This window comes from Ochotona curzoniae, unplaced genomic scaffold, assembly GCF_017591425.1.
Source record: "Ochotona curzoniae isolate NIBS_2020 unplaced genomic scaffold, NIBS_Ocur_1.0 contig_523, whole genome shotgun sequence".
Taxonomy (NCBI): Eukaryota; Metazoa; Chordata; class Mammalia; order Lagomorpha; family Ochotonidae; genus Ochotona; species Ochotona curzoniae.
The window spans coordinates 10,524,020-10,793,942 of NW_024466459.1; the positions used below are offsets into that span (position 1 = coordinate 10,524,020).

At 60.3% G+C, this 269,923-nt stretch overlaps 3 protein-coding genes across 5 annotated transcripts in view; 1 reads left to right on the forward strand and 2 right to left on the reverse strand.

Annotated features, from left to right (window-relative positions):
• CHMP6 (charged multivesicular body protein 6) overlaps positions 1-2,602 on the reverse strand; it is a 4,458-nt gene extending 1,856 nt beyond the window's left edge. The window contains exons 1-6 of the mRNA XM_040989454.1: positions 2,504-2,602; positions 1,491-1,600; positions 1,328-1,415; positions 647-733; positions 134-199; positions 1-51 (exon numbers count right to left, since the gene is read on the reverse strand). The exon at positions 1-51 is cut by the window's left edge and continues 30 nt beyond it. Coding sequence (XP_040845388.1) covers positions 1-51; positions 134-199; positions 647-733; positions 1,328-1,415; positions 1,491-1,600; positions 2,504-2,566 — 465 coding nt within the window. The 5' untranslated portion in view covers positions 2,567-2,602. The remainder of the gene's footprint in view (positions 52-133; positions 200-646; positions 734-1,327; positions 1,416-1,490; positions 1,601-2,503) is intronic.
• A 5,050-nt stretch (positions 2,603-7,652) lies between these two features.
• Positions 7,653-217,238, reverse strand: RPTOR (regulatory associated protein of MTOR complex 1). 3 transcript variants are annotated; one of them, XM_040989808.1, is made up of 34 exons: positions 216,574-217,238; positions 167,107-167,209; positions 155,089-155,171; positions 123,112-123,270; positions 110,854-111,000; positions 99,066-99,241; positions 82,209-82,268; positions 66,693-66,793; positions 66,207-66,351; positions 58,586-58,661; positions 54,674-54,775; positions 49,522-49,605; positions 47,833-47,943; positions 43,301-43,375; positions 40,701-40,766; positions 40,277-40,468; positions 38,019-38,159; positions 34,015-34,132; positions 32,644-32,784; positions 32,294-32,449; positions 29,017-29,135; positions 25,416-25,519; positions 24,752-24,935; positions 23,572-23,682; positions 15,430-15,535; positions 13,807-13,921; positions 12,528-12,652; positions 12,069-12,173; positions 11,221-11,327; positions 10,501-10,628; positions 9,935-10,021; positions 9,225-9,341; positions 9,006-9,135; positions 7,653-8,655 (listed from the first exon to the last, which is right to left on the reverse strand). In XM_040989808.1, exons 1-34 carry the CDS (start codon positions 216,733-216,735, stop codon positions 8,587-8,589), a joined length of 4,005 nt encoding a protein of 1,334 aa, XP_040845742.1. In that variant the 5' UTR covers positions 216,736-217,238; the 3' UTR covers positions 7,653-8,586. The 3 variants fall into 3 exon arrangements, with proteins under 3 accessions (XP_040845742.1, XP_040845741.1, XP_040845743.1); XM_040989807.1 differs by having other exon boundaries at positions 32,294-32,452; XM_040989809.1 differs by lacking the exons at positions 38,019-38,159; positions 40,277-40,468; positions 40,701-40,766; positions 43,301-43,375 and having other exon boundaries at positions 32,294-32,452.
• A 30,032-nt stretch (positions 217,239-247,270) lies between these two features.
• On the forward strand, positions 247,271-251,634 carry NPTX1 (neuronal pentraxin 1). The gene is made up of 5 exons (XM_040989455.1): positions 247,271-247,714; positions 247,997-248,204; positions 249,773-250,017; positions 250,741-250,920; positions 251,413-251,634. Exons 1-5 carry the CDS (start codon positions 247,271-247,273, stop codon positions 251,632-251,634), a joined length of 1,299 nt encoding a protein of 432 aa, XP_040845389.1.
• Positions 251,635-269,923: the final 18,289 nt, after the last annotated feature.

The window sequence follows — 269,923 nt, forward strand, 5'->3', positions numbered from 1 at the left end:
GGCGGCCTCATCCTCCTGGGTGAAGCTTCCTGCCAACAGCTCGTCGATTTGCTGCCAGGGAGGAAGGGCGGTGAGGGGCGGGCTGGGTTCCCGCTCCCCCGTGACGGCCTGACTGTGCACACAGCACACCTACCCGCTGGTACTCCACGGCCTCCTCCGTTTCATCCAGGATCCGCTCCACCTCCTCTATGGACATGACCTGCAAACGGCCGGGGCAAGGGTCAGCAGGGGCCAGCCCGTGACGGCACCCTGGGCTCAGGGCACATGCCATGCCCCTGCTCGGGCAAGCCCTGCCTGGCCATGGCATCAGACAGGACGTCAGGCCACCCACACGCAGTTAGCAGGAGACAGAGCGGGCAGCACCTCCCTGTTGGAGCCTGGGTGGGCAGTGACCTCCAGGGGCACCGAGGCTGGCCACACCTCGGCCCCACCCGGTCGGGGCAAGTGGCCAAGCAGACCTCTGGCCAGTGGGAGTGACAGTGGGAGTGACAGGGGGTGTGGCCCGGCTCCGTCCCACATCCCGGGTGGTTCCGCCCCACATCCCAGGTGGCTCCGCCCCACATCCCAGGTGGCTCCGCCCCACATCCCGGGTGGCTCCGCCCCACATCCCGGGTGGCTCCGCCCTGACTCGGCCCACTGTGCCCACCTGGTGCATCTTGTTGAGGCATTCATTCCCCAGCTGCAGCCCCTCCATCACCTTCATCTCGATCTGGGTGAATTCAATGCTCTGCACCTGGAAGCGGAGGCCGGCCTGGTGGGCGCGCAGCTGGGGGGGGCCCGGTGGGCGCGCAGCTGGGGGCCGGCCTGGTGGGCGCGCAGCTGGGGGGGGCCCGGTGGGCGCGCAGCTGGGGGGGGCCCCGGTGGGCGCGCAGCTGGGGGGGGCCCGGTGGGCGCGCAGCTGGGGGGGGCCCCGGTGGGCGCGCAGCTGGGGGGGGCCCGGTGGGCGCGCAGCTGGGGGGGGCCCCGGTGGGCGCGCAGCTGGGGGGGGCCCGGTGGGCGCGCAGCTGGGGGGGGCCCGGTGGGCGCGCAGCTGGGGGAGGGCCTGGTGGGCGCGCAGCTCGGGGGCCCGGTGGGCCCAGGCTGCCCGGGGGCAACACCGGGCAACTCCTGGAAACAGCGGCCCCCAGCCTCTGTCCACGTCTCGGAGGTCCTGCCCAATGCTCCCTCCGCCCTCACCCCCAGCTCCTTTGAACCCGCAGGTTCTGACGAGTTCCTCAGGGTCTGGCTAGGTCACGGCTGGAGGCAGGGTGCGGGGCGCAGGGTGGGGCTGGGGACAGGGTGCGGGGCGCAGGGTGGGCTGGGGGACAGGCTCCGGACCCCCACTTACCATGGCCTCCAGGCTGCTGATCTGGTTCTCCGCCTTGTCCAGGAGCTGCTCCCGGTACCGCTTCTTCTTCAGCAGCAGCTTGGCCCGCCTGCCCGAGAGGCGGGGCGGTGAGCTCGGCGCCCCCTCCCCGGCCCGCGCCCCGCGCCCCCCGTCGCCCACTCACTCCTTCCGGCCGTCCCGCAGCAGCTGCCGCGCCAGGGCCCGCTCTCGCTCCAGCTGCTGCGTGACCCGCTTCTGGTACTGCCGGAGCTTGTCCCGCTGCTGCTTCAGTTGCTGCGAGACAAGGGGAGCCCCGCTCTGGCCCAGCCTGGAGACGCGGGGTCCCCGCAGGTGCCGCCCCGGGGCGGCCCTGTGCGACAGGCGGGGGGCACCGGGGCCAGTGCCCGTGCCAGCTGCACGCGCGGGCCCCGAGCTGGACTCGGTCAGGAGGAGCCTGGAGCCCTGGGCAGGGGGCCTGCTCCCCACGCCCGGGCCCGACTCGGGGGGCCGGACGGAGACGCGAGGCCCCGTGAACGAACAGGAGGCAGGTGCGGCGAGCAGTGCCGGGCTGGCTCGGGTTCGAGTCCTTCAGCCGAACTCCGAGGGGAGACCCGGCCGGACGCGACCACCGACTCCCACTCTCTACCGAGAACTCGGGGCGCGGTGGCACCGCGCGTCATCCCGGCCGGAGCCCCGCCGGCAGCACCCCGCGCCCCGCGAAGCCCACGCGGGGTCCCCGGCTCGCCCCCCTCCCCCGGCTCGCCCCCTCCCCCGGCTCGCCCCCTCCCCGGCTCGCCCCCCTCCCCCGGCTCGCCCCCTCCCCCGGCTCGCCCCCTCCCCCGGCTCGCCCCCTCCCCCGGCTCGCCCCCCTCCCCCGGCTCGCCCCCTCCCCGGCTCGCCCCTTCCCCGGCTCGCCCCCCTTCCCCGGCTCGCCCCCTTCCCCGGCTCGCCCCCCTTCCCCGGCTCGCCCCCTCCCCGGCTCGCCCCCCTCCCCCGGCTCGCCCCCTCCCCCGGCTCGCCCCCTCCCCCGGCTCGCCCCCTCCCCCGGCTCGCCCCCTCCCCCGGCTCGCCCCCCTTCCCCGGCTCGCCCCCCTTCCCCGGCTCGCCCCCCTTCCCCGGCTCGCCCTGCCCGGGGAGGCGGGACGCCAGGCCGGGCCCCTCGAGACCCCTCCCCGGCTCCCCCGGGCTGGCGCGCACCAGGATGGCCTTGTCCTGCTCGGTCACCCGGCTCTGCTTCTTGCGGCCGAACAGGTTGCCCATGGCGGCGCCCGGCGCGCCCCGGCCCGGCTGAGCCCGATCGCCGCCTCGCGGCCGCCGTAGCCCGAACTCCGCCCCCGACGGCGGCCGCGCCGGGCCCCGCGCCGCCGAACGCCAAGGCGGCTCCCGGTTCGAGTCCGCGCGGCCGCCACAAACCGGCCGAGTGTGTGCATCCGGGCGCTGCGCCCTGACCGCCGCTTGCTCCCGCCCCGGCCTGGGGGACCCTCCTTCGGCTTCCCTCGGGGATAGGCCACCGCAGGGACAGTGGCCCCGGGTTCCTAGTTTGTGTCCGAGGGGCACCGGCCTGGGTGGACCCAGCGGGAGCGGGGGACCAGGGGGCGGCCCCTACCCGAACCCTAACCCCCCGCCCCGGGGAAGCTGTGCAGGCGCCCCATCGGGACGCCACACTCTGGCCACCCCACCGTCCCCGGGCGTTCTGGGGTCCCCGAAGGAGGCGTCCACTGGGAGCTGGGTGTGGGGGGACGGTTCCCACCCCTGGCGCTGTGGCTTCCCCAGCGTCCCCCGGAGCTCCGGGCTGTGGGTGGGCGCCCCTCTGGGGCAGGGCCACGGCGGCCATGGCGGTGACCACGCAGGCCCGGCCACCAGGTTGAGGGGTTGTCTCTGTCCCACGCGGGGAAGCAGGAGTCTCACAGGCCGCCCCTGAGTGGAATGGACGCTCCGATTGATGCGGTCCGGCAGGCTGCTGCCATGGACGCCCACTCTCCCACAGACACAGCCAGGTCCCCAGGGTGGCCAGGACCAGCAGGGTCTCCCCTCCCCTGGGCCCTCCTTGGGGTGCACCCAAATGAGAGCCCAGCCAGGCAGGGGTGGGACTGGCGCAGATGGCAAGGGCACCTCACCCCAAGGTCCCGCTGGGTCTGACACCCCCAGAGCCATTGCGCACGGTCACCACCTCACCCCATCTGTCAGCCATGAGCATGTGGCCCGGGCAGGTGCCTGCAATGCCACGTCCCTTCTGGGCACTCAAGTCCCGGCTGCTGCACTGGCCATCCAGCTCCCTGATGATGGACGGGAGGCCTGCCCCCACGTGGCGGACCCTCCAGGCTCTGAGCTTCGGACCCGCAGCTCCGACTGCTGCGGTCACTTGGGAAATGAACGAACGGCTGGAAGCTCTGCCTCTCACGCAGGTCGGATGGGCCTGGCGCCAGCCCTGAACGCCGTGAGCTGTGCAGGTGTTCACACGCGCACACACACGCGTGCACACGCACATGCGCGCGGGCTGCAGGAGGGCACCGCAGGTACAGGAGGTCTGCAGGATCTGCTGCCTGGTCCCTCAGAAAAGCTGCTGTGTGTCGCGCACCCCGTTCCCGGACCCCGCAAGCACCATGGGCGGCGCACCTGAGTGGCAGCCGAGTGGCCAGGCCATCCTGGGGCCTCTCTCGGGACCTGCCCCAGGTGGGCTCCTTGGGACACTGCTCACCTGACACGGGCTGCTCAGGGTCACTCACCCTCACCCCTAGGCCCTCCTCACACTTCACAGGGGGCAGGGCAGAGAATAAGAGATGTGCCCAAGACGTTCTGGAATAATTCCAACAAGCAAGGCCAATTTTCAGGAGTTGGATGCGACCTCAAAAATCTGGGTATTGGGCCCGGCGCGGTAGCCTAACGGCTAAAATCCTCGCCTTGAACAGAGTGGGATCCCATATAGACGCCGGTTCTAATCCCGGCTGCTCCATTTCCCATCCAGCTCCCTGCTTGCGGCCTGGGAAAGCAGTGGAGGACGGCCCAAAGCTTTGGGACCCTGCACCCATGTGGGAGACCTGGAAGAGCTCCTGGCTCCTGGCTTTGGGTTGGCATAGCAGCGGCCATTGTGGTCACTTGGGGAGTGAATCCTCGGACTCAAGATCTTCTGTTTCTCTCTTCCTCTCTGTCAAACTGACCTTACAACAAAAATCTGGGGATGGGGGTGGAGTGTGGGTGGGGCCAGGACAGGCTTGGTACCTGCAGTGAGGACAGCTTGGGCGCAGGTGGCTGGTCCTGCAGGCGCTGGGCGGCCCCGAGGGACGAGGGACAGCCTGGCGGGCTGGCTGCGCTGCGACCCTCTGGGCGTCAGGATGGAGCGAGCCCCACGAGGCGGGAAGGAGCGTCCTATGGCGGCCACGCGGTGGCGCTGCGGGACTGCGCACGGCCTGGGGGTCCCAGGCGGCCGGCCCGGGGCACCCCGAATCTGGGCGGGCAGATTCCAGCCCACGCAAGGTGCTCCAGCGGCCGACACCGGGGTCTGTACCCGGAGCCGCGGGGACGGGCGAGGAGGGAAAGGCTTAAGGGGCCCAGGTGAGAGAGGCGGCACTCGGGGAGAAGCTTGCAGACACAGGCGAGGCCCCCACCCCGCCGCGCGTCACGCCGTCCTCGCAGACCGGGTCTGGGAGGTAGGATCCCTGGAGGGGAGCACGCTGGTGGGGGCACAGCTGTGCGTGAGCCTGGGCAGAGCGTGCAGAGGTGGGGAAGGGGGCAGGGTGCCAGGACCACACTCTGGCCGTCACACCCCGCACCAACCTCGCTTTTCCATGACTCCTGAGCCTGCCACCTCCCTCCAAGTCCTTGTTTTTTGTTTTCTTTTTTTGAAAAGCAGGATTGCACACGCACGTGCACACACACACCTCTGCCATCCACTGGGTCACTCACCATTTACCACCAATGTTGCAGCCGAGCTGGTCGGGAGCCATGAGCTTCTTCTGGGCCTGAGGACTTGGACCTCCACAAGCAGGGAGCTGGGTGGGAAGTGGAGCAGCTGGGACTGGATGTGGGGCCATGTGGATGGCAGCAGCTTCAGCACCACCCCACACCGCTAGCTGCTCCTCCCCCTCACTGAAGATGAGAAGGCCAGGTCCCGCCTTGTGGCGCGCCTCATTAAGCTGCCCTGTGTGACGCCAGCAGCACGCATGGACGCAGGCTCAAGTCCTGGCTGCTCCCCTTCCCGCCCAGCTCCGTGCTGATGTACCTGGGGAGGCAGTGGAGGATGGCCCACGTGCTTGGCCCCCGACCCATGGGGCAGAACCAGAGGTAAAGCAGCAGAGCTCCTGGCTCCTGGCTGGCTGTTGCAGTCGGCTGGGAGTGGCCCAGTGAATGGAAGCACCTTTTCTCTTTATCCAATCAATCTTTTCTTTGGTGGGGTGTATTTTTATTTGAAAGGCAGATTTACAGAAAAAGATAGAACGATCCTCTGTCCACTGGTTCACTCCCCAAGCGGCCACAATGGCCGGAGCTGACCAATCTGATGCCAAGAGCCAGGAGCCTCTTCCAGGTCTCTCACGCAGGTGCAGGGTCCCAAAGCTCTGGGCCGTCCTCACTGCTCTCCCAGGCCACAGGCAGGGAACTGGATGGGAAGTGGGGCTGCCAGGACAGCAGCTGGTGCCCACTTGGAATCCGGTGCTTGCAAGCCATTGCACTGATCTGAAGACCCACACCCATGAGGCTCCACTGTGTGCTGGGGGGCCAGCCAGGGTCTCACAGCGCTCCTAGCTGACAGCCCCTCCCCCGGGAACACCCTCAAGTTCTCTCATGCGTGCGCAGGGCCGCTGGCTGGGCGCTGCTCCCACTTGGGCTGGTGAGCTGCTCCCCGGATCTGCCTGGCTCCCTGACCTGGGGAGAGTCAGACAGGAGCTCAGGGACCCAGCCTAGAGTGGGGTGGGGAGAAGGCAAGGGCCAGCCCCAGGCACTCGGAGCGCCCCCACCCTGGAGGGTGAGTCTGGCTGCTTGGGCTGGGACCTCGTTGGGGGCGCGGCAGCCACGGGGCCACAAAGGGGCCCTTCAGGCTGAGGCCCTCCAGCTCAACATTTTGTGCCCCCCCCTTCCTGCTCCCCGCCCCGTCAGGGTGTAGCCAGAGCTGCAGGTTAGGAAACCGGGACCATCCTCCCCAAGCATGCATGGCCCTGGCTGGGTCAGGGCATCTGAGCGGGGCCTCCTGGGTCGCTGGGGGAGGGGCAGCTCAGCCCCTTCCCTGTACACTTAGTGGTGGGGGGGATGGCTACTGGGCATCTGCCCTCACAGTCTCCGCTGGCTGCAGGTTCCAACATGGACTTCCCTGAACCGCAGGCTGGGGTAGCTTCTGCCCAGGCCCCCTGCCTACTCCTCCGGGTCTCCCAAGGGTAGGTGCTGAGCCTCGGTGCCCAGGGGTGGCAGCCCCGGCCTGCACTGGCTCTGTGTCCAGTGGGAGTCCCCGTGTGTCCCCACTCCCCAACCCGGCTGTGAGGGCTGCTGGACCGTGGCTAGCCGGCAGCCTGACCCCGAACTGTGGCCTCTGCAGCCAGCCACTCCATTGAGCGGCTGCCCACTGGTATTTTAATGAGTTCTGCTGGTGCCGCTCTTGGTACAGAGCGCAGTAATTCTAACAGGAAGACTGTTACACTCTCACGCCGGGCTCGGCCGCCATGGCTGTGCAAACGCCATCCATCCTTCTTGTCTGGCAAACCGAAATCTAATCACTCCAGCCGCTAGGCCTCCAGGTCTCCATGGCAACCACTGCTTTCCCATGTTCCTCGCCTGGTCTCCTGTAGCCCCATGCACCCCATGCATCCCCCGGTTGCCTGGCCACAGCAGCACAAGGCCCTCGGACCCCGAGTCAGGGAAAACTCCGCTCTCTGTCCCCATCCGTGGCCCACCTGCACAGGGCTGTGGGTCCTCTGGACACCGGGAGCCCCGGGGGGAGGGGAGCTGGCTCCCAGCATGCCTGGGCTTTCGCAGGGACAAGCCTCACGGGCCCCAGTGGCTCTGGGGACTGCATGGCTGGTCCGGCCGCCCGCAGAGCTGTGACCAGGTCCCCGTGCGACGCCGCTGCCTCTGAGGGTCTTTGAGGTCACCCTCGGCTTGGGTGTTCTCTTTCTCAAAACATAAAACGTCTTAAAAAAAAAAAAAAAGATTGCCAGGCTGGGCCCAGCAGGTTGAGCCAGGCCTGAGACGCTGGCCGGCCCTGTTCCTGGTGAGTTCTGGCCATGGCCTGGGGCAGCAGGCCCATGTGGCCCCGTGCCCGGATGGGGACAAGCAGCTGCTGGAGCTCCGCCAGCGTTGGCGGGTGAGCCCACGTCTCCACGGAGTCAACCTCAGACACAGGAGGCTGGCGGGCGGCCGCTGCTGCGCACGCGTCTTTATTAACAGTCCACTGCTAGCCGCGTGGTCTCACGTCACAACTCCACGTCTGCGTGTGGTAAAATAAATAGAGATAACGGACCTGTGGTGAGCTCCCGCGAGCCTTGGTTCATCCATGATTGAGTTTTCGCGTGGGACCCGTGAGAACACAGCTGGGGCAGGGCCGGCCGTGGGGCCTACGGTCGTGTCTGCCGGCAGAGCTCAGCTTCCAGAAGGTTCTGGTATGTCACCCTCAGACAGGACTCAGGCTGGGCTCCCCTGGAGCCCCAGTGGTTGGGAGCGTGTCTCCCACTGACAGGAGGGTCCCCGTGGACCCCACCGCCCAGCAGCACCAGCGTCCCCATGAGGAGGGGACCTGAACTCCACCATGCCTCTCAACACATCCTGGCAGAACTGACCAGCTGCCTCCCGCTCGCTCTCTGAACAATCCTGATTCCAGAGGAAAATGGAAAAACATCCCTGTCGGCCGGGGCTGGCTCCGGGTCTGGTCCTGGCCCCGCGTCCGCCTTGCAGAGCAGGTGCCAGCCCCCGTCTCTGCAGGGTGAGCCTTCAGCGGCACAGGCAGGCGCTGCAGGGCCCCACGCGTGCCCGAGCACTGCAGGGACTGGCAGCACATCTGTGGACAGTGCTCCCCAAGTTGCCGAGGATGGAGGACCAGGGAGCCCGCTCCTGGGGAGGCGCCCCTACTTGACTCCAGGGGCTTCCACCCCCGCCGGTCTCCCCGAGTCCACTCTGCCACTGGCACACGTGCTCTGGGCCCAGGACCGCCCGGCCCCGTCCACTCCGGAGGAGGTCGTTGCTGGGCTGGGGTTGCAGGTCCCGGTGCCACCACGGCACATGGACACAGGGGGCTCCCCGGTGCGGGAGCCGCGGGGCGTGGCGGGGCGCTATGTACATGGGTGCCGGCGCTGACGCCGCTATCTGACGCGCTTCTCCACCGAGTACACGGAGATGTAGTAGTCGTTGCTCCCGACGGCCAGGTGAGGCTGTGGAGGAGAGTGAGCTGTGAGCTGTGGCGGGGAGCCTGGAGCCCTGGGGCTGCCAGCAGGTGCAAAGGGGTGCGGGTACGGGGACTGCCAGTGGGACCAGGGGTTCCCATGCCTGCCCATGCCTCCCTGCCTCTCATGGACAGTGGCTAAGCTGGCTGCATCCCACAGCCACACGGGCAGGCAGGCGGGGACTCTAGGGTGCACTATGCAAGGCCAAAGGACACAGGGCTGTGCCCCACGTCAAGGTCACCCCAGGTGTGTCCTTCCTTTCCTGGCGGGCCGCCTAACCCTGCGGCGAGGGAGGAGAGGCCCGGGTAGTCCCCGAGTCCCAGCAGGAGGGCACAGACCCAGTGCGGGTGGAAGGCGAGGCAGCTGATGGCGCCGACGCGCTGGCCCATGAAGCCTTCGTAGTACTTGATGTTGTTGATGAGCTCCCCGTTGCTGTTGTACACGGCAGTGAACTGGTTCATGGAGCCGCTGCGGGGCGAGGGGCGTCAGTGTGGGACGGGGAGGCTGGGGCGGGCAGGGTCAGGGCGGGCTGCAGGCTGTCGGCGGGCAGCGCCTACCAGGCAATCAGGCCAGCCTCGGGGTGGACGTCCAGTGCCGTGAGGCCCCTCACGATCTGCAGCACGTTCACGGACTCAGGCATCCGGGGGTCGAAGAAGCGCACGTCTCCGTTGACGCTGAGAAGACCCAGGGGCGGCCTCAGGTGGGACCCAGCCCCGCCTGGGCCGGCTGTGGGGGACGACGGCTGGGCACCGCCACCTGCAGCCGGGGTGTGGGGGAGAGGGGCCCTAGGAGTGCAGACTAGGCAGCTGGCACACACAGGTCCAAGCTGCTCTCGACACCTGCTCCTGCAGGGCCTCCCTGGCAAGCCCCAAGTGGCTGCTGAGCCTGGGCACGGAGCAGGGTCACCCTGAGCCTGGATGGAGCCACGGGCTCAGCTGAGAGCGCACGGGAGCTGCCGGCTCAGCCAGGCCGGGTCTCTGCAGCCAGGCAGCCCCAGCGCAGCCCACCCACATCCGGGGGCTGGCTGCTTGAGCTTACTGCCCCGCTCGTCCTGCTGTGTGACTTTCAGCATTTGTTTTTATGTTGCCAACAAGGGGAAGAGTGGAAGAGTATGGCTTAGGGAAGTGAGGGCGCTAACTTCTCGCCTGCTGACCCTTTAACGAGCTAGCAGCATCCGGGCCGTTCCAGCGTGCTGTGCCCGGCCGTTCCAGCGTGCTGTGCCCAGGTCGGCAGAGCCACAGAGCCCGGTCACGGGGGCGGCACTCACCTCACGCTCACAATGTGGCCCTCGGGGCGCTTCTGGAGGTGAGCCTTCACCACCCAGGCCGTGTGCTCCCGGTACGTCATGACACGGCTGTGGGCGGGGACACACAGTGAGGATGCTGACCTGTTGGTGGCTGTGTCCCCTTGTTCAGGGACATTCCCGTAGTCTGCACCCACCTGCACAGCGGGTGTACTGGGTGGATGTGGAGCCAGGGGCTGCTCTGCGGGTAAGAGCATGTGGGGCGGGAGGTCGCTCCTCACCCCCCACGTGTTGGTTCCAGAGACCTGTCCCCGCCCTCCTGCCTAAATGTCCCAGCTCAGCTTGGTCCCACCAGCTCCTTTCCCACCGGGGCCAGGCCTCTTCCCAGAGCAGAGTGGGTCTCACACCCGTCCCAGCTGGGGAGTCAGGACTAGGCAGCTGGCACCTCCTGCAGGATGGCCTCGACCTAACACCCCTGCTCACACCAGCTGCCTGCTCCAGCGGGCCCCCGGAACCCCTGTGGATTGTACGCGGTGGGCTAGCCCTGGGGAGGGCCCCCGCTGGGGCAGTGCCAGCCACCGCTGAGTTACCATTCACTGAGTGCCATCCTGCGGTCATAGACGCGGATGGAACCGTCACCGAGGCCGGCCACGATGAGAGAGCGATGGGGATCACAGGACAGGCTCGTCACGCAGCTGTCGGCACCCGTGGGGATGTCCTAGGGTCAGACACGTGGGACAGGGTTGCATGCTGCTCTGGGGCCTCGGGGGTGGACCTGGGCCCACCTGACAGCCAACTGGGGCCAGGGCACACGTCAATAGCCTTGGCAGTGGGACTGGCCTGGCCGGGGTTGCCACCTTCACCAAGAGCTGAAGAGCCAGGCCGTGCAGACGGAGCTGCGGCCTCATCATCCTGAGGACCCTGGTGGCTGTGAGTCCATCCTCATGAGACAGACACAGAGCGTGGGGCCCCGGCCTGCAAACACCTGGAGGCCAGGGAGGTGCTGGACCCTGCCGCTTCCCCCAGCAGGACTGGCGGCCTCGCCTCCGTCCGCCCGGGAGACAGCAGCGGTAATTTAGGTGGCATTCGGGACGCCCCCTCCCACTGGCATCGGCATTCCCCAGCTGCCACAGATGGAACTATCTGGAAATAATCAGGGCTGGCACAGCCTAATTATGCTGTGAAGCAGGTGCTGAGGGCCGCGGTACTGGGCGCCCGCAGGCCCGTGGCTGCAGCCCACAGCCTCCCCTCGCCCCTCCCTGCAGCAGGCCTGCTCCTGGCTCGCGGAGGACTGCGGGCCGTGGGCTCACCTGCACCTTCATCTCACGGTCAGTGTCCCAGATGCGGACAACTCGCACGTCCCCCGAGCTCATGAGGAGGCCGGTCTCCTGCTCCCAGTCCACCACCATCCCTGCCCCTGGAAAGACATGGTGGCACAGTGTCACCGACGGCCCCGCGCAGCCCGTCAGTGACTCCACGGGCACTGCCGCTGTCCAGGCTCCTGACTGGACGCAAGGCCCCTTGGGAGCTCTGGCTGGAATTCAGCACCCTCCGGAGAATCCCGCTACCGGGCAGTCACTAGAGGGTGTGGCAGGCCAGGACAGGCACCAGGCGGGGCCTGGGGGGCAGGAAGCAGGGTGACCGGCCAAGACATGATGCACAGCTGGCACTGGACACGAGGGGCTCCTAACACCTCCCAGACCAGCAGCTCACGAGGGCCCCATGCTTTTGGTGCAGTTTAAATGAGTAAAGGTTTTTAAAAATCTGTTTAAGCAGCGAAGGAGAAGGGGAGGGAGGGAATGCAGACCCAGGTAGCCAGGCCCCGAGCCCGAGTCTAGCCCAAGTCCACTGAGATGTATCTGTGAGGGGTGGGGATGGCCCATGCTCCCCTAGGCTGTGGAACAGCACAAACAGCATGGCAGGCCAGGGTGGCCAAGGTTTCCACTGACAACGCACAGGAACAGCCTACCCATGGCAGCTGCCCACCGGGACACGGCCTAGCCCCGGGGACAGGGGTGTGGGTCCCGGGCGGTGACCACATTGGGCACTTAGACCCCGTGGCTACTGTGTGGCTTCAGGAACCCTGGTGGGGGCACAGAAGCAGTGAGGTGCCTAGGACTGTGGGGGGCAGCCGCGGGCCTGTCCTCCTGGAACTCACCCCGTGTGGTTGGTAGCATGTCTGACAGCCCCTGCCAGGCGGTCACCATCTCGGGGTTCTTCTCCAGGTCAGCAAAGTTCTTCCAGACCCTGACGGCCCCGTCGTCTGCAGGAGGTGTGGGAGGAAAATGAGGCACCCAGGCTGGAGGCCCGACGGCAGAGCCCGCCCAGCCCCTTGCACTCCCGGGTCCCCACCTCGCTGGAGCACACACCCGCCCAGCCTGTGGCAGGGGCCAGAGGAAACCCGGCGTGTGCCCGGCCCCTGAGGGGCGTGAAGCTGGTATCTGCTGCACTCAGCCGCCAGGAGCCTGGGGGTCTCCTCCCTGCACAGGGAGTGGGCCACATCACCCTGTGGGCTCCACGGACAGCCTCGAGCCTGTGCCCTTTGAAGGATCAACTGTACCAGTATCTTGTGGGCCTGGGACCCCGACCGTGCCCTGGCACCCGTGAGCGCCCTCACCCGTGGCCGTGAGCAGGAGCGAGCAGTCCTGGCCGTTGAGGTACTCCATGGCCGTGACTCTAGTGTACCGAGGGTTTCCGTTATGGAAGTAATCCAGCTTCTCCCCCTTCTCCCAGTCCCAGAAGCTTCAGGCAAGAGTAAAGAGACGCAGGGTCAGGGAGAGGCGGCCCAGCTGACCCCGCCACTGCCCACCTGGGGCTGTAGGGCAGCGGAGGGGAGGCAGGGAAGCTAGACCCTGCCCGTTCGGGCTGGCCAGCCGTGCTGGCCATGTGGCAGTTCTTCAGGAGCTGGCATGGCAAGGCCAGGACACCTGCTGACTCTCATCTGGCTGCACATCCTCTGCCTTACAGGCGGGAAGCAGGAGGCCATGCAACCAGGTGTCCCTTGGCAGGAGAGCACCAGTCCCTGTGCTGTGGGGCGTCGCAGTCGGGAAAGGAGGGGACCCTGCCCTTCCTCCCCATGGTGTGAGCCCCTGGTCAGAGGTCCTGGGAGGGGTCTGCCTGTAGATGGGACCATGTGGGGGCAGGGGCTGGGAGGGCGTGCCGACTAGGGATCGACCGTCAGCTGTGTAAGGCGAGAGTGCTATGGAGCTGCGTGGCGGGGATGGTCGGCCAGCGTGAAGCCACATGCGTGAGCATGGGAGCTCCATGTCAGCTGCTGACCACGGCTTCGAGAGGAGGGGTGCAGGCTGCAGGTGTCTGGTCCCAGTCCTGGCTCTCCCACTTGGTGTGGGTGTACTAGGGAGGTGGCCAGTGGCCCAAGGGAGGCGACTGGCGGCCCGGCCCCTGCACCCAGGCTCCAGAGGCCTGCAGGAGACCTCACTCCTGGAGTCGGCCTGGCCACGTCCTGGCGGCAGCACACACTTAGGGAATGGATGGACGCTCTCTCCCCCTCCTCTCACATCTCTCTCTGTAAGTCTGCCTTTCAAAAATGAAACAACAGAGGTGACAATTATGTTTGTGAGCTCCAAGCATCAGGTGTTGGTGCCTGGGTGGTCCTGTGCCTGCGCAGTTGCCCGCTGGGTTACATGGCCTCCTCCTCAGGAACCAGGGTCCTCTAATGTGCTCCCGTCACGCCTGCTACTGTCGTGGGACAAGCCTTTGTGCCTGACCCTGCCCAGGTGTGGGGAGCCCTGACCCTGCCTGGGGATTGTCTGCCAGGTGTGGAAGACAGGGGGCAGGGCAGGCAGTGAGGAGGTGGTGGGTAGGGATGCTCTTCTGATGTCCGGAGACTCTGGAGAAGGTGATGAGGTTTCCATGAGGCTGGGGTGGGTGCCTACCAGATGCTGTCCTTGTCAGCCACGGCTATACACGGCGTGAAGGGGTGGAATCTGACCACGGAGGGGACGCCGGGGTTCCTATTGAGAAAGATCTGGTCGTCCAATTTGGTGATGCCTGCCAGAGAGACACACGGGGGGTCCAGGGCTGGGACCATGCAAGCCAGTGGGGTACCTGGCCAGGGCTGGTGCCAAACGGGGGCTGGGACAGCACGGGCAATGGGCAGAATGTAGAGGCCACAAGGGCCAGCAGCTCACACTGTCCGTGGGGGCAGCCCTGAGAGCCTGCCTGCGTCCTTGGGCCACACTGTCCACGGGGCAGCCCCAGGTCTCTGCTCTGGACACAGTGGTGGACACTTGGTGAGTGCCTGGTCAATGGTCATCATGCCACCTGGCTGGTATGTCTGGTCAGAAGCACATGACACGTGCCAGGATGGGGACAGGGCCACTGGGCTCTGCCTGGCAGGACTCATGGCTCAGATGGGCACTGCTGCCCAGCCCGAGTGCTGGAGAAGCTGCGGTGTGCGGGTGGCCAGGGTCATTTCCTGTGCCACTCCTGAAGGCAGGTGGCCTCTCCATGGCTCTGGCTCAGGGCACACCCAGGTCGAGCACAGTTCTTGGCCGAGACAGGAAGAAGCTTCCTGCACTGGTTATCCAGCTGCCCAGCCAGCTTCCGGTGCAGGACACTCACAGCCTCCTGCTGACCAGCCGCCTGGAGCCCGGCAGGAAGCTGACCTGCTCCTGGAGCCCGAGGTCACTTTGCCGTCAGCCACTGTGAGCTGAGACGACCACGCAGGGCTTGGTGGTCAGCCTGGATAGCCGCTCCACCCATATGCTCGCCTGAGCGACTGGCAGACCATAAACACTGGCCCCCGGTGGCATAGTGAGCCACACCGAGTTGCTTTCAGCAGGCAGCGTGCGAGGTCCTGTGTGCAGGCTCCAACACTCGCTGCTCCCTGCTGTGTGGCTGCGGGCAAGGCCTCGGCACACCACCTTGAAAGGATGGTACTGCCTCCACAGAGGCTGCCCATGTCCGTCCCGTCATCAGAATCTCAGGGGACAGGGAGCAAGATCCCACTGCCAACCACTGCAGCCAGAGACCTGGCAGGAGGCCGAGCCGGAACCCGGGCAGCGTCAGGGCCCCAGAAGAGCCTGCTCCATGGGCAGGGTGCCTGGCTCTAGGCTGGAGACGTCCCAGCATGCTCAAGGGCGCAGGTCTGGGCACTGCCAGGTGGACACCGAGGGCCTGCGTGCTCGCTGTGCTGTGTTGGCTAGAGGGTCCCGGAGGCCGGTCTGTCTTGGGGTGGGGCCTGTCCACTCTGTCACCGTGACAGTGTGCCAGCTGCACTCAGCCACCCACTGCCCCGCCTGCTCTGCAGACCATGCTCAAGTGCAGCAGTACACGGTGGGTCAAAGTGTGGCTGAAGTGTCACGTGGCGATCGTGTGAGGACGAGCTGGCTGCACGGGCATTCCTGCTCCCCCAGAGGCCACGGCACATGGGGCCACAGCCCAGCGCCCCACGGAAGATGGCCTCCGGGGAAGCTGGGGGGCAGGGCAGGGCTAGGGCCCACCTGGTGGTAGTCAGGGGCCTCGCGGCCCGGGCGGTCCCTGCCGGCTGGGCTCACCTTTCTGGACCACCTGCTGTGCCTGCTTCCTGACGCGGGCGTTGCGCAGGAACCGCCACTCTCTCTCCTTGCGTGTCTGGCTCTCCAGGTCGTGTTCTTCTGGGATCTTCAAGGACAAGATGAGCGCGGTTAGGCCCAGCCCCTCAGAGGCACCTCCTCCCCTTCGACTGAAAAGACTTCTTTATTTGAAAGGCAGTCATACAGAGGACCTTCTATCTGCTGGTTTACTTTCCAGATGGCTGCAGTGGCCAGAACCGGGCCAGGACAGAGCCAGGAGCCAGGAGCCAGGAGCCTCTTCCAGGTCTCCCACGCGGGTACAATATCCCCATGTTTGGGCCGTCCTCGACTGCTTTCCCAGGCCACGAGTAGGGAGCTGGATGGGAAGTGGAGCAGCTAGGACATGAACCGGTGCCCATATGGATGCTGGCCTTGGAGGCAGTAGCTGGCCTGGTGGCTGTCTGGTGTGGCTAGCACCCTGGAGGCCCATGGTGAGCAGCGCTTAGGGCCTCAGGCTCACGTCCTGCACAGAGGGTGCTGATGGGGCAAGGATGAGGAGCATGGCCCAGGCTGCCCGTCGGTGTTAGCTGTTTTCCCCAGGCTCTGCCCTGCCTGTGGTTGTTTAAAGCCTCTTTCGGGGGCGGGCAGGGGGTTCCGCACCGGCACGTGGTGACTCGGCAGCCGGACTGCTCACTGACCACAAGCACTCGGCCGTGTCACGCGGTTACCCCCAGACACCGCTACCAGGAGTCATACAAAAGAAATCAGAGAGAGACGAAGCTCCCGGCCCCAGTCGAGACAGAGAAGCTCCTGTGACCAGCCGTGCCGGTAGCCAGGGTGACAACACAAAGGTCTAAGGTGCCAGGAGCCCACAGGGCGCTGGTTCGGGTCCCGGCTGCTCCACTTCCCACCCAGCTGCCTGCTAATGGCCTGGGGAAGCTGTGCTTAGTTGGGCACTTGCACCGATGTGGGAGACCTGGGTCAAACTCCTGGCCCTGGACCAACCCACATCTCGCCGTCATCCATCTGGGGAGCGAACCAGTGAAGACAAGATCTTATCCCCTCTCCTTCTCTGTCATGCTGCCTTTCAAACGGGTTACTCTTCGAAAGCACACACACACGCTCACGCCTGTGGTCGCCCTGGCTCCTGTTCAGGGGTTCCTTGTCTTCCGAAAGCCACACGAGTAACCCCGCTGAAACAGCACCACCAGTAAGAAAGGGCACCCTGGCCAGAGCCTGTGGGGACAGTGCCCCAGACCTCACGCGGCACCTCCATGGGCTTAGAAAAGTCCCATGTGCGGGAGAGCGCAGGGCGGGCCCCAGAGGGTGGCCTTCGTGCCGTGACAATCTAGAGCTCGCTGGAGAAGAGATGACAAGCAACAACGCCGAGCGCAGGGAGAGAAAATGCAAGACCAGGGTGAGGCTCAGGGCCTGCCAGGAGCAAGGGCACTGGGAGGGTAGATGGGGAGCAGAGGGTGTGGGGCAGAACAGGGCAGGGGGCAGGGCAGAGAACATGGGCACAGGGCAGGACAGGGCAGAGAGCACGTGCAGGGGAAAAGCCCTGGGAGGCACCTCTGGGTCCTGATAGGCTCTGCCAACTCCAGGGACATGAGCTCTGCCTGCAGCCCACCCAGGGCAGTGCAAGCTGGCCCCTCAGGACTCTGCCTTGCAGCCAGGGCTGCCATCCGCCATGCTGAGCTCTGAGCACAGCTGCTCTCCTGGGCCTGCTGAGCTCAGGAAGGTCTCATAGGCTCAGCACTACGGCACTGTGCAGGAACCACCCACGCGGCATCCCGGGGGCTGAGGGTGGAGCAGTGTGGGAAGCTGAGAGGGAAGGCAGCAGGGCTGGGCGCCAGGACTGGGCTCACGAGGATCTGCCCCTCGCTGAACCTTAATCTCCCCTCTCCCCAGGTTGCACAGAGCTTTCTGTAAACAGGCAGGCAGCCCCAGCTCTGTGAGCCCCCCAGCACAGCTCCCGGCAGGAAGCCTCAGCTCTGTGAGCTCCCCAGCACAGCACCAGGAGGCTGCAGGTACGGGAATGGGGTCACATGATTAGGGTCCTGACATGCCACCAGCTTCTCATAGCTCTTGGCTTCTCAGACAGAAGCCAATTATGAGGCCCCGGCTGCCCACAGAGATGCAGCTCAGAGCCTGACTCCATCCTGACCATGAAGGAAGCCTGGCGGGTCACAACAAAGGCCTGGGAAGGTCTCGGGCAGGGCAGTGGCCTGGGCCTGGGCGAGGGCCACCCTGACCTGCTGGGCCCCACTTCCTACCTCTCCACATTGAGATGCAGGAAATTCAACTGTTGGGCAGAGGACCAGGCCCGAGGTGGGCACTGCCCAGCATAGCTCCTTGGGTTCTCCCCCTGGGGACGATGACAGGGGGACAACGTAGGGACAAGCCCACCTACGGCTGGGTACGTCAGTCCTGCTGCTGTTCAATAGACTGCTGGCCTCCAGCCCAATGGTGAAGCGGCTCCCCCACTCTCACCCTGACCCCCACTGGGTGCTGGCTCCACAGGTGTGGTGCAGAGTGGCGCCCCCGTGTGGGCAGGGACGACAGTGACTGGCTAAGCTACGGAGGTAGGAGAGTGGGCAAAGCAGGATGGCCCGTGCACTCCCGCTGGGTAGGGTGCCATCCCTGCCGGAGTGCCTTTCCCCCAGCCGAGTGCTGCTCAACACACCTGAGGGACAGAGCCCCTCACCTCCAGAAGACACCAAGGGACAGAGCCCCTCACCTCCTCCAGAAGACACCAAGGGACAGAACCCCTCACCTCCTCCAGAAGACACCAAGGGACAGAGCCCCTCACCTCCTCCAGAAGACACCGAGGGACAGAGCCCCTCACCTCCTCCAGAAGACACCGAGGGACAGAGCCCCTCACCTCCTCCAGAAGACACCGAGGGACAGAGCCCCTCACCTCCTCCAGAAGACAGCGAGGGACAGAGCCCCTCACCTCCTCCAGAAGACACCAAGGGACAGAGCCCCTCACCTCCTCCAGAAGACACCGAGGGACAGAGCCCCTCACCTCAAGGTATACCTCCTAGTTTCTGCAAAGGCTTAGTCGTGTAAACACCATGAATTCAGGTACCGTCCTGTGCAACCACACCTCATTTTGGGTCCCTTGCTGGCTGGTCCTCCTTTTAACGCCTAGCCCTGGTGTTATATTTATTTATAAATATTGAATTTATGTGGTAAGTTGGAAGGAGTGAAAGGGACAGAGCACGAGGGGAGGAACAGAGGCTGATATTTGTCCACTGGGTCACTCCCCAAGTGGCCCAACGGCTGGAGCTGAGCTGATCCGAAGCCAGGAGCCTCCTCCGGGTCTCCCACATGGGTGCAGGGTCCCAAGGCTCTGGGCCGTCCCCGACTGCTTTCTCAGGCCACAGACAGGGAGCTGGATGGGAAGTGGAGCTGCCGGGACACTGACACACATACGGGATGTTGGTATTGCAGGCTGAAGGTTAACCTTCTATTCTACCTTTTAAGAAGATGTATTTATTTGAAAGGCGAAGGGTACCGAGACAGACTTAGCTCTTGCATCCACTGGTCCCCTCTGCAATTGCTTTGGCAACAAGGCCAAAGCCACATACTCCTGTCCAGTGGCCCTCAAGAGTGCAGGGGTCTAAGCACTTAGGTCATTACCCACTGCCTTCTTGGCACACTAGTAGAGAACCTACTGGAAGCAAAGCAGCTGGGATTAAAACTGGCTTTTGATACAGGGTGCCAGCCCCACCAGGATGTTATGGCTCCAATCCACAGCTTCTGGGGTGTCCTCAGGGTTGGTGCCCTGTCCAGGGCTCCAAGTGGCCTCTTCCACTCGGAAGATCACTTGTGGTTCACCTGTGTTATGCAGGTTTAACTTCGATTGCTGCCTAGAATCTTCTACCTACCGGATCACCTCCAGATGGCTGTGATGCCCAGGCCTTGGGTCTCCCACGTGGGCAGCAGGGGCCCAACCCTTGGGCCATGCTCTGCTGCTTCTTTGAGGCCCTGGCGAGGGATGGCTGCCAAGCAGAGCAGCGGGACGCAGCTAGCAAGCACGTGGGATGCCAGCTGACAGGCACCTTAGACAGCAGTGCGCCTGTCCTCCAGGAGAAGGGCCTCTGGGTCGCCTCTGGTTTGTGCTGTGCGTGAAGAGAGACCCTGAAACACTCGGACAGAGGGCTCCGAAGACTGCACTGCCTCTCTCAGGGCACAAAGCACTGCCCTGGGACCTGCAGTAACCATCCTTGTAGCAGCCACAGCCCAGGACGAGGGCCTCTGATGCTCCATGCCGGCTGTCAGTGCCTGTACTGCCAGACTCTCCGGTCTGGCCACACACACCCGCTCTGTGAGCAATGTCCCCAACGCTGTCCCCACCTGCGGATCTTTCTTGGTGATGTGTCTGCAAACCTCCCACTATTACATCTGGTTCTTTAAGATTTGTGTATTTACTTTGAAAATGTTACAGGGAGAGAGAGATTTTCCACCTGCTGGTGCACTTCCTGGATGGCCACAGTGGTCAGTGCAGGGCCAGGACAAAGGCAGGGCTTCTTACAGCCTCCCACACGGGTGGCAAGGGCTCAGACATTGGGTCTTCCACTGCTTTCCGCATCAGCAGGGAGCTGGATGGGAACTGGGCAAGCTGGGACTTGAACCAGTGCCCAGAAAGGATGCTGGTGTCACATGTGGACGGCGGTTTCCCCACTGCACTACAAGCGAGGCCCCTCCTTGCAGAGTCTTGAGAGTTTACACACTGAACCCCAGATCTCCATCTGCCACGCACTTCACAACTCCCTCTCACTTGGCGGCTTGCCTTTTCTTAGCACTGTCTTCCAGAAACTAGTCCTTGAGTTTGGTGAAGTCCAGTTTTCGCTCACATGGCACCTTGTAACTTTGGTTTTCTGTGTGTTGGTCTGCCAGACAATGCCGCTAGGGGCTGGTGCTGTGGTGTGTGGGTCAAGTAGCCGCTGACAGCGCTGGCGTCCCAAGCTGCTCCTGACCCTGTGCCCTGTGCTGCAGCACGGAGAGCGGCTGATGGTCTCTGCCATGCCACTCCCGCGGGAGGCTGGCATGCAGTGTCAGACTCCTGGCTGCTGTGTTCTTCAAGGGGTAAACCAGCTAATGGAAGATCTCATCTCTTTCTTTCAACTGGTAGATGGAAATAGCTAATTATACACATATATTAGTGGTTTCTAAGAACGTATCTGTCAGGTGTGTGACACAGCAGGTCAACCTGGGATCCGGGTGCTGCCTTCTCATCTGGGTGCTAGTCCAGCTCCTTGCTGCCGAGTGCCCCAGAGCAGCCCGTGACGGTCCAGTCCCCTTCTCCCACACAGGGGACCTGCAAGAAGCTCCTAGCTCCAGCCCGGTTTAGCCCTGGCTGCTGGAGCCGTGCAAGATCTCTGACTTCAAAGTAAATAAGTCTTAAAAAGAAAAAAAAAAAAGAGGAAGGAGTTTCCCAGGCAGGAGTATGAGCTGCCCTAGGAGGTACTGGCCCCCCGCAGTGACAGCCAAGGGCCCCGCCCCCTTCCTGCGGGGACACCGGTCTCCAGACAAGTCATGGAGAGGAACAAAGTGACATTCCCCTCTGAGGTCGGAACGGGAGTCAGCCCCAAGTGCACGGCAGACGCTGCCCCTGCCTCTGTGTCTCCACGGCACAGGCGGCAAGCAGAGCAGCTCCTTACACATGTGGTGATGGTGGCTGGAGCACGGGGTGGCCCCTACCTCACATGGGGTGACTGCAGCTGAAAACGGGGCGGCCCCCCACCTCACACAGGGTGATGGCGGCTGGGCATGGGGCAGCCCCTACCTTACATGGGCAGCGATCGTGGCTGGGCACAGCTGTTTTTGGTCCTCAGAATAAACAAAACCCCCAGCCAACCGGTCACTGCAGTGGTGGCTTTGGAGCTCTGGGTGGCCGGCTGCTCGGACACACCGTGCCCTGGGTGTCACCTGCTCAATGGATGCTTGTCAGGCCTGGTGCGCCTTTGGGGCAGGGTAGGGTTTGGGGTTTGAGCTCTCGTTGTTGGAATCTGTCTTTGCCAATGGGATCCTCATGCATCTGATCACACAAACGTGTCATTAGATGATTAATTAAATTACTGAAAACACTCCTGGGAGGAGCAGCAGTGTGAACTAGAGAGACCACAGCCGTCTGCCCTTCTGAAGCTGAGGGCGACCCCGAGCAGGGAGCCGGGGTGCCTGGCAGGTGTGGGCGGCGTCCCAGCAGATGTGTGGGGGCCCCCTGGCTGGCCGCAGCCCAGACTGGCGCCAGACATGCTTAGAGCAGCCGGCAGAGGCTTGCTCAGCGAAGGCTCATTTGAATGCCTGGGGAAGAAAGCAAATCTTTTGGGAAGAAATCAAATTCATTTTCAGGTTTATGGGAAATGAGCTTTGAGTTTTCTAGGACAAGCCTTGATGAGTCAGAACGAGCGATGCCCAAGGATTTTAAGCAGTCGCTCACTGCCATGCCAGGAAGTGGGCAGGGTTCAGCATGCCAAGGGGCCTGGGCCCCGGGCCTGACGGCCTTCAGTGTGAGACCTGCTCAAGGGACCGAGCCTGCGTGGAGGTAAAGCGCAACTCCTGAGTTCCAAGGAGCAGCTTAATGCGCACATCCCTGACTGAGCCTGCACTCTGGCTGGCCTCCTCCTGCAAGTGCTGGGGAGCAGAGCGCCCCCCACAGCCCAGCCTGTGCTTCTGCGTCCTGAGCACAAGGCCCTGCTCACCCAGCATGCCACCACCTGGCAGCCCACAGCCAAGGCAGCTGGCTCCAGGTGCCATCTGTGTGCACACACCTGGCACAGCTGGCAGCACTATCAGATGGGGGTTTCTGTCCTAACTTTTTCTTTCTTTGTAAAACATTTCCTCATAACAGTGGTTATTGTCAACTTTTTGTTTGAAGGTTTATTCAGAGAGGGGCAGGGGAGACTGAACTTCCATCACTGATTCGCTCACAAAGAGCCAGAGCTGGGTTAAGCTGAAGCCGGAAGCTTCCTCTGGGTCTCCCGCTGGGGTGGCAGGGTCCAAGCACTTGGGCTATCTTCCACTGCCTTTGCCAGGCCATTCTCGGGGAACTGGTGTGGGAGAGCAGCAGCCAGGAACTGGACCAGCTTGCTGGCATGGTTCACCCCGCCTGCCCACATCTCACAACATTTTCAGACCTCAGTGAAGTGACTTCCTAGGCCAAACTGTGGGAAGTTCACTCTCGGGTTCATTCAAACAGCGGAAGAGTGGCTGCCTCAGATACCCACATCCCTACAAACGGACACCAGATACAGCCTGGGCTGCTCCACTTCCAATCCAGCTCCCGGCTAGCGTGCTGAGTCCTCGGACCCCTGTGCCCTGTGGGAGACACGCAGGAAGCTCTGGGCCGCAGCCTGGCTGCCACAGTCATCTGGAAGATCTCTCTCATTGTGACTTCATCTTGCAAGTCAGTATATGCATCTTAAGAAAAACCCGAGTGGGAGAGAGGTACCCTCCATCCCAGCCGTGGGAGGCCAGGAACGTACACGGACTCGGTGAGGAGAGGTGCAGGGCCGTGGGCTGCTGGCGGAGCAGCACCATGCCCAGGACCACCCGTGACACGGGGTCTTCAGTGACGCACCCATGGAGGTAGAGGGTCTCCTGAGCCACCTCTGTGGAGGTGGGTGCCCATGACTCCACCGAGCGTGGCTCCTGGCCAGCCCATGGGAGCTGGCACTTTGGCAGAGGTGAGCCCTAGGGTGCTGGCCCAGGCAGGGGCCTGGTGAGGGATGCTGGCAGGCCTCGAAGGCCTGTGGTGGGCTTGGGAGTGAGTGGGCAAGCTCCCAGCAGGCGGGTTGTGCAGTCACTGGAGAAGACAGCAAGCAAGTGAAGTTGGCTGCTTGAGCCGTCAGCTTTAACTGCTGATCCTGCACTGTGACACTGACTTAGTGTCATGTCGCCCCATGGGGACAGCAGCTGTGGAGGGCTGGCTTGGGGCTGGCGGGGCTGGCAAGGGCCCTGGAACTCCTGCTATCCTGCCCACGGCTCATCAAGGTGACCCATGGAGATGCCCTGGGCCACGGTGATGAGCAGCAGTTCAAGGGGGCCACAGCGGGGCCACGTGGGGAGTCACACACGAGCAGCATGCCCACGGAAGGGGCAGCTTCGCTGGGCCCCATGTAACCAGGGCTCACGCACCTTCATGACAGGCTGGGCGAAGTAGCGGGCGCTCCAGTCGCAGAAGCCCGTCTGCATGGCGGTGGAGATGAAGTTCTTGTGTCCGGCAGCCTCATCCCCGTCGTCCGCGGTCTGCAGGGAGGGGAGGGACAGCATGGGCCCCCTTGGCCTGAGAGCCCGGCTGTGGCTGGGTGCTCAGCGCTCCGGGCCAGGAGCAGGGTGGCAGCCGGAGTCATATCTCCTGTTCCTGCAGACCCTGGGCCCGGGGTCTGGACAGGTCGGCAGGGCCTGTGTCCACTATGCCTTCCTGGGGTGGGCTCAGCATGGGCCAGCTGCTCAGCAGGGTCCCTTGCCCAAGCTAGTTCCCCACGGCCCGGCACGTGGCTGCTCTGGTGGCTGGGCCCTGCTGGTGAGCGGTGGTCCCAAGGGAGAGCCCCGCAGGCTGCTCCGTACCTGACCGCTCCCTGTGTCACGCTGGCCGCCGCTCAGGTTGCCTGAAGCAGCAGTCCCCAGCCTGGCGATAGGACCAACAGGGCAGTAGTCTGCAGGTGCCTGTGTGCAGTAGTTGCCCTGTGCCCACTGTGTCCAGGCCGTGGCAGTGGGAAGCACGGCCTCCGCCCTGCACCAGGGCCCACCCAGGAGGTTGGCCTGTACTCGAAGCCCGGGCTGGCCTCCCTCCTCGCTGCTCCAGCTCTGATGGCGGGGGCGCTGGAGCTGCCAGGTTGGCATGGAAACCTGGGATTCCCTAGTGAACAGCAGGTAGCTTCTTGTTCAAGTGACACCACTGCAAGGGAAGTCTGCTTTCCCCACTCCCAAGGGACACTGCTGTCAGCACCCATGGCAGCCGAGGGCCTCCGCACAGCCCGGGTGAGGGTGCCCAGTCCTGCACGTGGGCTGCTGGGAGCCCTGAGGACAGCAGGCAGCTCCCTAGGCACAACAATCGAGTGCCTATACAGACACACCCTGCTCAGAGGAAACTTGTGGAGCCGCCATCACATCCTGTTCTCCCAAGAGGGGAAAGAAGGACATGGCCACGTGCTTGGATTCTGTCGCCTGGAGAGCCAGGAAGGAGAGGTCCCTACAAAACCCAGCAGTGCAGCCCTCATCTGTAGGGGCCGAGCAGGCCCAGAGCTGGGCGTGGAGCCAGCTGCACATGTCCCCGAGGGGTTTCTGCGTGGGCTTGTCCCTGGAGGCTGCGTACCTGATCGGGGCCCTTGTCGAACATCTTCCGCGTCCGGGGAAACTGGTGGGAGTGGGGGGTGTACTGCGCGGCCACGGAAGCCGTGGTACCTGGCCGGCCGGAGGGCAGCTCGCGACTGCCTGGCTGCTTGGCCACGTCGTTGGTCAGGCTGGAGCTGCTGGCACTGGATGCTGGTGGGGAGCCGCTGCCATGGGGAGGAGACCAAGGAGCTTAGCACCCTAACCCACAGCCCCAGGCCTCCCTGCTGCTGCCGACAGACACGGGGACACTGTGGCCTGACTCCCACGCAGCCTGATGGCGTAGGAATGGCCTCTCACCAGGTGTGAGGGCCCTGGCTGCCCGCCTGGGACGGCGCCTCAGCCCCTGACAGCATAGGATGGCTGCACAGCCTCTGGTGGGCACCTGCTGATGGGACGGAGCAGCCACCCGCCAGCGTCCTGCTCGGGGACTCATGGCCTCTTGTAAGACTCAGAGCAGTCCAGGGTACTGGCCAGGCCCAGTTTCGGCCACGGCTGAGTGTGCTAGCGCAGGGTTTCCCACGTGGGGCTGGCCAGGAGGGACTGCACTGGGTGCGGAGGGAAGACGGGAAGCAGTGGGAAGGTGAGCTGGCAGTGACTCTTGTGCGGCAGGGCGGCTGGCTCGGCGTGCGAGGCCCATTACTCACCCCACTTGGTGGATGTGCACGCCCTTGTTGGTGGGGCTAGCGGGGGCCGACTGCGTGAGTGAAGCTGCATCCAGGATGCGCTGGGGCCGGGCGTTCACCGTGGCCTACAGGAGCAACAGGCAGGGTACTAGGGGCCGCCCAATGGCCTCCAGACGCACGTGAGAGGCACAGCAGTGGTGGCTTCCAAGGGGTTTCATGGCGGAGCCAAGGCTTTTTTATCCAGGGACAGAGCAGCAGACTGGCCCCGAATGTAACCCCGGAGACCTTGTTTTTGTTTTCATTTTATCCGATGGGAAGACAGAGACCTTCCACGGCTGGTTCAGCCCTTAGATGCCCAACACACAGGGCTGGGCCAGACCAGTACTAGGAGCCAGGAGCTCTCACATGAGCGGCAAGGACCAAGTCCTTGGGCCACCCCCTGCTGCCTCCAGGGGGGACGAGGACACGCATGGACACTCCGCTACGGGATGTGGGTCTCCCCAGCGGCAGCTCCACCACCAGGCCTACCACCTGTTCCAAATGGTTCACCTGGGGCTGGGCGACGCCTAGGCTGGCGACCGTGACGGGAAGTCTGAAGGGGTGTCTAGGTGGCTCAGAGGGTCAATGTGTAGTGCAGCCCACCCTTCAGGAAAATGGTGGCCACTGTCTCCTGTGTCCCTGGAGAGCCTGCTGTTGGTCTTGACCACTGCTAGACTGGCAGACAATTCTGGGGGCACAGTCCAGGGAGCTGGCAGGTATGCCCACACTTGCTGCAGGAGCTGGGTGGCCATGAATGCTCTTGTGCCCTGCTGGCCTTTGCTCAGCGGGATGTCAACCTGCCCTCTGACCAGCCAAACACCAAAGGGCCAATCAGCACAGGTGTCTCCCATGGGTGCCAACGGCTTTCGGATTCTCCTGCCCTCACCACGTGAAAAAATGGCCAGAGGGCAGACCAGTGCGATGCACAAACAACGCTTCTGCCTCTCCTTGAGACAGACGGCACAAAATGTGCACTTGGCCTTATCCTGCCATCGCGCTCTCTCCCACGGCGAGTGGACACTACGCGCTCCTGTAAGTAAAGCCCACAAAGAGACCACATGCGTGGGCCTGCCCCGCGTGGGGGACCTGGGAGCCCTGGCTCCTGCCTTTGTCTACGTCCAGCCCTGGTCACCGTGGCCATCTGGGGAGTGAATGAGTAAACCAAAGGGCTCTCTTTGTTTCTCCCACATTCTCTGTAATTCTGCTGCTCAAATAAATAATCTTTTTTCAAAAAGATTTATTTCAAAGGCAAAATTACAGAGAAAGAGGGAGAGAGAGCGACACCATGGAGAGAGCTCTTCCATCCACTGATTTGTCCCCAATGGCCACAATGGCGAGAGTTGGGGCATGCTAAAGCCAGAGCCTAGAGTGTCTTCTGGGTCTCCTATGCAGGTGCAGGGGGCCTAGCACTTGGCCTGTCTTCTGCTGCTTTCTCAGGCCGTTAGAGGGAGCTGGATGGGAAGCAGAGCAGCAGGGACTTGAACTACCACCTGTATGGGGTATTGGAATTGCAGGTAGCAGCTTAACTCACTATGCCACGGTGCCAGGCCCATAAATTTCTCTTTAAAAAGTCTAAAAAGAGAAAGGAAACTGACAGCTCAGACACAAGAAGTCTAGTGTGAGCCTGCTCTGAGTGTGGGAGGTGCTGGGGAGACAGGAAATCCCGAGCTGACGGGAACACTTCAGCAGTTCCTGCAGCCGCCAACGGCAGTGACGAGGGCCTCCTGAGGTGGCCTAAGGGACTGTCAGCGCCGTGCTCTGCTCTCCCAGCTGGACGCCAAGTCCTTGCCCTGGACCCCCGAGAGTTCCTGAGCCGGACGTCATGGGCAGGGGCAGTCCTGTGAGGAGCACCAGTGAGCTCAGGGATTCAGACTGGCCCAGCAGTGCAGTCGGGGGCTGGGTGCACGGCCCCTCCAAGCAGAGGCACGAGGACCCTTGGGCAGGACAGGGCTGGGGAGGAACCTAGCCCACATTCCTGTCACCGTTCTGAGCAGACACCACGGGAAGAGCTGCTGGATGCTCACCGTGCACCACTGGGCATCAGGTGGCCTCACCGCCCTTGCCCGCTGCTCCCTCTCTGGTCTGGGTCCATCTCCCATGTGACCCCTCACAGGGTGGCACCTGCCTGTCTAGTGTGGAATTCTCTCAGCTCATTGTAAAGGCAGAGGCCACCTGAGGAGCTGAGGCTGTGGGCGGCCCGTCCCATCCTGAGGCTGCTGTGGCAGCCAGCCCTGCCCATGTCCCTGGAGGCTGCAGTGGCTGTGGGCAGTCTATCCCATCCCAGCCAGTCACAGGCCGGGCAGCAGCAGGCCATCACGGCTGGTCCCCTAACTGGAAGGGACAGAAGGCACAGGGAGCCCGAGGGGCAGGCCTCGCCACGCATGCCCCATGGGCGGCTATGGGCTTCCGCGCTGGCCTCAGGGCTCCGTGGCTGTTCCTCCGTGGGAGGCAGCCAGGCAGTCAGAAATGTTCCTGAGAGTTCCGCCGTAAGGATGCCTCGTGGGTGAGAAGCTCGCCAAAAGGGGGTCCCCCAGGACTGCCGAGAGCTGGCTCTGGGCACCTCCGCCTGTGCTCAGCCACTCCCCGCCCACAACACTCCACAGGCGGCACGGACTTGTCCTCACACAGATGGCCAGGCGTCACCCAGTGACAGCGACAGCTGGGCCTCTTAGGATGTACGCCACAACCTGTACAGCAGCTGGGTGCTCCCAACCCGAGGCTGGAGCCGGGCCCGGGCGGAGGCTCCCTTCCTCTGTCCGCACAGGAGCTGCCGCACCCCAGGGCGGCGATGACACACTGCTGTGACCAGCACACAGCTCACAGGGACACGGCCCTCACACGGGGGACACGGCCCTCACACGGGGGACACGACCCTCACACGGGGGACACGGCCCTCACACGGGGACACGGCCCTCACACGGGGACACGGCCCTCACACGGGGGGACACGACCCTCACAGAGCTCACGGGGACACGGCCCTCACACGGGGGACACGGCCCTCACACGGGGGGACATGACCCTCATAGAGCTCACAGGGACACACTCACAACAGGTCATGCTGATATGAATGTTTTTAACTCTAATGAATAAAAATGTGGCTTCAGATTCAGATAGTGAATTAGGCTCATATCTCTGCAGCAGAGGCAGGGGCTTCGGCCCCAGGGTTCAGCTGCCAGCTGCGATGCAGCCGTTGGAGTCCCACCTGCCCACTTGTGACCCAGCTCCCCGTTGTGTTCCTGGGAAGGCAGGGAGCATGCCCTGTGAGCCACGTGAGGTTGGTGGAGTGCTGCTGGGCTCTTGGCTTTGCACAGAACCAGTCCTGGCAATGGCAACCATCCGGGGGTGAACCAGAGGTCAGATCTCTGTCCCTCCCTCTCTACGACTCCGCCTTTTAAATAAATGAAGTTTTTAAGGAAAAAAAAAAGTGTGAATCTGGGTGGGCAAATGCCTGAGGCAAGGAGCACACAAATCCGACAGCGCGCAGAGGCCACGGCAGGTGGGCCCTTCCAGGAGCCCGGGAGCCCCTGGCGGACGCCCCTGGCTGAGCCGCAGCCGCACAGCTCTGCGGCGCTTCTCCACACACCTTGTAGGCGATGCTGTTGAGCACCCTCATGGCCAGGTCGGAGACGTCGGGGTAGGGGTCAGCGGCCAGATGCAGCAGGACTCTCCACATCTGGGTATAGACGCTGTTGAAGGACACCCCTGCAAGAGACGGGAGGGCTCAGTGGGCGGATGCTCCTGTGGGGTCGCCACGTGCAGGGCTGGATTCACCCCTGGGGAGGAAGCTTCTTCAGAACACAGCTGCTACCTCACATGAACATGGCTGTGGAAGGCAGCCCTTGGCCGTGTCCGCACTGCCTTTCGCCCTGGGTTTTGGGGAGTCCTGGGTGTGGGGCAGAGGAGGCAGGCTGCCGTGGCATCCTCAGGCAGGGCTGTTCACGCCTACCTGGTCTCTCATAGAGCCCAGTGACAGGCTGTACCCTGGTACTGCGGCAGAACCCAGAGGACACACACATGCTCAGCCTCTGAGCCACACCTTGGCCTTGGCATGGCAGCAGAGCCCAGAGAACACACACGTACCCAGCCTCTGAGCCACACCTTGGCCTTGGCATGGCAGCAGAGCCCAGAGAACACACACGTACCCAGCCTCTGGCCACGCTGGGCCCTGGCACCGAGGCAGAGCCCAGAGGACACACACATACCCAGCCTCTGGCCACGCTGGGCCCTGGCACCGTGGCAGAGCCCAGAAACCATGTGAATCTCTGAAGGGAGAGAGGCCAGGTGGAGATGGCCAGCAAGGCGGGCGGTGGAGACAGCATGGAGCAGCCACGCTCGGGTCCGAGCGCTGGTGCTCAGGAGCCAGAACGTGGAGTAGGTGACACGGCGGAGGCCTCAGGGGTGCCGGCCAGCACGGGCAGGGGGGAGGGGGGAGGCTGAGTGGGCAGTGCCCGGCTCGGCCCTCAAGGACGGGCAAGGACAGCCCTGCTCCGTACAGCAAGGCGGGCGCCCTGACGCCCACTTCTCCCGGTGTCCTCCTGCTTTTTGGATGTGCGGTCACCAAAACATGGGAGGGCAGCTCAGGGAAACGGGCACGCACACCTAACCCAGGCAGCCTGGTGTGGTTGCCAAGTGAGGTCCTCACAGGGGCCAGAGGGTCCCAGGGCCCCCTTCCCCTGCAGGCCCTGGGGGAAGAGCCCCACCATGGAACACCAAAGCTGAGGTTTACCATCTGCTGGGGTTGTGCTATTATTTGCTGCTTTGCAACTTTATTTTTCTGACTTGATTTTCTAGCAGATTTTGACTTTGATATAACAATGTTAGTCTCATTCTGCCAGTCTCAGATGACATGGATGACCCAATGAGAAGTGTCACAGGGAGCTGCTGTCCTCTGCACATCTTCGCTTGGTCTGGCCGGGAGCCCCTGTTCCGTGAGCAGTTCTGTGGTTAAGCCTGCTGTCTCCTGAACAGGACAGAGCCAGTGTGCACACACTCGGGCCCTGGGCGGGCAGGCAGCAGCTCAGCACCTCTGGGCTCCAGGCACGAGCCCGGGGCGTCCACGCCTGCTGCCGGCCGCACGTGCCTCACTCATGCTCTATCCTTACATAGATGACAAGTGCCAAACTCTGAGGAGGCTTGGGTCAGGACTTGTCACAGCACTGGCAGAGGGGCCGAGCCTATGACACGGGTGGAACCACTTGCCTTGCTGGGGGCTCTGCCAAGCTCCGGGCTCCTCTGCACCCCAGGGTGCCCCGCTGCCAGAGGGGCCGAGCCTATGACACGGGTGGAACCACTTGCCTTGCTGGGGGCTCTGCCAAGCTCCGGGCTCCTCTGCACCCCAGGGTGCCCCGCTGCCAGAGGGGCCGAGCCTATGACACGGGTGGAACCACTTGCCTTGCTGGGGGCTCTGCATGGGCGCCATCTTGTCAGCCTCCTTCCTGTCCTTGGGCACCAACAGGCAAGTCCTGGAGATGTCCACTCCCTAGGACCTGCACCCATGACATGGGGCAGCCTTCAGGAGCCGTTCTGCCCTCTGTGCCAGCTGCAGCCCCAGCTGTTCAAGTGGGACAGTACTGCTCCCTGGCTAGCTGGCTGGTGCTTCTGCCACTTAACAGTGGCTTCCATCAGGGCAACTCCTCTAGTGGCACCAGGGGCAGGGCTTGTTTGCTCACCAGCCTCTCCTGGTGGGTAGTCAAACAGGCTGTAAACACTTCTTCAGGGCCACTGCCATACCCCGCTCTCCCAGGAAGGAGACACGGGAGGGGCATGCTGGGTAGGCAGAATTTGCCGGCCATAGCCCCTGCTGTCTCCTGAGAGCTCGGGGCTCAGGTAGTTTCTGAGTCCTGGAATTGGATTCCTGTGCTCCTCTGTGAGGGGAGCCGTTCCCACCCACTTCTGAGTGAGGACTTGGACCTGGCTCCCCCAGGACAAGGCGAGGAGTGGGGCTAGTCGTGAGTGGCTGTCAGCTCCTCTGATGCCAGGGCCACATGTGACTATGAGGTGACAACAGCAAGGGCTGGGGTGTCCAGTGGCCAGCACTGTGACTGGCTCCCTTCACATCCTCCCCTCCCTCAGCACAGGCATTTGCTACTATGGTGACACATTCTCAAGCCGGTACCGTGCGTGCGGGCTGGCATTGGGGCACAACGGGTTAAGTTACCGCCTGCACCCATGGCATCCCTTACGGCACTTGTAAGTGGAGTGGCTGCCCCACTTCCCACCCAGCTCACTGCTGGTGCACGTGGGAAAGCAGCAGGGGACGGCCCCAGCGCTTGGGTCCGAGCACGCCAGACACGAGAGGCCCACGAGACAAAGGAACGGAATTACACTCTGCGAGGCTCCTTGACTGTGGACCGCAGCCAGAACCACGCCGACCGCCTGCAGGGCCAGAGCCCGGGAAGGCAGATGGAGGCTCCGGCAGCAGCAGCCTGGACACGGAGCACCCAGAGCCACAGGCTGCAGCCCTGCGGGGGCAGCTGCAAGCACACGCTGCCCAGGAACACTGATGCTGCACTGCCCCACGCAGGGACCTCTCCCCCGGGGAGGCTGAGGGGGAGCCATGTGGGAGTCCCGGCTGGGGCGTAAGCACCCACAGGTGAAGGCACTGCCCATGAGTGGGGCTGGGAGACGCTGGGCCACCACTCCACTACAATCTGGTCATCAAGAAAGCCACAACCCAAACCAAAACCCCTGGTTCTGAGGCCAGGGATCCACTCGGGGTTGAGTGAAGACCACACTCAAGATTGTCCAAGATTTGGAACAAACACGGAGCTGCCAGAGCTTCTGGGCAAGAACCCAACAGCACCCAGCAGAGGGCACCCGCAGAGGGCGCGGCGTTGCGGGCAGGGCGCACGGGCACTCACCGATGAGGGAGTTGAGGGAGGAGTAGGAGCTGACGCGGCGCATCTTGTCGATGGTCTCGAAGGACAGGATGTACTCCTCGTTCTCGGGGCTGCCCAGGGTGCTGCTGGCGCTGCTGCTGGTGCTCAGGTTGCCGGGGGAGAAGGCCACCGAGCCGCCTGCTGCCCGGGCACACAGCAGTCAGGATCCCCGGATGCATGCTGTGGGGATGCCCCCAGCCCACCCTCCCGGAGCTGAGGTCCTAAGGCTTCCCAAGGGCACCCCTGCAGTTGGGCAGTGCCCACAGCTGGAAGCAAGCTGCTCAGGCGGGCAGGGCAGCCCGCGGCCCACAGAGCCACACCCAGTGCCTCACCTTCTTCGGTCAAGCTCAGATTCTGCAGCGACTTGTTGAGGTTCCTCACAGTCGTGACCGCGCGGATGTTTCCGTAGGAGCTCACGGAACGAAGCCTGGGGGTGCACGGACTTTCCCGCACTGGGGTCAAACTGCCCCCGTCTGAGAGCAGAAGGAGGATGGTGAGTGACGGGCTTCTGGACCGGGCCGGGGGCGGGGTGGGGGTGGTGTCGAGGCTGGCACGGTGGCCCAGCAGACCACGCTGCTGCCTGCCATGCCAGCACCCCACGCTGGAGCACCAGTTTGAGTCCTGCTGACCTAGCCCCTTGCAAAGGACACTGTGACAGCAGCTGTCAGGGCCCAAGTGCTTGGGGTGTACCATGCAGCAGCCCTGGCTGTGGCCTGGCCCGGCTGGGGCTACTGTGGCCATCTGAGGAGCTATCCTGCCTTTCAAACAAATCTTAGAGGAAAACAAAAAAAAAGATGGGAGGCTGTTCCCCTCCAGGGAGCTGCAGCTGCGACAGGAGGCGGCGGCCTCTGCTCCCAGGGCAGGACTAAGGCAGGGGCCTCCAGCTCAGGTCCACCAGAACAACACAGGGCAGAGGGCAGGAGGCCACACAGCACGGAATATGGCACATGGCACATGGCAGCTGTGGGCTGCTGCCTGGGGGCCCTGAGGGCACGGACACGGTCCCACCTGCTGACACTGCCCCTCCCTGTGGACTCCAGGTGGGAATGCCGAGTTCTGGTTACGCGAGTGCCTCAGCAGTGGCTGTACCCTTGGAGGGAGGGGAGATTGTTTTACCACAGGAAGTGGGGGGGCATGGCCCTGACGTAGGGGTTCTCATTGCTCATGCTCTCTTCTCAGTCCCCGAGGCAAAAGTTCCACCATCGTGAAGAGTTCCCTGATTGGGCCCGGCATAGTAGCCTAGCGGCTAAAGTCCTCGCCTTGCACCAGCCGGAATCCCATATGGGTGCCGGTTCTAATCCTGGCAGCCACGCTTCTCATCTGGCTCCCTCCTTGTGGCCTGGGAAACTAGTCAAAGACGGCCCAGGGCCTTGGGACCTTGGACCCATGTGGGAGACTCAGAAGAGGCTCTGGGCTCCTGGCTTCAGATCGGCGCAGCACCGGCCGTTGTGGCTACTTGGGGAGTGAATCAGTAGATGGAGAATCTTCCTCTCTGTCTCTCCTCCTTTCTCTATATCTGACTTTCAATAAAAGTCAAATAATTCTTTAAAAACAAACAAAAAACCAAGAGCTCCCTGATTTTGATTGGCAGAGAGGTGAGAGGCGGTGGGTTGGCACAGCCCCAAGACAGGCACCTCAGGACCCAGGTGGTGCCTCAGCTGGACCTGGGGCCCTGTTGGCAGTGCCAGGGTGAAGTGGGGTACCTGTGGGAGCAGGAGAAGGCAGGGGGTAGTTCTTCTCCTCTTCCATGAACTGCAGGGCCACGGTACAGAAGTTGCTCTCGTACTGCACGACGAGGTGACTCAGGGCTACCACCAGCTCCTGCCGGAGGGACAGGGACAAGAGCGGCCTGCTCAGGCATGCAGGCGGCCCCGAGAGCCCAGGACCAGGGCAGCTGAACAGCCAAGGCTCCGCAGGCAGCTGGGCTACGGCACAGCTCTGCGTCAGTGTCAGGCACGGCCGGGGCTGTGTCCTTGCAGCACTGTGGGCCTGGCAGGCCCTGCACACCGCAGCTCCCAGGGCAGCCGGGCACCATGGGAGGCTCCTGTGCTGCCCGTCAGAGCCTGACTTGGAGAGTCGACTTGGGGCTCACCCTCCCCTACCCCTACAGAGACCCCACAGCAGCTAAGGCCGCCCCAGGCCTGCACACGCACGGTGCTGCGGGAGGACGTCGCAAACATGGGACAACCGCATTTCACCTGCTGGGACTCCTGCAGGGACACACTGGCTCCTAGTCCCTAAGGGAGGAGCAAGGTAAATTCCAGAATCCAAACAGAATCTTGGGCTCAAACACCTTCACCGAGGCAATGTGGCTGTGGTTTCCACTTCTTCGGGACAGTTGAGGCCTAAGGCCTCAGTGCCTGGAGATCTCAATGATCGCGGGGCGGGAGGAGTGGGGTTATAGAAATGAGGTGGCCCCAAAAACTTGATCTGCTTCAATAAAACAAAAGGTACCAGCATGAGCTGGCTGTGGGACGTCCCCTTGTCCTGAGCAGAGCAGCCAACACCGAGGCCGTGGCCTGGGGTCGAGGGGACGTGGCGAGCGTGGCCCACACTGAGGCCGTGGCCTGGGGTCCAGGGGACGTGGAGAGCGTGGCCCACACTGAGGCCGTGGCCTGGGGTCCAGGGGACGTGGCGAGCGTGGCCCACACTGAGGCCGTGGCCTGGGGTCGAGGGGACGTGGCGAGCGTGGCCCACACTGAGGCCATGGCCTGGGGTCGAGGGGACGTGGAGAGCGTGGCCCACACTGAGGCCGTGGCCTGGGGTCGAGGGGACGTGGAGAGCGTGGCCCACACCTGGTGCCTGGGGAGGCAATGGTCCAGGACTGTCCTGTGAGCTCCACATGCAGTTACTCTGGGATGGGCACAGGATCTGGCAAGTATACTCAGCTCCCCCAGCTTTCCTGAATGGATCCACACCAGGGCCCCACCCTGCTGGGCACTCTGGCACAGGGCTTCATGTCGAGTGTCCACGCCTAAGGACACCCCACATCCCCTCACTCACAAGGCGTATGTGTCACACTGCACACAGCCTTGTTCCCAGTGACTAAGAGCTCTGCCACGTGGCCTCCCATGGCCCAGTCAACCTCTGGCTGCACCAGCCCCACCCCAGCCAGTGGGAGCTCGGCTCATCGGCCCCCTTTCCTGGCACTCCCTCTCCAGTGGCGAGCAAGTCCCCAGAGCCTGCTAGCTGCCCCTGAACACTGCTGAAACCCCCATGGGCAGCACAGAGGCGAGGCTGCCCTCCTGCCTCAGGTCCTGCAGAGCAGAGCTAGTCCTGCCACTGCCGTGCCCACCTGCTGGGCATGGGCCCTGCTCTGGCCTCTGCACTGGCTGTCTCCCCAGCCTGGACCTGCCACTGCCAAGTCTCTCTACTTAGCACTGCGGGGGTGACCCCCCCGAGTCCTGGCTCCTTCCTCCCTGAACCCTGGGTCCTCCTCCCCCAACCCTGGGTCCTCCTCCCCCTCCCTGAACCCTGGATCACTCCCCACCCCCTTCCCTCCTTCTTCCCTGAGCCAGGGCCCATTCCTCTGGCGTCCCCACTAGGGGCTTCCCATATATCCCACCCTACCATGCCCAAGGCAGATGGCAAGGGGAAGAACCACATGTCACTCCTGGCTGTGCCACTAGGGCCCAGTGTGTGCAGGGTGAACGCGTGACATGTGCCATCAGCACCCCTGTGGCTGCGGGGAGCCCGGCAGAGTCGAGTCCGGGCAGGTCTTCCATCTACCAATGCCATGATGGTGCTTGAGCTCACCAAGGTCCTCGGCCAGCACCCAGAGCCTGGTGGGGTCGCCAGCCAGCACTCCCTGCCCGTCTCTGAGAGGGCAGGGCCTGTGGACTGTGCAGCTTGTAGATTCTGTTCTTCACAGACAAGCCAAGTTCAAAAGGACGTGAGAGGACCCAGCACGGTAACCTAGTGGCTAAAGTCCTTGCCTTGCATGTGCTAGGATCCCATATGGGCGCCAGTTCTAATCCTGGTGGCCCTGCTTCCCATCCAGCTCCCTGCCTGTGACCTGGGAAGGCAGTCCAGGATGGCCCAAAGCCTTGGGACCCTGCACCTGCGTGGAAGACCTGGAGGAGGTTCCTGGCTCCCGGCTTCGGATCATCTCAGCACCGGCTGTTGCAGCTGCTTGGGAATGAATCATCAGACGGAAGATCTTCCTCTCTGTCTCTCCTTTCTGTATACCTGACTTCCCAATAAAAAATAAAAAATCTTAAAAAATAAAAAAGAAAAAAAAAAGTACACATGGGAGCTCGACACAGATTTGTCACCTTCAGTCTGACCAGCCAGCTCGCACGCCAGCAAAGCCCTTGCCCGTCGGCCACGTGGGAAGGAGGCGTGGAGGACAGGTGTGCCCCAGGCACTGCACAGCAACGCCTCCCCTGAGAGGCACCCCAGGACACCCTGGTCACCCCAAACACCACATTGCCAACGTGATGAACAGGCGAGTCCTGAGAGGTGTGCCTGGGGCGCCGGGGGGCATGCTCTTGACAGGGGCTGCCACTAGCAGCCAGACCCAGCTCTGGAGATCTGAGCCAGACCCAGCTCTGGAGATCTGAGCAGACCATGGCCCCTCGCGGTCACCCCAGGGTGCTTGACCCTCCCCAGATGCCTGTGCCAACCCCTTCCCACCAGGAGGTAGGACAGCACTGCTGGTGTCTCCCCCAGGATGACGTGTGCCCTTAGGTAGGTGTGCCTGGCACCCCTCTGCCAGGGCTTCGGCCGTGGCTGAGGTGTGCCGCACAGAGTGGACACAGGCAGGAGCAGAGCAGCTGGTCATAGCTCGTCTGGGTCTCGACACACCAGGACGTGCCGTGGCCTGCAACTCCAGACAGGCACATGGCATGTTGCCCTGGTGACGTGGAGAGCCACACCCAGGCTGGAGGCCCAGAGTGGTGCCCACGGGCACTCCCGGACTGCCGGCCCACTCCTCTGGCCCAGTTGGCTCAGGACATCCCCATGGACAGCCCTCCTGTTTATGATGTTTGGGCAAAAGGAAGCTTTCCTTGAGAGCGAAGTTTAATGGACAATTAGAGGAATCACCCACGGGTTCACTGGGCTGGCATGTTACCATGCCCATCTCCTTAGAAGGTTTGGCATGTGGGCACTCAGGAACTCGAGATGGGGGTACCCGCCTGCTTTCTGACTGTGGGTGGTGAGCCTGTTAGGACCACATCCCCCTAGTGCCTCAAACCAACAGCCTAAGCCACACGGCGCCTCCTGCTGGCTTAGGGCCTGCAGAGCTCCCAGGCATCTGAGACCCACCGAGGCAGCACACTGGCCTGCCTTCCCCACCGGATGGGACGCTGTCCACTCCAGGCCACCTCCGAGGCACTAGCCGTGAACCAGTGTCCTCAGAAGCCTGCCGGAAGCAGGAGGGAGCAGGTTGTGGGGAGCATGCGTCTCACAGGGTTATGTGGCCAGACAGCAACCTGTGAGCCCTACAGGCCTCGGGCAAGCCATGGTCACGTTTAGTCGCTGATACCATTGCCATGGAGAGCCCTCTGCTGGCCAGGGGACACCGTCCTTTACACCTGCTGAGGGGTGTACTCCCCACTAGAAAAGCTGGGAGACGCAGCCCACTGCCTCCCTCGAAGCACATACATTAGACCTCGTGGAGAGATGCACCACGGATGGGGCAGCCCTGGCTTGGGGCCTGGAGCCTAGGGGAAGCCCACTGGTACCCACTCGCAGGGTCACGCACCTTCCGCACCATGGGGCTGCCGTCATTGATCAGCTGGGCCAGCATCATGGCCACGTTGTGGTCGATGGTGGTGGAGTGGTCTGTCCTCTCAGCAGAGTTGCCCACAAATGTGCCCAGAGCGAAGACGGCTGCACAGCGCACCTGCAAGTCAGGGTCACAGTCATGCCTGTAGCTGGGGTTGGGTACCGGGGCCAGCCTCCCTGAGTCAGGGTCACGGTCACGCCCGCAGCTGGGGTTGGGTACCACACTCTGTTAGGGCCTGGGGAAAGCAACAGGAAATGGCCTGTGTCTGGGCTGCAATCGTTCATGTGGAGACCCGGCTGAAGCTCCGGCTCCCGGTGCAGCTCCTGCTTTGGTGTGGGGGGCAGGCTCAGGAGGGGCCAGTGCGGGGGGCAGGCTCCAGCGGGAGGAGGAGGGGTGGAGGTATGGGGCTGTAGTATGGGTAGGGAAGGAGAGGGCAGTGAGTACAGTGGGCACACCTGTGAGGGGGGAACTGGGGGGACCTGGGGGGACCGGGGAGACCGGGGGGGGGGGGGACCGGGAGGAGGAGGAAGGGGAGGACCTGGGGGAGGAGGGGAGGACATGGAGGACCTGGAGGAGGAGGGGGAGGACCGGGGGGACCTGGAGGAGGAGGGGGAGGACCTGGGGGACCTGGAGGAGGAGGAGGGGGAGGACCGGGGGGACCTGGAGGAGGAGGGGGAGGACCTGGGGGACCTGGAGGAGGGGGAGGACCTGGGGACCTGGAGGAGGAGGAGGGGGAGGACCTGGGGGACCTGGAGGAGGAGGGGGAGGACCTGGGGGACCTGGAGGAGGGGGAGGACCTGGGGACCTGGAGGAGGAGGAGGGGGAGGACCTGGGGGACCTGGAGGAGGAGGAGGAGGACCGGGGGGAGGAGGGGAGGACATAGAGGATCTGGAGGAGGAGGGGGAGGACCGGGGGGACCTGGGGAAGGACCAGGAGGACCGGGGGGACCTGGGGGAGGAGGGGGAGAATGAGGAGGAAGGGCAGGAGAGGGAGGACCGGGCAGGCTGGGTGGAGATGTTCATCTGGTGGGCGGGGCCTCGAGGGGCAGAACTGGGCTGTGACTTGGGGGACCACAGGGCATGGGGCTATGTGGTGTCAGGGATGAGGAACACTGCCTCAGTGGGTGCAGAAGCCCCAGGCAGAAGGAGGCTCAGGGGAAGGAACCCCAGAGGCCTCACTGGTAGTTGCACACCGCAGGGGGGTGCCCCACCTCCGAGAGGCTCTGGCCAGGGGCAACGCGTCCAGTGGCTGCTCTATGACTGAATGCCACGGTGCTTCTGGCTGGTGGACAGAATCACATCCCCACGTGTTCCTCGCCACCCTTCCCATTGTCCCCGGTAGCTTGGCTGGTTCCTCATCTCTGTGGCCTAACACTGGTGGTGGGCAGCAGCGTCCATGTGCTCTAAGTGAGCACAAATACCCAGAGGACACGGGGCGGGGCTGCCCAGAGAAGCTTCCAGAGTACACTGGGAGCTTTGCGGCCAGGGCTTGTCAGAGGCCTTGGGGTCATCCTTAGAGCAGGGGCTCGTGGGAGTGGCATGCCGGCTTCAGCTAACACTGGTCAGGAACTGGCCCTACCCCAGCTCATGGCCTTCTCACTGGCCCTCAGATGTCACTGACACGGTGTCTGAGAGACCCTGTGCAGGAGGGGCGAGAGGACAGGGCCAGCTCCAGGCTGAGAACTGACAGCCAGCTCTGGTGGTGATGAGGGGAGGGTGGGGACGGCGTGTGCAGAAATCAGAGAAGAGGGGGCAGGGGAGCAGCGGGAGCTTGCGCGGACAGGTGTGTGGGACGCAGCCTTCGGGAGGCACTCTCACTGGCGGATCCTCCTGACAGGTGTACAATGGCCGGAGCCAGGCCGGAGTGGGGAGCTGTGACCCCACAGGCCCTCCCAGCGGGAGCAAGGGCCCAGGGACTCAACATCACTTGTTGCCTGTCACGCTGTGTGTCAGCACGTAATCTTACTTCACACAATGTTCTCTTTCCGTGGGCGTCTGTCTGCGCGGGCTTAGGGCATTTTTGGGGAATAGTGAGTGTGGGCCTTCCCTGTGGCCTGCACCTGGCCCTGTACCCAGGCATGTGGGACCACTCCCAGCTCCTCAGGATGGGAGCAGACCTGTCTCCTCCGACAGTGCCCTAGTGCCTGTGGGCCCCCAGGTACTGCATCCATGACGCCCTTCACAGGGTGTCCGGTGGGGTCCGCCCAGCTCGAGCCCCCCGCAGGGACAACTCACCTCAGGGATGGGGTCGGAGAGGAGGCTGTAAAGTTTCTCGTGTGCGCTGTCCCGCACCCCACACCAGCGGGCTGAGTCGAAGTTGTGCCAGATCCTGCCCAGGCAGATGGCCAGCCACTGGCGCAGCAGGGGGTGGGGGTCGCTGAGCTGCTCCAGGCAGAGGGCAATCAGGTTCCCCTGTAGGCACGCTTCCTGCGGGACAGATGCGGGGGCGTGCCTCGACTGCAGCTCAAGACTGGTTCAAGTTGGCACGTTTTACACCTCCCCCACCAATTCATAGGCCCCGTGAATGGCAGGGATCTCCACTGGACACTCCACTGCACCTGGCCCAGCTGCAAGTGGCCACGGGTCCCGGCCGACCGTCTTGTAGGGTCAGAGCACCCCTCTGCGGGGCCGGGGTGGCCAGGAGCCCAGAGCGCCTCACCTGCCCGGTGTTGTAGCTGTTGACGATCACGGCGAGGATGAAAGCGGTCATGGTCCGATGTTCAGCCTGGAAGACAGAACCTTGCCTCGGTCCTGCGTCTCCCCGTGGTGAGGGCTCCTGCTCCCAGGCTCCCGCAGCCGTCACCGTGAGCCACACCGTGGGAGCCGGCCGTGTGGGGGGTGCCGACCGGCCCCAAGGACAGCCTTCGCTAAGGGGTCCAGGGCTCTGGCCTCCTGTCGGCTCGGCTGCACCCTGCTCTTGCCCTCTGTACCTCCGCTGACCTGGCACTCGGTCTGTTTCAACCACACCGTGGTGTTCTGCGTTTTGCACACACACTCCCATCTAACTTGTTCTAGGGCCCCTGAAATTCACGTCACGCTCCTAGGGCCTTAATTCTTCCCTTGTCTGATCCCTCCAATGAGCCACAATCCGCAGTGCCTGTCCCACAGGGCACCCTGAGCTCCACACGGTGCCACAGCAGGATGAGCTGCCCCACTTCCCATCCAGCTCCCTGCGTATGGTGTGGGAGAGCAGTGGAGGATGGCCCAGAGCCGTGGGACCTGTACCCATATGGGCACTGGTTCTAAACCCAGCTGCCCCACTTCCCATCCGGCTCCCTGCCGGTGGCCTGGGAAAGCAGTCGGGGACGGCCCAGAGCCTTGGGACCCTGGACCCGCGTGGGAGACCTTGCTGGAGCCTGGGCCTTGGGCTTTGACATGGCCCAGCTGTTGTGGCCACAAGGAGAGTGAACGACAAGATGGTTCCCGTCTGCGGGTCTCTGTTTTCCTCTGGTCCTGCACCCACTTCTCCCTCTGGGTAACAGTCTTTCTGGCTTCCTCCTGTGGGTGCAGAGTGGAGCAGCTGGCTTGAGGTGCCCTGGTCCCCGAGCAGCTCAGCTGCTGCAGGAGTGCAGGGCCCCTGCCGACTGGTCACTCTCCAGTACCCCCACACCACTTGCAGCCAGGGCCGCCTCTACCCTTGGACAGATGCGTTGGCCCTGCCTCCCAGGCCTGCACTGGCCGCCTGGCATGGAAGCTCATTTCTTTAGGTCAGGAAGGTTCTGATGGTGGCAAGGGCTAGCTGAGACACAGGTGCCCTTAGTGCCCTTGGACCAACCCCGGGACCCCGCCCCTGGACACCCCCCCCAGGGACCCAGCCCCAGTGCCTCTCTGTTGCTCTCAAGGACGGAGCCGAGCTTGCTCTGTCTCATGACGTGTCTTCTTACTGCCTGCCTGTGACTGATGTGTTGTTTCTGGGCCGATCAGGGGCTCACTGATCCGCTACAACAGCCATGCCTAACAGCGCCTCACACAAGCAACCTGCACTGGGCACACGCCTGGCTCACTGCCCGCAGGCCTGGAGGCATCCTGAGCCCGGCCGCGGTGCAGCAGCCCCTCCCCTGCTCTTTGCAGGCGCTCCACAGGGCACAGGTGTAGGGAACTCCACCTGCTGTCTCCGGCTGGGGAACACAGCACAGGCTCAGCGTGGCTGGGGCACAGGCATCCCTGGGGTTGCCGTGTGGTCCCGGTTGGTGGAGCTCACCACGTTGCAACAAGTGGCTGGGACCGTTCTGCCTCTCCTGGCCGGCCGGGGTTGGGCTGCACTCCCACTCACCCTGCCGAGTGCAGGTGTACACCTCACCGCCACGCCAACCCCACGGAACCTGTAACACTTCCTGTCTGCTGTTCATCGTCTGGTTAAAGATCAGCCAGATGGTGTGACAACACACAGCAAAGCTCCTCACACGACCACGCAGCCACCGGGACAGCACGCACACGCTGTGCGCCTGGCTCAGTGTTCTGGTACGAGTAGGTTTCATGCAAGAACTGTTCAGAACGTCTATTTGCTCCCATCACTACACTAAGAATAAAGAAATCGCTTATAGGGCCCGGCGGCGTGGCCTGGCCGCTGAAGTCCTCGCCTTGAATGCACCGGGATCCCCTATGGGCGCCAGTTCTAATCCTGGCAGCTCCACTTCCCGTCCAGCTCCCTGCTTGTGGCCCGGGAAAGCAGTCGAGGACGGTCTAAAGCCTTGGGACCCTGCACCCGCGTGGGAGACCCAGAAGAGGTTCCTGGTTCCTGGCTTCAGACTGGCGCAGTACTGGCTGTTGCGCTCACTTGGGGAGTGAATCATCGGATGGAAGATCTTCCTCTCTGTCTCTCTTCCTCTCTGTATATTTGACTTTGTAATGAAAATAAAATAAATCTTAAAAAAAAGAGAAAGAAATCGCTTATAAAACATTTATAGAAGCTCCCATATGACTCAGCCAGGTCGCTGTCAACATGGCCATGCGCACGACCGTGCTCTCCTCGGCCCCGCGTCCGTCTGCCTTTCCACGCATGTGCTGAGGCACAGCAATGTCCTTCCTGCTGCGGGACCACCCAGGCACCTGCGTGTGGGTGCCAGGGAGTTGCACTGGGCACAGGAGGGCACAGCCCAGTGCCTGTGGGCTGACAGGAGCCAGCACAAACTTGGTGTGCGGGGACCTCAGCCCTCGGGCAGAGGCACAGAGCTGTCTGCAACAGGGTAGCCACCACTCCCTGACGCCCCCACGCAGGGACACCGACGCAGGACAGTGTGGCCGTCCCTATATCCTCACCGGCATGTAAGGGTCTGCCAAGACCGACAGGAAGTACTTGTGGCCGTTGTCTTTCACGAGGTCCGCCTGGCATGACTGCAGAGAGAGACAGAATGAGCATGAGCCCCTCCCTCCGGGGAGCGCAATGAATATTCATGTCTTCATCACTTTTGCAAGTCCAATTTTCATTGGAAAAAAACAGCTCAGGGTGCTGCTGCATGCTTTTCGTTTGGCTAGAAGGAAAAGGGCTGGGATCTCACACCCCCTCGAAGGTGTGCAGCTCCCGGACATTCCGAAAAACACCTTCTGGGGGCCTGCAGGTGGGGGGCCCGGGGGGCGTGGTGCCCGGCTGGCTGCCTGCAGGTGGTGCAGCTGGCACCTGCTGGCTACTGCAGCCCAGAGGCTCCGCCAGGACTCCGGGCTGTTTCTTCCTGCTAAGGCGGCCACTGGATGCTGCCCTGCAGCGCTGCACTAGAGAGTCTTTAATTCAGGCCGTGAGGAGTGGGGAGGCCAGTTCCGGGTGCAGCTAAGACGGCAGCTTTCAAGGGCCAACTCAAGGTCCCTGGCTTTAGCTGAGGGTTTTGACTTGGCACTCTTCTGACATTGACTGTGGGCAGCAGAGTGCCAGCCGGGGTACATGGCCACCGTGAGAACAGAGTTGGCATTTGTCTTTAAACAAGTCCACTGAAAGCCTGCAAGCTTACAGCGATGTGCAGTGGTGGGGGTGGGGGGCTGAGTTCTGTCCACAGATCTGAAAAGCAAGTGGGGGCTTCAGGCACCTCAGCAGCCACTTCCTCTTGTGATGCCATCACCGCCACAGGCTTCTGGCTCCACATGGGGTTTCGCGGTGACACTGCCGTGTCCTTGGCCTGTGGTCAAGCTCAGCCGTGGCCACGTGCACACCGGCTTACACACAGACCGCTGCCCGTGGGATCCATGTGTGTGCAGGCACGAGCTCTCAGCCACCCACTCCTGCCTCCCAGTCAAGGTGTGGGAAGCCAGCAGACGCCGCCCTCAGCACGGTGAGGGCTCTGAGCGGCAGACTCCAGGCTGTAGCCACTAAGGGCCTCCAGGATGAGCTTCCTGTAGGATGGGTCTGCCACCTCCCAGGCCCAACTGCCGTTAGCACGTGTGAGGGACAGAGTCAAGGCAGGGGCGAGGCAACAGTGTGCACACTCAACGGGCTTCCTTCAGTGAGCCCCCTTCAGCCGCCCCCCACCTCACCCCCGGACTTGCCCTGCAGCCTCCTGTAGCGAAGGAAGGAAGGAAGAGAAGGGAGGCAGGGCAGAGAGCGGGAAGAGGGGGCCGTGAAGCCCACGGCCGCACAGCTGAGCTGAGGGCAAAGCAGAGGCTGGCAGGAAGCCGTGAGCAAGGCACTGAGCTTTGTGGGACAGATCCTCTCCCGCTGTCCTCAGCAGAGCTGGGGACAGCAGGAATGCACCCAGGGACTACAGAATAGGGGCCATGGGGCCTGACAACTCGGGAGCAGGTGCCCGGGCGGCCCGATACCATCCTATGGGAACATGGAGAGGCAGGGGTGCAGCATTACTGCCCTGGATGGGAGTTCCTGGTACAAAGAAAGTGTGGAAGCTTCTGGCAAGAGAAAGCAGCTGGAGGGAACGGGACAAGGCCTTCTCCTGCCCTGCTCCCAGCCTGCACCACGGCGTCCTGTTCACTTTGCTCGAGTGCATGCAGGCTCAGCATACATCGTATGCTCATTTCATCATAAATGTCTTCCTGCACTGGCTAACCTGGCCGCCATGGACAGAGTGCAGATCCGGACACGGAGGGCCCTTCACTGCCGCAGGATGTGCCGTGTTCCCGCGGACACAGTCCGACTCCCCTTTGTGATTCCAAATGATGCTGCCATGAACAGGCGTCCAGAGGGCGTCCTCTGGGAGGCCGGCCACACCGAGGGGTCTGTCCCCCCAACGTGGCAGCTGGCTCACAGCACAGAGCCACCTGTGAGGTTGATGTTGCCCCACACGCTGTATTTCACAGCTTGGCATGTGGCAAAGTGTATTCTTGTCACTCGGATGACGTAAAAATAGTATTTCAAGTTCTGCTGCACAGTTATGAAAATGAAATTACTCTAGCAACACACTTTATAAGACTGAGTAACCAAGTTAAAACATTACATTCAGATTCAAAAAGAGAAACCGCACAAATGAGCAATGTTTGCTCACAGCGCAAGGCAACCTCCATTACAGGAAAATTCCAGCATGCTCCAGTTACTTCATGCAGACAGCACAGGACGCAAAGGACTGGGAGCAGACAAGCCAAGCAGGCCTGCCCAGGCCCGAGGTCACACAGGACCGTCCAGGAGACTGACAGCAGACACATCCTAGGAGCGGGACAGTCCTCTGCCTGGCCAGCGCGCCCCACTGAGTCACAAGACCCACACAACGCAGATAAAGCAGCCACAGTGAGATGTCAGCCATGAGGCTGGAAGAAGAAAGGACACGTCTCGAAAATCCCAAGCAGGCGACATGACAGAGGAACCTGTGGGCACTAGTCCCTCAGCTTGGACAAGTGACCACGTCCAGGTGACACACACTCCATCAGCTCACAGAGACAGGACCCACAGGCGTGCAGCATGCATGAGCGCACACACACACATGCGTGGTGCTGGCACAGGAGCACCACCAGGAAACTGGTAAAGCATCAGAGCCTGGCCTGTGGCACCAAACCCCGTTCCTAAAGAACGAACTCAACTGCACTTGAATTGAAATGGAGACCTCTGTCTTCAATGACGTTGCTGACACTGGAAACACGAGCCCGGGAGAGCATCCGTACTCACTGACGTGAATACAGCTCGTGCAGGAGATTCAAAGAACTCCCAAGCCACATGCCACACAGCGGTGGCCAGGGCCGGAGTGCTCCTCTGGGTCCCAGTGCACACGCACCGCCCACATCGGAGTGCTCTCCGTTTGAGCCCAGCTTCCTGCTAACGTACCCCGGAGGTTGCAGGTCATGGCTCAAGGGCGTGAGTCCCTGCCAGTCCCCTGGGAGACTGGCATGGAGTTCCTGACTTCAACCTGGCCCGTCCAGCAAATGGGAGATCTGTGTATGCCACTTGCACACACACACACAGCTGTGATGTGGGTTTCAGTTACCCGGGAAATGACGGTGCAGTGGCAGAGCAGGCTGCTTCACTTGTGGCCCAGCTGCACGCTGACATGCTAGGGAAAGGCTCCCTGCACCTGCCTGAAGCCCTGACCGAAGCTCCTTTGGCTCGGCCCAGCCCCAGCCATCGTGGCCATTTGGGGAGCGAACCATTAATGGCAGGCCTTTTTCTGCTCTCCCATCCCACCATGGTAAATTTTCCTTTCAAAAAATGTATATAAACTGGGGGACCGGCGGTGTGGCCTAGTGGCTGAAGTCCTCGCCTTGAACGTGCCGGGATCCCATATGGGCGCCAGTTCTAATCCTGGCAGCTCCACTTCCCGTCCAGCTCCCTGCTTGTGGCCTGGGAAAGCAGTCAAGGACAGCCCAAAGCCTTGGCACCCTGCACCCGCGTGGGAGACCTGGAAGAGGCTCCTGGTTCCCGGCTTCGGATCAGCACAGCACCGGCCGTTGCAGTCACTTGGGGAGTGAATCATCAGATGGAAGATCTTCCTCTCTGTCTCTCCTCTCTGTATATCTGACTGACTTTGTAATAAAAAAAAAAACTTTCTTAAAAAAATGTATATAAGCCTTGAAAATGCAAACTTAGCTCACTGTGCACTTATTGACGATGAGGTTACTGGAGCTGACACCCTTGGATATTGAACACAAAACAGCACAACTTCGGAAAAGAACTTTTAGTTCTTAAAAACAGGAGATTAGGGATACACCCCGAGGCCTGGTCTGTGGCCCGACCTGCAGCAGGCATGAGAATCAGGTGAGACACGGCATCTACCCCGTAGGACAGGGCAAGGGGACCGACAGGCAACAGGAACCCAGCAGGGCCACTGTTCACACCAGCACGTGTGCGTTGGGAAACCCCAAACACAACAGAAATTAAGAGAATGTGTGACGGAGATGACCACAGTGGCAGATGTGCTGGGACACCTTCCCAAGTCAGCGTCCTTCCACGGCCCTGGTAGGCGTGTGGGTGGATGGAGGGCACCCGGAATAGGCATACTCAGCCTGCACCTGCAGTGGGGTGACACGGGCCCCACAGTAGAGGCAGGGGTCCACCGCCTGTAAGCCTGCTGACCCATTTCACCCACAGGTGCTGGTACAGGGGCCTTGCCTAGTTGGGGCCCAGGGGGACTGAGCAACCGGGGACCAATGCAGCAGACTGGGTAGAGCTGGACCCGGGGTTCATGGCAGTGATCCATTTGGTCTCAGAAGACAAGGAGCAGTGGCGACAGCTGGCAGGTGTGCAGCTGGGGTTAAGAGGCAGGAAACGCAGGTGAAGGTGAGTCCCACTGCGAGTAGCCTGGCCCCAGCACCCACGTGGCCTCCTGCTGTTTGCAATGGGCAATGCAAGGATGAAGGAGGAAAGCTGAGAAAGAGACGGGCTTGGCTCCCACCCACAGTGAGGCTGGACCAGGCAGGCTACTCACGCTGTCCACGGCGAGGATCTTGGCCCAGATGAAGACAAGGAGGGGGCGCAGCTCCCGGGCTGAGCTCTGGAGCAGCTTCAGCACGTAGGGGAAGATGCCAACTGACAGGGCCTGTGGGGAGTGCAGGTGTCAGTGTGGCCGTGGAGCCTGCCAGGGGCCAGCTGCACAGCATTGTCAGCACATGTGGGACACGTGGCTGGAGGGCGTGTGTGTGTGTGGCCTAACCGAACCCTAACCCTAAGCCCGGCAAGCACAGGGAACTCTGCACCTGGAACCTAACACCCTTGGCCTCAGATGGCCTTGACTGGCCCTAAGAGGCCAGGACTAACCCAACCCTAACATCCTTGGCCTCAGATGGCACCACCACTCCCTCAACACCAGGTCAGGCCCTTGATGGTGATGCTCAAGGGGCACAGCCTGGCACCTGTCCAGACAGGTGTTCCCTCTACCCAAAGGGCTGTCCTGACTCTCAGAGGAGGAGAAACGAGAGACATGGCGGCAAGCAGGTGCACAAGGCAGAGGAGGGACACTGGCTAATTCCAGTCACCTATACTTTCACTGTGTCCTTATCTCAAAGTTGCTGGACTTGTGAACATGTCCCCAAAGTACTCCTACCTTGCAGCCAGCAGAGGTGAAGGTGGCAGGACAGAGGCCAGGGTCAAGGGCAAGGCCACATTCCTATCCTGTTAGTGGCCATGAGCGCTTGGTTTCACTGATTAAGGACTCAAGGCCTCACCCGAGGGCCAGATTCCACCTGTGCCAACAGCTGCTGCCCAGCAGACTTGCGTGCCAGCCAGCAGCGTTTCCACTGCCCAAGCATGACTCCAACCAGGCTCAGGTGGGAGTGGGTAGTGTTTGCCTTAGAGACTGAGATGTCATGGTACCCGTGTGAACGCTGGGTCGACTGCAGTTCCCTTCCAATACAGGACCTGTGAGCAGCAGGTGGATGGACGCTTGGTGGTGAACCCCGGGCTGCGCCCCGGCTCCTGCTGTGGCTCTGCTGGTGGCAGACGCTCTGGGGTGAGCCAGTGATGGGCACGCTGTCTGCCTCTCATAAAACCTCTCATTTTAATGTGACCTCACAAGTGACTTTTTATTTTATTAATTATTTTCATTTGAAAGGCAGAATTACAGGGAGAGGAGAGACAGAGATCCACCCAGTGGCTCACTCCCCAGAACGCCACGATGGCCAGAACTGAGCTAGAGTCAGCAAGGAGCCTGAAGCCGCCCATAGATCTCCCGTGAGTACAGGGGTCCAGCGGTTTGGGCCTTCCTCTGCTGCTTTTCCAGGCACATGGACTGGAAGTGGAGCAGCCTGGACTTGAAATAGCATCCAGACATCACAGGAAGAGATCTGACCTACTATGCTGTAACATCAGCCTCCCAATTAAGTGCCCCATCCTTCACACACACCTGTTAGTGCAGGACCGCAGACCCACGCAGGACCACGACGGCTGCCTCAGCCCTCAGGAGACACGGCCCAGCCCCAGGAGACACAGCCCACGCAGGACCACGACGGCTGCCTCAGCCCTCAGGAGACACGGCCCAGCCCCAGGAGACACAGCCCACACAGGACCACGACAGCTGCGTCTGTCCACGGCCCAGTCCCCAGGAGACACGGCCCACGCAGGACCACGACGGCTACGTCTGTCCACGGCCCAGCTCCGAGCAAGTGTGGCAGGCACTCACCAGGCTCACTGCCCATGGGCCCAAGTCCAGGAATCTTCCCAGCAGGTCCAAGGCTCGCAGGCGGTGCACCTGGCTCAACAGCACCTGGAAGACACCAAAGAGGCGCTGTTATTAGCACGAGGTGGCCACGCTGCCCTCGCCTGCCCAGCCGGCTGACCACACAAGCCGGCCTCAGGGTCGTCCTGCATGACCTGGGCTACTCCGTCGACTCCTCGTGAGTTAGACAACTTCGGGAAACAGTCTTCACCTCTTCAAGACACAGGAAGCGCATGTTCACTATACGAAACGTTTCTGTATGCCCCTCCCCCGCCGTATGCACGCCCCACATCCTTGTATTCTCGGGTCTTCCAACACACACCCCACATGGCTGGCTGTGTCCTGGCCACAGCACCCCGGCAGCCACGCTGGGCTGTGTACCACAAGCTCCCACCCAACTCTGCCCTCCTGCACTGCGCCCAGCAAGAACCCTGACATACAAGCCCTGCGGTTTCGGAGCCCCTCCCTAGCACTGCCCTGGAGGACCTGCTGGCGAGGGAGGGGAAGGGGTGCCGCGGGCAGGAGCTGCTGGGGTGCCGCGTCTGAAGAATTGTGGCTGGGCCTGCTATCTGTCCCCTGTGCCAGGTCAGTGTGCAGGTGGCTGGTTCTCCACGCTGGCAGAGCTGGGAAGGCCGATCCCTCCCCGTCTTCACCCCACGGGCTCTCGTGCAGCAGCACTGCCCGGAGGCGCTGCTCCGAGGGACAAGCTGGGGGCAAGGTATGGGCTTAGGTTCAAAGAGAAGTGTGCCTAACCTGGCCCCTCACCGCCCAGCCTTGTGGCTTCAGTTCTACAACTGCAGAAACTCCGGCTTCCTTCTCAAGGAAAACGCAGATAGAACATCCGGCAAATTTCCTTCCAAGTGCAAGGGGATCACACGACACTGGTGACGCCAAATGCCACCAGCTCCTGCCCACCTCTCGTGCGGAGCACAGCTGTGGGTGAGGAAGGGGCTCAGCGAGGAGGGGTCTCCATGAAGCTTCCCAGCGTGCTTGCCCAACGCCTCGGCCGCCTCACCCAGAGCCGCCAGGAAGCTCCTGCGACCATTCTGGTTTTCTTCCAGGCCCACGTCTACCCCCAGTGAAGCCAACTCCCTCTCTCTCCCACGTCTTTAAGAAAGGCCTCAGCACCTCGGCCCACCTTTGGGAAGCTCTGGGCCCAGGCCTGCTTCCCCTGTGGCTGTTCTGTGGGCAGTGGTGACAGCAGCCACGGAGCACCGAGTTGGCAGGCTGCAGTGTTTCGGTCAGTCGGAGCCGTGCCAGCTGGGCTGTGTGGGAGGGGGTCCTCTCCGTCCAACAGACGAGCGGATGAGGGGCAGGGCCTCACCCTGTTACACCCATGTGGAAGCGACTCTGTCCCATGAATGCCGGGGAAGCAGTGAGGGCTTCGTCCTCCAGCCCAGCAGCAGCGAAGTCTCCTGGGCCTCCTGCTGTAGCTGGGTGTCCCCGCGCTGCTTTGCTAAGGCTCCCCTAGGCTGAGCCCTTCTTCACTGATGCCTCAAAACAGATTCTTCCAGATGTGCCCCAACTAGTCAGGGCAGCTTTACTGATGCAGTTACTTAAAACCATGTGCAGTGTTTTAGAATAAGCATCTCCAGGGCTGGCACCGTGGCATGTTGGCTCAACCTTCACCTGTAGCTCCAGCGTCCCATAGGGACACCAGTTCAAGTCCCAGCTGCTTCACTTCTGATCCAGCTGTCTGCTTAGGGCCAGGGAAAGCAGTGAGACACGTGCTTGGGAGACCTGCAGGAGGAAGGCTGGCCTTCACCGTCACTGCTGTGACAGGTCCTCTGCGTGCCAGGCACCGCACGGCCATGCGGGAGACAGCGGCCAATGTGGAGGCAGCAGTGACGTTGACGCCGTGTCTGCGGTCACACGGAACCACTAACCCGCGCCGGGGAGGGAACGTCAAGTGTGGGTGGTACTAGTTACACCTTCCCAACTCCTTCTATAGAGTGACATTTTCAAATCATTGAAGTGCAACACAAAGACAAACTGTTTACAAAATATGGACTGAGCTGCCGCCTGCAGAACTGCCATCCCACACGCATGCCAGTTGGAGGCCCAGCTGCTCCACTTCCCATCCGGCTTCCTGCTAGCATGCCTGGGAAAGCACCAGAGAAACGCCTAGATTCTTGGGCCTCTGTGCCCTGGGAGACTGGGAAGAAGCTCCCGGCTGTGCAGCCATTTGGCGTGTCAATGAATTGTAGCTCTGTCTTTCCAGTAAACAAAATGAATCTTTTTTAAAAAAGACATGGGCTGGCTTTTCCTGGATTTGTATTTTCCACAAAACAAAGCTCCTTTGTCAGAGCACCTCAGGACCTGAGGACACTCCAGCCCCACAACAGGGACCTGAGTGAGTCACTGAGACGCCTGTGACACACACAAGATTCATCTTGGCTATATGAAGACCAAATTAAACGGAGCCTGCTAAGGTGACGGGGCCTCCTCCGCCCACGGTGCACACAGCACACCAGGCAGGGGAGTGTGGGGAGGGCAGCCCCCAGGCTCCCTCCCCGCGGGCCACCGGGGCTCCGAGCTGCCTCCTGTGCCCAGTAACGGCATCTCAGGTCAGTTCTGCTGCTGCCTGGCAGTGGCCCCCGTGTGAACAGGGAACAAGGCACCGAGAATGACATGTCCATTCTGCTTTGTCAGAGCTGCGGGCAGGCGCTAAGACACTGAGTGTTCCCACTGCAAACCATGACCTGGGGGGGGGGCATCTCCACGCACCTGCAGGGAACGCAGAGCCCCCCAGAATGGGTCCCCGCCCCCCACCTCTGCAGGGCCAGGGACGTGGTGAGCTCTGCAGGAAGTGACGGCCACTGACGTCAGCAGCGACACGTTAGAGGTCGCGGCTAACAATTCTCAGCCATGCTGGCTGTCTCGTGATGGCGACCGTGCACACGCAGGGCTGAAAGACAAAGGCAGCTGTGGGCAGGCCAGGAGAGGTGTGTCCGTGTCTGCCTGGCGCAAGGGGCAGTGGGTCCTCTCCTGGCTGCTGGTGGGACAGAGAAGGTCAGGCAGGGGTGCGGCATGCAGGGCAGCCTTGGTGGAAATGCTTCTTTTGGGATCACTCAGCCAAGTCTGTGATAATAGGGCTCAGGCTGGACAAAACACAGGCTCAAGATGAAGTGCAGGGGTGGCCCCACAGGGAGGAGCAGAGGCCAAAGCCGCGGCTGCGCCTTGTCAAGCCAGCCCCAGGCGTTCTGTCTTCTTCCTCTGTCAGGCCGAGGTTCCCCTGTGACCCCCTGGCGATGGTGAAAACCCAAGCGTCCCCTGGCATGACAGATCGCACCCAGGTGCCTTCTCAATGCAGCCGCTCTCGTCTTGGCACCTGAAGCTGGCTCTGGCCTGGCTTCTCTTCCCCCGAGGCAGTGTGGAGTGTAAATGGCCATTTACAAAGGATTGCGTGCCACGGTTGGCTGGAAGGAGGGGAGGGGGACTGACAGTGAGGCAGGGACAGCAGAGCGCGCCCTGCGGGATCCTGCAGGATCCTGTGTGGCGGGGGGGAAAGCAGAGCGCGCCCTGCGGGACGTTGTTGGCCAGGGGCTGGAGCACAGGCAGGCCCCAATCCTGCTGTCACACGTCACCTCCCTGCCCTCACAGCGGGAGCCATGGCTCCGACAGGAACTCAAGTTTCCTGTACTTTGTTACGTGGCAGTTTCTTTGGAACTTCCATCTGCTTACATGTTGACGGCTCATCCCGTCTGCTCAGGACAGCAGCCATGGCGACCAAGGGAATTGCTGTGTTCTCCGGCCTGCATCACCACAGCAGCAGTGGCCCCCAGTGCAGGTTCCCGTGCACGACCCTGCGCTCAGCTGGGCCTTCCTTCTGTGAGACCCTCAGGACAAGGCCTGAAGGAGGCCAAGTCAGACTGAACAGCAGGAGGTGGGGCAGGGCGGGCTGTCCTGTGGCCAGGGCCAAGACTGGAGGCTGCTGGGCGCAGGCGACGGTGCGTCCATCACCGGGGCAGGGACACACAGCCCTTCTTGGAGCGACGAGACGGACATCCTTGGACAAAGGGCCCCTGACCTGGCTCCAAGAAGAGCATGGTCTGGGCCGTGCTATGGGGGTCTGGGCGGTGCGACGGGAGTCTGGGCCGTGCCATGGGGGTCTGGGCCGTGCCATGGGGGTCTGGGCCGTGCGACGGGAGTCTGGGCTGTGCCATGGGGGTTTGGGCCGTGCCATGGGGGTCTGGGCCGTGCTATGGGGGTCTGGGCGGTGCGACGGGAGTCTGGGCCGTGCCATGGGGGTCTGGGCCGTGCCATGGGGGTCTGGGCCGTGCTATGGGGGTCTGGGCCGTGCGACGGGAGTCTGGGCCATGCCATGGCTGCTGCTGTCCCCAACCTGGGGCACCCTGGCAGGGGTGGCAGGTGTTCCACTCCTCACGGACCCATCCCTACAATGATCTGAAGCTTCCGGCCCAAGTTCAATGTCCTCACCCCAAGCACAAGCTCGTTTAGCTTCTATCTAAAGTAACCTGTGAGACCTTAGTATTGACAATGACCACGCAGTTTCTCACCTGTCCCAACACGAGCGCACCCTTTGCCACAGGCAGCCATGCATGGCACAGGTGCACAGGTGTGGGCACATGCCCGAAGGTGACACCTGCAGGGAACTCTGGGGTCTCCACCTCTTTAAGCACAGCCAGCTGGTGGGACCCTCAGAACTGGCCCCCAGCCTACTGATGGGCCACAAGAAGGACTGGTGTCCAGTGACGCCCCCAGGAAGTGTGCTTTCCAATCCAACCAGTGACAAACCCCTTGGAAAAGGGGGCGTGGGCAGCTTCCAGGGCCTGTACTGGCATCTCACCAGTGACCCAGCTGCTGGGACTGGTGCCCACCAGGCTCACGTAGGATCTACGGGAGACTGGCACACCCCTCCCCTCCTTCCCTGGAGGTGGTCATCAATCCTGAGTGTGCACAGAGGGCAGTGGAGGGGTAGCCTGCTCCAGTGACTGACTCCTACCCACAGGGCTGGTTTACCAGCTGGCCTGGAGCTCAGCCACCCCAGTACAGGGACCAGGTAGCCAGAGGCCACAGGTCCCAGGGCCTGCAAGACTTTGGGTTCTTATCCCTGGGACACCTCAGCCAGTCTGGCCCCTCTGGGGAAACTCACCTGCAAGACGATGGGGAGCTGCTCGGGCGGGTTCCTGTTCTCCACCCCCATGGTGAGCCACACCTGGAAGGCGGTCAGCTGCTCCGCGAAGAACGGGCTGTGCTGTGGGGAAGCACGAGGAGATGGTCAGGGAACCAGCGTGCACGAGGCAGGCACGTGATGCCCGGCTTACCCGGCCGGCGGCCTCATGCCACGCAGGTGAGAGCTGGGGCTGGGGGCAGTGCGGGCGTTACAGAGCTGGAGCCAGGATCTGTGAACAAATCCCCAGTTTGTGGAGTATGGCGAAGAAGCAGGTGCCCACAGCTGAGTGGGGAGCCTGATGGGCTGGATGTGTTGGGCTGACCACAGCCACAGAAGGGCAGTTGCCCTGTGCGGCCATGCACCCAGGGCACTCTGGGCTCTCACGCAGGCATCAATGGCAGCTTCCTTCCTCGGGTTCATGGGAAACAGAAGCTGTGTGGGACCGAGCCTAGAGCCCCTCAATATTTAGAGGGCAAGGAGAGAGGTGGAACCCACAAAGGTCATCCTGGGAGGACCACAGGGTGGCAGCATCAAAAACCCATGACACCTGGGGAGCAGGGGGTGCTGGCTCAAGGAGACCCGGATGGGTTCCAGGTTCCCACTTGTCTGATCCAGCCCTGATGCAGGCATGTGGGGAAGTACAGTCCCCAAGTGACCTCCACAGCATGTCAGGGACCCCTGGAGACTCTCAGGGTCAGGACACAAGGCCAGAGCTGGGGAGCGGAGCCCAGAGGTCCTTGGGGCTGAGGGGCAGATCACAGGGTCCTAACATTATGATGATGTCAGCCTCAGTGGCCTGGTGTACAAACAACGGGGGGCTGCTGGGAGCCCGACAGATGCATCCAGACTGTTCTGCCACTTCTTCCTTCCTCTGTGGCCCCTGAGCCAGGCACCCCGAACCTGGCCTGGTGTCTGCCCTGGCAGGGCTCTCCTGCAGCCACCTTGCTGCTCTGAGGGGCTGGGGTCCACCACCAGAGGCCCACACCGCACAGACAGAGGCAGGACCCCTCCGTCCACAAACACGCGTTCCCACGGAGGCAGAGACCCACACTGCACAGACAGACAGAGGCAGGATGCGTTCCCACGGGATTAGCAGGAGTCTGCAAGTGTGGCTTCCACACTCGGCCCTTCCAGGAGTCTGATGATGAGGTTTTAGGATGAAGCTGAGAAGTGACAGGAAAATATGGAACAAAGACATGGATTTAGCACAGCTGCTACACAGAATAACTCAGGATTACACAGAGAGAAAACAGGAAATACAATTTTAAAAAATACCATTTGCATCTGTGATGGTGGGTCAGAGGGCTGGAGGCAGTGGGGCTGCTGACACACCCCCAGGTCAAGACATAGAGTTCACTGCAAGGTCAATCAAACCCTGGGAGGTTCTCGGCGGGAAGAAAAGCACATAATCCACATGGAAGCAGAGGGCTCAGGGGGACCACGGCCACGCTGCATGGATGGGGACAAGGGGGAAGGGTTAGGGGACCACGGCCATGCTGCACGGGACAAGGCGGAAGGGTTAGGGGACCACGGCCACGCTGCATGGATGGGGACAAGGCGGAAGGGTTAGGGGACCACGGCCATCCTGCATGGGGACAATGAAAAGGTCCTGGGGGACCATGGCTGCTGGGGTCTGTGCAGTGGGTGTGGAAGACACAAAGATGTGAAGAAAATTGCTCCACTGCAGGCAGGGCCGTAAGGAATTTCCTGCTGCATGGGAAGGCCTGGTGGATGTCTCTGCATCCACCTGAAGGCAGTTCACCTCCCTTGCATGGACACCGCACAGCCCCGCTGAGTTTGTCATCTAGTTAGGCATTGTCTGCCTCTGCGGAGTTGGTCTTTACTATCAATGTGAGTTGAAAGCTGATGTTGCTGATAGTGTCTTAGCAAAAGGGCCTTTTACTGTTCCTGCTGTCTCCACTGCCCGCACTGACCACATGCTAATCAAGGGCGTTCCGTCCCCAGGTGTAGTGGGAATCTATTCTTTCCGCTTTCCTTGATCTTTAGGCTCCTTCTGTGATGCATTTCCTCCCTTAACTGACTCAAGACTGAGCTGTGGAATGAGGATGGTAGTAGGACTGTGTCACTGAGTGCTGTGTGCCATCTACTGAGAACTTGCTGACCACAGGATCAGGACGTGGTATCCTGCCTCAAGATGAAACAATTGGCAGAACTACCCTTAGGAATGCCCGCTTGACCAGGCATGAAAAGTTGGTGCCAGTGTCTGTGACAGCTTCTGCAGAAGAGGACACTGCCCGTTACGATCCTGGATTGTAGTGGTCTGCTTCCTTTCTACGCCTTCTCCATGCACCCTTCTCAAGTTCCAAACTCGGCTGGAGCTGGACTCCGGCACAGCTCTCCTGCCCGCGCACCAGGCCCGCGGCACTGCAAGGCTGGGCGGGAAGGGCACACACCCGCGCCCTGGACTGGAGAGAAGGCCAGCTCAGGGCGGTGCATCGCAAACAAGCCCTGACGTCCAGCAGCCGGGGCTAGTATCCCTAACCATGAACGCTAAAGAAAATGTGACCAAGTGGCAAAAAGGACGAGAGCAGAGGATGCCCCAGCAGGCTGTCTTGCCCAGGATGGCTCAGGCCGGGGGCATCAGTGTGTGCAAAGGGCGGGGGTTCCCTGGGGACCACACATCTTTCTCCACCGAGGGACGCTTGCCCTGCCCATGACCTTACACCAGGAAGGCAGCCGGACCTCAGGTCCAGAAGCCAACAGAGGGCACTACAGCAGTGGGTACATCACATGGGCCATGGGGCAGGGAAGACAAGGCCTGCTGCACACAGAGGGCAGAGGTTCCGGGCAGCCACTGGCACTTACCAATACAAGAGAAAAAACGGTGGACAGATGGAGGACAGACAGAGGAAAGAAGCAAACAGGGAGAGGAGTGACAGTGATGGCTGCGCAGAAATGGGTGAGCAGACAGACAGGGACAGACGGACATGTGGTAGCCAGTGCGGACGATGGTAGGACCAAGTCACAAACACACCAGACTGAAAATCCTTCCTATTTGCTCTAGATTTGAAATTTTAAATACAATGCAGGGAGACAGTGTAAGACATGTGGGGGGTTCTCATGAAAGATGCTTTGCCTTGCTGACCCCACCTCCGGCACACACGTGCTCCCCACACACGGCAGGTCAGAGGCTTCGCCGTGACTGCCGTCCACTGGGAACAGCGCAGCGTGGGCTGGGCTGGGGTGTTCTGCGTGCAGACCTGGCCACATGCAGCCTTGTCCCCATGACTTTCAGCTGCAGAAACTGTCGATCGGACACCCTCAAGCCCTCCCTTTAAGGTGAGGAAGTTGGGGCGTAGGGGGTCCCTACGTCACCCAAGGCAGTGCAGTTGGCCCCCGCCAGTCTTCTCGGCAGGGCTGCAGGGGAGTGTGTGGGGCAAAGGCCTTGGTCCTAGCCTGGCCTCCCTCTCTGACGATGGCTGACAGCTCAGCCTCAGGGACAGCCTGGACCACCCAAGCCCTTGTGCCTGCACCCCTGGCTGACGCTGAGCCCCACCCCTGGGCAACAGGTCTGGGCGTCACTCATCTATGCTCACCCTTCTCATCCCTGAGGGACGAGAAGCCGGGGGCAGACGCCAGACTGACAGGCGGGCCCACGAGGAAGACGAGGCCCCTGCACGGGGCAGTCCATGCAGTCGCCCACACGCCCAGGCCAGGACTGCAAACTCGTGTCTTGGGTCCAGAGCCTGCCAGGGTCACGGGGATCGCGTCACCAGGAACATGGTGACCTGCGGGGGCAGATCCAGGGGAGCCAGATTTTCAGACAAGGTGCCTTTTAAAAGTTGACCATTTCAAAACCAAGCTTCGTGCCCTGGCCATCCTAGTCTTTCCAGCATGGATGAGCTTCTGTTGTTCCTGGCCCAGACTCACCCTGAACGCGGTGCCTTCGTCAATGATGGTTGGCAGCTGCGACAGACAGATGTCCACGGCCAGGTCCCAGGCTTGCCTGTCAGGAGAGCACAGAGCAGCAGGCTGGTGAGCGGAGCAGGGTGGCAGGCTCAGGCCAGTGAAGGTGTGGGGGCCCATGGCTGGTTGTGCCGGGAGTGTCCAGGGCAGAAGGCCACGGGAGCAAGGGGCCACCAAGCATTGGTGGTCCCCCCGGGCCAGGCAGTGTGGGACCTGGCTATGGACTCCTGTCCTGCAGCCCAGTGTCCACTCGCCCAGGGCCCTTGGGGGCACCTATGTGAGGGAGGTGGTGGTGTGCAAGTCCAGGTGGCAGCACACCCACGCCCCACCGCCAGGCGCAGGGTCCACGCCCCACTGCCAGGCAGCCACCTGCGCCAGCCCGCAGGGTCCTGTCCTCAAGCAAGTCCATTACAGAGTGATTTCTGCAGCTTCACAAACAAATCCTACATAACCTGGGGACGGTGACACACAGGTTTGCAGGTGGCCTGCTCTGTGGCCCTTCTGGGGAATGTGGGAACTTGGGATTGACACCAGGGGGGTCAAAGTTCAAAGAGGGAGCCCCCCATCTTCCTCAGAGTATGAATGATTTCTTTCTATGAAGTTTTAACGTCGAATTCTTTTCCGACCAACAGAGTGCAGCAGCAGCACAGGCTCCCTGTGGGATGTCCCCATGGCTGTCTCCTGGCTGGTGGAGCGAGATCAACGCCTGATGGAACCAGCGCCTTGATGAGCTGTGGGCCCAGCCCGGGCCACTCAGCATGGCCTGCTCCAGCAGGGTCCAACCAGCAGCAGATTCTGAGGTCTGGTAGCAGCAAAACAGACTGGGCGCTGTAGCCTGCTGGTGGGCAGTGGGCAGTAAGGGCCTTGCCTGGGGGGACTCGGCAGGACTGGGGACATGGTAGGGGAAAGGCCTCCCTGCGCACTGTAGCCCATTACTCCCAGTTCAGGTTGCCCTGGTGGCATGAGTCACTGGGGCTCTCCTGGGTGTTGGGGAGCTAGCCAGCAGTCCAGGTCTGGTCAGTCACCTGGCAGTTGGGGTGTCACCTCCACAATGGAGTGGGCCCCACTGGGGCCTCAGACCTGCAGCTTCACCAAGAGCACTGCAAGTGGAGACAAAGCCCGCCTGCTCCCTGTTTCTGAGGCTGGTCCCAGGGCACCCAGGCCAGTTCCTGATGTCCCTGCACAGCCAACTGCACGCCTGGGCCCAGCACACAGTAGGTTCTCAACAAACATCTGCTGAGCTAGAGTGCAAGACAAAAGGAAAGCCACCTCTCTGCCTAGACAGTGGGCTGGCGTGGGTGACAGGTGGGTATGTGGGCTGGCTCCTTTCTGCAGGTCAAGGCCTGGGGAGGGGGTGGCACCTGGTGGTGGCACAACAGGGCCCAGTGTTGGGGCCGTGGCACCCATGGTGCCACTTGCTAAGGTCAGTTTCACCACCTGTACAATGGGTGCTACTGGCCTCATCCTCCTGGGGTCCTAGGGAGGCTCTGAGGTCACACAAAGGCCCCACAGCTACTGCCGGGCAAGGGCCAGCACAGAGCTGTCCTGGGGCAGGGCTCAGCCAGCGCTCAGCCAGGGCACTCACTCTGCCCCGCACTCCCCACACAGAGCTCTCCCCTTCGCTTCTAGAAGATGCTTCTCAGGGCGTGGCTTGTTTCCAGCTGTGTGCGGAGGAGGAAGGCAGAGGGCCACAGGGATCTGTGCCCACAGGCCTGACAGCTGGCTTGGCCACACGCTCTGAGCTGCTCAGTCAGCAGGCCTGCGGGGACGGGCAGATGGCGTGCTGAAGGGACGTGCAGGGCAGGAAGAGGGGGCATCCAGCACAGCGCCCATGACAGATGCCTTGGAGCAGAGGACGGGCAGGGCAGTGGGCACGCTGGGCACTCTGGGCCTCTAGCTGGCACTTGCTCATCACCATTTTCACCAAAGCCAAGGGCCAGATGAGAGGGTGCTGAGAACCATCGGGTAAGGCTGGACGGCCACAGCTCTGAGCAGAGTGCTCTGAGAGCGCAGCGCTAGCCGGCTACAACGGGATGCACCTGAAATGAACCTGCAGTCTTCATTTGAGAGTCTCAGCTAGGGGTGATGGGGAAGGGGGTCCCATCGAAGTGCGAGACCACAAGGTGAGACCTCTGGGCTGGTGCTGCCAGGGAGCTTTCTGGCTTAGCACGTCCCACAGTCCTGGGGAGCAGGGCCAGGAGGGGCAGGCAGTGAGGAGGGGGACAGGGCAGGGGAGGGGGAGGGGCAGGCGGGGAGGGGGAGGGGCAGGCAGTGAGGGGGGAAGGGCAGGGGGAGGGGAGGAGCAGTCAGTGAGGAGGAGAGGGAAGGGGCAGGGCAGTCAGTGAGGAGCGGGGGAAGGGCAGGGCAGGTGAGGAGAGGCAGGGCAGAGAGCTGGAGTGGGGGAGGGGCTGTGCCCACCCTCTTCACTGATCTGAAGCTCCTCCTCTGCCCCTGAAGCCCGGAGCAAGGGGGCTTCCTCAGAAGTGCTGGGCTGCTCAGACGGCAGGCAGGAGAGGTGGCCTGGGGTGGGCTGGGGTGGGCTGCAGGGGAGCCCAGCCAGGCACCGAGCCACCAGGGAGCAGAAAGCATAGGTCACTACTGCAGACAAATGCAAGGTTGCAGGAGCCCGGAATGGGAAGGGAGGGAGAGCAGCTCCCTATGGCTTTGCATCAAAAATGAGAGAGTCGCCCTGTGCCCCCACCACCCCCTCCCCGTCAGCCGGGCACCAATGTGCATTTCTTTGTTTTAACCTCAATTTTTTGTTAGGCTTGTTCCCCTTTCCCCCTGCTAAAAATGCAACCTCTCACCCCACCCACCACACAAGGACTCCTTACAGAGATTCTAAAGGATGCGATGCGCTTACTGTCTTTTGCCTCACCTGCGCTCCCTGGGGGCCCGCCCTCCCCACACAGTGCTATCCTCACCCACGCCTCATCACCCTGGGAGCCTGGGGAGCCTGGAGTGTGCACCCCCCATGGTACTATCCTCACCCACAGGAGGCTCCTTCCTGCAGCACGCTCCCTTCTCCAGGCCCTGCCCCTCAGAGCTGTTCCTCAGCTGCCCAGCTTGGTCTCCTGGTGCTAGGGACCCTGCCGGAAGCAGGGATGGGTCTGGAGAGGACCAAGGGCAGCTCCAGGCTGGAGGTGGTGGGGAGGTGGCACCATGCGACACCTCGGGGAAGCGCGCTGACCGCAGCTCCTCAGGTGTCTGCTCCAAGAGCTCTCAAGAGAAGCTGTCCCTCTTGATTCCCTCAATTCCCTCAGAGGCCAAGGCCTGGAGGGAGCTCAGCCCCAGCCCATGAGCACCACAGCGGCCTCTCCTGCAGTCTCCCCTCAGCCTTTTCCTGGCCTGCCCTGCCCAGCCTAGCCCAGCCTAGCCCAGCCCTGCTCTGCCCTGCCTTGCCCAGCCCTGCTCTGCCCAGCCCTGCTCTGCCCAGCCTAGCCCAGCCCTGCCTTGCCCAGCCCTGCTCTGCCCAGCCTAGCCCAGCCCTGCCTTGCCCAGCCCTGCTCTGCCCAGCCCTGCTCTGCCCAGCCCTGCCCTGCACTGCGCAGCCCTGCTCTGCCCAGCCTAGCCCTGCCCAGCCCTGCCCAGGCCTGCCTTGCCCAGCCCTGCTCTGCCCAGCCCTGCTCTGCCCAGCCCTGCCCTGCACTGCGCAGCCCTGCTCTGCCCAGCCTAGCCCTGCCCAGCCCTGCTCTGCCCAGCCTAGCCCTGCCCAGCCCTGCTCTGCCCAGCCTAGCCCTGCCCAGCCCTGCTCTGCCCAGCCTAGCCCTGCCCAGCCCTGCTCTGCCCAGCCCTGCCCTGCCCTGCCCTGCCCAGGCCTGCTCTGCCCAGCACCTGTACCTGGGGGTGGGGTGGGGAGCAGCGACTTGCTGCAGAGCAGCCTCACACAGCCTGCAGCTAAGGCATGCAGGTTCTTTTCCACGTCAGATTTTAATGACCTCTTTCTTCATCAGTTAAAAAACATTAACTAGATCAAGCAATGAACCTTAGGGGATCCCAGTTAATGTTTTTCATGTTAAGAAGTACCAATTGCGACTTCCATTGGTCCTCAGTTTTGTATTTACAGCTGATAATGCCTTAACTATCATGATTCAGTTTTTTAAAATGTCTAAGAGAGGCTTAGACAGTCCACAGGTAGGCCTTACATTACAGCGACCAGAGACCCCGGTTCCACCTTGCTCCGCGTGGGGAGGGAGACGCTGCTCGCGAGCCGAGCGCAGGCGCAGCAGGGCCGTCAGCCCGCACACTCACATGTTGGCAGGCTGCCCAGCCTCTTCGCTGTCAGACACAACGCTGCACCCCCAGCGCAGGTGTGTCGGCCTAGCACTTCTGTGACAGAACAAGCTGGGCACAGAGGGGGCTAGCTGGGCACAGAGGAAGCTAGCTGGGCACACAGGGGGCCAGCCAGCAGGCACTGAGATTAGCACTGTCCTGTTAGCACCTTCTGGTCATTTTCCCAGGCCAGCACCCCCATCCGTCAGTGCCCCCCGGGGGCTCGCTTCCAGCATAGCTGGTAAATTCTTGGCCCTTGCAAGGGGCTCCTGGTGGCAAAGACTCCACGGGAGCCTGCAACCACGCCCCATGGTATGGTCCTTGCCCCAGGGGTCAGAGGATGACAGCCTAGCCACGCTACAAAAGGCCGAAGGTGCCTCTGGCAGCTGGAGTGCCATGAGCCTTACAGGCTGTGCCCACTGGCAGCTGGAGTGCCGAGAGCCTGGCAGAACGCTGCCAGGTGCTCAGCAGGCTGTGGCCACAGCAGCCACGGGTGCGCAGCAATGGGAGCACATCCCCCGGCAGTGGCCGCCCTCTCCCCTTCTTGTCTAGCTGCTGTCAGCTGCCTTGTGGTGCCTGGGCAGCGTCCTTGTCTGTCTGTAATTTGTGAATTCGATTTTTTTCCCTTTCAGTGCCAATCTGTTTCATTTCATGTGCTCTCCGGGGCCCGTCACTGTTGCTGCAGCGAGCCCAGGCTGTGGCCAGATGTCCGTGTTCTGTCTATTCTGCCCCGTGACGCTGATGGGGCGGAAGGCTTCTTTGCCCTCATGTCACTGCCAACACAGCACACACCTTTACGGTGTGGGTTTACAAGGAAAAGGCAGACCAAGACAAGGCAGGATGGCAAGGCAGGTGCCCAGGGGGTGGTGGAGTCCACAGTTGTGCCAAGGCACCTGTGGGGATGGCACATAGCTGGCTGCCCGTGTGGGCCTCCTTCTGCTTGCTCTCTCCTCTCATCCGAGAAGCCCACCTCGCCCACCCGGGCCGAGCATCACTGCCTGGGCTGGAGGCCTGGGCCTCCCCTCCCCAGAGGCTGGGGTGCCGCTGACTGCCATGTCGGGGACAGCCCCAGGTCTCAGCAGAACCGACTGGACAGAGGCACTTTCTGGCTGAAGAAAGGCAGAGATAAAGGAGTGAATGTGCCTGTGTGTGGGGCAGTACTGCGGGCAGAGCGCCTGCAGCATTGGCACCGCACAGTAGGGGCAGGAGCCTGGGTTCTGGCACCGCACAGCTGGCCCTTTCTGCCCAGCCCAGGCCGCAAGTAGAAGCAGGTACGCGGGAAGGGACTTAGAGGCTGACCCCGCTTCCCCGCAGGCCTTCGAGGTGCATGCCAGCCTGGGTGCAGTGCCCGACATAGGAAGGAGGTCCAGGCGCAGGTGCTGGGACACCCTTGGAGTTCTCGCCTCAGTGCACAGCTGTTAACTGGCCATCTCGCCTGCTTCCTGCTCCATGTCTGGCTCTGGTTCTGGACTCCATCTCAAGCGGCCGATCCTCTTTCTCTTCCTGTTTAAACCCGATGTGGCTCAGCACAGCCCAGGAGGCGTTCTTACACCAGACAAACATACAAGGCTGCCTCAGAAAGGTCACGGGAGACTTTGATGCAAAAATCTTTGAAACCCATGAGCCCCTTATTATACCAGGATAACCTGAATTCCACTTCACCACAAAGCTGGCACTCTAAAGAGAACCAATACCACACAACGTATTTCTAGGGGAACTGGAGGGGGTGGCGGATGTGTCTGTGCCCCACCTCAACGACCTCTGTGTCCACTCGCTCCCAGGTGCCCGCCAGGCCCCTCTGTCCACCCTCCCTCCCTCCTCTCACGGTAGATTTTCAGCTACTCTTGCCTCAGGAGACAGACGGGGCTTTTCTTAGGGGAACAAGGCTGATTTGAAGACACACTCCCCCAAGGATGTCTGCTCCTTGAAAGTGAAAATGAATGAAAAGCATTCATTCTAAACGGATCCTACAGATGACCGAGGCTTCTGACATAGCTCCTCCTGTGACTCCACGACTCACGGAGCACTGGGCGTGAGGAAAGCGTGGCCCGCACTGTTTATACATGATTTAGGTTGTCATGCATCAGAGTCTATTTGAGCGTCCTTGTCGCCGCACACCCGCGTCCTGGACTCTGGCTCAGCCTCCCCGGCCCAGTGCTGGCCGTGTTCTCCGGGGGATGGACAACGAGCTGGCAACTCCCTTCTTGTCCCCTCGGGTTTCCACATCGGGGGAAACTTGGTCAAGTATATTCAAAACAAAACAAAAGCCCACCAGCCCAAATCAAGCTGCCTATAGTGGTTTTTAAGGCCACATACAGATGACTCACTCCTTTAAAGTATTAGCGGCAGGGCTTAGCACCTTTCCTCTGTTATTGCCCCAGTTTAGATGCTCCCAGACGCTGCTCATGTTAGGAGAGCAACACAAGAAGAAGGAACCCAGCGTCTGTAGGGCCCATGTCTAGATGAAAAACCAACTGCGGGCCTGGTGGCGTGGCCTAGCAACTAGAGTCCTCGCCTTGAACACGCTGGGATCCCACATGGGCGCCAGTTCTAATCCCGGCAGCTCCACTTCCCATCCAGCTCCCTGCCTGTGGCCTGGGAAAGCAGTGGAGGACGGCCTAAAGCCTTGGGATTCTGCACCCATGTGGGAGACCTGGACGAAGTTCCTGGCTCCTGGCTTTGGATCGCCATAGCACCGGCCATTGCGCTCACTTGGGGAGTGAATCATCGGACAGAAGATCTTTCTCTCTATCTCTCCTCCTCTCTGTATATCTGACTTTGTAATAAAAATAAATAAATCTTTAAAAAAGAAAAAAAAAGAAAAACCAACCGTGCCAGGACTGCTGCTTCTGCCACTGCTGGTGGGTTATCAATGGCCATCACACACGATGAGGTGTGTGTGTGTGTGTGTGTGTGTGTGTGTGTGTGTGTGTGTGTGTGAGGATACAGCCATCACACACGATGGGGTGTGTGTGTGTGTGTGAGGATACAGCCATCATACACGATGGGGTGTGCATGCATGTGCAGATTAACTTTTCGTGGGCTGACCAGTCTTGAGGCTCTGGGCAATCACAGACACGCCTCATGGGTGCAGCTGGTAGCTCGTCCAATGCTAGTCTGCAAGGCCAGGATCCCCCTCCCCACACGATGCCACTCTGGCAGGACACTGGTCACCACCCCATTCCAGAAGGACTTGCACAGCCTGGCTGAAGTCACACAGGTTTGTGTTAGAGCTCCCTACGCTGCCGCACATTTGCACTCCAGCAGTGTGGGGGAAGCAGGCCGCCGGGCCCGTGTCCAGCCGCAGACTCACCACATGGCATGCATGTAGGTCGGGGGCAGCCGGGGGCTGCTGACCGGCGTGCAGTTGTACGACCTCATGATCCTCTCGGCCAGCAGAAAATTTCGAAACAGACTTGCCACGAGCAGGTCCTGCCGGAAGAGCTTCTGGAAGAGATCTGAAGGCAGACAGAGAGGGAGGGGTCTTCAGGGATCAGCATCCAACTCCAAACACACCACAATTACCAGCAACAGCGACAGGGACATGGGCAGATCAAGAGCAACACCCGAGGACGGGCCCTACAGGCAGGAACACGCACCCCCAAACCAACCAGCAAGCAGGGAACAGAAAGACAGACTGGGCCTGCACCTGCCCCGAAGACGCCCAGAAAGACCACACAGTATGGCCCGGGACACTGCGCATGGCGGCGCTGTGCCCCACACTGGAGCTGCCCTGGGAACCGCGCCACCTGCCCCCCTCAACCTCCACGCCACGCCACCGGGCAGCGGGCAGCCTTACCCCGGGGAAGCACGTTCCAGGCAATGGTGTCTGTGATGGCTGTGAAAATCCAGTTGAGCTCACCCAGTGGTGTCCTCCTGTCATTGAGCCGCCCGGGAATTCTAGGAGACAGGGGCACCTCCGTCACGGGTGGCCTGGTCATCAGCGGGAGCCGGGGACCAGCAGCTCCACCCAGAGGAGGAGTCGTTTCTAGCTCACACCCCAAAAGCACAGCCTCCTCCACTCCACTCCACAGTCACCTCAGGGGACCTGACTGGCTCCAGGGGTACCGACCCTGCATTGTTCCCTCACAACAGGATGACTGCTGCCCCGGAGGAGTGACCCCATGTGTCCACGGACATGTGCACACGGAATGTGCCAGAAACCCGCAGGCAAGGATTGGGAGCACAGGTGGTGAGAATACTGCTGTTCTCTACTGGGAGCCGGGAGGGCCCAGGGACGGTCCCGCAGGACCCACCTGCCCGCCAGTGGACGGCCCAGCCAGGCCCCGCAGGACCCACCTGCCCGCCAGTGGACGGCCCGGCCAGGCCCCGCAGGACCCACCTGCCCGGCCAGGCCCCGCAGGACCCACCTGCCTGCCAGTGGACGGCCCGGCCAGGCCCCGCAGGACCCACCTGCCTGCCAGTGGACGGCCCGGCCAGGCCCCGCAGGACCCACCTGCAGGGAGCACGTGGCATGCTCCCTTCTGCTCTGCAGCAGGTTTAATTATATCTGACAGAAAAACACCTTTTCTCTTCTCCCAGAAGGAAATGTTCACAGTGATGTGGTTTGGACATGAGCGTGTGATCCCCGAGCCCCGGATCGCATGGGTTAGATCCCCGTCCCCAACACCCTCTGACGGCGCCGCCTTTCTGCTAAGAACACTCAGAGGGAGTTGGGCTGGACGCCTGCCCAGCATGCCTGCTGCGTGTAAGCTCGCGCGGTCCATGCGCCACAGACAGCCTTCCTGGTGCCCTGGAACAGCACATACAGTGTGTACACCCTAAGCTTGGCATGATGGCTCTTTGGTGGCCAGGGCAGGAAGTGTCCCCGACAAATGGGGGTGGTGGCAGAGCTGAGTTGAGCTCCACGCCCTCCCTGCAGCCAACCCTCCCTCTTCCCTCTCCTGCCCCCACAAGATGCCAGCTGCCAGACTGTGGCCAGCATGAACCCCGACCCCCACCACGCCCCTGCAGCGGCTCCCCTCAGGGTGCTGGTCACAGTGATGAAGGGCTGACTCCCACAGGGCCAGGGACAGGATGAGCAAGTGAGACCAGAGCAGAATCTGAGACAGAGAGGGTTCCCCGTCACCTTAACAGGGAGACTTATTTCCCCACGCAAAGCCCCGGCACGCAGACAGGGGCCCTCAAGCACCCCTCCTGCAGCGCTCCTCTGGGCAGGCAACCCCTCCAGAGAGAGGCCATTTTTCAGGAAACACCTACAGCCCGGGGCCAGCCTCAGGTCACTCACTGAGGACCAGCTTGCAGGGGACGGGTCCGCAGGATGTCCAGGGCCATGCAGCCCTCAGGGGTCAGCTTGCCAGCAGAACCCCCCTCGGCCAACGGGAAACGGACATGCTGAAATCCTTCCGATGCACAACACGCAGCTGCCACACACAGGGCCCCACACACAGGCCCTAGCTACCTGAGGCATGGCCAGGCCTGGGAGGCGCAAACCCCAGAGCCACAATGTGTGAGAGAGGAGGGTCAGAGCCGCCTGTCGGGCAGTCTACACACGCTGAGGTGACAAACTGCGACTTGCAGGCTGCCTCGCTGGGCTCAAGCGAGTTCCCACTGGGCCTCTACATCCCCACTCTGCCAGTATATGCCCACATGTGGACAGAGATGGCAGAGCCACAGCGCACGGTGGCAAAGGGCAGGCACCAAGCTCAGCCTCCAGCTCTGCTCCCCGTGTGCTCGGCTCAGCCCTGCATGTCCTCCAGAGGCGCAGCGGGGACACTCCTGCCTTCACAGCTCAGAGGCGACACCGCGTCATCAGTGTCCCCCACCACATGACGGGATACACAAACCCTGATTCCCTGGCCTCCTCGTCCTCAGCCCTGGGTGATGCCAGGGAGGTGGGGGCTGGGGCTGGCACGGTGGGCAGGGGCTCTGCCTGTGCATGTGAGGATGTCAATGGCTGTGTCATGTGGCTGCATGTGTGTGTGTGACAGAGTCCCTGCCGGACAGCCCTGCTGCAGGGAGCTGGTGTATACGTGTGTGTGTGTGTGTGTGTGTGTGTGACAGAGTCCCTGCCGGACAGCCCTGCTGCAGGGAGCTGGTGTATACGTGTGTGTGTGTGTGTGTGTGTGTGTGTGTGTGTGACAGAGTCCCTGCCGGACAGCCCTGCTGCAGGGAGCTGGTGTATACGTGTGTGTGTGTGTGTGTGTGTGTGTGTGTGTGACAGAGTCCCTGCCGGACAGCCCTGCTGCAGGGAGCTGGTGTATACGTGTGTGTGTGTGTGTGTGTGTGTGTGTGTGTGTGTGTGTGACAGAGTTCCTGCCGGACAGCCCTGCTGCAGGGAGCTGGTGTATACGTGTGTGTGTGTGTGTGTGTGTGTGTGTGTGTGAGAGAGAGAGAGAGACAGAGTCCCTGCTGGACAGCCCTGCTGCAGGCAGTGCAGCAGCTGTCAGAATCAGAGCCAAACATGTAGCCATGGTCAGCCCAAACTGGGACTGACCTGGGAGTCAGGTGACAGTGCCACAGCCCATGCTGGGTCCCAGGGCTCAGACCCTCCAGAGGCGTGGAGAACTGCCCTTCAAATCCACTCTGGTGTCTGTGGATAGAGGAACCAGCGACATGTGACAATCGGGACAAGTCCTGGTCTATGTCCCTCAGACCAGTCAGCCCATTAGTGTGGAACTGAGCCTGACTCCTCCCCTCCAAGCCTTCCAGAGCAAACAATCTCCTTCCCCCTCTGCCCCTGACCCTCATGGACGCCACGCGCAGGCCCCAGGTGCCGTCTGGCCATCGCTGGCTGCTGCAGGCTTCAGGGTGCCCAGGATGCCACTGGCCTTCCTAGAGCTCCCTGGGACACCCACCAGTCATACAGTGGATGTTAACCAAGGGCTGATTTTAAGAGAAGTACCAAAAGCTGTGGTTCAAGGGTAGATCAGGGAGTCGGGAGGCGGCAGCCCTCTGGCCAGCATGTCCACAGGCCCAGCTCCCGCGGGGCTGCTCCCCGAGGGGGTGTGAATGCCTTAGCTAGCCACGTGTATGACACAGGCTTGTGCGACCCGTTCCTCCAGGAGAGACGGACATGGATTTGCATGTCAAGGCCTATATGTGGATCTGCTCAGCAGCTGTGGTCACTAATGGAGACCATCTCGGTGCCCATCAGCAGGCGGGACCAGCTGGCACTCCGAACAGCGGGCCACAAGGAAACGCAATGGTGCGCTGATGCGCTCCACGTGGGCAGAGCTCCAGGGCTTCCCCACCCAGGGAACCCAGACCCTGTCCCCACTCCAGGGAGCCTGAGACCTAAGGTGTAACAAGAAAGGCATCTCCGAGGCTGCCTCCGTCTGGGGGCAACACGGCCTTGAGGAGTGCTGAGAGAGAGGTGCCAAGAACCCCACGAACAGAACGCATCTCAGCAATGCTATCACAGGTGTAAGCAAAGGGGAAGTGATGGCATTGCAAGCACACACAGACATTCGGAAGCAGACCTGCCCCAGGGGGCTCGCTGTAGGGACAAAGAAGAAAGCCCCGGGAGGCAGGAGGCGGTGAGGAGCAGGGTGAGTGCGGGGGAAGGGCCGGAGCAGCAGAGGGAGCTTGGTGCGAGGCCCACGGTGCAGGGGCAGCTTGGGCACCTGGGGTCAGCAGGGAGTACACGGAGCGGAAGGGGCTGCAGCCCCTGCACTGCTGAGGAGGTGAGAATGTTCACACAGACTAGGCTTTAGTAAGGCGCTTGTTCAGTATATGACATGGAAACAAAAGCCAACACAGGACGTGTGCAGTTGGCTCTGAAGCGCAGGGCAGCCAACCTACTGCCATGGCCAGTGCTCAGGGCCTGCAGACAGCCACCCCGGCAGAGCCACACTCACGGCTCCTCTTGCTGCACCCAGCGGCTAGTGGGAAAGACGGCGCAGGCAGCTCGGCCTGCGGGGCGGAAACAGGGTAGCACGCTTCAAATGCTGGTGGAAACAGACCAGTGGGGGCCAGGGCTGTGTGGCAGATACCTCCACGCCAGGGATGAGGCACCCACGGCTGGCTTCAGAAGACGAATTACGGACTCACCCTGGGGCCATCAAGCACTCAGGGACAGCAGAGGCCGCAGGCCCACACCAAGGGGTCAGAGCAGATGCTGGGCTGCTCCTGCCTGCTGGCCTGACAGGTCTGTGTTGCAGGGAGAGGTTCCGCCCCTCACAGGGCACAGCTATCCCGGTGGCAACTCAACAGGCAGCTCCACACTGCACTCTCCCGCCCTCTGGCCTCTTCAACCCCCACCCTCCGGCCACTCCCACAAGCCTCTGGCAGCCAGGGTTGGGCTGGGCAGAAGCTGGGGTGCCCATGCGGATACAGGGGCCCTGTATGCGAACATGAGGGGGAAGCTGGAGTGGGAGCAGAGACGAGACTGGACCCCAGGCACGGGACGGGGGTGGGGGAGCACCCCAGCAGCGCCTTAGCCGCAGCACCCCAACACTCGGCCTGGCACGTTTCTTTTTCTTGAGGGGTGCGACTCCACACCCTTCGGAAATAGCTCTGGGCCCGAGTGTATTTCCAAAGCAGAGCGGTTCTCCTTGGCTTCCGCGTGCGGGGCTGATCTGCAGGTGCCGCACGGGTGCCTGCCAAGCAGAGTTCCTTGAGAAGCTGCTAAAAGCCTGTCACGTTCAGGAAAGGCAGATTCTAAAATAAGGAGAAGGGAGACAGACTCCAGACGAATTCTGCGAGGCCTTCCCGGGGGCGACTGCCTTCCAGCTATGCCACTCCAGATGGGCGCCCTGCTCTAGCGCAGGGCCCCGCCCTGACTGGGAGCTCCCGGCGCAGGCAGAGGAGGGGGCCGTGGGCTGACTCCCCACTGTGAGTGCCCTGGCGGGGGAGCCTCCTGGCGGCCCCAGGCCTGGGCCACACCAGCCTTATCACAGGCGTTTTTGCCTCCCACTGTCCACTCTGCCCTCCCAGAACAGACAGCTGGCTGGGCACACACATGCCAGTCCTCACGCTGGGCACACCCAGCTTCAGACCGCCTGTAAGAACAGGCAGGTGCCCAGGGTAAGAGTGGATGGGGTGTGAGCGCTCCAGGCCTAGACCTTGCAGCTAGGACTCTGGACAGGCCACCACCTTCCTGGGACTCAGTCACTCCATCTAGAGAAGGAGAAACAGTGCACAGCCCTGCAGAGAAGCGGAGACGCAGGCAGAGCTGGCACGGGGCGAGTCGGCACAGGCCTGGAGCACAGCACGCCCAGCCCGTCCCTGGAGTGCTCCCCAAGAACAACACTTCTGAAATTCAGTGTAATGGTGTGATGTTTTCACCAGCAAAGCCAGTCCCGGTCCCCACCCTCCTGCCTGTGAGGTGTGGATGTGGCGAGTACAGAACACGGCCCACCTCTGGGACGGCCAGCACACAGGCAACCACAGGAGACCCACCGTGCACCCTGCGGACGGCTCAGTCCAAGCAGAGCGGCAGCGGGATGAGGTGGCCGGAAGGGCCCTGCTCCTTGGGTGGAGGGACTGGCACCTGGGTGGGGGCCCGGCTGCGCAGGCCGGCAGATACACTCAAAGTCCCCGACTTCCATGGAAACCACCGCTGGGTGACGGTTCTCCACTGGAATGACCTGGACGCAAATGGCAGACAAACAAGGAGTGCACACACGAGGACCCCCGGGCCCAAGCAGCGTCTACACAGGACAGGGCCCAGGACTGCAGCCTGCGGGGTGGCGTGGGGAAGGCATGCTCGGAGGCCAGCCCGGGTCTCCGGGAAACGTGGAGCAGAGCTCATCGGACAGTGACTGTCACACACACCCTCCAGGAACAAGGCTCCAGCTGGGGACATCACATCCACTATCCACTCAGTCCGGGGACATCGTGGTGTGCTTGGGTGATGAGACGGCCCCGCCACCAAGAAGGTCACCCGAGGCCCTTTCCTCAGCACTGGGGCCAGCCCTCAATTACACTGCCTTCAAAACCTTGTCTACCTGCAGCTCTGTGGAGCGAGGAGGCACAGTGCCAGCGAGGAGAGGAAATTAAAATGTGCGATGCTATGTGGCATGGCCTTTGTTTCAGCGACAAAGGGCAGATTTGGTCCCACTGTGTAGGAAAAGTAAGCTGTCGGGGCTGTGTGCACCCCTGCACCCTGTCACCTTCTCAGAGCCGACCCCCTCCGTGCTGAGCACCCACAGCACCCCTGCACCCTGTCACCTTCTCAGAGCTGACCCCCTCCGTGCTGAGCACCCACAGCACCCCTGCACCCTGTCACCTTCTCAGAGCTGACCCCCTCCGTGCGGAGCACCCACAGCACCCACAGCACCCTGTCACCTTCTCAGAGCCGACCCCCTCCGTGCGGAGCACCCACAGCACCCACAGCACCCTGTCACCTTCTCAGAGCTGACCCCCTCCGTGCTGAGCACCCACAGCACCCACAGCACCCTGTCACCTTCTCAGAGCTGACCCCCTCTGCACCCCTGCACCCCGCTCTGTGTCTTCCCGCGTCCATCAGCCAGCCCTGGCAGCTGCCCGCAAGTGCCCAAGTCTCGACCTGCAGCTGGCTCAGATCACACTCAGGCTGGAAAGCAAACACTGTGTGCAGAGCAGCTCATTCCCACAGCATTCCTTCCACACACGGTGCACGAGTGACTCCGACTTCACAGCAGAGGGAATTCTAACCACACCCACTGTGCCTCGGACGCGGGCACGGCCCTGCCAGCTGCAGCCAGGACCCACTGTGCCTCGGACGCGGGCACGGCCCTGCCAGCTGCAGCCAGGACCCACTGTGCCTCGGACGTGGGCACGGCCCTGCCAGCTGCAGCCAGAGCCTGGCCCAGCCCGCCTTCCTGTCCAGCACCCCAGCCGAGGAGGAGGTGATGGGCCAGCTGCTGATTCCCCATAAGCCCCTGCCCCGCTGGGCCCAGTAGTAGCTCCACTCTACGGGCAGGCCCTTGGCTGCACTTGCCTCAGTTTGCCATCCTTCACAGGTGCTTACAATAGCCCCACCCCCACAGGGCTCCTGGAGAGACGGAAAGGGCTCATGGGGAAGGTCCTTCACTTGGCACCCGGCTCCCAGCAGGTGCTCCGCAGGGCACTGGCTCCGACTCTGGCGCTGCAGGAACCCAAGCACCAGACCCCAACCCTGCACAGAACCCTGGCTGAGGGTCTCGGCTGCCACTCCCGGGCGATGGGGCACTATTCCCTAGCTTCTCCAGAAGCCATGGCTTCAAATATGCTGTTTACACAAGTGATACTACCATGAGTAACTTTGTTGGTACGCTCCGAGCCTCCAGTGATCAGCATACTGACCAGCCACCTGCAAGAGGCACGGTGCCTCTCGGGTCCCTGGAGCCTTCCGAGAACCCTAATATTTCCAGCACGGTTTAAGCGTTTCATTACTTAGTTTCAGGGCTGAAAAATGTCCCCTGATTTGCAAGCATGGATCTTACTGCCACGCTCTCCAAGGAGGCGGAATATAAATGCACGCTGTGCCGTAACGGTGCATTCATCAGGCTGCGAGGTTCGCACAGATAATTAGAAACTGGGGGAAGGCTCGCTCTAATTTACTTCCAGACACAGCAGCTTAATTAGAAAACAAACTCCCTCCCTGGCTTTAAGGATTGCTGAATGATGACACACCCCCCCACGTCCTCCCCAGCCTGGGCTGCGGCCACAAGCTACACCCTTAGCACAGCGACCACGACAGCCGTAGTCTGAGCAGTGGTGCTGCATGGGCTTGACAGGAACCACACTGGCCATGGACTGTCCCCCTGGCATCTCCTGGCATCCCCCTGGCATCTTGGGGGCCAGAAGCTTTTGGTCTCTCCAGTGATGCCAGTAGGGGGCAAGACACTGTGCCACACTGTCCCGGCAGCCAGGAATGCTGGGACAACCCAAGGTCACGGACAGAGCATGGGACCAACGCTGATGGCCTCGAGGGCTGCAGCTCCAAAGGCCTGCACACACTAACGGGACAGTGCAGAGCCTCTAGAGGTCGGTGGCAGGGGTGTGCGGGCACAGGGCTCGAAGGCACATTTAGGCCATTCAGCCCAAAGGACACAAAAGCCAGCTACTCAGCCCGTCATGTGGACCTGGAGCCCGAGTCACCCGATGGTGTGGGTGTCGTCCTCCAAGGACAGACCCCCACGTGGTGTGCAGACAGGGTGCTCAGAATCTGCAGGAAGCCAGGGGGAGGCAGCAGATCCCGCGGAAGCTGCACGTACACCCCCTGGGGCATCACACAGCGTGCCTCAGACGCCTGGAGTCGCAGCGTCCATGTCGCACCCCTGTCCACGTCACTCCCCGTCCACGTTATCCCCCCGTCCACGTCGCCCCCTCATCAACATTGTCCCCCGTCCATGTCGCACCCCTGTCCACGTCATCCCCCCGTCCACGTCGCACCCCCCACGTCACACCCCCCCCCCAGTCTGCAGTGCTGAGGGCTTTACTTAGAATAATGAACTGCTAACAAATATGAGAAACGAGAGGCGGGTGCACGGAGTTCACCCACGGGTCCAATCTACATTCTGACGTGCCTTCCTGCTGACGCGCCTGGAGGCCCAAGAGCTCGGGTCCCTGCCTCTCACGTGGGAGAGCCAGATGGGGTGCCAGGTTCTGTGTGCCAGCCTGGACCAGCCCTGGCTATGGTGGGCATCTGGGAAGTACAAGAAGATGAAAACAAATTATCATTAAAATAAAAATAATAATAAAAAGACACGAGACCAAGGAACCTAGGGACAGAACAGGTTTTGCTTGGTTCTGTAATTCTGCTCAGGAAGAGCTTCCCAAGACCAGCAGCCCTCAAGGGGACTGAACCTAGACCTGGCCGGTTCATTTCTCATCTAGCTCTGTGCCAAATCAACTTTCAGCCCCCCAGCCTGGGAGCACGGTGGAAGACGGCTCAAGTCCTTGGGCCCCGCTCCCTTTGCAGGTGACCTGGAAGAGGCTCCTGCCTCAGCCGGCCCAGCCCTGGCCAGTGCAGGCGCTGAGGGAAGGTGGTGTTTTCTGCACCCCTCCTCCACTGCCCCATCTCTAACCCTGCCTCTCAAATAAGGAAATCTGCCGATGTCAACCAACCTGGGCCCAAGACCAGCTTCCATGAGCGAGAACAGACACCCGGGCAGGGCTCCCGGACCCGCGAGGGGACACGCAGGGAGGACGGCAGGGGCTCCCAGACCCGCCGGGGGACACGCGGGGAGGACGGCAGGGGGTCCCGGACCCGCCGGGGGACACGCGGGGAGGACGGCAGGGGGTCCCGGACCCGCCGGGGGACACGCGGGGAGGACGGCAGGGAAGTCACTCCACACTGGAGTGGCAGTGCTGCACATAAGCCCTCCGTCCATGTGGCCGTGACTCAGACGGCTGGGAGGAAGGTGCCACCCATGGCCATCTGGCTCCAACCCTTACCTGCAATACAGCTGCATCAGTATCATGCAAATATTTTTATGAAAATCTTTCAGCTGCTCAAAAATTGATATGTTTGGAAAAATTCTGTGGTTTCTTAAAACAGCAGCTACTGATAAATTTTTTAAGAAGAAACATTCGAGCTGCCCACGTGAGGAGGAGCTGCCCCTGCAGCCAGACCATTTCCGGGGGCGGGGAGGGGGCATGGCAGCCTCCCACTGCCAGGACAGGCGCTGGGTGGGAGCCCATTCCAGGGGCAGACGGCCTCCTGCAGACTGTGCCAGCGCCCAGGAGGGCCTCTTGTGAGCAGGCGCAGGGGCTGGCCGGCCTCAGGAGCAAGCAGCTGCTTCTTGACCAGTCCATTTTGAAAAGCACTGGAGAAGGCTCTGTGTGTCGGAAGTCACCGCCGTGTAGGCTGGCCTGGACAGCACCGTGTCGTGCTGTGGGGAGCCCAGGCCACCCTGCGGGTCACCCTCTCGCTCCCAGCTCCCCTGTGGCCAGGAGGAACACCCCACCCACCCACAGCGCAGGGCACCGTCCTGGCCTGTGGTGTGGGCATGGGTGCCACTCTGCATCTAACGTGGCTGCCGTTCTCCCCTCCATCCTCTGGCTCCTTAAGCCCCTCCCTCCAGGCAGGGATTTAATAAAACAGGACACAGACAGGAGCCTTGGTTGGACTGCGGCCTGCCAGCCTGCAGCCTCTTCCGCCTCCACTGAACTGGAGGTTGATGTCACCAGGAGTTAACGCACCCCGACGGGCCCCCACATGGAGATGAGCAGGTGGGGGGCCCGAGGAGGCTGACAGCACCAGCAGCGAGAAACTGCAGAGCTCCTGGCAGCCCACACCAGCTGTTCTGAGAAGAAATTTCCATAAAACGATAATGAGGCGGAAACCAGGATTCACTTCCAGGCGCATTCTCTGAATACAGGAAGCCCTTCCCAGCACGGACGCCCCACACTTCCTCCTCAGCTCCACCACCCTAACTTTAGCCTTACTCACTAAACAACCTTCTTTTTAAAGATTGATTTCTCTGCAGGGAGCCAGATGGGAAGTGGAGCAGACGGGACAGGAGCCAGTAACCATATGGGATCCATTGTGGGCAAGCCACAGTTTTGGCCACTAGGCCATGGCACTGGGCCCCAGCGCTCCGTTCAGGGCAATGGAGGCACCACACGGGCATCGTCTGTTGAATGCAGACATTTGGGGTGGCATCGGCCCAGCAGTTAGGACACCAGCTGTTCCGGTGCTCGAGCCTGCCTCCAGCTTCCTGCTAGGGCACACCTGGGTGAGCAGGGGTGATGGTGCCAGCTATGGAGGTGCCCGGCTACGGGGGGACCTGCATGGAGCTGCCTGGCCCAGCCTCAGTGGGCATGGATGGAGATGGAGAATTCTCCCAAACCAAGGGAGGCGAAGGCTTTTGCCCGCTCGGGAACAGCAATAGGAGGGCTGCGGCCAGGCAGGTTCTGCAGCCCGGAGGGCTTCTGCTCCTAAAGCACAGAACGTTCCTTGGCACAGAAGCAAAACCATCACTCAGCCACTCGCATCCAACTGGAGCTCTGCCGAGCCGAGGCGAGAGCAGCAGTGTGCCGCTGCAGCTGGAGCAGGTTCTGCTGAGCCGGAAGCTGCACAGCCACGCGGGCAAGCCGGCAGGCTTTGAGAGCTGTCCCGAACAAGCTTTGAAAAACGCAAACCTCTTCAAAACCAGAAATCTAACTGCACAAATGGCCACAGATACACCATCAGCCCCCGCCGCTCCTGGAGTCCCTGGCACCCCCAGCTGCAGGACAAGCGCGAGCCCACAGCACAGGTCTGTCCGAGGACCATCCGGGGCGCGACATGGCCACACATGGCACCCGTGGGACGCAAGCTGCTCGCTGCCAGTCCTCCAGCTAAGTTCCTGGGAGCAGGACGGCTGGGAGGGGCAGTGCGTCTATGGGAAAAGACTCGATGACAATCCTTGGCGGGCACCCCGTGACATGGGCAGACCCTGTGTGGCACATTGCACTGGTGCTGCTGTCACCTCCCTCAGCCTCTCCAAGAGCCACCTGCTGTGGCCTTCATGTGCACCTGCCGAATGGCTTGGGACACCGCATCTTCTTGTGACCGTGGTACCCTGAAATTCCCTTTGTAAAAGTGTCTCCTCACAGACTTTCATTCATTCTTAAAAGATTAATTCACTCATTTATTTTACTTGAAAGGCAGAGTTATGAGGGGTGGGGAGAGACAGAAAGATTTTCCTTAAAGATTCATTCCGCAAATGGCCACAATGTGGAAGCCGAGCCAATCTGAAGCTAGGGGCCTGGAGCTTCTTCTGAGTCTCCCCATGGGTGCAGGGGAACAAGCACTTGGGCCGACTTCTGCACTTTCTCAGGCACATTATCAGGAGGTGGGCTACAGGCAGAGCAGCCAGGACTGGAACTGGTGCCCACCGGGATGACGGCATCACAGATGGAGGATTAGTACGCTATGCCACCACACCGGCCCCACATCCTTCTCAGTTGGGTTTTGCTTTGAGTTCCCACTGTCCCTCTCTCTGCAATGCCTTCCTGGACCACGGGTGTGTGACTGCAGACAAGTTCTCTAGGCTGGAGCCGCTCAGAGCACACACCCTACCTCAGATCGAGTCCTGCCTGGTGACACTCAGCTGAGGGCGCCAACCAGACGGCTGCTCCGCTTCCAGCCCAGCTCCTGCTAACGCACGTGGGAGAGCGGCAGAAGAGGACGGGCCAAGCGCTGTGGCCAACGCAGCCACGTGGGGGATCCGGAGCAACACGGGGTCACTTGGAGGAAGATGGCTTATTGTCCCTCTCTCTGTAACTCTGCCTTTCAAATGATAAATAAGTAAGTCTTTAAAAATAAGATGCCAAGTTGCTATGCATGATTCCAGCTCTGGAAATGACCAGACCTCAGACCAGAATCTCAGTCAAGGGAGGAGCCTGCAGAGATGGGCATGACCTCAAGGCGCTGCGGGGTGCTGGCTGCGAGGCTCTGCCACCGGGCAGCTGGAGAGTAAGGCAAGGGGAGGGTCGGTCTCCATGACCCGAACAATGTTCACTCCAGAGCCTGGACCTGGAGACAGGTGAGTTGGAGCCCAGGAGACTCAACAACAGGTCGGAACAGTGTGTGTGTGTGTGTGTGTGTGTGTGTGTGAGACTAGGACACGGGTGACTCCACAGGTCGGAGCCGTGTGTGCGTGCGTGTGTGTGTGTGTGTGTGTGTGTGTGTGTGTGTGAGAGAGAGAGAGAGAGAGAGAGACTAGGACACGGGTGACTCCACAGGTCGGAGCCGTGTGTGTGTGTGTGTGTGTGTGTGTGTGTGTGTGTGTGTGTTACTAGGACACGGGTGACTCCACAGGTCAGAGCCGTGTGTGTGTGTGAGAGAGAGACTAGGACTCAACAACAGGTCGGAGCCGTGTGTGTGTGTGTGTGTGTGTGTGTGTGAGACTAGGACACGGGTGATTCCACAGGTCGGAGCCATGTGGTGGGGGGACCACGATGTGAATGACTGTCCACAGCCCCCCTTTAGGCCTCAATGCGTCACCGGAAGCCCTTGCAGTGACTGTGGACAGATGAATGCTTTCCTGGGGGTCAGCACCCTGAGCCCCGGCCCCCCAGGAAGACCTTTGGGGGACATGCTGAGCCCTGTCTGCAGCTGGGGATCACCAGCACTGGAGGGGAAGTGGCAGGGGGTGGCCTGGTGGTGTCCCTGCCAGCTATGCAGATTAGCACCCTGTGTGCCTGGGACACACAGCCAAGAAAGGCCTAAGAAAGTGGATGCCTCACGCCAAAGACACAGTACAACGTGGGAGGGGAGGCAGCCAAGGTTTGGGGTCACTATGACCACTGTGGACCCCAAACCATTGGCTGCTACATGCTTTGACCGAGGGAGACACCCCGAGCACCCACACAGCCCCAGTTCCCGGGCCTCCTCTCAGAAGGAAGAGGAAGTTGTGAGGTAGGCAGCTGGTTCAGGGTCATGCGCTTGGAAGCCATCCCCCCTATTCCCACTAGCTAGGCGTTCCCTCCTGCCCACCTGCCAGCACCTGGAGCCTGAGAAGGGAGCACTGCAGTGTTGTGTAAGCACTCCTCTCAAGCCCCCTAAAGGCCGTGGCAGGGAGGGGCTCTCTAGGCCCTGTGCTTCTGTCGCTCTGGCACGGATTCGGCCGCCTCAGCACCTGCTTGCTCTCTGGCTCCCCACAGTCAGACTCCGAGCACAGGGCGCCCTGAGCACGGTTCCTGTGTGTATCCCTCACCCCTGCTCCTGCTTGGGCCGGACAGTGCAGTTAGCAACGCTAAGATGCTTTGTAACTAATGTGTGTGCTGTCGGGAGTTCCAGGAGAGGCGAGGCCTGGCAGAGGTGGGATGAGGGCAGAAGAGCCAGGCAGAGGTCGATGTCTGCAGCTTTGTGTGTCCAGGTTACTGGATGCATGTCTCTTGGGATAACTTGTATTGTTGGGGAAGCTGGGACGTAGGTCTTCAGCTTCACACATGGATTTCAGGGTAATGACCATTTGCCGGCAACAAAGTGAGGCTTCAGGACATTGTGCTAAACTTTCTGTCCAGCTGAGTTGTCAGTGTGTCACAAGACTAACAAAAACACAGTCTGCATCCATCACCTGTCTACACTGCCCATCACCTGTGTACACTGCACTCCCCAGGAAGGGGCTCCGTGGGGCCACACTGCGGCTTCCACACACACATCATATTGCTTGGACAATCGTCCCGGAACCCATTGGAGTGTTTCACTTGGAGCGCACGTGGGAGAGTCCTGTCTTCTATCTGCCACACCCCGTGCCCCAGGGGGCCCCACAGCTGACTTGACGCACACAGGAGCCTTGGAAGCTGGCTGGAGGTTCGTGGAGGCTGACTGGCTTGTCCTGTCTAATGAACGAATCCTGGCCTTCACCATTGTGCACAGGACTTTGTGTATCAAACTTTCCCAAGTGCCAGCTTGTCTGTGAACTACAGCAGTCATAGCGATCATGGCACAACGGTCTCAGACAATCCTGTCTCATTCCCACAGGCCTAGAAGGGTGAGTCACCGCACAGACAAGCAACCAGGAACATCAGGTCTGGCTCTGAGTCTTGGGACCTAACATCGGTTCAAAGGGCTCAGCTCAGGAGATATGCAGCCCAGGGGAGCCTTCTGGAACAGGCACTTCTAGACAGGACCAGGACGGGGCCGGGCGGGAAGCCAGAGAAAAGCTTGGCTCTAACCAGCCATGTCCATCAGAAAAAGCAGAAGCGACCGGCAGGCACACAGATGTGTTTCTGCTCTGACTTGGAGTCCGCAGGAATTCACAGCGTGCGAAAGAACAGCTTTGTTCCTCTTCTCTCAGCCCAGTTCCCCTTCCCCACCCCCTGCAATTGCCGCCATGCCCTGAGAACAGGAGAGGGTGCGGGAGGCAGGCAGGTGGCACGGGGAGGCAGGCAGGTGGGGAGGTAGGCAGGTGGGGAGGCAGGCAGGTGGGGAGGCAGGCAGGTGGCACGGGGAGGCAAGCAGGTGGCACGGGGAGGCAGGTGGCACAGGGAGGCAGGCAGGCAGCTGGGGAGGCAGGCAGGTGGCACAGGGAGGCAGGCAGGCAGCTGGGGAGGCAGGCAGGTGGGGAGGCAGGCGGCGCGGGGAGGCAGGCAGGTGGGGAGGCAGGCAGGTGGGGAGGCAGGCGGCGTGGGGAGGCAGGCAGGTGGGGAGGCAGGCAGGTGGGGAGGCAGGCAAGTGGGAGGCAGGCGGCGCGGGGAGGCAGGCGGCGCGGGGAGGCAGGCAGGTGGCGCGGGGAGGCAGGCAGGCGGCGCAGGGAGGCAGGCAGGCGGCGCAGGGAGGCAGGCAGGTGGCGCGGGGAGGCAGGCAGGTGGCGCGGGGAGGCAGGCGGTGCGGGGAGGCAGGTAGGCGGCACAGGGAGGCAGGCAGGTGGCACAGGGAGGCAGGCGGTGCGGGGAGGCAGGCAGGCGGCGCAGGGAGGCAGGCAGGTGATACAGGCCCAGCCCTACTTACTTTTCTATGAGGTCCAGTGTGACTCCGGGCACGAGACTGACGCATTTTTGCATGCAAAACCTGTGAAGAAGGAAAGGATGTGAGTGACAGGTATAGGATGGGTGGGCAGGGGGCACCGGGTGAAGCCACCACCTGTGATGTTGGCATCCCCAGAGCTTGAGTCCCGCCACTCCACTTCCGACCCAGCTCCCTCCTGATGCAGCTGGGGAAGCAGTGGAGGACGGCCCCAGTTCGTGGGCCCTGCACCCAAGCCTCCCAGCTTCTGGCTTCAGCCTGGCCCAGCCCCGGCCATTTAGGGAGTGGGCCAGCAAGCAGATCATCCCTGCTCTCCCTCCCCATCACCCTGCTTCTCAAAGACACATAAACCTTCAAAAATGAAGCAAGAGAGTGCAGCTGAGCAGGGCGGCGTGAGCTCGGCAACGTCCGTCGGGGAGGCCTGGCAGGAAGTCACGGGAGCCCCTTCCCAGGAGCACCAAGGGAAACCAAGCCCAAGACACAAACTGTGTGGACCCTAAGAGCAGCTGAGACTTTGGGGTGCAGGCAAATGCCCCCCAGGGCTGGCAGGAGCCAGGACAGGTGGCACACAGAGCAGGGCAGGACCAAAAGCAACAGATGCCAATCCCCTTACATTTTGAGTTGACAGAGAGGGGAGAGGTGGGGACAGAGATCTTCCCCCTGGGCCATCCTGTGCTGCTCTCCCACGCAGTCAGCTCGGAGCTGCAAAAGGAGCAGCCGGGACACAAAAGTGAACCCACATTGGATGCTGGCACTAAAGGCAGCAGCTTAACCTGCTATGTCACAATGCTAGCCCCCCGACTCACCTACATTTAAAATTCAGACTAAGCCCCTTCAAAACCAGCAGCAGGCACACACAGCTCCTGACGCAGGAGCGGTCCCACTGTGGATCCTAGAGGGCGCTGTACAGTGCCATCCCCAGTGGTGGTGCTGGGCAGGAGCAGTGGGGGCAGCCCATGCCAGTCTCGGGCCGTAAGGCACTGCCAGTGTTAGGTGAGCTCACGTGACAGGTCTATCAGGGCGCACCTGTGCCTGTGTCTACAACGTGTATCCCAACACACTGCTGCTGGGAGAAGGCAAGGGGCAGGAGGAAGCAGTGGGCCCCAGGGAGGACGGTGCTCAGGGACCAGGCACAGGGAGGACCACGCTGAGCGACCAGGCACAGGGAGGACCACGCTGAGCGACCAGGCACAGGGAGGACCGTGCTCAGAGACAGGCACAGGGAGGACGGTGCTCAGGGACCAGGCACAGGGAGGACCACGCTGAGCGACCAGGCACAGGGAGGATCACGCTGAGCAACCAGGCACAGGGAGGACCACGCTGAGCGACCAGGCACAGGGAGGACCACGCTGAGCGACCAGGCACAGGGAGGACGGTGCTCAGAGACAGGCACAGGGAGGACGGTGCTCAGGGACCAGGCACAGGGAGGACCGTGCTCAGAGACAGGCACAGGGAGGACGGTGCTCAGGGACCAGGCACAGGGAGGACCGTGCTCAGAGACAGGCACAGGGAGGACGGTGCTCAGGGACCAGGCACAGGGAGGACCACGCTGAGCGACCAGGCACAGGGAGGACCGTGCTCAGAGACAGGCACAGGGAGGACCACGCTGAGCGACCAGGCACAGGGGTTGTGAAGCGTGAAAGACACAGAGGCAGGAAGAGAAGAGCTGGTCAGGGTGGCGCTGCTGCGGGGCATGGCGGCTCATGGGGAGGCGGGCGGCCAGGCTCCCTTCCCCAGGGACCACACCCTGCGGCGCCCCGTGGATGGAGGAAGTTACGGTAGTGGCCGTGGAGTGCAGTCAGCCTTCTGCTGCCCAACCAGCACCACAATTAAAGAGGGTGGCACCTGTCGACGACATGGCAGCCCCTCCACGGGCATCGCTGCTCACGGAGCTGCCCCGGCCACGGGCACACCCCCTCCACTCTCGGCCACTTCGGGACCAGCTTGGCCCGGCACCTGGTGGCGGACAGACACAAGGAACCAGAGCCGTGCTTGGCTCTAAGACCCGCGCATGCCACCGTGCCCCGGAGCTGCTGTCCCCCCGGTGCGCTTACTGATCGGGATTTACGGAGTCCAGCAGTGACAGCATCATTTGGAGCAGACTAATCCTTTTGTCAATAACAAGCTCTGGACAAAATCGCCTTCTGAAATTACCACATCACAAGCCGGTGTGGGAAGGACCGAGGGGCTCGTGGGACACAAGTCCCCATTCACCGGCCTTCTCAAGGTGGTTTTTTCTTTTCTTCTCTTTTTTCTTTCTTTTTTAAAGATTTATTTATTTTTATTGGAAAGAAAGAAGAGATAGAAAGATCTTCCACCCACTGGTTCACTCCCCAAGTGGCCACAATGGCTGGAGCTGAGCTGATCTGAAGCCAGGAGCCTCTTCTGGGTCTCCCACATGGGTGCAGGCTCCCAAGGCTTTGGGCCGTCCTCCACTGCTTTCCCAGGTCACAAGCAGGGAGCTGAATGGGAAGTGAGCAGCCAGGACATGAACTGGTGTGCATATGGGATCCTACCCAGGCAAGGTGAGGATTTAGCCACCAGGCTACCATGCCAGGCCCCCAAGGGTGCTTCCAATGATAAAATGAGGTGTTTATTTATACTTGAAAGACAGAGTTACACATAGAGACAAAGAGGGAGAGGGAGAGAGGACAGAGACCTAATCTATTGAGCTTTACTTCCCATGTGGCTGCAATGGCCAAGGCTGGACAAGACAAAGGAAGGAGCCTGGGGCTCCATTTGGGGCAGGCACGTGGGGGCAGGGCCCAGGCAGGGAGCTGCAGGGGAAGTGAGTGGCCAGACTCATCTGTTACTTGTCATACGCAATGCTGATGTTGTAGGCAGTGGCTTGATCCACTGGGCCACAGTGCTGGCCCAAGGCCGCTTTGAACACACATGTAGGTAGCACAAACACGCCTTGGAGCAGCTGCTCTGGTGCAGCGTGCTGGGCCACCACACCCCACACGAGTACCAGTTCCAGCTGGCTACTCAGCACTTCCAAACAGCTTCCTGTGATGCATGTGGGAAAGCAGAAGACAGGCCCGGTATTCGGGCCCCTGCCAGTCACGGGCAAGGTGGAGGCCTGGGCTCCTGGGTTTGGCCGAGCAGCTAACACATCACTTAGGACACACACATCCCAGATCCGAGTGCCTGGGTCTGGGCCCCACCTCTGTTCTGACTTCTCCCGGGCTTCAGGTCCCCAGTTCCGCTTGGCCCGGTCCTACCCACTGGGAACGAGCAGATGGATGCACGGCTTCTAACGGCAGATCATCCACCATCCTCAGCCACGGACCGTCACGCGCGGTCTGCTCGGCTGGCAGGACTCTAAGACACGTAGTCCGTCCTGGAGCGAGAAAGAATGCAGACCCACAGGGACCTCGAGGCCCACGAGAGGGTACAGTGACCTCCGCATCCCCATGGTCTCCTGGAAGTGGACATGCTGTATCCGTGCTCAATCGGATCCACACAGAGCACTCAGCGTCACGCTTCCTCACGGCAAAGAGGAAACAGCCCAAAGCAAAGCAAAAGAGGGACCAGGGAAACTGGAACAGCCCAAGTGTCTACCGAAGAGGTCCTGGTGCCGCGTCACCCCACATGGGCACCGGCTCAAGCTTCCAGCTCACTACTCGTGTACCTGAGACCCAAGTGCCTGGGCCTCTGCACCACATGGGAGACTGGAAGGTGGGAAGACCCTGGTCTAACACCGGCGTTCAGGTGCAGAGCGTGAGGCATGTTCAGAGAGCAGAATGGCTCTAAGGCGCCAACACAAAGCAGCCCCAGCAGCACTACAGCCTCACAGCCCCCCAAAGGTTAGGGGCTGAGATGGGATGGAGCAAAGGACCGAGCAGCCTTGGGGCAGGCGTGACCTGAGTGGAGAGGCTCCCCCCACAAAGGCCCAACACAGTGACCCCCAGGGACTGGACCCCATCACTCAGAGGCGCAGGTGGAGGGATTAAGGCTAACCCTTTAGGCCATGGGGCTAGCACAGAACGATCTCGCAGGAGAGCCCAGTGCAGCCAGGAACTCGGGGTGAGGACACACACAGAGCGAGGGGAGCAGGTGTGGGGCCCAGCACCATTGCACTGTAAAGGCCTCCTGGGTGTGACACGCAGAGCTTTCTGCGTAGCTAGGAAGTGCCCGTGTTGAGGTGTTGGCTCCACTCTCCCTTCCAGTTTTGTGCTGCTGTGCAGCCTAGGAGACACCAGGGGACGGCTCTAGTACCTAGGGGCTGGACATCCCTGCGGGCGGCCTGGACAGCGCTTCTGGCTCCAGCCCGGCGCAGCTCCACCTGTCTTGGGTACTGGTGAAGTGAAGCAGCAGCGAGGGTGTGGTCCTCGGCCTTTCTAATCAAATGGAAACTGAGCACATCAAAAGCAGGCAGCTTGGGAGCCAGATCCAGGGGCCAGGCTGAAGGCAGAGCCCACGAGCCAGGTTCGACCCCAGGGCACACAGACCTGGGACGGGCTCTTCCTCACTGCTTCTGCTGCCATGTCCAGGCCCACTGCACCCCCGCCGTGCCGTTCCCTGAGGGCCTGCTCCCCTTCTGGGGTGTTCATACAGGCAGCTGCTGTCTGCACCCTGTGGTCCACACGGCTGGCACGGAGAGGCCGTGGACGCTGTCACAGTGGCTGTCTGCACCCTGTGGTCCACACGGCTGGCACGGAGTGGCTTTCATGAACTGGGCTATTTTAACCCAGTCATTCTGAACACAAAACAAGCTGCCAGAGATGTCAGCTTTTAAACAATCCATAAAAAGTCAGGGAATACAGGGGGAAGTGGCAACAACCGCACCAACAGCTCCCACTCCAGGGTCTCATGTCACGCAGCAGGCCAGGGCAGCACACTGCGCACGTCTGATAAACACCCGGGGGCTGGCCCTGCTGCGGCAGCTCCGTCCTGGCTCCAGAAGGGCCAGGTTGAGGGGTGGCCTTGAACTGGCATTCTGACGGGATGCTGGAGTGGCAGTCAGTGGCCTGAAAAACTGGCTTTGAATGTGCACCGTTCTCTTTTGCTGCTTGTTGCTGCATCTCTCCGTACTGAGGCAAATAAGCTCCCGCGCTCAGCCCGAGGAAGTGACACCGCTTTACGGCCTGAAGTGCTACCTGGTGACCAGACTACAAGCAAAGCCAGCTGAGGCTTCTGAACTGTGGTGATTCCATCCTCTGACACTAACGCACAACCTTCAGATGGCTGCCAATTTCTGGCATGCAGCAAAGCTCGCTGGCTGCTGGGGAGTGTCCAGGGCACTTGTCAGGGCCAGACACGGAGCAGCGCCCTCCCAACTCCCCTGGCCTCCAGACCCAGGACCCTGGTGGCATCACAGGCTGCGGCTCAGACCAGTGCTATGGCCCCCTTGGCCAAGCCATGGCACCAGACGTCCTGGGCACAGACCAGCTGCTACGGCCCTCGGCCAAGCCATGGCACCGGTCGTCCTGGGCACAGACCAGCTGCTACGGCCCTCGGCCAAGCCATGGCACCAGTCGTCCTGGGCACAGACCAGCTGCTACGGCCCTCGGCCAAGCCATGGCACCAGTCGTCCTGGGCACAACCAGCTGCTGAAGGTCTCGGCCAAGCCATGGCACCAGATGTCCTGGGCACAGACCAGCTGCTTAAGGCTCAGTCCACACAGGCCCCAGCTCCTGCACACACACTGCTATGCGAGTTAAAAAGACGCCAGGAAGTGAAGGCAACTGTGGTTGTAAGAAAAAAGCTTTAAAAAAAAAACCCAGCTTAAATGGTATTTGGGGTGGGTGGTAGTAAAACAGTAATTTATGAAAAACTATCCACAAAAACAGAACAATGACAGAACCAGCAATTACGGTTTGGGTGATTTATGCAAGGCTCGCTTTATCCTTCTCGTAGGGTGCTCCTTAGATGCTGTCCTGGGCCAGTGGCGGGCGGGCGGCTGTCGGGGAGCCCGCCCTGCCTGCAGAGGCGGCGTCATTCTCCACCTCTGCCATCTGTTTCTGTTCTCGAAGCACACCAGGACTTGGAGGGAACCTTCTTGCCTCCACGCCGCCATCCCAGACAGCTCTTCTGTGCCGACAGAAACCGCGCTCCCTCCTGGAGCTCACTGAGGACCACCGGCCCAGAAGAGCCCTGGAGGAGCCGCCACGGCACCGGCAGGCCACGTTGCTGTTTCCACATCGGCCTGTCAGGCCATGGTGCATGGGACCATTCCCCAGGCTCCGTGGCCTTTGCCAAGTGAGCAGAGGACAAGCCAGAAGCAAAACCACTCGGGTGACTCGGGTGAGCGCTGGGACGACCCGGCAGCTCCTCCGAGCAGCCTGACACCGGCACCGCATCCAGCTGGTCACACAGGGACAGCCTTGCAGGGGACGTAGAAGGGAGTGCTCCCTGTGTCCAGGCGTCCTCCCGGCGCCTCCTGGGCCTCCTCTATCCCTGCCTGTGATGGCAGGTGGTCATTATCTCGTCACGATAGAGCCACACGAACTGCAACCCTCTGCCATGCCCGTGTGCACCCCCAGTCTTTCCCACACCCCAGGTCACTCTGCATTCAGGGCTGGAGGGGCAGCTCATGGTCACCGTGGTCATCCCAGCCCCAGCGTCCCCTGTGCACCCACAGGTTTCATGGGTGAAAGAGCGCGGGAGGAGGGAAGATCAGACCCAGAGAAGAAAGGACACAGCTGCAAGCCGTGGGCCGAGCCCACGGTCACGGAGCGGACACTCCAGTGCCTTTACCCACCAAGTGAAGAAACAGCAATACATCACCTCAAGCAAAAAACTGAAATGTCCACTCCTCCCCATGGGCATCGCCTGTGGCAGACACAGGGCCCGACACCTGAGGCCGCCAGAGGCCGAGGGGGCAGGACTAATGTACATTTTAAAGATTTATTTTTATTATTTTTTATTGGAAAGGCGGATATACAGAGAGGAGATACAGAGAGGAAGATCTTCCGTCCGATGATTCACTCCCCAAGTGAGCCGCAACGGGTCGATACTATGCCGATCCGAAGCCAGGAGCCTCTTCCGGGTCTCCCACGCGGGTGCAGGGTCCCAAAGCTTTGGGCCGTCCTCGACTGCTTTCCCGGGCCACAGGCAGGGAGCTGGAAGGGAAGCGGGGCTGCCGGGATTAGAACCGGCGCCCATATGGGATCCCGGGCATGCAAGGCGAGGACTTAACCACTTGCGCCACCGCGCCGGGCCCACTAATGTACATTTTAGAAAAAAAAAAAAAAGGAAGTCACCAGTGACCTGTGTGCTGTCAGTGGGAGCAGCTGATGCCTGTCGCAGCCCCTGCTTGGAGTGCGGGAAGGGGGCACTCGGTGCGTGGCAGCAGGACCCCCGGGAAGGCCAGGCGGTGGGGCGGTGGGAGGAGGGAGGTGGGAGGAGGGGGGCGGTGGGAGGGAGGAGGGAGGAGGGCAGTGGGAGGGAGGAGGGTGGTGGGAGGGAGGAGGGAGGTGGGAGGAGGGAGGGGGGAGGGAGGAGGGAGGAGGGCGGGGGGAGGGAGGAGGGTGGTGGGAAGGAGGAGGGAGGTGGGAGGGAGGGAGGGGGAGGGGGGGGGGAGGGAGGAGGGCGGTGGGAGGGAGGAGGGCGGTGGGAGGGAGGAGGGTGGTGGGAGGGAGGAGGGCGGTGGGAGGGAGGGGAGCGGTGGGAGAGAGGAGGGCGCCTGGGAAGGGCGGGAGGGAACAGAGCTCCTGGAGGGAAGGGCAGTGGGTGGCGACTCAGCCACGGCTCTAGGGACTGGACCAGGACAGAACTTGCAGCTGACTGACACAAGCTACTGAAAATGAGCACATACTCCTTTTGTAAAGAGCAGAAACGGCAGAAGAAATGGGAAGTGTGTGGGAGAGAGGGGGTGGAGCTGTGGCACGGGGAACTAAGCCACCAGCTGCGGTGCTGTTATCCCATGAGTGCCAGCTTGAGCCCTGGCTACTCCAGTTCCAGCACAGCTCACTGATAATGTGCCCAGGAAGCGGCACAAGGCGGAACAAGTGCCTGAGAGACCCTGATGGAGTTTCAGGATGCCGGCTCCTGCTCGGCTCAGTCACAGTCGTTTAGTCCCTGGGAGCGAGCCAACAGATGGAAGATCTGTCATCTTTATGAATAAAATACAAGGCTTTACAATACATTTAAGAATGGGGGCTGCCATTGTAGCGTAGTGCTCTCTGCAGCACCAGTTTCCCATGAGGGCACTGGTTCTATTCCCGGCTGCTCCACTTCCCATCCAGCTTCCTGCTTGTAGCCTGGGAAAGCAGCAGAAGATGGTCCAAAGCCTTGGGCCCCTGTACCCACAGAGGAGACCCGGAAGAAGCTCCTGGTTCGTGGCTTCAGATCAGCTCAGCTCAAGCCACTGTGGTCATTTGGGGATTTAATCAGCAAATAGAGGATCTCTCTCCTTCTGCCTTTCAAATAAAAAAATAAGTCTTTAAAAATGTATTTTTCTTTTGCATACAGAATTACGTTGTCTTCAACAAACGCCTTTAGACCGTGCATGGGCATCAGCAGGCTTTATCCCCAAACAAGCCTATCTCTGGCTTTCATTCTCCTGAACTCTCTTCAGGACTCTCGGGAAGCACCTCCCACCGGACAGAGCCACAAGCAGCGTGGACCGGCCGTCAGGGCACCAGGGACGCAGGCCGCCTCCGCCTGCCTCGCCCTCTCTGCTTCCTCCCCGTCCCTGGGCACTCCCCGCGGGCTCCTCGCGCCTGGCGTTGCCAAGGACGCCCAGAGCGAGTGCCCAGAACAAGCTTCTAAATTACTTATGCCCCGCTAACAGCTGCAATGCGACATTCGCCGATCAGGAAGCCTGACGGGCACCAGCTCCCTCAGCTGCTCTATGGACCACGGCGCGTGCCGTTCGCTTCACAGAAGCACATGGGCACGAGGGGCTCCCCGGTGCTCTCGCTGCGGCTCGGGCGCAGAGCTGAGAACCACAGGGGCTCCTGGTGCTCTCGCTGTGGCTCGGGCGCAGAGCTGAGAACCACAGGGGCTCCCCGTACGCCAAGAAGAGGCTCACTTCCGGCATTTCGGGAACCAACAAGTGAATCCACACTGACCACCACTGAACTGAAATGTGACATGTGTCCCTTAATGTGCTTGATACACATTCTTCCTTGTCTTTTCTCGTTTGAAAGGCAGAGTTACAGGAGAGAGGAAAGAGGGGAGTGAGGGAGAGGCAGCTTCCATCTGTTGGTTTACTTCCCAAATGGCACAGCAGCTAGAGCTGCGGTGGTCTGAAGCTTGGAACCTGGAGCTTCACCTGGGTCCCCCTCGGGGTGGCAGGGCTCACACAGTGTCAGGGAGCCGGATGGAGCATGAGCCCGTGCCCACGGGGCTGCTGGCGCTGCAGGCGGAAGTGTGACCTGCCCCGTCTCACACACTCCCTGTTCACACACACACTGCTCTTATCTAGGTCACACTGCACTTTGCTCTTCCCTGAGTTCTCATGGTTCTACCATACTGTTCCTCATGGAACATTCTTAGAAGCATTTGGGGTGCACAGAAAACGTGACTGGAAAAAAAAGCAACATTAAAACAGAGAGAAAACATCGGGGAGATGATTTGTGATCTAATAGCTACTTGCAAGGAAAGTGAGCAAAACTATTTCCAAGAGGCGCTGCAGGTCCCAGGGGCCAGGAGCCAGGGTGGCACTGGGGCAGTGGCCTTGCCCAGACCAGAGGACCCAGCTTGCCTATGGCCACATCCTGCTTGCCAGGACAGCAGCCTGAAGGACAGGCTAAGGGGCCACCGGTCAGCCGGGCCACAGACTCGGGGGACAGAGGCCTTGCCACTAACAAAGTCCATCAGAGAAGACCCTGCTCTGGGCGCATACCAAGCACACAGACAATGCCAGGTTCTGTCTTGCCCTGCCTTGATAAACTGTAACAAATGGAACACTGAATTACACACAACAAGGAAGCCCTGAGCACGGCCCGGGAAAGCTGCCCGACACAGAGCACCCCCTCCCCAATGCCTGAAATTAAGACTGCCAAAATCGGGCCCGGCGGATGGCATAGTGGTTAAGGTCCTCGCCTTGCAGGTGCCAGGATCCCATATGGACACCAGTTCTGACCCCGGCAGCCCCGCTTCCCATCCAGCTCCCTGCCTGTGGCCTGGGAAACCAGTCAAGGACGGACCAAAGCTTTGGGACCCTGTACCTGCATGGGAGACCCGGAAGAGCCTCCTGGCTTCGGAATGGCTCAGCTCCAGCTGTTGCAGCCGCTTGGGGAGTGAATCATCGGACGGAAGATCTTCCTCTCTGTCTCTCCTCCTCTCTGTATATCTGACTTTCCAATAAAAATAAAATAAAGCTTTAAAAAGAAGAAGACTGCCAAAATCAACTCAAAATGGACAGCACTCCCAAGGACACCCGCTTGGGGGCTCGGGGGTTCGGCCAGCCCAGCACTCCCAGGGCACAAAAGCAGGCCCTGAGCCCTCCCCTGCTCCGTGGCCTCTCTCCTTCTCCCGTCATTGGCTTATCCGGGAGGGGGGCAAGCAGAAGCGCGGGAGCCCCAGGACGGTGGGTGCAAAGCCTTCCTCGTCCAGAGCTCCACCCACACAGGACGCTGGTGTTCACAGACAGACACTGGCATGCAAATAGACACCTGTGTGCCCCAGCTGACTGCCCACTGCAGCCCAACCCCAAGCAAAATGCCCCAGGACCAGCTACTGGCCTGGGCGAGGCAGGGCGACAGAGCCCACTCGGAAGTCCTCCATGCTAACTGCTGCAGAGCCATCCCTGGGGACCTGCACTTGGCCTTGCCCTGGGCCCAGCTTTTACTCTGTTGCTCTCTCTGCCCGCCAGCCTTGCCCACAGGGATTCTTGTTCCCAAAGACCTGGCCCCCAGGACCCGGAACCCGGATGGACCTCTCCTGGACACTTCTGCCTAGGCTGTGTCCCGCCCTCAGGGACGGCAGCCAAGGCCACTGCCCTCGTGCCCACAGGCCCACGCAGACGTGCAGGTTTCTGCCTTCCTAGCCACAGCCGCCCTCCCAGCGTGGCCCGGGTCTTGTGGGCCTAGCCCTTCCTACTCTCATCTAGAACCTGCCTCGCTGACCACGCACAGCCCCCTGCTGTCCTCCCAGCACAGGGCCCTGCACTCGCCCGGAAACCCACGTGCAGGGCCAGCCAGGTCCCTCCAACCCTGAACTCTCCCTCCTCGGGCTCCCCTTCACGCCCCCGGCTCTGGCCTGTGGGCTTCTGGCTACTGAGGTGGCCCCCTTGCTCGTCTTTCCTAATCGGACTCAGTCCAGAGCTGCTTCCGTTCCCAGCACAAGCAGCAAACTTACCTCGGCCTCGCCCGCCGCTCACAGCAGCCCTGGGTCTGGCTGCCTGTGCTGGCTTTCCAACGTGTTCTTAAACAATCACACACTGTACGGATGGGTTCAAGTCAAGCAGACACTCAGCACTGCCTTGTCGGCGCCAGGCACCTACCCACACGACCCAGAGGTTACCAACTGCTAAACCACCACCAGGAACCCCAAGGTTTCCTCCCGTTTCAAGGCCTGCCCGCATGTCTACAGCACGCACACCTTCCAGCCAGATCTGCCGCCTGTCTGAGCTGCATGCTCCTGGTTTTGTCCAGAGGAGGGTGTGAGCTTCTGAGGAGCCACATGAGCTGCAGGCAAACCTGCCACCCCCCTTTGGGGGCAGAAACCAGCGGGCGATCGGAATGTTCTGGGGCTCCGTGTGCCCCTGGAGAGCTGTCTGTCAGACCTGCTCCTGCAGGCCATCTGCACGTGGGCCACTGCCATGTCACAGGCCTCCTGCCGCCCGGGACCTCAGGGCTGTGCCTGCTCTTCTCAGCACGACTGGCAGCTGCAGAGCTCTGGCCAAGACCCATGAGCTCTGGGTCCATGTGGCAGAATGGACATGTCTGGAACTCTGCTGGAACTGGCGAGAAAGAGGAGAGAGCGGGCATCCGGCCTGGCAGTTTCACAGCACTGATTGCCTTCTACCCTGTTAATCGGGGGGCGTGTGTGGGTTCACACACTAAACCCGACTCCCACATCACAGGCGAGGGCTGAGTTCCTAGCTCATGATGTTCCAGCACTTTCCTGCTCATTTCTGTTTAAGGAGTGACCCACGCAAGGGTCATGGTGTGTGTGACCCACGCGAGGGTCATGGTGTGTGTCTCTCAGATGAGGACAAAGAACACGAGGGAGAAATGACAGCAGATAAGCTCTGGGTTCTGGGAGCCACCCGAGGCACGCGGGGCTGCGGGCTGCCCACCCACCCACCCACCGAGGCACGCGGGGCTGTGGGCTGCCCACCCACCCACCCACCGAGGCACGCGGGGCTGCGGGCTGCCCACCCACCCACCGAGGCACGCGGGGCTGCGGGCTGCCCACCCACCCACCGAGGCACGCGGGGCTGCGGGCTGCCCACCTGCCCTCTCCCCTCCCTGTCAGTCCCTGTCCCCGTCCCTCTGTGCCCCTGGTCTCACTGCTCGGGCTGAAACCATTTTCCCAGCTCCTTCAGTGAGAGCTGACTTCTGCCTGCACATTCTCATGTTTTCTGACTAAACGCATTAGAGCCGACTTGCCGGAGCTGAGGCGTGCTGAGTCCTTGCAGTCCTCAGGGCCACGGAGTGTGGTGTGTGAGAACGGCTCTATAACGCCGGGGACTCCCTGGATTACGGGAACACGTGGTGGGTTTTCCTGAATGTCCCACATGAGTGACACCCCCGTGGGTTCCGTGTCCCGTGAGGTCTCGGTCCTCAGTCCAGCTGCACTCGGGGCTCGCCCGCCTGCACACACGTTCTGCCTCTCTCCACGCCACGCACCACGTGGAGCTGTTGGTGGGAGCAGGGACAGGAGGCGTTTGCTGATTCCTGGCAGAGATGGAGACAGACCTCTTCCATCTGTTGGCGGGTCTACAGCTCAGTGCTGGCAGCAGCCGGGAGCCAGGAGCCAGTGGCTCAGGCCTTGCACCACTGCTGCCACACTCGCAGGACGCCGGGTCAGAGGCGAAGCCACCAGGACTCAGCAGCTTACCCCAGCTGAGGCCCAGCCCTGGCCCACCTGCCCTTCTCTCCCTGTTCCTCTCACACGCTTCACTTGCCAACTGCTCCCTCAGTTCACGGCTTTCTCCCTTTCGCCAAGTGATGGCATTTTGCACATTCAGCTTAATATATGATCTGAAGAGGCGCCTGGCCTACTGCTTAGGCTCCACTGGACCCTGTGGGCGTGCGTGGGGTCTAGCCTGGCTCTGGCTTTGGACCCCAGCGTCCTGTGGATGCACAATGTGGGAAGCAATGGTGAGGTCTCCGGGGACCCTGTTCCACGTGGATGATGTGACCGGAGCTCGTGGCACTGGCCCCTGGGCTAGCGTGCCTTTCCCCCTTTCTAACTTCCTCTGCTGAGGAAACAATCTCCCCTTCCCATATGAAGTGCACAGCACATTTGCGACTGCCCACTGGGGAGCGCCACCGCTCCTGTGTTTCCCTGCAAACTGCGGGGACTGCGCCCAGCTCCCTCGCCCAGTCGCGCCCTGGACCGCTCCCATCACACTCAGCGTCTGTAGCGCCTCTCCTTTCTCCTCCCGAGCACACAGCCGTTACTACGTCACTGTCCTTCTCAAGGAGGTGGGGGCGTTGTCCTACCTTCCCTTGGAGCTGCACACACGGCTGGGCTGTGGCAGGGCTGACAGAAGGCCCAGGTGCACAAGCCAGAGACCCTGCTCCGCCTGCCCCGGCCTCTGAGTGGGCTCCTTCCCCAAGCCACGATCCCACTCCTGCCTCTGTCCCCAACCTGGCCTCACATGGGGTCTGGCAGCCACCTTCTCCTGTGCCACCCAACGCCTGGTCCAGCTGGGGAGCCAGAGGCCTGTGCTGGCCCAAGGAGACTGTTGGTACCCACTGCTTACACAGCGGCTTGATTCCAACACGCAGGTGTCTGTCTGAACTGAGGCAATGTCAAGATGGAGTAGGTCGAGCAAGCTGCCGGCCTTGGGAAGAAAACGCATCCTCCTTGGCCCAGGCCCAGGGCAGAGCCACCCGAGGGCCTCAGGGCTGTGCAGGACGGCTGGGCTGGGCACACTGTGAGGCTGCCCCGGGAACACACCACTCTCCTGGTACACAAATTCTAGATGACACCTCCCTGCGACAAAGGTCAGCATGCCACACTCTGTGCGAAGACAGACTGCCACCCACGAGCGCCGGATGTGCAGGCGGCACGCCTTCTCCGGGCTCGCTGCTTCAGAAGATGCTGTAGGACAGCTAACTGCCACCAAAGCTGCAAGACCCTGCTCCTGCAGAGGGGACTCTGGTCACGCCGGGCTGAGATGAAGCGAAAGCCACAGCAAATACCTGAGACAAGCCAGGAGCCTGGCCAGAGGAGGCGGAGCGGCCGCGTGCACCTGGCCGGGAGAGCCAAGCGTGCCGGCGCTTCCTGTGCAAACACGAGGCCTCGGGCCGACGCCGGAATACTCGCGCTGTATCATTAACATTTCAGCTCCGACACATTCTTCAATTTAATTGAAAGGAAGGAAATGAGCTTCTTGACCTCTATTCAATCTAAAATAATGTCCACCATTTTCATTAATAGCCAATACGGCTGGCATGCTGCACAATGCATCAGACATCCATCTGCTGTACACCCGGGCCCACAGCAAATTGTATGCCACTGGGTTATAATTTGCAGCAGCACACAATATACCCACAATAAATTCAAAATGGAATTATGCCACTCAATCAAAGCAGAAAACAGCAGAAGGAAAAATACATTTTGGACTACAACACTACGCTGATACACATCGGGAGGAGGGTGGTCAGAGAGCAGGGATCACCCCCCCCCTCGGAAGCTCCGGCATCAAGAACTGGAGGAAACACTGGCCCGGGCTGTCCAGTCAGACGGTGCCCAGCCAACACACACCCACATGGTAGCAAGTCGCACTCGAGCGCACACCACGCCCCAAAGCACACACCACTCCACAGAGCACACCACTGTACAGCACACACCACACTCCACAGCGCACACCACTCCACAGTGCACACCACTCCACAGTGCACACCACACTCCACAGCACACACCACTCCACAGAGCACACCACACTCCACAGCGCACACCACATTCCACAGCACACACCACTCCACAGAGCACACCACACTCCACAGCGCATACCACACTCCACAGACCACACCACTCCACAGAGCACACCACACTCCACAACGCACACCACACTCCACAGCGCACACCACACTCCACAGACCACACCACTCCACAGAGCACACCACACTCCACAGCACACACCACTCCACAGCACACACCACTCCACAGAGCACACCACACTCCACAGCGCACACCACACTCCACAGTGCACACCACACTCCACAACGCTGTCCTTCAAAGCCAGGGGAGGGGATGTGTGAGGAGGGAGGGGAGGACACTGATGGAGCACGGAGCACCGCCATGGTGAGGAGGGAGGGGGCACTGATGGAGCACCGCCATGGTGAGGAGGGAGGGGGCACTGATGCAGCATGGAGCACCGCCGTGGTGAGGAGGGAGGGGAGGACACTGATGGAGCACGGAGCACCGCCGTGGTGAGGAGGGAGGAGGCACTGATGGAGCACGGAGCACCGCCGTGGTGAGGAGGGAGGGGGCACTGATGCAGCATGGAGCACCGCCATGGTGAGGAGGGAGGAGGCACTGATGGAGCACGGAGCACCGCCATGGTGAGGAGGGAGGGGGCACTGATGGAGCACGGAGCACTGCCATGGTGAGGAGGGAGGGGAGGACACTGATGGAGCACGGAGCACCGCCGCCGCGGTGAGGAGGGAGGGGAGGACACTGGAGCACCGCCGCGGTGAGGCGGCTCTAGGAATCGCCAAGGGTCGCGAGAGACCGCCTTTAACATCCCACTGCACGCAGTAGAAAACACTGAAAAGCCACATCCATTTGGATATAATAAGTTTTGAAAGTCAAATTCTTTTTATGACTTTTTGAAGATGCCTTGTATACATATTTTAAAAGTTTTGATCCAAAAAATGTGTAATTCAGGGGTGGCATGAAGTTCTACTGCTAATCTGCCACCTCCAAGTGCCCGGCCCCCCTTGGCCAGGTCCGGCTGGGTCAGCCACGGTGCACATGGGGTCACCCCACTGTGTCCCCCTGGGAGTGTCACTGGGTCGCCATGGTTGCACTGTGCACGTGGGGTGCAAGTGGGGTCACCCCTTTGTGTCCCCTCCAGGCAGCTCTGTCCTCCCCTGCCTCTAGCAGTAAGAACATTAGAGGGAACCCTTTTCCTCCAATCAGGAATCAGAGACAATGCTGGACGCAGCCTGGCACTCGGTAGGCAGGCCTCAGCTGGGCTGCAGGGCCCCTGCATGCCCCCGCCAGGGCGTCAGGCCCCTGTCCTGGAGGACGCAGCCTGGCACTCGGTAGGCAGGCCTCGCAGCAGAGCACACAGCGGGGAGCAGCAGCAAGGGAGGACGTGGCCTGGGGCTGCTGGGGTCAGGGTCCTGAGGGAAAGCCGTCTGCCTGAGCAGCACACTCATTCCCTCAGCTACTCCACAAATGGCAGAGAAGTGGCGACAGGAAAGGAAATGCTACTTTTTAAAACTGCTAGGGAGAAATGGAAAGATCACACTTCAATTCCAAGCAGGGGCGGACGTTACTTCTTCCAAAATAGCCTTCCCCGGATGAGAGTTGCTCCGCAGCCACCACCAGGGCACTGCTGATGCTCCGTGCTGAGCCGACGCGCGTCTGAGAGCAGCCACTCTGCACGGAGCCAGCCTGGAGCCAGCCTGGAGCCAGCCTGGGGGGTGGCCAGGAGCCCCGGGCTCCCCAGCCCACAAGCTAGGTTGAGGAAGCAAGGGCGTTTCCTGGCCCCTGTGGCCCAGGATCCGAGGACACGCAGCGAGCCCACGGGGCACTCACCAGCGCAGCGCGATCTTGATGGGGGTGGTGAGGCAGGACGTGAAGAGGTCGGCCGGCAGGTCAGGCAGCATGGGCAGGAGCTCGTGGGCCTCGCAGGCGGCCAGCTGGATGCAGTTCTTCATGGATGGGGGCAAAGGCATCTGCGCCAGTGGGTGGTTGGGGTTGATGGCAGCCACCTGCAGGGCACAGGGCAGACAGTCAGCTGGCGGCGCTTTCCTGCGGAGGGTACCACGCTGGGCCCGTCAGCCCTTATCTTCCAAGTTCTCCTCAGCTACGGTCCCCCCTCACCCCAAGATGACAATGACACGACCAATGTTCTTGAGGGTCATTCATGGACTTTACAGACGTGATGACCTGGTGCTGCAAAGAAGAGCAGGGAGCGTGAAGAGACATCAACAAACAAGCAGACCACGTGATACGTGTGAACATGACTGCAAGCGAGTGTGAGTGCAGGCATGAGCAAGTGTGAGTGCGAGTGCAGGCACAAGCGAGTGTGAGTGTGAGTGCAGGCACGAGCGAGGGTGAGTGTGAGTGCAGGCACGAGCGAGGGTGAGTGTGAGTGCAGGCACGAGCGGGGGTGAGTGTGAGTGCAGGCACGAGCGGGGGTGAGTGTGAGTGCAGGCACGAGCGGGGGTGAGTGTGAGTGCAGGCACGAGCGAGGGTGAGTGTGAGTGCAGGCACGAGCGAGGGTGAGTGTGAGTGCAGGCACGAGTGAGGGTGAGTGCAGGCACGAGCGAGGGTGAGTGTGAGTGCAGGCACGAGCGAGGGTGAGTGTGAGTGCAGGCACGAGTGAGGGTGAGTGTGAGTGCAGGCACGAGTGAGGGTGAGTGTGAGTGCAGGCACGAGCGAGGGTGAGTGTGAGTGCAGGCACGAGTGAGGGTGAGTGTGAGTGCAGGCACGAGCGAGGGTGAGTGTGAGTGCAGGCATGAGCGAGTGTGAGTGCAGGCATGAGCGAGGGTGAGTGTGAGTGCAGGCACGAGTGAGGGTGAGTGTGAGTGCAGGCACGAGCGAGGGTGAGTGTGAGTGCAGGCACGAGCGAGGGTGAGTGTGAGTGCAGGCACGAGCGAGGGTGAGTGTGAGTGCAGGCACGAGCGGGGGTGAGTGTGAGTGCAGGCACGAGCGGGGGTGAGTGTGAGTGCAGGCACGAGCGAGGGTGAGTGTGAGTGCAGGCACGAGCGAGGGTGAGTGTGAGTGCAGGCACGAGCGAGGGTGAGTGTGGTGGCCCTGGGTCGTGTTCACACCGAAAGAGCCACAGAAGCAGCGGCCTCCATCGCAGGACACACAGCAGGATGATTTATTTTGCTGTCTGTTTTCTCCGATTTCCTGAACGTTCTACAACAACCGGGCGTTGATTCGTAATCAGGAAAAGATTTTTGTCTTTTTTCTAAATTCAAAACTTGATCTTTGTTGACAGCAGGACGGCACCACCGGTGTGTGCCTCCCGAGGTGCGGACTGGGCAGGTGTGGGCTGGGGTCCCCGACGGCACGAGGAGGCCCACGCGGCTTCCCTTTTCACGCAGCACCACCGAATGCTGGAAGGCAGCCCAACACAGCACACGGTCACCCTGTGGCCCAGTGGGTAAGCTGCGTCCCAAACTGAAGCCAAGGTACAAGTCCCAGCTCTCTGCTAACGTGCCTGGGAATGCGCATGGCCCCACTGCCTTGGTCCCTGCAGCCACGTGGGGCACTCGGGCAGAGTTCCTGGCTCTTGGTCCAGCCGGGCACATAAAGGTCCGAGGGAAGAGAACCAGAGGACGGGAGAGCAAGCTCTCTCTCCACCTCCTCTCTCTCTCTCCTGCCTACCTTTCAAATAAGTAAACATTAAAAAACAAAACAACAAAACCACAGAACTGTTCTACAGCTTTACCCCACAGCCACCCAACTCCACCACACAGAATAACCCAGTCTGTACCCCGCTGCCACCCAACTCCACCACACAGAATAACCCAGTCTGTACCCCGCTGCCACCCAACTCCATCACACACAACGACCCGGTCTGTAGATTTGACTCCTTCCTTGTTACACGTGGCGCGTGCATGTGACAATATCTGAGCCCACAAAAGACTCTGCTGTCACTTTCAGAAATAATGAGGTTCCCAAGCACCCCCAGCGTTGTGGCTGGCATGAGAGATGACGTGTGCACACCGCTCCGCCGGGGCTGCACAGCCTCGTGGGACGCGAAGGGCAGAGCCCGTTTCACTGAGAAGCTCTGCTCACGTCTGGCCTGGGGACGACAGCGGTGAGCCATCAGAGGGGGAGAGTGGCAGACGGAGGTGGACTCAGGGTCCAGCCAAGCCCCCAGGCTCCTGGGGAGGGTCGTGTAGGCGCTTCCCCGAGTCAGGGGGTCAACTACACGGGTGTACGCCTCGTCCTGGCTGCCACGCTCACTACGTGGCCACAGTGGACAGCCGTCGGTAAAGCCGACCCCTGTGGGTCAGGAGCTGGGTGGGCACAGCTCCACCTCTGACACCAGGAGAGGAGGTTGGACAGGGCAGGGCCTCCCTGGGACACAGCCCGATGCATCGGGGCCCCAGCACGCTGACCCCCCGCTCCAGAGCCCGCACGAGGCTTCTCACTTCAGAATCCATGGCTTTGTTTTCTAGGCCACCTTCAGCAAGAAGCGGAGCTACATGTGGGGGGCAGGGAGGCAGCGGCGAGCCAGGAAGTGTCTCTCCACCCGCTGCAGGGCTCGGAGGGAGGCAGTGTAAAGCCTCTTGGTGTAAGAAGCTGCTGTTTTGCTAAGTCAGGATGCGTCAGGCTGCGGGCCCTGGCTATAGGACGAACCCAGGTGCAGGAGGGCAGGGGCGCAATGCTCCAGTCCCAAACCGGAGGGGCCATAAAGACAAGGGTGTGCGAATGGGATGAGCCGGAAAAGGTAATGAGTGGGGGAACGGAGCAGACTGCTTGCACCTGGGATAAAAAAATCTGAAGTTGATACTTTTGACTTTGATGTATGTTACAGCCAAAAGGGGCCTATATAAGCTCCAGCCTTTTGCTAGTTCGAGGTCCAACCCCTCCTTGGCTCAAAGCCTGTGAGCCCCAAGACCAGTCTGAGCCCAGCATGCTGGCACAATGAACTCTGCTTGCTTTTGCATTACCAGCAAGACTCTGTTGTTTCTGGAGGGCTCAAACCCGGACCCTAACAGGGTCACCCTTTAACGCCCTCAACCATGTAAATCTGATCTCCATTTCCAGAGCTCTTTCATGACGAGGGGTCAGCGCAGTGCCGCGGGCCAGTGCAGCCCCTCCCCTCGCACAGGTTCCCAGGCGCAAGACTGCAGACGCATGCGCTGTTAACCACCTGCCTACGACGGCAGCGCACCTGGCCTGGAGTGCAAACCAAATGTTTATCTGCAAGACGCCGACACCGTGTGCTCTGCTGACCATGCCAACGCAGTCGGGGCTTAGCGACACAGCAGCTGAGAAGAGGGTGAGATGGGGGTGCAGTTCGAGCTGAGAGGAGCAGGAGCGTGGACCCCCACCCCCGGTCCCCAGGTCCTGGCCCTGGTTCTGTCGGTAATACATGGGCACAGCATCCTGCTGCACAGTCAGGGGACGGGGGAGGCGCTGAGTCACGCGGAGTCACGCCTGAGCCCTGTGGTGAGGCAGATGCATCACAGGGCCCACGGGGCGCCGACAGGACGTGCTCTGGGGACGGCACCCTCCTCCAGGGGAGGGCTGTGTCGGGGAGGGAGCGGGCACACCTGCAGGCTGAAGTGTGAGACGCAGCCTGGTGGGAGGGCTGGGGGATCGGGAAGCAGGCAGTGTGAAGGGGCGGAAGTGGCCGCTTCTGCAGAAACGCCATGCAATGTTCCTACTTTTCCTTTCAGACACGCATTCTAGCAGAACAACCGGTGTGGCTTAGTAGCTTCCCTGTCCTTTATAACGAAGGGGCATCTGTCACCACCCTCAGCCACCGGGCGACATCCAGACACGAACGGGCTCATGGCAAGGACACCTGCTCCCTCGTGCTTCAGGATGGGGGGGACACGACGCGGTGTGGGCTGAAGAGGGCTCCCCTGCGTGCTAGAGTGCTGCCTAGCAGCGAACAGTGCCTGCCATGGTCCTGATACGGGGGCTTCTACTGTCCCAAGCCAGTCTTGGTGTGCAGGCCACTCGGGTGTTGAGAAGCAGTGAGAAGCAGGGAGCATGCCCAGGGTGCCCACCATACCCGGCTCCCCCAGGATGCATGCTGAGACCCAGCACTCCTTGAGAAGCCCAAGGCACCATGGGAGTGATCGCCAGTGAACTATTTTATAGGTTTGCTGATTCAAGGAACACACATACCCCACAGATGAGCTGGGCACAGGCACATGGCTTAGCAGCTAGGATGCCCACACTCCACATGAGCGAGTGCCATGTTTGTGCCCAGCCCTGCCTCCTGATCCCAGCTTTCAATGTAGACAATGGGGGCAGTGGCCCACAGCTCACTTGGTTGGGTCCCCACCACAACCATGCGGGACCTGGCTCAAAACCCCAGAGCCCAAGGCTGCCCTCGTAGGCCCTGGAGTACTTAACCAGAGGGCAGAAGCAGCCTCTCAAAACAAAACAAAACAAAACCCAAGGGCCCAGCACAGTAGCCTAGCGGCTGAATCCTCTCCTTGCATGCGCAAGGATCCCTTATGGACACTGGTTTATATCCTAGCAGCTCTATTTCTCATCCCGCTCCCTGCTGGTGGCATGGGAAAAGGACAGCCCAAAGCCTGGGGATCCTGCACCTGCGTGGCAGAACCGGAAGAAGCTCCTAGCTTTGGATCAGCTCAGCTCCAGCACTGTGGCTAGCTAGGGGGTGAACCAGCAGATGGAAGATCTTCCTGAAAATCTGACTTTACAAAACAACAAATATGTATATATAGATCTTTTAAACAAAAGCAAACGAGTTCTTGCCGTGTGCTGCTTTGACTCCACCTTTAACTGAAATGACTCAGACCATGCGAGAGTTCGCCCCGGGTAAGTGTCGGAGCTGTGGCTGGTGGCCAGGCAGAGCAGTGAGCAGGTGCCCAGCTGCCCTCCCTAAGGGGGCTGCTCCGGGGAAAGCTGGGGCTCAAATGCCAGAGAAAATGCCTCCGGGGGGCTTGAGAAGGGTCCAGGACAACCTCCCCGACGCGCCGCACAGCCACCAGATCCAGAAAGGACATGTGCCTGGCACGCAGGGCTGCGGAGACGGCCAGTTCTGCTGCCGCTTGCAGCCGCTGCACTCCACACACACCAAGCCAAACCCCCACATCCTACGCTTCCTCCTCACAGCGCGCGTGCCGACTTCACGCCCACGAGACGGACACGCGGCCCAGTGCAGGACAGCCTTCAACAAGTGCTGGTCTGGGGACACTTCTGCTGCGGCTCCCACTCGGCCCGGTGACAGCTGACTCCAGGAAGACGAGCACACTGCCCTTCCGGGAGACGCCGGCCGAGCAGCTCCTGGCGCTGAGCTGAGAAGAGCAAAGCCTTCGGATGGAATCTAGATAATTCCACGAAGAAGCCAAACGCCAAACAATCAGAACTTACAAGTAAAGTGGTCGCTGCTGCTGAAAGGCAGAGAGCAGAAGGCGTCCCTCTGGGGCCAGTCAGGTCAGCTGAGGCCGAGGGGACTCTCCAGAGACCCTGCTCGGGCCACCCAGAGCCCTAGACCGCAATTTTGTCACAATTTACCCAAGTTTACGGAAATGTACCACCCGTTAACCATTAACAGAAACCATTAGGAAATCTTAATGATAAATCAGATTTACAGAAAAAAAGAAGAGGTCTCCCACGCGGGTGCAGGGTCCCACGGCTCTGGGCCGTCCTTGACTGCCTTCCCAGGCCACAGGCAGGGTGCTGGATGGGAAGTGGAGTAACTGGGACACAAACTGACACGCATATGGGATCCTGGTGCATGCAAGGTGAGGACTTTGGCCACTAGGCTACCATGTTGGGCCCACCATCTTAAAGCCACTGAGCAGTGAACGGGTTCGAGCTTGGTGAGGATGGGTCATCAGGATGATAAACAGTTATTCCGACTGAGTCAACCACGAATGCCAGCCCAAAACCCTGCAGCACCGGGCACCAGGGGCACCGGGAGGGTTGTCGGAGCTGCCTGCGCTGGGAGCCCCGGGCAGCACGGCACAGTGGGCGTGGCCCTGCTGTTAGGAGGAGGGGCTCTGCGGGAGGGGCTCCCTGACTCCCACCTGTGCAAGCTGCAGGAGCCTTTGGGACCCAATTCTCCCGGTCAGGAACCCAGAGCCAGACTCTTCTGCCAACCCGCAGGGGGAGACGTGCCGTTTGCACCCGCTGCCCCGGCACGCTGCGCCACAGGAAGCGCGCTGGGCTCGCAGTGCTCTGTCCTGCCCAGGCCACGAGACGCTTCTCCCAAGCACACACTGCTCCTCTGCCTAGCCCAGCGGACACGCCCAGGAGTGCCCGGCCTCTCCTCCTGAAAGCCTCAAGTTTCGGAGAGACAGCTCCTCGGCCATGGACTCCCTCCACACGTCCTGCTGCCTCTGTCTGCAGTACACCACCCTGCACACAGCCCCAATCCCCGGGGCCAGCCCCTGCCACCCTGCACACGGCCCCAATCCCCGGGGCCAGCCCCTGCCACCCTGCACACGGCCCCAACTCCCCGGGGCCAGCCCCTGCCACCCTGCACACGGCCCCAATCCCCGGGGCCAGCCCCTGCCACCCTGCACACGGCCCCAATCCCCGGGGCCAGCCCCTGTCACCCTGCACACGGCCCCAACTCCCCGGGGCCAGCCCCTGCCACCCTGCACACGGCCCCAATCCCCGGGGCCAGCCCCTGCCACCCTGCACACGGCCCCAATCCCCGGGGCCAGCCCCTGCCACCCTGCACACGGCCCCAACTCCCCGGGGCCAGCCCCTGCCACCCTGCACACGGCCCCAACTCCCCGGGGCCAGCCCCTGCCACCCTACACACGGCTCCAACTCCCTGGGGGCCAGCCCCTGCCAGGCACAGTCCACTCAGGGCCAGCAGCATGAGCCCAGCCTGCCACAATCTCCCCGTGCTGGCACTGGGCCAGCAGCATTCATGACTTCCCAGCTCGGCCTGTGCTTGCCCGCCGGGTTCCTGCTGAGTTACTGCTAATGAACAAGGCCATGAGGGACTTCCTGCCAGGAGCAAGTGGGGCAGAAAGCAGAGGAGTGGGACAGTGGGACACAATGGTGGTGACCCCTCACCCTGTCTCCACAGGGCCAGCCAGGCACCCCCTTCACTGTGAGCAGCGAATGGGGCAGAGGAGCCATCCGAGGCACCGGCGGTGGGCTGCAGCACGCCCCCCAAAGTGTTGTCTGGCTGTGGGGGCAGGTGAGCGCATGTAGGCAAGCCCGTGAGTATGCACGGGGCAGGAGCACCCACGAGTGTACGTGTGTGAGCAAATGTGTGTACCCATATTAGTGTGTGTGCACACGTGTGTGTACATGAGGTTCCAATGAAAGAGGAGCAGCCCCTCTCTGCGACAGACACAGCCCTCTCCCTCTGTGTGCCCGAGTGACAGAGAGGCAGTCCTGGGCGCAGGGGCACAGACTCCACCCGCTGTCAGGAACGCTTCCTGCCTCCAGGGAGTAAAGCGGGTAGTGCACAAGGGCAGCTCCGGCCTGTAATCACACAGGAGCCCTCCGCCAGCACACACTTCGAATGCAGGAGGGCCGGCGGCTGACCCAGGCACGGCTAGGTGATGTGTCAGGCGGTGTGCAGTGTGGTATGCTGTGTAGTGTGCTGTGTGGAGTGCTGTGTATACACACATGTATGCTTATATGTGTGAAAAACATCACATATTAAAATTTCCGGGCCCGGCGCGGTGGCGCAAGTGGTTAAGTCCTCGCCTTGCACGCCCGGGATCCCATATGGGCGCCGGTTCTAATCCCGGCAGCCCCGCTTCCCTTCCAGCTCCCTGCCTGTGGCCTGGGAAAGCAGTCGAGGACAGCCCAAAGCTTTGGGAACCTGCACCCGCGTGGGAGACCCGGAAGAGGCTCCTGGCTTCGGATCGGCATAGTATCGGCCCGTTGCGGCTCACTTGGGGAGTGAATCATCGGATGGAAGATCTTCCTCTCTGTCTCTCCTCTCTGTATATCCGCCTTTCCAATAAAAAAAAATAATAAAAATAAATCTTTAAAATTTCCTAAAAATTCTTGATACTACATGACTGTTAAAAAGTTCAAAATAGGGCCTGGTGCAGTAGCCTAGTGGCTAAATCCTCGCTGTGCCTGCCCAGGATTATATATGGGCACTGATTCGTGTCCTTCACTCCCTGCTTGTGGCCTGGGAGAACAGCAGAGAACGGTCCAAAGTCTCGGGACCCTGCACCCGCGTGGGAGACCCGGAAGAAGCTCCTGGCTCCTGAGTGGATCAGCTCAGCTCCGGCCACTGCGGACACTTGGGGAGTGAACCAGAGGATGGCAGATCTTTCTGTCTCTTCTTTTATCTGTAAATCTGCCTTTTTAATAAAAACAAAGTAAATGTTAAAAAAAAAAAGTCCAGAATAAACAGAGAGCAGAAGGTACACCTGACAGTCCAGCCTGGGCCCCGGGACGGCGTCGGGGGCAGCCTGCGGGGCAAGCCGCCAGCGCCTGGTTGACAGATCAGCTGGGAGCGGGAGTCGGGGATGGGGGGAACACAACGGCAAAGGACAGCCAGGCAACATGGCGCCATCCTCGAGAAACCGGACAGCAAGCGAAGGCGGAAAGCAGAAGCGGCAGCAGAGTCCAGCCGAAGGAGGCACACAGCACCTGCTACCGTGCCAGGAATCCCCGTGCCCGGGGTCACCACCACCCAGTCCTGGTCGGAGAAGGAGCAAGGCCGTGGTCAAACACAGCAGCCAGGCGGGCAAACCTGCCCAAATGCGGACGGCGGGAGGCAAGGAGAGGGCATGAGCGCCGAGCGCCTCGCGACCGTGAGGCCGGCCCACTGCTGATACAGGGCTCAGGACGCCGCCCCAACTGCAGGAGCCAGGCTTCCTCCAGGCCCCACGCGTGGGCACAGGACACCGAGCATGTGGGCCGTGCTCCACTGTGTTCCCAGGCACATGAGCAAGGAGCTGGATGGGAAGTGGGGCAGCTGGGATGTGAACCAGTGCCCACATGGGATGCCGTTTCTGCAGCTGGTAGTTTAGCCTGCTAGGCCACAATCTCCGCCTCCGGAATTTAGCAAACAGAGTGAAAGTTCCCAAGTCACAGGTTTCTTCAAAATCAGACTTGACCCTGCCTGTGTCCGGCGAGAAGCACAGCCCAGCACCCTGACCCCGCGGCTAAGGCGCTGGCAGGGACACCTGCGTCCCACGCCGGGGCCTGGCTCCCAGACCCGGCTCCTGTCATTGCAGAGCCCAGGACGCGTGGCAATGCCGCCGGGGGCGGGTCCCCAGGGGCCAGTCGGGCGGGACGTGGGAATCCGAAACACAAGGTCTACCTCTGAGCTTCAGCCTGGCTCAGGCCTGGTCAGTGCGAGTGTTTGGGAAAGGACTTCATGGCCGGGAAGGGTTTCCCTTCTGTATCTCTCTGAAATCTTTTATTAATAAGTGCAAGAAAACAGTTAAAAAGATTGAGAGCAGAGAGATCTGACAATGAACCCTAACCTCCCACGCACAGAGCAGCAACTCTGACAAGAAGGGCAGACCGCAGAGGGACTGCCGGGGACCCCGACCCCAGGAGGGACTGCCGGGGACCAGCCCAGGCCCAGCACTGGGCCAGGGCCACGAGCAGCGGGTGGCCTGAGTGTGCCCCCGCGCCCCCGCTGCCTGCCCAGTGACCATCTGTATCACTTTTCACTTCCTTCATTTTCTCCAAACTGGCAAAGTGCAAACCATGGACATGCCAGTTTCTAAATGCACGTACTAGACAATAAAGGGCATTTAAATATATTGAAAATTGATGAAGAATTTGGCCAGAATATTTCTAATGTAATAATCCAATCAGGCCATGCGAGACTGCTTCCAGCTACAAGTCAGTAAAATGCACATTAAGGATGTTAGCTGCGGGCCTGGCTAAAGTCCTCGAATGACATGCACCAGGACCCCATATGGGCATCGGCTCAAAGGCTTGGGACCCAGAAGAGGCTCCTGGCTCCTGGCTCTGGACCGGCTCAGCTCCGGCTGTTGCAGCTACTCGGGGAGTGAATCAGTGTACGGAAAATCTTCCTCTCTGTCTCTCCTCTGTATATCTGACTTTCCAGTAAAAATAAAAATAAATCTTAAAAAGAATGTTAGCTGCAAGCCAATGTTATTTTAATTTCTGTTGTTTATGCATGAAACCAGTGGAACAACAGCCAGTGGCAGCAAACATACCTGAAAACCACAAGCTTCCTTGTGATTCAAGCAGGGAAGTGGGGTTCACTACATGTGCATGGTGGGCGGGGCAATGGCAGGGTGGGCGGGACAGGACGGCGGATGGGCGGGGCGATGGCAGGGTAGGCGGGACTGCGGAGGGATGGCAGGGTAGGCGGGGCAGGACGGGGGGGGGGGGGGTGATGGCAGGGTGGGCGGGGCAGGACAGAGGAGGGGCGGGGGCGGGGCCCGGGTGGGGCGGGGCCAGGCCAGCTGGCCGCTGAGGTCACCAGACTGCCTGCACATCTTCCCAGCAAAGAACCAGCCAAGAACACATTTCCCCCCAAAGATGCACATGGATCTTCTCTGTTAACGAGACCAACAGGGTCTTGGCTGGTGAGCGCGGGGCAAAGCCCCCCAGCTGGAGGGGCACGGAGCCCTGTGTGGGGACACAGCTGCCGTCTGCCCAGAGGGGAGGGCTGTGTCTACCCCCGCCACCCTCACTACCGCCCACCGACGGCTGAGTCGCTCCACGCCCTGCACTGCTCACAGACCACGCATGCAAGTCAGGCACGGTCCTGTGGACATCGCTGCTCACACATCACAACTGGAAAGCTTTTTTCCTCTTTCCTGGGAAATATTTACCTCGACAGGTCAGTGTTTGTCACATGACCTGCCCGACGGGCAGACCCAGGGGCGCGCCTAAAAGCGGCAGAACACTCTAGGGACACACTGAACTTGCCCTTATCGCAGAAAGGACACGGCTCCACGGCACGGGTGACCGTGGCTGCTCGCGGGCAGTGCTCCACAGTGGGCAGTGCAAACACAAAAGGCCAAATGTGCGCACGCTAAACTTCGTCTCGTTCAGGCTTTGTCACTGTCTGCGCCACCCTCTGACAAAGGGGGGAACCATGAGGGTGCGATAAACCCGGATAGACCCAGCGGGAACCCCCCTGGCCCACAGGCCGGGCACCCACCGGGCCCACAGGCCTGGGTCGGACACCCAGCACTGCCACTGTCTGGATGCACAGCCCTCGAGGTGCGGGTGCTATAAGCCCAGATGGAACCAGCGGGCACCCACCCTGGCCCGCTGGCCGGGCACCCCCTGGGCCCCTACCCCCAGCACTGCCACGTCTGAACGTGTGACCCCAGAGGTGCGGGTGCTGTTTTCACACTCCCAGACAGGCCACAGGACAGAGGCCTCTTAATTTAAACGGCCCCTTCAACTTCTCTTTAGAATTCACTGTTGAATTCAAACATCAAATATTAATTAAAACAACCAAGCAAAACGGCTCTTTATTAGCCGAGCAGCACGTGGGCTCTTAGACGGGCGCTCCGGGGGCACCTGTGAACTCTCCTTAAACACATGACAAAGAAACACCAGCAGCCCTGAGACGTGGCGTGGCGTGGCGTGGTGAGTGTCTCCCCAGACAGCGGGGCTCGGAGGACCCACGGCATGAAGCGGGAAGCCGTGTCCAGGGTGTCCCGAGCCCCCCAGCCCTTCCCCAGACACAGTGTCCCGCCTGCCACCCCGCCGCCCTCACCTCCAGCTCCTGCTCCCGCTGCAGAGCAAACTGCTTGAAGGACTTGACGATGAGGCCGGCATTGGAGCAGTCATAGACGAAGATGGAGGGGCTGCCCATCCACGTTTGCAGGTCGTACACAGACAGCGGGATGTACTGCGTGTAATTCTGCAAAACAGAGTGCGCATGCGTTACCCAGCGTCTGGGGCAGCCCAGCCGGTCACCCCGGCAGGACACAGAGCTGTGCTTGGCTGCAGCCCAGGCAGCGTCACAGACGCCCACAACATCTCCACGTCCACTCAGAAGACAGCTCCCCGCGGGAACGCAGGGCCGAGTTCCTCTGTGGCCGCCACCGGCTGAGCCACTCGCAGTGGACCTCAACCCACCCAAGAATGGTGTGCCAACCCTCCAACACCAAGGTGCCGTCCTGTGGCTCTGCATGTCAGCACTCTGTGAGGAGTGGAAGGGTGCCACTGGATGAACCCCGAAAACCTCTGCCTGCAGCCCATGCTGGCACCGAACTTCCCTTGGGACCACCACCCCCTCACCCCGCATGCCGGCCTCTCCTTGGGTGCCGCGCATCTGGCAGGAGGCCAACTCTGCACACCGCAGGACGCTGGCGTCTGTCCCAGCAAGAGCAGGTCCTGACGGGACAGAGGCCAGGGCCCCTGCATGGCGGGCCAATCGAGTACGCTCCGCCACCTGGTGCTGTCAACACGACCCCGGTGGCTTGCACGTTTCTATTCATCACGCTGTGCAGGAGACACCTGGAAAGGCTCTCCCTAAATGAACTCTCCCTGAAGAATTGTAAAGATGTCAGCTCTTCCTTAATGAATCTACAAAGCCAACACAGGCCCAATCAAAGAGCCCACAGGGCTTTTCCTTTAACGGAATGTGACAAGCCGAATCTAAAGTTAGTGTAGAAGACAAACGCACCACAACAGGAAAAAAATCCTAATGAAGAAAAATGAATAGGGGCTCACACTGCAGATATTAAATATACCATAAATCCATGGTAATTACAGAGTGATATTAGCGAGGGTGAGGAAACCAATCGAGAGGAGAGAGCCCAGAAACAGATGGGCACATGAGCGTGCCGCAGGCGCCTCGGGGGCGTGCCAGGCGATCGCACAGAGCCTCGTCGGAAGAAAGGCCCCTCACCCGTCAGAGGACCCACACGTCTGACGCACAACACCAACATACGGGACATGCAATCTAGGGAACTGACAGAAACCAAGTCACTCTGATTGATATAAGAATGTGTGACACGGAGTGGGTGATTGGGGCACGTGCACATGAGCTGCAGAGCAACAAAAGACATGAATAAATCAATAAAACCCAGATTACGGGCCCGGTGGCATGGCCTAGTGGCTAAAGTCCTCGCCTTGAAAGTGCCGGGATCCCATATGGACACCAGTTCTAATCCCACTTCCCATCCAGCTCCCTGCTTGTGGCCTGGGAAAGCAGTCGAGGACGGCCCAAAGCTTTGGGACCCTGCACCCACGTGGGAGACCGCGAAGAAGTTCCTGGCTCCTGGCTTTGGAATGGCTCAGCTCCAGCTGTTGCAGTCCCATGGGGAGTGAATCACCAGACGGAAGATCTTCCTCTCTTTCTCTCCTCCTCTCTGTATATCTGACTTTCCAATAAAAATAAATAATAAATCTTAAAAAAAATAAATCAATAAAACCCAGATTAATATGCATGCTCCCCTCGCCCCTGCAGTAAGAGGCAACTCAGAAACAATCAATCCACAACTAGACTTCCACACTGTGGGGGCATCCACCTCCAAGCGCCAGGATCCCACATGGGTGCTGGTTCTAATCCCGGCTGCTCCACTTCCCATCCAGCTCCCTGCCTGTGGCCCAGGAAAGCAGTGGAGGACAGCCCAAGGCCTTGGTATCCTGTACCCATGTGGGAGACCCAGAAGAGGCTCCTGGCGTAAATTTAAATAAGTAAACATTTTTAAAAAGTTGCACACTTTTGATGAACTGTGGGACTCCCCTAAGGAGAATCTACCAAACCCTCCACTATCCCATGCAAGCACTAGCTGGGCCCTACCCTGCCTGGCTTCCGAGCTCAGCCGTGTTCGGGGGGTGCGGCCGAAGGGCTCTCCCCTGAGTATCAGGACCACGTGGACACCTGTAACACCATCTGTGGCCCGTGGGTATCAGGACCACGTGGACACCTGTAACACCATCTGCGGCCCGTAGCAATGATCAGCTTTGAATATCAGCACTGCAGCTTCACTACAATTTCGAGTCATGCCTGAAGCTGTCTCGGCGGGCCATGCGGCTCTGTGAGCCTCACACAGCTGCAGCTCAGACAGCCCCAGCCCTATCTCGGCGGGCCATGCGGCTCTGTGAGCCTCACACAGCTGCAGCTCAGACACCCCCAGCCCTGGCTCCAATCGCTCTGGGTCAGCCAACTTATTCGCTGTCAGTGGGAATGAACACCAGTGCAGCTTTTGGGAAGGCCACTGGACAGCAGCGGGGAATGCACACTCCCATTGCTTCTTGGTGACCTGTGGGCAGAGCTGCACTGCAGCCCAGGGGCAGCATACACATGGCACTCCAAGGGACATCCAGGGTCAGAGGCCGCTGCAGCAATGCCCAGCTCCCTTTGTAAGCCTGGCCCAGGGGACAAGCGTGGGAGTGAGGTGGGCAGAGGTGGGCATGGTCCATTACTGGAGAGGTCACCGCTGGCCCACAGCGGCACTGACAAGGTGGCCACATGGATTTCACATGAAGGTGGACAAAATTCTATTTCATATATTTTAAAAATCCCCAAATTGAGTGGCTTCTCTTAGTATCTGTCCTGACCCTGACAGGGCCAAGGTTAAGGGATCAAGAGGCAAAGCAGGCCACACGTGTGGTGACTACGGAGTTCGAATCCCCGGTACGGAAGACAGTAGGCAGGCAAGACTCACAGAGGCACCTACGGCACAGCCCCCACCCGCCCACAGGGAGGACCGTGTCCACGCATGCTGAGGGGCAGAGCACACTGCCACGGCCTGCAGAGGGAAGGAGTGGCCACAGCTGCTGCTTCTGCACTTGGTCCAGCTGCTAAGGTGTCAATTAGACAACCCTGTGTCGCGTGCGGTTCTGTGTCCCCTCCCGCCTACTTCCTGCTACTGCAACAGGAGCCCAGCCCCAGCTCCAGCTCCGGGCCCAGAGAGAAGAGGGGGGCTCAGAGAGAAGGGGGGGGCCCAGAGAAAAGGGGGGGTCCAGAGAGAAGGGGGGCTCAGAGAGAAGAGGGGGGCTCAGAGAGAAGGGGGGGCTCAGAGAGAAGGGGGGGCTCAGAGAGAAGGGGGGGCTCAGAGAGAAGAGGGGGGCCCAGAGAGAAGAGGGGGGCCCAGAGAGAAGGGGGGCTCAGAGAGAAGAGAGGGGCTCAGAGAGAAGAGGCTGCGAGCTCAGGCTCTCAACCGCTGTCAAATTAAAAAACAAACAAACAAACAAAAAACAGTCCCCAACAACTTGTGTTCTGTGGCAATCTCATCTAACAGGAAGCACTTCCAGTAAGACAGGATGTGCGGACTACTGGCGGGAGGGTGTGCAGGTGTCAGAGCAGCAAGCACATCTCGGCAAACGCCACATGACAGACGCTTCAGGAGCACCAGCTCTGTGGGGCAGACTGCTGGTCCCAGCTGCCTGGGACACAGGGCGCTTCCCCAGCCCCAGCACTGCCCTGGCATGAGAGGGGAACACTGGGCAGGGTCCATGGGCACCGCCTGCACTGGCACGACAGGAGCTCTGGTAGTAGCTTGGAAATCATGTGCCACTGACTTCCTTCCCAGCAAGATCTTGGCTCGGACACACAAAAACGCAGCTCATCTGGTGCTGACCACGGTGGGTGGCAGGGTCAGTGTGTGGCTGTCAGCCAAGTGGCACGTGCTGCCATCTTCACTGCCATCTAGGCACAAGCCGCCTGCGAGGCCCCGGAAGCCAGAGAGCTGCAAAAATCAAATGTATCTCAGTACACACTGCTGCAGCCTCGCCCTGGAGTGGGAATCCAGTCCCCAGACTGGCCAGACTCAAAATTTCTGAGACACAAAGGCGATCCATGGTGCCTTCTGGTGACAGTGAAGCGGGGCAGGGTGCTCCGGGTGATTGGGGCACCCACACCTCATGGTGGGACACCTGGCCTTCCAGTTGAGCTTCCGCTACGGCACAGCCTGGGAGGGAGTGGTGATGACCCCAGCCCTGGGCATGACGAGGCCGAGTGGACCAACCTGTGGGAGATCCAGGGAGCACACCTCTGCCTGTCAGATAGATTAAATACATAAACCTTGTCAAGTGCTAAAGTATTGAAATGCTAGGAAAACCGGTAATGACTGTCCCACTACACTAAGGGACCAGAGGCCGCACAGCGACAAGCCCTGGGATCCGGCCGGGTCTTGGTTTCAGGTCCCAGTGACAGGGGAACCTTCACCCCACAGTGTCCCTCCCTGAGGGTGGCTGAGAGGTGCCTAGAGTGAGCCGGTCGCAGCCCGGGAAACAGGTGCCTCTGTGGCCACTGCGCGTGTCACCTCCTCAGCGCTGTGGACGTGTGGCAGTGTGGGGCTGTCCTTCTGTCACCTCAGCACTGTGGACGTGTGGCAGTGTGGGGCTGTCCTTGTGTCACCTCAGCACTGTGGACGTGTGGCAGTGTGGGGCTGTCCTTGTGTCACCTCCTCAGCGCTGTGGACGTGTGGCAGTATGGGGCTGTCCTTGTGTCACCTCCTCAGCGCTGTGGATGTGTGGCAGTGTGGGGCTGCCAGGGCACTACACTGTGTTGAGCAACCTCTTGGGGCCCAGCTGTTGGGTGCCAGAAGCAGGGATGGCCCTGGTCCCTGCCATGCCCAGTGAGCCCCAGGGACTGTTCAGGTGGAGAGCCACTCTCTGCCAGGGAGCAGATGACTGCGCTAATCCGATGTGGGAAGCTGTGCCCCTGTGAGGTGCAGTACCAGCTCCAGTAAAGCACAGCCTGGGAGAGCCGCACCTGAGGCCAGCGGCCAGGGGTCACGTCTCCAGCAGGACAGATGGAGCTGGTCAGCCCTGGGTGGCACAGAAGCCCCATGGGCATCATGAGCGCCCGCCTCGTCCCGGCGCTGGCGCTGCAGAGCTAGAGTGGGTTCCACAAGCAGCCGTATCTGTGGAAAATTCCAATGGCGCTGGCGCTGCACAGGGCTGGCAGCCTGTGGGCACGGCAGGGCTCTCGGGCGATGGCCCAAACGCCACCACCGAGCCCTCCTAATCAAAACATCACTCCTTTCTCGCAGAAACCAGTCAAGGCCATGCTTTAATTTCCAACAAAGGAAATACAGTTTAGATAATTTATTCATTAAAATCCATATCAGCTGTCAGGTTATATCAGACATCAGGAAGGTCCACATGCCCGCCCGGACTGCCAGCACTCAGGATGCCTCTTCTAGGCCAGCTCACTGCAGGTGGCGTCCGGTGCCCAGGGTGGCCCTGAACCTGGGCCTAGGCCATCCTGGAAACTACAGAGAAGATAACAGAACCCCTCCCTGCCCTGCCAGGGTGCTGCCAGAAGCATGGGCACAGGACACAGCTGCTGCCAACAGGCTCCCCAGTGAGAGGTGACCCCCCCCCAGGCCTCCACCTTCAGGGTGAGGACAGACAGCACGTGTCCAGCGTCACTGCCTATTGCATGCACAGCCTGCCTCCCTGTCTCCCTCCCATGTCTCTGTGACGGCTGTGTGCTGGGGGCCGGGCCCCCCAACACTGTCCAGCCTCCGCACTTCACACTCAGCACCTCTCTTACTCGACCCCATTGGCTTGCTCTCTGTCCTTGCCTTCCGCACTCTGAATCCTCTACCTACAAACATTAAGTCACCTCCACTAACAGGGACACATAACTTATTATACTCAACATTGTCCAACTCCTGGCAGATAAGACTGCCCCGGTCCCTAGTCCTGTACACCCCATGCACTCATGAAGACCTCGTTTCCCCCCGGTTAACACAGATGTGCCCACCGTGAGGACACAGCAGGCTGGCACCCAGGCCACATAGAGCACATCCAAGGGCTCTCCAAGCTGCCAGGACTCGGGGAGAGACGGCCGATTTCAGAGTCAGAGATTCCAGCTGCTGGCTCACTCCCCAGATGGCAGTGACAGCCAGAGCTGAACCAGGCTTGAGTCAGGAGCCAGGAGCTTCTTACGGGTCTCCCTCATGAACGCAGAGTCCCAAGGCTATGGGTCACCCTGTACTACCTTCCCAGGCCACAGCAGGGAGCTGGATGGGAAGTGGAGCAGTTGGGACCCCCCAGAGCACCTCAACATATCTCAGTGCGGAATGACTAACGGGGGACGCCCAGCGACGCAGGGCACAGGGTGCTATTTAAGAAAGTTCCTGGAGAAACGGATTAAAACTTTAGTTTACTCTGGTGCAAAATTGTTTTTCATGATACATATTTCCACAAAGTTTTACAGGACCCCTCATTTGTGAGACATCTGGGAACCAAATACCTTAAACTGTAAAGCACAGGATCCTAGGGTAGGGGCAGAAGGGGTGACACCCACAGGGAACGGGAGGCACAGCCAGCACTCAGAGCTGGGACAACCTGTGGCAAACTCCGCAAACACTGGCTGTGACTTAAACTGATGCCAACTCACGCACGAGCCCACCCCAGGCAGGCAGGGACTGGGGGGCACCATGTGACAGTCATCTGAGAAGCTAATCAGGGGCAGCTAATGCAGGGCACCCAGTGCTTCCCCTGCAGTCTGCCCATTGCCAAAGAGCACAGGGTCGATCTGCACCAGAAGCCCACACACAGCACCCAAGCACGCGGCCGCGCAGGCCTCGTCCTGGCCTCCTCCCAGATCCCGGGGCCGTCACCTGCTGCTGCCGCAGGACACATCAGGAGGGAGCTGGATGGGAAGCAGAGGAGCTGGGACTCCACACGCCACCCATGACAGGGTCCAAGCAGAAGTCTAACCGGTGCCATGACAGCGACCGTCCGTGGTCAGCAGGGCTCCCACTCAACTCCCTTCACTCCTTTCAAATCTTTGGTGCCTAAGTTCTTGTGCACTAGAAAACTGCTCAGATGGATTCTGGAAATGTACTACTGGATTTTAAGAGAGGTGCGTGAGGTTTGAAACGGTTGTAAGACACTTCAGTAACAGGCAAAACAAAACAACACAATTTCTGGGGAGATAAAAGCAGAGGGTAAAATTATTTTTTTTAAGTACCAAATTACTAATCGCTGTTTCAAGGGGAAGGTTTGTCAGGGGAAAGGGAACGTGGACGGCGAGGCATTAAGGCAAACATGCAAATGTCGCCTTCTCTGCTGGAGGAGATGGGACAGCATGTTGTAGAGGGGTCAGGCACCAACTGATTCCACTTTCAGGAAATGTGCGACAGGCCAGCCACACTCGGATGCGTGCAAACACCAGCATCGCCAGTGCCAAAGCAAGACCTGGCAACCCTTAGCCAGCAGTTATTACGCGGTTTATGACACACCACCGACATACCTGTTTCTAGAAAATGCAATAGATCCAAAGAGTAGACAATACAGGAGGTGTTCAAGAAAATTCAGTTTAAAAAAGGAAGTTGTGGGGCCCGGTGCGGTGGCCTAGCAGCTAAAGTCCTCGCCTTGAACGCGCCAGCATCCCATATGGGCGCCAGTTGTAATGCCAGCAGCTCCACTTCCCATCCAGCTCCCTGCCTGTGGCCTGGGAAAGCAGTGGAGGACGGCTCAAAGCTTTGGAACCCTGCACCCGCGTGGGAGACCTGGAAGAGCTCTTGGCTCCTGGCTTTGGATTGGCACAGCATCAGCTGTTGCGGTCACTTGGGGAGTGAATCATCAGATGGAAGATCTTCCTCTCTGTCTCTCCTCCTCTCTGTATATCTGACTTTGTAATAAAAATAAATAAATCTTTAAAAAAAGAAAAAAAGGAAGTTGTGGAAGACAAGCCCATGAAAGCAGAGCCTGCATGACCTTGGTCCCAGCTCTTCTTTCTTCCTTTGTGACAGGGCCACTCGGCAGAAGTACGCCACCTAGCAGGGGTCACCCACCCCAGGAGGACAAGGCACTGAGGAGGGGACTGCAGCATGGCCACTCGGCTCGTTTGTACCAGTAGAGCAGGAATAGCCTCCAGGCCTCCTCTGGGGCTTCTGGCTGCGTAGGGCTCAGCCTGGCACAGGACAGTGACGGTTCCGGCCTGCTTGCCCACCTCGGAGCTCACAGCCATGGCACACCGAGCACCACAGCCTGGCATGTGCACCGGGCCAGGCAGCAGTGACTCCAACATCTGACAAATCAGCGAAGGGGTAGACAAAGGCTTGCTATCTCTCAGCAGTGAGGAAATGACACCTATATCTAGAGCTACGTACAATTAAACCAAAATGCCATGAAACTTAGCAAGTGGCCCGGAATACCAGGGCTCTCATTCAACACACGGTGTGCTCAACGCAGAGAGAAGCCCCACGCCAGCCAATCTAAACGCTTGCTTGCAAACACCTGGCCGTGGCATGGTGCAAGCTAACTAACGCTGTCACCGTTTCCTCTCACGGTGCCTGGCAGCTGGCTTGCAGGGGGCCGACCCGCCCCTTCTCCACACATTAGCACTCAGCTCTCAAGTTTGCCCTGGCAGCCCAGGCTAACAGAGGCCCTTTACAACCCTCGGAAGAAAGTGTTCAACCTTGAGAAGACAGAAAAACAAACAAAACCCCTGAGAAGGAGAGCTCCTGACAGCGCCCCCCGCACCAAGGCCCATTAGCTGACTGGGCAGTTTTTCACGCCAGTCGCTCTGCCATGCTGCTCTCCTCTTCCGCGTGTGCTGGCACGGCTGGGGAGCAGGCTCCTGGGCAGCTAAGAGCCTGCCTCCAACTCATTTCTGGGACAGAACTGTCAGCCTGCAGCAAGAACCCAGGATCCGCAGCTCACACATACACGGCCTGCTGCCAGGCTCCCCAGATGGCACATCTGTGGGCAGCTTGGGGAGGAACGTAAACGGCCTGGAGGCCAAGACAGTGTGTCACACACGTGATCAGGACACGCGCACAGGAGTTGAGAAGGCAGCGGCCAACAGGCCTCCCAAGGGCTAAAAGCCTGCATTAGGCCCAGCGCGGTAGCCTTGTGGCTAAAGTCCTCACACTGTATATGCCAGGATGCCATGAGGGTGCTGGTTCGTATCCTGGTGGTCCTTTTCCCATCCAGCTCCCTGCCTGTGGCCTGGGAAAGCAGTCGAGGACAGCCCAAGGCCTTGGGACCCTGCACCTGCGTGGGAGACCCAGAAGAGCTCCTTGCTCCCGGCTTTGGATCGGCTCAGATCTGGCCGTTGCGGCTGCTTGGGGAGTGAATCAATGGATGGAAGATCTTCCTCTCTGTATATCTGACTTTCCAATAAAAATAAAAGTAAATCTTAAAAAAAAAAAAAAAAAAAAGCCTGGCTTGTCACACTTGCAGGAAGGTATCTCTTTCTCTCTTTGCAAATGTGTCTTTCATGGGCCCGGTGCGATGGCGCAAGTGGTTAAGGTCCTCGCCTTGCATGCCTGGGATCCCATATGGGCGCCGGTTCTAATCCCAGCAGCCCCTCTTCCCATCCAGCTCCCTGCCTGTGGCTTGGAAAAGCAGTGGAGGACGGCCCAAAGCTTTGGGACCCTGCACCCGCATGGGAGACCCGGAAGAGGCTCCTGGCTTCGGATCGGCACAGCATTGGCCGTTGCGCTCACTTGGGGAGTGAATCATCGGACGGAAGATCTTCCTCTCTGTCTCTCCTCTCTGTATATCCGCCTTTCCAATAAAAATAAAAAATAAATCTTTTTTTAAAAATGTGCCTTTCATATAAATAATCTTTAAATTAAAAATAAGAATTTAAAAAAAGAAAATTTTTATTTTAAAGCTTTCATTCATTTTAGACAAGAAATTAAAACTACACATTTCCATATCAGTAATGCCTTGGCTATATCCTACAAACTTTGACAAACCACACTTTCATATTCATTTACTTTGAATTTTCCCCCCTTATGATTTCCTCTTTGATTCAAGTGTTATTTCACGTGCTGAGGCTTCTTCCGGCATCTCACAGCTTCAAATTTCATGTTCAGAGAAAATACATTGTGAGCTCCGGCCTTGCATGAACTCGGAGGCGTCTTCAGGGCCCAAGGCCTGGGGAGACCCCACGTGCACAGGAGAACGTGCGCTGACACCTGCTGGGCACTTTGTTCTACAAATGTGCATTCAGGTGACCGACGGCGTCACTGTGGCTTTTTAATGAGCCATGGCTTCTCTCAGCTACAAGCAAACATGCAATGCCCAGAGTTCTCACGTGGGAAAGCTGCGGGCTGTGTGTGCACACATGTGTGCTGTGGTATGTGTACACATGTATGGGCTGGGTTTGGTTGTGTACACATGTGTGCTGGGGTATGTGCTGGTATGTTGCTGGGTGTGTGCACGTGTGTGCTGGCATGTTGCTGAGTGGGCGCACATGTGTGCTGGTATGTTGCTGGGTGTGTGCACGTGTGTGCTGGGGGCGTGTACGCATGTGTCTGCTGGGGTGTGTTTATAGGTGTGTATATTCGCACGTGTGTGCTCTGTGTGTGTGTGCAGGCACATGTGTGCTAAGCTGAGAGGCACAGGGGAAGCTGCTTCTCTCCCCAAAAGGCCTGCCATGCTGGGAAGACAAGCCAGAGCTCCACTGCAAAGCCGGCACACAGATGGCAGAGGCCTGAGCACCTGAACCAGCCCCACTGCCACCTTTGGGCTTGAGTATGGAACCTGGGTGCCTCAGAACGCCTGCCCTGCGAGCAAGTTTTTTTTTTTTTTTTAAGATGTACTTATTTTTTATTGGAAAGGCGGACATACAGAGGAGGAGAGAGAGAGGAAGATCTTCCATCTGATGGTTCACTTCCCAAGTAACCGCAATGGCTGGAGCTAAGGCAATCCGAAGCCAAAGCCAGGAACCTCTTCCGGGTCTCCCACGCGGGTGCAGGGTCCCAAGGCCTTGGGCCATCCTCGACTGCTTTCCCAGGCCACAAGCAGGGAGCTGGATGGGAAGTGGAGCTGCCGGGATTACAACTGGCGCCCACATGGGATCCTGGGGCATTCAAGGCAAGGATTTTAACCACTACTCTATCGTGCCGGGCCCGAGGAAGTTCTAAGCTTGCATTTGGAATATCGGCTTTAATTTCCGAACTGTTGAGACATGGAACCCCATGGTTCCAACTAGGCACACATGTGCTCTGCCGAGCGCGGGCCGCGGCCTCCTTGCCCACGGCCTCCTTGCCCACGGCCTCCTTGCCCACGGCCTCCTTGCCCACGGCCTCCTTGCCCACGGCTGCACACACGCCTCTGCAGTCCGCGTGCTGGGCTTCGTTTTGTTCTAATATACCACCAGCATCGATGGCCACGGCCATCCGGATGACACAACTTTCCTCTCCTGTTTCCGGTCTCCACCTGCACCTTTATTTCAAATGTGTCCAGCAGGAGCAGCACAAAGTTCCATCTTGCTATTCTGATCCTGTCTGACTTCAACCCATGGAGAAACGCGAAGGAATGAAACTAGACTGTGGGGGCGCAACAGAAGACACTCAGTCAGAATCTGAGCTGGACCGGGGACACCCACTTGCTACACTTCTGTAAATCAGTGCAGCGCTGAGTCATTCAAACACAATCAGTGTAGGGCAGCCACGCAGATACACACGTACGAGCAAAGGCTGTGTCCTGAGGGAGCTGTCCTCAGGTAACCCAGAGTTCCCTGCTGTGTCAGCTCACTCCCTCCTGTGTCAGGGCCTCACTCCTGCTGTGTCAGGGCCTCACTGCCTCCTGTGTCAGGGCCTCACTCCCTGCTGTGTCAGGGCCTCACTCCCTGGTGTGTCAGGGCCTCACTCCCTGCTGTGTCAGGGCCTCACTCCCTGGTGTGTCAGGGCCTCACTCCCTCCTGTGTCAGGGCCTCACTCCCTCCTGTGTCAGCTCACTCCCTCCTGTGTCAGGGCCTCACTCCTCCTGTGTCAGGGCCTCACTCCCTGCGCTCTCAGAGCACTCCAAGTATGTGGCTAAGAAGCCACTGGCGGCAAGAAGGAAACCTACCCAAGAGGAAGACACTGGCTTTTCGTGTTCTACATGAATGTTACGCGTGTGAGCCGGCCTGTGTCTGACCCGTCTGCGCCCATTCCTCCACATGTCCAAGGACCTCCGGACGCTCATCCTGGAGTTCCAGGCCTTGGCCAGGGTCCCAGCAGACCCTCTGAACCCCATCAGAGGTGCTAAGACACCAAGGCCTGCGGAAGCTGCAGGACAGACTTGCAGTGACACTCCCGACTGACTGGCAGCCCACCTTGTTGAAGACCCAGACCTCGCCGTTGACCGTGGGCCGGGGCACCCCGTGGCCGTTGTAGTGGAAGAGGACCCGCTCCTCCTTGGCATTCCGGCGCAGAGACGTGCACAGCTTCTTCACCTCGTCCACAGTCGGGTCGAGGCTCTGCTTGTAGCGGGCCTGCGGCGAGAGGACACAGCATGGGCTGACCATGGGCTCCGGGGAAGAGCACACTTGCCCCTGCCCACCCCATCCCCGCCCCGGGGCTCACAGCTAGCAGCCCTCACCCCCCCCCCAGGCCCACAGCAGACAGCAGACCAGCCCCCTGTCCACCCCATCCCCGCCCCGGGGCTCACAGCTAGCAGCCCTGACCCCCCCAGGCCCACAGTGGACAGCAGACCAGCCCCCTGCCCACCCCATCCCCTCCCCACGCCCACAGCCACAGCCTAGCTGTCCTGGACTCCTGACACGTAGGCCCGCAGCGGACAGCAGATCTGCCCTCCCAGCCCCCAGGCCCACAGCCAGAGCCGGGCTCCCAGCAGAGGGTGAGGACAGTCTCACAGGAAGCATAGAAATACACTCTCCTTCGTGAACAAATGCTAACCCCCACAAAGGCCAAATGGCCAAGGAAGGCCTTCGCCAGGTCAGAGTCAGCCTCATGGCATTTCCTGGGTCAAGACGCCTCCTGGGACAGGTGTCACGGCAGAGGTGAGCACTCTGAGACACACACACACTTCTTCGGGTCTTTGATCAACTTCCTGCTTACGTCAGCCCAGAGCCGGGGCCCTTGGGGCGTGAGTTAGCAGAAGAAAGACTGAGCCCTCTTTCCCTCTCCATCACTGTGCCTTGTAAGTTGCTAAAATGCACATTTTCCAGGAAACCAAAAGCAGCAGCAGCAGCCACCTCTCAGACAGCCACACCCCACAGGGAGCCCTTGGGGACAGCCACACCCCACAGGGAGCCCTTGGGGACAGCCACACCCCACAGGGAGCCCTCGGGGCCACAGCCCGGCTTGCTCCTCTGTGCAGCGTCCTCTGGCGGACACACGGACACACGAGCCCTCACGGGGACAGAGCTGTGCAGGGCCCCTGGCAGACAGCAGGTGCCCGATGCCAGCCTCACCCAGTCCTGGCATTGCAAGCACTCAGGGAATGAGCCAATGGATCAGATCCATCTCTCAAATGAAATGAAACAGAAAAATAGTAATAATAGACTTCCTAAAAAAAAGTTTCTTAGTAGCACAGATCGAGTTCTTTTGAAAACCTATGGAACATGGGGAAAAAGACAAGACAAAACAAAACAAAACAAAACAAAACAAAACAAAACAAAACAAAACAAAACAAACCTCTGCTCACAGGAAAGCCTGCGGGACCAGCGGCCCTAGCTGACTCTCCCCCCAGGCCGGGCCGCAGCCCAGTTCCCTGCCCATACCCTGGGCTGAGTGCGAGCTCAGTGTGCCATGAGAGCCTTCGGTGACCCTGTGTGAGAAGGACAAGCAGAGGACATCGGGCCCAAAGACAAGGGCACTGGAACAAGCTGCCCAGGCAGCAGGGCATGGCGGACTCGGGAAGGTGGACGGCTGCTCTTGCGTGGGGAGGCTGACTCAGCAGCGTCCCAGGCCCATCTTCCTCAGGTAAATTCCCCAGCTAGTGAATTCTCAGTAACTACCAATGCGCTGCTGCCAACCAGCGAACAATGCTAAGGACCCAGCTCCAGCAGGACTACTGGGGACCCTGCCGGGTGCAGGGTCCCTTCTCAGATTCAGAACAACACACGCAAAGTTCCCAAGTCCATCTCCATCAAGAGGCTGTGGGACACGTGTGGGACAGGATGGTCCCCAGGGAGACTGAGGGCAGGGCACTGAGGCCTGCTGGGGAGGCAGCCCTGGCACCTGCTCCCTCAAGATAGGCATCGAAGGATGGCCGCCCGGGCCCGTGGGGCTCGTCGAGCCCCGGGTGCTGCAAGGGCTTGTTCCACACTCAGGATCTTCTGCAGGAAACCATTCTCTCCTTGGAACTATGTCTACACGCAGCTGTCCCGATCCGAAGGGCACAGTGTGTGTCACAGAGGCTGCCCTACCACCATAAGGCAGCATGCTTAGGCCCTCTGCAACTGTAAACCAACTCAGCTACTCGCAACTGAGACGAGCTAGATGGTAACTAAACACCAACATGACACTGCACATATGAAACGTCGGTGCCTGAAGGCACTAAGTGTGCAGTCTGTCCCTGAGACCATGCACCCCCCAGCATCACAGGGGGTCCAGCTAAACCACCCCTCCAGGCCAACCCCTGGTCCGTCACGTGCCGCGGCCTGCAAGGACGCACACAGCTGCCGAGATGGCCAAGCTCAGCAGCACACCCATGCCACTCTGTGAGGCCTTTACGTCAGTTAGAGGAAATACCTATGCATTTTTAATGCCAGTGCTTTCCGCCTGCATCACGGCTGAGCAGGCAGGGAGGACAGAGGCATTCAGAGGGCACCTGCCAGGCTCAGGGCTGAGGGGAGCAGCTGGCCCGTGGCAGAGGCGTAGACAGCCAAGACGCAGAAGGACTCTCAGAGTGTCGGGGCTGGGAGGGCTCGGGGCCTGCGTTGGCGTCTTCTGCAAGCACGTGGCTCCCTCCCAGAGCAGCAGGGAGACCACACTGGAGGGGGCCCGGGCGCCCTGGGGTGCTTCCTGCCCGGTGCTACAAACCCCCCAGCCCCAGACAGCACCATGCCAGACTTTGTCCACAGCCAGAGTGCCAGCACGGTGGGGTAGAGATGCTGCCTCAGAACTTAGCTCAATTAAAGTTGGACACGTCGGGTGGGAGGGCTCTCTGCCTTGGGCTGTGGGGATACCCCTGGATTTCCACCACGGAGCTGGCCAGAACAGGGCATGCAGGGAAGACTCGGGGAGGCCAGGCCATGCTGTGCGGCACACGGTGGACAGCAACAAGCGCCCGGCAGAGCTCTCGCCCAAATCCACCTCTCTGGTCAGGTGTCAGGCAGCCACTGGCCTAGGCGCCAGGGCTTCCCTCAGACAACAGGAAGAGCAAGTAACCTTTGCATATGAACCAAGGACTTCCGGTTAGTGATGACACCAGGAAGCCCCACAGTGAGCAAGGCCGACTCACTCACGCCCACTCTCCACTGGCTTGATGACCAAGACGGCAGCCACCACTGTGGACACAGCTCTGCGGTGAGCCCCACAGGGGCAGGCGGGTACTGGGGGGCAGACGGGACAGGTCGGAATGGAGGGTGCCTGCTTCTCGCCAAGCGTGGGCAGACCACCTGTGCCCCTGCAGCCACAACCAGAAACAAACGCGTGCAGAACTCGGCCTGGGGCGCCCAGGAACCTTCCAGCTTCTGCACGGCCACACTACACTCTCTTAAGACCCTGAAATCTCACATGGATATGAAGCAGGAGGTGATGCAAAGGCAGGGTGTCCAGGAAACAAGAAGGGGCAACCTGCACGTGCCACTCCCCTCGGCCCGATGGCATCTGGACAGTTGGTGTCCCCTACTCGGCAGTCACGGCTCCCCCAGGGCACGGTGCCCGCAGGGTCCAGGCGACTCAGAACAGAGGGGACCGGGTCGACTCTGCCTCACTTTGTCGCCTCCTGGCGGGGCCAGGGCACACTAGCTGAGTGACGTGAAGGGCGCCACAGACATGACTCACACGCCTCCCAGGGCTTTGTGGGAATTAACTGATATCCTGAAAGGTTCTGAAATGAGAAATACTAAATTAAATGTCACCATGCCATGATAGGCTTTGATTCAAAATCAAAATGCTAAGGATAATGGCTCCAGGGCGGTCGGCACGGGGCATCCCAGCACGGGGACACGGGCTGCGGTCAGCACAGCACATCCCAGCACGGGGACACGGGCTGTGGTCGGCACAGCACATCCCAGCATGGGGACACGGGCTGCAGTCGGCACAGGACATCTCAGCACGGAGACACACTGCTGCTTTTGCCGGGGTGAGAAGTAGCCACGTTACTCTGCCATTGAGCATTGTGCTGGGAGTGCTCCTCAAAAGCTGTACCAAGGGCCCAGCACGCTAGCCTAGCAGCTAAGGTCCTTGCCTTGAACACGCCAGCATCCCATATGGGCGCCAGTTCTAATCCCGGCAGCTTCACTTCCCATCCAGCTCCCTGCTTGTGATCTGGGAAAGCAGTCGAGGACGGCCCAAAGCCTTGGGACCCTGCACCCACATGGGAGACCCGGACGAAGTTCCTGGCTCCTGGCTTTGGATCGACACAGCACCGGCCTTTGTGGCCACTTGGGGAGTGACTCATCGGATGAAAGATCTTCCTCTCTGTCTCTCCTCCTGTATGTATATCTGACTTTGCAATAAAAATAAATAAATCTTACAAAAAGAAAAAAGGTGCAGTGCATGAAAGACTCGACGGGGCCCATGTCCACTGCTCGCCGGCAGAGAGGTGGCCAGTGATCCTGAGCTTCCCGGGCCAGTGAGGTCTCCGGGCCCAGAAAGACGCCCGCCGTCTCCAGGCTGCCTAGCCCCGCAGGCGTAGCTGGACTTGGTTCCTCTCCCAGTGCAGTTCAGGCCTTTGAGTGCCTGTTCACGCAGCACGTCTTCAGAGGGAGGCCCAGGGGAACAGGCCCTGCCCTGTGCAGCTTGAGGCCCAGCTCCAACCTGCTGCCAGTTCCAACCACCTCGCATGCCCGTGGGAGCCCGGGCACATGGGCAGAGGTGCTCAGCGCCCTGCCTGGCAGGGACACAGCTGCAGGCAAGGGCATGGTACCGCGCCCCACTCAACTAGACTCCACCCCGTCACCCCAATCAAAACGCCTGAGAGGTGGTCTCAGAACTGTCCAGGAGCAACAAGCAGCACGTCAGCATCTGGCTGCTTCCGTCCAGGTCTGGAAGAGTTCATACTGCCCACTCCCTCACCGAGGCGGAAGGAGCTGGGACCGGAACCGGCGCCTACATGGGATGCCGGTATCTGCTGGCAGAGGATCAGCTAAATCTAAGTCTAAATCAAGACATCCCTCTCTTGGCGGCCTCCCGACGGCCAAACTCTCCCAGCCCTAAGTGTGCACTGCAGCCACTGAAGGTCACCAAGGCTTCAGCCCAGGGCCCCTCCACCGACCCTCAGCCCTGACCTCTGAATGCAGAGCCCCACCTGGACTCACTCGTGACCTCAGCACTGCACAGGTAGACAGGCAGAGATCCTGGCTTTCCTGGAAGAACTACACCTCAAGCCACCCAAAGAACCGAGGAGAGACACCCCTGTGTGGACACCACCCAGCCAGCACACACAGGGCACCCACAGGCAGAGCCAGGCCACTATCCTCACCCAGGAACAGCTGCCGGTTGTCTCCGCCACAGACAGGGAACTGAGCGGACAGGAACACCAGCAGGACACGCTGAGCAGAGGCGCGGCAGGCTGGGGTGTAGCGCTGACTCCCCAGTGAACTCAGCGTGAACAGAGCAGAGCCGCCACTCCTAACTCAGCTGTGCGCAAAGGCACACGTGTGCGTGTCCCTGCATGCGCTCACAAGCCGTGTCCGACTGCACACACAGAAACGCTCACGTGCGGTCACGTGGTGTTTGGAACATCACGGCTCTGACCCTCCAACACTGGCCTTCCGTGAAGGCACCCCAAGGGATAGCAGGTGGAAGGGACGCCGTGTGGGGTGCTCCATGCAGACACAGCCATGACAGCCGGGAGGGCTGGAAGTTTCCATAAGAAGGTGTTTAAAAGTCAACAAAAGTAAGCCACCAAAACAAAGCAGCATTTCGAAATGTTTCCATGATTAAAGGAAACCCTTATAGAATGCTTTCACATATAAAAGAAATAGTGAAACTGTCCATTTGTTATTCTGACTCCACAGTGCCGCCTGAGGCATTTCCCAAGGGGCACACTACAGGGAAGACCCCCTGTGTGCCGGCCGGACGCACTGACCCCAGCACGCATCTCGTTGGAGCCCTGCCTGAGATGCGACCTCAGTCCTCCAGCAGCGTCCCGTGCGCGCAGACCCCGCCTCCAGGGCGTGTGTGACATCACTGCAGGCAACTGTGCCACGCCACGGCCCTGCTCTCTCTGGCCATCTTCCTGCGACCACTATGGGCAGCGCACTCCTCCTAAGTGGTCAGTCCTGGCCACACCACCACCTCTGCCAGCGTGAGTGGGCAGAGCGGCCTCTAACAGCTCCGAGAAGACCAGGTGTCCCACCTTCCACTGCAGGCAGGCAGGCAGCCCGCCCCACGTGGGCGCTCACGCACCGCCCTGCGATGCCCCCGCCCCCACATTCCAAAGGGGAGCTTGTTCCTCAGCTAACTGGTCTCTGGCTGTGAGGGCTAGAGCACTGCTGGCCTCGGGGGCTGACCCCATCGCCCACAGAACGCTGCAGACAGCCTCCCACGCAAGAGACCTTCTGACGGATGTTCACACACGCCTGAACCCCTTTTCTACTCCAGAATCTGAAAGCCTGCTGCCTAACGCCACGGCAGAACTACGGCAGCTGAGCTGCTGCAGAGCAGAGCAGCCATCATGGGCCCTAGAGAAAGGCCCACCCCGGGGCAAACACTGCCCCCCGGGGCTCACTGGGGGGAGCAGGCAGCAGCCCCGAGCCACCAAAAGCACAGTCGGTGGCGCCTGCCACAGCCACCCTTCCCAGGGACAGTCGCAGCAAAGCTGCCCAGAACAGGGAGGGGAGGAGGGCAGTGGCCGGCTCCCCGGCCTTACTGAGCACGGGAGAGGCCGACGTCCTGGCTCCAGCAGCAGGCCTCTGAGCCATCTGCTCTGTTGCTGCTCCTTGCCCTGAGGAACACGTGACTGGGGGAGGTGCAGCAGCTGCTCCAAGAGAAAGAGTAGCAAAACAGAGCCAGCAATCCTACAACCGCTTAGCCCCGGATTCCAAGACAGAGCATGTACCTGATGCCCGAATGCAGCGGGCACTAGTGCGGGCACCTGGAGGGCAAGGCACCCAAACCTACTTCCTCCTCCTCCGACCTCACCCAGCGTCTTGCCCTGCTTGCCTCTGGGCCTTCCCCTCCATGTGAACGCCTCCGAGGACAGGCCAGCGGCCCCGCGCAGCACCCAGCACCAGCTCTGCACCCAGTGATGGTTCCAAGGGATCCTCACCAGCTGGCATTGGCTCTGTGTCAGGGACATCCTAAAACATCCACGATCTTCCATAAGCCTAAAACTGTCTGACATGCGGCATTTAAATCCAGAGGTACAGCAAAGAATGAGGACATGGCTGACTCAAGGCTCGGGGTGGCCGGAGGTGGACAGGTGGATATGCTCACCAGGCATGGATGTGTGGGGTAGTGGGAGACGGGCTGGTGGCCAGGATCAAATCTGAAGCTTCCAGAAAAGCCATGCCCTTGAAGGGAGGCAAAGGCCTGCCCTCCCTCCCCTCCACCGGGGACGCAGGGTGAACGGAAACTGCAGGCACATCCCATCACAGTTCTCACAGCTCACCTCCCCTCTCACTTCCTTTCACATCTTCAATTTTAACACAGTGAAGCTATTCTTCCTGTACAGTGAAGGGAAGACCGAGGACAGGTGGCAGCCCACAATACCCGGCACAGACTGCGGGGACACTGCCCCTTTCCTTCCTTCCTGGGCACAGCGCCCGTCTCCCACGGCACAGTGACAGGGATTACTGAGCACACGCAGGCTGCAGGTGCAGGCCGCTGTGTGCAGTGGGACCCTGTCCTAGGCACCCCGGGGACACATGCTAGGAGGGAAACCCAGTGGGCACAGACCGAGAGGTCTGAGGGGAGCACTCGGAGAGGAGCAGAGGCCAAACACAAACCGGCCGTGGGGGCTGAAGACTGGATGGCTGAGAACCGGGGCAGAGAGGCCAGCTGGAGGCCACTGCGGGCACCTGGGCCTGCAGGAACGCGGCCAGCCCGTGGAGGCCGGCAGAAGGCCTCCGCGCGTGCTGCTCTGCCCTTATGGGGCACTGCAGACAGACGGGTTCCACGCGGTGGTTACTGACGGAAGGCAAGAGCTCTAAGTAGAATTGATAGATGCAATAAGCTGTGTGATTCCAACGCTCAGAGACTCGGCTTTTAAGGCTTCCATTAAAACAAATCTCATTCGAGATTTAAAACAAATTACATTTAAGAACCCAAAGAGCTTCGGAATCCCAGGCCTAGGCTGGGGACTCAACTACTTACTCTCTCTTAAATCCAATTTTGAAAAAGCCAAGCAAGCACCGATTTCTATTTGGCAGAGTGCTTGAGACGCGTGACTGAGAGAAGAGACGACCTCTCTCCCTCTCTAACCTTTCCAGGAGAGCACTGGCCACAGATGGCTCCACCACGGGGATCAGAACTCAGCGTGAGCGGTGCTCAGGAGAGAGCAGCACCGAGGCCACACCCAGCCTATGGTGTCACCGGGGCGACCTCCCACGAGGGTGTGACTTCCCAAGGCCACGAGAAGTCTCAGCTGATAGGCTGTGACTCGAAATAATGACTGCATGCAGGGCTGCTGGAAAGACTGAATGAGCTAACCATGTCACATATCAAAACAACACAGAGACCCAGGAGACACTGCGTAACCATGACAACACCGGGCACAGGAGACCCTCCATAACCATGACGACACCAGGCACAGGAGATAGTGCGTAGCCATGACAACACCGGGCACAAGAGACCCTCTGTAACCATGACAACACAGGGTGAGAGGAGACCCTGTGTAACCATGACAACACTGGGCACAGGAGACCCTGTGTAACCATGACAACACCGGGCACAGGAGACCCTGCGTAACCATGATGACACAAGGTGAGAGGAGACACTGCGTAACCATGACAACACCGGGCACAGGAGACCCTCCGTAACCATGACGACACCAGGCACAGGAGACCCTCAGTAACCATGATGACACAGGTGAGAGGAGACACTGCATAACCATGACGACACAGGGTGAGAGGAGACACTGCGTAACCATGACAACCCCAGGCGAGAGGAGACCCTCCGTAACCTTAACTTTATGTGTTTCTCTCCCAATGTCCCAATCCTCCAGTCTCAGGGTCACAGCATGCCTCACTATGCAGAATGTCTCTCACTGGTATGTGAAAGGCAGAGAAGCAGAGAGACGATGCCCCGAGCACTGGTTTAATCTTCGAATGCCCACTACAGAGGGGCGACTGGACGCCGATGCTGAGAAAGCGATGTGGATGCCTAAGGCCTGGGCCGCACAGAGAGAGGCTGGGCGGTACGTGGAAGCTGAGACGGAAAGCCAGATGATGGCAGAGCCCATGACCTGCGCCATCCCTGTCCACTCCAGAGACCTGCACTGCTGCCAAGCTTGGAGAGTTGGGAGCTGGAGCAGGGACTCACACTCAGGCTCTCTGAGACACGGCGTTGTAGCCCCAAGCCTCCTGGCTAGTCCAATTCCCATCTCAGACACTCTTGGCAGTAAGTGGGCCTGGACAGGTCAGTAGAGGCGAAGAAACACAGGGTCCAGACTTGCTCACTGCCAGTCTGCTTAGAGAAAGTCCCTCCGCCTGCTCAGCGCCATGCCCTGCCTCGGAGCGGCTCTGCAGTTTCATCTTTTGAAAGGATTTTTAATGGATTCATTCATTTTATTCGAAAGGCAGAGTTAAGAGGGGGAGGCAAAAAAAAGGGCTTCTGCAGTGAGTGGCACACGAGGAGTGGCTGTTTGCTCTTCGCGTGGACTCGGCACCAAGAGCTTTTGAAATAATCAAAAATAAATATTTTTTTTATTTCTGAGCAGCAGATGATCATTGCAAAAAATAAAACAGAGGGGCAGGCAAAGACAGAGTGAATTTGCATCTACTGGTTCTCTCCCCAGACGGCCCCAACAACTAGGTCTGGGCTCAGCCAAAACCAGGAGCTCCATTTGCGTCTCTCGCGTGGGTGGCGGGATGCAAAACCTTGGCCAATCTTCCACTGCTCTCCCAGGGAGGCATTTCGGAAGTGCAACAGCTGGGGCTTGAACTGGCACTCATACACGGTGGTGACACGCCCCACCTCGCCCAGACACACACACTGCTACGCCTGCTGCGCCAGGACAGCAGCCCCAGAGGGCTCAACTGCGGGTGACTACTAGGAGACCCGTGGCAGGAGGCAGCTGGGCGTACCGAGGAGCTACGGATGCAAAAGTGACCCTATGAGCAAACAGGAAAGCAGCAGGCAAGGAGCACCAACAGACACTTCACAGCAAAAGGCAAAGAGGCAGCCCCCTTCACTCCGACCGCAGCACCGCACTGGGCAGGCAGGCCCTGACACCACGTGGACCATCTGCACCCCACCTCGTGCCCTGGCCCCAACTCCAGCTCTGCCTCCAGGAAAGCCTCCTGTCGACACTTGTCCTGGAGGCGGCAGGTGCTTCAGGCATGTCAGCTCTTTCTCACATCAGGCTTTTAGAAATCAGAAGAGGCTGTGTGTGTGTCTGCGTGTGTGTCTTTACCACAGAGCAGGCCATGTTCCTTTGCGCTCTACTTTCCCCGTGTGTGTGTGTGTGTGTGTGTGTGTGTGTGTGTGTGTGTGTGGTGTATGGTGTGTGTGTGTGTGGTGTATGGTGTGTGTGTGGTGTATGGGGGTGTGTCTGTGTGTGGCGGCGTATGGGGGTGTGTCTATGTGTGGTGTATGGTGTGTGTGTGTGGTGGATGGTGTGTGTGTGTGTGTGTGGTGTGTGGCGTATGGGTGTGTGTGTGGCGTATGGGGTGTGTCTGTGTGGCGTATGGGGGTGTGTCTGTGTGTGGTGTATGGGTGTGTGTGGTATATGGTGTGTGTGTGTGTGGTGTATGGGTGTGTGTGTGTGTGTGTGTGTGTGTGTGGTGTATGGTGTGTGTGTGTGTGTGTGGTGTATGGGTGTGTGTGTGTGTGTGTGGTATATGGTGTGTGTGGTGTATGGGTGTGTGTGTGTGTGTGGTGTATGGTGTGTGTGCGGTGTATGGGGTGTGTCTGTGTGTGGCGTATGGGGGTGTGTCTGTGTGGTGTATGGGGGTGTGTCTGTCCCACACAGAGCAGGCTGTGTTCCTTTGCACTTTGCTCTCCCCAGGACAGTGTGTTCTGGAAGCCTCCAGGCTCAGGCGCTAGGCTCTGTTCCTGTGTAGAGCAGCCTGGTACGTCTCCAAGATAAATGTGCAGTATTTCTAGGTCGAACACCACACACACAGTGCTTACGATGCAGCGCCAGCCACCTGCTTTGGCAGCTGCTCAGAGACAGCAGCTGTTGGTTCAAGTAGCAGCTGCCGGTCACCGTCAAGGCCGACTTGCATTGAGCCCCAAGCCTCTGGCTGTGGCTTGGCCCAGGCCCAGCCAGCGCAACTGGGACAACCAGTAGATGGAAGCCCCACCCCTGCCTCTGTGCCTCTCCCCCTGTACCTGCCTTTCAAATAAAGTGAAAGCTATTATTTTTCAAGTCCTCATCACTGTCACGTCTCCAGGCACACAGGGCCATGTCCATCTCACACACTGCAGAACTCCTGTGGTCTGCCCAGTTGCAGCGTTCGCAGTCCGGAGGGGGGACAGGCTCATGTGATGCGGGCCTCATGCTGGTGTCATAACTGATCAGCAGGCGGCAGGCCCTCCCGAGTTCCCAGGGCCCAGCAGCGGGCCCACGGACAGGGAATACCGCAGGACCCTGTGGCATCCCCAGCAAGGCCCTGAGACGGCGTGCTGCATACAAGCGGGAGATTTCCCTGCGAGAAAGCAACAAATGAAGGAGCAGACAGGGAACAAACAGCAGTTATTCTTCAAGAACCTAAACTTTATTCCAGAGTGCTCCCGAAGCCACACCCCACCTGCATGGATCCTAACTCCAGGGCAGCAGAACAACCTTTAGCGTGCGGGGAGGGAGCACCCAGGTGTCCGCCCTGGGCAGCCGGACGGCGGTGCGGTGCGGTGCGGGGAGGGAGCGGCCAGGTGTTCACTGTCCTCTGAGCACGAGTGCTTTGCCGCTCCCTCTGCAGGCTCAGAGAGAAAACTCCCCAACTCCCTCCTGGTGCCAGCCATGCTCGCTGTTGTCCCAGCATCCCTGTGTCCCACTGCAAGGACCCGGGATGACTCCTAGCCCCCCATGACCCAGCAGAAGCTCTTCCTCAGCAGCTGTACCCGGACCACGCCGTCTGCCCCGCAAGAGGCCTTCGTGGTCTCGGGGACCTGATGCCGACTCACCGACACATGTTTGCATGCACTGACACTATTCAGGCAAATTCACTCTTGCTCACTGTTCCCGGAGCAGCAGACACCATCACCTCTGTTAACCAGTTCCTCTACGGACTTCATGCTCACACAGGTGTCTCCAGAACCAGAGCTGCTGGCCCTGCATGCAAACAGTGCTCTGACGTTCAGAGAGGACCGTCACCTGCCTGGGGACAACACTGCGTGGAGGAAACAGGAAGTGCAGGCCCTTGGGGGCAGCACGGAAAGCCACAAGAGAAGATGCACAGCGTGGCACCTTGGGCAGACAGCACGCCGTGCCACCAGCACAGTTACTCTTTGGTGTCGGCTTCAGGCTCAGGCAGCTCCTAGGAGCTGCGGATCTGTATCAAAAACTGAGTCACTCTGCTACAAGTGTTGGGAGCCCAAGTGTCCCTGACTGACACTAGCAGGCGCCCCACAGAGCAGGCGACAGGTGCCGAACCCAGCGGCCGCCACAGGCCTCCCTTGGCCCTGACAAGCCATCGCCTTGGCAGTTCCACCACCTGGCTCCGGGTACCGGGGGGCTCAGCCCAACACGCCCCTTCTCCAATTTTGCTGCACTTGACATGGCGGCTATGGCCACCACAGGATGCCCACAGGACACAGGACAGCACGTCTAGCCCACTGGCTGGGCCTGCGCATGGTGGGCCGAGCCGCCCACATGTGAGCGCGCCTGCCCGGCGTGGGCAGAGGAGGAGCACAGGGGAAAGGGATGGGGAGTGGGGAGCACCACAGGGCACCTCCCAGCTCCGGCTAAAGTGAAAAGGCAGGGGTGCAGCTGTGAGGGAAGGCTGAGGGGAAGGCAGGGGTGCAGCTCTGAGGGGAAGGCTGAGGGGAAGGCAGGGGTGCAGCTCTGAGGGGAAGGCTGAGGGGAAGGCAGGGGTGCAGCTGTGAGGGGAAGGCAGGGGTGCAGCTCTGAGGGGAAGGCAGGGGTGCAGCTGTGAGGGGAGGGCTGAGGGGAAGGCAGGGGTGCAGCTGTGAGGGGAGGGCTGAGGGGAAGGCAGGGGTGCAGCTGTGAGGGGAAGGCTGAGGGGAAGGCAGGAGTGCAGCTGTGAGGGAAGGCTGAGGGGAAGGCAGGGGTGCAGCTCTGAGGGGAAGGCAGGGGTGCAGCTCTGAGGGGAAGGCTGAGGGGAAGGCAGGGGTGCAGCTGTGAGGGGAAGGCTGAGGGGAAGGCAGGGGTGCAGTTCTGAGGGGAAGGCTGAGGGGAAGGCAGGGGTGCAGCTGTGAGGGGAGGGCTGAGGGGAAGGCAGGGGTGAAGCTGTGAGGTGGTGACATGCAGCAGCAAGTCTCAAGGCAGCATTAAGGGGCAAAGGAGGACCCCGGAGGCCGAGACCCAGCTATGCAAGGACGAGCCATGGCAGCAGACATCTGCAAGGGCTTAGCTGTGGGCCCGGGGCTGTCCCCAGGGCAGTGGTCCCGAGCCCCTTCCTCCCTGGGGCTAGGGACAGCACAGGCCCCGTCAGGGCTCCCGGCCCAATAGGCTGTGCGGCACCTCACACCCAAGTGGCCTCCACTCCTGCTGATTCCAGGAGATTCTAGTCTGTCTGCCTTTTTCAAAACATCAGTAAATACGTTTCTTTTCCCCATAATGAAAATTTGTAACTTGAAGGCTCCAAAATGAAGAGAAAGCAGGTTAGAAGACAGACATCTGAATGCCTTCTGGTGGATTCCGAAAGGCTCCACTGTGCTCAAGCTGATGACAAGGGAAAACTCAGCAGGAAACCGTCCCCCAGCCCCACTCCCGGAAAGGGACTCTGGGAAGTGAGGGGGGCAGGCCTGTGGACAGCCGAGAGCCACCCGACGGCTGCGCAGGGGCTGAACGTACAGGAGCAGGGGTAAGCCGCGGGAGCCATGGCCTGCGAGCGGAGGGACGCGCTGGGCTCAACGATGAGAATTTGCGCTGCTGGCAGCACACACCAGACACAGCAAGGAAGCCAGCCCTGGGAAGTAAGGGCTGGGCTGCGAACACACGAACACATACACCACGGCCAGACACAGCCCTGGGAGGAGTCACACCCACAGCTATGGGGCCCAGTGCTGTCGGGACTGTGGCTCCTGAGAGAACAGGTGCCTGCAGCATGGGGCCCAGCAGCGTGGGCGACAGCTAACACGCGTGCCTTGACTGCAGAGTGAGTGTGCGGGCTGCATGTGCCTGAAGCGTGTGTACGTTCACTGTGTGGCATGCATGTTCAGAGTCTGGTGTACGTGTGTGTGCGGGTCTGTGTGAAGAGTCGGAAACAGCAGTGAGGATCCAGCATGAGAAAGGCACCGAACAGGACACAAAAACAGACAGCCATAATTCCTACTTTCTTTTCTTTTAAAAACATTTAGGGGGAGGGAAAGGACTGATGCAGTGGCACAGCAAGCTAAACCTTTACCTGTAGCACCAGAATCCTATATAGGAGCCAGTTCATGTCCCGGCAGCCCCACTTCCCATCCAGCTCCCTGCTTGTGGCCCAGGAAAGCAGTGGAGGATGGCCCAAAGCCTTGGGACCCTGCACCCGCGTGGGAGACCTGGAAGAGGTTCCTGGCTTTGGCTTCGGATCAGCTCAGCGCCAGAAGTTGCGGCCACTTTGGAGTGAATCAGCAGATGGAAGATCTCTCTCTCCTTCTCTCTCTGTAAACCCATCTTTCAAATAAAAATAAATAAGTCTTTTTACAAAGGTCATTCATTCGGTCACTGCTGTGGCAGTGGGCAGGTAAAGCCCCGCCTGCAGCATCAGCACTCCACATGGGAACTGGTTTTGGTCCCAGTTGCTCTGTTTCCCAGCTGGGTGGTTACTCACCCAGAGCCACGAGGGAGACCAGGAGCAAGCTCCTGGCTCATGACTTCAGCCCAGCCCAGCTCTAGGTGCGGCCATTTGGCAATGAACCGGCAGGTGACAGACTTCCCCCTTTCCTGCTCTCTATGCAACTAACTTTCTTTCTTTCTTTCTTTCTTTTTTTTTTTTTTTAATTGGAAAGGCAGATATACAGAGAGGAGAGACAGAGAGGAAGATCTTCCATCCGATGGTTCACTCCCCAAGTGAGCACAACGGCCGATGCTATGCCGATCCGAAGCCAGGAGCCTCTTCCGGGTCTCCCATGCGGGTGCAGGGTCCCAAAGCTTTGGGCCGTCCTCGACTGCTTTCCCGGGCCACAGGCAGGGAGCTAGAAGGGAAGTGGGGCTGCCGGGATAGAACCGGCGCCCATATGGGATCCCGGGCGTGCAAGGCGAGGACCTTAACCACTTGCGCCACCGCGCCGGGCCCCGCAAGTAACTTTCAAAGAAAGTTTATTATTATTACATTACCGCTTGTTTATTTGAGAAGAGGAGTCAGACAGACAGAGCTTCCATTTGCTGGTCGAGCTCCCAAACACCTCAACAGCAGCACTGGGCAGGGCTGAACCACCCTGAGCCACCCTGAGGCTCCCTGAGCCACCCTGAGCCACCCTGCGGCTCCCTGAGGCTGCACGTGCAGGAAGATGGGGTCAGGAGCCTGAGTCCCCTCACCCTGCTGCTTTTTCTTTTTATTTAGCAATTATTTCTAGATACCTGGAAACATGGCAAAACCACTACAAATTCCTATCATCCCGTATCCCCTGATATTAGTCCGTGAGCAACAATAGAACCAACTTCAAAAGGTGGACACCTGCAGTGACCCACATGACCCCACCTTGGGGGGGACTCTGGCAGCTTCCTGGAGGGGCCACATAACCCCACCTTGGGAGACTTGGGGAGCTTCCAGAAGGGACTCCGTGACCCCACCTTGGGGGGTCTGGGGGGCTTCCGGAGGGGCCCACGTGACCCCACCTCGGGGAGCTGCTACAGCTGAGCATGCTGGTACTGCCTGCCGGAAACTAACACGTCCATGACGTGAGGGGGTGCTCTCCTTGCCTCCCTGACTGGGGCACTTCACAACTGTATCAGCAGCCAGGTCTGTGGCCAGCTCCTCAGAGGGGTCTGAGTGGCCAGAGTGGTGGCCCAACCTGATGATGAGCGTCCATCATTGGGTCGGGGACGTCTCACCAGTGACTATCTCGTCCTTTGTAATTCACAAGTATCTTCAGGGAAGAGAACTGAAGCTACTCAGCTCTACGTGTCAGCACTGTCCCTGCTGCCTCTCGGCAAGTCAATCCCAGAGCTGTCTGAAAAAGCCCTGTCCCCGTCTCTCGGGGCTGGGCCAACGTCTTCGGGGGGCGATTCTTACAGTGGCAAGGCCAAGGCAGGTCTCAGCCTGAAGATGGGGGCCTGGTCACACCCCCAGCAGCCACAGTTGGGGCAACTGAAGCAGGCAGGTGCAGGCAGCCCTGCCGATGCCAGCCAATGCCCACGACCGGCTGACTGAGCGCTCACACCTTCTGCAGCTTAAGGCCACCCTCTCAGCTCGTGAGCTGTCCGCTTGCAGCGTTCTGCCCCTTTGCCGGTTCTTGCACCGTTGCCTTTGAGCCTCAGTCCTGTGCCTGCGGTCCACTCAGCAAGCATGTCCTCCAGGCCCGCAGCTGCGCACACGGCCTAGGTGTCCCCTGCACCCGCAGAGCTTCCTGGTCCACACTCAGCATCCTCACCCTGTGCAGCTCAGTCGTCCACAAGGCATGAGGTATGGCTCTGACTTCAGCTTTTCCCAAACAGCCACCCAGTTGTTCCAGCACCACTTAGTTCAAGTCCAATCTTTGGCTGGCAATGGGACACAGCAAATTAAGTCGCTCCCTGCAACGCTGATGAAACAACTGTGCCGCTTGAGTCCTGGCAGATCCATCTCTGAACAAGCTCCCTGCTCCCATGCCTGGGAAGATGCGGCAGACGGCCCAAGGACAGGGACCCCAGACCTCATGTGGGAGACCCGAACAAAGCTCCTGGCTCCTGACGTCAAGGAAACAAGATTACACCAAGAACAGACCACCATACTGGAAAGAATCACAGGTGTTACAGGAGATCCCCCTAAATGGGAGAACAAGTGTGGTCCTCTTTCCCAGGGTTTATTTTTGTCACTATTCTTTTATAGGTGGTCAGGATTAAAAATTCAGGCTCAGCTTCCAAAGGAAATCCATCAAAGACCAGCCTGCAGCGCGCACGTGGCTCTGGGGAAGCTGAAGGAAGCCAGCACCACAGAACCAGGGCGGGGCTGCCAGCAGGGAGCGGGGCGGAGAGTCGGCTGGATCCAAAGTGGCTGTGGTGCACGGGAAGGTTTGAGCTCTGTAGCGGGGCCAGCGCGAAGCCACTGAAGTGCACTGGGCAGGTCAAAGGGAACCTGCACAGACCCGGAGCGCAGACTAAGCGCCAAGTTTATGAATGACTGCGTCGGCACTTCTAACTGCAGACAGTCAGGACAGCTTGCAAAGCACGGGGTGGCTCAGCGACTCCACAAGCACGGCGACAGGCCAGAGGTGGGTCCCACGCCGCCTGGCCGCCAGGGCCAGGGACCCGGGTCTGTCCACGCAGGCAGGCTATCAACGGCTGCCTCAGCCTGATGATTCCTGAGAGCCCTGTGCCAGGAGCTGGAAGTCCAACACATGCCCCACTTTCCTGGAGCCTCGGCTTTTGTCAGGGCTGACGCGGGGCCACACTGCGGGCTGCGAGGTCCCAGCCGCTACCGGCAAAGAGGGAGTGACGCTTGGCCACCGACTGCCCTGCAGTCGGCCAGTGTGAAGTGGAGCAGCTCTGCTCCCTGCTGACCTGCTGGTCCTGACCGATGCCCTCATGGGCGTGCAGCAGACAGAGCCGGGAGGCTGGCTGCAGGGACACTCCTGCTCCCAGTGCGGCCAGAAAAGCCGCTGACCACACTGCTGACCGTGTAGCACACTCTAGCTTCCGGTGACCGCCCCCTACACAGTGACTCACCGTCCTCGGAGTCCTACTGTCTCACCAAACCCTGTCAGGCCCTCTCCTCCCCGCTGTGTACCCACAAGCAGCATAGCATAGCATGGCCAGCTCCTCTGCCATGAGCCTAGGACCACTGACCTCCAATTTCCAAGGATCATGCCCCATGCTGTCCGCGGCAGAAGGTTCGGAAGGATCAGCGCAAACTCCTGCGCACAGAGCGAGGGCAGGTGGGCTACGCGGCACCTCTCCTGGACAGCAGGGACCTCCGGGGGAGGGGGTGTGAGAGGAGTCCCAGGCTCACAGTTGCAGTGCTGGCGTGACACCTGCTCTTTTTCACTGCAAAGGCAGATACACAGACAGAAAGATCCTCCATTCACCAGTTCACTCGCCAAGTAGCTGCCACAGCCAGGAGTTCCTTTCAGAGCTCCCATACAGGTGCAGGGTCCCAAGGCCTCAGGTCATCCTCGACTGTTTTCCCAGGTCACAAGCAGGGAGCTGGATGGGAAGTGGAGCAACTGGGACATGAATCAGCACCCATATGGGATACTGGAGGATGCAAGGCAAGGATTTAGCTACTAGCTATCACACCAGATCCGATGATACACTTTTTTTTTGGGGGGGGGGCCTAGGGTCCTCCACTCCCTCCCTGTCTGACCACTCTCCCACCCCCAACCCTGCCCCAGGTGGGCAGGCAGTCATCCAGCCTTGGACACCTGATCTCCAGAGGACGTGGTTCTGAGGACACCGCCTGGGTGTCCCGCCTGGCCCTGAGGATGGGGTTAGGGTACCCCCTCTGGGGCCCCCCATCTGGTCCTGAGGATGGGGTTAGGGTATCCCCCTCCGGGCCCCCCACCTGGTCCTGAGGATGGGGTTAGGGTATCCCCCTCCGGGCCCCCCACCTGGTCCTGAGGATGGGGTTAGGGTCCTCTCTGGTGCTCAGAGCCCTGAGCTGATGACATACTTTCAATGGACTTGATAGCCACAGGTCTGATCGCCTCTAAGAGGGCGCTACACGTAGAATGTAAAGGACTAGGAGGCAAAGGGTTACCAACAACAGCCACACCACAAAGCGCCAAGCGCGCCCCATATGTCACAGGGCGTTCTGTACTCTGTAGCAGTACTATAAACCAGAGAAAACAGAATATTTGTCTTTTGCAGTTTGGCGTAATGGTCTCCAGCTGCAATCTAAGAACATCCTTGGATGTAAGCATGTGGTAGGCCGTGGCATGTGTGTCCAGGCTGCAAGGCCGGGTTGGAGCCCCCGCTCCACTCACCATCCCACTTCCTGGAAGGTGCACCTTGAGACCAGCAGGTGAGGGGTGGCTTCAGGAGGGTTCCTGCCAACCACACAGGAGCCCCGGAGGAGTGTGCGGATCCTGGCTCTGCCCTGACCTCACCCCAGCTTCTGCAGGCACGTGGGGAATGAACCAGCCACAGGGACAATGCTCACACCTTCTGCCCTTCAAACCAATCAAACAGCACCACTTGTTGACTGCCAGCCAGCAGTAAGGGGGAACTCTTAGAAGCGGAGAGGGATGCTCTGCTCAGCTCCTCACCCGCCCCTTCCTCGCAGCTGAGATGTACCAGCAGTGACTGGAGCTCAGGTGCCCTTGTGGGAATAGAAGCTTGGTCCTGACAGCACAGACGCCAGCTGTCAGATCACACTACACTGCAGCATGGAGGAGCGGGAATGACGCTGCCAGCTCACCTCAGTGTGAACGAAGCAGCTTCCATTCCCCTCACAGCACGGACACTCAGCCTGACCCACGTCCCACCGGCAGCATCAAAGTCTCCCGTGACAGCGAGGGGGCACCTAGGGTACCTGCTTCTCGAGTGGCAGGAAATTGCTTGGAAACCTGCACGGGACATCGAGTCTCTAAAATCAGGACACATGGGCACTGGCTGCTGAGCGCACCCATAAGACAGCTGTGGAGCCAGGGAAGGGAACAAGTGCCAGACTCTGGCCAAGGGCTTACGAAGCAAAGCCTCGGGCTAAGCATGGACCGAGAGGACAGAGGCTCCGTCAGCAACTCGGGGGGCGCCTCGGATGGCGTGCATCCTGCAACCACCCAGGCAAGAAGGCATCTCCACAGCAGGAGGAGTGACCAAAGACCTCCAGGGTCTTGGCCAGTCTCAAAGGCAAGTGCAGGTCAGGGGCCGAGACAGGGTGGCTGGGGAGCTCTTGCCCAAATTTGTGCCAGGCTTTCACTCACCATCCTTCTGAGAGGATTTCCTTACACCAACAGCAGGCCCCCTCATCCTTTAATTTCTTTTTTAAAAGACATCCAAACCTATTTGCCTCACTGCAGACATCAGGGCGGCCGAGCAGTGAGCAGCAGGGAAAGGGGCCCGAGAAGAAGCTGCTACTGCAGACTGCCTGATCAGAGCGAGGCCTCAGCAGGATTCCCCCACCTCGTTCTGCCTGGCTCTCTCTCCTGTAAATCTGCTGATGAAGATGCGTCAGACGCATCCTGTGGTGCAGCCCAGGAGCACACGGGGCAGTCGCAGCGGAGGCTCCTGTGGGCACGTGGTCAGGCAGGGCAGCACGGCCTCTGGGAACAGGCTCCTGGGACACAGAACCAAGTCTACAGTAAGCAAGAGGTGTACAAGAGGTGTACTGACTCGGAAATGTAAGAACTGCACAGTGGAGGGGACACGCTGGGCAGTGCCCACAGCCCCCTGGGGTCTGCAGCCATGCCTGGGCTCCCGTGACAGGCTGAGTCGCCAGGCTGGCAGAGCAGCTCTAGACAATTTGTGCTTGACAGTCACCAGAAGCAAAGGATGGAAAAGGCGTGAGGGCGGCCAGGTGCCTGAGAGGGGAGACCTGCCAACAGGAGCTGCGCACTGCCCACACTTGGACAACATGCCTGCATAGAGTACAGCAGGTATGCTGCCCACGGTGGACACCAGGAGCCGCCCAGGGGCTAAGGACACCCCCATGGCCCAGAGGTGACACGCCGCTACAGCTCGGTGTCTGAGGGCAGACGCTGATCACAGTAAACAGAAACGACACCGCAGCTCTGCAGGCAGAGGCAGGAGCCAGGGGCACGGCGGCCCGGTAGGCAGAGGCAGGAGCCAGGGGCATGGTGGCCCGGCAGGCAGAGGCAGCGAAGCCAGCTGCACGGCAGGCCTGACAGGCAGAGGCAGGAGCCAGGGGCATGGCGGCCCGGGAGGCAGAGGCAGCGGAGCCAGGGGCATGGCGGCCCGGCAGGCAGAGGCAGGAGCCAGGGGCACGGCAGGCCTGACAGGCAGAGGCAGGAGCCAGGGGCACAGTGGCCCGGCAGGCAGAGGCAGGAGCCAGGGGCACGGCGGCCCAGCAGGCAGAAGCAGGAGCCAGGGGCATGGTGGCCCGGCAGGCAGAGGCAGCGGAGCCAGGGGCACGGCGGCCTGGCAGGCAGAGGCAGGAGCCAGGGGCCCGGCGGCCCGGCAGGCAGAGGCAGTGGAGCCAGGGGCATGGTGGCCCAGCAGGCAGAGGCAGCGGAGCCAGGGGCATGGCAGGCCCGGCAGGCAGAGCCCACACCCAGCGGGCCTTAGCAGGAAGCCCCCAAGTCAGCAGCTGAGCAGTCAGGAGCGCCTGGGCTCAAGGCCGGGCCCTGCTTCTATCTTCCTGAAACCACAGCGAGAGGCAACACCCCCCGCTGAAACGCCAGCTTCGATTCCCAAGGCCTGGCCCTGGCTCAGTGCACATCTGGAGAGTCAAAAAGATTTCTGCCTCTCTCTGACCTTACTTTCAAAGAAAATAAACCAGTATTTTAAAAAAATTATTTCATAGTACTTAAGTTTTTTAAAGATTTATTTATTTAAAAAGAAAAAAGTAAAATAAAAAAAGAATTTTTTTTTTTTTGAGAATCAGATTTACAGGGAAAAGATCTCCCATTCACTCACTCCCAAAGTGGACACAATGGCCAGAGCTGATCTGATCCAAGGCCAGGAGCTTCTTTCAGATCTCCCACACGGGTGCAGGGTGCCAAGGCCTTGGGCCGTCCTCACCTGCTTTCCTAGGCCACAAGCAAAGAGCTGGATGGGAAGCAGAACATGAACCAATGCCCATATAGGATCCCGGCACTTGCAAGGCAAGGACTTTCAGCCACCAGGCTACCATGCCAGGCCGAACAGATAAAGCTTTAAAGTTGAAATCCTTCTGGAAGGAAGCGGCCTGACCTGGGGACTGTGCACGATTACCAGCTGCACACACAGAAGAGACAGGGCCTGGAAGCATTCAGAAACATCCATGTGAGTCTCGCGGGCCGCAGGCTGGCACGGGCAAGCCCTCGGCTCACTGGAGGCTGACTGGGAGGAGTTGGGGGTGCCTGGCATGAGAACCAGGAACAAACTGGAAATGCCTGGGATGAGGTCGGAGTCCCAGCAGGAACCACTAGCAAGGCCACATGGACAGGGCCCGGTCACCGAGTGCTCCGTGGGAGGGCGGACTGGAGAGAGAGGACCAGGCCAGGCAACCTCCACTGGCCCACAGAGCCCCCTCCACAGGGCCCAAGCAGCTGCTTCAGAGCCCCACCCGCAGTGACTGCGCCACTAGGACTGGTTTGGCACAGCTGGACACAGTGGGGACATGAGCCTGCAGCACACCACTCTGCTGGCCCTGTGCAGGCTGGACAGGTGAGCCAGCTGTCCTCTGATGCCAAGGCAATACCCGGACCCTGACCTGACCTGACGCAAAGAAGCCACTTGCAGGGGTCCCACCCTGACATAGGGCTGCTTGGCCACAGGGCACAGGACAAACATATGTAGAAAGCAGCCAGACAAGAAAGCAACACGGGGGGAAGTGCCCGCCTTCAGCTGCTCCTGCAGCGAACCAGAGGCCAGCCAGCAGGACTGTCCTCAACCCTGCGCCAGCAGCCTCCGGCCCTAGCTGCTTCTTCGAGAAGCCTGAGGCACCAAGCCTTGTTCAGGGCACCATACAGGGGCTGACTCTGGTAGCCCTGGTTCTCATTTTACATGGTTATGCACTTGCCAGCAAGTGCTTCCTCCAGCAGCCCAGAAATGGCCTCCGCAGTGCTGTCCAAGGGCACATGGCAGCAAAGGGGCACCCCTAACGAGACACCTCTGCTGAGATCAGACACCTGGCTGGGAGCTCCCTAACGCTTAGAAACTGCTTGTCCCATCTTGGAACCAGACGATACTTCACCCAGTGCTAACAGCTGCTGAGGAGCCGAGCAAATGGCACCGGGAAGAATCTTGGACAGCGCCAGGTGGACGTCAGCAGCCGTCCCGGGCGGCACTGGTGGGCCTCAGCAGTTGTCCTGGGCAGCGCCGGTGGGCCTCAGCAGCCGTCCTGGGCAGCGCCAGGGGGACATCAGCAGCTGTCCTGGGCAGCACCAGCGGGCCTCAGCAGCCATCTGAACAGGTGAGCTGGCTTTGGATGGAGTCTGCCGAAAGAGGGTCCGACCTTGCCCCGCCCCACGGGCCTATGACCCTAGGGAGATGCTGTGGACTGCTCGAGGCCCGCGTCTGGAACTGCACCTCTGGGTATGCCAAGCCCTACCCGAAGCCAGCTGTCCTCCTGAGCAGGCTCACAACCTCCCTGCGGTCCACCCAGGTCCCGAAGGTCGCTCTGGTGCTGCCCAGGACAGCTGCTGACTCGGGAATTCGGCCCAGGAGATCAGGCCAGAAAAGAGCAGGGGAACAGAGCTCGCGGTGAGGATTAGCAAGGGCTCCCGGGGGCAGACGATGTCCACACAGCACCTGGCCCGTGGGAGTTCACTGTTTGTCTAAACAGTTCTGTGGGAAAGAGACCAGACCCCTGCCTGGCACGTCCCCTCAACACCTCGCCACTCATGCAGACGCCACTCTGCAACCCCGCTCCTGCATCTCCTGTTCTAGTGTCTGCACGTCTCAGGGAAGCAATGGACAGGACGGAAAGAAGGGCAGGCGGAACCTCTGACAGGTGCTGTCCCGAGGCAGGGTCCATGGCGCCCCGCCTTCCCCAGCTGTGGCGAAAGCCCACTCCCACAGGCCAGCATGGTGGCCTGTCACCCAAGTGTCCCATATGGACACCAGCTTGAGTACCGGCTGCTCCACTTCCAATCCAGTTCCCGTTAATATGCCTAGGAAAGCAGTGGAAGATGACACACGTGCTTGTGTCCTGCCATCCACATGGGAGACTCGGAAGCAGCTCCTGGCTACGGACTGGCCCTTTCAAATAAATCAATCTTCCAAAAGAGGGGTTGGGGCAACTGTGCCTACCCTAACCTCAGACACAGCACTCGACACACAGCACCTGCTGCGCCCACTCAGCCATGACAAGGTGCTGCTGGCCAGGCTCCAGGACACGGCGCTAGCAGCAGGGTGATGGCAGTCCGTGTCCCTGGTCTGCACTCTTTGCTGTGATGTGCTTCTTGGAGTCCCTGGACATTGCTGCGGGTCACCCAGACGCCTCTGCTCATGAAGCAGCACCTGCTGAGTGCATGGTGTGCGAGCGCTTGCCCTTGCCCTTGTCACACATGGGGCGCCTGGTCCCAGGAAGCACCTCTTCCTTTTCTACCCACAACAACCAGCACCATGCCAGCTGCACAAGCCCACTGCAGACAGAGCTGGTCCTGCTGAGGCTGGAGGGGCTCCTCAACCTAGCCAGCCAGCCAGCCATGGATCCACCACGCTCTGCAGCCAGCCACCCAGCCTCCCATGGGCCCACCGCGCTCTGCAGCCAGCCACCCAGCCACCTATGGGCCCACCGCACTCTGCAGCCAGCCACCCATGGGCCCACCGTGCTCTGCAGTCAGCCACCCAGCCACCCATGGGCCCACTACACTTTGCAGCCAGCCACCCATGGCCCACTGCACTCTGCAGCCAGCCACCCAGCCATCCATAGGCCTACCACACTCTGCAGCCAGCCACCCATGGGCCCACCGCGCTCTGCAGCCAGCCACCCAGCCATCCATAGGCCTACCACACTCTGCAGCCAGCCACCCATGGGCCCACTGCGCTTTGCAGCCAGCCACCTCTTCCTAGTTCCACCTTTTGCATCCCTGGTAGGCCAGATGGAAAACAGACTCTTGGAAAGTTTAACTTGGCAAACCAACTTGGCAGACACATGAATTCTTGGGTACCAATCAGCAGATTCAAAGTTTTATCTGAAAGCTACAAAACACCCAGCCCTTTCTGGGGGTTCCTGCCAGTCACAGCCCTTGGGGAGCTGGGGGACACACAGCGAAGACCCAGGGTGTGCAAATGGGCAGGGAAGAGGGGTGAAGGGTTCAGGGACTAATGCACTAGCAGAAAATATCCCCTGTCTCTTACTACTAAGATTTTCTTAAAGTTCTTGATATTTTATGCCATTTTCAAAGGAGAAATCTCTGCAGAGAAACAAGGACACGTGCCAATAATTAGACAGCATGTTCAATGAGCTTCTAACACCTCGCTCGCTCCAGAAAGCATCTCGGGCTTTGATGTGCACCAGCCTGGACCACTTCACCAGGACGTCGGGAGGGCAGCCAGCACAGGCCTCGAGCAGAGAGGGGGCGCACTGCGCACACACAGCCACCCCACAGGAAGTGGGGTGCACACATACAACCACCCCCACAACAGGCAGGCTCCTTCAGAACAGAGCAGGGCCGTGGTCAGCGCTGGGTCAGACACCGGCCTGAAGGCACAGTCCCCTTCGACTGCCAGGCCCGCGTAGGGTGACGCAGTTTGTCTCCAGGAGCACACACAGACGTGGACAGAGCCGTTCCCACGACAGCCCTGCTGCGTCACCCAGCTGAGCGCTATGCGAGCCAAGGTGGCGTCAGAAGCACACAGCCTGGTGCTCAGGTCTGCCGGTGCACAAAGCACCTGCTGAAAACCGTAAGCAAGACTCCTCTGGGGTCGGCCTGACTGCGAGGAGAAACACAAGTTTTGCCATTTTCATCATATTAGAGCTGCTTGCCAGACAGCACTGGCACACGTCCACCTCCCCGGGCCTGCGAGCGCGCCCAGGTGTTTACTCAGAGATGAAAATAGGTGCCCACGCGCGCTTCCACACAGACGCACGTGGCAGCTTGACATCTGCCAGCTGAAGCCTGGACCCAGGTGAGCATCCAACTGCGGCGCACGCACCACATGGACAGCTGCCGGGACGCCCGCAGAGCACGCACAGTGCGCGAGCCCGTGTGCAAGGCCGCAAACGACGAAGGCCAAACCACCTAACGCAGACAGAAGTCAGGAGACGACCGCCCTCCGCCAGGCCAACCTGGCTGGAAAAGGGTGAGAATTCTCCACGGATCAAAATGTCCCAACATTGTTCTGAGTGGTTAAACAAGACTACACCACTGTCAAAACTCGTCAGGCTCCATGATTTGCTGCATGTAAATGACATCTAAAAATGGCCCGGAAAAAGGCTCACAGAATAACGCATGAAAAAGAGGAGATTCTCAATTCGAGAAATCTCTGAAGACGTGGAGGACGTAGCACTGAAAACAGAACAGGCCTAAAGCTGCTGCTTCGATTACACATTTCCAAGGCCCGATCCGCAGGCTCAGCTGGTTCAGAAGGGGTGAGCCAGGGGTTTGGGCTTGCGGGGTGACCCGCACCCTGGGACGCTCACTCTCACAACACTCAGGTGAGTCCTGGCTGTTCCTCATCTCACCCAGCTCCCTGCCAAGGCGCCCGGGAGCAGCAGAGGCCTCAGTGCCCTAAGTCCCTGGTGTGCCGATAGCGTGGCTGGCTCCCAGCTACGACAGGGCCCAGGGTGCTAAGCACGGCCAGCTAGTCATCCTGTGTCCCTGAGAGAAGACACTGCCCTCGGGGCTCACACGCCCGCTCCCACCTGGGATCTGCAGCCACTGCGGCGTGTCCACATGTGCCACTGCTCATCTGCACGCCTAAGCTGCTCACACAGCAGACGGCCGTGGCCTCACCTGCCACCGTGTGCATGACACCCCGTCACAGTACCCCGTCACGGTCACGGGCTCCAGGAGCGAGTTCCATGTCAGCACTCCACCACCACTCCACACTCAGACCTCTCGGGGTTGGTGCTGTGGTGCCATTTGCGACAGGAGCACCCCCATCACAGTGCCTGTCAGTCCTGCCACTCCCTTTCAAACCAGCTTTCTGCTCAGCAGGGAATGGCCAGTCCTGGGCCCTGCCACGTCTGTGCAAGATGCGGGAGGTGGCCAGCAGGGGACGGCCAGCAGGGGTTGGCCTGCCACCTCCGTGCAGGACCCACATGGAGTTTTTAGCTCCTGTTTCAGCCTGGCCCAGCCTTGGCTGTTGCAGCCATCTGGTGAGTAAACCAGCAGATAAAGATCTTTCCTCCTCCTCTCTCTCTCTCTGTCCTTATGTCATCTGTTTTTTCCAATAAAAAAATCTTTGGGGAAAAAAAATCAAGCTCAGATTCCCTACCCAGGTTCTTTTGTCCCCCGCCCCTCGTGCTGTCTCTCTCTCCGTGTCGCTCCCACTCTCTCCATGACCCAGTTACCTCTTCCACCAAAATAAAGACCTCTTGTAGGACTCGGTTGTTGGGCCTGGCGTCTTGGGCTTGTGGAAAACAGCTAACACTCGCCGCCCAGGGACTGCAGCGGCTCGGGGCCCTGGCATGGCACTCAGCACGGTGTGGCCGAGACCCCGCCTGGACTCTGCTGTCTCAGAGGGCAGCCACCCCCCGGGGAGGGCAGGCAGGGTCCCTGCCTTTCCCATGCGGTGTGCCCGGTGTGCTCCCAGTGAGTGTGCAGGCACGGCACCGGGCAGGCCCTGCCTGCAGCTTCCGAGACACACTGGTGGTCGGGAGTGAGTGTGCAGAGTGGGGCAGCACTGCCTTCCCCGCTCTGAGCTCACTTCCAGGAGGCTGCCGCCGGCAGCACGCTCCTCGGGGACAGGGCAGCCAGGAAGTGCGTGGGCAGGGCTGACTCAGAGCCTCTGGGCTGAGGAGCATGAAGCACCACCTCCCTGGATGCTGGCAGGGAAGAAGTGATGGGAAGGGAGACGGAGCATGATTAAGGCCAAAGCAGGAATATAAACGAGGTATTTGTCACTGGTAGGATCTGTAACATTATGAGCAGGAAGCAGTTAAGCAAACTGTCAGAACACAGTTAACCTGCTGCGGCGACAGCCTGCCGAGGCCTGCGGAGGGATGCTGGGCAGCTCCACGCCCGGGACGCCTCAGGCTGGGAGCCCTCATTTGCAATTTGTCACAGAAACACAGGCAAGATGGCTGAGGTCCAAGCCCAGGACCAGAGCCCTGACAAACTAGGTGAATGAAGTGACAGAGGAGGCCGGGCCAGTCCCCAAGGAAGCAGCTACAGTCACGGCACCTGGCTGCACACCAGGGACCAGTGCCGTTGGCCAGAGCCCGCCCTGGTACACTCCAAGGCCTCCAGGCTCTGGAAGGAGCAGCGTTCCGCAGCACCCAGCAGTTCGGAAGGCCACATGAGCGTGCCAGACAATTGGGCCTGTGGCTGTGAGTCCCTGTGGACGCTCACACACAGGGATGTGGCCAGGACATGAACAAGGCCCCACACCATGTGCACCAACACCTGGGGCCGTCTCCTGTCCCCTGTGGGACACATGCTGGACACCTAGGTCCAGACAGCAGCCACCTCACACATCTGCTGGTGGGCAGGGCAATCCCACCAAATGGCTTCCCCTCCTTATAAACAAGCAGATGGAAGCCTGCCGGGAAGGTGGCCTCTGGCCCGGGGAAGCCTCACTCCAAGGCAGCACGGCAGACACAGGCAGCTCATCCTCGCCGGCTCCTGACTCAGCTCTTCTACTCTACTGTCAGAATGCCCGTCAGAGAAAGCCTCCCTCCTGCTGCCGGCTTCCCAGCCTCCACGGCGCACGGCACCTGTTTCCCAGGCACCTGCAGAGGACAAACCCAGGACAGAGGCAGCACAGCCAAGCCCTGCCCACTTAGGAGAAAGGGCCAATCGGCTGGGAAGAAACAGGCCAGTAGCTTGGCAGTCTCTGGAGAGTACAGAGCCACTCTTCCTGCCCCACGGTCACCTTTCCGAAGCATTCAGGCCTCGGCAGTTGAGGCTGGAATGGGGGACAGCCTAAGCACTGACCGAGGCAGCAGTCAGGAGACCCGCAGGCCTCCCAGGTGCTCACCTCGGGCTGCTGCCCAGCCTGCAGCCCAATGTCCTGCACACTGTGCATGGGGGTGGCCGCTGAGGCAACAGGCATTCCCTAGTCTGCTGTCGCCCACACACGGCCACGTGGAAGCACACACTAAGTTCAGAAAACACTTTTGAAAATGACCTAACAGCAAATCATTCACCCTTTGTGTGCCTGGCAATGAAGGAGGCAGAGAGAGGAGGCTGGGTCGGTGGGCCTTCCCAGGCAAGCCCCAGTGTCAGGGCAGATGGCACATCGGCCACCCTCTACTGCTGCAGGGGCCTGAGCCCTACAGGCCGCAGCAAGGGACCACACCCCTGCACACATGCCAGAGCCCGGGAACCACCTCATGGAGGCCGCATGTGTCTGCCAGACATGGAACCAAGTGCCTTGGAGGCAAGGCCGCCTCCCCACACAGGACAGCAGAGAACACGTACCGGGTGCACGGCCATGCACTATCATGACCCATGACACGCCGACAGCCCTGCTGGACAGCAGAGACCCTGCTGCAGGTGTCTGTCAGGTCCCTCCCCCCATCTCAGGACAAGTTCTCCCAAGCGTTTGCAACAGGAAGGTGTATTTACTTAGTTCAAAGCCAAAGTTACAAAGTGGGAGAGAGACAGAAAGAGCCTTTTCACCCCCTAGCTTAATTCCCAAATGGCCACAATGGCCAGCACTGCGTCAGGCCAGAGCCAGGAGCTTGTTCAGGGTCTCCCACAGGGGTGCAGGGGCCCAAGCACTTGGGCCATCCTCTGCTGCTTTCCCAGGCGCATTAGCAGGGAGTTGGGTGGGAAATGGAGCAGCCAGGACTTGAACGGACACTCGTGTGGCTTGCCGTTGTCGCAGGAGGCAGCTTTCCCTAGCATGCCACAGTGCTGCCCTCGGCATCTGAATGCGCTTCAGAAGCAAAGGGCAGCAGCACCGTGGTGAGGAGGCCAAGCCTCTGCCTGTGGCACCCCGTATGGACACTGCTCCACTCCCCATCCCGCTCCCTGCTAAGGCACCACGCCCCCAGACATCGGGCCCCTGCACTCCCGTGGGAGACAAGTGGAGCTCCTGGTGCCTGGCTGTGCACGGGCTCAGCCCGGCTCCAGCCTTGGCACACATTTGGGAAGCGAAGAAGTGGACGCGATATTTGTCTCTTCTCTCTCTGTAACTCTTACAACAAAAAGAAAGCAAGCCTTTGGCATTCCTAAGGAAAGCTTTCAAGCTGCTCAGTGTGGCTTTGGCTTGCAGAGTGCAAGCGAGTCCCCGTTCCGTCCACATGTTCAGCCAACCCCACCCCAGAGGGATGCCCACTCCACTGCCACGTGGCATCCTGCCCTCAGCAGCCCTCCTGACTCTCTCGGCAATTTCTGCACAGACTGGTCCCAAAGCCCTGCTGGCCTCACCTGCAGTGCTCCCAGAGGGCACAGCCCCCACACCGGTGCTCCCTGCAGGCCCTTCTCCACCCCAGACCACAGCTGCCCGCCTTACATCACACGCCAGGACCACGGCTCAGCTCTAAGACGCTTTGAGCACAAATGCCCTCGCACCAAGGTTCCGTTTACTGTCAGCAAGTGCAAACCATCCTGAGTGAAGCACTCGGAACCAGCTTGTCAATCACTAACAGAATCCACAGTGTCCCGGAGGAGCAAGCGCTCGTGTTCTACAAGACGACGTCCTTAGTAATAATTCTTTAAAAGGAGGAAACGAATTAAAACAGCAGAGGCTGTTCCAGAAGGAACACAACGGGCAGATGTGAATTTATATGGTTACATTTGATTTTAAACAAGCAAAAGAGTCTCAGCTCAGAGTCAACCCCAGGAGAAGCCAGCAGAAGGAAGGGAGGGAGGCAAGAGACCATGCCCACCACCGTCACAGATGGCACTGCTGCTGCCCCACTGTACAGCAGGTCCCTGCCAGGCTTACCCAGAGCCACTTCCAGGTCCCCAAGAGACCATGCCCACCACCGTCACACTCCGGCACAGCCGCTCTGTCTGCTCATCCCCACACATGGTTCCAGTTTTGACAGAAACCACTGGGAGGCAGCGCCAACGGGAGAAGGTCGAGCTGTCGGTGCAAATTAAAACAGCCGCTGAGAAGCGGCCTTCTAAGGAGCACCCGTGCGCCCCATGAACGCGCCCACAGCTCAGCCGGAACCACACACCTCACACCTGTCACCCCGGGACAGGGCACTGCCACAGGCAGACACGCCCACCTCTGCGATCTGAGCCCTCTACAGAGGCCTGCAGCTTCCAGAGTGTGAGGAATGGGCTACGCACCCCGTACCTCAACCAGGCAAAAGCTGCAGGCCTCACACGGTCACCTGTCTGCATCAGGGCCCACCAGCACCCACCGAGTGTGCGGCTCCGGCCATGCAGCTTCCCATCCCCGGGCAGCCCACAGTCAGCCGTCTCGCAGGGCTCAACAGACGGCACCGCAACAAACACCCCCAACACCTCACCTTTTTATCAAGTTTATCAAATTTTCAACTCAGGTAAAGAAAAAAATGTTAAATAGGTCTGTGAGTGGCCTACAAATAATTTCAGATCTTAAAGGTAATTTGGCACAATTATATTCTATGCTATTTTTTCTTTAAAGAAAAAAAGAAGAAAGCTAAGATATAAAAGCAGCAAAAGACCCACTAATTGGCAGCTGCTCCTCAGAACAGTCGCACCTCCGGAATCAAGGAGCAGGGTGTGGCAGCTGTCAGCTCTCAATGTCGGCTGCCTTTCTCCGCAACTCTTTGAAAACTGAAGACAGGAAGGCTCTAACTAGCTGAGGTTAGAAAAGTTAGCAAAAACATGCTTTCTATGTAAAGTTAAAACCACAACTTCATGGATACCTTTCCCTCTCTGAAGACCCCGGGGACAGCAAAAGCGCCCCCAAGCCTGACTCGGAACGCACAACAGTCGCCGTGTGGCAGCAGGCAGGCGGGCACGGGAGCCACAGCCGGCCTGCCGAGAAGCCCTGTTGGCATTCAAAAGCCACCGAGACCCAGGGAGCAGCAGGAGTGCCAGCTTACCCGAGGCTGCCAATTCTCGTACTGCTTCTGCAAGTTGGCGCCGATCGTCTCCAGAGCTTTCTGAGGACCCATGGACAGAGGATCTGGGGAGAGTGAGAGAGCATCTTTAGCTAGGCACCCGGAGGACGCGTGGCCAGGCGCGGGGAGGAGAGCAGAGGCACAGCCAGGCACAGGCCCCCCGCGTGGAGTCTGCTAACCATCTTGCCTGAGGTTTACCCGGGCACCACACGCCCAGCCGAGCCTGGGATAAAGCCCCGGCCCCTCTCTTCTGCCCACTCGGCTCCCGTGGCTCCTTGTACCCCCACGGACTGCCACGGCCCTGTGTCCAGGGCGGCCGTGCAGCAATGACCCACACTGCTTCCTTGGCTCTGTGCGCCACAGGAACAAGGGACGGCCCGAGGGCTGGGGACGCAGAACTTTCTCGTGTCGACCCCAGGCACCTCTCCCACACTGACCCCGTCTCACACTCACGGCTCTCTCCCACACTGGCACCCCTCTCTCACACTCACGGCTCTCTCCCACACTGACACCCCTCTCTCACACTCACAGCTCTCTCCCACACTGACCCCGTCTCTCACACTCACGGCTCTCTCCCACACTGACCCCGTCTCTCTCACACTCACGGTTCTCTCCCACACTGACCCCGTCTCTCACACTCACGGCTCTCTCCCACACTGACCCCGTCTCTCTCACACTCACAGCTCTCTCCCACACTGACCCCGTCTCTCACACTCACGGCTCTCTCCCACACTGACCCCGTCTCACACTCACAGCTCTCTCCCACACTGACCCCGTCTCTCACACTCACGGCTCTCTCCCACACTGACCCCGTCTCACACTCACGGCTCTCTCCCACACTGACCCCGTCTCACACTCACGGCTCTCTCCCACACTGACACCCCTCTCTCACACTCACGGCTCTCTCCCACACTGACACCCCTCTCTCACACTCACGGCTCTCTCCCACACTGACACCCCTCTCTCACACTCACGGCTCTCTCCCACACTGACCCCGTCTCTCTCACACTCACGGCTCTCTCCCACACTGACACCCCCCCCTCACACTCACGGCTCTCTCCCACACTGACCCCGTCTCTCTCACACTCACGGCTCTCTCCCACACTGATCCCGTCTCTCACACTCACGGCTCTCTCCCACACTGACCCCGTCTCTCTCACACTCACGGCTCTCTCCCACACTGACACCCCCCCCTCACACTCACGGCTCTCTCCCACACTGACCCCGTCTCTCTCACACTCACGGCTCTCTCCCACACTGACCCCGTCTCACACTCACGGCTCTCTCCCACACTGACCCCGTCTCTCACACTCACGGCTCTCTCCCACACTGACCCCGTCTCACACTCACGGCTCTCTCCCACACTGACCCCGTCTCTCACACTCACGGCTCTCTCCCACACTGACCCCGTCTCACACTCACGGCTCTCTCCCACACTGACCCCATCTCTCTCACACTCACGGCTCTCTCCCACACTGACCCCGTCTTACACTCACGGCTCTCTCCCACACTGACCCCGTCTCTCTCACACTCACGGCTAACCACAGCAGGACGTCTGGCTTCCAGACCTTCAGGGTCATGGAGGCTTTCATTTAGGTGGGCTGTTTCCATCACTACGTGTTTGTAAATTAAAGAGAACATTTAAAAATATTTTATTCCTGCACTTAAAAACAGCAACAAACCTGTTGTATTTTAACATGAATAATCATTACACAGAAAAGAAATGATCTCTTGTAAAAGCCGCTGTGTGGGCAGTGGCTCACGGTGTGTCGGCTCCGGCCGCTCGGCCAACAGGTGCCCTTGCGAGTGCAGGGCCAGGAGCCAGCAGTAAAGACAAGCGGGCAACCCTGATTCCAGACCAGATCCCAGCCACGCCAGATCCTTCAAGTCCTCCCCCGGGAGCCTTCTAGAACCACCGGATGGGTGGGCACGCACCTTCCAGGGCCAGACAGCACTAATCAATGCCAGGTCTCAGTGCCTGTCACTCCGAGCTCACAAGTCCCCCAGCCCCGAGAGACAGCTGGGATCACAGGAGCAGATTTCCAAGTCTCAATTTTAATTTCAATCTTTATCATGAGCAAGAAATACTGCCCATATCATCCGGAAGGACTCTAGAGGGCATGAGTGCCAGGGTGGGCAGCCCAGCCCCTCCCCTGCACCTGTACCTCCGCGGGGATGTTAGAGGAGTGCGTTCCGTGGGGAAAACGCTGGGATTCACACGCGTTACCGCTGGCAAAGACGGTCTGGGGGAGGCCGTGAAGGGCGGGCAGGGCCGCAGCTCTGCCGGCTGATGGCCCCTCTCCCTGCTTTCACGGAAGCTTCCCAACAGGGGTTTGCGGGGACATCCACGCCTGACGCTGCACCTGTGATGGGACCCGCAGCACTAAGCCAAGGCTGTGCTCAAATAGCAACCCTTTAGAAGCATATTTTTCTGGCACTTTCTTGTAGTATTTCTTCGTCTCTGTGCTTCCCATGTCCCTAACACACACACAGAGGTTCAGGGACGTTCATCCGGAGCCTCTTCCTGTCTCCTTGGCGCCCCGGGGGATCCCCAGGGAGCAGGCAGTGAATGACTCGGGCCTGCAGGCAACAGCAAAGGCCTGGCATCCCTGGTCAGGTTCTGGGTCTCTGAATGAGAAACAAACCACAGAAGCAACAACAAAAAATCAGGAGAATCTCCCCAAAACCGACGACAGAAACACAGAAACGTGTAGAACAGGAAGCTCAACGAGCGACACAAACAATAAGCCTAAGAAGCCCACGACACACCTCACCGTCACCGTCACGCCGCTTACCCGCAGCTTGGAGCAGATATGCACATCAGGGCACTGGGGGTTCCCAGTGCCATTGCTGGGGGCCCACAGGGGACTGGGGGTTCCCAACGCCACTGCTGGGGGCCCACAGGGGACTCGGGGTTCCTAATGCCACTGCTGGGGGCCCACAGGGGACTCAGGGTTCCCAACGCCACTGCTGGGGGCCCACAATACAGAGGCCTTCAAATGTCTCTGTGGAAACAATCCCATCTGACCAAACAGTTTTTCTTCTCAGATAAATTCTCAAAAATCCTCATTGCCTGTCCCTTTTCTGAGAAATAAACCACAAGACAAAGTCCCAGCACAATGGCTTCATGGCTAAATCCTCACCTTGCATGCACCAGGATCCCACAGGACACCAGTTTGTGTCCCAGCTCTCCCACTTCCCATGCAGCTCCCTGCTTGTGGCCTGGGAAAGCAGTCGAGGACAGCCCAAAGCCTGGGGACCCTGCACCGCGTGGGAGACCTGGAAGAGCTCCTGGATCACTCCCCCCCGGAAGAGGCTCCAGCCATTGCGGCCGCTTGGGGAGTGAATCATCGGATGGAAGACCTTCCTCTCTGTCTCTCCTCCTCTCTGCATATCTGACATTCCAACAAATAAAATAAAATAAATCTTTTTAAAAGAAACATTGTAAACATTTTTACAAATAAAGTAGCTAACAGACATGGATGTGTAGCTGTCGTGCTGGAGCAGCGAGGAGGAGCCCGAGGAGGAGCCCGAGGGCGCCCAGGGCAGCAGTGAGGCTGCCCCGTCCTGCCAGGGGAGTTAGATGCTAGTGCTGCCTGACCTTCACCAGCATGCACACACCAGCCAAACCCAAAATAAACCCATCCCAGGACTCAGCACCCGGCTATGCGCTGCAAGCCGTCCGGGCTAGGACACAGCCCTGGCACGCCGGGGACCCATGGAGCCCACGTGGCCAACGCTCCGTGGGGCTATCAGGCCAGCCTAATGTCTCTGAAGAGCTGTGATGCTGACCGCCCCCTGGTCCTGGAGAGGGAGGCTTCTAAGGCCCCAGTCTGGCCAGACTGCCCAGGAATTCAGCCTGCTGGAGCCAGAACCGCTGGCCTCGTACAGGCTGCCCAAGGTCACGGCCAGAGCACAAGAAGCCAGGGAGCCCGGGTGCACGTGTCCACACAGCTCCGTGTCAGTCAGCGTGGCCAGCGACTCCCAGCAGTTGTTCACGGTAGAAACACAGAAATGGCTTCCTCTCCAAGAAGATGGGCCTGTTCCGGCCTCACAGTCACCCAAGGTAGTGCCTGGGGTCACCACACAGGTCCACCACTAAACCAGGGACAACGGCCTGTCAATCAGGAATGGGGCCCCTCCGGGAGCCTCACCAGGAGCTGGGTCCTTCTCCACGCCAGTGGCCCTAGCCTCAGCACTGGCACACAAGGCTGCCACCACATTCCTCAGCCACCTCTTGGCATCCTTGGGCCTCACAGGTGGACACTCGGCTACCACATGGCGCCTCAGCAGACACAGACCCTCACAGGTGGACATTCGGCCACCTCAGGACGTCCCAGCAGACACAGACCCTCACAGGTGGACACTCAGCCATCACATAGTGTCCCAGCAGACACAGGGCCTCACCCTCGGCCACCTCACAGCACCCCAGCAGACACAGGGCCTCGCAGGTGGACACAGCTAGATGGAGGTCACTGCCCTTCACTGTCTAGTCTGAGACCATGTAATTAATTAATTTTATGTTTTCCTCCCAAGAATACGACTGTGTGGGGAGAGCAGAAGGAGGGTGAGGGGCGAGAGGGACAGTGACTGCTTCGAGTAAGCTGCACGCCATGGGGACTGCTGACGGCGCGGTCTGGTCAGGGTGGCGAGGACCCAACATGCGCCAGCTGCAGGCGCCTCTGCTCCTGCCTCTTCACAGCTCTGTCTGGTTCTGATGGCGACACCTTGATACACAGGAGGAGGGTGGCTGCCTGGCAAAGTGGGCAGAGCTGGCATCAGTGCCTTCTGTAAGCCCTCTTGCCGGCAAGGTGTGCCACACAGCCCATCGGCATCTCACGGCAGTCCGATCCCCCACGCCCCCCAAGGAGAGGGCTGAGGAGCTGGCAGCAATAGGACTGGCTCCGGTCACTCTCGGGGCCTCCCAGCAGCCTGTCCTATGCCTGCTGCTGTCTGTATCGCCACAGGCCTGAGCAGGATGCACACGCAACAACAGCGGGCCCGTCCTTCTCTCCCTCAGAGGCCTACAGCGCCAGCTGGGCACGCTCCCTCATAGGGTCAGCAAGTAAGAAACAGGTGGGCGAGGCATGCAGCGGACAAGGCCGAGTCGGGGCCGGTCAGACTGCGGCTCGGCCTGGGTCTCCTGGCCAGGCTGGGTCGGGAAAACACCCGCGCGCGTGAGGGGCTTGCTTAGCACCTCTCTGAGAAGGCCCTGCACCGCACTAAGCCGACAGAAACCACACGGCGGCCGGCAGATCCTCTCTGCACATCCCACTGTCATTAGCACACGTCATTTACTGAGACTGCCTACTCGATCCACTGCAAATTTCTCTGTATGTTGCAAGGACTCCACCACTAATTAGCTGTGTAACCTTGAATGTCTAGTTTTTGATTGAAAAACCACACAATGGCAAAAGGGTGATGTTTAAATTAGCAACAGTTTTTAATAACTCTGTATTTTATTAGGCGTAACATCACATCTCTGCACTCTGTAAGTAGCATCACGCACAGTGGCAGAGGCGGCCCCCGCCGGCTGCCCACCCACCTCACTCAGCTAGCAGCCAGAGACATCTAACAGGTGTGTGGGGAGGGCAGGAGGCTCTGTTTCTGAGATAAGGCTCCCAGCAGCCATGCGGTGCTCCCCAGGAACGGGCAGACTAGCTGGAGACACCAGCTTAACCAGCCAGAGAAAACGGGGTTTCCTACCCTGAGCCTCAAGAACAAGGCTCCTGTGGGCACAGAACAGAGCCCCCACATGGCCCAAGCTGGTGGGCCACAGCACGCCTCCATGCCCAGAATGCAGGGGCAGTGACCAGCCTGGGCTGGCAGGTGTCACACCCCAGATCCCGGCTGGGGTCAGCATGTGCTCTTGCAAGCACCTGCAGCATGGTGTAAGCACCGAGGCTGTTGCGGGTGTAGCGCTGCGGGTCTCTGCTTCACCCCCAGTGGGTCCACGTGAGGCCCTCAGGGCGAGGCAGCCACGGACCTCCCAGGTGGCACCAGTTTCCCTTCACAACCGTCGCTGACTACTTAACCAGCCCGGAGCCCACCCCCGGAAGCCCTGTGCATCAGGAGCCCGGGCACACGGGAAGGGAGCACAACAGACAAGGCCCGCGCCTCCCACGACCTCCGTGGGCCCTGGGAACTCGCCTGACAGGTGACCACCCACCACGAGCTGGCACCGAGGGGTCCCAGCCGCCTCCCACCTCCTCCAGACCACATCCTGCTTACGCATATGCACCGCTCACTCGGGCAGCCCGACGGAGTTCTTAGTGGCATCGTCTGGGGGTTACTGTCGTAACATTTAATGTAAGGTCATAAAACGAAGCAACCTCCCTCTGCCTGCCTGAAGACGGGCAGGTACCACAGCCGGGAAGGAAAAGATCATTGGGTTAACTGAGGTGGCCGGGCACAGTGGGCAGAGGTGCCAACACAGAGCTCCACGCGCCACTCCACCACTGCAGACACTCAGCACTCCTCTCTGTTGGCAGCTGTCCCCTCTGCAGCAGCGGGCGGCTCCTGTGGCTTGCCAGCTCCCTGGAATGCACCCCTCCCAGTGGGCACCCAGCCCACACACAGGGCCCAGACATATGGAGAACAGGATCCAAATTCTCATTCCCTGATCCTCCCACACACACACGCATGCACACACACATGTGCACACGGGCAAACACGGCCGCTTCAGCTTCAAGCCAGCAAGATGATCGGTCTCTCCAGGACACACTCCCAGCCTCCAGAGCCCAAGTATGGCTCCCACGGCTGCCTGGCACACTGAACGCTCAAACTACTACATCAGGCAGGAAACATCTGGCTCTCCGCTCTCAGGCACCTGCTACAGGATACAGCTGCTGAGGCCAGCACCTGCGAGCGCCGGGAGGCCAGCCAGGGTGAGGTGTGTGGCCTGGACACAGTAGTACTGAGGCCCCGCCCAGTCAGCCTGCATGGCCCAGGAGGCTGCAGCCACCCACTCAGGCTGCTCCGCTCGGCCCTCCAGGGCTGCAGAGGTTCCCACCCACTGCTGGCCTGCAGGATCTGAGCCAGGTGGGATGGAGAGGCTGTGGTGCTAGCCGGTGCGATTCATTCAGAGACATGAACTCTGTGGATCTGGGTATCCAAGAACGGCCCTAAGCCAGTGCCCTAAAGATACGATGCAACAGGGAATGAATCATTGGATTCAAGATCTTCCTCAGTGTCTCTCCTCCTCTATTTCTGATTTGGCAATAAAATTTAACCTTTTTAAAAATTAAAAAAATGATACCATGAAACAACATGAACATCACCCCAGTGAGGACACGTGTGTGCATGACCCTGAGGACACGTGTGTGACCCTGTGTGAGGACACGTGTGTGTGACCCTGAGGACACGTGTGACCCTGTGTGAGGACACGTGTGTGTGTACCCTAAATGAGGACATGTGTGACCCTGAGTGAGGACACGTGTGTGTGACCCTCCGTGAGGACACGTGTGTGTGACCCTGAGTGAGGACACGTGTGTGACCCTGAGTGAGGACACATGTGTGACCCTGAGTGAGTACACGTGTGTGACCCTGAGTGAGGACACATGTGTGACCCTGAGTGAGGACACATGTGTGACCCTGAGTGAGTACACGTGTGTGACCCTGAGTGAGGACACATGTGTGACCCTGAGTGAGGACACGTGTGTGACCCTGAGTGAGGACACATGTGTGACCCTGAGTGAGTACACGTGTGTGACCCTGAGTGAGGACACGTGTGTGACTCTGAGTGAGGACACGTGTGTGTACCCTAAATGAGGACACGTGTGACCCTGAGTGAGGACATGTGTGTGTGACTCTGAGTGAGGACACGTGTGTGTGACTCTGAGTGAGGACACGTGTGTGTGACCCTGAGTGAGGACATGTGTGACCCTGAGAGCTCACAAGCGCTTCACTAGCTCCTCACACATGTGGGCACGCATGCCCCGCTCTGTCAGAAGGCCTGGGAGCCACACACAGAAGCTCCTGTGGGTCGCGTGCCATGGGGCTAGAGCAGGCACCGCAAGGCGAGCGGCTGCTGCCCTGGGGCAGGCGGAGCCGGGGGAGACAGGCAGTGCGGAGGAGCTCAGAGCGGCAGAAGCCACCCGGGGCCAGAGCCGCCCCTCCAGCAGCAGGCCGCGCTCAGCAGCAGGCCACGCTCAGCAGCAGGCAGCTGCGAGGCCAGACTACAATCTGGAGGGAGGAGGACATGAGAGGCAGCGTGCCGGCAAAGGGAGCCCAGGGCTCAAAGCCTTCCTTCCCCAGCACTCGCAGCAGCTACAAAGGCAGCTCCCAGTGAAGTCCGGTGCGCGCCCACTTAATCTAGACCAAGAAAAGAGTGGCGAGGCCCTTAATGGGATAAATCAAAGCCGCGTGCTGGCTGCCAGGACGCCCTGTGGAGACAGCGGCTTTCCTCTGACGTGCCTGAAGAGGCGTGACCTAAACGGAACCACAAGAACACTGGTGATGGAGCGAGCCTGCAGCTCCGAGGCGGCAAGCCTGGGCCTGCACTGGGAGTCAGAGGCACGGGGCACTGGCCCAGCTCCTGCAGCTGCCTGGGACACCCTGGGCAGACGAGCAAAGCAGAGCACAGCACTGAGGGCTCTGGGCTGCAGGAAGGACACAGCTCAGTCTTCGGCAGGGACGGCGACCGCCCCTGGCCGGCTCCAAGTCACACGCTGCCAGAACACTGCTAGCAGCTCCTGCAGCTCCGTCAAAATGACAAGTAAAACATGGACTGCCGCACCCCATCTGAATTTGCTCCCTCAAATCCTTTTTCAACTTGACAAACAGCTCTCACTTGCTGGCTCACGCTCCAGAGTGGGGCAGGCTGAGGCCGGGAGCTAACAGCTGGTAACTGTCCCCAGGGTGGCAGCAGCATGACTGGAGGCACCCCCGCCATCTCCCAAGTCACCACCCACAGGAAGCTGGGAACAGGGCCTGGCCCACAGACACCCCCAGCCGCAGCCTGGTCCCCAAGCCACACGCCACAAGGCTCTTCCTGAAGCACTCGGCAAGTCCTCATGACCAAGACAGGCCCACTTGTGTCGTCCTAAGAGCCAAGCAGGACTGTGGTCACATCGGACGTAGGAGGGCCTGCGATGACAGAGCCTGCACGGAGCTGCTGAGGCAGACACAAGGCCAGGCTGCCCTTCTCCTTCACACTCCCACCGTGTGGCTCCGGAAGAAACTGGGAAGGGGCTTCTGTGGGGGCTCCCTGGGGATGTGAGGAAAGGTTCATGGAAGGTCTAACAAACACGGGACCCCCAGCCCAGACACAGCTGCACCCCGAGACCACCACGCGCATGTCTGGGGCACCCGGTGTCTCTAGGAGTGCGCACAGGATCCTGGGCGAGGAAGCCTCATTCTAAAGGACCTAAGGGCAGTTCGAGAGGAAGAAGGCAGAACGCAACTGATTATACTCTGCTGTGACAAGCGACAAATGATGTGGCAACAGTCAGCAGGGGCTAATGCCCACCGTGCAGGCACCAGGGAGGGCACAGATCCAGACGGAGGCCAGAGGGCTGGGCATGGAAAGTGCTGCCACAGAGGCCGCCTTCCGCAGGCAGAAAGAGTTCTCCCTCGAAGCACGCTGGCAGCATCTGGAACGTCTGCTACAGGAACAAAGGAGGGGCGCACCACTGTGGCACTGCAGGCTAGCCTGCCATGTGTGACAGCATCTGTCAGGGCCGGTTCTAGCTCCAGCTGCTCAGCCTCCTTCCGGCCCAGTTCCCTGCTGATATACCCGGGAAACAGGCAGGTGAGGGGCCAGGAGCAGTGCGCCGGGAAGCGAAGCTGAGTCATCAGAGTGGACACTGTCTCTCTGTACCCGCCTCCAACACAGCACCTTCTGTTCTGAAGGAGGTGTCCCGCTCAGGATGTGGAAAGACCACAGCAGAGCACATGGGTCCTACAGGCCAGAGCGCTGTGACAGCAGCGCCCAGCCCTGGCAGAGCGCCGAGGCTGTGGGGGTCCGCAAGACGAGACCCGGGAGCCTCCCCACACCTCCACCAGGAAGTCAAGAGAAAGTGGCTAATGCGGTACCAAAGGCTCAAAGCCCAAGACAGGACTCCCACGCCCTCCAAGACGTGCCTCCTCCAGGTGTCTGCAAGAAAGCTGTGCCTCGGGAGGTGACGGTCACATGGAAACACCTGGAATCATTACAGAGTGCTGTGGCACAGTGGGTTAAGACACCATTACGATGTCCCTAGCTTGGATACACCTTCCTGCTGACGCGTGCTGAAAAGGCAGCAGACGGCGGCCTAAGTGCCTCGGCGCCTGCCAGTGACACAGTTCTGGGCTCCCGGCTCCAGCCTGGCCCAGCCCTAGCTTCATTTGGGGAGGAAAATAATGAATAAAAAATCAGTCTGTCTTTCTCTCTCTCTCTGCACTCTTCAAGTAGATTTTTAAAAATCGTCTAAATGTCTGGAATATGGGGCTGGCACTGCACTGCAATGGGCTACACTCTGCTATGCGTCATGCCAACATCCCATCGGGCACCAGTTCATTTCCCAGTTGCTCTACTTCCAATCCCAGATGTTTCCTAACACACCTGGGAAGGCATGGACAATGACCCAAATGCTTGGGTCCTGCACCTGCAGGGAGCCCCGGCTCAGCCCCGGCGCAGCAGCCGCAGCCACAGGGAGACGGACTCTTCCATCCCGTCACGGTGTCTGTCACGCCTCCATTTCTGTAACTGTCCTGCAAGTCAGTCGCTCTCCAGGAAGGAGATGTGTGGGCTGCCCTGCGGTTCGGAATGTCCTGCATGTTCTGGTGCAACGGAACCGCCCTGGCTCAGCCCTGGCCCTGCCACCCACCTGCAGGACAACTCTGGCAAGCTGAGTACCAGCCTCACTACCCTCAGCGCTGAAATGGACAGCTAGGAATGGAAGCTGCCACTGGGGCTGCTGAGACGGAATGAGTCATCAGCGCACACGGCCTCCAGCAGAACCCGGCAAACACTAGCTACTGTGCTGGTGACATATTGTACAATGTTTTGCTGGAAATGGTTCAATTCACCTTTCTATAAATAAATTTTCAGGCACATATCAGTTACTCCTTTTTTTGCCCCGCAGTATTTAAAACTACTCTGAAGTGCCAGATACAGGGCAAATTTAAAAGGAAAATGAGAGGTGGGCACGTGGCATGGCAGGTAAGACAGCCCTGCGAGGCCAGGCCTGAGTGCCACACCAAGGCCCCAGTACTCTGCCAGGCTCCTATGACTGCTGTGGGCGCAAACCAAGTGGACGCTCGCTCCTCTCCCTGACTCCTTCAAATGAGAAGAAAACAAGAGGAAGTATTTTGAAAAAGAAAAGGAGAAAGGCCCGGTGCAATGACTCAGTGGCTAAATTCTCTCTTTGCAGGTGCCAGGATCCCACATGGGCGCCAGTTCATGTCCCAGCTGCCCCACTTCCCATCCAGCTCCCTGCCTGTGGCCTGGGAAAGCTGCAGAGGACGGCCCAAAGCCTTGGGACCCTGCACCCACGTGGGAGATCCACAAGAGGCTCCTGGCTTCAGATCAGCCCAGTTTCAGCCATTGTGGCCATTTGAGGAGTAAACCAGCAGAGGGAAGGTCTGCTGTCTCTCCTTCTCTCTGTAAATTTGCCTTTCTGATACAAATAAATAAATCCCTCAAAAGACAGAGAGAACTTTACCTGAGTCAAGAAACAACATCTTACTAGATTCATTGAAATCCCTTCCCTGCAAGGATTACAGGTGACTGCATCGACAAGGACTTAGCGGTTCCCGGGGCAGTCCTACCGGGCACCCGGACCCCAGGGCAGCCCAGGACGGGGCAGTCCTACCGGGCACCCGGACCCCAGGGCAGCCCAGGACGAGGCACTCCTACCGGGTGCCCGGATCTCAGGGCAAGCCTGGATGGGGCAGTCCTACTGGGCACCCAGGCCCCTTGAGGCAAGTCCTACTGGGCACTGGGGCCCCTAGGTAGGCCAGTAAGGGACAAGTCCCACCAGGTACATGGGCCCCTATGCAGGCAGAGCCCATACTCACCAATCCAGCACTCCAGACGTGCACAGGGCGTGGTCTTCACAACATCTGGGGGGTCCACACCGACATTCAGGCACAAGACTAAGGCCACGCTGACTGTCTTCATCTAGAAACACAATAGAAGAAGCACTGATTTCAGCAGGAGCTCAGGGATGCAGTGTCCATGATTTCAGCGGGAGCTCAGGGATGCAGTGTGCACAGCTCAGGGATGCAGTGTCCAGAGCTCAGGGATGCAGTGTGCACAGCTCAGGGATGCAGTGTGCAGAGCTCAGGGATGCAGTGTGCACAGCTCAGGGATGCAGTGTGCACAGCTCAGGGATGCAGTGTGCACAGCTCAGGGATGCAGTGTGCACAGCTCAGGGATGCAGTGTGCAGAGCTCAGGGATGCAGTGTGCAGAGCTCAGGGATGCAGTGTGCACAGCTCAGGGATGCAGTGTGCACAGCTCAGGGATGCAGTGTGCAGAGCTCAGGGATGCAGTGTGCACAGCTCAGGGATGCAGTGTGCACAGCTCAGGGATGCAGTGTGCACAGCTCAGGGATGCAGTGTGCAGAGCTCAGGGATGCAGTGTGCAGAGCTCAGGGATGCAGTGTGCAGAGCTCAGGGATGCAGTGTGCACAGCTCAGGGATGCAGTGTGCAGAGCTCAGGGATGCAGTGTGCACAGCTCAGGGATGCAGTGTGCAGAGCTCAGGGATGCAGTGTGCACAGCTCAGGGATGCAGTGTGCAGAGCTCAGGGATGCAGTGTGCAGAGCTCGGGGATGCAGTGTGCACAGCTCAGGGATGCAGTGTGCACAGCTCAGGGATGCAGTGTGCACAGCTCAGGGATGCAGTGTGCAGAGCTCAGGGATGCAGTGTGCAGAGCTCAGGGATGCAGTGTCCAGAGCTCGGGGATGCAGTGTCCAGAGCTCGGGGATGCAGTGTGTAGAGCTCAGGGATGCAGTGTGCACAGCTCAGGGATGCAGTGTGCACAGCTCAGGGATGCAGTGTGCACAGCTCAGGGATGCAGTGTCCAGAGCTCGGGGATGCAGTGTCCAGAGCTCGGGGATGCAGTGTCCAGAGCTCGGGGATGCAGTGTCCAGAGCTCAGGGATGCAGTGTGCACAGCTCAGGGATGCAGTGTGCACAGCTCAGGGATGCAGTGTGCAGAGCTCAGGGATGCAGTGTGCAGAGCTCAGGGATGCAGTGTGCACAGCTCAGGGATGCAGTGTGCAGAGCTCAGGGATGCAGTGTCCAGAGCTCAGGGATGCAGTGTCCAGAGCTCGGGGATGCAGTGTGCAGAGCTCGGGGATGCAGTGTGCAGAGCTCGGGGATGCAGTGTGCAGAGCTCAGGGATGCAGTGTGCAGAGCTCAGGGATGCAGTGTGCACAGCTCAGGGATGCAGTGTGCAGAGCTCAGGGATGCAGTGTGCACAGCTCAGGGATGCAGTGTGCAGAGCTCAGGGATGCAGTGTGCAGAGCTCAGGGATGCAGTGTGCAGAGCTCAGGGATGCAGTGTGCACAGCTCAGGGATGCAGTGTCCAGAGCTCGGGGATGCAGTGTGCACAGCTCAGGGATGCAGTGTGCACAGCTCAGGGATGCAGTGTGCACAGCTCAGGGATGCAGTGTGCACAGCTCAGGGATGCAGTGTGCAGAGCTCAGGGATGCAGTGTGCACAGCTCAGGGATGCAGAGCTCAGGGATGCAGTGTGCACAGCTCAGGGATGCAGTGTCCAGAGCTCACAATGCCCGCAGCCAGTCCACCTCCTCCCAGCACCCTGCTCCTCCAGCCACACGTTAACGCAGCTGTCCCTGTGCCCTCCGAGCTCAGTCAATGAGAATTCCTTGGCTCTAGAGTGGGGCTGGGAGGAATCCAAGGCTGGAGTCATTTTTCTACAGAGAAATACTGTTTTCTGCAGAAATACTGTTCTTGAATTAAAAGACAAACATTTTAAGATATTTGATACATTTCACTGAACTTTTCCTACCACTCTTCTGGTTGTATAAAACCACTGTGTTGATGAGAAGAACTGTCCTGTACTGACTTAGCCTGTTCCTTCTGCATTCGCAATGCTTGTGCACTGAGGACTCCTGGGCTCGCCTCCTGTGAACTGCCGGTCCCTACACTGCTCACACGTCCTGCCTGCCTGCTCGCCTCCTGTGAACTGCCGGTCCCTACACTGCTCACACGTCCTGCCTGCCTGCTCGCCTCCTGTGAACTGCCGGTCCCTACACTGCTCACACGTCCTGCCTGCCTGCTCGCCTCCTGTGAACTGCCGGTCCCTACACTGCTCACACGTCCTGCCTGCCGGGTTTTCCTGATTAACTTCCATGCACTCTTTACATGTGAAATATTGTATCTACAGGGTTGGCTCTGTGATCTATAGGAAAGAAGCCTCTGCCTGTGATGTCAACATCCCATTTGGGCAGCAGTTCAGGACCCAGCTAGTCTACTTCCAAAATCCATACTGACGTGTCTGGAAGAGCCTTCAGGCCCTACACCCATGCGGGAGGCCAAGATGGAGTTCTGACGCTTGGCTTAGGCCTGGCCCAGCTCCAGTCACTGCAGGCATTTGCAGAGTGAACCAGCAGATGGAAAAACCTCTTCATCTCTCAGTATCTCTCCTCCCCACCCACTTCTTTGCAACTTTGCCTTTCAAATAAATTTTTAAAAATCCATCTTTAGGATGAAACCTGTCCCCTGTCCCTGTCTGCCATGGGACTCGGTGTCTGCTCCGTGAGGCGACTCCCTCAGTGACAGTGTTGCCTCCAGCCAGGGGCCTGCTGAGCAGAGGGCTGTGTCAGTGCAGCCCTGGCCGCACATCGCCCTTGGCCTTCTCGCACGTCTCCTGAGCATCACCTGGGTGTGTCCACATCATGTCAGTGTCACATCCCTAGCCCCTGCGTGCAGCTGTGCTCACAGTGCACATGGGTACACGCCACCCATTCACACAGCCACACACACTTCCCCCAACCAGACTCCTCACTACACTGGAGCACACTCCCACTTGTCAGCTCCTGTCTGCTGGGGGCCAACGCTACTGGGGCAGCCCCAAGGCACGCCCGGCCCCTCCATCCCAGGCCCTCAGCATCACCTCAGCCTCAGCCCCTCCCCCACCCTCAGCTTGGCCGCCCGGCAGCTCCTGGTCACCCCACGCTCAGCCTGGGTGCTGGATTCAACAGGGGCTTCCCTGGACGCCACTCCAGGCCACACACTCACGGCACACCCACATCTCCTGCAGAAGCTCTCAGCGTCCCTGCTCCCGAGCCAGTGCGGGGCATGGGCCAGCCACCAACCACCTGAGGAACGTGAGGAATCCAGCGCCTTGTCCCAGGGTCTGTGTCCTCCACGACCCTTGAGCCCTCAGGGTATTGCCTTGGCACGGCAGACAGCCAACTGTGCCAATCTTCAGTTGATCAGGGCTGCATGAGCACACCCCACAACATGCCTGCCAAGTCTCCCCCAAAACCTAGCTGCTTTATGTCAGCCATGTTTACACTTCATTATGACAAGCCAGATTTTTTCCTAACTTTTTAAATGTCACTTACCTACCATATATTCACCCATTTTTTCCGAATTAATCACTAATTCAATTTCCCCCCCACTGGGGATTCTGATTAAAATGACAACCCACAAGCCGCCGTCCTCTCAGTACTCTGTGCCCAGCCAACCAGGTGCCCCTTCTTAGAGCCCTGCTCCCCTCAGCAACAGGTGCAGTTCTCTTCAGCAGTAAGTCCTGACAGACTCATTCAACTGTGGAATGCAGAGACAGAAAACCCCCATCCACTCATCTACCCCCCAAGTGCCCATGATGAGCGGGCCAGGCCAGGAACTCCCACAGGCAGAACCCCTGCCCAAAGCAGGCATGCTGCTCCCAGGGCACTCAGCTTGGGGCACCGACCCAACCCGGGGCACCGGGGTCCCAGGCGAACCCCCAGCTGCGGCAGCAAACACCAGTCTCGTCCTGTTTCATAGCAGGAGGACCCCCAGAAACGTCGGAGGACTCACACTATAGCATGCCTCCCGCTCCCCACAGAAGGCACCCTGACCTCCAGCCTGACGCTGCCCCAAAGCCCACGCGAACCCAGACTTCACCTCGCCACAGGTCAGGCCAGACGCTGCAAGAGCGACCGAGCTGACCTAACTTCCATACAGCACGCTCCTGCAGCTACTCTATGCCACCAGCAGCCTGCGGCTCACGTCCTCTCGCTGTGCTGAGCCAGCCGGGCTTGCAGCTGCCCACTGGCTTCAGCGCGAACCTGCCCTCACTCAGCCTTCGGTGCCTCACACTGACGCTCACACACCCCGTCTGCACACATGCCCCGTCGGCTCACACACCCCGTATGCTCACACACACAGCCTCCCTCACACACTGATGCTCACACGCCCCGTCGGCTCACACGCAGAGTCCCTCACACACTAACGTCCACCTGCATCCCGTCTGCTCACACACACACACACAGCGTCCCTCACAGACACTCACGCACCCCATCTGCTCACACACACACACCATCCCTCACAGACACTCACGCACCCCATCTGCTCACACACACACACTCTCCCTCACACACTGACGCTCACGAGCCTGGCACCAGGTCAGAGCCCACAGCAGAAACCAGTGGGTGCAGTGGGGCAGCCACACTTCCCCTCAGCCAAGTTTTCCAGATGCTGCTCCGAGTCCAGGCCCGGAAACCAAGACAGGGGACACCTACTTCCTGGGCCACGACAGGCTCCTCCTCTTCACCCTCCCTGGCGAGCTCAGCCTGAGGGCGTGCCCCCACCTTGAGGTGACCTTGCCCTGGGCTGTGCCTGCTCAGGAGCTGGGCGGCAGCAGGCAGCCCCCTGAGTCTGACACACTCTGGGGATGGCACCCCTGCCTCCTGATCTGGGGCTGGCACCTCTGACTTTGCAGGTCAGCTCCCCTGGGAGCAAACACCTGCACTGTCACCCTGCCACCACAGTGAGAGCTCCTCTTGGGGGTCACTGAGCCGGGGACAGGAGGGCAGGCAGGGGGGGGGTCGGCTCCTCTCAGGGGTCACTGAGCCAGGGACAGGAGGGTAGGCGGGGGGGGGGATCGGCTCCTCTCGGGGGCCGCTGAGCTGGGCACAGGGGGCAGGAGGGGGGGGGGTCGGCTCCTCTTGGGGGTCACTGAGCCGGGCACAGGGGGCAGGTGGGGGGGGGGTCGGCTCCTCTCGGGGGCCGCTGAGCCGGGGACAGGAGGGTAGGCAGAGGAGGGAGTCAGTTACAGCACGCAAATGAAGCCATGAGGACAAGGCCCACCCAGCCCACAGCCTGTATCACACCTCCTGGGGAGACCCCCAGAACCACAGGCACAGGCAGCCTGACCCCGGGACCGACGCCATCCCCCAAGTGGGCAAAGGAGCTTGCCAGTGGAGATACTTCAGGCCAGCAAGGACTTCGGGTCTCTGCAGATGCTGACCACGGGCACGGAGCCTCAGCTGTGCAAATCCTAACTTCTCCGCCAGGCCCTTTTGGATATTTTTCCATTTCTGTGGCAACTCCACTCCAAAATTTCTAGATTAATGCTTTTTTTTTAAATAACACCAATTAAGAATTTTTTAGGCATATAGATTTTTTCTAATCAAAAAATTTTTAAGATTTTTAAAAATTTTTATTGGAAAGTCAGAATCACAGAAAGAGGAGACAGAGAAAGCTCTTCCATCTGCTGGTTCACTCCCAAGGGGCCGCAACAGCCAGAACTGAGCCAACCTGAAGCCAGGAGCCCTTCCGGGTCTCCCATGCGGGTGCAGGGTCCCAAGGCTTTGGTCTGTCCTTGACTGCTTTCCCAGGCCACAGGCAGGGAGCTGGATGGGAAGTGGGGCTGCCAGGACTAAAAACAGTGCCCATATGGAATCCCTGTGTGTGCAAGGTGAGGACTTTAGCCACTAGACTACTGTGCTGGGCCCAAGGGCAATCAAATTGAACACCAAAAATGCACAATAATATAAAAGGAACCCTGTGGATTTTAAAGCAAAGTCCTTTACAACAACGCTGTGACATACACAGAGGTCTCTGTGAGTCTGAAGGGGACATCACCGAGAGCAACTGTGACACCATAAGAAGCCCCTACAGCCTTGGATTTGGGCAGACCTGGAGGGCGGGGGAGCCTTCAGACCCTGCGGCTGCCCCCGGGTCCCCAGGCTTGGACTCCCCTGAGGTCACGGGAAGGGCCAGGATCCCCCCCACCAGGCGCCACCAGCACTGAGGACCGCAGGTGGGAGAGGCCACCAGGACCCAGCAGGCAGTGGGGCCCTGGGCAGTGCCCCTTCTCATCGTCTGGTGCCAGAGGTGCTCTAAGATGTGGAATCCCACAGTTAGAAAATGACGGCTTGGCACCACGCGCCACAGCCCCTGGGGAGGGCCAGGAGACACCCGGTGGGCAGCATGACCTGACAGATCAGGCAGACAAGCACAGCTCGCCACACCGCACCCCGCTGCAGCCAAGTGCTGCTGCCAAGCAGCCGTGCAGCAGTCCGTGCTCCAAGCGCTGTGGATTTCGAACCTGCAGTTGGGGCTGGGCACCCTGCCTCCTCCCAACTGCACCTGGGACCAACCTCAGCTCCAGATCAAATCCCCAAGTTCTCCTGGGTCTGGGGATACAGGCTACAGATACAGGCAACCTAGAGGTAGCGCTAAATGTGAACAGGACGTCAGAGGCCAACCTGAGGGACACCTGCAGCATCGTGCAGCCCCCCGCGGCCTTCTCCGCCCACGTGGAAACAAAGAGAACGCAAGCTTGAGGCTGCCAGGCCGCGGCAGCACTCGCAGCCCCGGCCAGCCTGAGGCAGAGCCACCCAATTCCCCGAAGCACTCATTATGACTCCAGAACATCAGGCAACCACGCTGGCAGAGCCGACACTGCACGCATGCGTCATTCATAAAGAAGCCGGAGACTGAAACGCACGGCGCAGAGCAGGCACGGCTGGAGGAGCAGGGAGGCGAGCCACCACGTCGCTCAAAAGGGAAACCCAGCCCCCACCCCAAAACTGCTGCACACAAGCGAGCAAGGGGGCCTGCAGGAAGCACATCAAAACCTGAATCAAAGCAAGACTGGGACAGCAGCGCCGGCAGCTGCTGTGCGACCAGGAGGCTCCCACTGTCACAGCCCTGGGCTGCCTGGGGACCGCGGGATGCAAATGAGCGGAAGGTCCCCAAACGTGCAAGCCCAGGCTGTCACTTGAAGCCAGGCTCAGATCACAGTCAAGTGTGTTTTATTCTTTGGTCAAGTTCTGCTTATATTTCACTATTTCTTAAAGATTTATTTTTAATTTTTATTTAGACTTATTTTTATTTTTACAGAGAGGAGAGACAGAGAGGAAGATCTTCTGTCCGATGATTCACTCCCCAAGTGAGCACAACGGCCAGTGTTTTGCCAATCCGAAGCCAGGAGCCAGGAATTTCTTTCTGGGTCTCCCACTCGGGCGCAGGGTCCCCAGGCTTTGGGCCGTCCTCGACTGCTTTCCCAGGTCACAAGCAGGGAGCTGGATGGGAGTGGAGCTGCCAGGATTAGAACCGGTCCCATATGGGATCCCGGCGCGTTCAAGGTGAGGACTTTAGCTGCTAGGCCATGCCGCCAGGCCCTAAATCTTCATTTTAAAAATCTCATACCCCGAAAAACCTAATACAAAGCAAAGGCAAAAGGTACATTTTCTTACTTTAAAAATTTTTTTAGGATTTATGCATTTGTTTATTTATTTGAAAAGCAGAGTCACTGAGATAGGAGAGAGGGAAAAAGGTCTTCCATCCACTGGTTCAGCACTCAAACGGCTGTAGTGGCCAGAGCTGTGCTGGCCCAAAGCTGGAAGCCAGGAGCTTCCGGGGCCCACAGCCAGGTGCAGGGACCCAAGGACCAGGCCACCCTCCACAGCTTTCCCGGGGTACGGCAGCTCTCACAAAGCCCCACATGCCCCCAAACCTCCAAGCTGCTATGGAATCCAGCTCCGTAGGCCTCATGGAGAGAGCCACAGGCGAGTCCAGCCTTCACACCCCCCGACACCTACAGGCTCTGCTGCTCTTCACTTGTTTAACCGCTCAGCCTCCTTACCTGGGAAGGCGACATGCACAAGAACGCATCTGAAGTAACTCAACAGAACTCAAACTGTGACATAGACAACTGCTGAGCCCAAGGGCATCCAGAGTCTGGCAGGTGCCCAGCAGAATGCCACATGCCTCTGCAAACAGCCTTGGGCTGCACAACCCACTAGGGTACTCATGGCAAATGGGGGGAGCCAGACTGTGGCCCATCTCCCAGGAGAGCTGTGACACACAGGTATCTCCAGTGAGCACAGTGGCCTGGGACAGTGGAGTGGGACCAGCAGCCCTCCTCCTTGCCCCCCAGCCTCAGACATGCACTTCCGGGAGCCCTGGTGGTCCAAGCGGGGAGGACCCCAGCCCTGCTGTGCCCCGGTGGTGTCGGTGGTCCAAGTCGGGGGAACCCCAGCCCTGCTGTGCCCTGGTGGTCCAGGTGGTCCAAGTGGAGGGAACCCCAGCCCTGCTGTGCCCTGGTGGTCCAATTGGTCCAAGTGGGGGGAACCCTAGCCCTGCTGTGCCCCAGTGGTCCAAGTGGGGGGAACCTCAGCCCTGCTGTGCCCTGGTGGTGCCGGTGGTCCAAGTGGGGGGAACCCCAGCCCTGCTGTGCCCCGGTGGTGCCGGTGGTCCAAGTGGGGGGAACCCCAGCCCTGCTGTGCCCCAGTGGTCCCGGTGGTCCAAGTGGGGGGAACCCCAGCCCTGCTGTGCACACTTGCCCTCTCCCACCATTCCAAGTGTGTTTCAGTAAGCAGATTGGAGAGGGGGTTATAGAAATGGCATTCCCACCACACTAAGGGACTTGTCTCACGGCGGGCATGGATGAGAGCTCCACACAGTCTGTGGACACAGGAATGAAAGGGGGAGCTCAGCAAGGAGACATGACGCTCAGCAGCTGGGGTACGTGTCTCAGGCCAGAGGACCCGAGGTCACTTGGCAGCTTCAGCACCTGCCCAACCCAGCAGGCTCTCCCACATACCACACGCGTGTCCAGGGAGGGGAAGCAGCACTGGCGCAACTCCGCCTTCGCTGAGGCCGGTGGACTCGGCAGCGGCAGCAGCCTCGCGCAGTGTCACCCAGTCGGGACTCACTGCTCTCACTCCCCATTCGCCAGCACCGTGCTGGCCAGGCACAGCTCCACCAGGTGACCCGCACAGACACACAGGCTCCCTCATGGCCAGGAGGCACTGCCCATGGCATGTCACAGCAGGAACAGCTCTGAGCACAGAGTACAGCTCAATGTCTGCTTACACAGCAGCCTCCTCGTGGCAGCACCCTCAGGTCCGAGTACCCCAGAGGGAGGGGGCGTGGTCCTCACCCCGGGCCTCATCAGGAGCTCTGCCCCAGCCCTCATCCCCACCCCACTGCAGGTGCCAGAGCAGAAAGGGGTGCTTCAGGAAGACAAGCACCAGCCTGACGACAGAGCCAGACCAGGAAGGCAGTGCGTGCGGGAAGGGTCACCTGCCCCAGAGGGATGAAGAGCCTGAGTGAGGGTGCAGAGCGAGAGGAGCAAGGAAACGATTTCAAAGCAAAGAGGAAGCGAGGGTTACGCAGCACAGCTGAAAGACACAGCCAGGCAAAGGCCTGTGCAGGGAACCCCAGCTGGAAGCCCCCGACCACCCACAGGGAGTGCAGAGGCACCTGCCAGGCGGGTGCCTGCTCTGACAGTTTCCTTACATCCTGAGCGGTCCTCGACACAGGAGGAAACAGAGGAGGCTGTGTGATCCGACTCTGAGAGCCGTGCCTGCCATGGGAACCACTCTCCATCCAAGCTGCTCAGGCGCAGCCACCGGCCCGCAGCAAGGGGCCACCCAGCACAAGCCTCCGGGAGGCCAGACATGTCCTCACTGCTCCCAAAACCCTGGGGTCCACAGCCCCGCCAGGCCCTAGGAGCCCCTTCGCAGCCTTCTACCCTTGCAAACAGGGCCTTCACAGCCCCCAGGGGACCTGTCCTAACTCCGGAGTCCACAGAAGTCCCTGGCGCCCACCCTAACTGGGACGCCTGGGCTCTCTCTTGCCCTCTCCTGGAAGGCCGTGGACACCCCTCCCCCACACCTCGCTCAGCTGGATGGGTGTGAATGGCTCTCCTTGCTGCCTCCTTGGCCAGCAAGTCTTCAAGTCGACCCTCCCCTCTGTGGCTCAAAGAAACAGTGCATGAGAAATGACCAGCGCACAGGGTCAGAAAGGGGAAGCATTATAAATAGGGCAGGCAGCTTCACCCACAATGCAGCTGACAAGGTCTGGGGTGGTGTCCCTGCATCCCGGGGCGTGACGGTCTTCGGGAGCTCCTAGCTCCATGTCCAAGCTCACATGGACAGCCTCTGGGGAGGACTCCTAAGGACACTGATGGCATAGCAGTCAGCCAAGGCCAGAGGGGACACACGTGCCAGCTGCCTCCCCGCCAAGCTCAGTAGCAGGTATAACATCCAGGCAGCACCCTTGCTGTGGGCTGCTGGTCATCTCTGCCACATTGCATCGATGTCTGTGTGAGCAGAGCGAAGCCTCCCCAGGAAATGTGGCGTGCTACAAGACCACCAAGCCTGAGACCGACATTCCTGGAGGATGTGCGAGAAGCCTGCCCCCCGGCCAGGTGAGCCCAGGAACGCACCCAGGGCCTCAGCAACACAGGTGCACATGGCTTTTTGTCAGACAGGTCAGCCCTGCTGGGCGAGGCCACTCCTCCACCCCAGGACACCAGGCCCCGGCCGTGGACTGGGCGAGCTCTGACCGGAGGGGGCTCCCCTGCCACTGCGGTCACCTCCCACAGACACCAGAGGCAGAGACGCGTTTCAGCTTCTCCACAATGTCACCCATCAAGCACACACGGCCCAGCAGGGATCCCAGTGATGTCTCAGGGAGCTAGGGGAGCAGGGCCCACCAGGCTCCTCAGGGAGCATGCCCAGGCAGATGCCACCACACAGCACACAGGCCCAGAGAGGGCTCTGGACAGACATCCAAGCGCCGGCAGCAACGGCCAGCAGAGGATGAGAGATGGCCAGGGGCCTCGCGCAACACGTCCTGCCAGACCTGCCCCACGTGCCAGGATGCTGAGACACAAGGCTGGGACACTGCACAAGCAGAAGTGACGACAGAGGCTGAAGAGCTCTGCCACCAGCAAACCAGAAGGGGCCAGCAGCACACAGGAAGGCACGTGGGCACGGGCTCCACGCTGGAGAAAATCCCATCAGGCAGGGCTGCTGGGGACATCAGGGGTGGTGCAGCACAGGGCAGGCTGCTGGGGACATCAGGGGTGGTGCAGCACAGGGCAGGCTGCTGGGGACATCAGGGGTGGTGCAGCACAGGGCAGGCTGCTGGGGACATCAGGGGTGGTGCAGCACAGGGCAGACTGACCCCTCACTCCACAGATGTACCCCTGCCCACTCGCCCGCAGCCCTCAGTCTCCAGCACGGCGGGCACCAGCCTGCCTGGCCACCCTGCCCACAGGGATGACTTCAGAACACAGCCCAGGAACCTGCTGGGCTTCCCTCTGGTAGAAAACACTGCTCCTGGCCCATTCCACCGGTGTGCCACCATCATGGAAACCGTACAACTTCCTGCACTCGGAGGGGCACACAGGGACACGGCCAGGACGTCAGCTCCTTGCTCCCCTTGGCCAGGCACTTCCCAGGTTTCTGTGCCCCCTCTCGGTACCTCACAAGGCTGACTGTGCATGGCCCGCAGCCCACTGAGCAAGACCCACTCCACTTCTGTACTGGGGATACACACACTTGCTCATTTTAACGAGCTACAATCACTGACAACTGTGGGAACATTGCCTGTTACATGAACACAATCCAGACGCAGCTCCTGCCTGTCACCCTGCTGTAGAATCCAGCTCTCGGTGCACTTACAGGAATAGGAAATGAATGTTTCACATTTTGTTTAGCTGACGGTGTAACGAACGTGGTAAAAATGCGCAAATGGGGGAAAGAGAGGAGATGAAGAAACAGAAGATGGTGAGGAAGGCTGGCAAGCCGGTCAGTGAGGACAGAGGGGACTCGAAGAGCTGACTCCAGCGGTGGACACCAGGGACGCCAGGCTCGCATTCAGCCTGCTCTGCAGCGGCCGCCTCCTTCGCCCACACATCACTGCTTAGGCACCAGTTTCAATGTTTCTTTGTTTGCTCCAAAGATTTATTTCAAAGGTGGGGAAGCAGAAAGAAAAGACAGGGAGAGACGTGCCTCCCACGCCCCAACAGCCAGGCCCTTGCACGGGGTGGGCAGACTCCAGCACTGTGCACACACAGGGAGCTGGGCTGGAAGGGAACAGCCGGAGCTGCAGCTGGCACTGACACACATCATCCCGCTGCCCCACAGTGCCCAGTATTACAAGTCATCTGCAGTGGCACTATACCTACCTACTTACCCACCTACCTACCTACCTACCTACCTACCCACCTACCTACCTACCTACCTACCTACCTACCCATCTACCTATCTACTCACCTACCTACCTACCCACCTACCTACCTACCCACCTACCTACCTACCCACCTACCCACTACCTACCTACCCACTTACCTACCTACCCACCTACCCACCCACCCACCTACCTACCCACCTACCTACCTACCCACCTACCTACCTACCCACCTACCCACTACCTACCTACCCACTTACCTACCTACCCACCTACCTACCTACCTACCCACCTACCTACCTACCCACCTACCCACTACCTACCTACCCACTTACCTACCTACCCACCTACCTACCTACCCACCTACCTACCTACCCACCTACCTACCTACCCACCCACCTACCTACCCACCTACCCACTACCTACCTACCCACTTACCTACCTACCCACCTACCCACCCACCCACCTACCTACCCACCTACCTACCTACCCACCTATCTACCCACCTACCTACCTACCCACCTACCTACCCACCTACCTACCTACCCACCTACCTACCCACCTACCCACCCACCTACCTACCTACCCACCTACCTACCCACCTACCTACCTACCTACCCACCTACCCACCCACCTACCTACCTACCCACCTACCCACCCACCTACCTACCCACCTACCTTTCTTTCTTTTTCTTTCTTTCTTTCTTTCTTTCTTTCTTTCTTTCTTTCTTTCTTTCCTTCCTTCCTTCCTTCCTTCCTTCCTTCTTTTCTTCTTTCCTTCCTTCCTTCCTTCCTTCCTTTCACTGTCTCTCTCTTTCTCTCTTTTTCTCTCTTTTGCTTTCTTTCTTTGGATTTATTTGTCTGAAATGTAGAAATGACAGATTCAATTCCCTGGTTCACTGCCCCCAGTACCCAGCCTAGCTGAGGCTGCGCCACACTGAAGCCAGGAGCCAGGAACTCCAGCCGGCTCTCCCTCGCGGGCGGCAGGGACAAGGACGTGGGCTGTCGTCTGCCGCCCCCTCCCCTCCCAGGGGCACATAGCAGAAAGCTGGGCTCGAGGGACACACAGGACTCAATCCCAGGTAGCCCAAGCCACAACTGCCCAAGCAGTACTGTTTTTTCCTATTTTGGGGGGCGGGGAGATTAATCATTATTTGTACATGATCGCCTTAAAACACCAGTCCGATATTCTAGTTTAAACTTCATCTGAGGAGGTTGGAAAGGAAATCCCTGTGCATATGCAATTGTCTCATAAAAAAAAAAAATGCAAACAACACCTTCACTGATGCTTCTGACCCCAGCAGCAGAGCGACCTCCCTCAGGGCGCCCGCACCAGCCCGGAGCAAGGCCAGCTGGGCACACTTGCTCTGGGGCAAGGCCTGGCCGGACCACGCTCCTTGCAGGCTGGCTGGCCACAGTAGTTCTGGGGGCTTGGGCCCACATCTGCTGAGCCAGCTTTCTGGGGGAGAAGCCCACACACAGCCCTCCTCTGCCTGCCACAGGCTCCTGGATGAGCCTGACTCCCCATTCCAAATGCCCAGGACTACTGGGCTCTCTTGGGTGCACTCCGGCTCTGGCACTGCCTCCCCTAACCACCTCCTGCCCGCCGTCCCCCCAAGCCCACCTCACCCACACGTAAGCCCCCAACCCCATCTCACCCACATGAGTCCCCCAAAGCTACCTCACCCACACGTGAGCCCCCAACCCTGTCTCACCCACATGAGTCCCCCAAAGCTGCCTCACCCACACGTGAGCCCCCAAGAGCTGCCTCACCAACGCCATCAGAGAAGCTTCCCAGCAGCTCCCTTCTCTGGTCTGCTCTGGTTTCACGCCACGCCATGTCCTCTGAGCTGACACGCGGCCCCTCCCAGCCACACGTGCCCTCTGAGCTGACACGCGGCCCTCCCAGCCACACGTGCACATGGACATGCGCTGTGGCCAGCCATGGAAACACCTGCTCACACACTGCCTGCCTCTTCACTCTGCGCTTCACCATCTGCCCCAGCCTGGGTCACCTGTCCTGGATCTGCTCTGGGAAACCAATGGCTCTAGCGGGATGACTCCACCCGGTTCCTCACTGGCTGGTGGAGCGTGTGCAGTGGGAAATACGAGCGCTTCCACACCCCACACAAGAACCAATACCAGATGTGGAGTTCCCCACAGCCAAGTGCCCAGTTCAAGACCCAGCTCCTCTGTTTGTAACACAGCTCCCTCCTAATGCAACCTGGGAGGCAGCAGGTGACGGCCTAAGCACTTGGGGAAGGACACATGTGGTCCCTGGCTCCTGGGGTCACCCGGGGAAGGACACACTGTGGTCCCTGGCTCCTGGGGTCACCCAGGAAAGGACACACGTGGTCCCTGGCTCCTGGGGTCACCCGGGGAAGGACACACTGTGGTCCCTGGCTCCTGGGGTCACCCAGGGAAGGACACACGTGGTCCCTGGCTCCTGGCTCCTGGGGTCACCCGGGGAAGGACACACGTGGTCCCTGGCTCCTGGGGTCACCCAGGGAAGGACACACGTGGTCCCTGGCTCCTGGCTCCTGGGGTCACCCGGGGAAGGACACACGTGGTCCGTGACTGCTGGCTCCTGGGGTCACCCGGGGGAGTTTAACAGCAGACAGAAGGTTGCTCTCCTCTCTGTCTCTGCCATTCAAACAAATGAGCAAATAAAACTAAAAACTTACTGTAACATCAAGACTTTTGAAGTCTATGTGAACCATTTTTGTAAATGCAGTTTTTTTAAAAAGATTTATTTATTTATTGGAAAGTCAGATATACAGAGAGGAGGAGAGACAGAGAGGAAGATCTTCCGTCCGATGATTCACTCCCCAAGTGACTGCAACAGCTGATGCTATGCCGATACGAAGCCAAGGAGCCAGGAGCTTCTTCCAGGTCTCCCATGCAGGTGCAGGGTCCCAATGCTCCGGGCCATCCTCGACTGCTTTCCCAGGCCACAAGCAGGGAGCGAGATGGGAAGTGGAGCTGCCGGGACTAGAACCAGCGCCCATATGGGATCCTGGGGCGTTCAAGGCGAGGACTTTAGCCACTAGGCCACGCCACCGGGCCCTGTAAATGCATTTTTGAGGAGACTTTTGAAGACTCATAAAGCAAAAAAAAAAAAAAAAAAAAAAGATCAAGGTGACTACATTGAAATTAAAACTTTCATGGCCAGAAACCCCTCAAAACAAACAAGCAAAACTCTAGAATAGAGAACAACAAGGAAAGCTTGGAATCAAATAGGAAACAGTCAGCGGGGATTCACCTTACTAGGTGGGACACAAAGATTGGGTACTCCTCACTGAGGTGTTGAGGATTTCTCTGCACACCCCTCCTAAAACTGTTCTGCACCTCAACTGTTGACATTCGTCTTGTTAGAGTTATAAGCCAGTCCAGACCAACTGAGGGAAAAAAAAGCCAAGTTCAGCAAAATTATGCTTCAACGCTATATAATGCTAAATACTATAATGAAAATAGACACGAGACAGCGGAATAGGAATCTATAGCCATTTTAAGGTGTACAGAACCCAGCTGTGTATAAACTAAAATTGAAATGTCAATGAAGGAGTCACAGGATGTGGTAAAGAATTTGCATTTTTTTAGCATGTTGGTTACTCAATATTATGTCAATTAGTTCCATAACATTATAAATTGTTGCTGATGTTATGTCAGGGCTTTTAATTGATAGGGATGTGACCCTGCCAGCTATACCTTCAGAGCAGAGAAGGTCTCCCCAAGAAACCGTTGAATTTGTCTAGACAATAAGATGCTGGACTCTATGTTTGGTATATGCTTGCAATGAAAGAATCTCATGTGAACTTGAACTTGGGTAATGCAACAAGGTGGAGGAATCCACCATAGGGGGAGGGTTTGGGGAGTGGTGGGAGGAATCCCAGTGCCTATAAAACTGTGTCACATAATGCAATGTAATTAATTAAAAAAAAAAAAACTTTCATGGGAACTGGTATTGTGGCGTAACAGGTTTAAAAACCACTGACAGCACTGGCCTCCTAAACGTGCAGCTTTGAGAGCGGCCTGCCCACCAGCAATGCAGCAGCCCGCTGATGTGTCTGTGAAGGCAGCAGAAGACGGTCCCAGAGCTGGGGCCCCTGCACCCACAGGGGAGACCCAGATGACGCTCCTGGTCCTAGGTCTTTAGGGAATGAACCAGCACACAAATCTTTCTCCTTCATCTCTCTCCCTTTGAACTTCCTGGGAGACTGGGTGAAGCTCCTGGCCCCAGCCTGGCCCAGCTCCGGGCATCGCTGGCACTGGGGGAATGAAGCTCCTGGCCCCAGCCTGGCCCAGCTCCGGGCATCGCTGGCACCGGGGGAGTGAAGCTCCTGGCCCCAGCCTGGCCCAGCTCCGGGCATCGCTGGCACCGGGGGAGTGAAGCTCCTGGCCCCAGCCTGGCCCAGCTCCGGGCATCGCTGGCACCGGGGGAATGAAGCTCCTGGCCCCAGCCTGGCCCAGCTCCGGGCATCGCTGGCACCGGGGGAGTGAAGCTCCTGGCTCCAGCCTGGCCCAGCTCCGGGCATCGCTGGCACCGGGGGAGTGAAGCAGCAGACAGGCTTCTCTGTCTCTCCCTCCAGATAAGACATTTCAGGCGGGGAGAAAAGATTAGCTCATTCTTTTGCTCAATGACATTTTCTAAATTATTCTTGTAATACAAATATTTTTACAGGCACTTAATATTTAAGCATGCTATAATGGTGCTCTCTTGAAACCAACTCTGCCAGCATTTAGTACCTACACATGGAAGCTAAACTCAGAAACGCTCAATTCCTACCCAATGTTTACACAAAATTCTAATAAAATGAGTCTTTTCTTCCACTAACATATCTTATTTCCCCTTTGTGACAGCTATATTACACTTCAGTTCTGGGCTGAAAATGACTGATTGAAAATAGTGATATGCAAGCCAGTATGACCTTTTAACAACTCCTAACTCTCCCTTCTCCTGTTCAGATTGGGAAGAAAAACATAAGCTGCCACCTGCAGTCCTCCCCGCACCCCTCCCCCACCGCCTGCAGTCCTCCCCGCGCCCCTCCCCCACCGCCTGCAGTCCGGCTCTGAGCGCTGCTCTGCAGCATGGTCCTTGGTCTCCCCCAGGAGCTCGCCTGTCTTCCACCGTGTGGACGGACCACAGGGTGTACACTACCTGCCTTCTTTCTGGAAGTCAGCAATCATGGCGCGTGCCAGGTTGACACGCCTCCCTGCTTGACCCCACCATTGCCCTGGGGCTGAGTCTCTGAGGAGCCCCTCCGTGCCCCACACCTGGGGCCTATCGTGTTCCTGGGGCCTTGGCCCATGCAGTGGGACTGCAGGGGAGGACCTGAGGGGCCCTCTTCTCACTGGGACCAGCCACAGCCCCGGGGTCCCCTAGGAGGCCCCAGTGTCCCCACACAGAGGTCCGGGACGACCCCAAGCACACAGCACTGCATGTGCACCCAAGAGCAGCCACCCGCATGCTCTGCCCATCACCCCCGACTCTTCAAGGGGCGCATACGCTTTCCTACCACGCTGCACCAAAACGCACCGCAGCACCCAACAGGTGCAGCACGGCCACAGCTGACCGCACGCGACCTGATGGGACGCTCAGCTCTCAGGAAAGCCGCCCTGATGCCAATCTCCCTCACAGGGCCCACACTGCTCCAAGTCCCCGAATGTTCTGCTGCTTGACAACAAGACAAATTAGATTTAGAATGATTTTCCATTTAAACAACGGCCACAGATGAGAATGGCTGGATAAAAGTGCAATTATTCTTGCTGAGACATCCTTGCCACACAAAGAAACCGCGCAATGGGGAAGGCGGCTCCCCTTGAGCCACCATGGGGGTCCCGCATCTCGCCACGCCCAGGGCAATCCCCACACCACGGCGTCCTCCTGCGAAACCCACTGAACACACTTCCACGAGTCCCACCCCTCCCCACCACAGCCAGCAAGTTTAAAGACAGCTAGGGCAGGGGACGAGAAGGCCTGGCGTCCCCGCAGGTTCCAGAAGCCATCTCGCTTTGCCATGACAGTAATAAAGGACAGCGGGTGGGGGACAGCCCTGTCTCTGCCCCACCACATCCAAGACCTCGGCTGGCAGACCCCAAGGCGGGGCTGGCTCAGGGCAAGAACTGGGACACACAGGACCTTCTCATCGCCATGCCAGGGCAAGCTCCGCTGTGGACACGACACTGGCTCAGGGCCAGTCCGTGTGGAGACGTCCGGCAGCTGGTCTGGGCCACCTCACAGCAAGGTGAGCAGCACGCTGGAGAGCCAGCGCAAGGCCAATCCCCTTACTCCCGAGCCACGGGCAGCCTGCTCGGAGGCAGGCAGAAGGGCAGGTCCCTCAGGACGCTGTGGAGGGCTCAGGGCAGGCGAGGTCGTGGCGGGGTCACGCAGGCTAGTCTCAGCCCCATCATTCACTCTCCACCTTGCCGGTGGCTCCCACGGCCTTGGTGCCTGAGGCGGCTGGCACGCAGGACCGTGCAACTCCCGACCAGCTGCTCCTGCTCTGCATCTGCCCTGGAGGTGCCCACTCCCACCCATCGAGGCCAGGACGTGCAGCACTGGCTGCCAGGCCCTGACCAGGACTCTGTCCCCTCCTGGGCCCTCGGCCTTCCCCTCACACACACCTCACTGTCCTCACCTGTCGTGGGGTGGCCTCCTCAGCTGCTCCCACAGGAGGACTGGAGGTCCACGGAGGACCGGCACTGCCTCTGGTCCACGGAGGACCGGCACTGCCTCTGGTCCACGGAGGACCGGCACTGCCTCTGGTGCACGGAGGACCGGCACTGCCTCTGGTCCACGGAGGACCGGCACTGCCTCTGGTGCACGGAGGACCGGCACTGCCTCTGGTCCAGCAAACACGCCATCTCTTTGTAAACCCTCGTAGGCTCTCTGTGTATCCACTCGCCGCCTCCATTCAGCAAAGCCACAGCCCTAAGGGGCACACCGCATCTGCCCTGGCTCCCCTTGCACAATGCGTGCCAACTGGCAGCCTCGGGGACCTCTGCCCATCTCCACAGCTTCAACTGCCCACTGTGCCCAACCCCGGCTCCCAGCCAGAGCCACTTCCTCATGGAGGATCCCTTCCTGGGGAAGAGCTGAGGCCCACACACAGGCTCCTGTTTGAACCCCAAGTGCTCTCCACGCCAGAAGGCAGGAGACACTGAACCCTAAATGAGCCAACCCAATCATCAGACCATGCTCTGTCTCTCCCGCAGCAGTGCCTCTCCCTGCCAGCTACATGGGGGTAGTGGACCCAAGGTGCCCACCTACGCGGGGGCAGCAGACCCAAGGTGCCCACCTATGCAGGTGCAACTGGCCAGGTCTGAGTGCCGCCAGGAGAACCTACAAGGCTGTCAGTTCCTGAGCGCCCTCTCCAGGGTCACCACATAGGAGACGCCTGCTAACTGAACCACCTGCTCAGCACCGACCGGCCAATGCCAGCAATGCTGAAGCCTTGGGCCCCCACCTCCACCCGCAAGAAGCTGTGAATGCAATCTTGAGTGAATTACAGGGCCTGGTGTGGGAGCCTAGCAGCTAACGTCCTCACCTTGTACCATGTGGACACTGGTTCTAATCCCAGTGGCTCCGCTTCCCATCCAGCTTCCTGCCTGTGGCCTGGGAAAGCAGTCGAGGATGGCCCAAAGCCTTGGGACCCTGCACCTGTGTGGGAGACCCAGAAGAGGCTCCAGGCTTCTGGCTTCGGATCAGCTCAGCTCCAGCCATTATAGCCACTGGGGGAGAGTGAATCACTGGATGGAAGATCTTCCTCTCTATCTTTCCTCCTCTCTATACATCTGACTTTCTAATAAAAATAAAATTAATCTTAAAAAAACAAAAAATGAATTATTCTTGCCTTGGGCAGCCAGGTCCCCTGTTGCACTGCAGCAGCCGTATGGATGCTTCTAGAGTGGGACACGGGTTTAGGCATTGCAGAAACCGGAATCCCACAGGGCCTTTCTCCTGATGCTTTCAAAACAGCAGTTCCTAGCTACGAACACAACGTCCAAGAGGCAGCCAGGCTAAGAAACCAGCAATGCAGAGCACAAACCTGGGGACCCTACCCCACACCAAACAGCACTGCGCACCTGCTCCTCACACACCCACCGCGCACCTGCCCCTCACACACCCTGCCCCTCACACACTCACTGCATGCCTGCCCAGGAGGACACATGGCCGCGTCCCTCACTGAGCTTGCCAGCCACTGTGCACCTGCCCCTCACACACCCACTGCGCACCTGCCCCTCACACACCCACTGCGCACCTGCCCCTCACACACCCTGCCCCTCACACACTCACTGCATGCCTGCCCAGGAGGACACATGGCCGCGTCCCTCACTGAGCTTGCCAGCCACTGTGCACCTGCCCCTCACACACCCACTGCGCACCTGCCCCTCACACACCCACTGCGCACCTGCCCCTCACACACCCACTGCGCACCTGCCCCTCACACACCCACTGCGCACCTGCCCCTCACACACCCACTCTCTACACCTGCCCCTCACACACCCACTGCGCACCTGCCCCTCACACACCCACTGCACACCTGCCCCTCACACACCCTGCCCTTCACACACCCACTGCGCACCTGCCCCTCACACACCCACTCTGCACACCTGCCCCTCACACACCCTGCCCTTCACACACCCACTGCGCACCTGCCCCTCACACACCCACTGCGCACCTGCCCCTCACACACCCACTGCGCACCTGCCCCTCACACACCCACTCTGCACACCTGCCCCTCACACACCCTGCCCCTCACACACTCACTGCATGCCTGCCCAGGAGGACACATGGCCATGTCCCTCACTGAGCTTGCCAGCCACTGTGCACCTGCCCCTCACACACCCACTGCGCACCTGCCCCTCACACACACACTGCGCACCTGCCCCTCACACACCCACTCTCTACACCTGCCCCTCACACACCCACTGCGCACCTGCCCCTCACACACCCACTGCGCACCTGCCCCTCACACACCCACTGCACACCTGCCCCTCACACACCCTGCCCCTCACACACCCACTGCGCGCCTGCCCCTCACACACCCTGCCCCTCACACACCCACTGCGCGCCTGCCCAGGAGGACACATGGCCATGTCCCTCACTGAGCTTGCCAGCCTCTGGGGACCTCAGGAAACTATAGACAGGGAAACCCAGGACAGACTGAACAGGCTGAACCAAGACAAACACGCTTTCCTTTACTTCTGTGTTGGTGACCATTTGCCAAGTGCCGACAGGTCAGTCCTCCGCTTACCGATTCCAATTCCAACTGGGAAAGCGTGAAAACAAGAGCAAGCAGGAGTGAACCGGTGTCCTGGCAGCACAAGGTAAATATTAATGCTGCCAGATGCAAACAAGCAGCTGCCCCAGGCCGACGGCTTCCGGGCACACATCCTCCAGCAGCACGGCAGCCTAGGACAGCAGGGACCCGGAGCACACAGCTCTGCCTTCAGCGCTGAGGGGCAGTAACAGAAGTTCCAGAGACTTACGCCTGTCTCAATCCAAAAGATAAATATTCAGTTCCATCTCAGTACAGTTCCAGAACACAGCAGCCCAGTCAGGACAGCTGGCCAGCAGCCAGAGCTCTCTCAGGGAAACACCAGACCACCCTGGCAGTATCAAGGAGAGCGCCAAGCCTAAGTCACCCCCATCCTCCTGGGAGCCAACGGGGCGCACACCAAGTATCTCTGTCCGCACCGCTCCAGCCTACTCCATAGTCGGGGTAGCCAGGGGGAGTCGGGGGGGGCAGCCAGGGACAGCCAGGGGGACCAGGGACAGCCGGGGTGAGACAGGGGCAGCCAGGGTGAGGCAAGGACAGCCGGGGTGAGACAGGGGCAGCCAGGGTGAGGCAAGGACAGCCGGGGTGAGGCAGGGGCAGCCAGGGGGCAGGGGCAGCCGGGTGGGCCAGGGGCAGCCAGGGTGACCAGAGACAGCCAGGGGCCAGGGGCAGCCAGGGGGACCAGGGGCAGCCGTGGTGGGGCAGGGGCAGCCTGGCAGGCCAGGAACAGCCTCACACCCCATGGAGAAGCACAAAGCTCCCAGCAGCTTCCGAGACTTGCATGTGCTGTGCTTCTGCTTTTTCCCATCTAATAAAATCAGATGTTTATGGAAAAGTTAGGGGCAGGTGTGAAGGTCAAGATCCTCATACACAGCACGGACCCACGTGCAGCCCCACGCCGCACGGACCCCACACTCACTCAACAAACATGTCCATTTCGGAACCCTCCCTGGACCTGAGGTCAGGGGGCTGAGGAGCCAGACCCGCTCCTGGCCTGTTTGCTGGAAAAGCTATGCAGAGGACAAGGCACCACGGTCCAGAATCTTCTGCAGGGCTGCCGTGCTCCCCACAGAAGACAGCGGGGCTGAGCTCAGGCTGGGCTCAGAGTCCTTGGGCTCTCTGCTGCCCGCATCATGAGAGGGGCAGCCGGGACCTGAACTCACACACAGGTCAGGGAAGGGGCGTCACAGCCAGCAGCATGGCCCCTAGAACCACAACTGCAGCCAGCTTCCGCGACAACAATGAATAGTCTGTTTACTAGTTAAATTGACAACAACTAATAGACAATGTTGGAGAATGAAAGGCGGGGTTTTTGCTTTCATTTTTATTAATTCACTTAAAATTAACAATTTAGAAAACAACGACATGATAACATAAATGATATTTTCATTTTTTCAAAAATTTTGCAAAACAAAATGTTTAGTGAAAAGAGAGGCAATGTTTTCCATCTTCAGAATCCTTTTTTCTTTTTAAAGTTTTATTTCATTTATTTGAAAGAAGAGAGAGATTTTCACGCACTGGTTCACTTGTTAAATGACTACAAGAGCCAGGGCAGGCCCAGACCAAAGCCAGGGCTTCCCCCGTGTCTCAGGCAGGTTCAGGCGCCCAGGGACCTGAGCCATGTGCCACTGCTTCCCCAGGAGCTTGGCTGGCTCCGAAGCAGAGCAGCGGGGACTCGCACAGAAGCCCACACGGGATGCCAGCATCACAGGCAGGCGCTAAACCCATCACACCACAACACTGGTCCACAATCTTTTTTACTTTAAAATGTATTTATGCACTTGAAAGAGTTACACCAAGGGGCTGGCATGATGCCTCAACTGGCAAATCCTCTGCCTGCCAGCACTAGCATCCCATATTGGCGCCAGTTCATGTCCCAGCTGCTCCACTTCCCATCCAGCTCCCTGTCTGTGGCCTGGGAAAGCAGTCAAGGACAGCCCAAAGCCTTGGGACCCTGCACCCACGTGGGAGACCTGCAAGAGTTCCTGGCTTCAGATCAGCTCAGCTTGGGCTGTTGCAGCCATTCAGGGAGTGAACCAGTGGGTATAAGATCTTTCTGTCTCTTCTCTCTGTAAATCTGTCTTTCTAATATAAATAAATCAAGAAAGAAAGGAAAAAGAGAGATAAAGGGGGAAGAGAGAGAAAGAGAAAGGGAAAGGAGAAAGGGAAAGGAGAAAGGGAAAGGAGAAAGGGAAAGGAGAAAGGGAAAGGGAAAGGAGAAAGGGAAAGGACAAAGGGAAAGGGAAAGGAGAAAGGGAAAGGGAAAGGAGAAAGGGAAAGGGAAAGGGGAAAGGAGAAAGGGAAAGGGAAAGGAGAAAGGGAAAGGAGAAAGAGAAAGGGAAAGGGAAAGGAGAAAGGGAAAGGGAAAGGAGAAAGGGAAAGGGAAAGGAGAAAGGGAAAGGAGAAAGGGAAAGGGAAAGGAGAAAGGGAAAGGGAAAGGAGAAAGGGGAAAGGGAAAGGGAAAGGAGAAAGGGAAAGGGAAAGGAGAAAGGGAAAGGAAAGCAGAAAGGGAAAGGGAAAGGAGAAAGGAGAAAGGGAAAAGGAAAGGGAAAGGAGAACGGGAAAGGAGAAAGGGAAAGGGAAAGGAGAAAGGGAAAGGAGAAAGGGAAAGGAGAAAGGGAAAGGGAAAGGAGAAAGGGAGAGGAGAAAGGGAAAGGAAGAGTTACACTGAGAAAGAGATCTCTCATTACTGATTCACTTCCCAAATGACCGTGACAGCATGACATCCAGGGCTGGGACAGGCCATAGCCAGGAGACAAAGGACTCTCCCGGGTCTCCCACACACTTGGGCTGTCCTCTGCCCTTTCCCAGGCGCATTAGCAGGGAGCTGGGTCAGAAGTGCAGTCGTGAGGGTATGAGCCTGCACCCATGTGGGATGCCAGCACCACAGCGAAGGCTCAGCTCGCTATGCTATGGCACGGGGCCTTCACAAAACCAGCAGAAATCCAGCACGAGCTGCGGCACTAGGCCTGCTGCTGCCGCCGCCAGCCTAGTCAGACCCCAACCTCCGGGCCAAGCCTGCTGCCACCGCCAGCCCAGTCAGACCCCAACCTCCGGGCCCGAGCCTGCTGCCACCGCCAGCCCAGTCAGACCCACAAGGCAAAGCCAGCCTCCTGGGCCGGGCGCTTCTGCAGTCTCTGCTAAAACCATGTCGGTAACCTGCACCCTCGGAACGCCAGCACTGACCGCTCTGTGCTGTCGGGGCTCCTTCCCACGTGCTGCTGGGACACGCACAGGCAATCACAGCCGACATGTCAGACACGCCAGCCCGCTGGGAAAGGCCGCAGCTCCAGGAAGCAGACCAGTTCAAATTGCATCACTGGCCACACACACCAGCCATGCTTTTCCTCAAAGCAACAAACTCACTCACACAAATTCTACCAGCTGTTCTTTCCAGGAGGAAAAAAGCAGCATTTCCTACAAAAGCCAACTGCAGAGATGGCATCAGGTCTCTGCATGGGCAGAACTTCCTTGGCAGGGCACCACGCAGCCACAGCTGAACTGCCAGCGGGAGGCTGCCACCCGAGACATCCCCAGCTCTGCCGCCCTTGCTCTGGCCCCATCAGGACAAGGCCCAGAGGCGTGCTGACGGCCCCCGAGAGCAGCACCACACCCCAGGTCTGTAAAAGACCCAGCTGGACGCTCACACCAACTGTGCCCCGGTCCCTGCCTGTATCAGGACACCAGCCAGCCAGGAGGGCCACGGAAACAAGGCAGCAGCTCGCTGAGCTCCAATGGACACGATGCCGGCAACCTGGCGGGGGGTGGGGGGACATGCGACAGTCGGGGCGCAGAGGGTCAAACCTTAACCCAAATCAAGACTAAGAAACTGGGCCCAGGGCCCGGCGTGGTGGCGCAAGTGGTTAAGGTCCTCGCCTTGCACGCCCGGGATCCCATATAGGCGCCGGTTCTATCCCGGCAGCCCCGCTTCCCATCCAGCTCCCTGCCTGTGGCCCGGGAAAGCAGTCGAGGACGACCCAAAGCTTTGGGACCCTGCACCCACATGGGAGACCCGGAAGAGGCTCCTGGCTTCGGATCGGCATAGCATTGGCCGTTGTGCTCACTTGGGGAGTGAATCATCGGACGGAAGATCTTCCTCTCTGTCTCTCCTCTCTGTGTGTCCGCCTTTCCAATAAAAAAAAAATAATAATAATAATAAAAGACTGTAAGAAATCATGTCCAATCGTAAACGGCAGAGAACTGTCCCACTGACACATGCAGGGTACCCCACTCCCGTGCCAACAAGTACCAGGTTGGCTTCATTGACAAAAGGCGAGAGACAAAATGTGTAAACACTGGGGAACACCACCATGGTTTGCAGAAATTCAAATGAATCTGTGGACAGACATTCAGATGAGAACTGTCAGCGAAGCTGCTACACGCCCGTCCACGGAGACCGACGGTGCCCATGCAGCGTCTGAGACGCCACCCGCACAGCACGCACTGATCAGAGCACAGAAGAGAGATCCTTGTGAAACGCACGAAAGGTCCCTCGGATCACAGGACCTGCACCCAGGTCAGGCCTCCTGAGGCCACCCAGCTAAGCGAGCCCAGAGACCACAGAAGGCAAGGGGGGGGTGCAAACAGCCGGCTGCTTGTGGTCAGCCAGTGGAAGGCCGAGCTGGGTCTGACGCCAACGCTCCAGCCTCGCCGTCCGTCCCCCTCCTCCGGCTATCTGTAAGTCTGGGGACACTGCACGCCACCTCAGACAGGTTACACACAGAGGCAGTGGTGCCCGGCAGATGTCTGTGGAGGACCGTTACTCCTCAGGGTTTCTCACCACCAAGACTGGGCAGTGAGCACAGCGCAGGGCACAAACGGGTGACCCCAAGGAATAAGGGTTAGCAGAGTGAGAAGCAGATACTGAGCCAGACTCAAAGGAGACAGAGCGACAGCCTGGAACCGGTTGCAAGCCCCATGGCGCAAACAACAGGGTCCTGCGGGAGCTGCGGTGCAGCATAAGGGCACCCAGGGTGCCCTGCCTGGGAGCACGAGGTGGGCAGTGGCCGAGGGGACACAGAGATCACACACAGACACACACACCTTCCGCTGGCCTTTTCTCCCCGCTGCTTTTATCACTTTCTCAAAAGGGAACCTTCCAAGTTGGATTATGGTGGGGTGGGAAGCGGAATGAGAAAGAGGCTGTCCTGGAAGGCGGCCCTCCCTGGGGTGCTGCCTGGCCCGGCACAGCTCCCACATGAGGGGGCCATGGGGACATCCAATCAGCTCAACAAGTCTCACTTCGGAAAAATCCTGACAACCCAAGTGTGGGTTTTTGTCTCGCAGGCACGATTTCTGAGAAATATAGGCCCACATGAAACCAGCATCTGTTGGAGGGAGCGGGATGGGGCGCGGCACCGGCTAACGTATGGCTTCCCAGTTGGACCAAACTGCCTCGGCGCCGGGAGCTCGAAGGACGCATTCAGAGCGTCTCGGCAGCCTGCTCCCGGCCCCTCCATCTGCCGCTCCGGGCACATCTGACACGCGGCCAGCACCAGTGTGATCCACACCTCGCCGCCAGCTTGCAGCCGCGGGGGCGGACGGGACCCGGAGGCCCTGCAGACAATGCTGCCGGCAGGTTCTGAGAAGGCACCCAGACTCAGCTCTAAAAGAAGCCGAGCTAGAATTTCTCCTGACCGCTATCAGTTTTGAACCTCTGGTCTGTAGTGTTCGTGCGCCCAACAGGCATTCAAACCCCTAAAGGCCTGACCCCAAAGGACAGGGTCTCCGGGCTAGGCCTACTCCCTGTTCTCTTGCTAATGACACATAACACAACCCTGTGCAAGCAGCCCTGAGGAAGCGCGCCGAGACCCCTGGGCGCTGGCAGCGGGGTGACTCAGGACCCTGAGCACCCCCCCCCCTGAAAAGCACATCACGCCCTGGAGAGGAGCAGAGGCCGGCCCCGCCACGGCAGCCTATCCGGTGTGAACTGGCTCCAGGAACACGGGACGGAGCTGGGAGGGAGAGTGCCAGCTGAGCGCTGCGCTCACTCCGTATTTTATGAAACCACATAAACGACATGCAGCTCACTTTAAACGCCTCAGCTCCGGCAGCATCTTGTCGGTGAATACCCAGCGCGCCCGCAATCATTTATTTTAATCAAGTTTCATGACTCACCAGCCACCAAGGGCTTGATTTAATTCAAGGTTCAAAACATAATTCCCACTTTCTTATGATAAAATTTTCCTGTATAAATAATAGATCAAAGCAGTAGTGCACCCACCAAGGGCTCCCAAGAACTGTGCAGCCAGGGCCTGGGGATGAGAGACGGCGGCAGCGTGGGACCCTCCTGCTGAGCCCTCCTGGTTGGGGCCACAAACACACGGGGGCAGGGAAGCGCCCACCACCACGGGGGGGGGGCAGGGAAGCGCCCACCACCACGGGGGGGGGGGGACACAGGGAAGCGCCCACCACCACGGGGGGGGGGGCAGGGGGACAGGGAAGCGCCCACCACCACCGGGGGGGGGGCAGGGGGACAGGGAAGCGCCCACCACCACGGGGGGGGGGCAGGGGGACAGGGAAGCGCCCACCACCACGGGGGGGGGGCAGGGGGACAGGGAAGCGCCCACCACCACGGGGGGTAGAGGGAAGCGCCCACGGGGGCTTTCTCCGATCGATCGGATCGACAGCTCTGGAAAGACACCGATTTGCGGGTCACTACACTGAGCTTATAACTTGTTCTTTACTTTTTTTTTTTTCACTCCCTGAGCCCTAATCTTAAAACCTCAAAGAGAGACCTAAACCTACACCCAGAAACCTTCAAACTTTGGGAAGAAAATGTAGGAAACACTCTGCAAGAGCTAGGTGTAGGCCCTGACTTTCTAAATAGAACACCAAAAGCAATACCAATTATCCAGAGAAACCAAAACAAACAAACCACTCAAAAAATGGGCACGGGAAATGGGCAGACATTTCACAAAGGAACAAACCCAAATGGCAAACAAACGTGAAAAAATGCTCAAGCTCCCTTGCAATAAGGGAAATCCGAATGAAGACATCAAAGCGGTACCACCTATCGCCAGTAAGAACGGCTCAGATACAAAAAACCACCACCAACACTTGCTGGCGAGGATGTGGGGAAAAGGGAACCCTTCTCCATTGCTGGTGGGGCTGCAGGTTGGTGCAGCCTCTATGGAAATCAGTATGGAGAACACTCAAACAACCGAAAATCAGCATACCATACGATCCAGCAACAGCACTCCTAGGAATATATCCAAAACACCCGCTACACGAGAAACATACATGCAGCCCCATGTTCATAGCAGCACAATCAATAATTGCAAAAACTTGGAAGCAACCGAAATGCCCATCAACAGAGGACTGGATAAGCAAGCTATGGTTTATTTACTCCATGGAATACTACTCAGCTATTAAAACAAACGAAATGCAGTTCTTTGTGGCCAAATGGGCTCAACTGGAAACCATCATGCTAAGGGAAATGAGTCAATCCCAAAAGGTCAGATACCACATGTTTGCCTTAGTTTTAGCTGAAATGCTGTCAATTTGTAAAAGGGTACCAGTGAAATGTAGTAATTAACCCCATACTGTTGGAAGCAGTTGTTGATGTTATGTTATGGCATTTAATTGGTCGGAACGACAATCTGCCAGCTATGTCTCCAGACCAGAGTTGGTCTCCTCAAGAAGCTGTTGGATTCAGCTGGGCAGTAAGATACTGGACACTATGCAAGGCACATGCTTGCATTGAATGAAACAAGACTAGATTTGATCTGTAATGCTGCAAAAAGGAGGAGCAATCCACCATGGGAGGAGGGCAAGAGGAGGGGAAGGGGGAACATCAGAGCCTATGAAATGTTATAAAATTAAATGCAATAAAAAATAAATAAATAAACAAAGACATTCTCAAAAAAAAAAAAAGCTCAAAGAGAAACTGCGCACTTCGGCATCCGCCTCTGACAGCTACAGCTGAGAAGCTTCTGCAGCCCTCTCCAAGGTGCCAGCAAAGAAAGCCAAGCGCAGCTCGGGGTGCTAACTCAGAAGGAACTGGGCACCCAGGACAGAGAGCCAGGCGGGTGCCTCCACCGGGCAGGCGGTGGGGACCCCAGCACTGCAGGCAGGACCCAGGCGCCCCTTCTGCCCTTCTCAGGGTCACCAGGCAGCTAAGAGATGACAAGGCTCTGAACAGGCCTGTCCTTTGGGGAAACAGCTAAGTAGACAAAGAGCTCGCTCCCTCCTCAACAAGATCCAGACGTGCAAATCAGCCAGTCGGGCCAGCCTCGCCCGGGCTGCTTCCCCGCCCCACACTCTTCCCCGGAGGAACTCGACCCTCCTCTAGGTATCAGGATGCCTCACTTCGCTGCCATGACTGGAAGGCAGGAACAGGCTATACAGTCCCCACAGCATGAGACATGGGCCGAGGAAGAGCCAGGCCTGCGCTAGGCCCACTCGTGGCACCGCCGGCTCCCTGGGCACCAGCAAACATGAGCCAGAAGAGCCAGGCCTGCGCTACGGCCCACCCGTGGCACCGCTGGCTCCCTGGGCACCAGCCAAGCGGACTCAGAGATCAGAGTCCTCTGATGGGACGACTGGCGACTGTCTAGACATGTATTCAGGTGTGACAACTAAGACTAAAACATCTGCACATTTCCTAATTTAATAAAAGGCAGGCTTGAGCAGTGGCTTAAGCTGCCGTTTGGGACACCCACACACTCTCCTGGAGAACACGAAACCAACTCCACTTTCCACCCAGTTTCCTGCCGTTCAGCACCCAGGAAACAGCAGGAGGTGCCAACCTTGACTGCTGTGGGTGCCCAGGACCCGGGAGAGCAGCTGGAGCACCCAGCTCTGGGCTCTGCCAACCTTGACTGCTGCGGGTGCCCAGGGTGAACCAGCAGAAACGTGCTATGTGTTACCACACCTGGAACACACATAGACCAGTGTGACACCTGCCTGCCGTCGCCTCCACGGGGATGGACACATGTGAGTCGTGCGCACCCATATGCAGTCACAGCCAGCAGGGACTCCCGGTCCACATGGCCAGCGCTGCAAGGCACAAGGGGAGCAGCTCCCACAAGCCAGGAACTGGCAGGGCACGGAAGGGAAGGGGCTCTTGGCCATGCACTTGAGCCACACAACCAGTCCTGGGGGGCTCACATCAGGCCCCCACTGCCCTGGGGACTGAGGAATCACTTCACCAAAGCAGTATTCAGGCTGGTGCTCAGGGCACGTGCGGCTCATCTCTGAGTCCTGGCTTGCCTGCCCGGCACCAGCCTCCCAATCCTGGCTCCGGTGACCAGTCCTGCCACCCACGTGGGAGACTTCGACAGAGCAGTTCCCAGGCCGACTCCAGTCCAGCTCAACCAAGAGCATCTCTCTTCCCACCTACTTCCTTCTGCCTCTCATTTAATTTTTTTTAAAAAGAGGTGACAGCGCACTATGACACAGCTTGGAATCCCAGCATCCCACATCAGATGCCAGTCTGAGGACCAACCGCCCTGATGCACACAGGAGACAGTGGGGGATGGCCCCAAGTGGCCGGGCTCCTGCCGCCCACCTGGACACAGAGCGCCCAGCCTGCCTTCACCTTGGTTCCCCTCTCTCTCCCCTCTCCTCTTTCCCACCACTTTCCCTTTATGACAAATCCTTTTATTTAAGAAAGAGGCACATAATACATGGATATCACTCTTTAAAGACTGAGAGAGACCAAGCCTGCATGAAACAAGGAGTCCGTCCTGCCTCACACCACACGGGCAGCCAGCTGGTCAGTTCCTGTGGGTGGAGACCAGGACCGGAAGATGGGCTGCACTCCCAAGAAACGGGCCGCCTGGAGAGGTTACCTCACCTCTCCAACTTGCTCTGTGAGCCCAGAGCTGCTGCCTGGGTGCCTCCTAGCTCTCCCCACATCTGTTCTCCAGGACAAGAACGTGACTCTGCTCAGATGACATGGCTTAACCCTTCACATCTCAGACATACCTTGAATACATTCCAACTTGACACCTTTAAAGATCGAGCATATTTGTGTAAGTATATACACATAAGTATACACACATACGTATATATCTATAGACAGACAGCTGTATATGCAGGGAAACCCGCCCTTCTCTCTCCGCGCTCGGCCTCCTAGGGCTTCAGCACATCACAGCACCAGGTTGGACCTTGTCTTTGATTAACCCTAACATCTAACGGGGTTTCCAAAGGCATGGGAGGAGCTAAACCAATGACATGTCTTCAAGATAATGAAGCCCAGAACCCAGCGTGGTAGCCTAGTAGCTAAAGACCTTGCTCTGTATGCACCAGAGTCCCATATGGACACCAGTTCGTGTCCCGGCAGCCCCACTTCCCATCCAGCTCCCTGCCTGTGGCCTAGGAAAGCAGTCGAGGACGGCCCAAAGCCTGGGGACCCTGCGCCCGTGTGGGAGACCTGGGAGATGCTCCTGGCTTTGGATCGGCTCAGCTCTGGCCAGTGTGGCCACTTGGGGATGTAGGATCTTCCCGTCTCTCCTCCTCTCTGGGTATCTGACTTTCCAATGAAAATAAGCAAATCTTTTTAAAAAAAGAAAAGACAGCAAAGTGAATCAGGTTGCATCTTAGCTGTTCACCCCCTCCTGGCCAGGAGGCCGGAGTCCAGGTCTGGTGGAGAGGACGGCCCTGAGGCAGGCAGGTGGTGGGCACACAGTGCCAGCAGACACAGCAAGGAGGACACAGACAGCTGTGCCCAAGGCTGCTCCTTGATGAAACATGTGAAACACACGCCTGCCTGATTGCGAATGACTTCGTAGGAAAGATCAGATCCAGAGTCTAAAGACATCTGACAAATCGTTGATCCAAATGGGACAGACCTGGCTTAGCCACAGCTGAGCACTGCGGGGGCGGCTCCTGAGGAACTCCAGGTAGAGGGCACACTGCCCACCAGCGGGAGATCTCCCACGGCCAGCAGACTGCGACCATGACCTCCATCTGTCCGCCCCGTGCAGCAGGGCCAGGGACAGCCTCACTGTGACGCTGCACTGAGGACACAGGGCTGGTGCAGGGCCAGCTCACCACGACACACACCACACACCACAAGGGACCTGGTGAGAGGCGGCTGCACAGTAGCTGGAGAAAGATCTCAGGTCACGTCACTAATGGGTTTTACCCAAAAATGGGGGCGCTTTTCACTGCAAATCACCAACCTCGCATTCCGGCAATCTACCTTGTCCCCCAGAAGAAAAAGAAAGCAAAGGACACAGTGTTCCCCCAGAACGGGAACCATTCTGGGCAGTGGAGAGTGAGAAAGCAGCAGCAGCTGCGTGCACACGGAGTGGGGGCCAGCTGGGGCCAGCTGGGGCCAGCTGGGGCCAGCCGGGGCCGGGCGCTGCTGTGTGCACACGGAGTCGGGGCCAGCCATGGCCAGGTACTGCTGTGTGCACACAGAGCTGTGGACACTCACGCCCTTTCCCATCACCCAGCTCCCGCCCTCCCACCGGAGTGGACAGGAACCCAGCAATCCACCACATGGAAGGTGGAGGAGGCTGCGCAAAAGAAACCAGCCCCAAGCTGGTTCAAAGATGGACCCCCAAGGAGACATAGCAAAAACAGCTAGAAGCAAACTGGCCATCTGGAAAATGGCCCGGGATACAGTCCACGCAGAAAGGGAAACGCAGCCACCTGTGTGCACAGCACGAGGCCAGCAGGAGACACGTGAGACGGGACAGAAGCCCGACACTCACTCTCAGCAGCCTGCAGGACTGCGTTACTCTCACAACCATCTTAGCACTGCTTCCTGGGTCTGCTCACACCTCTGTGATGTTGCTCTTAGACCTATGAATTTTTTAAAAGGTAAGAAGAATAAAGCAGCAAACCACAATGCGACAACTCCCATTCCAGGCACAGGAGCATGGAAGGAGCACCGAGGCAGAGGGACGGGACAGGGAGGGGACAGGGCAGGGACAGGGACGGGACAGGGAGGGGACAGGGACGGGACAGGGAGGGGACAGGGAGGGGACAGGGACAGGACAGGGAGGGGACAGGGACAGGACAGGGAGGGGACAGGGAGGGGACAGGGAGGGGACAGGGACGGGAGAGGGAGGGGACAGGGAGGGGACAGGGACGGGACAGGGACGGGAGAGGGAGGGGACAGGGAGGGGACAGGGAGGGGACAGGGAGGGGACAGGGACAGGACAGGGAGGGGACAGGGACAGGACAGGGACGGGAGAGGGAGGGGACAGGGAGGGGACAGGGACAGGACAGGGAGGGACAGGGACGGGAGAGGGAGGGGACAGGGAGGGGACAGGGAGGGGACAGGGACGGGACAGGGAGGGGACAGGGAGGGGACAGGGATGGGACAGGGACGGGACAGGGAGGGGACAGGGACAGGACAGGGATGGGACAGGGACAGGACAGGGAGGGGACAGGGAGGGGACAGGGACAGGACAGGGAGGGGACAGGGAGGGGACAGGGACAGGACAGGGACAGGACAGGGACGGGACAGGGAGGGGACAGGGAGGGGACAGGGAGGGGACAGGGACGGGACAGGGAGGGGACAGGGAGGGGACAGGGACGGGACAGGGAGGGGACAGGGACGGGACAGGGAGGGGACAGGGAGGGGACAGGGACAGGACAGGGATGGGACAGGGACGGGACAGGGACGGGACAGGGAGGGGACAGGGAGGGGACAGGGACGGGACAGGGACGGGACAGGGACAGGGCAGGGACAGGACAGGGACGGGACAGGGACAGGGACGGGACAGGGACAGGACAGGGACAGGACAGGGAGGGGACAGGGAGGGGACAGGGACAGGACAGGGAGGGGACAGGGAGGGACAGGGACAGGACAGGGACGGGACAGGGACAGGGACGGGACAGGGACAGGACAGGGACAGGACAGGGACAGGACAGGGACGGGACAGGGACAGGGCAGGGACAGGGCAGGGACAGGGCAGGGAGGGGCACCTGCGGCAGCCGAGCCAGGCCTGCAAGCTCCCGCGGCCTCTTGTCAGACAAGGACACAAACATGTTAGTTAAGCAGGAGTTCAAAACAAAGCAACTCAAAAAAAGCAACACTATTTGTAAAAACTATGACTACATGTAAGTTAATGCATTCTAAATTTTGAACTCAAAAATACAGACATTGGGCCCTGCATGGGAGCTTAGTAGCTAAAGTCCTCACCTTGCATGCTAGGATCCTGTACATGCGTCAGTTCATATCCCAGCTGCTCTGCTTCCCATCCAGCTCCCTGCCTGTGGCCTGAGAAAGCAATGGAAGACGGCCCAAAGCCTTGGGACCCTGCACCCCCGCGTGGGAGACCTGCAAGAGCTCCTGGCTCCAGGTTTTGGATTGGCTCTGCTCACACTGTGTCCAAGCACCCAGCACAGCACCGACACACAGGGTTCACGCCATGTCCAAGCACACAGCAGAAGCTCAGAAAAAGGAGTAGCAACCTCAGCAACTTCCGTGGGCTGGGGCTGCCGAGTGCACAGGGGCGTGAACACACAGCCCGACAGCCGTGCACACCACCATGCTAGGGGGCACCCTGCCCACATGACGTCAGCGGCCGCTCTGCAGTGACACAAAGATCCTTCATCAAAGGGAGTTCAGCAACAAACCAAAAATCAGTCCTAAAAAAATTCTGCTTAAAATTATAAAATACCTTTGACTAACATAAATTAATCACAGAAAACTGAAAATTAGAAAACAATTTGAACAACAAAAATTATATGTGTCAAGACTTTAGAACGAAAAGCACATACTGGAAGATAAAAAACTGAAAATTATAGAATTCACCTTAAGAAATTTCCTCTCGCACCCGGCGCGGTGGCCTAGCTGTTAAAGTCCTCGCCTTGAAAGCACCAGGATCCCATAAGGGCACCAGTTCTAATCCCGGCAGCCCTGCTTTCCATCCAGCTCCCTGCCTGTGGCCTGGGAAAGCATTGAGGACGGCCCAAAGCCTTGGGACCCTGCACCCTTGTGGGAGACCCGGAAGAGCTCCTGGCTCCTGGCTTCAGATTGGCTCAGCTCCTGCCGTTGTGGTCACTTGGGGAGTGAATCATCGGACAGAAGATCTTCTTCTCTGTCTCTCCTCATCTCTGTATATCTTTGTAATAATAAATAAATAAGTCTTTTAAAAAAGAAGAAAAAAAAACCCACTGGGAAGGCAGCCCAGCACCCGTGCCGCACGCTCGCCAAGCTGACTTGAGCCAAGGAGGCGTGTGAACACCGCACACTCACGGAGAGCCCCTGGCAGTGTATGTACACGGAGACGCCCCGCACAGCACGGCCCTGAAGACCGTCTACACAGCAGTGCACGCAATAGAGAAACGGCAGCAAGCAGAGAAGCCACAGACACTGTGCAGGGGTGCAGCAGGAGACCCAACACGAGACCCCCCACGGGGCCAGGGACAGTGAGCGCTCCGTGCAGCCAGGGTCTGTCCTCTGGGGACCACACAGGCCACACAGGCCCTGCTCCTGGGCGCGGTGCAGCGTACTGGCTTAAGGCAATCCGAAGCAACATGCTTTTCCACAGTTGAAAAGCTCATTCTTACACTTACAGGAAAAGGGCTCACAGCCCCCTGCACCGGGGCCTCCGGGCCACCGTGTGCCCTCCGGCAGCCCCAGGCTGCGTGACCAAGTGCCCAGCTTAGGTCCCACAGCAAGCAGGAGGATTTGATGCTTCAGTCTGAAATCCTCTTACATGCCTAACAATTATTTCAGCGTCAACTCCTGACCTGCCCGGCTTTGCAAATCCCAAATGAAATGCAAACGCTGTTATCAGAGCGAGGCGGCCGAAGCCAGACGCGTGAATTACCTGTCCGGGGATCTCAGCTGAACGCGTCCAAACCTTAATCTGTGCTATTAATTTAATGTGCAGACATAATCCTAAACTGCAATGCCATAGTTGGTCGGTAAAATTCCACTGGGGGAAAGTTGGGTTCAGTGAAAACAACCAGGCTCCGACACACAGCCACTGCTTTAGCGTGAACAAGCAACTGAGCGTGCTCACTTGTTTAACGAGAGCGTGCAAGCCGTGCGCGTGAGCCTCACCTAGGGCCACTTCCTGTTTCTCCAGGCCCGCACGCGCACACCACAGTGAGACACCACCTGACACACCCGGGGGCGGCGCAAGAACTGCCCAGCCATTCCCAATCCAGAGAGCACCAATGGGGGATGTCCCCCAGGCTCCTGCCCAGACAAGGGGGGAATGCTGAACACCCCAAGACCCTCCCTCAAACCTTCCCAGTCTCCCCCTTTCCAGAGGGCCCCCGCCTGCCTGCCCTCTCCTGGGAGGTGCTTCCCCTCCCGCTCTACATTCACCTGATCACTTGGCAAATGAAACTTCTCTGTCTGCAGCCAAGGCCCGGGTTTTTATTTCTACACTAAGCAGAGGACAACACCCCCTGAGTGGTACATGGCCCTGAGAAAGGAAGCGCCACGAGGGGTGCCCAGGGTCAAGGGCAGAGTCCGGGCAGGGCACTGAGGGTGGCCCTGAGCTGAGCAGAGCCCGATGCCACAGCAGAACCGGACGAGGCCTTGCACTGAGGCCAGGGAGTTGTTGGAACGCCAGGGAAAACGAGGCACTCCAGCAGAACATGTGGCCCGGGGTCCGGAGAAGGGTGTGACACTGCAGCTCCACCAGCAGCAGCAGCCACAATGCGGACAGACCCGAGCGGCCATCACACGGCCCTCGCGCTTCTAGGTTAAGGACGCTAATTTCAACGCGGAACACAGCGGGGACCAGGCTGAGAAGCACTGGCTGCACCGCCCCACACCGGAGAGGGCAAGCCTTCCTTGGAGACCTGCGCCCCATCCCCACGCCAGCCCCTGCAGCAGTGCTGGGCAGCAGCAGCGGCGGCCCCCGGCCACAGCACAGCCGCCCGCACTGAGCTCCCAGCCCTGGCTGCTGCAGGCACTTGAGAAGCAACCTGTGAATGAATGGGAGACCTCTCTTTTCCATTTCAAATAAATAAATGTTTTTTGTTTTTAAAGACTTATTTATTTTTATTGGAAAGGCAGATATACAGAGGAGAGACAGAGAGGAAGATCTTCCATCCGATGGTTCACTCCCCAAGTAAGCGCAACGGTCGATGCTATGGCGATCCGAAGCCAGGTGCCAGGAGCCTCTTCCGGGTCTCCCACACGGGTGCAGGGTCCCAAGGCTTTGGGCAGTCCTCCACTGCCTTCCCAGGCCACAAGCAGGGAGCTGGATGGGAAGCAGGGCTGCCGGGATTAGAACCAGCGATCATATGGGATCCCAGCGTGTGCAAGGCGAAGACTTTAACCACTATGCTATCGCACCGGGTCCAAATAAATGGATTTTTAAAAGCACAGGAAAACATAAATGTTTATGAACAAAACTTGACGGATCACAATCCCCCATTCTTGTCCACAAGTGTGTGCCTTTCCACAGCTCCCGATTATCACCGACATGGCTTTTGAACACACAGAGGACCCATCACATAAGCCGCCCCACCATGTATCCTGGGAACGTACCCTTCACAGCACACACCGACTCACACGCTCCCCCTCAGAAATCTACTGAAGCTCCACCTCCCACGCAGCCCCGCCTGTGGCCTGGGAGAGCAGACGGCCCAGAGCCTCGGGACCCTGCACCCGGGACCCTGCACCCGCGTGGGAGACCAAGAAGAGGTTTCTGGCTCCTGGCTTTGGGATCAGCTCAGTTTTGCCCATTGCAACAGCCTGAGGAGTGAACCAGCAGATGGAAGATCTTCTCTCTATAATTCTTTCTTCCCAATGAGAATAAATCTAAATAAACAAATAAATACTAAGTAAATGAATGAATGAACACTGTAACAAGCCTACTCCTGGATAACCAACCGGGACAATCTTACAACACCAGCTCTTCTCACTGGCTTAAATTAATTATTCTCCGCCAGAAAACGCAATTCTACAAGGACAATTCCCCAGGTACTCCATTTGTAAAAAATTAACATAACAATTTCTAAGACACATCTCTATATGTAAGGCACAAAACGAAGAAAAAAATCTAGAGTCAACCACAGACTACCCACAGCGTCCTGGCAAGGACCCGGACCGGCCCTGCCCACCGGGCTCCTGGACGGGACCTGGGCATCCTGGGGCAGGCCCCGGGCTCCGGGGTTAGCCGGCAGCGAGGACACTGAGGGCTGAAGGCCTGGCCACGTCCTCACTACAGCTGCCGACACGGGGACCCCAGGACAGCGCAGCAGCTCAGGTCACACTGCGCTCCAGCGGGAGGCCGGACTCCATCGCTCTCAGCTGCCTCTGTGTCCGGGACGTGAACCAGCAGGCAGACCCCTCTGTCTCCCAACCCCTCACTTGTGCTCTCCACCTAGCTCTCCAAGAAATAAATTTTTAAAAATTCTTCTCAAAGATAAAAGACCACCAGGAGCAATTTGGCAACCATTTCCCAAGTATACATGCAGCTAAGCAAAAACTGTAATTATATACTTAATGTGAGAAAACAGATAAACTCTGATGCAGGCTGAAATCAGACGTAAGGCACTAACGTAACACTGTCTCACGCCTCATGAGCAGGGACAGCAAAGGTGGCTCGCCTCAACACGCTCCCAGCAGGCCCAAGAGCGCACAGGGCTGCGGGCCAGGCCTTGGAAGCTCCCTGCTAGTTCTCAGACTGGGCACAGCAGTGACCCGCCGACTCAGTGGCCACCACCCGACCCCTTTTGTTGCAGAACCAAAAGGCAGGCTCCTGAAACAGACACTTAGAAGGCTCTGCCTTGGACCAGAGCACCTGGAAGAGGCTCCAGGCCAGACCTCGCGAGGAACTCCGGCTCCAGCAGAGGGGAGTGCGGGGACCCGACAGAGGAGTGACGCTCAGGCCAGTCCCAAAGCCACACCCTGCGCCCTCCGCGGGCACCCAGGGGCGAAGTCCACCGGGGAGAATACAGGAGACAGACCCCAGCAGCAAGCAAGGGCCAGGCACGGGCCAGGCCTGACCACCTCGCGCTCAGCACGCGGAGCAGATGGCCAGCCGGCCCGGGGGCCAGAGGGCTTGCCCCTGCGCTGTCCCAGCAGACCCAGCTGTTTCCACAGATTCCTCCACGGGCAAAACACACCTGCTGTCGGGGAGTGCTCCACTCGCCACGTGGCTTTCGCCCTTCTCTGGACAGTGTCCTCAAGCAGATCAGTCTCCTATCTGACCAGACCTCCTGCCGACACCCTCAGGAGAGCTGGCTCCTGTGCAGGACCGGATGGGCCGGGAGGACGGAGAAGGAAGCCAAGGACCGTCCCCTCCAGGCCCCTTAGAACAAGTCCCCGCAACACATCTGGACTTCCCCAGGCAGTGAAAATTCTGGGCTCGGCTTGCCAGCCCGGTTTCTGCTTCCCCCACACAACGCCCCAAGCATGGAGGAAGCAAGCCAGCAGCTGGTCTGTCTGCCTCTCAAAGCAAACGGGGCGGGCTTGTGCTGTGTGCCCAGGGTGAAGCACAGGTGCCAATCCAAGCCCTGGTTGCTCAGCTGCCGCTCCAGCCCCCTGCTGACCTGCTGGAGGAAGCAGAGAACAGCCCAAGCACTTGGCCCCCTCTACCCACCCACGAGGGAGACCCGGCCAAGCTCCTGGCTTTGGCCCAGCGCAGGCCCAGCCACAACAGCCATTTGGGGAATGAAGCAGCAGACAGATCTCTCTCACTCTGTCACCTAACTTTCAAATAAATAAATCCTTAAAAACACAAAATTATCTGCAGTCACATCTACCAATACCTGACAAATTCAAGCATGTTTAAAGGATTAAAATATAATGCTACACTTCACTGAAATGGCATCTTCTACATAGTTAGACAAAAAGAAAAAAGTGTCAAACCTCACGTTTATGGAAACAAACATGGCACATGTCATCAACACCCCTTTTTATGTCTTCTGGATCAAAGGCAGGTCGAGCCAGCCACTCGGAGGGCAGCATCATACAGAAGCCCAGGCTGGCACACTGCCGAGGCGGCTGTTGGGGAAGCAAGTTGGACAGTGTCGTTCAGACTCCTGAGATCCACAAGAGACGGCTAATGAAAAGCTCGTGTCTCAAGCACAAAACACGCAACCCTGCCCACGCTTCAGCCCCGCACTCGGACCAGGGGCTGCTGTCTCCACCTTCCAGCAGACCAACACAGCCCGCACCGTGCTCCCCTCCTGCCCTCCTGCCCTCCTGCCCACAGCAGTGACCCTCACAGCTGGCAGACCAACACAGCCCGCACCCTGCTCCCTTCCTGCCCTCCTGCCCTCCTGTCCTCCTGCCCTCCTGCCCACAGCAGTGACCCTCACAGCTGGCAGACCAACACAGCCCGCACCCTGCTCCCTTCCTGCCCTCCTGCCCTCCTGTCCTCCTGCCCTCCTGCCCACGGCGGTGACCCTCACAGCTGGCAGACCAACACAGCCCGCACCCTGCTCCCTTCCTGCCCTCCTGCCCTCCTGTCCTCCTGCCCTCCTGCCCACAGCAGTGACCCTCACAGCTGGCAGACCAACACAGCCCGCACCCTGCTCCCTTCCTGCCCTCCTGCCCTCCTGTCCTCCTGCCCTCCTGCCCACGGCGGTGACCCTCACGGCTGGCAGACCAACACAGCCCACACCCTGCTTCCCTCCTGCCCTCCTGCCCTCCTGTCCTCCTGCCCTCCTGCCCACGGCGGTGACCCTCACGGCTGGCAGACCAACACAGCCCGCACCCTGCTGCCCTCCAGCCGTGGGGCCTCCGTGGTGACTCTTCCGGCTTCTCCCAGGATAACCACCAGCCCCTCTCCACCTGCTTTTCCCACTGCCAGCCTCCCTCCTGCTCCAAACCCTGCACCCCACACAGCCAAGGATATCTGTGACACCCCCAGCTTCAGTTCTGAAGCAGCCACACTGAGACACCAGACAAGGACCCACTAGGAAGGCCCAGCCAGGGGCCGCGTCTATCTTCAGCCCAGCCAGGGGTCGCATCAGTCTTCAGCCCAGCCAGGGGTCGCATCTGTCTTCAGCCCAGCCAGGGGCCGCGTCTGTCTTCAGCCCAGCCAGGACTCGGCCATGCAGCAAGGTGCACTTGTCCCAAGGACAGGAGCTGGACTTGGGTTTCTGCTCACACAGACCCTGGAAGGCAGGGATGAGGGCGCAAGGGACTGCTCCCCGTCACTCATGTGGGAGACCTGGATCTACGCTCCAGCTCCTGGCTTTGGGCACAGTCACTGAGGACAACCGGGAGATAAGCCAATCCAGTCGGCGGGACGTGTGTGTGTACGTGTGTGTGTACGTGTGTGTGTACACGTGTCTGCCTCCCACATCAACAAATCAAACAATCCGACGCAGATGGCTTACACAGCCAACACAAAGCTAAACGTTCCCGCTGGTAGCCCAGCCCCACCCAGTCCCATGAGCACCTTCGGCCGGCGCACCGCCGATCCTCCTGGACACCCTTGGAGAGCACAGCACCCTGCCTGTGAGTGACCAAAGGCCTCTGGTCAGCTGTTCCTTGCCAGACTGTGTCCACTTCCTGTGCTCCAGAACAGGAGCCCCCCAGCCGAGCCATGAGGCAGTCCCCTCTACGCTCCCCAGGGACCCCCAGCCATCACGCTGTGCCTGCACGTCAGGCAGCGCCTTCTCCCCAGACTGGCCCAGGCTGGCGTCGGGGCCCAGGCCCTTCCTCAGGCAAGGGGAGTACATAGGGCGGGGTCCATCAGCACAGAGCACCTGCCCTCAGCTTCAGGCCCTGCCTGACTCTGGCCAACCCCGTACTTGCTCCAGCCCAGTACCTACTTTCTCCTAACCACACAAACACTTCAACACGAAGACTCCCATGGACCCTCTTCTAAGTTCCACCAGTGGGTGCTGGAGTCCAGCCCAGACCCTGTCCATGCCTATGCCAAGGGACACTGCAATCAGGTCCAGCCCAGAATGCCACCCCCACTGCAGCTCCCATGCTCACCAGTGGGAACAATCCAGCCAAGGTGTCCCCTTAGCTCCCAACCAGGCCTGTTCCTAGCCACAGATTTGTGCATGCCAGTGGTTGCTCTGACCCAGCTCGGCACAGCACACCCCCATCTTACCCTCTGCCATCAGCCTGCCCCAGTCCCAACTCTCGTCGGTAGGTGCTGCAGCCTAACCCTATCCAGTCTGCTCCCATCCCTGGCTCATGCAGATCAGTAGATGTGATAGCCTAGCCCAGCATGACCTGCACTCCAGCCTGACTCCTGCACACACCAGTGAGCTAAGGTTGCTTTGGCCCTGCTCAGCCTGCCCCACCCCAGAACTAACCCCATGCTTGCTGACTGGCAGAGCTACCTTGCCCTGCCTGACCAACACCCAAGCCTGAATCACAAGCTCACCAGCAAGAGCCATGGTCCACCAGAGGAGTTTTCCAAGTTCCCCAACAGGCCCACCTCCGGGCCAAGATCTCACATGTGCCAAGGGGTGAAGATGCTAGGCCCTTATCCGAGATAATCTGCCCTCTCCATTTCAGCATTTGTATGAACTGACGGGATGCTGCTGCCTGGCCCACTCCACAAACTACTCTAGGGTGCGCCTGTGAGTGCTGCAGCCTGGACCTGCCTGATCTGTTCCCAACCCAGTGCCCATGAATGTCGGAGGATTCTGTGGTCATGCCTAGCTCAGCCTGTCACCACCCCCATCTCTTACGCAAGCCAGCAGAAACTGCAGTCCCACAGGGTTGGGCCCACATGTCCCCCTCAGAATCTGATCCCAGACCTGTTTCTCTCGCACATTAGTGTCATGGGTGTGGGCTGGATAGTGTGGTCAGTTGGGCTGAGCCAGGCTTCAACACCCATTGATGCGTACAAGAGGTGAATGAGATGTGGGACCGACTGGGCCAGGCTGGGCATATACGGTAAGCATAGGAACAGAGCAGTCACAGGGAGGGAAGGACACCTAGTATCTGACCCTGCAGGACAAACGGCCCCCCAGACGTGGACGTGGGTATGTGTGCCCATCCTCCGACAGCCAGCCCTCTCCTCATCTACACCCTGCCAGGCACGTCCTAAGCGCCAGCACTGACCAGGCCTCCGTGAAGGAAAGGTTCACCCAGGCGAGAAGCAAGCAGTCAAGGGTCAGCGAAGGCAGACGGCAGCACCTCCCCAAGTGGCCCAACAGGGACTCGGTGTGTGCTGAGAGCACCCAGGGCACTCAGCGTCACCCCAGGAGAGGAAAGCGCAGAGGGCGCACACCTCCTCAGGCACTCAGCACCAGGCCGGGGAGTGGCCGAGTGCAGCCAGCGCTCTGTGGAGATGCCCTGAGCACTGCAGATCAGTCACGGCACAAGGAGTGCGCACGGACTGTCGGGAGCACCTGTGTCACCAGCGCAGGAGCCCAGCACAAGTAGGCCTTGACGGGGTCAAGTGCGAAGTAGACCAGGTGGTCAGGGTGAGATGGAGGACCAAGGAAGAAGCCCCAGTTCAGAGCACTGTATCGCATGAGGGCCGGCCACACGCCGCCTGAGGGCACTGACCACTGGGCGTTCGCACATCACTGACCCACACACAGCACTCACGTGGAATATGCCAGCAAGAACAGGGAGCCAGGGGCTGGCGCTGTGGCACAGCCAGTAAAGCCACCACCTGCAGCACAACCCAGTTGGAGTCAGCGGCTCTACTTCTGGTACAGCGCCCTGCTAATGGCTTGGAAAAGCGATGGAGGATGGCCCAAGCACCTGACCCCTGTACCCACGTGGGAGACCAGATGGGGCTCCTGGCCACTGTAGGCACCTGGGGAATAAACCAGTGGGTGAAGGCCCTCTCTCTGTGTCTTCCTCAATTTCTCTAATTCTGCATTTCAAATAAAGGAAGGAAGAAGGGAAGGAGGGAGGGAGGACAAAGGGAACAGAAGGAAGGAGTGGTAGAAGTGAAGACACAAGCGTGGCAAGGAGGCCGGCTGATGGGAGGCATGGGTGCGGATCTCCGAGGGTGCCAGGGAGCGGGGGCAGAGTGTGGGTGACTTTTCGCAATCCATAACAAAGACACCAAGTCAGTGCATGAGCCAACAACACACACGGGCGTGGTGGCGGTGGCCGGGCCCCAGGTGCGGCTGCTCTGGCAGACACTGCAAGCGAGGGACCAGGCCAGCCCGGGTGCTCACGAGCCACCAGAGCCGACCTCACACGCGAATGGACCCGCCCACCCGCAGCGCGAATGGACCCGCCCACCTGCAGCGTCAGGCCGCAATGTATACACGTCAGGCCGCAATGCACACACGCAGAGTCAGGCTGCAATGCACACACGTCAGGCCGCAACGCACACACGTCAGGCCGCAATGCACACACACAGAGTCAGGCTGCAATGCATACACGTCAGGCCGCAATGCACACACGCAGAGTCAGGCTGCAATGCATACACGTCAGGCCGCAATGCACACACGCAGAGTCAGGCTGCAATGCATACACGTCAGGCCGCAATGCACACACGCAGAGTCAGGCTGCAATGCATACACGTCAGGCCGCAATGCACACACGCAGAGTCAGGCTGCAATGCATACACGTCAGGCCGCAATGCACACACGTCAGGCCGCAATGCACACACGCAGAGTCAGGCCGCAATGCACACACGCAGAGTCAGGCCGCAATGCACACACGCAGAGTCAGGCCGCAATGCACACACGCAGAGTCAGGCCGCAATGCACACACGCAGCGTCTTTTCTTCTACAAAGTATTCACTTACTTACTTGAAAGTCAGAATAGAGACAGAGAAGGAGAAACACAGAGTTAAAGAGCAAGCGAGAGCTCTTCCACCTGCTGGTTCACTCCCCAGACAGCTGCAACCGCAGGGGCTGGGCCAGGCCAAAGGCAGGAGCCAGGAGCGGGGAGCTCCATTAGACTCCCACATGATGGCGAGGGGCCAAGGGGGCCATCGCCCACTGATCTCCCTGGTGCATGCGCAGGAAGTGGCATCAGAAGTGGAGCAGCTGGGACCTGAACTGGCGCTCATAAGGGATGCCGGCGCCATAGGCAACAGCCTCTGCTGATGTGCTGTCACCCCAGCCTACACACTTGCTTTGCAATAATCACATTAGTGCAAATAATAAAAACCGGAAGACAACACGCTTTCAAGAAAAAGCAAACTGCCTGGCAAGACCCATGACCCTCAAGCCCCGCCCCCAGCTCCAGCACAGCTCCACAGCTCGCAGGTCGAACAGCACTAAATGCCACCTGTGCTATCCGTGCACCTGTGCTCTGGCCCGCTCCATCCACATGGGTTCCCTTCCAGCTCAGCATCTGTTGACTCTGTAGTGTCAGCCACGCAGGGCCTCCCAGGAAGGCCCCATCGGGGGGCCCAAGCAGGAGCCGACCAGCCTGACGCACGTAGCTGCACACCTGCCCGGCTGTCCCAAGCAGCCATCTCAGTAGGAATGAAGACTGATAACATCTCTGCTTCTTTATAACCTAATCGCTCATAAATTAATGCTTACATTAAAGGTCAAAAACATATCCATTCATCAATTTCAAAGTGTTTGAGTCCAGAATTATGGCAGCAGAATGAATCACACTTCAAAGGAACAAAAAAGGTCCCTAAAGGAATTCTTAAAAACGCAATCACAGCTGCAGTAAAACCAATTCCTTCCTCTCCCCTTCATTCACCCAAGAAGCAGAAAGGGAGGAGGCGGAGGAGGGAGCCCCCCCCCCAGCAAAGATGCTGGAGGCCAGGAGGTGGGCCTCTGCTAGCCGAGCACAGGACATCCAGCTCACAGAGCCCCCATCCTGTCAAACGCTCTCCAGGTCTGGCTGCAGGGCCAAGGGCCACCCTGCAGAAGCAGCAGAAATGGCCACAGCCGTTCGCTGATCACTGGGCTAGGGCCACCAGACACGTGCACGGTCACTGAGGCCGGCTGACCCATGCCCGCAAGCACAGACCAGAAACAGCGAGACAAGAAGCAGACCCTGGGCCTGGGCCAAGGAGAAAGCTGCTGGGAGCGGGGACATCCCCACCAAGACACAAAGCCCCTGGGCAGGGGCAGCACCACCACCCCCTTGGTGGATGCGTGCAGGCTGAGCCGGAAGAGACGCACAGCGTGGGACCCTTGGAACTGGCACCTCCCGCCTGCCCCGTGTCCTAAGACCAGCACCTTAGCGCTTCATCAAGGGGAGGGGCAGGCCGGACGGGACTGCAGCACCCATCCACAAATGTGTAAGTCAGATCTAGGGGCAGGCCGGACGGGACTGCAGCACCCATCAACAAATGTGTGAGTCAGATCTAGGGGCAGGCCGGACTGCAGCACCCACCAACAAATGTGTAAGTCAGATCTAGGGGCAGGCTGGGCTGGGCCACTCCACAGCAAATGTGTGAGCCAGAACTAGGGGCAGGCTGGGCCACTAAAAAAGCACAGACTGGCATAAGCAGGACCCAGGACAGGACAAAGGCCAAGCCATGTTAGATGGCAGCACCTGTCAGCTTACATGAGGGCTGGGGGCAGGCCAGGCTGGGCCAGACTGCTGTATTCAACAGCAAGAGCTGGGACTAGGAGCGGGACAGGCTGAGCCAGACTGTAGCACCTGCTGGCCAATGCCAAGACTGGTGGCAGGTCACCCCAGACTGGGCCACAGCACCTACTGGTATAGCAAGACCCGGGGCTGGTGGCAGGTCACCCCAGACTGGGCCACAGCACCTACTGGTATAGCAAGACCCGGGGCTGGTGGCAGGTCACCCCAGACTGGGCCACAGCACCTACTGGTACATGCAAGACCCAGGGCTGGTGGTGGGTCTGGTAGAACTTCAGAGACTCTTTTGCTGGGCCACTGCCTACCTGGTTAGCATAAGAGCTGGGACTAGCAGTGGGCTAGTCTGGGGGCAGGTCAGGCTGGGCAGGCCACAGCATCTTCTGGCAGTGCCAGGACTGTCATGTCAGGCTGGACTGCAGTACCTCCTGGCAGGCCCAAGATCTGCGGCTGGGAGATATGGGCACTTCCCTGCTGGGTTGCAGCTCCTGCTGGTGAGCATGAGAGCCAGGGCTGTGAGCCGGTCTGTGGGTGACCAAGACTGATGAAGCTCCTACACATGTGGGCCAGGTCTGGGGGCTCAGGTCAGGCTGAGCCAAAGTGCAGTACCATGGGTATGCAGAGCCGGATGGGATGTGGAACAGACCAGGCGCAGCCACAGCACACACTGGCACACACAAAAACCAGGGCAGGGGGTGGGCCTGATGGGGACTGCTGGGGTTTCTCCCAGCTAGGCAGGTGTGAGTAAAGACAGGGTCTGTGGCTGGCTGGGCCAGGCAGCAGCATCCATCAGTTCAAGTGAGAGATGCTAGGCTGGGACAGAACTGACCAGGCAGCTGCATCCACCAGAATGTGTTTTTTGGAGCAGGTGATGGGCCACATCTGACCCTGCACTGGCTGGCTCACACAAGAGTCAAGTCTGAGGTCACTCCAGGCGAGGTTCCGGAGGGACTCCCCGACTAGACCACTGGGCTCTCCCCGGCCACAGGCAAAACCACAGGCTGTGTGGTCCCCCTCGGAGCGATGAGTCAGGACCGGGCCTCCTCAGCTGCAGATGCCTGCGCAGTGGACAGCATGCCCACGTGCACACGGTCATGACAGCGGCTCATCTAGGCCAGCAGGGGACATCGGCTGCCACATCGCAGTGTGGAAAACAGGACAAGCAGGACCACTCCACCAGTAACATGTTCCTGGGCCTGTGGATGCACGGGGGTGGACTCAACCCTGGAGCAACAAAACCGACAACTTCTCAGAACTACGAAAACCACTCAAGAACACTCTTCCCCACATCGGGGTCTCTAGGGTGTCATCAAATGACCACCCTCCAGCCTTGGTGCTGATGGAGTTCAACAACAACGAGTGGACCCTCCCTAAGGACATAGCAGAAAAAAACAACTGAAGCATTTGTCTCACCCACCTTCCTCCATACCTGGATCCTCCACACCCTAACTGGAGACCCACATGGGCTTGCATCCCTCAACTATGTAGACAATACTAAAGTTAAAGCAAAGGAGCGGGCCCAGTGCAGCAAGTGCCAGGATCCCATATGGGCACTGGTTTGTGTGCCAGCAGCCCTGCTTCCCATCCAGCTCCCTGCTTGTGGCCCGGGAAAGCAGTCGAGGACGGCCCAAAGCCTTGGGACCCTGCACCTGCGTGGGAGACCAGGAAGAGGCTCCTGGCTCCTGGCTTTGGATCAGCTCAGCTCTGGCCACTGTGTGAATCAGCAGATGGAAGACCTTCCTTTCTGTCCTCCTCTCTGTATATCTGACTTTCCAATAAAAATAAATATTTCTAAAACAAGAAAAAAGAAGCCCCCAAAAGCAGGCTTAGCACATAGGTCCACGACCCGATCCCAGGCTGACAGTGTCAAGTGGTCGCAGCCCGGAGCATTGGACAGAGCCAGCGAGCCCAGAAAGGCGGCCGGCCACGTCACATCCGCCTGACTTCACGCGTAAAACCTAGCTCGCATCAAGCCAGCGCTACCTGGGAAAGAACTAAGGCAAAAAAGCCTTTCATTCTCAAATAGAAAACACAGGCCTTATAAGTGACTTGTAACATGTGACTGCCAGAGAAGGAGAAAGAAACCCACACGTGCCCAGGGGCAGTCGGCAGCTCTGGGTCCCCAGGCACCCAGGAGCCCCTTACCTGAACCTGCCCACACCTTCGTCACAGAGTGCCAAGGGACCCCCATTTATCCAGCTCTTTGTCCAGGGTGCCGAAGGACATCACTTACTCAGACCTTCATCCAGGGGTGCCAAGGAATCCCACTTACCCGGACTTTCCTCCAGGGACCCCGAAAGATCCCTCTCACCTGGACCTTCATTCAGGGCACTGAGACCCCACTTCCTGGTTCTCCATTCAGGGGCGCCAAGGGACCCCACTTACCCGGACTTTCGCCCAGGGACCCCGAGGGATCCCATTCACCGAGACCTTCATTCGGGGCAGCAAGGGACCCCACTCACCCGGTCCTTCATCCGCCAGCTCTGGGCCAGGGACTTGGAGCCCTCGATCTTCTCGCAATGCCTCTTCTTCATGAAGGCCAAGGGCAGGTTCCAGTCGGTGAGGTCGGCCTCGTCCTCTTCCCCCGGCCCCAGCAGGGACGCCTGCAGCACCTCGGCCTCCATCGGCGGGGTCCTGGGCAGCAGGCGCTCGAGGACCTCCAGCCTTCAATGCGAGCGAGTCCCGGGACGCACGCGGGGCGCGCACCCCAGAAAGGGGGTCGGGAGTCCGGATCGGGAGGTCCCCCCGCCGGCCGCCCCCGCGGTCAGAAACTTTGGGCCTCGCGGGGACCCCTACGCCTCGGCCTCCACCAGCCTCAGGGACGGTCGGCACCTCGGCCTCCACCAGCCTCAGGGACGGTCAGCGCCTCGGCCTCGGCCGGCCACGGGGACGGTCAGCGCCTCGGCCTCGGCCTCCGCCGGCCACGGGGACGGTCAGCGCGCCTCGGCCTCCGCCGGCCTCGCTCGGCCGTGCGGCGGCAGCCCCAGCCGGGACCGGCCCATCGCGCGCCCGCGGGCCTCTGCTGCCTGAGAGCGAGTCCTGGGGAGCGGGCCGCGCGGCAGCGGGGAGCCGTGTCCTCTGCCCGGGGCGACACTCCAACTCCGCTCACCAGCACCCCTAGGACGACGCCATCTTGCGACGGCCCAGAATGCACCGCGAGCGACGGCGTGGCGGCCGGATCAAACTTTCTCGGCTCGTTGCCGCCGCGCTCCGCAGGGAGGCCCCGCCCCCGTCACCATGGTTACCGCCGTTCCGCGGTTCGGCCCGTCAATACTGCAAAGGTTTAACCATTTCCTTTAAAAAGCGGCTCGTCTGGCCAATCGACGCGCTCCGCTAAAGCTCAGGAGTCATTGCTGACATGACCGGGAACGCTTTGGTTGGCTTTTGTTCTTTCATGGGAGCGGGAGCCCCCAAGATGTCACTTTTTTTTTTTTTCTGTTTTCACAGTAAAACCAAATAGAAAAAGATAATTTATTCAATTAGAATTTTCATATTTTGTTGAAGATCGATTTATTTTTATTCAAAAAGCAGAGTTACAAAGAGAGAGAGACAAAGAGAGATCTTCCGGGCCCGGTGTGGTAACCTATTTGCTAAAGTCCTCAGCTGCGTGTACCAGGATCCTGTGTGGGCGTCGGTTCTAATCCCGGCTGCTCCACTTCCCATCCAGCTCCCTGCCTGTGGCCTGGGAAAGCAGTGGAGGACGGCCCAGAGCCTTGGGACCCTGCACCCGCGTGGGAGACCCGAAAGAAGCTCCTGGCTCCTGGTTTCTGACCAACCAGGTCTGGCTGTTGCAGTCATTGGGGGACTGAACCAGCAAATGGTCCTGTGGGAGCAGCAGAGCAGCGGGGGTGTGACCCCCACCTGCACGCCCCACCTGCTTCACCGAGTCACCTCCTCCCCTGCACCTCGGTGGGTCCCTCCTTGCAGGTGGTGCTGAGCCCCGGAGCCTCCTGAAGTGCAGTGCACGTCCCAGCGCGAGCCACAGGCTGGCCTGGGCCACGTCCTCCGCAGGGCCTCCCTGTGGGTCTCCAGCCGGCTCCCACGCTGCGGTGTCCTGGGGCCTTGACCCAGAGCGAGCCTGAAGGCCTGTGTGGGGCTCTCCGCCTGCAGCATCCCCTGTCCCGATTTCCTCATGCAGCCTCTCTGTGTGGTCCCCTTTTCCGGTGGTTTTGGGGTGCAACTGCCAAGGCCACCTCATGGCAACAAAGCAGCCGCGGTGTCAGCCTGGCCCCCTTCTCCCCAGCCCTGCACACTGGGCCTCCCAGGAAGAGCAGATCCCAGGCCCCCTTCTCCCCAGCCCTGCACACTGGGCCTCCCAGGCAGAGCAGATCCCAGGCCCCCTTCTCCCCAGCCCTGCACACTGGGCCTCCCAGGCAGAGCAGATCCCAGGCCATGTGTCCCAGACTTCTTCCCTGTGGAGCGTGTGACCTCGGCGATCCACCTGCCTGTATTCAGAGTCTAACGCCGGGGGTGGGTGGGCCCTCCGAATTCCACACCTGCCAGGTGGTCCCCCAGGGGACTTGCACAGGATGAGAGCGCCCGGGTAAAGGATAGGGACACACACTTGGCTGCTGTGGCTCCGCCCCGCCCCTCCCCTGCCCCCAGTCTCCTTGTCTGTGACACGAGGGACCAGAGCAAGATGAGTTTCTAAGAATACTCGGGGTGTGAAAGTCTATGACTCATTTGAAAACCGGAAAGGGGCTGCTGACAGCCCAGCTCAGCCTCAAGCTTGCAACGCGGGCCTGACTCATCCTGTGGCATCGGGACATTGAAAAGAAGCCTCACTCCCGTGTGTCACCGATGAATCCTCACGCGCCAAGCAGGCGCCGCACAGAGCAGCCGGGGGCTGGAGGCTGCTGCGGGACTGTGCCTGTCCCCCAGGCGAGGGCTGCTGTCCGCTGGGTGAGCCGGGGGCAGCCAGCTGGCCACGGGGTCTGGCCTCCCCTCCAGTGTGGAGTCCTGCTGTCTCCCAAACCCCCAGGTCAGACACTTCAACCCTGGGAGCGAGCGATGGTGCCAGAGTGAAAGCCCTAGGCGCACCGCCATTCCCGCCCCTGCCTTCTACCCGACCCCGCCGTGGTGGGCAGCCCACAGCCGCCCAGGCTGCACGGCTCTCTCCCAAGGTCAACCTTACTGCAGACCCTCCCGGTTAAAGCCACTTGTGACACCGGCTAGTTCAAGTCCCAGCTGCTCCATTCCCATCCAGTTCCCTGCTTGTGGGCTGGGAAATCAGCAGAGGATGGTTCAAGTCCAGACCCCCGCACCTCCGTGGGAGACCCAGAGGAGACTCTTGGCTCTCTGCTCAGCTTTGGCTGTTGAAGCCACTCGGGGAGTGAAGCAAAGTTTGGAAGATCTTTCTCTTTGTCTCTCTCCTTCTGTAACTCTGCCTTTCAAATAAGTAAGTCTTAAAAAGGGGGGCGGGGTTCCAGCCCCAGTCCTTGCGTGTGGGCTGTGGAAGCCCAGCTCAGGTGGTCCTAGAACAAGTCTGTTCTGGCCAGGAATCCAGAGCTGTCTCCGCCTCATCTTGGTCTTGAGGAAGGCTGGGAGAGAGGTGTTCCCGCGGACGCCTGAAAATGTGGAGGCGGGCCTTGGAAGACCTGCTGGTCCCGGGTGCTTCCCAACCACCGTGCCCTGGGTGAGGACCCTGAGCCTGCCTACCTGCATGCCTTCCTCCGTTCTCTGCCTGACCCTGCAGCCAGCCCATGTTGGGAAACACTCGAAGCCTGGGCCAAGTCAGGCCACTAGAGAGGCAGAGGACACACCAGCCAGGGCCTCACAGGGCAGCTGGGCAGGTCTTAAGAGGCACAGGCGGCTGCGGGCCACAGACTCAGACCAGCCAGACACGGGCCTCAGCTCTGGCACAGGAAGGCAGAGCAGCCCCCAGCCTGCCAACCCCACAGAGAGCTGGGAAGAGGAGCTTCTTGCTGCCTTACCCACCACACCCCCGCAGCCTCCAAAGCCAGAGAATAAACGCAAACACCCAGGTGTGTCAATCAGGGCCAGGGCAAGGGTCAGAGCTAGTGGCCCAGCCGAGTCAGCAGCAGCCACAGCCGGAACACCGTCGCAGGTGGCCGGCTTCCCAGGGCTCCAGGCCTCATCTCCTCTTCGGGGCCGTTGGCAGCTGGAGTGGACTGCACACCAGCCTCCAGTTACTGCAGGCCCTCGGCTGAATGAATCACGGGTCTTAAGCGTGCTTTGTCACCAAGAACGGGTGCAAGCTTGGAGCTCGGAGGGGCCGACCAGGTGCTTGCCTGTGTTGTGTGCAGGGAAATCAGACAGTCCTGGCCCTTCCAGAGGACTTGGGGCTTGGCTGGGAAGAAACTGAGAGGCTGGATCGGCCCTGGCTTTCCTCTGGGGGTCACGGCAGTGTTTCTCAGCAAGCCACCTCTCTGCAGGTCAGATATTTGTCCATAGGCGAGTGAGAAGGGGAGGAGGGGACGGGCTGAGCGTCACACACGCGCCCCCCCCGCCCCACACACACACACATGCTAGGCGGAAAAGCCAGCCTGCCGCCTCCGTTCTGCTCTACTCACACCTTGCTAGTCTGATTTCTTTGTGCTGGGAGCGTGTAGATTTCAATACACAGGGGTCCTTTTGTGACGTTCTTGGGCGGGCAGGGGGGGTTGAGCTGGGAGGATGGGAGGCGGTTTGCTTGGCCCCAGCCTTAAAGAGCCCGCAGCAAGCCGCAGCCCTGAGGCGCACGCACCGCAGAGAGACAGCGGAAATGGGATGCACACGCGCCCTGCTCTCCTTCCCACCCCAGGGATGGTTCCCTCTGGAGGCTGTTTTGGGGGGCCCGAAGAGCCTCTCTGAAGAGCCTAGGACTTGATGCCAGGCCAATGCTAAGAAATGGGGCGGGAAGGCACCCCAGGCCCCAGCCCTGCTGTGTGTGGATGGACTCTGCTGGGTCAGAATGGGTGGAACACAGCCCCTAGCAGCATCAGCAGCATCCTGCCCAGGCCAGAAACTCCATCCAGTGTGGAGTGTGCGTGTGCGTGTGTGTGCGTGTGTGTGTGCATGTGTGTGTGCATGTGTGTGCGTGTGTGTGCGTGTGTGAGGTGGGGATCCCACAGTGAAGTGACTCCTCCCCCAGGACCCTGGACGGGAATCACATAATGGGGTCTGTACCCCTGAGCTCGCCATGGATGCAAGGAGAAGAAAAGAAGAAAGCTTTTATGACAGAGGCTATACCGAGAAAATATGCTAGTCAACAAAACATGGACAGACTGAATTGTGTAAGCTCTTATGGTAATTACAATCGTGCCTTGATGAGAATGCAAATTCCACAGGCAACTGTCCCTTGTAGACCCCAGGTTTGTTACAGTATGTTACAGACTGAGTGGTTCCCAAGCTCACCAAACAGGGGGTCCCGGGGGAGAGCTCCACAGCACGCAGCCTGCACTGAGGACCAGCAGGAACACCTGTGCTGTGGTGCAGTAAGTTAAGCCCCTACCTACAGCATCACCATTGCATATGGGCACCAGTTCTAATCCCAGCGGCCCCACTTCCCATCCGGCTCTCTGCTTGTGGTCTGGGAAAGCAGTTAACAACGGCCCAGACCCTTGGGACCCTGCACCTGCGTGGGACACCCAGAAGAAGCTCCTGGCTCCTGGCTCCTGGCTTCAGTTTGGCTCAGCTGGCCAAGGCAGTCCCTTGGGGAGTGAATCAGTGGATGGACGCTCTGTCTCTCTTTCTCTCTGTAAATTGACTTGCCAATAAACATGTAAATAAATAAGTCTTTTAAAAAGAGTTTGCCTAGAGCTCTGGAAGACCAGAAGACCCCATGACATGTGCATTGAAAGCGCCTTTGTGTTGCCGCAAAGTGCCTGACACAGACGAGACCAGCCTGGGCGAGGCTTGTCCAGGAGCCTGCGCTCTGCTCTCACGCTCTCCTTGCACTTGTCAAGCTATGCCAAGCGGGGTGACTGGAACCCCCCAAGGTCGGCAGACAGTCCTTTTGCACCCACACCGCAGTTCAAAACGTGCCTGGGCTGCCCCTTTGGTGTCAGCACCCACCCAGGAAACATCAGGGAGGGCAGGGAAGCTGACCACTGGCCAGGCCAGCTGCTGGTATAACTTCTGGTTACATTCTATTGACTGAAACTCAAGTCACGTGCTCTCAGGTGACCAATGAATGCACGATTTCTCCCCTGGAGAGACCAGCGCTGTACGCCAGCAGCTGAAGCAGGCGCCAGCATCTCACATGGGTGCTGGTTCCCATCCCACTGGCTCCATTGCCCATCCGGTCCCTGCTGATAGCCTGGGAAAGCACCTTAAGGTGGTCCAAGTGTCAACCCCGCTGGAGTCCCCGATGCAGCTCTTGGCTCCTGGTTGTGGTCTGGCCCAGATCGCTGTAGCCATCTGGAGAGGAAGCCAGCAGATGGAAGACCTGTGTCTCTCTTTCTCTCTCTCTTAATCTGTAACTTTTTCAAATAAATAAATCTTCCAAAAAAAGTCTTCCTAGAAATGAGAGTAGGGGTCACAGAGGCTGTCGGGTGGCCAGGACCACCCTCACGGCGCCGCTCCGAGCGCAAGCGGCCAGCGGGCCCCGCCCCTGCATGCTCCAAGCAGCAGCCAGGCCTGTCTCCTGGCGGTCACTGGCCTGGCTGGCCACCGCCTGCACAGTCACCGGCCTTCGGCCTTCTCCCGAGCTTCTGTTAGTCGTCAGGACACACCCTTAATCACCCTCCCTCCCCTTAATCCCGTTTGCAAAGACCTGGTTTCTTAATCTGACAGTGCTCACAGGTTCACTGAGTACCCAGACGCAGCCCAGGCCAAGCAAAGGCCACGTGCTCCTCCTAGGAGGCCGCCCAAAAGCTTGTTGCCCCAGCCAAAAACCAGTGAGGGAGCAGCATGCCGCCCACGTCACTCCCCCTCCCCATGTCACTCCCCTCCCCATGTCACTCCCCCTCTCCCCCATGTCACTCCCCTCCCCCACGTCACTCCCCTCCCCCATGTCACCCCCCCTCCCCCTGTCACCCCCCTCCCCCATGTCACTCCCCTCCCCCCATGTCACTCCCCCTCCCCCATGTCACTCCCCTCCCCCCATGTCACTCCCCCTCCCCCATGTCACTCCCCTCCCCCCATGTCACTCCCCCTCCATGTGGCAGGGCTGTGTCCTCCCCCCATGTCACTCCCCCTCCCTCATGTCACCCCCCCATGTCACCCCCCTCCCCCATGTCACCCCCCCATGTCACCCCCCTCCCCCATGTCACTCCCCCTCCCCCCATGTCACTCCCCCTCCCCCTTGTCACCCCCCTCCCCCTTGTCACCCCCTCCCCCATGTCACCCCCCTTCCCCATGTTACTCCCCTCCCCCATGTCACCCCCTCCCCCATGTCACCCCACTCCGTGTGGCAGGGCTGTGTCCTCCTCCTTCCCCCAGTTCTATCATCTTGGTTTCTGCAAGTGTGCAGGTGCACATGGCATCTGCTGTCTGGCTTTTGTCTGTTTTAAACGTAACTTCATTTATTTGAAAGGTAGAGTTAGGGAGGCAGGGAAAGGCTGAGAACTCTGCCACGCCCTGGTCCATTCCTTAATTGACAGTGACAGCCAGAGCTGGGCCAGGTTGAAGCCAGGAGCCTCATCCAGGTCTTTCACATGGGTGCAGGGGCCCAAGCACTGGGGCCATCCCCTGCTGATTTCCCAGGCCGTAAGCAAGTAGCTGGGCTGGAAATGGAAGAGCCAGGGCTCGAGCAGGTGCTCATGTGGGATGTCAGCACTGCAGGCAGTGGTTTTACCCACAACACCACAATTCTGTCTCTTAACAAAAACAGGCCCAACAGAAAGTGTGCTATGGAGAATGGGCACAGCCAGGGTGCCAGGCTAGGGACAGGGCATGGCAGGGCATGGCACGCAAGCAGGAGCTGGGCAACGCTGAGCTGGCCTGGTCTGCAGTTCTCTTGCAGCAGGCAAAGACGCTAGAAGTTTCCATCTGGGATTGATGTGTTCAGGTGACTGGTGGGTGGGACAGGCAGCCACTAGCAGTGGCCCGCCCCTTGGCAGTGTGTCAGGCTTCGGCGGCCGTGGGCGGGAACCGAGCAGTGCCCAGTAGCCTCCCGCGCAGGGCGTCCCTGCCAGCCAGTCAGGGAACATTCCCAGGCAGGATCTGTAGTCCCGATGCTTGTCATTGTTTTGTTGTTTTCCCATTGCTCTCCATCTCACTCCTGTGTCGTTCCTTCAGGAGTTTTCAATCAGCAGCCGTGTCAGCAGGCGCCCTGCCCAGGCGCCCTGCGCTGCGGCCAGCGGACAGCCAGGCTGCCTCTTTGAAGGTATCCCAGCCTTGTGGCAGCGTGGCTGGAGTCCTTCAACTTATTCTGGGGATACCTTGAGCTTTTAAAAAATATTTTTAAAAGCTTTATTTATTTTTATTTGAAAGGCAGAATTACAGAGAGAGGATTTTCCAACTGGTTCACTCCCCAAATGGCCCCATGGGTCGAGGCACTTGGCCCATCCCTCACCGCTTTCCCAGGCACACTAGCAGGAAGCAGGATGAGAAGTGGAGCAGCTGGGACTTGAACCCACTACACCATAGCACCAGCCCCTAAGCCTCTCACTCTCCCAGGTGCCCCAGTCCAGGCCAACCCCGCCCAAAGGCTGAGTCAGGGCTGTCAGCATCGGCTCTCCTGAAGTTTTAGGAAAATGGCCTTGTTTTTTTACCTTTTGTCATTTTAAAACTTGCCATAAAATCCATGTGTCATAAATCACCATTTTTAAGTGTACAGCTCATGTCATTAAGCACAGAACCTATCCGTCGTCTGTTCCGTGGAGCGCCCACTCCCAGCCCCGGGCATGTGCACACTCCCCCCTCCACCTGCGTGCTCCCCCAGCCTGCTTGCAGGCAGAGCCACACACTGTTGTTTCCTGGGTTGGGCGTGCTGTACCTGGCATAAGGTCTCTAAGGTTCTCCCCAGATGCCACATCTTCGTCTGTGATGGCCCCAGGAAATCCATTCCCCAGGATCCGGCAGGCGGGTGGGGTCTGAGGTGGCCATACCTTCCCAAGCTGCCCTCCCACAGCTCAAGGCTAAGGATCAGAGAGGCCTCGCCTACAGCCACGCCCTTGACTGCAGCCACTGGTCCCACTTACGCAGCAGGACCACCCTCCTCCCAACGCCCTTTCTAGGCCACTGCACTGCAGCCCTGTGCTGGCGCTGCCTCTCACAGCACGCTGCCTGGGCTCCCGGTTTCAGCCTCCCCCGATGCAGCCCTGGCAATCGGCACTTGAGCCATCAGCTGGTCATCACGGGCATTTGTGGAGCCCACCAGCAGATGGGAGTCCCCTCTCTGTCTCTGAAACAAAATATTAACAACACAAACCATGGCTCTACAGGTTAACCCCCCACTTGCAGGTGCCAGGATCCCATATGGGCACTAGTTCATGTGCCAGCTGCTCTACTTCCCATCCAGCTCCCTGCTGTGGCCTGGGAAAGCAGAGGACGGCCCAAACCCTTGGGCCCCTGAGTCCACTTGGGAGACCTGGAAGAGCTCCTGGCTCCTGGCAGCTCCAGCCATTACCACCATGTGGGGAGTGAACCAGGAGATGCAAGATCTTTTTCTTTGTCTCTCCTTCTCTCTGTAAATCTGCCCTTGCAATAAAACACACATATAAATATTTTTTCAAATCTGCCTTTCTAATAAAAACAAATTCTTAAAAACAGGAATGTGAACATCTGGGTTTTGAAGAGAATAGCCCAGCCAGGCTGGGCAGAGCAGAAGCGACCCCAGCACCCTGCCGAGTCAGGCAGACACTCCCACCCAGGGAACGTTAGGAATGTGGGGTCACCCTGATCTGTGTCTGCTAGGGAAGGCAGACCCCTGAGCATCCCGCACCACTGGTCCTGTGCTTGCCCACACCCAGGAGCCGCCGCCTCCTCCCATCGCTCACACCTAAGGGTCTGGAAGCCCAGCGCTGGGCACCCCCTCACCCTGCCCTGGGGACGTGTCATCTCTTAACCTACCGCTCTCCAGCCTGAGTGCCAGGCTGGTGGGCTTTCTTGGGGGGCCACTCGCTGCAACAGCAACAGGGTGTCATCTCCCCTACCCTCACAGCCAAGTCCAGTTCCCGACCTCGCTGAGTGCCACCGGACAGAGGGCACAAGTCCACCCCTGCGGAGACCCCCTGCTCTGCACACTCCCCTGCACAGGCCAGGGCTGGGGCCGCTCCACACGCCTGCTTCTGATAAGAAAGCACTCTAGCTTCTGCAACCCGCGTTGCAAGCAAGCAAGCAAGCCGTGGGCAAGCAGCGCGGCCAGCCTGGCGCTCCCGCCCCGCGTCGGAGGAGGCATAAATCCTGCTTAGGGAGGCAGCCCCAGGAGCGGCGCGCAGCGAGCCCAAGGCGAGGATAAACAGGCTTGCTTCGCCCTTGGGCACGTCTGTCGGATTCTCTTCTGTAATCCAGGTCCTTCACGGAAAAAAACACATCGCAGCAACACGCACCCCAAAAACAGCGCGTCCGGCAGTGGGGGCAGCAGCAGCCACAGCCTGGGCAGAGCTGCGCCTCCCGCGCGCCTGCGCCTCGCAGCAGCCGGTGCACACACTTCCCAGTAAGCCTGGGCAGCAAGGAGGAACCTGCCAAAGGCCCCATCCCCTGGGGCTCACTTCGCGGGAAGGGATCCCGGCTCAGCCACGGTTGGGCAGGCCTGGCTTAGTGCTCAGAACGTGAGAAACACGGAGTGGGAAGAAATAAACCTCCCTTCTGGACAACAAAGCTTCTTCTGGAACTTTCTAGAAAGGCAGCAGATTCAGCCCCTCTCTCCACCCTCTCCCTGGCCCCACTGGGATCCCTGCCGTGTGACCCGCGACCTCAGCTGACTTGCAAACCCAGGGCTTGAAATCCACTTGCAGCCCACAGCCCTTTCTGCTGCTACAGCCAGCTGCTCCAGCTGGACCAGGACTACAGGGACCCCCACCCTCAGCGAAGCTGGGCCACGCAAGACCCCACTCGCCGAGCCAACCTCTGCAGACTCAGGGCCCTGCCCTTCCCCACCCCCACGCCTGTCCCCTTCTTGGCAGATCACCGCAGATGACCTGGCCAGGCCCGACACCTGCACATTATCCACCAGAGCCCAAGGGCGGGACCCGTGGATGCACGCGACGGAGACAAGCAAGGCGGTGTTGGCACTTGCTACCTCGAGAACCCTGGGCCAAGGGAGGTCGCAAGAGGACCCACCCCCATGGACGTCCCTGGGGGGGAGTCCCTAGAGCAGTGCCCCTTGGAGAAGGAGAGTCGGGGTGGCAGTGGCTGCCCCGGAAAGGAGGACCAACGAGGAGGGGTGGAGTTTCCTCTCTGAGACACATGGCAGGACCCCTGCACACCTTGGGGATGTGCCTAACACCACGGAGCTGGGCACCTCGAGATGGCCACCTCGAGATGGCCATAGAGACTGACCTCCCTGTGTCGCCAGGGCTGGAGGCCAGCTGCCCCCGCTTCCTGGCCCGTGGAATCTCCAGCTCAGGTGGGTGGGTATTGGGAGACGGTGTCCATACAAGCTGCCCGCTCGTCTTGCCATCGTGAGCCAGGCACAGGGGCAGGGAGTGGGGAGACCCCAGTCTCAGGGAGAGTTCCTGTGCACCCCTGCCCCATGCTAGGCAGCTCACCCTGCTGCCGGCCTGAATGGTACAGGCTCACGCACACACGGGGTGGGAGGAAGCAGCTGGCAGCCAGCTGGGAGCAGGTGGGGCTTGTTTGGGTGGAGGAAGGGAGACAGCTGGGGAGCTGGGTCAGGAGCTGCGTTTCCGGCTCTGCCCCGGCCCCTCCACCTCTCCAGGAACTGCTACTCAGGCGGGGCGGGCCTTTGGCACCAGCGGGGCCGGGGCTCCTGGCCAAGTGACCTCCTGCAAGCTGTCCAACCTGCCTGGGCTGATGAAGAAGCGGGCACTTCAGCAGGGCGTGTGGAGGGCCACGGGGCAGCACACACACCAGGGCCCGGAGGTCAGTCACTGTAAACACTGCTCTGACATGGGCTGGGGGTCCTCGGGCTGGCCGCCCTGCTGTGCGGGGTGACTCACCAGCTTCTGGCTGAGCTACCGGGCACCCTGTCCAGGGTGAAGCCACAGCGGCTGTGGGTCCTCTAGCCCCCACGGTATTGCTTGTCGCCCTCCTGCTAACTGGTGCTGACCTGTCCAGCTGCCCGCATAGCCAGGGGGGAGCTGAGGGAGGCGCCAAGCCCACAGCCGCGAACCACCAGCTCCAAGGGCCCCCATTGCCGCTTGCTACCGTCATTTACCCTGGGTTGCCTGAGCCACCTGCGCTGCCTAACGAGGCACCTGCTGGCCCTCCTGACTGCCCAGGCTGGGGGAATCTGCCGCTTACTGTGTGGCCCACCCTGAACTCACAGCTTCTCTGGCCAGGGAATAGCATATCTGCTTGCTTAGGTTCGGCGCTCACTGCTTGGGCCACTGCCCTGCGCGTTCCAGGCTGGCAAGGCAGAAATGAACCTGGCTGCTCCACTGGCCTTCCGGTCCGGGAACCATGGGTTTATATACTTACATATATGCATATATACATGCATTTTTTCCTAACACATAGACTTTTGTTTTTAGAGATTTATTAGTATTGGGAAGGCAGATTTACAGAGAGGGAGAGACAGAGACATCTTCCATCTGCTGGTTCACTCCCCAAGTGGCTGCAGGTCCCAAGGCTCTGGGCCGTCCTTTGCTGCTTCTCAGGCCACAAGCTGGGAGCTGAACGGAAAGTGGAGCAGCCGGGATTAGAACCAGCGCCCACATGGGAACCTAGCGCTTGCAGGAAGAGGATTAGCCAGTTAAATCATTGTGCTGAACCCGGGCACTGGTTCTAATCCCGGCAGCCCCACTTCCCATCCAGCTCCCTGCTTGTGGCCTGGAAGGCAGGCAAGGACGGCCCAAAGCCTTGGGACCCTGCACCTGCATGGGGGACCCAAAAGAAGCTCCTGGCTTCGGATTGGCTCAGCTTCAGCCATTGCGGCTGCCTGGGGAGTGGATCATCGGACGGAAGATCTTCCTCTCTGTATATCCACCTTTCTAATAAAAATAAAATAAATCTTAAAAAAAAAAAAGAGAGAGGTGGGGGAGTGAGAGATCGCTCATCTGTTTACTCCCCGAATGGTTGCCGTGGCAGGAGTGGGCCAGGCGGAAGCCAGGAGCCAGGAGCTTCATCTGACCCGCGTGGGTGCAGGGGCAGCAGCCAGGCGTCCTGCCCTGCCTTCCCAGCACAGCCTAGGCCATACTAGGCCATTGTTCACGCGGAGAGGAAGTTGGCTAGGACGCAGCCCTGGGCCTGTGTCAACTCCAACTCCATCCTGGAAAGCAAGGCCAGCTGGGGAACTTGCTAACCTCTGCCAAAACCCCTCAGGGTCCCTGTGAGAGGCGGCGTGTGGGGACGCCGTACTTGGCCGCCAGCTCAGGAGGGCGACCCCAGTAAGCCACAGGGTCTGCTGGCTGGAATCGCGAAGCTTCCATCCAACCATTGCCCTCTGGGTTCTGTGTGAGCCGCTCATGACCGGGCCATCGGGGTCAGTCCCTCCAGCTGCTGGGTCTGCCAGGCGCAGGGCTGTCTCGCCCCACACCCCTCCCCCAGCCGCTGAGCCCTGCCACGGCTCATCCCTCGTGACATTTCTTGCGCTGTCACAGGTTCTCCTCTTGACCCTTCTGCCAGGCCACAGAGGGCAGCCCAGCATGCAGGCCGTAAATCGGGAGTCTTGGTGACGTTTGTGCCCGTTGATCCAGAGGGATTGGCTGCTGCTTAGCGTGGAGAAAAGACACTGAAAATCCTCTCACAGCAGCACTGCGAGGCTCAAGCAGCAGCCTCGCTTGGCACTTAGCGGCGGTGGCCGCGGGGTGCACAGGACGGTGCTCCGGGCTGCACTGCAGGGAACGGCGCCGACCCCAGGCGGGTTCCCCAGCGCCGCCTTCACCTGGGCTCACACACTTTCCTAGGGAAGAAGCTCATCTTGCGAGTGTCACGGGAACGCACAGGAGCCCAGCTCCCTCCACACAGGGCCTTCTTGGAGAGCCGGGGTCGCCTCTGCCAGTTCACACACTGGAGGGTGGCTGTCTCGGCACCCAAGGGCCGGTCCTCAGGGCACCCGCACTGCTGGCTGCTGGCAAGCCCTGTCTGGGGGGCTCCCCGGGGACGGGGGCAAAGGCAGGCTGTGCGTGACAGCGCTATGAAAAGGGCATAGCATTTCCCTCAGCAACTCTGAGCCCAGGGTTCTGCAGACAGGCCAAGGTCGGCGAATGGCAAGGCTCGGGGGTCAGCAACGCCGGCTGCCCGGCCAAGCCGCGTCCCCCTTGGAGGGAGCAGCAGCTGGCTCGGGAGGCGCCCACACCGCTGTCTTTGGTTGGATGAACTGAAGCAGCTCCAAGTTCGCCTCTGAAGCTGCACGCCAGTGACCGGCAGCTACTGCAGGCATCGCGGCCCGCAGGCCTCTCGCTGGTGGCTGGCCAGCTGCTGACAGCGGGTGGGCAGGGGCAGTTGGCCAGGTCACTGCCTGTGCCATCAGCATGCCATTTCTAACCCTGGTTTGAGCCCGCCTCTGCCCTGGCTCCCTGCTAACACACCTGGGAAGGCAGCAGCTGACAGCCCCAGTGCTTGGGCCCCTGCACCCATGTGGGGGACTGGGCTGGGGCTCTTGGCTCCTGGCCCAGCCATTTGGAGAGGGAACCAGCAGATGGAAGATCTATCTCTCTCTGCCCCCAACACACTTCCTGTGTCACTCTGCCTTTCAAAAAAATAAATAATTCTTTTTGAAAAAGCCCCCAAAGTGTAGAAGAGACAATGGCCCTGGAGTCGCTGCCGTCCACCCAGCAGGTTCCTCGGCTAGGCTATGTGCCCTTCCTCAGCTGACCTGCCTTGCCCAGCAGGCTCCTAGCCAATGGCGTGGACCCTTAGTGCTGGCCACTTAGAGGCTAGGCAGTGGGGAGCTGAGCACTCACGGGCTGGGCACTTGTGGGCTGAGCACTCACGGGCTGAGCACTTGTGGGATAAGGCTCATGGGCTGGGCATTTGTGGGCTAAGGCTCGCAGGCTGGGCACTTGCAGGCTGGGCACTTGCGGAAAAAGGCTCGCGGGCTGGGCACTTGCGGGCTAAGGCTCATGGGCTGGGCACGCACAGGCCTGTCAGAAGGCCACAGGGATGTCCCCAGGCCTGGCACCTTCTCGGGGTCAGCCTCCCCAGACTATCCTGAGCCCTCAGGTGGGCTTTTGCTGGTCAGCAGGCAGGAGCGTCGGACACCCTCCCCCCTTGGTGGCGGCGGAACTGACCCGAGGCTGCCCACGCCGGCTTGGGTGGGAAGCCACCTCTGGACAGCTTACCAAGCCAACTGCCAGAGGAAGTGAATGTTTTTAATTAAACCAAGCATATTGCCTTTTTTTTAAAATCTCTTTTCCGTTGCAAGCACCATATTCCCTTGTTCATTCTGTAGGAAGAGTCCTGGCCCTTGGCTGGGTGCTGGGACCCCAGGGTGACACAGGTGAGTGAGCCCTGACCACAAGGAATTCATCATCAAGTAGCTGCTCTTTTTGTTCATTTGAAAAGCGCACACACATTCTCTCTCTCCCTCTGTCTTTTACACACTCACACACAGAGAAAAACACCCTAAGCTCCCATCTGCTGGTTGAGTTCCCAAGTTGAGTCCAGGGCTGGGCCAGCTCAAAGGCCTAGAACTCTAGCTGGGTCTCCCCACGTGTGGCTGCCACCTGCTGTGTCCCAGGACGTGCGTTAGTGGACACTGTGATGGGTGAGCAAGGCTGGACCCGGGCTCGCGTGGAACGAGGAGCCAGCAGCCCCGCACCCTTTGCTCTGATGTCCCTGTCTAAACGGCTCTGTGCGGCTTGCTCTGCTCCCTCATGGGCGGGCGCTGGGTCCTCTGGCTGCGGGGTGTCTCTGCTCCCTGGGGGGCAGGCCAGGGTGCCGCTGGGGCCAGGGCACTGCTGGGGCCAGGGCGGGGTGCCGCGGGGACAGTTGCTCACAGCCCACTGAAGGGAGCAACAGAGAGCTGGTGTGAGAAAAGCAGGGTCCTGGCTGGGGCAGTGGCATAGCAGGCTAGGTTTAGGCCTGCAATGCTGGCATCCCTGTGGGCACTGGTTCTAGTCCTGGTCACTCCAGTTCCCATCCAGCTGCCTGCTCGTGGCCTGGGCAGTGGATCTTCACTCAAGTCCTTGGGACACTATACTCACGTAGGAAACCCAGAAGCTCCTGGCTCCTGGTTTCGGACTGGCTCAGCCCTAGCTTTTGTAGCTATTTGAGAACTGAACCAGTGGATGAAAGACCCCTTTCTCTCACACATTCTCTCTGTAAAATATTTATTTTCAAGTAAAAATAAATAAATATTTTTAAAAAGAAAGGAAGAAGACAAGGCCTGAGGTAGAGAGGCGCCGATACTTGGCCTGAGTGTGAGCAGGTGCACGGGAGCCAGGCCGGACCCAGGCAAGATCCAGGCCGGACCCAGGCGGGAGGCAGGCGGGAGGCAGGCGGGAGGCAGGCGGGAGGCAGGCGGGAGCCAGGTGGGACCCAGGCGGGACCCAGGCGGGACCCAGGCAGGACCCAGGCGGGAGGCAGGCGGGACCAGGCAGGACACAGGTGTGACCCTGCGTGATTGAGCTGCGCCCGGTCCTCACGTGACCGTTTTCCAGAATGGAAAGAATCGCTCCCAGACAAAGCCCTGAGCCAGCTGCCAACCTGGGCAGAACAGGCACCGCAGGGAGGCGGGCAGGGTGGCTGGCTAGGGGCGACGCCGGGGTTGGGGGCGGCGGGGCAGCCGCTGGCAGAGCTACGGGCTGGGCTGGGAGGCCGGCAAGAGGCCCGGTCGATCACAGCGGAACAGAAGCTAATCTCCAGGCCATCAATGAAGGAATGGCTCGTTATTGGGCCCGCGGGGAGTGCTGTGCGAGCAGAGACTGTGGCAACACCGCAGCCAGGGGTCACTCGGAGGAACCGCAGGCCGAGCAGCGTGGGCCGCCTTGAAACCAATCCACCACAGAATTTTCCATTTGATTTTAAAAACCCATGTGTCTGGCTTAGCCCGACTGTAAGCTGAGAGGGACCTGGACCGTGCGGCGGCGCCACCAGCATCATGCGGCCCAGGCCCCTCGATAGGGTGCCCGCTCGGCCTCCCGAATGGGGCAGTCTGGAAGGAGAGGTGGTGGGGGCGTGTCAGCAGACTACACGCATCTGACTGAGAGCATTGCCGTGGAATACTGTGGAACGCCATCCCCTTGAGTGAGGCCACGGCTGCTCGGCCAAGGCCAGGAGCGCTGCTGGGGTCATGCAGGGGCCGGGGGCTATCCTAGCTGGGACCCTGATGTTCCTCCTGGCTGGCCAGAGGGGGTACCGAGGCTAATGGAGACCCCTCCCTAGCCAGCAATGAGATGTAGGCGGCAAAGATAGGCGTGCTTACCGCTGTGTGTGAAGCCATTCTTCTCCTTTTTCTCTTATTTGTTTGAAGGTTTCAGAAAGAGAGGGAAGAGGGTCACTTCCAGCATGACCGCCCAGGGCTGGCCGGGCTGGCCGGGAGCCTCCTGCAGGCGCCCCGTGGGCACAGAGCCCCGGCACTCGGGCCATCGTCCGCTGCCTTCCCCGGTGCAGAACAAGGAACTGCTGGGTCCCGGCTGGTGCCTGTACGAGTTGCATAGGCAACAGCTTAACCTACTGGGCCACAGCGCTGGCCTGTTTTTTGCTGTGTGGTTTTTAAAATTATTTTATTTTGATAATCTTTACATAGTTGATTAAGGCACAAAGGGTCAAGGGCTACAGGAAAGTGAGTAAGACCATTGTTTTTACCTTAATATTATTTTCCCCCTGTACCTGGGGTTAGAGGAGAAACAAAGGGAGAAGCCCCACCCTGCCTCCCACCCACCCCAGGTCCCCGATGTGGGGCGTGCTCCGAGGGTCCTGCTCCACAGTTCTGAATTACTGCCAGTCTCGCCGTTCCAAGCACGAAGAAATCTCTTCAGAATCCACTGGCGGACATAATCTCTCCGTGATTGGGGTTCGGAGAGCAGCAGTTCAGTTGGAGGGATCCCCAGAGAAACTTCGTCTGAGGCGATCCCAGACCTGGTTCTTGTGTGTGCGTGTCAGTCCGGGGGCCAGCACAGTCCGTCCGTCGCCCCAATCAGCTTATGCACATGCTGGTGGTTGCAGTTGCTGGCTCAGTTCTGTTTCCAGCCCTGTCTTCCACGTGAACCGATGGGTGTTGCAGTCCAACCTGATCCTGCCCACTTCATGCTCGGCCCTCACGCAAACCAGTGGGAGCTGCAGCCTAGCCGGGGCGACCCCCGTTGCCCCCACCAGACCTGCTGTTGTTATTTTTAATTGTGACCAAACACACATCACAGAAAATTCACCTTCAGTCCAGGCTGTGGTTCCGGGCACTGAGCAGTCACATCGTCGTAACCGCAGCCAGGATCCACCTCCGGAAATTTCTATCTTCCCAAACAGAAACTGCTTCTTGATCACAGACACTGCCCTGGGCTCCCGCAGCCCAGCGGCCCCAGCTCCGTCATCTCCAGTGGCTGTTGCGTGTGCCCTCTGTCGTGTCCTGGGCATGGCTTGTTTCACTCAGCATGGCGCCTGTGCCTAGGTCCGCCGGACCAGGCCAGAATTCCTTTCTGGGGCCAGCGTTGTAGTATTGTAGTACCGTGGGTTAGGCTGTTACTGGGACGCCAGCAGCCCTTGCAGGTGCTGGCCCAAGTCCCAGCTGCTCCACCTCCGTCCAGCTCCCTGCAGTGAAGGACGGCCTAGTGCCTGGGCCTTTATACCCACCTGGGACACCTGAAAGAAGCTCTTGGCTCCTGGCTACAGACGGCTCAGCTCGGGCCATGGTGGCCGCTGGGGAGTGGATAAGTAGATTCTTTCTTCTCTCTGTAAATCTGTCCTTCCAATAAAAATAAATTTTTTGTAAAGATTTTTTAAAATATTTTTGTTTGTTTTTAGATTTATTTATTTTTATTGGAAAGGCAGATATACAGAGAGGAGGAGAAACAGAGAGAAAGATCTTCTGTCCGATGATTCACTCCCAAGCAGCCTCAATGGCCAGAGCTGAGCTGATCTGAAGCCAGGAGCCAGGAACTTCTTCCGGGTCTCCCATGTGGGTGCAGGGTTCCAAGGCTTTGGGCCGTCTTCAAGTACTTTCCCAGACCACAAGCAGGGAGGTGGATGGGAAGTGGGGCCACTGGGATTAGAACCGGTACCCATATGGGATCCTGGTGCTTGCAAGGTGAGGACTTAGCCGCTAGGCTACCATGCCAGATCCTTAAATCTTTTTAAAAACACATTTCTTTATTTATTTGAAAGGAAAATTAACAGAGAGAGAAGGACAGAAAAAGAGGAAGATCTTCCATCCGCTGGTTCACTCTCCAGGTGGCCACAACAGCCAGAGCTGAGCCGATCTGAAGCCAGGAGCCAGGAGCTTCTTCTGGGTCTTCCATGTAAGTAGCAGGGACCGGATACCTGGGTCACCTTCCACTGAAGAACAGAATATCTAGATAAACATTTAAAGAAGAAAAGGCACTCCTCCGGGCCACATCAGGCAACTGGCTGGAGAGGTTCGGGCCTAGGCACTCGGGCCTGAGCCCCCACTTGGGGCACTGGGCTGCACGGGAAAGTGGGAAGAGAACCCGTGCTTTCGTTGCTCGGAGGCCACTGCTCGGCTCTGCAGCCCGGCGCCCTGGCCCACAACACGGCTAGTCCACTGCTGCCAGGCAGTCAGACCAGAGCAGGGCGGCTGTGCGGAGTGGGGCACTAGGAGCCCCTGGAAGCTAAAAGAGCGCCTGCCAACCGGTGATTGGCTCATCAATTATTAAGCAATTATTTAATATTTTAAGAGTTTGCCCAATCACAGAGAAATGAAAACATTTTGTGTGTGTGTGTGTTTTTTCTCTTTACATCATCCATGATTTAAAAACAGAAGAAACCTAAAGCAGGGAGTGACTGCTTGGCCTGGTGGTTAAGATCCCCGAGTGACATTTTGAAGGTCCTGGGTTCAAGCCCCAGCTCCGGCTCCTGACCAATGCAGACCCCAGGAGGAAGGAGAGGGCATGGCTCTGGCTGCCCAGGGGAGGGCATGAGACCCCGTGGCGCTCCTGACCCAACCTCAGCTGGGCTCTGTCCTGGCTGCCCAGGGGAGGCTGTGAGACCCCGTGGAGGTCCTGACTCAACCGAGCTCCATCCTGACTGCCCAGGGGAGGGCACGAGACCCCGTGGAGGTCCTGACTCAACCTCAGCTTCTCCCACATTCGCTGCATGTGCCAACAGGGTTCGCTTTCCTGTCTTCCGCCAGGGGATCAAACAAGATGTAAAATATTTATTAAGGAGATCTATTTTGAGCGGAGTGGTTTCAGTTCTATTATTCATGCAGCCTTCCGTAACAGCTTCACGCCGGCCTTCCTGCAGAGATGCCAAACACACAGAGACCCCCAGACCACAGGGTGGGGGCGGACAGGAAGCACAGAAACCAGCGGCGGGGGTCACCTACCATGCGCCCCACCTCTAGGCTCAGGCTGCTCTGTGAGACTTGGCGGACGCTTCGAGAGCTCTGCCCTCTTTGCGGCGCCCCCCCGCCCCCGCCATGCCCTGCAGGGAGTGGGGACACCAGCTCCAAGCCCCTCCGGGGAGGCAGACACCTGCTGAGGATAAGGTCTGGGTAAACAGGCTGGAAGCTGTCAGAGCCCTGAAAGAAGGCAGTCAGAGGGTAGTGAGGCCAAGGAAGCCAGGGCAGGGCACAGCCTCGGCCCCAGTGCCCCGTGGGGTCCCTGGACACAGAGCCGCAGGCATCTGGCTGACGTGGCACCAGGGTCAGGCAAGTGCAGGGCAAGCCCTGGGCCCAGCTGGAGCAGCTTCGGGGGGCTGGGGCCGGACCCTCAGCCACCTGGGCCTCAGTGTTCACCGCACACGACAGAGATCAGCCTGCACCCTTTGCATTTAAAAATATATATTTAGAGCCCAGCGCGGTAGTGCAGTGGTTAAGGTCCTCGCCTTGCACGCCTGGGATCCCATATGGGCGCCAGTTCTAACCCCGGCAGCCCTGCTTCCCATCCAGCTCCCTGCCTGTGGCCCGGGAAAGCAGTTGAGGACGGCCCAAAGCTTTGGGACCCTGCACCCGCGTGGGAGACCCAGAAGAGGCTCCTGGCTTCGGATCGGCATAGCATTGGCCGTTGCGCTCACTTGGGGAGTGAATCATCGGATGGAAGATCTTCCTCTCTGTCTCTCCTCTCTGTATATCCGCCTTTCCAATAAAAAATAATAATAATAATAAATCTTTAAATATATATATATATATTTAGTTAGTTATTTGGAAGAGTTACCGAGAGAGAGATTTTTCCATCCATTGGTCCACTCCCCAGACGGCCCCGATGACCAATGCTGAGCCAGGCAGAAGCCAGAAGCTTCTTCCACTTGGGCCGTCCTCTGCTGCTTTCCCAGGTGCAGGGAGCTGGAAGGAAACGGAGCAGCCAGGACTGGAAGGGCAACCCCTGTGGGACGCTGGTGCTTCAGGAAGAGCGTTAGCCTGGTGCTTCGTGGTGCCAGCGCCGCACCCGGGAGCCGCCCACGTCCCCACAGGACGCTCAGTCAGGACTCCAGTCCCTCTGCGGCAGACAAGGTGACCAGACGGGGCGACAGATGGCAGGACGTGCCGTGCTGTAGGCACACAGGGCAAGCTGGGGCCAGTCCCCGGAGCCCACCAAGGACACAGCTGGGAGGGGCTGCATGGCCTGTTTGCAAGGCCAGGTTCTGGGAATAGCCACCCACGTGAGGTGCTGGTTGCCAGACTGACCCACCTGCTCCTTCCCCGGGCTGACCTTGTACAATGAAACACGAGCAGCCGACACGACACGGTGCCTGGAGGTAGAAGAACCATCAGGGTGGACACTTGGGGGCCGGGGACATTTGGTCATGCCGGAAGCCCCAGTAAAACTCAATTAAACATGCCAGGAAGGCAGAATAGAGCATCCTCAGGCCCCAGGGAAGGTCACTGGGCCACTGCACTGCTCATGCTGGACAACACAGCGTAACAGCCCTCCGAGGCTGGAGCTTGGGACTGGATGGCCCCGTGGATGGCAAGCCAGGCTGCGGAGTGCAGCCCTCGCCCCTGTCTTAGCTTTCCCTGTCTTAGCTTGGGGTGCTATGGCCTGGGGATGGAGGCCTCACGGACAGAACCCTACATGTAGGCCCCACCCTGGCCCGCTGTGTGGAGCAAGCTGAGGGGGTCCCCACAGGGGTGCCCAGCAGGAGAGGGCACTACCCTCCCTGCGGTGCTCACTGGGGACCAAGGCTCCGAGGGCAGGGCTCACGTTCAAGGGTGACACTGGTACTCAGGCTTCACACACGGGCTGCTGCCCTCGGCTGTGGGACACGGGGACCCAACAGATGTCCTGACTGCCGGTCCCAGAGTCACTGGGGCAGTGGAGGGCGTATGCAAGCACTCCGACCTGTCACCTCTTGGCCGCCCGGCCACGGGTCTGGCCGGGCCCTCTCCTCCCTGTACCCAGGCTGGGGCGGCCTGTACTGCCGAGCCAGGAGCTTCCTCTGGGCCTCCTGCGTGTGTGCAACGGCCCAAGCACTTCTGCGGCTTTTCCAAGTGCGTTTGCAGACAGCAGGACGGGAAGGGGAGCAGCTGTGTCTTCATGCCAGCGCTCACACACAATGCTGCTGTCCCAGGCAGTTGACCCACTATGCCACCACGCCAGCACCTTCCTCCTTTCGACTGCCCCTCCTGGAGCCCGCCCCCATCGGCCCCAGCCTTCCCCACGTCCTCCACAGGGCCATCATAGCAGCGAGTTCTAACTGGGGTTTCTCCAAAGATAGAAAGGTTCCCATCACCTCCGACATCAGGCAGGAGGCAGGGGCACCGTGCTGGGGCACCCTGAGGACCCTGACAGCTAGGGGACACCACCCCAAGAGACTGACAGCACCCCGACTGCGGAGTCCGACCAGCCAAGGACACGCGTGGGAGGCCACACACGCTGCGCCCCAACCAGTGTCCTGCACGCGAGCTGGCCACAAACTGCTGCCTCCTCCCCACGTGGAGCTCCACCTCTCGCTGCTTTTCCTGCCTCGCACCTGGGGGCCCAGCAGAAGCCCCTGTGCCTTGCTCTGCACCTCGCAGCAGCACCTGCTTGTCCCTACCAGCCCGGCTCCAGTGCGGGGCTTGCTGCTGTCCAGTGAGTGGCCCTGAGTGGCGTTGTAGAGCAACTTCTGCACCCAGGCCCAGGGGGTTCACAGCTGAGCCAGTGCGGGGGGCACGAGGAGGCAGGAAGTCACCGGCAGCCCTCTCAACTTCTTGAGTGGCAGTGAGGCCAAGCCATGGAGCGGGGCAGGACCTGCTGGCACCGTGTCTCTCCGTGCCCAGGCGGCCGGCCCAGCCATGCTCCCACCCAGCCCCAGCCATGGGAGTCCACCCGCGACATCACCAGGTTTGCGAGCCACACGACACTGTAGCATTCTGTCTGCTAGGGAAGGGAGAGGCTGGATGGGATGGGTGGGCTCGGCCCCTCCTTGTCGGCCTCCCATGTGTCCCAGCCCTGGCCCCCGGCTTGGCAGTGGCTGTCCACTGGCCCCACATGGTCAGCTGGGGTCCTCTGAACTCTGCAGCCCTGCATTGTGTATGTGCGGCCAGGCATGGTGGGGGGAAGGGCCCCCTGATTGGGCCGATGAGAGCCCCCACACCACATTGGCCCACATTGCCACTTGCCCTGGGGCCAGCGCTAACGAAGCCACAGCAGATCAATGTTACAAAGCAATCTGTCCTGTCATTTCAGCTGACCCCCAGGAGGCTTAACACAATCAGCCTGCAACCCCACGAGATTGCAGGACCCATGGCAGCGGTGCTGGCTTCCGGCTGGGCTCATGCCCCACCCCTGTGAGAGAGACAGCGTAGGGTGGGGGCCTGCCTGCCCTCCCCAGGAGAGGAGAAAGAGCCATGACCTTGGACTCCCTGGGCCTCAAGGTCACCTGCCCGACCATCACCCAGGGGTGCTGGGGTACCCAGCCAGGCCCCGCCCGCACACTGTCCTACCTCTCAGAGGAGGCAGGCACCTTGCCTGGGCCACCCAGGCAGGGCTACAGCCCCGGCCTTGAATACTGCGAGGAGTGGCTCAGGGGTGAAGCCTTTCCCAGTGCCACCGGCCCTCCTCCCCCTCCTCCTCCCCCAACCCGGCAAGCAGAGCAGGCTTCCCAGAACATTTCTGTGAATGATGCTGCACCCTCCCTGCAACATCAGGAGTGGCCAGCTGGCCAATCAGACAGGGGAGGCCCTCCCTCCCTTGGGGCCTGGGATTCCCCCTCCCCCTTCCCGCCCCCGGAAGCCCGTCCTCCCCTGCCGTCACCCACTCCTCTCAAACGGAACACTGCAGATGCAAGCCACAAATTAAAATTTTAATGAACCCACAGAGCAGGCAGTACCCGGCGCAATGCAGTATTGATGAGCTCACGGTGTCCAGCCGACCGGCGCACACCCCGGGAAGCTTTTTAGGATGTTATGCAATCGGTGACCAAATTAATTATTTGCAACAAAGGGCTCCGCGGCACAGCTGGCCTGGGTGAGCACAGAACGCCCGGGGGCTTTTCATTATTGCCCGCTGTAAGCGGCAGTCGCGGCGCCGAGGAAGGAGGCGGGGCTCCACGGAGTGAGGAGGGGGCGTGGTGGGCACAGGGAGCGCGCCTGTGGAGGGGGAGGTGGCGGGCTCCTCCAGCGCCCCCTCCCCAGCCCAGTCTCCTGGTGGCCGGCCAGGCCTCTGTCCTGTGCAGTCGCTCCCTCAATTGCACCCAGCAGGCTGCCCACCGCCTTTCAGGGCCAGACGACCACCTCCCCAGACAGGACAGCTCCCCTGCGGGAGGCAGCCAGAGAGCCCTGCTTTGAGCTCACCTGTGCTCTTGAGATGCCTGGCGCCATCCCCGCGGCACGCGTCAGCTCCCCCACCCCATGCTGACACCCTCAAACCGACTCACTCTGGACACAGGGCCAGGGAGCATGGTGCGTGATGCTGCCATGTGGTGCCCCCACCGTGCTCCTGGCTATTGCCCCTTGAAACCTGATTGTCCTCCCACTTCCCCTGGACCACCAAGGAGACACAGGTGCCTCAGTAGCTGTAAGCTCCACACCCTGCTGGGGCTGCCCACTCCCCCAGAGCCCCAGAGAGAAGGCACACTGCTCACTGTGCCCACACCTCTGCGCCCCCGCCTCTGCCCATCCCACGCTCGGCTCTTGCTGCTCCCAAAGGCCCTGCCAGCCTTGGGACTGTCGCACACCACCCTCCTTGTGCAGGACGGTCCTTGGCCTGCATGACGTCCACTCCTGCCCCTTCCCTGGTCCCCAACTGGGCTCGGGGTCCTGCCAGGAACCCCACGCCTCCCAGCAGCATGGGCCCCTGGGAGTCAGTCCAGGATGGAGGAAGGTGGGGGTGTGAGACGGGAGAAGGGAAACGCAGGCAGGGGTGAGTCATGGAGTTGGCAGCCACTGGGGACAGCTGGAGCTCACTCCTCAGGGCTTTGGGGGGTTCATGACCCGCCCCAGGGCACCCCCCAGCCAGGGAAGTGGTGGGCAGAGGGAGGTCACAGTGTGATGACAAGGGGCTGGGAGTGGCGGCTGTGAGAGGTGCAAGGTGGAGGGGCCCTGCTGGCATGGTCCCTTGCACCTCGCTCCCTTGCACCTCGGTCCCCCAGGTTCAGGAGTGCGGGGACAGGTCTTCTCTCCCTGGCGTCCTGATCTATGAGGAATACTTGGTGAGCACCCACTACGGGGATGAGCAGGTCTCCCACGTGGGTGCAGGAGCCCAAGCATGCCGGGCACGCTGTGCTGCCCTCGTGGTGCAGAGTTGGACAGAAGCAGAGCAGCCAGCACTATGATCTGGGGTGCTGGTACTGCAGGCTGCGCCACGACACCTGTTCATGGGTGGCACCGTTCACGGGTGGCACCCCCGGCCTGGAGAGCTGGCCCAGACCACACAGCCATCTGCCAAAGTCCTGCCCTGCTGACCTGTGGCGTTGGTCAGGGTCGCGCATTGGGGCCAGCTGGGTGCCATCATACGGGTAGGGCATCTTCAGCATTGCAGCAGAATGTGTGTGGAGAGGGGGTTGGAGGTGACAGGCACCATGGCACGGCAACCAGGACAGCCACATCCCAAGTCAGAGCGCCAGCGCAAGTTCTGGGCGCTGCTGCTGGTCCAGCTCCCTGCTGAAGGACCTGGCGCCTCAAGCACTGGGCGAGGCGACGGAGCTCCTGACTCCTGGCTGCACCTGGCCCAGCTCGAGCAGATGCCAGCCTGGAGAGTGAACCTGCTCTCTCTGCTCCTGCCTCTCCCTTTCTGTCACCTTGTCTTTTAGGTAAACAATGCACACACACACACAAAACCCTAAAACCAAGAAAATTCGATCCGTTTTTTTAAAAGCTCAGTGGGGTGCTTTTTGGTGTCTTCACCCTCAGCAAGTCCCAGCTCCCCACAGGCACGGGAGAATGGCCCCTCGGAGGGGCTCACAGGCCTGGGCCAAAGCAGGGCACACAGCAAGCTCCGGCTGCCTCATCTGTGTGATGGGCAAAGCAGGGCGTACGGCTGTGCGGGCTGCCTGGTCTTGCTACAGTCAAAACAGATGACATGTACAGAAGTGCCTAGGAAAGTGCAACAGGTGCAGGACCTGGCTCCCACACGGCTGCCCGTCAGCCCTGGGCACCCACTATATGCCAACAGGCGGCTCTGCTCCCAGAGGAGGAGGCAGGGGTGCCACCTGTTCTCTGCCACAAGGAGACCATGCCACTCCGCGCCAAGCTGAGGAACGGCACCTGCGCACAGCCCTTGTGATAACCAGAGCCCCTTGCCGGCACAGGCCATTTTTATTCCGAAACACTTTTATGCCTCAGCTCATTTTATATTTCATATGCCCTCTCCTGGCGTTTGGCAGATGGTAAAATGGATGTGCAAGGACACGGCGGGCTGGCGGGATTCCCCCTCCCCCACGGCAGCAGGCACCGTCGTCTTAAAGGAGCCTCGTACCTGGGAACCAAATTTGTGCAAGCTTGCAAGCTGTGGGACCTTCTGTGCTCAGCGGGGAGCAGTGAATGCCCATAAGGAGGAGGTGCCCACGAATGCACCTGCTGTGCGGGAGGCTGGGTGCAGAGCTCAGGAATCCAAACCAGCAGGCCCTGGCAGCTGGAGGCACGCCTCTGACCTCTCTCCTTTCTCTGCTGGCCTCCCAGCTGGCTGAGGGTGCCAGGGAAGGTTGGTAGGGGCTTTGGTTTAGCAATCAATGTCTAGGTTAGAGGGGCTGACCATGGCATAGCAGACCCTGAAATGTTGGCATCCCATTTCAGGGTTTGTGTCTCAGCTGCTCTGCTTCCCATCCAGCTTCCTGCTTGTGGTCTGGGAAAGAAGCAGAGGACAGCCCAAAGCCTTTGGGACCCTGCACCCACATGGGAGATCCAGAAGAAGCTCCTGGCTCCTGGCTTCAGAGCAGCCCAGGTCTCCCCAGAGTGGTCATTTGGGAAGGATACAAGCTCTTTCTCCTCTCTTTCTGTCCCCCTCTGTCTTTCTCTCTCTGTGTGTGTCTCTCCTTCTCTCTCTGGAAATCTTCCAAATAAAAAATAAATCTTAAAAAAAAAGTACAGATTAGAAATCCAATATTGGACTAACGCTGTGGCTTAGTGGTTAAAACCACAGTTTGCAAAGCCAGCATTCCGCACAGGCATCGGCTGGAGTCCTGGCGCTCCACTTCGGATCAGTCCCTGCTAACGGCCTGGGCAAGCACTGTAAGGCGACCCACGTCCTTGCAGAGATGCGGAGCAAGCTCCCGGCTCCCGGCTTCTGCAGGGCCAGGCCATCATGGCCAGTTAGAGAGCCATGGATGAAAGTGCTCTCTCTCTAACTGAAATCGTCAAACACTTACGTGAACCCACATCAAGTACCTGATCTTGAGGCCCAGCTCACCGCACCTCTAGTTTTCTGGTTAGGTGTCTCCCGGGGGACAGGACTAACTTGAGTAGCTGGGTCCCTGCCACCCACCTGCCAGTCTGCGACCCTGAGCCAGGCAGTGGGCAGTGTACACCAGGGGCCTCACTCGCGCGTCTGGCTCCGAGCAGAGACTCAGGGCGGCCTGCACCAGCCTTGGGCCTCGGCCTGGCTCAGCCCTGGCTGCTGTGGACATACAAACAGCAAAGCAGCAGATGGGAGCCTGTTGTCTCTCAAACAAGTAAATGATGCTTAGAAGAAAAAGTGAAGGCCTGGCGCAATAGCATAGCTGTTGAAGTCCTTGCCTTTCACATGTCGGGATCCCATATGGGCACCGGTTCTAATCCCAGCAGCCTTGTTTCCCATCCAGCTCCCTGCTTGTGGCCTGGGAGAGCAGTCGAGGACGGCCCAAAGCCTTGGGACCCTGCACCCGCGTGGGAGACCTGGAGGAGGAGCTCCTGGCTTCAGATTGGCTCAGCTCCAGCTGTTGCAACCACTTGGGGAGTGAACCACAACACAGAAGCTCCTCTCTGTATATCTGCCTTTCCATACAAAAATAAATAAATAAATAAAATAAATCTTTGAAAAAGGAAAAAAGAAGGAAAAGCAAAAACTCAGCTCCTGGGCTCCAGCTGCTGCCGGGTCTCCTGGCACTCGGACTCAAATCCAGGGTTCCATTGGAACAAAGTCCTCTGCTCCTGGCACTGCCCGCAGGCCGGGGTGGAGCTCCCACCCTCTGCGGCCTGCCCAGCACGTCTTCTGGGGACACCCATCATGAGCCCCCCAAGGTGCTGCCGTGGGCTGGGGAAAAGGGACATCAAGCTAGCCCGACCCTGCCAGGCGGCTCCACTGCTGAGGGACAGCACCCTGCCCATCCACAGCTCCCTGCTCAGAGGACAGACAGCCCAGCCAGGGGGCCCCCAGACCCCAAAGTTAGGGCTGGGTGGCTCAGAAGAGCAGTCAGGAGGGGGCCCTTGGAGAGCTGCCAGCCAGCCAGCCTGGACTCAGAGCGCCTTCTGTGCCCCAAGTCTGCCCTCACGCCAGGCATGGGCTGGGGCTGGACAGGCAGCCTCATGGACCCGCGGAGCTCCTAGCCCGGCAGGGGCCCCATGCTGGGTGGGCAGCAAGCTGGCGCTGGCACCTGCCGGCCAGGGCACGACCTTTTCCAGCTCCACCGGACAGCCAAACCTCGCTTCTCTGGGCTTCCCTCTGATGGCCTTGGCCAGGGTGACCCGGATGAGGCCCCCCGCCTGCCGCGGGGGTCCTGCTCACAAGCCGCGGCCCCGCAGAGTCCAGGCCCGCAGGTGCCCCCCACCAGCACCTCCTGGCGGACACAGCGCTCCCCCGCGGCTGCAAACAGGGCCAGGTGCTGGGCCCCATGACGATGATGACGATGGGGGGTCCCAGCGGTTCCAGCTGCCACCCCTTCTCGCCTACCGCGCCCATCCACTTTGGAGGGGTCACCGGCCATCCCTCTCCCAGGGACCCAAGCGTCGAGGTGCCAAGGCTGCGGGCCTGGGTCCGCCCGCGCAAGGCCGGGCTAAGGGTTCTCCACACGCCCGCTCCAGGGAGAGCCAGGCGTCCCTGGCGCGCCCACGTGCTCTGGCCTGGGGAGGGACTCCCGGCGCCTGGCGCGATGGGGGGACTGGGGCGGGGAGGGGACCCCAAGGCCGAATGAGCAGCTGCGCCCCTAGCGAGAGGGACAGCAAGGCGCCCCCGGCCCCAAGTCGGGCCTCACCCGTGAAAAGCTAAGGACCGCATCGTGCGGGCCGCGGGGTCCCTCTGGCGCCCGGAAGCAGCGACCAAAGGCCGCGGGGCGCGCAAGGCCCCGCAAAGCGGCGCCCCCCAGGAGGGCAGTGCGGAGGGGGAGGAAGCTGACGCTTGGCACGCGGGTGGCGGGAGTGCCAGGGGAGATGGTTGGGGTGGCGGCCGCGGGGGGAGGACGGGGCTGGCCCTCCCCTGGTGCGGTGGCCGGCCGGTTCCGCAGCCCGGAGCTGCCAGGTGGTCCCCCCGGAGCTGCCAGGTGATCCCCCGGGGTAGGGAGGGGTCCCCTTGGCCTCCCTCCTGCCCATGGCAGCCTGCAGTTAAAGGCAACGTGCGGGCGTTGGTCATCGAGGCCACCGTTCCACACGGGCCCCGGGGAGCGCCCTGCCGCCTGGAGCCTGACTTTGCGATCTCAGCGCCCAGCGGGGACCAGATTGACAAGGTGCCTAAGGCTCGGACCGCGATGCCCTGGGGCGGCCGCTTTTGCCCGGGTCTCCGGCTGGGCGCCAGGCTCCGACTGGCATCCAGGGTGTTCCAGCCAGGCGGCGCCGCTGTCCAGGAAAAAGGCACGAGTGTGTGGGTGTGCGTGAGCAACGCGCCGGCGCGCGGGGCTCGGCAGGGCCGACACTTCCCGCCCGCCTCTTGGACCCCGCGCCCCCGGCCCGGGAAGTGGGACGAGAAACCCAGGAGGCGCGCGCGAACGCGGACACCCACGGTCATGCCCCGAGAGCACCCGCGCCTCCGCGATGGAGAGCGCCGGCCGCCGCGCCTTCGCCGGAGCCCCTCCGGGACAGCCACGGGCTCCCCGCCTCCGCGCGGCCCGAAGGCAGAGTCTGCCAGGAACCGGGCCCGCCCCGCCGGCTCCGTGGCTGGATCCGCGAGGGCTGGGCAGGCTCCGAGGAGCCCCGCGCCCCTCCCGCTCGGCGCGGGAATGTGGTCCCCAGGCGGGTCCACGGAGCCCAGGGGACCGTTACGCTCCGGGAAGGCGGGAGCCAGGTCCCCACGCGGGCAACCGAGAAACGTGGAGCGGTCCCGGCTCGGGTACGGACGGTGTGAGTCCTTGGGGCCCCGAGCCATGAGGGCTCCAGTTGCAGCCCAGCCGCGGAGCCCGAGTCCTGGGCTCCTGTCAGACCTGGGGGTAGACTCGCTCCCCAGCCCGGGCTCCCGGGGCCTCGGCTGCAGCGGGGCGCGCCGGGGGCGCGGGGAGTGGGCGCAGGCAGCCCCCGCCGCGGTCCCGCGCGACCCCGGCCACGCCGGCCTGGGGGGCCCGCGCCGCAGACAATTAAAGCGGGATTCCTCCCCCGCTGACGTCGGCCGCGCCGAGGCCCCTCCCGCGGCGGCATAAAAGGCGCGGGCTCCGCAGCGCAGGCGGCAGTCGGGGTCGGGCGGCGCGCCGGAGCAGAGTGCGGGAGCGCCGGAGGGAGCGACCGACCGAGCCGCAGCCGAGAGCCCCAGCCGAGCCGGCCCGGGCGCCGCAGCCATGCCGGCCGGCCGTGCCGCGTGCACCTGTGCCCTGCTCGCCCTCTGCCTCCTGGGCGGCGCGGCCCAAGACTTCGGACCGACCCGCTTCATCTGCACCTCGGTGCCCGTGGACGCCGACATGTGCGCCGCGTCCGTGGCCGCCGGCGGCTCCGAAGAGCTCCGGAGCAGCGTCCTGCAGCTCCGCGAGACCGTGCTGCGGCAGAAGGAGACCATCGTGAGCCAGAAGGAGACCATCCGCGAGCTGACCACCAAGCTGGGCCGCTGCGAGAGCCAGAGCACGCTGGACGCGGGCGCAGGCGAGGCCAAGGCGGCGGGCGGCCGCAAGCAGCCCGGCTCCGGCAAGAACACCATGGGCGACCTGTCCCGGACGCCGGCCGCCGAGACGCTCAGCCAACTCGGGCAAACTTTACAGTCGCTCAAAACCCGCCTGGAGAACCTCGAGGTCCGCGCCCCGCCCCGCCCCTGCCGCCCTGCCTGGCCACCCCCTGGTCCGCGCCCCCCCCCCCCGGTCCATGCCATCCCCATCCCGACCCCCCGGGCGCCCCCACCCCTGTCTCGCCTCGCCTAGCTTGGCCAGCGGCGCGCGCTCGCAGCCTGCCGGGCCCCGCGGGCGAACCCCGGCTCCAGCGCGCGAGCTCCGCGCCGGGCACTCCGCGACTCGGGCCTCGGGCACTGCCGGGCTGTCCGCCTAACCGTGTGGTTTCTCCGCCCCTGCGCCCCGTAGCAGTACAGCCGCCTCAATTCCTCCAGCCAGGCCAACAGCCTCCGGGATCTGCTGCAAAGCCAGATGGAGGACCTGGAGCGCCAAGTGCTGTCGCGGGTGAACGCCCTGGAGGAGGGCAAGGGGGCGCCGAAGAACGAGACCGAGGAACGAGTTAAGATCGAGAGCGCCCTGACCTCCCTGCACCAGCGCATCAGCGAGCTGGAAAAAGGTAGGAACCCGAGGCCGGGCTCTGGGCTGCGCGGTGGCCCCGGGCAGCCTGCACCCCCACCCTGCCCGGAGCACCCAGGCCCGGCTGCTTCATTTCTAGTAACTTTGCGCACCAGCAGTGGCCACCCCGCCGCCCCGCTCAGGGGCAGCCTCGGATCCAGCGGGTCTCGGTTGGTAGCAGGAAGTCGGACCCCGCTGGACCTGGCCCCACGGGGGCCGAGGGGGCTTCCTCTGGGCGCCGCTGGTGGCCCCTCGCGATCTCCTCCCCAGCCAAGGAGGGGACTGCCTCTTTGGCTCCACGGTTCTCTCTCTGGAGCGACCCCAGCCCAGCCCGTCCCCCGACCCCCTAGGCCGCCCAGCTCCAGCGCTTAGCCCAGAGGCTGGGGAGGAGCCGAAGGCGCAGAAATCAAACAAGGTTGTAAAAGGGGGGGGGGGGGCTGCTCCCGGCTGGGAGCAGAGCCACGTGACCCTGCCCGGGCCGCAAAATGTGCCGGATTTAAGCAGTGCCATCTTAAGGCGCGTTATGTAACTGAAAACAGGAGAGAGACCCAGGAGGGAGGGGGAGAGGGAAGAAGGATGCGGGAGGTGAAGCCCCTCAGAGATGGGGGGCTGCTTCCCACCCCAGGCCCAGGTCGCTGAGGGCAGTGGAGAGCTGCTGCACCTTGGCGCGGCCCCTGGCTTACAGGAGGGGGTGTCACTGGGCTGAGGCCTTCGCGGACCACAGGTGCGCACCCAGGTCCTACCCAGGTGATGTGCTTCTGGGCTGGGGGCCTGGAGCAGGTGGCCACACTGCTTGGCGTGGGTCAGCCCGTGCAGGAGTGTGCAGGTGGACTGGGGGCGGGGAGAGGTTCCTTGTCTGTGGGACAGCAGCTGCAGGCTAGGGACTGGGAGCCAGAATGTTCAGGAAGCATAGCTCGCCCAAGAATGTCCGTCTCCTTTTCGGAGCTGTCACCTGGGCCCCCTCCCACCCCCTTGGCTCGGGGCTGGTTCTTCTCCAGTCCCTGCCCGGGCAACGGGGTTCATGGTGAGAGCTGGAGGTGGGGGAAAGGGGATTTGGGGAGCAGGTAAGTGATGGGGTACAGGCTGTCCTGGGAGGGGATCTAAGAGAACGCCCAGGCCGAGTATGGCATGGGCCGTCAAGAGCCAGGCACATGCGAGAACCAGGGCGGCTCCCAACGGGACTGCTCACCGAGGAGCTGGCCTCCTTTGCCAAGCCCTACCTTCTGCACTGGGAGGCTGGCAGTGCGTATGCCAGGAGGCCGTGCCCACTTGCCAATGCTCAGCACTCAGCCACAGCCCCCAAGCGCTGCGCCAGGACCGTGTGGGCGCAGAGCCAGCCATGGGGTGCAGAGACCTTGGCTCGGCTCTTTTGCCCCCTGGCTCTGTGCCCTGGGGCAAAGCGCCTGACCTCTGGGCAGTGCCCTGGGAGCCTGACTGGGTGCATGGCAGGGCTGGGTGAAGCTGGGAGGTCTACAGACCACCCCCGAAGCCTGGGCTGGGTGCATGACAGGGCTCTGCGGGATCGCCTGTCCAGATGCCTGTGTCAGGGCCGCGTCCTGTCCTCCGCAGGCCAGAAGGACAATCGGCCCGGGGACAAGTTCCAGCTGACGTTCCCACTGCGGACCAACTACATGTACGCCAAGGTGAAGCAGAGCCTGCCGGAGATGTACGCCTTCACCGTGTGCATGTGGCTCAAGTCCAGCGCCGCCCCAGGCGTGGGCACGCCCTTCTCCTACGCCGTGCCCGGCCAGGCCAACGAGCTTGTCCTCATCGAGTGGGGCAACAACCCCATGGAGATCCTCATCAACGACAAGGTGAGGCCGGACGGGCAGCGGCGTGTGCTCCCCCTGGGCCCTGGGCCTTCCTGGACTCGGGGTGGTGGAGAAAGAACCCCACACACACCCAGCGGGGGCCATTGCAGCCACCAGCTGGCTTGGCCATGTCCGGAACCTCTGGTGTTCTAGCGGTGCTGAAGGTGGCGCCTGGTCCAGGTCTGTCCCATCCAGCTCCCCCGCTGGGGAGACGGCGGGTCCCGTGAGCCCCTGGGCCCCCTGCAGCCGCTCTGTGCGCCGTGGATTAACTGCCAGCTTTCAGATCCCAGGGCGGCTACTGAGTGGCTAAACCTCGGGCTGGGAATTAGGATCCAAACCCTGTGCGACAAAGAGGGTGTGTCCTATTTCCCCAGGCAAGGAGGAAGGGGGCTCCTTGGGTCTCCTGGGAAGGTAGACTGAAAGAAGTGAAGGTGTATGCGGACGGGTGGGAGGCAGCTTTGCCAGGCACCTGCCGGCTCCGGGCAGCATCTCAGAGACCCTGCACAGGCCTGGAGCAGGCTGCCAGAGTGGCCGCTGGGCATGGCCCCAAGGCTGGCAGGAGCCCCTCTTCTGTGTAACCCCAAGGTTCATCCTCGTGGGGCCGACAGGGTCTGGAGGGGCAGGTGCAGGGGGCGTTGGGTGGCCGCTGTGAGAGGCAGGGTGGCCGCTGTGAGAGGCAGGGTGGCCGTGGCACGGGAAAAGGCAAAGCTGGCGCTGTCCCCCCAGGTGGCGAAGCTGCCCTTCGTGGTCAATGACGGCAAGTGGCACCACATCTGCATCACGTGGACAACGCGGGACGGGGTGTGGGAGGCCTACCAGGATGGCACCCAGGGCGGCAGCGGCGAGAACCTGGCACCCTACCACCCCATCAAGCCGCAGGGCGTGCTGGTGCTGGGCCAGGAGCAGGTGCGGCCGGCGGCGGGAGGATGGGAGTGGGCTTCGCTGGACAGTATCCGGCCGCCAGTCTGGGTGCGCCGCTCAGGAGGCGGGAGCGGGCTCTGGTTCCAGCTCTCCCTGATACAGCCACACTCGCTCTGGCCTGGGGAAGTCAAGGCTGCTTTTTAGGATAATAAATAATTCAGTCCCTGTGAAGTGGTTTGTGTCCCACTGGGCACCTGGGAGGGGCAGGGAACCCAGGCCTCCTCTGTCTGCTGGGCAGAGTGGCATCTGGACGGGAGCCCGGGTGGGACTGCCTGGCCCTTCACTGACAGGCCGGGGAGCCCCAGGGGACCCCCAGGAGGAGCTCTGAGACCAGGGCAGCCTGGAGCCCTGGGGAGTGGAAGGTTAGAGGTGGGGAGCCCCTGCCGAGGGGGACACAGGCCTGTGCCTCGGGCTAAGGGATGGTGCCCCACGAGGCCCCTGCCCCTCCCGGCCCCAGCGCCTGCTTTTTCTCTACAGGACACTCTGGGTGGCGGGTTTGATGCCACCCAGGCGTTTGTGGGCGAGCTGGCCCACTTCAACATCTGGGACCGCAAGCTGACCCCGGGCGAGGTGTACAACCTGGCCACTTGCAGCACCAAAGCCGTGTCGGGCAACGTGATCGCCTGGGCCGAGTCCCACATCGACATATACGGCGGAGCCACGAAGTGGACATTCGAGGCCTGTCGCCAGATCAACTGACAGCCCCGGCCACACGCCTGCGTCCCCTGCTTGTGCAGTGATACCCGCCGTGTCCCCCGTCCCCCAGGAATGAAGCAAGGCCACGGCCCCTGCCCACACATACCACCACACAGACACGCAGCCTGGTCATGTCCGCACCCACGCACGTGGACCAGTCCTGCCTCAACCGTCTCCCGAGGAAGCCCCCCGTAGGAGCCCCAGCCGCTCCCCCTCGGAGCAGGTGGCAGCGGCGGCACCTTGAACAGGGCCTGTGTGAGTGTGTTGACGCGTGAGGCTGTGTCCCTGTGTGTGCGTGTCCCTCTGAGTGTGTGGCTGGGAAGGACTTCTGGAATCTTCTTTCCTCTCTGGGTCCGGGCAGTCTTGTGACGGCTGAGGCCCCAGTCCCCAAGAGCTCCAGGCTGTCTGTGCCGTGGGCCGGCTCGGCCTCTCGCACACCTCTGTGGGTCTGGCGGGGTGGCATGCCCTGGGACCCGTGGAGTGGACGTCCTCTTGGGCCATGTGGGGGGCTGAGGGCCCTCACTGCCAAGTCGGATTTGGATTTAGAAGTGGATTTGCTCAGACTGCCCTGGGACCGGGCTGTCCCTGGGGAAGGGGCTGCTGAGGTGAGCCAGGCCCCGGGAAGCGTGGGTCCCCCAGGCTGGGCTGCACGCCTGGTGCACCCGCCTTGTCCCAGGCCCATGCCCCGCTCCTCCACGCCAAGACCTGGGCCTGGCCTGTCAACCAGAGCTGTCTCCCTCCCAGCATGTCTGGCCCCTGCGAGGGAGAGTACCCCAAAACCCACCCGTTCCCTCCCAGGTCTCAGGTCCCAGAGAGGCCCCCTGCTGTCGTGGCCTATGACACCGAGACCCGAGCAGTTTCCGGAACCTTCTGCATGCACCCTGCCAAAGCCTCCTGAGCACCTCCAGCCAGCCCTGTGCGGAGGGAGGGGTGCGTGTGCGTGTGTGTGCGTGTGTGGCGTGAGAGGAAGCCAGCACATTCACATTGGCCCTGCCAAGGATGAGCCCGCACCCTGAGGGCCCCGGACTCCGTGTCCAGGCTGTCCTTGGCCAGAGGCGGATGAGCCTCTAGTTCTGCACCGACTGCTGGGGCAGGAGCAGGCGCCTTGGTCTTCGATTCTCTCTGGGGATCCCCTTGCCCCTGTCTCCCCAAGCAAGGCCCTCGTCGTGTTGGAAGCTAGTGAACCTGTGTGTGTGTCTGTGCCTGTGTCCATGTCGCTGTCCCCGTGGGGGTCTGCACGGCCCCTGGCTGCCGCGGCCAGACAGCGCGCCGTCCCCCACCCCTGTGACTGCTGCTTCTGTAACTGGGCACCCAGCGGGTTGTGGCACCCTTGGGCCTGCAGGGGCCTCCCTGTCTGCATGTTCCTCGGTGGTGTGCCCCTCGCTCCCTCCGTTCCACGTGTGTCCCCTCGCCTGCATGGATTTCTCCGGTTCTGTGTTGTGTGCCGAGTGCCGCCCAGTGTTGTGTGACCATGTAGCTGCCGCAACGGCTAGGTGCGCGAGCCCAGGGTGGGCGTCAGGGAGGGCCCGGGTCCCACCCACACCACGCAGCATCCTTACCCAGTAGGCTGAGAGCAAGGCTGAGCAACGCTGCAGCTGGGAGCGAGCCAGAGAGCTTGGGAGGCCAGGGGAGCCCACCCCCACTTCAGCCATCTCGGAGCTGGCGCCAGCAGGCGCTCTCCTGCCAGCCCCCGCCCCCGCCCACCTCCTGCCCAGGGTGGGCCGGGTGGGAGCCGTCTGTTCAGGACCACAAGCCATCCTCTGCCCTAACCAGAGGGACAGAGCACCCTGCCCCACCCCCACGCTGATGTCTGTCCCCAGGCCCACGGCACCAGGGACCAGCTGACAGGTGGCTGGCCAGCCCGGCCCCGCGCTGGGGGCGACCAAGCCCTCGGCTCCTCACTGTGTAACACCTGGCGCCTGGCTGGCCACGGTCTCATTGGCGTGGTCCCCATTTCCTCTGAATCTGACCGTTGTCCCCTCTCGCACTGAATACTACACGCCTCTCAGGTAAGCCATTTTGTAAACCACGAGGCTGGGGAGCGCTCACTGGGGCCCCGGCTGCTCCCGGTGTCCGAGGGGCGCGGGGCTCAGCCCCGCTGGGGCCGTGAGCCTTCTCGCTTTTGATAACGCAGTTATTTCTCTTACTGTAGAAGAAAAAAAAAGTTTATTACCAAACAAGAGTATTTTTATGAAAGCAAAGGATGAACCCCTAAATCAGCCCCTCCATCCCTGGAACACCCTTTCCTGGCTTCACCGAAACGTAGGACCGAAAGCACGTATTTTGGATGAAAGAGATGCATTTTTGTACGCTTCTTTCTCTTTTTTTTGTAGACTCCCGGTTTCTTTTGTTAAAACTGCAAAGATCACTTTGTCACCAGCCCTGGGACCTGAGACCGAGGGCGTGTCTGTGGGCAGAGGGGAGGAGGGGGAGGCCGGGGTGGGGTCCACCGGGGAGTGGGGCTCCAAGGAGGGGCTGCCTGTTCTTGAAGGCGCATGGGGGGCCAGTCCTGCACATGCGTTCCAGCCGCGGTGGAGGTGAGGGTGGCGAGCTGTGAGGGTGGCTGTGCGTTGTGGGCGCTCGGAGGACAAGCCCTGGGCAGCCTGCAGCCGCCCCAGCCTGGCTCGGCCCAGGACGCTGCCTGCAAACACACCTGCTGAGGACGGGGCGCGGCTCTGTGCCGCTGCCCGGGACTGACCTACACAGAGCAAGTCGTTGAGGGACCACCCCATCCTTAGAGCCCCCCCTCGTAGCGTCTTATTTGCCAAAACTGCGCGTACCCCCGGCCGCTGCCGTCAGTCTCCAATGTACCTGACTCCGTCACCTACAACCAAAGCTGTGCATTTTTCATATGATCTGCAGCCTTTTGGTACCAAATGGGTCAAAACCATGGGACCTGCCGCCTCCCATCAGCAATTCTGGAAATGCACTATTTCTACTGGTATTCTCGCTTTTTTCTTTTTCTTGCTGAAATGACATGAATTGTTGAGTTTATTTTTACACAGTAAAGAGTGAAGAAAGACGTGGCCTCCTTGGAATGTCTCTTTCTTAAAATGTATTTTTGATGATGTTTACACAGTTGATCAAGGTGGGAAGGGTTAAGGATTAGGGGAGAGTGGGGAGATAAGGGTAGGAGCGTACCCAGCCTGCCAACCAGCTCAGTACCCGGGGACGGGGCACATGCACCCGGTCCCCGATGTGGGCATGCTCCGAGGGTTCTGCTCAAGTGGCTTTGATAGCTCTGAAATGCTGTCAAGCTCGCTAATCCAGTGACAAGGAAGTCCTTCCAGGGTCCCGTGGCTGACAGCCCACCTTAGAGTCTCCATTCGGCCAGATATTTGTTGCCGATGCTTGGCTGGGGCAGTTGAGCAATTTGTCTTGCTCTCCTTCCTCTGCTGTGGTACCAGATGTTCTCCTCAGGCCCCAGTGGACTGCCATACCCTCTGTGTCCACGTGGGCATGCCGTCCACTGCTCTGAGCCACTGACGAGGCCCGGTTCTGACGCACACGCTCCACAGTCCGTCCGCAGATCCTGCAATTCTCCCCGTGGTTGGCGGTCTGAGTCCAGCAGTTCAGTTGGGGGGATCCCCAAAGAAACCTCACCTGAGGTGATCCCAGACCTGACTCTCGTGTGTGCTAGCTGTACAGGGCCCAGCTCTGTCCGTCACCCACAGCAGCCTACACACACACCGGCAGTTCTGATCCCTGGGTCAGTTTTGTCTCCAGCCCTGTCTCTTACGTAAACCAACAGAAACTGGGGCCCAGTCCTGCTCACTATACACTACGCCCCCACGTACACCAGTGGGACCTACAGCCTGGTCAGCGTGACCCCCATAACCCCTGCCAGGCCCGCCCCCAGCCCTGGTTCCTGTACTTGCCATTATATGCAGCAGACTGGTGCAGTCTGTCCCACACCCATTCAGCTCTCACACACGTCAGTGGCTGATGAAGCCCAGCTCAACCCAATCGATCCCACTGTCCAGCCCACGCTCGTGCCAGTGGGTGCCACCGCCTGTCTAGCCAGGTCCGCCCCCAGTCCTGGATCTTGCACTCTCCGGTGGTTCTGCAGACCAGCTTGGCAGGACTTGCCCCAGTCCCAGCACTTGCCAGCTGATGCTGCCGCAGAGCCCAGCCAGCCTGCACTTAACTCTGACTCATGCTGCAGCAGTGGGTACAGCTGGTTAGTCCAACCAGGCTCTCCCCCTAACCCAGTTTACATGCAGACCAACGGGTGTTGTGGCTCTGCCTGGCCTGGTCTGCCCCCGGAACCCAGCTCTCACGCTCGCCAGTGGGAGCAGTGACCCAGCAAGAGAGGCCCCTACAAACCGCCCCCAGCTCACATTTCCTCCTCCCCACGTCTCATGTGTGCTGGTGGGTGCTGTGGCCCAATCTGGCATGGCCTGTCTCATGGTGGCAATTGCCTGGCCCAGCCCAGTCTACGCTCTGTTCCAGCTCATGCTAGGGGTGACACAAGCTAACCAGCCCAACCAGCCCCCAGTCCCGGCCCTAAGGTGAACTGGCTGGTGTTGTGGCCCAAACTGGCCTGTCCAGCACCCCGTCCTGGTTCTCAGTGGTGTTACGTGCTGGCCAGTCTGGCCTGCCCCGAGTCCTGACCCACGTGTGTGCTGGTGGGTACTGTCAGCTGGCTGGTCTGGGCAGCTCCCAGCCTTGCTTCCTGTACTCACCGGAAGGGAGTTGCCCACAGCTCCTCAGTCGGGGCTCCGTCTCCTTCCAGGGGCGATCCCACACACCAAGGCAGGTCCCACACACCAAGGCAGGTCCCACACACACACCAAGGCAGGTCCCACACACCAAGGCAGGTCCCACACACACACCAAGGCAGGTCCCACACACACCAAGGCAGGACCCACACACCAAGGCAGGTCCCACACACCAAGGCAGGTCCCACACACCAAGGCAGGTCCCACACACACACCAAGGCAGGTCCCACACACCAAGGCAGGTCCCACACACACCAAGGCAGGTCCCACACACCAAGGCAGGTCCCACACACCAAGGCAGGTCCTTGGCCCAGACTGGCTTAGCCTACCTCCTGTCCTGGCAGGAGCAGTGGCCTCTTCCAGCTGGCTTTCACATACATTTCGGTTTTTACTCTTGGGTGTTACAGCCAGCCGCACCTGGTCCACCCCCGGATACAGCTCTCATGTGGTTCAGCAGGGGCAGAGCCCTAGCCCAGCCCATCCTATACCAACTGTGGCTCCCACGAGCACCAGTGGGTTCTGGAATCTAGCCCAGCCTGGCACACTGCAGACCCTGTCCACACCCATGCCAACGGGCACTGCAGTCATGTCCAACCCAGACAGCTGCCCCCGTTCCGGCTCCCGTGCTCACCAGCGGGAACCACAACCCAGTCAGAGCATCTTCTTAACTCCCCAACCAGGCCTGTTCCAGCCACAGATCTTGAGTGTGCCAGCTCAGCGTACAACATCCTCCCAGAAGCAGTGGCAGAGTAGACTAAGCCTCTACCTGAAAGGCCAACTCCCCTATGGGTGATTTTTGAGTCCTAGCTGCCCCACTTCCTATCCAGCTCCCTGCTCATGGCCTTGGAAGCAGCAGAGGATGGCCCAAGGGCTTGGGAACCTGCAACTATGTGGGGGAGACCTGGAAGAAGCTCCTGGTTCTCATTTCAGGTCACTTCAGCTCTGACCATTGTGGCCACTTGTGGAGTGAGCCAGCAGATGAAAATCTCTCTTTCTTCTCTCTGTACACTCTTTTAAAAGTTTTCAGGAAGCCTCTGAGGCCAGTAGCCAGCACCCAGCTAGCTCCCGAGCGCTGTGCCCACCAGCACTGTGCCACAAAGCAGTGCCAGTCCTCGGCGTTCTCCCTGCTGCCCTGCCTGGGGACTTGAGCTACCTACGGGAGCCCCCGTGCAGCTCCCAGCAACTCCACGTGAGTCTCCCTGTGCGGCCTTGGCCCGGACTGCTGCCTGAGCCGGGCCTGTGTGCAGGCGTTGCCCTGGGTGGGACCCCAGGCCCATGTTCACATCCCCTCCCAGAACAGGGCCAATGCATAGTCCTGACCATCCCATTTCTTGGTGGCTGCCTCTGGGGGTCCTGGGGCGGGAGTCCCTCCCACCCTCACCCCTGGTCTTCTGGAAACACCCCCAAACCCTGACCTCTTGTGCCTGCCCCTCTCCAACTGCATGTCACAGACACGGGGCCCCTCCCAGCTCGTATCTGCCTTGGTGTCCTGTTGCTTGAGAAGGGCCCTTGTGTCCCCAAGACAGACCCGGCTCCCAGCAGATGGACGGGATGCCACAGGTCCGCCCCCTGCATGGGAGCCAGTGGCATTCCCTGCCGAGAGCACCTGACCCCTGCCACCTGGCCTGCCCCACCCCTGCCCCAGGGGGCACGGGGTCTGCCCATGTAGTGATTCCCAGGACAGACTTCTGACTCCCAGTCAGGCCGCCTGACCCCTCCCCCAGCTGTTGGGGGACCCTTGCCCTCTGCCCCCACACTCGTGCTTTCTCCTGGACACCAGGTCCGAGGGCCTGCAGCTTTTCAGCTACTGTAAGCGTCTGCACTGCTTGCCAGTCAGCACTTCCTTTTAGGAGTGGAGGGGCCGCTGCAGGGGCCCTCGGCCTCACACACCCCGCGTGGGGCAGCTGGGACCTGCTGAGGCCCTGTGCCACCAGCCGGGTGCCCAGGCCGTGGTCTGCGGGGCAGGAGGGGTGTGGACGCTGGAGGCCCAGCCTGGCAGCGGGGGATAGGGGACGCTGGGCAGCTCCAGCGTGCGATGCAGCGGGGGGCGGGGGAGGCGGGTGTGAGCTTGCACGCTTGTGTGCCTGGAAGACATTGCCAAGGCAGCCGTCTGTCCCCTGTTTGGTTTCCGTGTTTCTCAATTCAGGCCAAGGTGGGGGCCATCTGCTGAAGTGGGCACGGAGAAAGCGTTTCCACTGTGCAGAAAATTGGCTCCGAGGGGAGCTGTGCTTGGTACACAAGCTGCCCGGGGCAGTGCAGCTAAGGGGGCTGGGCTCTGCCTGAACAGGGCAGCAGGGCCCAGGGAGAGGCTGGGGTGTGGGGAGGTAGGGCAATGGGCATAAAGCATGCAAAGGGGCTGGGGTTTGCTAGGGTTGAGGGAGGCTGGGGTGTAGTGGTGAGGAGCTGGCGTGCAGGGGAAGGGGCTGAGTTGCAGAGAAAGAGGGGCTGGGGTACTGTCAGGCTAGGGTACAACAGGAGAGACACGCCAGGGTGCAGGAGGTTGGGGTACAGCGAGGGAGGCTGGGTGTAGGGGGAAGAACTGGGGTACAGGAAGGGAAGTGGGTGCAGGAAGAGGGGCTGGGGTACAGGAAGGGAGGCTAGGGTTTAGGAGGGAAGGGCGGGGGGACGGGGGAGTGGGATGCAGGAAAGGTGGTTGGAGTGGCCTACCCCTTCCTTACTCAGGCTCTGCCCCAGGCCACCGAGAGCTCCTGCCAAGCCAGCAGTGCCCCCCAACTCGAGGGCCTCAGTTGGAAGGCTCCCTGGGGGCTGTTTCTTTCTCAGGGACCCTCTGCGTGTGCCATGGCTTAGCAGCCCCACGGCTCACTGTGTGCTGTGCGCAGCCCGGGCTTGTGGGAGTACCCTGGTGCTGACTGTTTCTAACCGTGGCAAATGTGGCATCGACCACTCTCGCAGGACACAGCTGGGCGGTACTGACAGCCCTCGCCGTGTCCAGCAGCCACCCGCCCAAGCTGCCCTGGAGACTCCGTTCTGCACACAGGGGCCTCTCCCCAAGTCCTGGTGACGGGGTCCCCGAGGTCTGCCACCTGCAGCGAGTGCTGGGGCTCCTCCTTGGCTTGCCGCAGTGCTGTGGCCCCTGGCATGGTAGCTGCCTGGGGATGATCTGTGAGATGGCCGTGCCAGGCGGGGAGGCCGTGGCTACGCAGAGTCTGTTTAGCTGCAGCAGAATTCACCCAGGCCTTCTCCCGTGCCAGCCTCCACCAGCCGGGGGCCTCCTCACCTCCCTGCTGGCTCTGGGATCTCTGACAGAAGGGGCAGGGCGGGCCCTGTTCCGCATTTTGGCTGGCAGCGCCCTGGCGTGTCTCTGCTGTTGCCCGGCCCCTGGCCCTTTGCTAGCCTCCCTGTCGGCATGAACCACTCCGAGCTGCGACTGGATACTCCTCCTATACAGCCACCTCAGATGTGAGAGTCCACGTGTGCCCTGGTGCTGGACATCGCTGTCCTGTCACCTTGGTGACACTGCTTGGCCGTGCATGGGCTCTCGTGGCCCCTGCCCCAGGCTCGGCCTGCCTGGAGCTCTGTTCTCCGTCCTGGAGGAGGCCCTGGCACTTCCACTCTGCCCCCTTACACATCCCTTCTGGCTCCCACATTCTTGGCTCTGGGCTTGGCTCTTGAGAGTTTTGGTTCTCTAAGAATTCCAGACTGTGAGCGCAGATGTAGAGCGGGGGAAAAAACAACGCAGCCAGAAGCACGCTTTGCAGCAAGAACTGGCCGTGTTCCTGCATCAGGGCACAGCCTGGCTCAGGCCAGCTGGACTCCTCTTGGGAAACCCCTCCTGGGCCCCGGATGCTCCCGCTCGGAAGGGGAGGGAGTAGAGAAGGCAGAGAAGCGGCCCTGGCAGAGTCACCCCAGGACATGGAGGACGGCCGGGGCACCAGGGCCAGTTTTAGTGCGGCAGAGTCCAACGGCCCGAACTGGGTCCCTGGCCCCAAAGACCACCCAGCGGCTCGGGAGACGCTGCCCCAGTCCACCGAAGCCCCCCACGTCCTGCCCAGGCATTCCCCAACTGTTGTAGGAACCTGGTGGTGGGCTGGGAGTTGGAGCCCAGGACCAGCAGGGGCCTAGGCATGCAGGAAGCTGCCCTACTGGGGCCATGCGTGGTGTGTGAGATCTGGCTGCTGGTCCTAGGAGTCCCAGGGCTCCCCATGGCCGTGGGGCCCCTTGGCCCTTCCCCTTCCCGTCTCAGAGGGTGCAGCCTGCGTTGTTCCCACCAGCCTGGATGCCCCTCGTCACGGGCTGCTGAGATGCGGCCAGCCCTGCAGTGGCCTGCCGTCAGAAGAAAGTGGGAATGAGACCACAGTGCACGCAGCGTGGGACGGATGGACACACACGGTGGGAGGGTGAGTTGGAAACTGGACGGGTGCAGGTGCCGTTCCATCAACTGCAGCCAGAGCCTCCACCGCCGCCTCTGCAAGGGCCAGGGACTCCACCGCCGCCTCTGCCAGGGCCAGGGACTCCAGGGCCTCCACCGCTGCCTCCGCGAGGGCCGGGGACTCCAGGGCCTCCACCGCTCGTTGCCTCCGCGAGGGCCAGGGCCTCCAGGGCCTCCACCACTGCCTCCGTGAGGGCCGGGGACTCCAGGGCCTCCACCGCTGCCTCCGCCAGGGCCTGCAGGGCAGTCATGGAAAAAACACAACAGTGCGTGGTGCACGGCAGAGCAGGGCCGGCACGCTGGTGCAGTGGGGACAGCCAACCTTGGGGCTGAGCTCCTGCCCCACAAGGGAGACCAGGAGCTCCTGGCTCCTGGCTGCAGCCTGACCCAGCCCCACCTACTGCTATATTTCAGGAGTGAACCAGCCAATCAAAGCTCTTTCTCCCTGTCACTGCCTTTCAAGTGGATGACAACAAACTTTTTTTTTTTTTTTAAAAGAAACATAAGGTTTAAGGTTGGAAAGAATTGTTCTGAAATATTTGCAATAATTCTACATGTCAGTGGGACCAGAGCCTGACACGGTCAGCTGGCTAGGCGAGTGGGCATTTAGCTGACAGGCAGGGCAGTGGTCAGTTAGGGCCACTCACTTTCCGCGTGTCCACCTGCTGGTTCATTCCTCAAACAACAGCAACAACAACGGCCAGAGCTGGGCTGGTCGGAAACCAGGAGCCGGAGCTCCATCTGGCTCCTGCACGTGGGTGCAGGGTCCTGCAGACTTGGGCCATCCTCTGCTGCTTCCCTAGGTCCATTGACAGGGAGTTGGAAGTGGCTCAGCCAGGACTCGAGCTTGCACCCTATGAGACAGGGATGTTATGAGGGAAGCTGACCTGCGGCGGACCAGCCCTAACAAGGCTGCAAGGCTGCAGCCACTGCCTCCTGATCAGCTGTCACCCTGTTCCTCTGGGCTGATCGGGGATGGCTGCCGCGGGTATACAAGGGCAGCTCCTGCCTCGAGGTCCTCCCGAGGCTTCACGCACAGTCCCTCTGCATGGGGGGGACAATTCCTCGGGGTTTCCAAGTGACCCCGTGGAACACACGACCAGATTTACTCTCAAGCCAAGTGCCCCAGCCAGCTGCACATGCTCCAACTGCAGTCATTGATAGTCCAGTTTAATTTCTGGCACAGGCCAAACGCCAAGATTCCCCAAGGCTCCTGCCCACATGCTCCATATCTACACGCAGGGCCGGCTCAGGGTGGACAGGCTCAGGGCCGGCTCAGGGTGAGCCGGCTCAGGGTGGGCAGGCTCAGGACCGGCTGAGGGTGGACTCAGGGTTGGCAGGCTCAGGGCCGGCTCAGGGTGGACTCAGGACCGGCTCAGGGTGGACTCAGGGTGGGCAGGCTCAGGGCCGGCTCAGGGTGGACTCAGGGCCGGCTCAGGGTGGGCAGGCTCAGGGTGGGCAGGCTCAGGGTGGACTCAGGGCGGACTCAGGGCCGGCTCAGGGTGGGCTCAGGGTGGGCAGGCTCAGGGCCGGCTCAGGGTGGACCCAGGGCCGGCTCAGGGTGGGCAGGCTCAGGGTGGGCCGAGCCCCCGTGCCCTCCAGCTGTGGCCCCGGGCTGAGCGGAGGGGAGGCTCTCAAGAGCGGTGGTCGCGTCCTCCCAGCGCCCGGGGGGATCCGGGCTGGCTTCTCGCGTCCCGGCTCTCTCCAGCTCCGGACCCAGTAACCCTGCCGTGGACGCTGTCACTCGGTTGTCCCGGCAACGCTGCCTGGCGCTCACCGATTGGCCAAGCCGCGGCGGGGGCGTGGCCTCTCACGAGAGTCAGGCTTCCGGGCTTCTCCGCCGGGGGCTGGACACTCGGGCTCGCAGGGGCGGGACTTCCGCTGTGGGGGGCTCGGGGCGCCCCGGGAAGGCCGCGCATGCGCCGTGCTCGGCGGGGCCTGGCCTTGGACGGGATTCTGGCACGCGGTTTCCGACCGAGCAGCGGCCAGTGCGCCTCGGCCGGCCGTGCCCCGTGCTGGCCACCTGCTGCATCCCGGGGCACCTGCGACGTCTGCTGCCTTCCCCCTCGGTCCTCGCCCGCCGCCACGGGCATGGCCCCTTCCCCTCTGGCCGCTCCATGGACCCCAGGCTCACACGGACAGGCACCGGCCAGGCAGGCCCCCGCAGCCCCCGGCCCGTGCGCTCTCCACCTCCCCCTGCGCCGCACTCCCCGTGGGTCGGGCCAGCGCGCGTGCTGTCCTGCTGGCACAGAGCTCCGGGGCTGGCAGGGACAGCTGGTATTCTTCCATCTCACAGCAGGGACGCCTGTGCACCCACGGTGCTTGCTGGTGGGGACGCTCAGAAGTGGCAGAGTTCTGGACGTGGCTGCTGGTGTCCACCCTTACACCCCCGCCCGGCTCCCACAGCCTTCGTGGCCCCCCAGGACCCCCGCATGCCTGCCCGGGAGCTGAGCTCTCCTGGGGCCTGTGGTGTGTTCCTCAGTGGCCCCCACATAGCAACGCAGCTCTAGCCTCTCTCCTGCACCCCCTCACTCCGCGTCTCCCCCAGTGCTCACCTTGGGGGTCTTCTGATCTGAACTGCCTGCCAGGCCACAAATCTGCAACCCGGGACCTGTCCCAGGCTCATGTCTGTGCCCTGTCGGCGGGGTCACACTGTCCTAGGCCTGGAGTGGCGTCTGTCCCCCAACCATGGCACGCCCTGTAGCTTCCTCCCAGGGGCTTGGGTGAAGCACAGGCACCCCAAAGTCACCTCATGCACCGTCACCCAGGGGGCGTGGTGCCACCTGGTCGCACTTCTCTAGAGAGCCAGGCGGCAGAGAGGGGCCCACACTGCCCGCTGTGCAAGGGCTGCTCCTCTTGGTGCTGGGGAAGCGTGGATGGGTGGCAGGGAGCAGCCTCCCAGCCAGGGGCTGAGCGCGGGAGAGCCTGTGCTGCCCCGCCCAGCCCCGCGACCCCTGGCCCTGAGATGGCTTCCCTGGCTGGGGCACTCTGCTGAGGGGTACAGCCCGGTGGCCACCAGCCCCCGTGGGACCTGTGCCATCCGGGAAAGCGGCAAGCCCCGTCTCTCCAGCGCCTTCTTCCTTTCTATTTTCTGGTCCTCTTTTGCGATGACTTCATCTCTGAGGGGGCAGTGCAAGGCACGGAGGCGGACGGCGTGGGCCGAGGGGCCACGGAGCTGCCGTGGGATGCTCGGGGAGCAGGTGTCTGGCCAGGCAAGGCTGAGGCCCCTGCAGTCGGAGGGGGGCATGCGGCCAGATCCTGCCGACCCCCCACCTCAGGGCAGGGGCAAGGAGGAGCCTGGTCTCTGGGGTGGGGCTCTCCCCCTTTGCCACTGCTTGCAGGCAGCCCACAGCAATGTCCCCTGTGGCAGGACCTCACCCCATTCCCCACTGTCACCTCCTGGAACCATGAACCCACCAGCCAGCCCAGGAGAAAGACACTGAGTTCTGGAGACTTCCAGGAGGTGGCCAGCAGCCCCACCTCTGCGAATCCCCCCTCGGACCGGGGATCCTGGGGCCTTCGCTGTTTTAAAGATTTATTTACTTGAGGGCCTGGCGCTGTGGCCCAGCGGCTAAAGTCCTTGCCTTGAATGTGCTGGGATCCCATATGGGTGCCGGTTCTAAGGACAGCCCAAAGACTTGGGACCCTGCACCCGTGTGGGAGACCTGGAGGAAGTTCCTGGCTCCTGGCTTCGAATCGGCGAAGCACTGGCTGTTGTGGCCACTTGGGGAGTGAAGCAGTGGATGGAAGATCTTCCTCTCTGTCTCTCCTCCTCTCTGTCTATCTGACTTTGCAATAAAAATAAATCTTTAAAAAAAAAAGATTTATTTATTTGAAAGGCAGTTACAAGAAATATTTCCATAGACTGTGCCTGGCCACTCACAAGTGAGACTGTGGCTTCCGGGGTCAGGGAGGGAGCTGGCTGTGGCCTGCGGAGGGCTAGGCGGGAAGCTGGGCGGCCCTGGGAGGCCGGCTGTCTGCTCAGCTGCCTGTGGCCTCCACAGCTCTGTGACCTCCCCACCCATCTGGTCCTGCCACTCCTGACCTGACCTCCTCCCTGAAAGGTGGACCTGGGCACCGCTGCCCATGACACCCAGCTCCTCCTGGCCCAGCTGCAACTCAGGGTCTCCCTCGGGTCACAGGGCAGCAGGGAAGGCCACTGTGGACGGATTGCCTGCCCCACACCCGGGTCAGGTGGAGTGAGGCAGACACTGTACCTGCTGCAGGTACCTGGGGCTCTGGCTGAGGTCTGCCCGGCAGTCTGCCTGGCGCTGGGTCCTCAACTCCCGTGGGTACCCATGGGCCTCCCAGCCACAGAGCTGGGTCAGCAGCAATGTCATACTTTGCAAAGGACCAAAACTCGGGACAGCTGGGACGGGAGTCCCTACCTGCACTCTGCCCCTGGGGCCCTGTGCAGCTGGGGCCAGGGTGCGGGTAGTGGCCCTACCCAGCACTTCCCTTCCAGAGCCCATCTGTTCTGGTCTTGCCAGGAGCTGGAGGGAGCCCCAAAGACAAAGCAGCCCTCCTTGCACCTCAGGGCCTGAGAGGTAGGGTGGGCATCCGGCTCCCATCTGCCCCTGCGCCCCGGTGCAGACAGCAGCTCTGCGGGCCCAGCCCCTCCCCCGCGCCACTCTCCCCACCGGCGGGAGCCTGCCTCGCCAGCCCCCGCGCTCCCTGCGGGAAGGGGTTCCTATGGCACCCCTGCCCCCGCACACACTTAGCTCACCGCAGCCCATCTGCCCAAGCCGGCAGCAGCAGATGCCCGGATGCGCAGCGGTGCGGGCTGCGGACTTGAGAGCCACCAGCCAGGGCGGGGTAGGGCCCTCGTCCAAAGCCTGCCCCTGTCGAGGGCGAGGGTGCCACTGGGGCTGCTGTTGTCGCCCGCCTGGCTGCACCCCTGCAACCCGGGACTCCTGGAGGAAGGCCAGCGTAGGGGCACCTGCCGAGGGCCCACAGACACACTCCTGAGGCTACCCCGTGCAGAGCCTGCTGCAAGACTCGTCCAATGCCTGCCACAGACCAGAGCCTCAGGCCTGCGGCTGCGACTCCCCCTCGGGCCTGCCCAGCTGCAGGGCTGCATGCACTTCGAGGCTGCCGGCGGCTGGGCTGGCAAGCCCAACTCCCTTCTGGCTCAGAATGCAGGCGGCGGCGGGGCGGAGGCCCTCATGCTCCCGTGCGCTAGGCCCAGCCCAGCCCTGGCTGCGGGAGAGGCCGCGCCGAGCCCTGGGGAGCGCGCTGTGCCGCTCGGTGGAACGTCCCGATTCTAGGAAGAACTGGAACAGCGTGGGGACCTGCTCGCGCGGCCGCGGGGCCTGTGGCTTGCTCAGGGCGGACCTGCCAGCTTGGAGGCCAGCCTGCGCCGTAGGGCTGGACGGCCTGACCCTCCAACGTGCCTCCTCCCCGCAGCATGCCGGGTCCCGCCCTCTCCTCCCTGCAGCCCGGGCGCGGCGCAAACACACGCACACGCGGGCGCACACGCGCACGCCCCCGGGCCGCCTCTGCTCCCCGCGCAGCCTGCGCTTGTTTGGCTCCGGCAGGGCCCGAATGGGGACACGCCGCTCCGTCTCAGCTGGCAGCGTCCCCGCCCCCCGCCGAGGTGCCATATGTCAGTGTCATGAATAGGCATGAGGCTAGGGGGCTGGGAGGCGGCAGCTGCCAATCACCCGCCAGGCAGACCCTACGGGCACTTCCTGGGGAAAGCCTCAGGGACCCAGGGAGTAACCCGCCACCAGTGCCAGAAGACGCTGCCTGCGCAAACAGCCCAGGGGACACCTGCCCTTGGGCTGCTCCTGGTGGGCCTACCCCTTCTCCAGGACGCCCCTGTCCCTGACACCACTCCAGGGGCCTGGGGTCTTCAGGTTACTGCAAGTGGGAATGTTAAGGTGGGCATCTCTTCCGCTTGCTGGCAGCCGGATGCTCCTAGCACCTGCTAGCTGCTGCCAATGAGGCCATGCCTAGTGCTTGACATGCCATCTGCCTGGCAGCCCTCTTCCCTTCTGTCCCTCATCCCCGGAACCCCTGCCTTCACCCTTCTCTCTTCCCTCCCCCCATCCTGCAGAGCCACTCACTCAGCTGACTGGTCTGCTGGCCCTTCTTTTCCAGCAGGGCCCTGCCCTGGGCATGGGACAGGCGGCCGAGGCATGCACAGGCATGCAGGTCTGGGCAGTGGCAGGTGAGGCCCTGCCCCCTCCTGGCCATGCACGAGGGGGTTGACCACACTGGGTCAGCTGGCTCCTCCTCCCAGCCAGCATGATGCGTCCTGCCTGACATTTTCCCCAGGCAGCTAATTGATACCCAAGTAATTTGTCATAGAGACCTCGTTATATGCCAAGTGGGTCCCCTAAGCTGTTAGCGGCTGTGCCCCAGAAAAAAAGATTGGCAGGTTAATAATGGAGCCTTAGTCACACGGTCCCCTGCTGGCCCTGGAAGAGAATTATCCAGAGACAAGATGGGCACTGGTGAGAAGAGGCAGTGGCTTCCTGGGGCCCAGGCGAGGAAGCCCTACCCCCCGCCCAGGCAAGGCCCCCAGCCTCAGCTTCCCCAGCTGGGGAGAGCACCAGGACTTGCCACCTGTTGGGCGGTGGCAGGTTACTCCCATTCCGTGGTGACGCTTGGGTTGGGGGGAGGGCAGGAGACTCAGCATGGGCTACCTGCAAGCAGTCCCGGGGCTGCAGCCACGGAGCACCCACAGGGTCAGGCAGCAGGGCCAGGCGAGGCTCTGGGGGTGAGCTCACAGGACCCCACTACTTAGCCATGTGTAACCGAGAGAGGTCCTGAGAAGCCAGCTCTGCACGCTGCCGTCGGAGGTGCACACCTGCAGAGGCTCCCAGGAGGACGGATGCCTGTCCCCAGAGCAGGGGAGGCTGGTGTCTGCCCGGGGTCCCCCAGCGCCCCCAGAGCACAGATGCTGGTGTCTGCCCGGGGTCCCCCAGCACCCCCAGAGCACAGATGCTGGTGTCTGCCCGGGATCCCCCAGCACCCAAGGAGCAGGGACGCTGGTGTCTGCCCGGGGTCCCCCAGCACACCCAGAGCAGGGGATGCTGGCGTCTGCCCGGGGTCCCCCAGCACACCCAGAGCAGGGGACGCTGGCGTCTGCCCGGGGTCCCCCAGCACACCCAGAGCACAGATGCTGGTGTCTGCCCGGGGTCCCCCAGCACACCCAGAGCACAGATGCTGGCGTCTGCCCGGGGTCCCCCAGCACACCCAGAGCAGGGGACGCTGGTGTCTGCCCGGGGTCCCCCAACACACCCAGAGCAGGGGACGCTGGTGTCTGCCCGGGGTCCCCCAGCACACCCAGAGCAGGGACGCTGGTGTCTGCCCGGGGTCCCCCAGCACACTCAGAGCAGGGGAGGCTGGCATCTGCCCAGGGTCCCCCAGCACACCCAGAGCAGGGGAGGCTGGCGTCTGCCCGGGGTTTCCCTCGTGCTGAGTGCAGGATGCAGGCTGAACCTCGAGGAAAGCTTCCCTTTCCCGCCCTGGGACCCCCGAACCCCAGGCTGAGGCCTCGCCAGCCATGGCCTCAGCACCAAGTGGCAGACCAAGGCCCAGCACCCTGAAGCCCCAGAGGAGGAACTTGGGGACCCCCCCCCAGGGGAACTGCGGTCCCAGTCATGTCAGCTAAGCTTAAGCTGTCTGTGCATCTTGGAAACTGGAAAAACACCAACACGAAAACTTTTGTGGGTGGTTAAAAAAAATTAAAATCCCCACTTTGCCGGTTCTTTCCTCTGGCAGTGATGGTTACTGTCTGGACTCTGGAACAGGGGAGGCGTGCAGGGGACCCCAGAGGAGGGGAGACTCCCGGGGAAGGGGTGGCAAGTGTACAGGCTCTTGTGAGGCTGGCTGGGCTAGTCTGCCCGGTCTCTGGAGGAAGGGGTCTGGACGCGGACCGGCCGATGGCTCGGGGCCTCGCGGGCTGCGGTCACAGGTCTCTGGAGGCCACAGCAGGGAATGTTGGTCGCTGGAGGCTGTGTCCTCAGCACCGGACCCCTTCTCTGAGCAGCTGTGCCACACCGGGGCATGGGGGTGGGTTGGGGGACACAAGCTCCGCCCTTGCCGTGGTCCCCAGCTACACTGAGCAGCACATCAGGAACCCAGGCAGACAGCACACTAAGCCTGGCCGGCCCAGCGTCCACAAAGAGGAGGCAGCTACGGGAGAACAGGGGTGTGATCAGAAGCTAACAACGAACACGGTGAAGTCTGATTCAACCGTAGTGAGAGGCTGGGGGAGGGGGAGCCTGTGTGTGTGTGTGCACACACGTGGGCCAGGTGTGTGAGCCCTTTCCGTGTCCGGAGGAAGTAGACAGTGTGTGAACCTGCGGAGAAAGCCAGCGGCGCCCCAGGAAGCCGCTGCACCAGGGGAGCTGGGAGGGGCCGGGCTCACCTGCACCTGCTGCTCCCAGCCGGGAAGGGGCGCTGCGGGCTTCCCCTCCAGGTACCCCTCCCCTGTGGCTCCCCCACTGCCCCTCATGCCCCCGTGGGATGGGGGCTACCAGCAGGACCAGCCAAGGGTTGTCCCTGAGGCACTCTTGCCCTCTCCAGACACCCACGGCCGCCCACGCTGTGGGGCGGGCAGAAGGCGCCCAGCTTCCCGGGAGGTGACTCGGGGACAGCGGCCTGCGCTCCATCACTCGCCGACACGCGCCTAATTACCCTGTGTGCCATTTGTCTGGCTGTCAGCGCTGCCGCGTGCCTTTGCCTTCAATTAATAATTTGGGGAAAATCTGCACCGGCACTGCAGGGGGGGGGCTGCAGCCAGGACTCATTCCCCACCCAGGGCTGCTGGGAGCCCCCTCCCGCTGCTCCGCTGGGGCTTGATGGGATTGGCAGGGACCCTGCAGGAAAGCCACGGCTTCCTCTGTGGACACAGGGCCTCACAGCCCCATGGACGATGGGGCAGCTGGCCCAATGGATGAGGCTCATGGACTGCTGGCCCAATGGGGAGGCTCACGGGCTGCTGGCCCAATGGGGGAGGCTCACGGGCAGCTGGCATGCACACCCACCTGTGTCTAGGTACCTCAGTGCCCCACGACCTTATGCCCGTGGCCAGGTCCTTCAGAGTTCCCTCTGGGCAGGACACCAAGGCATCCTGGACAACAGCTGGGCCCATAGTCCACCTTGGGTGTCCCACTTCGTTCTACAGCTCCCACGAGGAGCAGTGGAGAGCCCGGTTCCTCCCTAGGGG

What these genes read in the sequence shown, in the direction of transcription:
- RPTOR (XM_040989807.1), bottom strand. Translation starts at nt 216,735, where the DNA reads ATGGAGGCCGAGGTGCTGCAGGCGTCCCTGCTGGGGCCGGGGGAAGAG. An exon ending in CTCCCTCAACTCCCTCATCG is followed by an intron (nt 29,136 to 32,293) that starts GTGAGTGCCCGT and finishes CGTCTCTTGCAG; the next exon opens with GGGTGTCCTTCAACAGCGTC. An exon ending in ACCGTGAGATGAAGGTGCAG is followed by an intron (nt 10,629 to 11,220) that starts GTGAGCCCACGG and finishes GTCTGACCCTAG; the next exon opens with GACATCCCCACGGGTGCCGA.
- NPTX1 (XM_040989455.1), top strand. Translation starts at nt 247,271, where the DNA reads ATGCCGGCCGGCCGTGCCGCGTGCACCTGTGCCCTGCTCGCCCTCTGC. An exon ending in CATCAGCGAGCTGGAAAAAG is followed by an intron (nt 248,205 to 249,772) that starts GTAGGAACCCGA and finishes TGTCCTCCGCAG; the next exon opens with GCCAGAAGGACAATCGGCCC. An exon ending in TGGTGCTGGGCCAGGAGCAG is followed by an intron (nt 250,921 to 251,412) that starts GTGCGGCCGGCG and finishes TTTTCTCTACAG; the next exon opens with GACACTCTGGGTGGCGGGTT.